The sequence below is a fragment of the Scophthalmus maximus genome, chromosome 19 (genome assembly GCF_022379125.1).
Source record: "Scophthalmus maximus strain ysfricsl-2021 chromosome 19, ASM2237912v1, whole genome shotgun sequence".
In the NCBI taxonomy this organism is placed as follows: Eukaryota; Metazoa; Chordata; class Actinopteri; order Pleuronectiformes; family Scophthalmidae; genus Scophthalmus; species Scophthalmus maximus.
Genome location: NC_061533.1, coordinates 18,925,147 through 19,169,456, shown reverse-complemented (window position 1 = coordinate 19,169,456; position 244,310 = coordinate 18,925,147). Strand labels below are relative to the sequence as shown.

The window sequence follows — 244,310 nt, the reverse complement described above, 5'->3', positions numbered from 1 at the left end:
AAGCCACCGACGATGGTCACAGACAGAGAGTCGCAGTGGTGTTTTAATTACATGGGGACCTCCATCAATCATGCCCCTTGTGGCTGACAGTTAAATCCCTCCCAGACCGAGCTACACTGGCTCCCCCTTGTCCTTCACAGTCCACAGGCTGAACACAGCAGCCGCAGTCCCAGCACACAGCATCCAGTGCACAGACCTCACTTCAATCGCCTGCAGCCACAAATATGGAGCCACAGGAGCAGGAAAATAACACCGGGCGGACACAGCAGATCGCACCACAGAAAGAGGAGGAGAAACATTTCAGGACAGGGCAAAAACGGAGACAAAGCAGTGAGTGCAAGAAAGCAAATAAGTGTAACACCTATCGTGGCTTGTTATCTTTCTAGTTGAACTCAGCAGGCAGTGAACCAGCAACAGCAGTCCAGAAGTTGTAAAGGGAATCCGTCCACACACTTGAATTAATTTAAAAAACAATAGAAAAGCCAGTAGTAATGGTGTCTGGAGGGGCTCCATTTAATGCTCACTGTTGACTTAATGTAACTGAGCTTATCTTAATGACATCCCTAATTACACTCGAGGTAGATCTGCATTCACTGAAGTATCTCACCTCCCGTCTTTCAAGCTAATACTGTGAGCATTATTGCTGATTAATAATCTGGTCCTCACTGCAGCAACGGTTAACATAATGTGAACATTTCTCTGCTTGATGGAAAATAATAAAACAAAAAACAACAAAAAAATGCAATCAGCCAGCACCACTGTGATGATAATAATGTTCACTGGGCAAAATGCAATTTTTCAGTCGACTGCCTTTGTTTAGGAAGATTTCAGAGATGATTATTGTTTGCGCAATTATCCGAATAATAAATTATCCATTTCGAGCCAGAAAACATTTTCCACCTTGCCGGCAATTATCTCTTTTTGTATCTGCACGATCCCCAAGAGATGGCGAGCATATAACCCCCCTCGTTTGTCTGTCAGGAGGCTTCTCCTGGAGGCTACAGGACAGAGGTTAACGACACCTTAATTGGCATTTTCTCCAAAGCTCACAAAACTTGAAACGTTGGGGGGGGGGGGGGGGGGGGGGGGTTAGGAAATGGCACATTACCATGCTGTTCAGCCATTTATTTAAAAGCCCCATTTTACACTGGCTGTCATGTTAGGTGTGCTAATAGATGAGATGAGAATATTAATGGACACTGCCTCACTCCACTGGCAAACATTAAAAGGGTAACATATTGTGTTGTGGCGTGTGGGTAAATTGCATCTCATAAAATACTTATGATACAAAGGTGACTGTAATTGGCCCCGTTTCCTCACCCACATTCCTCAGCCAACACACGGGACATCAACGGCTTTGCAATGCCACGCTCAATAAAAGGATGATACGGTCTCTTGACATTGTTGTGTATTCCTTAAATGTTATGAAAATACAATATACAGAGCAACAATACAATGCTTTGGAGACTGTTTGGTATATACATAACAGGTCTTGTGATGTGTCAAGGAGAATGAGAATGACCTGGAAAGTTGTGCCTTTTTTCTTTTCTTCACCCAACAACATGCAAACATTTCTCTTGGCTTGCTTTGGCCTTCCCAGAACTCTTACACAGAATTAGGATCCGTAATTAATAAAATTAATATCCAAAATATTACAAAACTTCCAAAACCATTTAATGTGCATACACATTTGGAACATCTACCTAGTTATGTCAATGTTTTTTTTTTTAAATCTACACGTCATCTGAATATAACAGTTCAAAGTTGCCGCAGATCAGTCCTGGGATCATTACTTGAGTTCTATCTAAACCCTGTAGTGATAAAACGGTGATAAAAAAGTAACCATCTGATCAACAAATGGGAAAAAAAGAACCACCTGACATCCTCATACAATGACATACTGTATTTAATCAGTCCACTGTGGAATCTTGACAGTCCACTGAAATTAAATGACCCTTTGGCAGTTTGGGGTGATTCTGAAGAAAATGTTCTCCTCTTTCACCTAGTTAGGGGTCCGGCTTCTCTCCGGACCTCTTTCCTCTGAAAGGCATAAGGGTGAGTTTGTCACACAGTGCACATAGTACATTATGCCACCTCTTTTAAAGCACTGTCATTTAACCTTTCCATATAATTGCGCAACTCCTTGGAGTCTCCAAGCTCCACGTCTTGGCACACCCACTTAATATCCTGGCTGTGGCTTCCAGTCAGTGTGTTAACAGTGGGATAGCTACTGTCCAAGGGGATGGTGGTGAACGTGGTGAACTTGACACGCTTCCTCTTGGTGGTGGGTGAGTCTCCTTTGCTGTCTTTGGCCAAGCAGCCCGTGTCTGCCGTCCGGTGCACTTGGCCCTGCACGTTCTTCTGGACCGAGCCTCCATTCAGCAGGTGGCTGCCCTCTTCAAGGCCGCTGCTTGAGTCCATCATGGAGGTCTGTTCCTCCTGCTGTGGCGACAGGCTGATTTGGCTCTCCAGCAGCTCTGCCTCGTTCCCCAGCCACACCCAATCGTGGGCGTGGTTCATGCTTTCCTGTCCCTCAATGGACAGCTCCTTGTGGCGGTATTTCAGGGTATAGGAGATGCAGTTGATAAGAAAAACCAGAATAGCAAGGCAGAAGACCCCCAGCAGGGCGTACATGCCAATCTCCAGGTCTGTGAGCCCGCGAGCAGTCTGAATGAGGTCGTCATCCATGTTACGGCCGCGGGGGAGGTCCACTTGTGCAGGGAAATCAGCAAAGTCGATTGGCATGTTCTGGTTACCATCATCTGAAAGTTTATCGCCACTGGGTCGGCGCATTATTGCGCTCCTAGTGGTGGTGGCTCTCCTCAACACCCCGTCCTCCATGTCAGAGATGGAGCTGCCATAGTAGTGGGTGTTAAGTCCGGTCCTGTCCTGGGAGGGGGAGAGCCTGCTTCTGTTGTCCATATCGTCTCCATCGGGGCCGTAGTCGCTGCCCCCTGCCCTTGAGCTGTCACTGTGACCAAACTTCACCCTGATGTTACAGTTCCCCGCTGCCAGGACGCTGCGTCGCTTGAACTTCTGGCAGACCTCGCAAACAGTCATTTCCACCCTGACCAGAAGGCCTTGGCCCTCCGCCTCTGTCATGATGATGGGCCACTTCCACGAGGGGTCCTGCTGCACTGTTACCACTTCCTCATCTAGGGAGGTGGCTGTTAGGACAAAAAAGTCAGAATTGTACAGGTCTAGAGGAGCCAAAGAGCCGTCGCTGAACTGTAACCAGGCGCTGATCAGGGCCTCCTGTTGACACACGCACGCACGCACGCACGCAGACATACACACACACACACACACACACACACACCAAAAATGGAAGTTACAGATTTAAAAAGTACAGCATCTAGTGTCATTTCATGGAAACAGACTGGAAAAATAGATTTAATTTCAGCATTTTAGCCCTTAAATTGTGAAACTGAAAGGCTTCCTTGTTAGGTGGTGACAGCATCATTGACATGTTCCTCAGGTTCATTGGTTTGTTTTTACTCAGGGGTGTAGGGAATTGGTTAAAAAGAAATGATTATGATTGGAATGGAAATGTTTATTTGCATTCAATGTTACTTTGTCAATGTAAGAAATTGTAAGCCGAAAGACAAACTGACAAAGAGCCGTTGTTATGCTAACTCAGCGGCCATAGGATAAGAGGGATGAAGATTAAAAGATAGGTGGGAAAGTTCAAACAGTAACATTACATATTGTTGTATGGGGATGAGGATTCGCCATACAGTCGGCATCTTAAGTCCTTCTCGTACTGCAATTTCACAATTTACGCTTTAATGTTGTTTAAGGGCAAATCCGCAAAGGCGCACGAGTAGATCACCAAAGTGGTCTGTCAGTGCTCCCTAATTATTGACACCAGAGGAATTCCCGTGCAGTGCTGCCTGATTGTCTTCATCTGCATATGGAGATAGGGCAGATAAGCTCGCCCCTCCCCTCTTTCCTTCATCACTCGGAGGAAGTGGGTGAAGAGAACTTGTGCTCGGAGAACTTGTGAGGGAGCCTGATGGGCAGATCAAAGAGGCCACAATGAGAGTAGAAGAAAGGGAAGCAAAACTTGATAGAGTGGCCAAGTTTGGGCTCTAAGTCATATTTTGATACGGAGGCTGCGGTGTTGCATTTGCATGCTCTGTCATTAAGCTCCCGTTTCTATTAGTTGCCCAGGGAAACACATTCTGTCACACGCTGGCTTTTAAGCCTCGGAGTTAAGAGGGTTAGGGATGGTGTGGAAGAAACAAATAGGCATGTGTACGTGAGCACATGCATGCTTTCTTTGATTGTAAAATCGCTCATTCAAGGACCCTGATAGTATGAAATGGAATCTGGAAGAAAGTCTTTTGTTTTTGCACAGTTATCAAGGCTGAAGAATTCACATTTTTGGAGTCAGTTTGTGTGTGTGTGTGTGTGTGTGTGTGTGTGTTTATATATATATATGGAATTGTGTCTTTCATAAAATGATTATCAAACCAAATGAGGAATAATTTATTAGGCTAGAGATAATAATTACTGGTTTAAAACAAATTAAAACCTGTTCCCTGTCTTAATCAGAACTATTTAAATAGTGTTTGCAACTTATTACTATTCTTTGTTATTAATCTATTAAATCGATACGATTTTGAAACAAACGCTTTGTAATGAACTATGGTGGCTGAGGGAGACTTGAAAAATTAATTCCTACTTAATTTTCATTTCAAACTTTACTTCAGGTCTCCTTTGCAGTAAATTTTACAGTATGCTGACCTGCTTCGGGCTCTGCAGGACCTCCTGTGTGGTCGTGGTAGCGAGGATAGCTCGGTTGCTCCCGGGACTGAGCTGCAGGCTCATGGAGAGCCCCGTCACCAGCTGCACCCCCAGCTCTGTGATGGTGACTTTGTCATCCGCCACTGTGACAGTCTTCTCTGCCAGGATCGAGTCGGACAAAGGAGACAACACCTAGCAGGTGGAAAAAAGGGAGGCGGGGAGGAAAAGAGATTACAGATTCAAAACATTGTTAGGAATTTTTAAAGGAAAAGCTGAAAAGTGGATTCTCTTCCACAATGTTCCTCTCAAATATGTTATTGTCAAGCAATAACCTGTGACCTTCTGGTGTGATCAATGACTGCTGTGTTCAAGCTTTTTCATTTCCTGCTTTAAACACCCAGAGTTGGGGAAGTCTTTCCCAGGAGAAATCAGCAGCGACAGCAGCCGTAGCTGAACAGAAAAAGAGAGCACTGCCTATAGAAACTTCATCAACAGAAAATCCAAGCAGGAATAAAGCTGCAGCGGTCACATCACTTGATTGACGCGCGATTCCTGGCAAGCGGAATGCAAAAATACCACATCAATGAGCACTGAGCAGTGGTGACATAAGCGACATGAAAAAAGCGGATTACCGGTAGGTTATAGGCGATTTAAGAAAATGTCTTTCCAAGTGTTTCATCTAACATAAAAGACTCACAAGCCCCCTCACTATATGCAAACGATACATGGGAAAAAAACACTATTTATTTCAACTCTTTACTCAGGCTATGTGGATCAAACAACAACTGCACTCGGCTGCCCTCCAACCCCCATACCTCCTGTAGGTAAGAATCCATTCCCTTTGATTGATACTGGTTATCTAGAGGAGAGGCACACTTCAACCCCAACACAGAGGCAGCGAATCTAACTCTATGTAAGATGAATACCATGAGAGGTGTGTATGTGTGATTTTCCCTACATGTAATCGTCTCCTCATGCATCAGTGTGTCAGACCTCTGAGCTGGCAAATGATTTCCTGTTTTGTGCTCTTTTTGCGAGAACATGGATGTTTTGCGAAGGTGAAGACGCATCTGCACGCAGACAGGCGGATGAGTCCCTGGCACCTGGAAGCAGATTCCACTCACAGACGTCATTAGGAGGCTGATATTCATCCAGTTAGCCTGAAGAGCCTGACAACCCAAAGGGCTGACAGGGAGGACCTACTCACTGCTGACAGCCGGCAGTACAGACTGTGACACACCAGTAAGCACCTGTCTCCTCCAGAATAAAGGAGATACTAGTCAAACCGTAGCCGTGACAGTGGCATCTGGTTTTGTCCCTCAAATAAACAATATGTTTATTCACATGCAGCATATTTGTAGTGACATACTTATGTGCTATAGTGAAGTTGACTCCACGGGGGGTTCACACTATTTTTTTAAACATAATAATTCAAATATTTTAAATGTTGGTTATATTTTAACAATTATAAAATAATTACCAAATACAGTCTCAAGACATTCACATAATAACCTCATTATCTTCTGTAATGACTAAAACAGACCTTTGCCAAGAGCATTGGCAGTCGTCACTGCACTCTGCATTTTACATTGTGTCATAACTTGAGAAGCAGGAATTGATCCAATGACTCCAACCCAAATGTAACAGATTTCTGTTCATGATCGTCACCATGTTTGCCGTAAATCTGACGATTCATTTGGTAAAAGTGTAAAGCTTCTAGAAACCAAAAAGCAAGAAAAGAGACGGATGTAAAAAGTCTTTGTTGGTTCTGACTAAAATGTTATTAGAGAACCGCTCAGGGAAGAAAAAAATATGATGTATTGATTTTGTGTTGATTCACACAAACACAACCTAAAGATTTAATCTGTCAAGTCAGTACTTTTTTTTTTTTACATTTTATCCCAAATGGGTTTCGTGCTTTTTCATTGAATGTCTGCAAATCACTGAACATATTAAAAATTATGAAACATAGTAAAACGTTTTAAACATTTCTTTAAAAACTGTTATGTTGTACAGATAAATGAGATGTTGAGTAGTTGCTCCACGAGCATTTTTAGGTGGTTTCTGAATGATGTATAAATAACAGTATGCTACATTAAGTAAAAAAATGATCAGTGTATTCACCAAGGTATAGACAAACTCTAGAGCTTAAAGAGATTCCTTATTTGGTAGATGGTTCAATGCCTGAGTGCACATTCACTGTTATCACGGCTTTCTGATCCTCATCTTCCTTTTCAGAAAGCAGTGAGGGGTATTTGGAGATGGACAAGTGGCTCAACCATTTCTGAAACAGGACTGAGTGATATCAACAATTAACTTGACGAGTAACAATCTCAGATCTCAATATTGCCATTGACATGTTGGCCAAAATGAAAATAAAATAACAGCCAAGTTGAATTTCAGCTTGAACTAACATTTAAGGAGCAGTGCCCTTTAAAGCTGACACACGACCCACCTGGATTGTGGTCATGCCCACGTCCAGTCCCATCAGTATCCTCCTGTCCAGCAGCTGTGCAATCTGGGGATCCTCCACCTTCAGGAAGTCCCACACCAGCTCCGTGATGTCCACCTGCCAATCAGTGCCCAGCATGAAGCTTGTCTGGCCTCGAGGATCAGCTGACTCAGCTACAAAATGGGTCAGGACTCTAACCATGGCATGCTGGTACTGCAGAGTGCAGCTTCGTCCTCGTCTTTCTTCATCGTCCTCATCCTCGCTGTCCCGTGTTGACCTGACATAAAAAAAAGAGATATACTCTAGGGTTGGTAATGGTAGTTGCTCCACTAGACTGAAATATCTCAACTAACTACTTAGTGGTAGTTATTTGATGGATTACCAGTAAAATTTAGTGCAGACATTACTGATCCAAAGATAATGAATCCTAATGACTTTGCAGCCATCATTATTTGACATTTGTGGTTTTGAGATAAATATGACAAATATTACATGGATTGTCATTAAATTTCTCACACACTTTCCTCTTCCTCAAAGTGACGAGCCTCAGCCATACTAAGTGTTTTATGCTAATAATCAATGAACTGCAGTCTGTTGTCTTTTCAGCAGCGTTTTCACTTAAAGCGACCTCAGCCAGATGTTCTCGGGCTTAGCAGTGTAACTCATACAAGGATGTTTACCCGACAAGGATCCGGTGATGAACAGTCCAGCATATGGCTAACCATTTTCCTCTTTCAGTGACTCTGCTTCACCATTTAGGAGCACCAGGTCTGGACTGTGAATGTACACACACTTCCTTACTGCTTAACTTAATAGCTTCCCTGATTGCTCGGTTGTTGGCGAGTCTCATTTTTATTACTGTAGGCAACAAATCAGCCAACAGAAGCTCAGCTCTTTCTCACCAGTAAAACTGCTTGTAGTGTGACAAACTAGGTCTAAATGGTTACAATACTGGTGCAGTGTCTTTAGATTTTGTCCATAACTGGTGTTTTCTTTCTTCTTCTTAATTTTAATTTTGCCTTAACAAACAACTTTATAAAAACAAGAGATAAAGCACCTTGAGATGTTGAGAAAGCGATGTTTGAATGCTTGATCTGGGGGAATAAATGCTGTTGCAGGTCTTCAGTCTTTCACTGGGACACAATTGGGATTCTTGCAAACAGAAAAGTGCTTTGTCAACAAAACTACTAATCATATATTGTACTGTGGACTTAACAGCAGCCATCTTCATTTGTTCCTCTTCCTCTCTTTCTCTCTCACACGAGCAAAAGTTGCCATCATGATAAAGGGGAGAATAAAAGAAATTGATCTCTTATTCTGTTTTTTTCTTGCGATTATCCACTTGTCTCTTTCTGTCTAGATCCCCTGAGAAATCTTACTGCATGGCTTAAAACCTTTGCTGGCCTCGATGATTAACTGAAAGGCAGTCATTCACAGAAGACATGATTCTACTGTGGGTATTAAAGAGGATCACTAAATTCAGGATTCGACAATGGCTAAAGAATAGTATGTGATTCCCAGTTAAAATTTTGACTGAACTGTGGAGTCTAAATACAAGTCAAATTTTACTATTACTACCTAGTAACTAATACTTTTAATGTAGTTCTAAGACTATTTTACTATCTTTTCTTTGTTTGCTGCTGTTTGCCCCTGAAACCTTCACATCAAAGTATGGACCCACAACATTAAATATAAGCAACAAGTTGAAATAAAACAATGGTCAAAAAGGCTTGAAAAACTATTTCATTAGAACTGTGTGGGTGTGGTTTGATCAGAATAGACCGACAGTGACCTAACAACCCACCTGCTATTATCAGACTTCAATTCAACTGTTGCTAATTCCTGATTGGTGCATAGAACAGCATCATCTTTTTTTCTGAATGAAATGAAAGGATTGGAGTGTAATCATCAGCCAAGTCTTGCCATTACACCTGATCAGGATGGATATGTATTGATCTGTTTGTAGAGCTGCTGTTTGTCGTGCATTACACTGCTACCACGTCTCTAAATTGAGTTTTTAACAAAAACGCTTGTTACAATAGGTCAGCAAGTCACTTGTGCCTGAGCACGCCTACAGTATGCTACCTCCTCCACTTATGACTTTTATGTCATCAGAAGTGGAACACTGCATCAAAAATTCCCAGGTATGGGTTGGTCAGTAATATTCCTCTGGGTACTACAGCTTCCTCCCACAGTCCAGAGATATGTGTGTTAGGTTGATTAGAAAGTTTTCATTGGCCGTATGTGTTAAAATGAGTGTGAATGTGTATTTGTCTCTGGATGTCGGATCTGCGATAAGACTGGTGACCTGTCCAGGGTGAACCCCGCCTCTTGTCAAATGTCAGCTGGGATTGGCTCCAGCCCCCCCCTTGACCCTCGAAGAATAAGCGTTATAGCTAATGATGGATTTTATCAAATGTATGAAACTGCATCACTAGGTTACTTCATTCCATCGTGGCTGAAGATTCAAATTTGCATAATAACAAAATAACATGTAGCTACGTAAATAGTAGAACTTGTTCAGATAAATTATTTATATTTTTGAATCATGAATTTGTGATCGAACGTTTACTTTCTTTTAAAAATTCCTATTCTCCTTTCAAAGATTACTTTGCTCTATTGCCTCAACACTCTCTCTTCAGTTATTTGCGTTTTATATGCAGAGGTGATTGCTGCCACCATCTCACAATTATTCCAGTGGTGGTAATTAAAATGTCTCACTAATGACGGCTTTGGTTTTAGAATCATATCCTATGAGTGTTTTAAGAGTGAACTGAATTTGTTATTAATGGTCAATGAACTGAGTACTGGCATACTGACAGAATCACTGTTTAAACAGTATATTTATAAGGACATTTATACATGCGGGTATTAGTCAGATGTAATGGATTCAGGAGTAAACACTCTGACAGTGAAGTCCAACCATTTTAGCTCTGTTATAAATCTGATATGCCACTGCTTGTGCAGCCATCTCAAAATCTAATCTCAGGTTAATCTAATAAACAAATCACACTCGGCACCGAGAACAACCTGCTTCACAAAGCAATTTTTTTCTCCGCTTCATTCACTTCCAGGCCCAGATCTGACTTCAGAGGAGATGCTGCATATTAATGCGTGTGCCATGCTTATTTTTGTTGTGCCCTGTGGATCGTGTGCTGTATTTGTTGTGGCAGTGTGCCGCATTTTATTTTCCGCTGCAATAACATGACGAAGGTCATTTGCACAGAAATAGACAATGCTGCTTCTGTATAAAGCAGTTCTATATGACAACGGTTGATGTGTGTTCGTATCTTGTAGGGAATTTGAGTGCAGCTGTTTGTTTAACACTAGCAGCGCTCAGTATAGTTTACACACTCAAATTGAGTGATAAAAGGTAACCGCAATACATTTTAAAGCACTATAAAACAAGTGTGGGGGGGGGGGGGGTATCTCAATACATATCTTGAAGGAAGTGTTAAATGAGTGGTGCATACCCGAGTCCTCCTCCTACACTTAGGTTTTCTGTCTGCGAAGGCTTATCTTGTCCCTGTTTTTGACAGGACTTAAGAGAGGGAAGAGGTGAGCTGTACAGGCAGTGTCAGTCTTAAGCTATGTAAGGAGTTCTTGTGCGATGATTCTACTAACAGGCCTGATTTCTCTTTATTTCTCATTTCTCTCTCTCTCTCCCTCAGTGTGACCGTGACTTGTTAGCCAGCCCGGTAGAGGAGGGTCCTGCCTCTTGCTGCTGTTGCTCACTGGCACAGTTCCTTGTGGACTCACCGAGAGTGGACCAATGCCCATTCTCATCAACAGGCATAGTGTTACTTCGCAAGGTCACGCCTGCTATCCCTCGATAGACAAAGACGGGTGGAAGACAGGGAGGAACAAAGCTTCCTGCCGCCCAGCAGCAGTCGCGCTGGCGCCAACACTGACAACACAACTTGGCTGTCCCCACTGCTAAAGGCGTGCCAGGGCACAGCTGGGAAAAGCAACATCCTCGACAAGCCATGGCAATAGTCGAATGCTGTACCTCTGTCACTCAAAATCAGGGGGGAGCAGGGATAATTAGAGTGGCCACACTGGTGCGTGGGATTACTGCAAGTCCAACCTCGACGCCTTTTCCAGAAGTAATTACTGCAGGTAGGCTGATAGCTGCTCCATCAATTGATGGATTTCAACAGTCGCAGGGTAGTACTGCACAGCGGCGTTGGCAGAGGTGCTGCCAGTGATGAGGCCCTATGGGAGAGAAGTGACCTCCAGACAGCTCTAATAATGGTCTGTCCTAGTGACGATTAAGAGGGGCAATGGCATGCCACCTTAAGCCAGTCGTAATGACAAGCTGTATTGCACAGGTCAGCCATTTTGTGCTCAGCCAAGAACCACCAGCAGGACTGACATCAGGAAGAGACAGGTGGAGTTGTGTAATGTCACATCATTATATTATCTAAGGCTGCAATGACTGAAATCAAAAACATCACCTGGAATAAATGCTACTTGTTACCCTCTTAACTTTGTGCTGCAGATGTTGAAGACGGACTCTGATCATTAACATTTATTTGATACCAACAGTAAAATCCAGAAGCATGACAATAATTTTACAGACTCACATTTTTTTTTATTTATGAATTATAGTTGAATCCAATCAAATTAAAAGTTGCAGGATTACCCTGATGTGTTGGTTCACTGGATAATGGGAGAATACCCCTTAATTACACTGCACAACAGACGACACAAAATATTTTAATTTACTGTCCACCATCCGATTAACCTTTCACTTGATTTCTTTATTGTAAGTAACCACAAGAAAATAATGTTTGCTCCTTTGTACTTTTGCCTTAGTCTAATAGCATCAAGAGGTTTGTTAAATAAGAGAGCAGAATACATGTCACAAAGCCCTGAAACTGACAGACACGTGCGGTGCTGTACCTCTGACTGGGAGCAACGATGGGCACCCTCCACCCTTTGATCTGGCTGAGCTCCGTGTCTGACACCTCGATCTGGAGGGGAAGTCGAGGGATCCACACATTGAGCTCCAGCTGAGCGCTTAGGTATCCGTAGGTGAAGTTCACCATCATCTTCAACTTGCCCTTCATCTCCTTGCCATTTACGAAAATGTAGTCACACCTGTCTGACACCTGCGTGGGAGGAGAGGGGGGTTAAGAGAGGGAGAGAGAATTTAAGTTGAGCTCTTCTGACGGTTACACCCGATGACTGCAGAGTAAATTGCACAGTGCAATGTACTGTCCACTGTAGGCCAGGCCCTTCCAAGTTGATTATAAGGCTTCACACTCCCGAGCTCTCGACTGATGCCGTGGTCATGTAACTACTTTGAACAAGATGAAAGCTTCTGTATCTCCTCCACGCTCAAGAAAGTGGGGAGGAGGGCGGCAAGGACATCTTTGACCCTGAGGGGAAAACAGGTCGTGGTGTGCTCTTCTATTATAGTTCAGCCTACAGCAAAAAGAAGAGCCAACAGATGGAAACTAGTAAGATGAGAGCAGTTGTCTCTTGATAAAATGACCAAACACAAAGCCATCTGTTTCATAAATTGCTTTACGAAAAAAATGAGTGGGCCAATTTTGTGTTATCAAAAGACACAACTCCTTGTTGCTTTGACTCACTGTCTTTGAAGCCCCCTATACTACTACTACTACTACTTCAACTACTTTTTTTCCACATGTTTGACTAACATCCAGAATTTTCTCCATCTCCCTTTCTCTTTAAACTCCTTATAATATGGTCACACAAGTTTTTCAAATAGCTACATAAAATACTAAAAAATCAAAGAAGGATTCTAACACACACACACACACACACACACACACACACACACACACACACACACACAACCATGGCTAGGTCCAAATGGAACCAGAGGGTCTTTCTACCTCCAAGTTTTTTTCTCCACAGCGAGATAAAACCGCAAACAACCATTCATCATGAAGAGGCGGCAGGATATCCTCTGTGACCAGGAAGAAAACATTGTGCGTGACAGATTCTATATCTTTATGTGAGCTCCCTCTAGGGTGAAGCCAGCAGGAGAGTTTCTGTGGAAAAGACATTTGGTGGGTTTGTTTAAATGAAAGCAGATATTCACGTGAATTGCCTTTATACTCAATACTGTGTGTGTGTGTGTGTGTGTGTGTCTGTGTGTGTGTCTGTGTTTGTGCTTGTCTGCGGCATGCTTGCTTGCTGGCTGAAGTAGTGGAAATTGTGGGAACTTGTGAGATAGCCTTCATCAAAGCCTTCATCCACTGTGTACACACATGGATAATGGCTGATATCCAATATACAGAGAAATCTATTATCTATCTTTGATTACTATCTGTCTTATTATTGACTGAAACCAAAATATTTTCAAAATATGTACTAACTGTAAATGTAAAGGAAATTTCCATGCACACCAGCATATCCACTCAAGCAGGTTATTGTTTTCACCCCTGTGTGTGTGTGTGTGTGTCTGTGTGTACAAAATAACTCAACAGCACATGGAGCGATTTTCGCCGAACTTGGTGGGAATATTACTTGGGAAGGTACCTCTGGTCAAAGGTCAAGGTCAACAAAAAATATGGCCCGGTATATAATTTATATAATTTTTTGTGATAAGTGACACCATGCATTATTCAAAGATATATAATATATTTTTTTAAGGTATATGGACATCTGAAATGTGACCAGGGCCACTAAATAGACTCTTCCTTTTTGTACAGGGGCCACAAGCCAAATACATTTTTGGGAGCTGGTTCAGTCTTTAACAGTCCAGTGTATCTTATAAGTAAATTTAGGTTTTGTTTTTTTCTTTAGTTTTTTTTGGAATGGAGTGAAAAGTAGAATATTTCCCTGTGAGATCAAGTTCAAAGTAACCTAAAGGACCATTTTTAAATGGTAAAAAAAAAGGAAAAGTTTCCCACCCAACAGCAAGCACACAAAAGCAGTGGTACTTTTTGTCTGTACACTGACAAGAACCAGAGCCAAGAATCTCTAAAAACCCCCGATGTGAAAGATGAAAACCCTGCTGCAGGGCATCCTTCAAGGCTACAGCCAACCCTTCAGAAAACTTCTGTTCAGGACTGCACAAGTCCTGCCGTCTCCCCACGTGCAGGATCAGTGGATATTTGCTCTATGTTATTACAGTCAATAAAGAGAGCAGTGGTACCTTGCTCACGCACTGGTGCTGCGCGGCACTAAAACGTAACTGGGACTGACAGAGTTGCCCTATGTAGCTTTTGAACATTTTTACAACGGCGGCGCTGCTCTCCTGGCTACAGTCAGTCATGGAGCAGATTGGGCTCCATCAGGGCTCCCGGTGTGAGAGTGTGTTTGAACTGATAAAGATGTCAGAGGAGTACCGGCTCCTTATCAGCCATCATTGTTCGTCTCTTTCTCTCCCACTACACTCAGTCTCCTGAGACTGAAGAGCCTTTGACAACCCCTTCATCTCAGACTTCCCTCACAAGTCGGGGATCGGCAACTTGTCCGACACAAGCATTAGGCAGGCTATACAACACCGATATAACAGATTCATTGACCATATCTAACTGCGACATGAATAATCAATACAAATGGATAAACAAATATGTTTATCCTATCTTATTTTTTTTTTTTACCAACTTCACAAATAAACCCTGTATGAGGCCATTTTAAGTTTATTTCCAGTAGGAGAAGAAAGTGTAAATAACTGTGGGATTTATTAACATACAGCTCTGCTTACAGTATGTCCCATGACAGGGAAATGAACTGCCTGCTGGCATTTCTTCAATCTATTCCCAAACAATCTCAGCAGAAACAATTATGGAAAACATGGCAGCTGACGCCCAGCCATCAAAACACATTACACTGAAGTGCTTGCACCTTCCTGCTGTGTTGTATTATTGGGCAACATAGCTCCATAATTTTTTTAACATATAAAGACCCCCCCCTAATTAATCAGCAACACCCTTAACCCCACCCTCCCAGCAGGATGTGGCACACTGAGGGTTGGACGCTCTCTGTGAATTGCACGCGCTCCGTCATCCTGATTCACAAAGTATCATAAACGTCCAAGAGAATCCGCTGCCACATTAATCAAACACATTAGGCAGCTAACGGGAGAATACTTACAGAGGACATTATGGCTGTCTCTGGATCTAGCCAAGGAAATTAACAACTCGCTAGACAGATACAATCCACAGCAGATATGAGCAATGGGAGTAGAGAGCATGAAGGTGGGCTGAGTCTGACTCTGGCTTGTACACAAGAGTTGGCATGACAGAAGCAATTAAGCCGCTCAGACTCCTCTACATAAGCTACACCGCTCACTTCAACGCTAGGGGAACGTCTCTACATATTCTAATAGCCCTGCTTCATGATAGCAGCGGGTGTGAGAGCCCACATATTGCATGACCTTCAACAACTACAGCTCGTGGTTAATATGGAGAGAGATAATGCTCTGGGAAACTCGTGAATTCACAACGATAGCACGTGTTTCGGTTGCTGTTTTAATTTAGTTTAACATCTATATTCTGAGAGACAGAAATTTGTTTGGTGCACGAATATGGAAGTACGACTTACTAATATTTAAAAGATTGCGTGTCATTAGAAGCCCAAACAGAAATTCACTTTTTTAACATTTTAGACTCAAGTTTTATTCACGTAACTTGTGCCTGACAGACTGTCTATAACTTTATATCTTTTACCTAACAGCTACATATTTATATTTTCAGCGGATACACAGAGAAATTAGTAATTACAGAAATAATAAGTCACGTATTCAGTCTCATTATCTCTGTTTCTGGTCTCCACCAAGTCCTGAGAGAAATATCTTTAGCTCCTAAGACATGCTGTGTAGCTGGTTACTAACTTTGTTTGTCTGTTGTTTGGTGTTGAACGTTGGATCTCAGAGCTTTATCAGAGCTGGAGAAACAGGTGACTGACGCTGTTTGAAGCATAGCAGAGAAAACAGTGAGGGTGAATCAAAATAGTGAAGTTGAGGGATTTACAGTATAACCAAAATAATGAAACTGAGTGAGGGGAGCTGCAAAATTAAGTAGTAGTAGTAGTTCTTCGTCGGTTGTGCTTAATTCTTAATAAAACATAGAAGTAGTAATGTGATCCATGGTTAATATGTACATTTGATTATAGATTATAAGTTTTTAACATGCCTTTATTGTACTGTTTTTTGCTCCATGTCAAACTGTAGAGTTACATCCTTCTGTTTGCCCACACATAATTTAACACACAGCCCATACAGTAAAATCACACTATGTACATATCAACTTTGAAAAAGGCCAGAAAAAGCTAAATGTGCATGCAAACATGTGAAGGCAGAGTCATATTTAAACCTACACATGCCAGGAGAAATTTGTTCAAACAGGACAAACCTCCAAAGAGGTTTTAGAGAAGAGCATGTGACCTGAGGTATTTCTTTCAAATTCACTGGAATTATATGGCCACAAGTGAGTAGAGGCATCATTTCATGTGCACAGTGATTCATTATTCAGGTTCGATGTCACTCTGTGTTTACTTGTCGCCCATTCCCTAGGTCAAAATTGGATAAATTAGTCATGTTGCATACATGATTGCAGGCTATGATGAGAAAAAAAGAAGAAAAAAAACTACCCTGAGTGAGCAGCAGTGAGCACGCCAGATGAACGCTCTGAACTAGAGATCTCAGCGGCAGAGCAGTGAAATAGCTTTGACTGTAATTTAATTTCCCTCTGGAACTTACTCAGCCCTCCGTAACTCGCGCATTAGACATGTTAAGGTGGACTGAAGTGGAAAAATATTCTCCTCTTCCTTAGTTTCTAATTTTTGTTAATTACCAAACTCTTGTTTACATTGCTAATTACTAATACACTGGTTTGGTTTGCTGCATCCTGCTTTCCTTTCTGATCTCGTCAGGACCAGACAGTATACGTGATTGGAAGGAGCCTTTGTCAGAGCCAGTTGCTGTTTCTAGGCACGGAGCAACATCTCTGCCACTTAAAAATGTCTTTTTTTTCCCCCTCTGTTTTTTCATCATGTCTCTCGGTAGATTATTAAGGATCTAGGATTCTGCCGGAGAGCAACTTTTTTTTATTGGAGTGCATAGCCATTGATGCCAGTGCTCAACGTTATAACACTATGTGACTTTTTATTTTGTTGTGCCTTGAGCCCCAGGTTTGAAACAGGGCCCTTAAAGATAAAGGAAAACTTGAGCAGCAGTCAGCTGCATGTCAAACACATACACTTCCATGTCGTTTGCCAGCGTTTTTTTCCTTTCTAGAGGAGACATATGTGCTAGACATAGAAAACCGTAGTCAAAGACACATTTTTAAAAAGCTTACAGTATTGATTTCACGTAAGCATTAATGCAACTCGTGTAGAGCTTGACAAAACCTGCATAGTGTCGGATCAATACATATTTCATTATAGTTTGATTTGGTATTCACTTGGTATTGCATTTGAATTGTTCTAAAAACCAGCATCAACTTGCAAACCTAAATATATTATGAAGGTGAATGAACTGTATATTTACACACATTATGACTTTTGACCGCACTGACATCCTTTGAGAAAATCAATTTACATACTAGAACAAAAGGAGCAGCAATTTTGTACTGTCCACCAAATCCTTTCCATATTCATATGACATGGCTTCACCTTGTCACACACTGTTCCTGCTGCTAATGTCAAACTTTGTGAACATGTCTGGGGGTCTGGGCTATGCGCAAACTACTTTTTTGAAGAGATTGCGATGATTTCTCTCCGTGACGAACAGTTTATCTTACTGACCTTGACCACATCTTCATCCGTAGAACGACACTTGACTGCTTCAGAGATATCAGTGACAGAGGCGTCTATTCCAATGGTGACCACCTTCACCGGGACAGCCACTGTCTTCCCAGTCAGCACGGCGGTGTTCAAGATTTCAGAGTCCTGGAGAGGGAGAGAGAGAGAGAGAGAGAGATTGAGAGAGAGAGAGAGAGAGAGAGAGAGGGAGAGAGAGAGAGAGAGAGAGATCAGCACTACACTGGTCAAAGGCCTGGCACAAGTCTTATCCAACCAATGAATCACAGATATCAGTTTTCAACTATCTGCTCAGAGAGAACAGAAAAAGTGAAAGTAACAAGTTGTATCAAAAATGACCCGAAGTAGATTTGCACAATTACTGCTCAATTAGTGAATGATGGCAGCTGGTGAGCTCACTGTAATGGACATTGTTACAGCAGCTAAATACCAATGCCATTTAAACTCAGTTAAACCAGGTCCACTGCAAAACAACCGCCCACTGTAAAACCAGAATCTAGTTTGAACTTCCCAGTCCTCGTGTAAAGAATTTCATCAGCTTTTGAACGTGTGTGTGACGGCCCCCTGTCCATTCAGTGGTTGTTGTACTTTAACTGTCTCGCTGTGGTGCAGCTTGATGCAGGGGTTTGACCGAAGGACTTGATTTCAGCATCCAAACAGAACAGGAGTGCCTGGGCAGTAAAATAAAACCACCAGCCTCCAGTGTGGCTGTCCATTCCCTGCCAGCGCCAGCACCTTTTGCTTGTTTAGCCTTTGTTTCATTTTTTTACTCCACAACCATGCACTACACTGTCCACATACTGTAAATCCAAATGAACACCACTGATGTTGCTGACAAAACATCCCCCATCTTTTCTTGTTTCATGAAAATTTGAGTCATTTCCCATTTTCTTTTTTTTTTTATCATGGCCTATGTGAGCCGGGTTGTGACATGCAACATGCAGACTACTGTCTCTGTGAAAATTACATTTGATATTGCAAAAGTATTTGTGCTGAGTATTTTTCCACGCATCATTTCCCTCTCTCCTCAGACACATTATCAATAATATAACTCCAAGTCACACTGAATGTTTCTGTTGCCAGGGTTGTTTCAGCTTCAGTTCATTTTTCTCAGATCCACAGTAAATTGAGGGCTCTCTGTACAGTCTCTTTGGTGGTTGCGATTACCCTGCACTTGTGCATGTGTAATTATGTAGTAAGAGTAGAGCCAGGAGACGTCTCAAACTTGGCCTGGTTGAAATACACAGCTAACACGGTTATATAAAGAGGAAATTATAGATTTAGGGTCATACATGTACAGTAGCTGCTGATTGTGATAACAATAGCCTGAATGTTTTCAGGTTTGCCAAAAAAGTGTGTCATAATGTGGACTAACAAACTTAATTATCAAGATGTAAACTACATATATAGGACGTACACCAGCTATAAAGAAAACATCTTTAAGCTGAAGGTTGTGGCTTTCTCAATTGACTAATAAGACTCAACACTTACACACATTTTAAGCACTTTCTTTCTCTGAAATTATACAGCATATTTTTCATGATAAAACAGGCATCAGAAAGTCAGGTATTAATTTTGATTGAATATGTGGCTAATGGATTTTGGTTTTCTTAGGAAAATAATATATTTACTCAGCACATCATGGAGCTAATATAGCAGCAGCTGTTGTATCCGTCTAGTACTTGGGTTGCTTTATGTGCAAAAAGGTTTCCAATATTTGTATTTTAGAAATTATATCTAAATGGTCGTGTAAAACCTACATTGAAACGACAATATTGAGGCCGTACAAAATACAGAATAAAACAATAAAAGTCCTTACAAAACCCGACATCAGGGTAGGATATATTGCTTTCCAGGGTTCAATCAGGGCTACAATCACTTGATTTAAATCATTCAATCCGAGTCAAGTGTTTTCATCAACTAGAACTAATCTAAAATGTTTGTGTTTTACTTTGATAAGGACGAGATGAAGATTTCCAGAGTTTGAGTTACTAAAATTGACTAAAGATTAAAAAGGCGAGGTTGGCTAAATACTGTATGAATTAAACTAACATGAACTTTCATCTGAGGGACTGAATATTAAAATATGACTAAATGAACACACCGGTGCACCAAAAGCACCGATGCTGTAATTTGCCCCTGGACTGCAGTAGAAGTACTTTTAATGAGTGACCTCGGCGTCGTAGATAGCCCTCGTTCTGTAAATTAAAGGGCACAGCTTCATTACTCTGAACAGGAATCCTTACCTTTTATTGTGCGCACATAAATGCACTCTCTCTCTCACACACACACACACACACACACACACACACACACACACACACACACTATTGTCACAGAAGATAATTGGGGCCTATTAAGATAAGTTTGACTTAACTTTTGCTCTCTGGTCACCCATGTACATTGAATTGTCTCTTCTGCACTTTAATTACGCAGATTGCTCTGGAACCTGGGCACCACAGTAGCTGCCACTGAGGTCAGTGCACCTCTGAATACTTCTACTGTACCAAGAACACAACCCTCTTGCTATTGGGGAAGTGGAAAGGCTTTGGCTAATTGTGCAGCTTGACAAACCTCTCATTGTAAGCTGTTTTCATTCTGCTCTTGTGATGGTCTTGCACAAAAGCCTGGCACTGATTTCTTTAATTTCAATGGGCATGGACCCGAAGTCACCCTTTATTTGTCTCTCCTTATAGTGCTTTGCCAGCACTAAAGACATTTCTGTGCTATTCTATTGAGGTAGCAACTATTATTTTTGTTCTTTTAACAGAAGAATCTAACTCTGGAGTGATGTCTGCTGAGTAAAATATCCCATTCATTTCGAATAATATCGCTTAAACTGACAGGCGCAGACAGAACCAATTGACAGTGTCTGACTCCATGTCACCATAGACAGCGGGAAAGCACACACGACTTGTACAAGGCACTGTTAACTTGCTTTCTAAAGACTCACCATGTGTCTGTGAGCTTGAGACTCAGAGTCATTCAAAAAATGAGAAAAGGAGGATTAAGTTTGGTTGAAAGGCGCTTGGTCGTTTGTAAGCATCATTTACACAGACCATTCAGCTTTGGAGTTAAATGATTTTTAGTTGAGCCACGAAATACCAATGCATCACAAAAAGCCACTTAATCTTCAAATGAATTTTCATTACAATTTTATAGACTGTGACAGTGTTATATAGCAATATACCGCCCCCCCCCAACTCCCTGTGTCGCTGACTTTGATTCAATTCCCCTTTAAAATCGAGGATTGCTGTAAATTAACTGGGATTCCTCCATTTCCAGGGGGTCATCTATGATACATGATGGGGTAAATGGCTGGGACCTGGTGAAAGCAGAGGCTAATGTTAGATTAGAGCAGCTGGGGATGACCCAGCAGGCTGAGAGCAGCAGAGAGCAGGGCCTGGTCGTAATAAACCACAGCAGGATCCCACAGTGACGCATCAATGGTTCACACTCGCAGACATAGATAGCACAATTAAACACAAAATGGAGCCCAGTGGTGCACATCAGCAGTGTTACCCAGTCAGGGTTCAGTAGTATAGATGAGGATGCAATGAAATATGGCCCTTTGAATGTGGAAAAAAATGTCTATTACATGATCATATGTTTTATTATAGTCAGAGATAAATGAGTTTATTATTTGAAATGTTAGATATACAAAAGGGAAATTTCACAAAGAATAATTTTAACTTAAGATCTGTGCCTGCATTGTTCTTTTTGTGAAAAAGTTGCTATGTGTAGTACTTTGTGTTTCTCATTATCTTGCTCTAAGGCTTTGTCCATGGACCACTGGTGCAACTTCTTCAGTCATTCAGTCATTCACTCACTTACTCACTCAGACAGCCAGTCAGTCATGGACATCACACAGTCTGTCACAGTCAGATGTTTAGTTGTGGCGACCTCGCTGTGGCGATCTAACCAATGAGTGAGTCTGGAGCCTTTGGGACCCCCAAAGATCTCAGGCCCACGGCCAGCTGCTCGTTGTTCCCACTTGCTTATCCAGCCGAGTAAATGTAGAAAAGGCTGAAGCCCAGTAACACATGAAGCAAATAGCCTATCACCTCTTCACATTGGTCAAGAAGGGTGATGTAGTAGCAGCACAATATTGGTGCAGTTATCTGAAAATCAGATTTGAGTACTACAACAACTGAAAAAAGAATCTTCATGTGAAGCAAGGGTATAAGGGACATTTATGCTAATCAAGTTTCTTCAAGTCATATCTTTCTTTCCTTCAGCCCTCTGTGTCCTCCTTTTTGCCACTCCACTAGAATGTGAAGGAAAAAGATAAGATTAATAATACATATATATGACTTTCCTATGCATGCATCATTCTTTGTTGTTTATTTGACTTTCGACAGTCGACGCTAGTGTTTGTGCTTTACTTACAAACCAATCTGCTCCTTCAAGTCTCACAGATAGGAGTCTTTTTGTTCAATAATCTGTGAGAGAACTGCCTGTCTGCTTTATCAATGATCTCTGTATTAGAATTCAGCACACTGCTGTGGCTGGTAATGCGTTCTTGGCCGTAATTTCTGCCCGTGTCTCGGTTGGATCTGAAAATAAGTGAGATTTATGGTGTCAGCCTGAGTGACATGGGCAGCATGCGAAGTAGTGAAGCGGCCTGTCCTGGTGTTGCCTCAGCGCTTTGCTAACACATCCACATTCTGACCCCACCATCTTGGCTATCATTTTTGTGGTTGTCTTCAAGCCAACATGCTGTCTAGATAAACCCAAAAGCACAAGTCAGGAAAGTAAAAACCCTATTGAAGCCAAAACATTTAATCTGATTGATGACTTGTCATGTCATTGAGTCTCTTTATGATCTTTCATGTCATTTCAAGAGCAAAAGCTTTAAAAAAAAAGAAAAAAAGAAATATGCCAATAGTCCACTAACCTATAGAGAATGAAATATTCATATTTCTGATCAACTTGGTGATAAGGTACATGCACGTGTGAGGAAACTGAAATGGGAGTCGATGGACGGTGAATAATATGCTGCAGACATTAAACACCACTCAGTCTCAGTGTCCAGATGCTATTAAGCAGACCAAGAGAGGTGTCCTTTCATCAGCTCCTCTCTCCACAATGTGCATAGCTCAATGTGCCACTTCCTCACCTCAATTCCAGTGTGCATTTAATTGGCTAGAATCAAGGAACATGGAGGAGAGTGGGAATAAAGGCCTTGCTAGCACCATGCAGAGCGATACATCACTGCATGACAGGGCATTGAAGTGGTAGGATGGCTGTGAAGCCAACACACTGCCTTTTAATGAGGGTCCCTCTCCTGCTCCCTCCCTTTCCCTAACCAATCTGGCCCCTCCAAGAATCAAGCAGCTCCTGTCCTGTCCTCTCCTTCCCCATTTCCTTGTTTCTTCCAGGCTGACGGGATGAGGGTGGCTGCAGTGCGTGGCACAAATGGACACATCTCCACTCGGCAGTCATCCTTCACTGCCTCTTAAAACCCCTCTAACCGCTTTTCAGTGGCAGTCTGAGGTACACCCCGGTCAGATAGCTGATCCACTCGTTACCGTTGGCCGTGGCGGGCTAGGAAAAGATTAACTTGATGGCTGCTTTGATAGAGGATCTGCTCTAGAAAGTGTCAATTTGAGAGGAGTGGTAATGAGGTATCATGCTGAGGATCACACGGACACAGTGAATGGAGCCGGGTTATTAGTGGTCATGTCTAGGGCCACTTCAATAGGTTCCTCGTTCAGTTATTAAGAGACATTATAGAAAAGGCACTTCATTCCCTGTCAAGGTACATTTTAGGTCAAACTCACTTAAGTGGAAACGTGTGACTGAGCTGAATTGTTCAGCTGATTTTAAACAGGCATACATTTGTGCGTGTAACTTCCAAAAAGACACTACGTATATTGTTTCTGTGTTGCGCACCCTTGCTGCATTGTGGTAGATTTCAGTGGATGGATGGATGGGTGGATAGATGGATAGATAGAGAGGTGTACTATATTGATCCCAAACTGTTAAATTCCTAATTCGGTTGGCAAGGCAATTCAAATTACCCAGCTAATGCAGCCAATGCTGAAGTGCTTGAAACCTGCGACTTCTCACTTGATTTATGACGTCACTAAACATTTTCCTCAGGAGTTTATGGTCTCAATCTCCAGTTTCAAGTTTTCACACAGTTTTCACAAACACAGCACAAGGTGAATTTTGTAATTTTGGTAGTTTCACACTCACTGTAGTGACATAACCCTTATTTTCAACAATAAAGTGAATAAAAATGTTTCTATAATGTTGAAATATTCCTTTTCAGGAATTAGTTCACAGGCAGAATCCTCAATGCTTCTTGCATCATGTGAGGTTTCTCAAACATCAGGGGCTTATCCACCGAAATCTAAACATATAATCATTTAAATGGCTAGTTCCATCACTTAAGTGTCCCTGACCGATAAATAAAAGAAGCATCTTGCTTCTAAATGTCTGGCCTGAATTTGACTTCTGAGGATAAACCCATTGTGACTGTGAAAGCAGCAAAAGAAAGCAGACATCAAACGACAAAATGGTTTGCACTGAAACCTCCAGACAATTCTCACAGTAACTGAAGTAAAAATAAACAGAAATCCCTTAGCTTAATGGACTCAGTGGTGAAAAAAATTATGTTGTAGTTTTCCCCTCACAAACTTCAAAGGAAGGGCAGTGGAGCTGCTCTTTCAGTTATGTAAAACGATTCACACAACAGTGTATAGACAGTATTGATTTTTTTTTTGGTCAAATTGAACTGGTCTCATTTGTAAATTATTTATGAGTATAAATGATTTATGGGTAAAGTGACTGCAGGGAAGTGTAAAAATGACATGTTGCTGACAGGACAAATCACACCACAAATATTAATTACATTAAGAAATGTGCCTAAATCTGAAATCTTATCAAGCACCACTGCTTTATTTTTAATATTAATATACAGAAAGTAGAGGAAGACACCTTAAGCACGGCAGGAGGTAGCGTAGTGCTGCATCCATGCATCTTCAGAGTATATCTTTCAAACCCATCTGTCTGTAATTTGAAAGTATATTAAGAGATTGCTTAATAGTGTCTGGTCTGTGCATACAAAGTAAGGTTTCAAAAGAGGAATTATTGAGGGTTGGTGCTGGAAGGACGGAGCCACCCCCTGGAGCCCAGTGGCCCTGGATTGCACCTTGTGCGGTGAAAAGGAGCTTGTGAATAAAACATGGCTGGATGTGGAAGCACTATATTTTAAGATTATAGAATGAATCGCCTGCAATTCTTATGAATACCATACCTGTAATACATCTAGATCAATGGGTCAGGAGGGAGGAGCGGGTGTCCCTGGAGAATTTCGACAACAGTCAGAATCAGCCCTCGAAGAATCGAGGTCAGGCACCGGGGACAGAAGCAGCTCCCTGCTCACCCGAAGACGAGTGGGAGAGCTGCAGGAGCTCAGGGGAGCGAGCAGGCGAGTTCTTTGACTGATGCCGGTGCTGGTACAGCAATGCCTTTCTCGCACCCCTGCTGTTTGCCCATTGAGCCAGGGCCCGGAGGCCAGAAGGCAGGGAAACAACCCTGCTTGTGCCAGTCTGCTCAATTTCAGCCCGATATCTATCACACTCAGACGATCGATGAAGAGTTCTTCACTGACAGCCAACCATGCCTGTAGGGAACTGACCTCCTGATCTTTGTCTGATTTCTTCACCCGTCTCTGATTGAGATCCATACTGCCAGCTTGGCTTGGCTTAGCTCGGCTTAGCTGCCCTCTGGACACAGACCTCTCTCAGCAGGCACAAAGGTCATCTCCACTGTAGAGTCCATTACCGCTATAAAAATAGACACATTCCTTTCAAACCGCAATGGGCTGAGATCAAAGTGAGAATGAATAGAACTGAGCCAGAATGTGGGATGTTAACAATTATGTGGAGATGTAAGATATGGCCATGTGCAGACCCTGTCACTCTGAGATTGATCTGTCAGTCTGGATCTTCCCTTCACTTCATCCCTGCATTTCTTTTGCCTTTCTGTACAAACTTTTTTTCACCACTACTGACAGGGTTAGGAGAACTGAAGGGGCTCCAGCAATAGGGAGGAAGGTTCACTGCATTCCATTAGAGAAACTTGAATATAAGTGGTTCCACAGGGTACAGGTCTTAAACATTTTCTGTAGTCACAGCAAAATAGCTTAAATACACACACAGTGATTGTACATTAATCACTGAATGCATCACGCGCAATCTTCTGAGAATTGCACAGTAAACAAGTAATTTGACCTCGCTGCTGGCAAAAAAGTAAAAAAGTAACAAACACATCCCGCTCACTTTTAGATTTCTTAGTATACAATCCTCTACCTGAGTGACAAATGGTACAGTCGTCCACCAACTCACTCACTCGTTTGCAGTGAAAGTGAAACTGAGTGTCAGCTGGTCCAAATGCCTTATACATCCTGTGTTGACAAAGGAATTAACGGACATGAAGGGACTCCGATCGTGTTCTGGATTAGCTGCGCATTTGTCACGGTCCATTGTCCTAATCAGCATTGCATGTAGCATGCCACGTGAATACTGCTGCAGCTTCAATTAGTGCTACCACTTCATCATCAGCCTCTAAGCTGTGGTAGATGCTAATGGATTGCTCGCATGGGGTCCATCCATCAGCCCCTTATTGTAAACTGTATGACTCATGCTTTGTGGAAAAAAGAATAATGCTATTGCTATCCTGTTCCACTAAAACAGCAGGGGCATGCAACAGCCACCGCACTGAGACTAAACACAAGTGGCCGAGGTTATTATACAAAGGAAATCAGGCACTTTCATGTTAGGTGCACAGTGCCTGCTCTTCCGGTAAACAGCTTGCATGACTTTGTATGAATATGATGCAGCTCTGCAGGATTAGCTGGCATATGAGTGCTTATGTCTGCGTGTCTAACAATGTGTCTGATTAATGGATCTCCAGATTTCTCTTGCCTCGCAGAAAAGATGTGCATTACAACAGAGGGAATGGAATTGAAAGGAGTAAAATGAAACATTCATTTGGGGATGTTGATAGATGACTTTATCATGTGAGAGCAGAAGTGGCCAGAGAAGGCTGGGGTGATGATGTATTGTTTAACGATACATTGGAGCGGTATGTGAATACAAACGGCTGCTTTCATTTCTCCGCTTCTCCGTGGCCGCAGCGCTCGTCTGACTGAGCACAGTTTGGTGTCTCGGCTGGAACAGGAAGACTGATGAGTCCAGATATGATGTATGCCCTGTCCTCCTGCTCCCTCTCCATCACCGGGCATCCACAGCATGGGTAATGATGATGAGGGCAGCCTGGACAGGAGCGTATTACTTCACGATGGTAAAAGATAATGGACCAGCCTCCTGCTGTGCAAGGGAATCGGCCCAGGCATCCAATTACTGTCTTTAAGATCCATCTCAAGATGACCCAAATACCACACAGCTCACTGTGAAACTGTATGTGAAACAGAGGATGCCAACACAAGGAGGCGGAGGGTGACAAGGGAAGCAATTAATCTACATCGTTAATATATTAATGTATGTTTGTCTGGAGCAGGCAGAGCCAATATATGGAAAGAAGGGTGGAGAAAAAAGAAGCAAAGATCTGACAAAGCAGGTGAAGAGAAGACAAGCCAGGACAGGCAGGTAGTGTTACAGTCGACAGAAAGCGTTCTGAGGCATTTCGCTGGAAACTGACTCAAACTTTTGAGTGCGCTTTTGATTTTTTTGCTTTTGAAATAATTGCTGCACTTGCAGAACTGTGGCTTCAACGCTTTAAAACTGGTGACAAAGTGGTGAGCAGCGCTCGGAGTCCTCCCAGTGCAGGTGGGTCTGTGACAACACACAGGAGGAGCCCTCTTCAAAGGGAAAGGAAAAAAGAGAATTCATCTTTCAAAGCGATGCTGCCGCTTTCCCAGAGGTGTCACCCACGGCTTGGCTGGGGAAACGCAATAAAAGACCTTTTCATAATAATCAATTCTAGCGAGGGCACAGTTATTCACAAAACGCTATAAATGGGCAGGGAACAGGTCTGACGGACCATTGAAGTAATTGGCCATAAATGTGATCAAACCCCAAATAAGCGTTCCATTACTAATAGTCATTAGCTTTATTACATTACAACCTTTTAGCGACATGGTCGGTTATGGATCCTTATTCAGTTTATGGGATTATTTCTGGTCAGAACACATTTGCAGCAGCTTTTCCATTATGAAAAAATACAGAAGAGCTTCTTAGACTAATTAGCGCTAATTACAGATGAAAGGACTTTCTAGAACAAAACCACAGAGCTGTTGTGTCAACAGATGCTTTCAGCATGCTCTGTGAAGTCTCCCCTCTCAACTTGATTAAAAAAGATTGGAGAAGTTCCCCACGTGTTTCTCTCTCCACACTATCTCTGAAAACACCCTCCTTTTTACCTCCAAGTCAGTTTATCCCCCTCTCTTCTTTTTCCTCTTTCTCTCATCTGTGACCTTGATTTATTGCCAACATTACTTATCATAAACATGTTCCTTTATTGCAAAAAAAAAAACAATAACCACAAAAATGGCATCAAATATAATCCACGGGAAAAGGCTTTCAGTTCACGTTTGTGTGGAGGTACAATACTGTGGCTGACTACAGAAGCAGCTGTAGACAATTATAGTTCTTTAAAAGCTCCATGAAGCAATAGCAGATAGCCATTTGCTTTTTCTTCACAAAGTCCAGTAATTTCTTACTGAAGTTATGTTTCTTCGTAGTGTTCAGCAGCTAAAAACCAGATGAGATAAGAAGATCACTAGGATCTTCATTAAACGCCTGATACACAAATCTGAGTAAAGATTAATTACTATTGTTTGCTCAGAGAAAAGAAGCTTAGTGATTTTTCAATTATTAATATTCCCATATTGCACAGGGAGATCGCCACCTTACAGTAATTCAGCTTTTGGACTGTGAAGTTAAAATCCTACCCTAGTCTTAAAATCACTGTATCCTACCATGTGAGCCTCTTTGTTACTGGCAAGTGGACCCCCCCACACACACACACACATACACATTTCATGTCTGCTACAGTTCCGTCTTCACCGCTCAGTCACTACTTAGTGACTTGAGTTCAGCGCACAGTGACCTGTTTTCTAACGGAATAGCTGCATGGGTTAGGGGGTTAGTTTGTTTTCCTTTTGGTGGAGAGAGGCTGCTGTGTCTGTTGACAGCACTTCTCCTGCATTACCTTACTTCCTCTTCTCTATCAGCCAGGATTTTAGCACAGGGGGAGGGAGAGGAACTTATCTGTGGGCCTTTCATGTCACAGTGATCCCAAGTAATCTAATTCAACCTTCCCCTTGTGTGTATCTTTCATACTAGTACATGCAGATTGTAAAAAAACGTGTGTGTGTGTGTGTGTGGAGAGAAAATGGGTCAGAGTTAGTGTGTTCAGAAAGTGTCTGCATGTACTGTATTTTTATTGTGTGTTAAGTACATTGAAAAGGAGGAGGAGAAGGAGATGCACTAAAAATAAAATGAACAATGCCCAAATCAACTACTTTTTCTACAAATGTCTAACATTGACAATATAAAGATAGATAAACATATACAGATAAAGATACACACACACACACACACACACACACACACACACACACACACACACACACACACACACACACAATAGTTCCATCTATATAATACACATGAGACATGATTCATCTTTATCTCTTGTGCTGCTTTAGCCGAAATTATCCTGTCCCTAATTGATTTAGCCAAGTTAAGCAAATAATTGCAATATCAGGTTAACAGGAACTGGATTTCTGTCACTGTGAAAAAAACAAAACCCAATGTGATTTATAGTGAGCCATAAAATCACAGACTTCCATGAAAAGTGAGCAGAATAATCAGAGTGAAAAAGCCGACACTTTTATGATTGATTGATGATTACATGCTAGACTTTGGAGGGGTTGCACTCATTTACAGATTTGTTTGGCAGAAACATTAGAGGATGTATTGCCTTCTATAAATGTATGCAAGCCACATGAAATTAAATCATCATTTATGATAAACATGTCTTTTAAAATGTGTTGTCAAGGGAGCAGGCTAAAGCTTATTCTTTGGCTGAATCTCTTTTGCAAGTAGAGCCTTTGCGAGATAATCATGCAAATCGTCAGTTGGATATGCAGTTTTTTTGGGGGGGTTTTGCCAGTGGAAGGTGCTAACTATATATTCCTCGAGCAAGGCAAGCAGGCTGTTGATACATTGGTGACATGAATAGGATGTGAGAGAAGGAACTCAAACAATACAGCAGCATTGGACACATAGCTTCAATTATCCTGAGAAAGGATCAGTGGGTGAGGATGTGCCACATTCTTCTGAATCCAGGAACAGCCGCCCACAGGCGTCTATCATCTACACAGCTACGAGCAATACTTACAGAATAATATTGAAACAACAGTCAGGTCTGTATTATGCAGATTCTGAAGCACCAAAATAGAAATGAATGCAATCTCTGTTCTTAGTAACCAGCGCTGATGTGAAAGCACATCTTTCTCTTTAGTCAACACAAGTTGATGTCGCTCATTTCTTTCACCTGAATGGTCTTGATCTAAATCTGAAGTGGTTGCTCTACAGGTCACTGAGCAACGCTGTGGAGATGCACGAACGGCTCTCTATGTGACGCTCTACAGGGAGAGCTTTGGTAAATCTACACAACGGAGTAACTCTGCCACTCTGAGGGAGACACGGCTTCAGGCTAACCCTCAATCCAGAGCCACCCTCCAGACGCCATCTGAGGCATGCTGGGAGCTACAGACGCTCTCCTGCCCTGCTCCTCAACACACTCTGCAGTCACAGACCTACATTACAGCTCTGACTTCTGTATCAAAGCACCAATGGTGGAAGAAGGATTCAGATCCTACGTTTAAGTATCAATATACGATTAAAATGTTGCAGTAACTATGCATGGCATGCTCCCACCTTGGGAATTCATAGATGTCATCACTGAGATCCTTGCTTCATCAAAGATGATCTTAGTGTACAGGTCAAGGTCAATGCACAAGTACCTGTAAAGCCATTTCTTGTAGAACCTAGTAATTTACATTGAATTCCATGTCTACCTAAGGAAAGAAACAAAGTTGGTGGTGTCTCATGAGTTGAAATACACCATGTGTTATTTTTGTTATCTGCATTAATCGTTCCTCATGTCAGAATTAAACCTTCCTCATGGAGAAGAACCCTCTCCATCATCTCAAGGATGAACTCTGACCATTTACTACATTCATACAAGTACTCTATTGAAATTTTAGGTGTCAAAGATAAAAGATACTCATTAACCTGAAGGAGTATATGTACCTTTTTTTCCCCTTCTTTTTTTTATTAACACTTTTAGCAACGCGGGTGAGCACTTTGTGTTTGATGTTTGATGGCACAGTCAATGCCAAAGTTATGTTTCACATGTTGAGAGGGTTTGTGCTCTAATTTGTTGGTTTTGACAGTCTGGCATGTACGAAGGTGTATCTGTTCTTTTGTTGTGATTCTGCTACTGTACTTGTTATGTTTGTAGTGTCTTGTAAGACCATGTAGACTGGGCACATTTTGGTGCATGACACTAAAATGAATAAATTACAAAAATTACAAATTGTTACAGCTAGTCATTTTAACTTGAGAGGGATATCTTTAATTTGGTGAGTGTAGAATTGGGTGGCACCTCACACGCGACCGATTTATATGGGTCGGTTGGTGTAGGACCAGCATTTAAAACTATTGTTACTATTGTACTAATCAGATACAAAAGTATTTGCCTGTAGACATTTCAAGAAGTTTATTGTACATGTACATGTATTATTATAGATTCTATTTTAAAAGTTAGTTTTAATCTGAAGAAGAAACCACTAAGCACAGCTGTCAGATTAATGTAATTAATGAAATATAGTGGAAAAGAAGCAGAAATTAAAATACCCTGCACTTATGCATGGTAATGTTTTATTAATATAAATGCGTTATTATCAAAAGTATTTTCCTTCACATGACGTAAAAGCAAATATCCTGCTTGCTATTTCAATTTTGATTTATTTTATTTTGTGAGAGAATACTTGGTGTAACCTAACCTGACCCAATAAATCTGTACAAAACATGTATCTCATGTTCATCTCTCTACTTCAGGCTGCCATCGGTCACGCTTAAAAGTCTGAGCCATTTCCAATGCAAAGTATTTTATCCATGTGCTGAAAGCAAACATTTGCAAATGGTGATTCACGGTGTAGAATTAATAGAATATGGTGTTCTATAATATCAAGATGCCCCATTTCACATTCAGAGTGATGCGTGTGCAGCCAACTATTTAGGTGTTGCAGTCAGCTGGAAGTGGCATCACTCACCATGGCCAGGGGCACGATGCCTGCCAGGTCCTCCTGCGCCAGTCGGATCTCCGTCTCCGCCTCCTTTGTGGTGGTGCGACTGGCCGGGTACTCGACCTGCCAGGCCATCCAGCGGCTGCCCAACGGCTCCGGGAAGCTTTCCATTTTCAGATCCACCTGGAGCACCCTCTGAACTCCCATCTCAGACCTGCCAGAGTGCAGCAAAAGAGAGTATCAGTGGATGGATTAGCAGATGGCTGGGCAAAAATAGTGTGCTTGTGTGTGTGTGTGTGTGTGTGTGTGTGTGTGTATGCGGGTGCTCATGTGTGTCTGTTAGCTCATTCAACCTACTGCTATAATGACGACAAACGGTAAAGGCTGATGAATGTGTCTGCAGCTGAAATTTGTGACATTTTACCTACTGAGATTCTTGAAAATGTCAAGTCGCTTTGTGCTTGACTCTTTGGTCAACCCCTCCACTTCATGGAATAATATCACTTTCTTTTTCTTCATTCCCCTTATTCCTGTCCCCAGGTGATGTGCACTTTAAGAAAGAGCTATAATGTCTGCTCCTCAGAGCAGTTCAAAGGAATGCCTCACCAGGTGTCACCCCCGCTAAGATGTTGATGGTCGGGTTTGTCACCGGTGCCCTTGTTTGCCCCAGCAGAGTGTAAATATACGGCATGCTTCAGCACAATCTACAGCAAGCCTGAATTAAGTCAGACAAATGGAGAGCACTGATAATAAAATTTCCCATGGCGCCATAAGTCTCTGGTGCTCAGGGTTTAAATATAGCCTGGAGGCAGGAAAGGTCAGCTCTGCTCAGGAGCCGGAAGAGATGGGAAATGGCACAAAATCTGTTAGCCATGTCTTGCATGTCAAATGGCGGGGACTCTGGGCCAATAAATTTCATGCATGGTCTCTGTGGCACACCGACACCAAAACAACGTATTGTAATTTGAGCATGGTGAAGAGGGGAGAGACACAGAGGGGGAGAGATGAATACATCCTCATGGTCTTTTGTTAGAGGAGGGTGCACGTGCCTGTAACATGGAAAACAATGCAAAACACACAACAGGAAAAAAAAGAACCTTTAAAGCTCATTGTAGTATGAAGCAAAGCTAACTTTACCATAAAGAGATATAATACATACGTGGTACATTTTGGTAAGAAAGCAGAGCAGATGTATAACATCCTAAATTATAAATAGGGGACTGAAAACAGCAAAACTATAAATAATAGAAAATGTTATGTTCACTCTCATATTCACATAGGTCTGACATCATTCGCATATTACTCAATTTAATTCTGTGAGAATGAAGGATTTGTTGCGCTGCAGAACACAACAACCCAATTTTCATATCCAACAGAGGTGAGTATAAATAATTAAGATGACAACCACATAACTTGTACCGAGCCGTCGAAGGCGTAGTATGACACCGTGGGCTTACATAACTATCCTACAATACTTTGGAAAAAGACAGATGCTCAGCTCTGCTGGCAGACCGGTAAATCTACGAGCTTCATCAGGCAAACAGGGCTAACAGATGATTTACTGAGCGTCCAGAAATAAACCTCTGAGTGCTCCACAGTCACCAAGCATCACATAGGACTTGTTTCAGCCTTCAGCCCAAATGGCCTAGTTTGTACAGCGCAGGCACCATTTTTGCTGTTGACACACGGCGTTCGACAGGCAGGCGAATGGAAGAGACTGTGCAGCAGAAAGGTTTGATTGTGCTGTACACACACTTCCCACATACAGGAGCGACGCTCAAGACTTTCACAATGTTAAGTTGTCTGTTATTAGCCCCTTTTTTTTTTTCCTCCTTTCCTTTCATAGATGTCAATTATTTCCCTACTTGCACAATCCAGTTGCCAGAGTTTAATAGCAGCTGTGAATTTTATGAATTTTATGAGTTTTTTACTATTTCTTCCCACAAGAAAGGTGCCGACAAAATATTGAGGTTGTTAGCATGTACTGTATGGTGTGAGTGTAAAAATAGTCCTGCTGCTTCACTTTAGCATTCAGACATGTACTAAGTTTGGTTTTTTTCCAACTTCAAACAGAAGACCTGAAAAGATGACAGCAATATAACAAGGAAAGAACGAAATAGGATCGGAGTATCGTGGATTAGATCAAGGACAAGAGCAAAGGGATATGGAGAAATGCGCACCATCACTTCACCAAGGCCATTCGTTTTCCTCAAAAGATGACACCTTTCCAGGGGAATGAATGGGAAATATGTCAGTGCATGGAGAAGCTCTGTTTGACTGCAATTCAGGTAAAGGATGAGTTTCAATGCACAAGGCTGAGACTATAATAAATGCAATGTTCATAGAGAAAATGGTTGACAATTGAAAGCCAAAGCTGCTGCTGACTGTATGTCTTAACAGGCCAATAAGATGTAAAGCAAATGGCTAAAAGAGGGAAGAATAATCAAAGATATTTTATATTTACAAAGAAAGTCCACTTTAGATTTTTCACTCGTACTTGAGCCCCATTGACAGGTAATAAAATCAAATGTGACAGGAACAGCGGTGTCAGGGTGACTGTGACTCAGGCACTGAGTCAGACACGTCCACCGTGTACACCAGCATGCCATCCCGAGGTCCCCTGTCCATGTCTGCTAATCACATGGCTCACTGGGGGAAACTGTTCTTTTCTCCGTCAGCTCCAGCACGAGGCCTAATTCAATTAGCAATAAAGGGCCTGTGGATGTGTGCCCCACTGCTGGCCGTAGCCTGATAATTATCAGCAAACTACCCGTGGTTTGACTAAATCAGAGTCCAGACAGATGACCGGGGGGCAGCCAAAGGCTACAGAGAGGGGCTCAGTAGATTACAGGCCCGAAAGTTGGAAGCAGCTGGACCTATGGCTTTAGAGACCGGAGTTGGGAGGAAATCACACTTGACAAGATGCTGCCCGAGACGGTTGACTCACTGAGAATAGCACAGAGGTGGCTGAGAGGAGGCTGTCTAGCCATGTCCGGGATGCTCATGAATCACAATGACACCAGCAGATCTGTGGGACACAAATTTATCTGTGCATAGCTTTTATGCTATATGCAGCATTTGTTTATACATCAAATCAACATGACAATGTTAAGCCCATTGATATGAATAATGAAAATGACACACCACTGGCATTGAAGAGCTAGAATTGCTGTTACTAAATTGCTAAGATATTACTATAAAGCCAGTGGTCGGGACCATCCGGCCCTAAAAAACAGCCCATGAGACCATTTGAGAGCAATGACCGCAATTAATTTCTTTCCGCGATAAAAGAAAATAACATAAAATACCTGACTACCATGGGCAGCGCTCTGACCTGTGATAACATCAGACATCATAAACACCTCCGGATTAGACATTTTTGTCCGTTAGATCACATGCCGAGTCTGATAAGATGGAAAGATGACTGTCTTTGCAAAACCATGCATGGCAATATCAAAGGTGACGTTTTGAACAAGTTGTTTTTGGTTGAAACCAGTTGCGAGCATCATCATCATCATCACTACCATCTGACATCAGATGCCTCATCAAAGAGAAGCAGTTCCAGTCATCACATCAGGGAGGTTGGTGTGATATGTGCTCAATAATTTAGTATGTCCCAAAGACGATGTTATAAAAATTGAAATGACCTTCGATAGGCAAAAATATTCCCCACCTCTGCTATAAAGCTTGTTTGCCTCCTGACTTTGCATTATCAAAGGTTTCCCCACAGACGTTTGCCATTTCTGTGTACCATTAAGCAAAAAATAAAATATATAAATATTCACAAACCCCGTATAAATTATGTGTATGATTTGATGTGTGCTGTGAATATTGATTTGCTTGCGATTGGACTGCAACTATTGATCATGTTTTTAGCATCAATTACTTTTCTAGATTAAAAGAAAGAGGTCAACATTTTTAGATCTGCACTGATTTCAGTTAGACATGAAGATTAATTCCTTCTCATATATTGTATTTGCCTGGTATATAAAAACAAGGGGAAAAGGTTAGTCATGGTTCACAGCTAAGAATACTGTATCCCCTGTAAAACTTGTAAAAAAAAAAGGGTTAAATTAAATGTTATTAACTTAACTTATTATCTAACAAGCTTTAGAGGTGAGGATCGGTGCTTCTAAGATCACATTATATTTAACATATGACACATAAGAGTGTGGTATCGATCTTTTGTACAAAGTTTAGGCACAACATTCCATATATTATTAGAATAATATTTTTCAATATCCTTCATAATGTGTTATCAGCAATCTGACATGCATTGTGTGCACACAAATCTATTGTTAAACTTCTGTCTTCACTAATTAGACAAAAACTGTAACGCTCTCAGTAAGAGAATGCCAGAGAGCGATTGAAATTTGTCTGCAAGAAGGTTAAAGAAAGGATGGATAAACACACACAGGACACAACAGATTTCTCTAGAGAAAGCGATTTAATTGAAAGAGCTTCTATTGTTCCATTATCAAACTTACTCTGTGATTATGACTCTTAGTTCAATCTCCCCCTGATGTGATAGAATCTGTGTCCTCAGTCTCACCCAACGATGTTTAGAGAATAAGAGAGAGAGATAGACAGGGGGAAAAATAAAGTTTAGCCAAGACATTTTCCAGGCCCTTTTCTTTATTTTTCAACTTGTAGATCAAGTATTACTAGATATCCTCGGGGATGTAACAGTACAGTAGAAAAACAGAATGATTTGGCCCTTTTGTCTGGCAAAGCATTTGGAGCTGTGTGTATGTTTTATGTATAAGAGAACTAGAGTAAGATGTACAGTAGAGTACATACCACAAAGGGCCATAAAAAACATCAGCAGAGCAACACGTAACGCTGCTTGATCACTGTAACAAGAGATGTTGAATGGAAACATAATGGCAGAAGAAGATGCATAGTGCAGGCTGGTGGAACCAGAGGAGATGGTGTCCAAATCTGAGGCGGCAGTGTTATTGTGTGTGTGTGTGTGTGTGTGTATGTGTGTGTGTGTGTGTGTGTGCACATGACGTGTGAGGGGGGGGGGGCTGAACTCTAAACTACTTGTGGAGGGAAAAAATAATCAAATTTGTGGCTTCAGTGGTGCTTGAAAACAGCACCCTGAAACTCTGCTGTACTCATGCTCTGTCACCTGGAACAGCAATAAACCAGTCAGCACAATGAAGCGCGCGCACACACACACACACACACACACACACACACACACACACACACACACACACACACACGAACACACACACACACACACACAAACACACACACACACACACACACACACACACACACTTGCTATGCATACGTGTACCACAGACTCTAAAAGTCTGACACCCCTTTTCTATTCACTTATAGTTTGTCATAAGCACAATGCCATTTGTAAGTTTAAATTTGATTTATGTATTTGTGTCAAGTTATCAACAAACAATGTAAACCATCTGCTGCAAAAATAAGTGGTGCAACAATGAGTAAGGCACTTTCTTAACTGTAAGAAACTGTGAAACAATATCTATACAGTTTAAAAAAGGATTTCAGTGCCATTTATTTTCAGTATTAATTAATTTCAATTAATCTGGTGACTATCTACTCAATTATTATTTTTTTGGTTCAGAAAACATTGAAAAATGTTTAACAGTTAATGATGCTTTGTCCATAAATGGATGGAAGTTAAATGGGATGTAATGATGGACAGATACATTAACATTTGGTTAGACGTCCCATATAATATGGCAACTATAACAGTACGCTACTTAATTGGGAGGAATTAATGTTATTGAGTCAGACACTAGAGTCTGGCTCATCAGAATGAACAACGTGTGAACCCCATGACAGATTTTTCTAAACTGTGGATGAATTTCATTTTGCAGCCCGAGGGGAGCCCATTAGAGGTAAATTACCCCGGGCCGCTTCGGAATGAGCATCCCCCTCAGAGGTCAGAGCCTCTTTGTAGGTCTGATTTCTGAGAAAGCGCAGAAATGGTCACAGCATGAAGCATCATCTCTTTGCAGAGGGAGACCTGACTGGAAAGCAGTCACATTTTCTTCTCTGCAATCACAGAAAATCACCCAGAGCCTGAATTTGCTGTATCATGAACGCATTCAAAAGCCTTAATGTCAACGTAGACAACAGGAAACGATACAGCATCAATCAGAGAAGCAAAGGGGAGGAGCAACGCATTTGGACCGCAGTTTCCATGGATACTTACAAGTAGTTAAATATTTAATAATGCGCTAAATTCACAGAAGATTTTGTGGGCGGAGATAAGAGAGCCACACTGAAGGAGTCAAACTTCTGCAAGTTAGAGCCCATAGCAGGTATGGAAAGTGCATTAGTATTTCTATATTCCTGTTGCAGAGCTGGGAGTGAGTGTGGGAGGAAAAACACCCCTCAGACGCCTACACCCAGCAGACCTTTTCAATTCAGCCATGTCCAGAATGCAAAGAGAGATAGCGACAGAAGGAGAAAAAGGTGTACACTCCACTTGGACACTGTAAAATACTGTAAAATAAAGGGGAGACAGGAAAGAGAATAATAGTGATAAATGTCAGCGAGGTGTAGCTACCCCTGTGGCTTTCGCGGTTCATGGTTATGCAGAGATATATTGTGTGTACTGGGCTAAGGGTTAGGGCAAGATGAGAGAGCGCGGTATTGACCGAGAATGCAGAAACCTTCAAGTCAAAAGTACAAGAGAGAAGATGCAGGCATGAGATGGTTTGAACGTATAGTAATAACACCTCTTTCAGTGTTTTCATTTAGACTGAATCTGAATGAATATAATTCAGTGAAAAGCTTGTGCTCTGCTGGTGCTCCATGTGCTGGTGATCATCGTCGGGTAAAAAGTGAGAAAGTACACAAACAGAGGTCCTTACATAGTAAGTTGGTTTTTCAAAAGTCGAGAAACACGTTCAAGGGTTTCCAACCGACTTCGGGTGTCTTGGTTATAAAAGTGTCATCATAAAATTTCACCCTGGGTTAGACACAATGTGAGAAAAGAGAAACGTCAAACCTTTTCGCCTTTTACCTGACTGTTCCTGAAGCCTGTGAGTGCTCGTTCCATCTTCTCCAGGATCTAAGCTGTAAAGATCCTTCAGTACAAAGTGCCTGCTGACAGCGCCCACGGCCCAACAATAACTCGCTAGTATGGCAGTTTGTCCACATTTTATTAAACTTCAACGCTGAGCTGCCTTTAAATGTATGGATTTGTGTTGGACATATTTGTATATGCATGCAGTGTTTCTAGATGGATCAATGTGCATGTGCAGAATTTCTGTCTTTCAAACATGTCAAAGCGTTTCCTGTACATGAAGGCTGGAGGGAAACACCAGGGATACAATCAAGCACGCTGGAGCACACCCTTGTGCTGCTATCATTTCCTCGGAGACCCTAAACCAATACCTCTGATTTACAACATTCTTTTACACACACTTCTAAACTGGCAGAACAAAAATAGAGGCAATAGATATGACAGGGTTGTTAAGAGACGCACTCTGTTTAAAGGTTATGTTGGATATGTAGGAGTGTGATGAAAACGGTAGAATCTGCTGCGGCCTTTTAAGATTTACAACATAGAAGCATAAATCTTCTGCCACATCTGTGTTTTGGCACACAAATTCTTCTTGGGGACATTCTACGCTGTTGTGCCATACCATAATTACGGCTGCTGATGTTAAACAGGATTACAAAACAGGTTGATGCATTTTAGGAAAAATGTGTTTGCTTAAGTTTCGTAATACTATGAGAGTTATTTTCACAAATCTTATTGTCAAGTTAACCCTGAGGTCAATACAACTTCTGACCTCAGTGATGAAACTGTTCACCAGTTTAGCATCACACTCCTACTGTATGTCATTGTCACAGTCACAATAGACAGTTAAAAAAATAAAAGATTCGAAAACGATAGCAGAACAAGAGAGCTAACGTCTTTTTCATTTCATGCATGCTTCTCTTTGTCAAAATCTGGCACACACATCACCCACAGTACAACTCGATGGCTGACAGTTCAGTCTGAGATTTAAGTGTACAGTTTTGTGTTTTTATGTAGTTTAATTTCCATTTTCCTCTTCTTCACACTGCTATCCACCGTACTTTACTCAAAGTTTATTCACAGATTAAGATTTTATATCAAAAGATATGATCAAATGATAAAATCTGCTGCTTTGATATAGATTTATATACCTGACAGTAGATAAAGTAGTTACATTTACTCTCCTGACCGTGATACCAGGTTGTGTGTACACATTCATAAATCATATGTATGAATCAATTATAATCCAATAAGACAACATATAAATATATAATACTCACATGAATCATCATTCATTCATTCATCGTCTACCGCTTTATCCATTTAAGGGTCGCGGGGGGTCGCTGGAGCCAATCCCAGCTAACATTGGGCGAGAGGCGGGGTACATCCTGGACAGGTCGCCAGCCTATCGCAGCCACATACAGACACGGACAATCATTCACTCTCACATTCACACCTACGGTCAATTTAGAGTCTCCAATGAACCCCATTCTGCATGTCTTTGGTGTGTGGGAAGAAGCCGGAGAACCCGGAGAGAACCCACGCATACACGGGGAGAACATGCAAACTCCACACAGAAAGGCCCTGGTTGAACCGGGATTCGAACCCAGAACCTTCTTGCTGTGAGGCGAAGGTGCTAACCACTACACCACCGTGCAGCTCACATGAATCAGTTTAAGTTTATTTTTAAGATGATAATACTTCCATATTTTTACATGCATATTATTTAAATGCACAACTTAAGAACAGTAATTGATTATTTTTACTATATCTGAATACTTCTGCGTGTGTCCAATGTGTTGTTTGTCTTCTTTTGCAAAATGACTAGGAAAAACACTTAAACTAAACGAGTGTTCTATGGGGCACAGCTGACCTCAATGTTCAAAGTTCATGTCATGTTTTTGGACGCTTGCTGCACATTTATAATCTCTCTGTCCACTCATTTCTCTCTCTTTTTCTCTGGACAATTTAATGAAGACAATGTTCCAAAAAATAAATAAATAATAATATCATAATGCAATGAGAAGTACGCTTTCAAAAAGGTGTTCTACATTTAACTCCTTTGTTCTTCAAATTGCCAAGAATTAATTCTATGAATGTAATTTTCATTTATCAAAAAAAAAGATCAGGCTGCTACATTTCAAATAACCTACAGTGCCTACATTTAAACCCACTTTTGAAAAGCATCAGACTCCCTTTAAATTTAATCATTTATTCTTTTCCCCTTTCTAACATGCACACAAAGAAAAGGGCTGAGGACTATTAATTATACGGTTATAATGAAGCCTCGGCACAAACCGAGGGCTTCTGGCTTGTGTGGATCAAACCCAATAAGGGGATCAAATTTCTGATTAGCTTAACAGTGCTCTGCAGCTTTCATCAGCTAAAATATTCAGCTCTCACACAGTGTGCTCTCACTGTCTCTCTCTCTCTCTCTCTCTCCATCTCTCTCCTCGGCTCCCTCCCTAATTCAGTCTTTCTATCTGCCATATTCTGTTTCAATTTAGACACAGAGGAAATGTTGTCACTGATTTGTTTTTTTGGAAATCTTGCAGTTATCTGGCACTTCAATAAAATTGTTTAGTTGGCAGGTTGGTCTGCATCTACACTAAAAACACAGTATTTTACAAACACACACACACACACACACACACACACACACACATTGAAAATGTATGTTTGATTGATGTTTTAACCGTGTAGTCTGGCTTCCTCGCACAGTCCAAAGACATTCAAATTAAGGCTGTTGTGACATAGAGACATACAGTGTCTCCGCACAATCATGCTATATTAATTTGTTGGGAGGTCTAAAGAGAGGAAGGACATTGGATGTAAAAGGTAAAAGAGTATCTGGAGGTTAATTTCCCATCATATCATTTGTTTCTTAACCTGCTCCAGACTGCCTCGAGGGAAACGGGGCACAGTCAGTGTGTTAGGCCAGGCTCAGACAGTGGCATACTTCCAGACATCAACCTCTCATCTTGGAGTTAATTAAATGCACCATGCCAACAATGGTGTAATCAAAGCTAAATGCTTTTCTGCGGCGCAACGTCGTTAGAGTCCATCAGCTGAAGTAGGCTCCACAGTGTAATGGATCCCTAATAACGGCTGTTATCATCAGCAGTGACCTCAGACCTTTTTGCAGACATCACTTCCCAGTCAGTTGCACTCTATATCCGTCAAATTCATAGGAAAGCTATCTAAATAGCAAATTGCAATATAATAAATTGCTACTTGTCCTGACAGCTACACTCAATTTTCCCCACATCAAACCAATCGTCTCAAGGATGGATAACAGACACTAAACAGAAAAGCTGCTGGCCCGCCACACACACACTAGGGGGCAGCAGACACTGAGCCCTGGGGCAGTGATGCAAACGTTTGTGCAGATAAACGATCCCTCCTCCCCCCTATGGATGCTCTCCTTGGTTGATCTGCGGGTGTGACAGTCTGGGCCTGGCCTCGCACCTGCAGGTGCTGTGACACTGGCAGCGCCTGTGCTCCTCAGAAACGTCCTTAAAGACCCACAAAAAACCTGGCTCCTTTCAGCTCTGCTACCGTTGGCATGGCAACAGAACCTGGAGAATACACGGGAGTCATTGACCAGAGGGGCCCAGACCAACAGATCAATGGTACTCTATTGCAACTTAGACTCCACCCCACCATCCGCTGGTGGGAGGACAGAAAGGGGTGAAAGAGTCAGAAAAAGGATCAGCTCAATATTAACAACATGTGTTTTGCACACAGGTCAGTGGTAAACAAGGACAACAGAGCAACATATTGAATTGGCAGTAACAGCAGGGTGTGATCTGTGCCAGCATGCTACGAGAACACTACTTGTCAAGGGATGCAAAGATCTACATGAGGTGTATTTAACTTCGGCTCCTTAAAATCGGATCCAAAAAAACAAATAATGTAATAGACAAACAGACAGCACACACAGTCACCATAACTAATGCATTGAGACACAAATAGATTTGTGCGCATGGCGCTTTGTTTATGATAATTACAGTGTTGGTAGGGAAGAGATGCGGAGGCTGTGTGGGCATGTTTGCCTTGTACCTCAGACATAATGCATAGTGTCCCATGGATGGGAAAGGTAAAATGTACAGATGGAAGCATTAACTTTCTCGGGAGTCCTCAAGAGATTCATTTGAATTCAGAGATGCAACAAATGTCCGTGACACACACTGGCTGTAGTTTAACATTAAAATTAGTTATTGAGGAGAAAACCGATGACAGTGCATGCCACATTAAGGCATTGTCCATTGGGGACCTTTGTTGGACGTCATTCCCCTTTGACCCCTCCACCCCGCCCTGCTTCTAGTTATTTTTGGATTGCTTGTGCTTGAGCATATGTCTTAAATTATGTGATGAGTATGCGACTGCTCATTCACTGCAAAAACACAAAAATATAAAGATGAAGAAAAAAATGCTTCCCTCTTCCCAAAATACGTGTGCATTAGTACCTCATGTGAAATCTCAAGTCAATTAATAGTAAGATTATTTAATATTTTGGATTCATTAAACCCCTGAGCAGCTTTCACAGGCTCTTGGAACCAAACCCATGGACCATAAAAAGCCATTTTTAAAACACATGAGTAGCATTTTACAGTTTCAAAGTGCGCGATCATCACCTTCTTCCAGGATACAACTGTCTCCAAGTCAGGAGTGCACTTAAGTATCAAGCAGAATTAAGCTCTCTCTGATGCAACACTTAATGAGCTCAGTGCTAAATTATTACAAGTGCAATATCAAACACACATCCTTTATTCCCTGACAAATCACATCCACCATACACACGTCAACAGTACAAATTCCGACTCTTCCTTAAATCAAACTGTAAATTTGTGGAAATATGATCATGTTAATACAAAAATAAAAATAAAAATCGTACCAGTGCTCATAATACTCATATCAGCAGGCTTACAGCAGGAGAATTTTTCATTGATCAGCAGTTAGGGAGTGTGATGAGAGCGGCTGTTTTGGCAGAGGCGAAATTATAAAGCATTTTGTAACGGGAAAAACTCCCTCCACACACCCAGGGGTCCGTCTGCAGAAATGAGACATTGATCCATAATTGGAAGCACTCAGACGTGAAATCTAGGGACTAATTAAAGAAAGAGAGCAATAATGGCATCCATTTGCATGTTCAGCGCAGTGATTCAGAGATGGCGGGATGATCCAGGGGCTGCGAAGAGCACACAATGATAGACTGACGGGAAAGTGTCTGAAACGTCTGACTGCGTCAGCATGAGCCACTCACCTGACATGACTGACATGCTGTTGTTGCTTTGCTGCAATGACGTGTGAAAAACATGTAGCTATGCACCCAGGCCTTCTAATGACAGTAAATCATGTATATGGTCCTGGTACCAAAGGCAGAGAAGTCATCGCTTAAAGGGGCAGTAAGCGATTGTAAAGCAATACATGTTTTGTAAAAATCAGCAATATTTCCTAACCGTCAGTTAGCTGTTGATTTTGTGTGTGTACCGGGAAAGAAATCTTGGTTTTCAGCTCAGTGCAGTTTGTAAACATCACTGATCATCAAGAGATGTGCTAGAGGGTGGTACTGCAACTCGGTTTTGGCCTAGTGGTTAGTGCGTCGGTCTCCCATACCAGAGGTCGCGGGATTGCGACCCGTCCAGAGCAGCAAAATCACAACAACAACAACAACAACGAAAGAAACAAGCTCTCTCCAAAATCGCTAACTGCCCCTTTAACTGAGAACCTGCTTACTAACTATTCAGTGCAAGCTCCACAAGCCAAGGACGGCACCCGGTGATTCACTATCACCTGAGACTGAAACTTGAATTGCTTAAATTTACAAGTGTGGGTTCAAGGTGGATTGAGGTGACATGCACAGAATGTGGCATCTCATCTGGAGGCAGGAACAAGTCTGTGGTCCCGGTGTGCTGTGGCGCTTAGGGTCCAGCTGCTGATACCCCTGTGGCCAACTGAGACGCACGCGCTGCCTGATTACATGTCAGAGCTGGTAAGTCCTGCCCAACACTGCCTTCGGTGGGACCCATACTTCTCCCTGCACGTTATCAGCTGGAACGACTTCTGCTTTCTGTTAGGCCAGGAACGATAACAGAGGATGCCAAAAGATTGCTTGTCAGAGTTCGCGCGCATAAGTGCCAAGGAGCAGGCAAGAGGATGTGACTTGTATCTTTTCTGTTTGTTTTCAGATTGACTGAATCTCCTTCTGAATGGAAGCAGGGCTGCCCATTTGTGTTCTTCGGTCTACTGAGTTCTTCAACATCCCTTACTCTGTAAGCCCCCCCACCCCCCCGGAAGCCTTGAACCACCCAGTCCACTTATTTTACCAAATGCTGCTTTTATACCTTTCCCAACTGCAGGGTCTCTTTTAATAGGCTCATTTGAATATTTCTCCTGTTCCGGTTAGAGAAATGAGACAGCATTGGCGCCAGACCAGACATTTCTTCAAGTGGAATAGGCTTTGATATAAAAGCCAATCATCTTGAAGGCCAAGCTAAACTGAGGTTAATTGGAGGTAAATGAAGGCCAGGGTTTCTTTTGCCTATGCGGTGAGCTAAATCTGTTGGGAGGGAGTTTCTGAGCGAAATTTGAATGGCAATATTAAAGACAAGCTGTTCGGTGGCACAGTGCAGAATGAGAGAAAATGCACTCGGTACTTATTCAATAGACAACACAAAGATGTAATTAGGAACAAGCCGTATGCTTGTCAAAATGCCTGGAGACAACTCAATGTTTACATCTCAACACACCTGGCCTCCCTTGCTGAGTGGTCCCTGCAGTGAGCAGAGCCACAATTTGGATCTAACTATGGGTCTAATTTCATCAAATCTGTTTCCGTCTGCTCTGAAAAACATTGGGACATTTTTGCAGAGAGCAAAGTCATGTGTTTATTTATCAGGAAAACACATTTGCATTGAGGAGGGAACTAGACAATACTTTACTTTGAAAAAGTGATGAACAGGTTTTTTTCATTCAACTTAGCTTAGTATATTCTTTTCAAAGTGTATTAATGTCTGTATTAATGCAAAGCTTCACCCAAGAAATACTCTTCTATAATACACTTCGTTCAACTTGAGTCACCCAAGTGAAAAAAATATATACTTAAATAGATTTTGTAAAAGTATATTTCATATGCTTAAGTTTACTTTTTGTATGTTTAAAATTACTATACTTGAAGTTGTGTTAAAATGGAACAACTTAAGTTGTATTTAATATACTGGGAGTTGCACTTAAGGCATGCTTAAATACATTAAAAGCATATTTGTTCTCTATTTTTGTGTACTTTCACTTACCAAAATAGCACACTAGTGTTAAAATATACTTAACGCATCAGAAGTATGAAATGTAAAAAAGGTAAACTGACAGAGAGTTTATAGTGCATTTCCAATACAAATAAATTCACTTAAAATATACTGTCACTGTACTGTTTAACACAAGTTGACTGCATTTTTAATACAATTAAAATGTGCTGGAAATATGGAAATAGTTCACAAAGGTATATTTTCTGAAAGCATTTTAGTATGCTTTCATGTGCTGAAAACAAATGGTCTGTATTTACATAGCGCTTTTCTAGTCATATTGACCCAGTCATTGCACATTCACCCAGTCACACACATTCATACAGCACTGCTACTAACTTCCCATTTTTCTGCCACATTCATACACATTCATACACCGTCAGAAGCTGGGATTGAACCGGCAACCATCGGGTCCCTGGCCGAGCAACTTTACATGATTAGCACACCGCCGTTCCTATTGTGTAAATTGAAATGACTCAAGTTGATATTTCTTGAAGCTTTATTTCGTGAAGCTTGGCATTAAAACAGACATTAATACACTTTGAAAATAATATACTAAGCTAAGTTAAATTAAAATAACTTTTTTAAACTAATGGTGCGTTCACACCAGACATGATGCGAATTTTCGCATTGCATCAAAAAACAAATGAGCCCATTTGTGCATTTGTGCTTATTTGTGTTTTATTTGCGCGAAAGTTTGCCCGTTCAATCCCTTCCCCTTTCTCTGACAAACCTCATCTTTACAAAAAAACGCAGACAAAGACAAAGACACACACACACACGTACACGTGAACTGTTGAACGACAAAAAGGCAGACGGGAGTGTCGCTGGGGAAGCTACACAAAGTGGTTGTGCTAACTGGGGCTAACTAGCTAGTGTCCAACTTCCTCGTTCACTTTCTGCCGAGCCCTCTCCCTCTTTACCCGGTCATGATGCAAATATCAACCCAGTCCGTCGACGCACACACAGCGACAATCCTTCGCGCAAATATATCGCCCGAGTTCAAATATTTCAACTCGAGCGATGGACGCGACGCAAATTTAGCCTGATTCGCGCCGCCCGAGTCAGTGGCGCGGAATTCACGTCTAGACGCATCTTTGCATCGACTTTGTATGTAATCTACTCATGCGAAAAATTTTAGTCGTGTCCGGTGTGAACACACTTTTACATACTATAAAAGCACAAACATACACTAAAGAAAAAAATATTTTTTTGAAGTAAGTGCAACTTAGATGAAATTAGCACACTTTTAAAAAACATACTTGAACACATTTAAAAATACATTTTGAAAAGTGTACTTTTGTGAAGTATAATGAAGTTTATCTTAGATCAAGTGTATGTTGGAGTGAACTTGCAGTAAATATACAATTAAAGTACATTAAATACAATAATTAAAAAACTATTATTTAAGTTCAACTTAAAAAAAATATGACATTAACACACTGTTGAAAAAGTATATATTCATATAATTAAAAATATATTTTTAATTGTGTTCACCTAAATGGGTTACCCTTGGCTCATCTCAGGAAATACCCAAATTAATCAAGATTGTTTTCACGCGATGACAAAAATACTTTTAAACTGTAACGATCTAACTTATACTGAGAATACTGTCAAAACACATGAAATAATTGCTAACACTGATCTACAGGAATATATAAAATATAAGTGGTAATGATTGAAGGCTTTGGAAATGAACTTTATTTTTTTCCAATGCCTTTTCTTGAAATCCTGTAGTTCCGTAACAAATTGATTTAGGTGAACCGAGATCAAAAAGATTTTTTACTAAGTGGATTTGAATGAGTTTTTACTTTAAAAACAATATTTGCAGCGGTAGATATGATATGCAACATGGAAATTGAATTGCCAGTAATATGTTTGTGAATGAGTGACAGATTTCGCCCCTTATTATATTTCCCTTCCCTTATTAACAAGTTACAACACACGTGGTCATTCTGTTGCTGAGATAACAAACCACACGACAGAAAAATGTTGAGGGCTTTAGTGAGTATTTTATTGTCTGTTGGACTCACTTCCGCACTGACTGACCATCCGCATTTGAATTTGAGTTTTACCAAGTAATCGGCTACAATTCATTACCTGTGGTTGGCCTGGCTGCGCGTGACTCAGACAAGAGTCAGCCAATCCAACAAGAGGTTCTGCGACTGACTGACTGACTGCGACTGACACAAAATGTTCTGTTTTTGCAAGAGCTCCAGAGGGAAGTGTCAGAGGGGAGATTTAAAACCATATCGTTTTTTGGTAAATGTATGAAATGTGGGACCTATATAAAACCGTTTAACTGAAAGTTACTACATAAAAAAAAATAAAATAAAAAAACCCTCTAATGCAACTCTTCAAACACTGGTGGCCACAAATCTAATCCTCCGGGGATTAACGTCTAAAAGCAGGATATAAACCTTAATAAATCTGAAACACATGAACTCACTGGAACACATGCAAACCACAATCTGTCTCTCTCCCGCACATTATCTAAAACAGGGCTTGAAATCAAACAAATTCTATGAGACAGGATCCATTGTGGCTCTGAGCCCAACATGCAACCTCGAATGTCCGCTGTTTACTGACAAGCTATTCAGGACGAGTCATTGTAATGCAGTATTAAACTTTGACAAGGGTTACCTTAGCAACTTTGTGGACACCTGCTATGGATGGACACAGGGCAGATCAGATTTAGGATTATTACTGTCTGATTGGTTGGAACATGGATGAGGCATCCTGGAGCATTATTTCCCCATATTGTTTGCTTAGTAGTGGAATAGAGGAGGAGCCTGAACAGTCAGTTGTAATCCGTGCTGATTGCTGTAATCAGCTGGCTGTCCTGGGGAGGCACAGAATATGCCACATCTTTGTACCGGTCTACATAAAGGAAACCGTAGCCCCTTTTATACCATTAAATGCAATTTGAATGTCCCATTTTCATCAACCTTACATTACAGCACCTAATCACACTTCTAGTGTTCCCTCTGTCTTGATGGACAAAAGAAAGAACATCCGTGGTAAAAGCCCTGACATGTCTGGGCTGTCACACAACAGCGTTGATCACAGGTCATTTTTATCATTAAGAAATGAACAAGAAACTAGAGCCGCGGAGACGGTTGTGTAATGAAAAAAACTGCCACTGTATAGCGTCAGGCAGAGTGTTTACAGTAAATGGAATCCACAGTGAATTGGGCTGATTTATTATTAAGGGTGTTAGCATTAAGACTGTCAGGTTAATATTCCTGTTTGCCCCTAATGTAATTGGGCCATTTAATTTCAGCCTTGATTTATGCAGCATAATAAAGCATTAATGTCGGCTGATCCTCCTCAGGACTACTGCACAGATATGTTCATGGGCTGTACTCACTGAAAATATTTTTTTTTTCACATATTTTTTTCCAAAATGAATCTTGTCATTCTTACTGTAATTAGACTTTCACATGGAGCAAAACACATTAAAGGGAACATTTTCTGAGCAACAAAGAAAGAATGATACAAGCATGGCTGTATGAAGATTTTTAATATATTTCTGGGGGCGTTGAGGACTAAAATACTTACCTCGGGTCCTCTGTTTCATTTTGGTTTTGCTGTTAATGTCATATACAATAAATAATTATGTTCTTAAAGCTTCTCTATACTTTTGAAATTTAGATAAATTGCAAGGTTGCTGCCAAATCTCAGCCGTTATTACATAAATATGATTTCTTTCCCTCTGGGATCCTGGCCATTCACATTGATGAGATTTACAGATCTGCTTTAGAGGAAACAGATCTGTAAATTGTATATTTTTATAGTGAAATTAATGGACTTTGAATTTTATTACACTAAAGGTGCTATATGTACATTTTTTTCTGCCACCGAATGCGGTTTCTGTATGGTTGACAGTGGAGATGGTTGCTTGCCAACAGCTTCAGCCATAATTATGTTTACAAGACAAAAGGTTATCTGAGCAGTGCTGCTTCTTCAGGGCAGATTTGACACTTCATTGACTTGCTATTGGAAAGTGATGAGACGGGCCGGTAAGGACAGGTCTGACTTATTCGCATCCTAACTTCAGTAGAAGCAAAAAGGTGATAGAAAAAGAAAGTAAACAAGTGTAAACATTGCTGTTAAGAGTTGATTTTTTTTCTATTGGTTAAAACAGCAACAGCCGTGGCAACGACATTGATTGACACATGTAGAGACAAGTCAGTGTTGAATGCATGGTGCATTGTAATGGTACTTTAATTTGTTGAAACCGGGACAGAGACTGTTTGAAACAGGGACATATTAGTGTGTTACAGATATTTACTTGGACGTATGGTCATCCTATCCATATACTGATACTGCCCTTTCAATGCATCAATATTCACTACGTTATTACAACAATACAAAAAACTCCAATATTTATAACTGTTGACTTAAACTTCATTAACTAATCTTTGATGAAGTCTTTTGCCACAGACGTACACAGTTTACGGAATTCGTCATCTCCGCGGATGGACTGAAGCCACATATATCTTCTATTGCTGTACTTTTGTCTAATTGGAAATAAGGAAAAATGTAAACTTTTTAAAATTTATTTTAGTATTTGATGTACAAAATGCAACGCAGCAGCTTTTAGGCATAGTGCCAGTAGTGTAGTCAATTGGTTGCTGGTACTTTCTCTGCATTTGTTTTCACCCAAAAGGGAGCACGGTCATCACACAAAAGTGACCTATACCTTGATATAGCAAAACTTACAAATACCTTTTACTTTCTTGTGTGTGTGTGTGTGTGTGTGTGTGTGCCTTTCCCACTTGGACTACCTCTGTTGTTGGGAGCCTGTATTGAGTGGTCTGCCTTCTGTCCATCAGCTGGGTGTGGTGTGGGGGATTAATGAGGTAGTGGCTCACAGGGGAGATCCATCTTCACCCAGACAGTCTTAATGAACTACCAAGGCCCAGACATAGCACTTTTACTGAGGCCTCCACTTATGGCTTATGACATGCTGAGGAAGCAGGACTTGCTTTTGTTTTGAAAGGGCTCGCATTTAATTGTGACAAAGTGAACTTTTCAATCTACCAAAGTGCCCTTCACCCAACGTATGTACTCCACATAGTTATTTTGTCCCATTGTAGTGGGACTCATTTTTCTCTGATGTACTGTACTGTAGCGCCATCACTGAAAATGTCAACCAGGGGTAGAAAAGGTGCCAGTATAGGATGATATATAACAAATAGCATACAGCAAAAATATAAAGAAATAGAGGATGGAGCTTTGCTAAGATGCTCCAGTCCTGAACAGGTATTGTTAATATAACCTGTAAACCCTGATTAATAAAATGCATCACTCTGCAAACTCTTTAGATGAGTATCATCCTAATCAGAACCCGTACAGACTGTTTCAGCATGAGGAGAAACCTTGATAGGCCTGTGATTGGGCAATTGCCCATTTTGGGAGTTTAAACTCATTAATGCATGTGCTTAAACTTGATTATCTGTCAACTATTTTTAAGTCATAACAACTAATAACAAGTAATTATAACTTAATTATAACCAGCCCTTACAGCAGGTACTATATGAACATGTACTTTGCTCAAAAGTCATTGCTATTTAGTCAATTATTCAAACCCATTGCAGCTTTACTGTTTGTCCAAGCCTGCAGCGCAGCTGGAGCCGATCTGGCTTTTCATTAAAACATCTCGTGCTAAATTCGGGGTCAGCTATTTACAAGTCATATAGCATGCTCAATAGATTACAAAGCTGAAAACAACCAACATCAGCTGTTTGGTGGCGTTTCCTTCAGGGTGAAGCCAGCTCTGTTATTTTCCGTCAAGCCCAACCTTTCTTTACACTGTCGCACCCCTTGATGAAAAACTGTCACCTCAGTATTGCCTTTGTTAGGCTGGAAACCACCAGTGCAGGAAAAGAAGTGTGCAGGTTCCAACGTCTGCATGTCATTCCTCTCGAAAAGAATGTGTTGTCTGATGAAATTCGTACTGTCTGATAAATACTGTTACACGTGTATATATTGTTTCATAAGAGATGGTATTTCAAATTGAGAGATTAGCTAACAGAAAGCGAAAACCGAGGGGCAAGTGCACCATGGCACTGTCGCTTTTATTTTATTATGAAGGGGGTGTTCATAAAGAGTTGGGTGTGGTTGGAGCATCAGGTGCGAATAGGAACAAAGGCGCGGCTCAGCTGGCCAGAGAAAGCAGCTCAGAGTGTCTGACTGAACCTACATTGAGTACACCTGACCCATCAGTAACGCTGTGCTCTCGTGCCCGCAATGGGGCTTGGCTCCCTTCATGGCACAGACACACACACACACACACACACACACACATACAAAAGCTTCAATTTGCGATCCCACAGACATTATTCAATGACACTTAAGTCCGGTCCACAATCCACGGTCCAGCGGATGTGGCAACGATCCATTTGTGCCATGCCTGAAGGTCCAAGCACTGGTTTCAATTTCCAATGTGCGTGTGTGTGTGTGTGTGTGAAGATAACAATTCAACCATGCTGCAATTATGAGAGCGGTTACTGATGACACATACATGTATGTTTGCCAGTGTCATTAGCCTGACACCCTGACAGGCTGAGCCTTGAGAGTATCTATCTTTACACTATTCTTTAACTGTAATAAATCATTGTCTGAATTGCAAATATTTTGGGTAGAATTTACTAAATAACCTCTTCTTAAATATCGAACAGCAAATACTGTGTTTGAAAGTCTTTTTTTCATCTGCATGTCACAGTTTTTGATTTAGTTACCTTTGCATTACAGAAATGTCACCCAAGATTGTGCCTGAACAAAAGAGAAAAAGAAAAAAGAAAAAATACTGTCCGTGTAAGTAATCTACATTTGTTATGTGCAGTCATGTTGGATTTGCAGTCATGTTGGACATGAAAGTTGCTCACTATCCATTTCATTCTTTTAAAAGAATGAAGCAATGTACTCAATCATAAACTTTACCCAACACAGATGAGTGCACATGTTCTTTAAAGATAATAGGAGGTGATAAAAAAAAATCAAGAACACTCAAAAATCTCGGTGGTTACTGGTCACAGGAGAGGAATCAAAATCCAAGTGCAGTTCAGACCTCATACAGTATGTATGGGTAAATGGATAATCATGTTCATTCTCTTGCAACAAAAATAACAAAATTAAGATGCAAACAAGCCACACATTTGTTTGACCTACAGCAGTCACACACTTCATCATCCTCCTATACAGGCGAAGGCAGCAGAGAGAAGAAAGGAGACTGAGTGACAGCTCAACAGATGAGATAGCTGTGTCTAATCCCCTTCTAAGAGAGCTTCATTGAAATGACTGGGAGCTGGGAGGACAAGAAGAAAGAAAAATTGGAGCATTGTGTATTATATAGCCATCATGGAGTGTCTTTGGTCTTCTCTGTGAAGTGACTTTGACAGCTGCGGGGATTAAGGAGCAGTCCATCGTGCATGGCCCAAACAGCAAGGCTTAGACTAAAAATGCTCACTCTTGTCTCTGGATTCTTCACTTAGTAAATCAATAATACATGATTTCACAAAAGTAACAAGGCAAAGTTGTTTGTGTGCAGGGTCACGAGGCAGAGCACAGAGAGTAATACCTGCGAGAAAAGAGGGAGAAAGGCCCTGGAGGGAAAGAGGAGCCAGAAGCCAAGTGTTGCTGCTCACTGCAGCCGTTTGTTGAAAGCTCCTTTACATGTTGCTCAAGATGCTGCAGCTCCGCTCACAGCCGCGAACAAGCATTTGATATTAGAGCCATGGGAGCATTATTGTTTAAAGGCCAAGACTTCAGCTTGGACAAACTTCAGGATGAAGTCACACATTCACATTCAGGGATTTTGAACTGAAATTTTTCTTCCACAGAAAAACATGTTCACACTCACTATATAGTCCCAAGACAAATCACCAAACTGTCGCCACTAGCTGGCAAAAATGGTGTTTCAACATTCATGCTGCTCATTAAAATCAATTTATTTAATTCATGACTAAACTTGCAATGGAAATACACACTAAATACACTTATGCCACGTATAGTTAAGTTTGCATTTCCACATGTTCATAAACTAGCAGACTGGCTGGAAAGGCATTAATTTAACGCATAAACCAGACTGACAACATAACCAACTCGTAATTTTTCTACTTCGGTCTGGCAGAGTAGAGACAATTCTGTGGTGACCTTTGGTGGCGACCTGCCTAAAAAAAAAAATCAGACCCATGCAATCTAAATTTTAGACAATTTATTACTTTTGAAGGTCTTTTTTTAACAAATCCGTGGCCACCCTGAATTATATATATACTATACAACTCTAAAATTATGCATTCAAAATCGTATATACAGTACACCAGCAATTGAATCTGGTAACAAATCATTTCCAGATCAGCTCACCGAGCGCTGTCAGTAATATGCTGGCTATATTATACTGATTATCACCAGCATATTTTGTGTCTCTGTGGATTTGCCGTAAGGCAAAACGTTTCCATTAATAGGATTGAGATGCCAGACCTCATTATGCAAGTGAATGGGACGTCTAAAAAGTTCGCACTGAAACTCAGTGCGGAGGCAACTTGGTCTTCCCAAGGTAGCTCATGCTTTAGTTAAGTTGTACAGTATGTTCTCAGATGCGAAAAATGTTAAACCCACGTTAAAACATGCCACTGAGATCTGAGCGCAACCAGCAGCAACCGGCACAGCACGGCTGGGCTGCTGGTCTGAATGTAGCACTGCGATATCACACAGCAAATTACTGAATATGAGATGTCAGTGAGAGTAAATCTTTATACGATGCATCTGATTTTACAGCTGCAGACGTTCATCGCGAGGCACAGCCATCATCATTTATGTGCTGTGGAGCTGTAGTTACACTGTGATCATTCCTCACAGGGATCCACTAACAGCAGCATGTCTAAACGAATCACTGGACCAACAGATTTAAATTACACATTACATGGACTGCTCTACACTGAAATAACCCCCCTACACCACTTTGATTATAAAGTTTCAGTTGCGATGTCAAGTAGCCTGTTTTCTTATGGGAGTGGTTTAGAATTTGTAAAGTGGAACGGAAGCTGAAGAGCAAATAAGTGGAGCTTTCTCCTGTCTCAAATCTGCTTCTAATCCACAAAATTACACCTGTCACTACAAAGTTAGATTTATTAAAACTACTTCCTGATCCGAGAAGGAAAACCATTAAAATCACACAAAAGCGTTCAATCAGCAGTTAATTAACACAGCAACCTTTTTTCCCAGTGCTGGCAATCACTTTCCTATCAGCCAGATTAGTTTAAGGACGTGTCCAAAGATAGGATAGGACCACAACAACTTTGAGGCTATGGCAGCTGAGAAAATAAGTATACAAATACAAAACGACAGCACGGGGGAGGATTTTTTATATAATGATATATACATATAAATATATAACTATATATATGAGAGACCGAGAGAGTGAGAGAGAAGAGGGGATATTGCGATGGTCTATTAACTTTTCCCTCCTCAACAGACATATCCCATGGCCTTTATGTCAAGTCAAATGTGTAATTTCAGCAAAGGAAACATCACTTAGATAACCGTACACACTGCGTCTGTCAGTGCTTGTGTCTCTTGTCAAAATTTGAACGATCAGCAATGGCGCTGACTAAACCGACGGCAATATGAAAGACTGTCAAAGCATTTTTGAAGAAATTGGACGACCACACAATCTAAGTTATCTCGCTTACACAGTGGCTGGGTATCACAACAGAAAATGAGAAAGAGAAGAAAAAAATGTATAGGAGTGGTAAATTTCATTTGAGCTTTTTTTAATTGTGTTATAAAGTCTCGTTTGATTACATTTTTTACAGCTCATTCTTTCAGTTTTATGCTCCACAACTTACAGTTTAAACTGTTTGGATTTACTCTTATCACTGTCATATGTATGCAAACAGCCCAGCACTAAATTGCCGATTGAAGTAGCTATCTTTCAAGCATTCAGACAATTTTCTTCCCCTCACAAGCTGGAAGAGACCAAAAGAGAGCAAAAAGGAAAGTGAATAATGGACTATGGTTTACTCCAAATAATTCCCAATGTTGCCATTGTGAAAATGTATTTTTGGAATGTAATTAATGCGCTGGAAAGACCTTCATATCAAACGGAAGTTAAAAAATGGGCCTGTTTCTTTAAACTTATCTTACATTTACATTATCTGCTCACCTTTGCTGATCGTAGCTGGACTCCTTCCTGCGACAGTGCAGAGTCACCACCCGGTGGCCTTCACTCCTCACATCCTGGCTAACTATCCACTGGGTTGGGTTGCTGGGTCGAGCCCCAAGAAACGTCACTCCTTCCCTCAACTTAACTCTGTGAAGAAAGAAAGAAAGATGTGTTTATGATCGTATATGGCACAAAGATTCTGTTCTGATCCCCAAAAGGTCCTCATTTCAGTGAATCCTTGGATATATCCAGCTGATCCATGCACAGCAGCTGCGTCCAAAAAGACAATGATTTTTGTTCCCATCACTCTGTCTGCAATTACATTATCCAGATGGTTTACTTCACTGTGCTGTCTTCAAAAGAAGTCACAGCTGTTATCTTGGTTTTGATCCCACTGTTTTTGTTTCACAAGAGAACACCCGGTTGTTTCAAACATGTGTGTTATCTAGGAGTTCCTGCAGTTCATTAAGTAACCAAATAACATACAACACCAGCTATTTTAATGTCCAGTTTATGTATTCTAAGCTGTCTGACGTGTCAGTGTAGATCTTTGCTGAATGTTTGATTCAAAGTATATACACCTTAAAAAAAACAATTCATCTCTTTTCTGCCATCTGTGGTGAATGTCCTGAAACCATTATGTCACTCCTCTCCCTCATCTACCTCCCTAAGTAACCGATTCACTATTTGGCAGTCTGCAAAAGGACCTTATGAAAAGGTTCCTTTGACTGCTGCAAAATTGTAGTTTCAATGTCCTTGGCTCAGTGGAGTACAAAGGAGGAACATGTCCACAGAAAAAACAAAAACTGGAAAATGAAAATCTCCCTTAAAGGTAAGCCATCTTGTAAAATATATCCACTTTACAGAGAGGAGTGGTAAAAGTATGAAAGGGCTCTACTTCAACTCAAGATAACAATGCGCCTGACCACATCTCATTTTAATACCAACACACCCATGGGGGCGCACAGGGGCACAAGTGCATGTTCTACATAAGCTATGTGGTTGCTGGATGGGAAAATGACGACTTCATCCACTTTGCTCCAGATGAAAGATGTCAATGTGTTGAGATAAAATAGATTTAGAATAATGTTCCATGGTATGATATGCTCAAAGGCCTCTTCGATTGGGTCGAGGTGACAGAGAAATTCCTGGATTGACGAGAAAAATAAATTATAACAGAAGGCCCAATCACTTTTCCTATCCAATCCGTACGAGGTTGGCAGATGAGACCAAAGATAGGACTTTGCTTTCATCTTGAATTTGTTGCTGCACTTTAACACTTGTGACTGCCTGTCTGTATGCCAATGAGTATATCTGCCCTCCAGTCAAGCCTCTTTCTTTGATGTGGTGTCTTATCATGTTTTGAGGGGGGTTCTATACAAAATGAAAATGGGTAATATGACAGATGGCATGCTTCCCGTCTCCATTAGAATGAAGATATACACAACATGTAAGGGTCACTCTGTGTGTTTGCGTGTAATCATATTTTTGTATTTCAGGGGTTCTAAGCTGTTTTAATGTCTTTTTACCAGCTGCTTTCCTCTATGTTGTGTGTGATGAATATAGGCCTAAAGATATTTACAGACAGTAGGCTATTCAATAAATAAGTTGTACACATTGTGCCAACATTGTTGATTGTTAATGTTTTATCATTGTTGTTTTATTTAATTAATAGTTTTTGGAATTTGTGGCCAAATAGAGTTTTACAGCACGATTAAATACACAGATTTTACACAGCACAGTATGGCATATTATACATATGATATATTTGCAACTTCAAAAACTCCAATCTACAGTCGTGTCTTGAAGGCTGTATTTATGTTCCCCTTCATTCTCCTTAGCCTGAGGCAACAAGGACCTGTTTGCAAAACTTGAACATATTGGGGAAAAAGCAGGAAATCGCCTCAACCTATTAACTGTATGAGGCATGTGGAGGAAAAGTGGCCACATCAAACAGTAAATTACATCTTGAACTACTGCAAATCCTGTAATACAAAGACCATCAAAAAATGTCAATCCAAGAAAGGAGTTGCTGCTACATGGAAGATCCACTGTTTAAGCAAGAGTGAAAGGAAGTGCTGAGGAGGAACTTACTGGCAGTGAGCATACAACTTGAACACAAAACGCTCTTGCACAGTCCTCCTCGTGCCCCCAATGGGAGCAGCAGGGCCTTGTATCTGGTTTCTTAACACTTCAGTGATCAGGATGTCTATCAGTGGTTTCCAGCGAGGCTTCAGAATGTTTTAACACAGGGAAGTCTCACAGGGGGACCAGTCATTACTCAACAGACCATGTCCGAGCTCACAGAGCAGTTGCTGGAGAACGGTTGAAGAGTGTTTTATTGACTTAATGGTCAGTTTGGCCTTGTAACCAGCCAAAGAAGGAGTCTACTGCATTTTAGATAGCATCAAATGCTAGTGACTATCACTAGCAAATGTACCGAATAATAATACTCATATAATTAACTCTAATATTGACTGAATTGAATATTGATATTGAGTACATTACTACAAGACATATCAGATATCAAATATCCATGTTTCATCATGCATATTTCCACAAAATGTCACGTTAATCCATCCAATATTTGTAGAGATAATGTAAGTACAGATCAAAAAAAGTCCACCTAATGGTGCACACATCATATCGACAGTCAGGAAAAGAAAAGTATAGTGGAATGTTGCACTTTCTTTTTGTTGAAGTAAAAGACACCCCAGTGTACCAGTTAGTGGTGACATGGTCACAGTGATAAAAAAGGCCTGTCCAGTGCATCACTGCTGCAGGAAAACATGCAGCTGGATGAGGTGCAAGGGCAAATACTTCTTGGATAAAGAGCAACAGCAGAGTGTGAGTGCCCAACAAGTGGCTGTCACAAGACCACAATATTATAGAGACAAAGTATGCAGGCAAGTTTTGTGTTGAGCTAATAGCTAGTATGAGAATTTGTGAAGAAGCCTTGTTGCCGCTGCAGAACTCCCCGAACCAGACACATTCCAAAGTATCACATTTCTCAAAGAGATGTTGTAGAGCAGATTTTTGATATGACATAAGATACTAGATAAAAAGAAGAAATTTCCAATTCTATATTATCTGGCCTAAAATGAAACAACAGACCCAACTAACCACTTTTGATACGAAGGAGGAAATGCCGTCTTTACAACCTATACATGCTGTGGCAAGTGCAACTGGAAAGAGATAACACTCTACATTTCCCTCCTCTGCCAGAACAAAAGCCTGCTATGACATCTGAATATGCTGGTTTGCAAAACTTCCTCAGGCATTTGGCGAGAGGTTTCAGGACATAAAAAGGGAACAAAAGGAACTGAACATATTTGCTATGCCGTTTAATGTGGAACCAGCTCATGTGTCTGAAAATTGGATTGGTTAGGTTAGTGTGACATATGTGTTCAGTCATTTAGTATTGCCCTCCTCAAGGGCTGTTGTGAAAATCAAAATAGCCCCTAATAGGGAAAAAAGGAGGGCCCACCCCTCCATGACACTGTAGGTAGCTGTATCGTTATATGCTTTCCTTAATTTCCTCTAAAGCTCTATCTTTATATGCATAGGAAATCTCTGAGCAGAACACAGCAGACATGTGTGCTTGAGGTGTAATACATTTCTTGCCAACCCTCAACCCCCCCCCACCCCCTTTCAGCACCAATTATTTTACCGCAGCTGTAAATTTGTTGTGAGGCCATTTGCTGCATTGACCAGATATTAAAAGACGTCTGGTGTTTACACACAAAGACAATCAAAGACCTTGGGAGGAAGCAGAAGACATGACCGGATTAACAAGCAAACTGCCCTGGAGAGCTGTGGTTGAAGTCACACGACGAGACCCTTTAGCAGCGTGGGGGCCACCTTTCTGTGTTGGCCCTGCTTTAACCTCTGGAACTTTCTTCAAACCTACATGGCGCTACATACAGTAGAATGGATTATCTTTCAAGAGTAATTGAAGAGGAAAGGAAACACAGCTCCACAGTTACGACAGACTGTGTCGAGAACGGCACTGCCATACTGAAATGGGCGCCTGACCTCACATGTTCACTCACCCTAGCATCCCCACTGATTAATTCTCCTCTCCCTACTCCAAGAAAACATGTAATCTTGCCATGACTTTATTACTGTTCTTAAGGTTTCCAAAGTGTACATTTGTATTCTTACTTGTATTAGAGATTGTTTATCAGTCATAGTATTCATATTTCAACAACTTTTAGAAATATACATGTGATCCTTCTTTTCCATCGGGATTAGGATACTAGTGTTCGACCGATTTATCGGCTGGCCGATAATATCGGCCGATGTTTGCGTTTTTTACGTGTATCGTCATCGGCCGATGTGAGGCTGCTACATTCGCCGATATTTTTTTTTGGGAGGGCAGATCCGGTCGCCTATTGGGCCCGGCCCCGCTCTCTCCGGAACCATTTACCCAGCGGGGTGACTCTGCCCTAGGCTGCCACGCTGCACGCCTGCCGGGTACCTAACTCTCCCTTCTCCTCCGGAGAGCGGGAGAGGGATTCAATGTCTCCCACCCCGCTCTGCCGCCGCCGCCGATCCTCCGACGACTTCTCGCTGGCTCCGGCCGGTTTAGTCGTGGGTCGCGGTGGACGGAGCGCCCGGTGGGTTTGTGTCTTTCTCCTTTTTCTCCAAACCCTTTGCCTCGTGGATATTGACTTTTTAATCTCGGAGGGGGCGAGGACGTGGAGGATGCGTAAAACAGCAACCACGAGCCTCGCGCCCGTCCGTTGTCGGGGGCCCCCCAAGATTAAAAAGTCCAGAGATGCTCCAGAGCGACGTGAGCCTCGTCTCCCTCTTCCCAGGGAGGCGAGCCACGGCCTTGGCCATAACCCCACTTTGACTAAGACCTCAGATCAGACGAGACAACCCGCTGAATTTAATTCTATTTAACTATTAAATCGGCTACAAATATCGGCTCAAGAAATCGGCAGTCCGTATCGGTCATCGGCTAAGGCTGAAGAAAAAAATCGTTATCGGCATCGGCCCTAAAAAATCTGTATCGGTCGATCCCTACAGGATACCAGATCTCTAATCATTGTAATACTTGAATAAGAAACTACAATTATTTAGGGATTTGTGTTAAAGGTAAGACAATAAGGCATGTGATATCTGGCCTCTACTGGATTGATAAGCATGGATTGGTCAGAAACCCTAAAACCCTTAAAAGACTGACACTGAGATTTCCTTTGTTAGCGGTGCTTGGTGTCCCATTCTGTCTATTCATTGTTCCACTAATCTCAACTTCGACATTATCTTCACCTCTACGCCTCCGCTGCTGCATCATCACCTGACCCTCACTACGGACACCGCCACACTGAATCAGCTGTTCAACAGTACACACACACACAGGAAGTATAGCTTCTTTTCTTCTGAATCAGGGATTGCAATTGGCCTCTCTTTGCAAGTGTGATAAGGCTTCCACCGCTTTACCAACCGCTCCCAGGGCCAGTCACAGTTTAGTTTATTAACTTTCCCTGGCGAATGAATTCGCTAGGGAAAGTTCACTGTTGACGTTCACTGTTGACGTTATTACATGTGTAGTTAGCGGTTTTAGCTGTTATGTCATTCTGTCTTATCTAAGCTCAGGTTAATTCCTGGCCAATGTAAATGTATGCATTATAGACACCCCTGACTCCTCACAGAGAGACATAGTGTCATTTGTGTTGTTGTACTGACTATGAAATCGGTAGATGAGTACCTAAAGTGGTTCTGCAAAATAATTCTGGTTAACATTACATTTTGCCAATTTGAGCAAATTTTTCACCTACATGCTTAATCTTGCGATTAATATAACTAAACTGTATCACTCTGGACACAAAGAATGGCGTCCTGGGGCAAAGCTCACAGCAATTGGGTAGAGCTCTCCTCAAAATTTGACAGGATGACACCCGAAAATAAAAGAGGTGGTAACACTTTAAATCAATGCACCTGGGCTCTTCTCAGTCTGTGAGCAGTTTACCTGTGAAGCCACTGAATGCTCTAAATATCTAGTATTACACAACTAGAGGGGAAATAAAGAGAAACTGTCCAAAGAAGGAAGAAAGGGAAAAGAATAAAAAGGCGGCAGCATTTAGCTGACAGTTTGAAGTTACACAAGATGCGAATCCTCAACATTGTCAGCAATCAAAGAGAACCTGACGAGTCCGTAGCAAGTCTGAGCCAAACTGAGCTGAACAAAGAGCAGTGGATGCAAGTAGTACAGAGGCAATCAGATAACACGGAGTGGTCCATTCCTGACTTCAACGCCATTTCAAGTCATCATGACCCTTTCTTGGATAAAATGAGAAGAAAATCATGCAGCAACTAAAATATGTTCCATCGCCTCTTCCTTGTCCTCTCCTGACTCTGTGTCTCCACTCGCTATAGCACCAACCCTCGCTCGGACCTGATTGAACGCTTGGACTCCTCAGGGGCTCCCTTGATAAATAGTGATGAGATAAGTAGGAGAGCGACTTCTCAGCGGGGTAGTGAAAGAAAAACATTTCCGGGGGAAATCCAATAAGGCTGGACGATTATGGGAGTCCCCAGCCAGTGGTCTGTGTCCCGTGACTCGGGCTTCACTCCAGTTACCTCTGTGGCCTGCTTCCATCTGGCTGTCCGGCTGCTCCTGGCTCACATGCATCGCATGGGGTTGGTGACCTATTCTGACCACGACTCGTCTGAGGACCATATTCATCCGCAATAAGCAGTTCCCCAGAGGAAGCATTTCCCTTTTTATTATGCCATTCCGCCTACATAAACAGTGTGCAGGGAATAAAACAGCTCAGTGGGGAACAGGGAAAGAGAGGGAAGCTGCAGTGGGGCCAAGGCAGAGAGACAGCGGGAGGACAGTACACTGTTATGGTTTGTGGTTGACGGCTAATAGAATAGCGTAAAGTGTTCCACTCATCTACAAGTCAGCTGCTTCGCTAACCATAACTGCTGCACACGCACACACACACACACACACACACACAGTGGCAAACAAAAAAATTAATCAGGCCGCACGCCTACACTTCAACCCCGAAGCGACACATTACAACAGATGTATTTTATGTCTGCAATATACAACAAAACATGGAAACTTTTCCAAAGTCTCAGAAATTCAAAAGCAATTTTTTATGTTTTTATAGATTTTACGTTCATGTGTGTCTGAGAGTGTATGAAGGTTATTTATATCTAGTATCGAGTCATTATCTCCCTTATAAATTGTGATGTTATTGATGTATTTATTGATGTATTGTTTTTGTTCTGCCAGCTTGGCTCTGATGGGGGCGATGTTGTTTTGTCTGTCCACTACTTTGGTCGAGAAAGACGTGCAATGGATTTCACGGATGTCAGGGAAATTTAAAAAAAAATTAAATAAAGATGCCAAAGGATAAATGATTCGAATGACCCCTGAAACCACCTGAAGGTCAAATATTTCACTTATCCTGTGATATATGATATATGTGGAATTGGCACAAAGAAAGACAGGTCCCCGCATTGCTGCTGCAGACTCTTTTCCTTTTATTTCCTTTTCAAAAAAAGAAAAAGAAAAGGTCCTTAAGAAACACTGTAGATCAGGCCATAGGTAGGTGGGAGTTTAGGGAAATAGAGCAACAGTAGGAGAACAGAAGGCTGGGGAAGAGGCTGAATGGCTGTGTCAGTGTGTTTACAGCTACATAGCGTGACTGTACTCTGCAGTAAAATAAATCCATCTGTCATGCTGCTCATCCCGATTATTCATCAGCGAAGGGAAAACATATGCTTTGACACTAGGTTACAAGAGACCAAAACATGCAGTGAGTTTGTGTGTGATGAGACTCACAGAGGCTCAGAGATATGAAAGAGTTAAAATGTCAATAGGATGACAGCCAGTTGTTCAAATGTAATATCCAACACAACACTTTTGAGTCCCTTTATGAAAACTGTAATAAGCACGAGGCTGAGACAGACCTTCACTGTCAAGTAAACATAATATCCATACTCTATTGGCGTCACATCGGCCTAAACTCACTATGAATTATTAATTTGCTCCCTCTTTTTAATCCATGTAATGTCAATATAAACGATAAGAAAGTATGTAGGATTCCCTGTGTGTATACATGCAAATATTATCATTTAGTACAGCGTTTTGACTGATATAATTTTGCTGTTGAAGGAAGTGACACCGCCTGCCAGTAAAGACTTGGTAATAAGCGTCTAAAACAAAGCAGTACATTAGACAATTATGCGCCCTTTGCTCATGCGTCAATGGCGGAGCCACTAAGTGCTGAAAACATGCTCTGCGCACAGTAGCAGTCATTTTCTCCACATGCCAGGAGACACATTTCCGTGGCTTTTCATTTCCAAATCACACAGCGGAGATTACAGAAGTACCCATTGTTATGCTGAGTGGCCATAAAAGAGAGGGATGACGCATTTTGTATGGAGATCTGTCTGCCAATTATTCTATCTTTTGTGTAGACACGGTGTGAGCAACGACAGGGGAGCATCACAAATCCCATATGAAGAATTCATATGATTGCTATCATGGAGCGCGGTTCTCACAGAATGTGTCCACCTAATTGGATTTCCACGAAATTCAAGAGCACAGTGAGCGGGAAAAACCACGCAGGGAAAAAAAGGCGGCATTGAGAAACAGAAACAGTCATTAGTCGGATGTGAGTGTCCTGTGATGTTTTAAGACATTTGTCCAGCTTTTCCACACCAGTTTCATCTGATACAGTGCATTTCAATCAAACCAGACTAAAATTTTATTCAAAAAGTTCAAGAACTCCTCTCCTAATGAATGAATTTGTATGAAAAAATTTGTGAAATATCTCCTCTAGCCTGTGAATTGCTGTATCATCCCTTGTTGGAGGATGTTAAAGTATATTTGATAGGAGCTTGTTTAGAATGAACAGGTAGTGTGGTTCAACAAAGGCTGCTGGAAATTGTGTATTTCCACTCTTTCCTGCATGGGGCTAGGCAGCCGCAGGCTAATCTGCAGATGAAAGTGTGTGTGTGTGTGTGTGTGTGTGTGTGTGTGTGTGTGTCAACGTAACGATGATGCCTTTCATTTCGAGCACAACAGCAAAAGCTCTAAAACTTACACAAGCACAGGCACAGGAAAATGTGTCAGTAGACACACACAAAGACATACACACTCACAAATACACATGCACCCATACATATATGGCTTGATATACACACACGCGCACCCTCGAACAAACACAGAAACACATACTCATAGGAGCAGGCCTCAGTTAAGCTGTGACAAAGAGATAATGTCACAACATTGCCTTTGGCAGGAGAGATTTACCCGCACACTTGTTTTCCTTTCTTTCCCTCCTATTTTTTGCTCTTTTTCATTTGATTTCCAGTTTTGAGGAAACGGGGGGAATAAATAGTTGTGTGCCCAGAGGAAATGGTTGGTATATGGGAAGCTATATTCGAGGCTGTGGCTCTGCCACTCACACACTTGGCTCATCTCTGGTTTCATGCAGTAGGTCAGAATTAAAAGTTGCGAAACTTGAATCCTCACGTTGCCTCAGTTCACTTTGCAAAGACACACATTGTTTCAAGTTGATCCGCATGGACAAATACCCCAAAACCAAACAAGTCTCTGCCTATGAAAGAAGTTTTATGTATACCTCCAGTTTAATGCTAGGTTTGTCACATCCAAGTTGTTTACTGTACCTCATGGAAAAGAAAAAGTTTGAAAACAGACAGTAACAGTCAAACCTTATATGCACATACCAACAAGTCCTCCAACTCTAAAACAAATTCTAAAATAGTTTTCGCCTGAGAGCATTGTGAGGTTTTATTGGATTTCCCAACATATAGTTGATGAGCTTGCAAAGGTTAGGTTAAGGGGAACATGGCAGAGAATCAGCATCACTACATTTCAGAATAGAAGCTAATCCATTGAAAAACACAAAGTTGACAGATTTATCAAGTCCACCGCTGACCTCTAGCGGCCGAGTACATGGCGACCGCTAGAGGTCTGCGGTTTTTAAAACAACCACATAGGTCATAATATGCTGCTTGAAAAACCAACCTATGTGGACGTTTTATGGTGGAGGACAGTCTCCTTTGCCACATACTGGCAGAAAAAAATGTGATGAAGATTTTGAGAAATGTTATCATTCTATGTTGACTAAGTTCTATGTTGTTCTAAGCTCCTTTTTTATTATATCGTTGAGATTATATAATATTCAAGTGAAAGAGCGGTTAAATATCGTATTCTGTAAGTGAAAAGGCGAGTTATTGGTGAATTGATAAAAAAGGTTGCTTTGCTTTGCTTTAACACTTTGCTGGAGTTTAAAAATGTTCCCTGGTTCAAACCAAAGAAACATTCACTCTGCCACCTGTGGTGTACTGATGCAATATCAATACAACAGTTGTCCATCAACAAAGTGGATGGCGGCCGCTGACAAATAAAGACCTCTGTGCGCTGACAAACCGATGGGATGACTGGCATGAGAGGCACAGAGCTCTGTCAGGTGGGGAGGGGCCGGTTGGGTGGAGGGGCACAAAGTCCTTCCGCGATAACGCTTAGTATTCAGCATGGCATTGGATTCTTAACCTTCCTCCAGAGCCCAGGGTTATTTACACCAGCCAGTAGCTTCCTGTCTTCTTTTACACATCCCCTCATCCCCCTGCCCCACCTTCCATGTGTCCCCTTCCCAAGGGGGTGCGGGAGTTGGTAAAAGATAAGCCTTGTGTCGTGGCAGAGGCAACTGACACCGCTTCAACAACATGAGGATTTAGCCTGCAAACAGAGTACTAATGCCCTGCACATGCGGGTAATCTCAGAAACACAACAGCACTCAACTGCTTAACCTGCTTAACATGAATGGCAAGGTACACACACACACACACACGCACACACACACACACACACAGGTGTACTGTCATGCAAGCACAGAGCCATTCGCAGAGTGAAATAAGCATAACAGAGCCACCCAGGAGTAGACATAGACACACACACACACACACACACACACACACACACACACACACACACACACTGAGGTAAAGAACAGGCAAGTAAAAAGACCCGGGCATGGCTTACTCTAATGCTCACAAAATTGCTTTTAATTGGTGGAAGAGAAAAAATCAATGCAAACCATGTTTAGAATACTGGCAGAGAGGAGAGGAGCAATGTGGCTGGCGTGTGCAGATCAGCCAAGGCTGCTCTAGAAATGAAATAATGTTACAGCAATGTGTTGTTTAATAATTTTTTTGCAGTTTACCTTCTCTCATAGCCTTTTGAACTAGTGTTATAAGTGCATCAGTCTGACTCACTGAAGGAAGGTTGCTGGTGCAAGCTTGCAACTGCCCTTCCTACGTATTACCACTTTCGAAATCCCCTTCCGGGGGCGGACTGGCCGGTAGTCCAGGGGAGCTGACGCAGGTGTACATCTGTGTAAGTCCTCTGATACATTGCAATATCCTCAGGAAATTACCTCTTCCAGAAACTACAGCATGAAATTGTTTACAAGAGCATATGTTATTCATAGATGCAGCCTCCTCAATTGCTGTGAAAGATTGATAGATTTAACCATGAAATTTACAACATTTTTTCCCAGGGGAGCATGCCCCCGGACCTCCCTACAGGGTCTGTTGTCCACCACCATAGTCCCAAAAAATCTAATTCAAAATATATAGCATTAATATAATGATTAATGTTAACATAGATTAAGTCATTGCAGACCGCTTTTGGCTGGTCTGGGTCAGAGTCCTTGGCTGTTTTTCAGTCCCAGTCCCCCCCTGTCCCCTTCTCTACAGGTAACGACATCAGCCCCTGAACTATATGCAGGTTGATGCAGACTATGTAAGACCAGAAGTGCACTTTAACTTCTCGTTCAGACAGCATGGCCATATCTCCACACAGTGAATCTGGAAGGCTGATGAGTAGCAGAGAATCCTCAGAGAGCCAAGAGGCTCCAGGGCGCCCAGCCAAGAGGCCCACCTCGCCCACCGCTGCTTTGATGAAAATTAGCTGTCAGTCTATGGCCCTCATCTGATCGACACAACTTCATCTGGTATTCACTGACCTTTACAGAGGAAGCAGGGGAAAGACGGCCGCCCACCTCACACAGAGTTCAACAGAACCAAGAGATGAAATAATATCAACCTCGGGAGCTCAATGAGATGACACAGCAAAGAGTTTGACTTCTCAGGGAAAGACAACGAGCGGAGCCGAACACATAACTACAAAAGGATGAGGTGTGTGTGTGTGTGTGTGTGAGTGTTCTTTCTGTGATCCAGGAATGAAAAAGCAGCGGTTAAGAACATCAAATGGCCAGGGGGAGATTAAAGCCCAAACCACAGGCAAGGGACAGTGATTTACCGAAGATGACTCAAATGAATCAAATCGAACTGGAAAAATAGATAATCTCCTGTATGTCACCATGTCATTACCAGAACAGAATGAAAATTGCAGCCTCTCTCCTCAGTAATTTTGACGGAGTTGATATGCCTTAAAATATTCAATTTGCGGGCTCCCCAGGTAAAATCCATTAAAGCCAGCAGTAATGTCAATTGAATTAGGGCCGCTTCATGTAAAGCATGGATTCTTTGTTCTTTCAGCTGAGTGGCTCTGCTGGCACCTTGCTTGTAACCAAAAGGCAAATGGGATTAGGAGGAGACACTGGCCGCTAATGTTACAACACAACTTTTCAAATCATGCAAAACCCCAGAGAGCCACTAATGCTCCGATATAGCACAGAAGGAAATCATTGTAGTCGTACAAAGATTTACGTTCTGCAATTTTGGCACCTAAACTGCTGAAACTCATCATCATCCTACACAGTGAATTGGGTGAGAGAGAATTCTTTACAACAAAACTTCAAACATGCTGCAAGGGTTTGTATCATGAATTATTGTTTATGTATGAATATGCCGCACAACATCATTTGCCTTCATTCTTTACAAAGTGAGTGAAGCCAATCGAGCTTGAAAGTTCATTTCTGACCTTGGAGTCATTTAAGAAAATAATCATAAAACACTTAATATTATGCTCACCAGCTGGTTGCTAACTTTGTCGGTCTGTTGTGTGGTTTGCTGGTTCAGTGGGTTCAGCAGAAGTTTTGTAATAAAAGCAGCTGCCTGGACTGCGGCTGGAAATGATGTTGACGATGAGAGCCACAAGACTGCACCGAAACAGCAAAACCGAAACGATGAGCTGAAACGCTCGGCAGAGTTGGGTTACAATGAGCAAGCCCCGGCTTTCAGTCATACGATCCATTTTTGTCATGAAAATACTGATAAGGGCGGCTTTGATGCATTTATCTTACTCATTCAAATGTAACCCATTTACCGAAGCTTTTAATCATCGTCTTTTGTTCTTTATCACTGAATATTTTCTCAGTTGGCATGGAGATGGCAAATTTGCGTAGAACCTAAAGAAAAAAGCTGGTAGGTGTACCTTGACTTCAGATTATTTTATCAAATTAATGATACATACACCTGTCAGTAGTGTGGTTGTGGTTGCATTTGTAGAGGAAGCAAATGAAAAGAGAATTAAAAATAAAGAAAACACTGACTCAGTAACCTTAAAATATATTCTATAGCTGGCATTGATTCTGTCACCTTGGTCACTCAGGACGAAGCATTACTGACAGCAGCACGACCACGTCATGAACAACACTAACATGTTGTTGCTGTTTTTGACTTTTGACCTTGCTCTTTACAGCACAGTACTATATGTAATGTATGTATAAAATTATGCAAAAATATTTTTTTAAATAACCCTGAGATTCCCATTTGCAATGTGTTTATGCAGTGTGTGATTGTGACTCTGCAGGTAGTTTCGGATTTGACTTCCAAACTGTAGTTGTTACCTACACATCAGTCTGACCTTTTCCTAATAAGAAGTGATGGAGCAACCCCCACCCCCCAATGCTGCCTGGAAACAGTTTATGTCATTTGAATCACACTGCTCCTCTTGGAAGATAATTATTATCTAATGCCAGAGTTTCGGTAGGAGTGTGCTGATCCCTATTACATGACTCAAAGGTCATCTGGACAGTTAATTATCACCATAGCTGGTGGTGCCCTTGGCCTGTGGACTTGACAATACATTACTCAGCTGTGATTGACAGGTAACACAGTCCATGAAAGCCGAGGTGACACTGTATTGAAGTGGTCAGCAGAAGATGTGTCCTTGTCCTGTGTATGTGAGCAGAGCTGAGAACAGCTGATAGACTCGCCTGTCAGAGCAGCAGCTCTCGAGCTCAAAAGGCACAAGGCTCTTTTCCATCCCCCCAGTGACAAGTGCCCTTCAGGTTTCTCACACTAACACTTCCCCTTACAAACGAAAACTTTACACTGCAGTGCCATCGTGAGGAAAGGATTAAAGCTCACGTGTGTCTAACCTGCATGTGCATAAACATCTGATTTTCACATGAAAATCAGCACCGCCGACATGCATCGGCAGTCGCTGTGTTTGAACTGACAACACAAGTCTAAAAAAAACCGCTGAGACAAAGGTAGTCACCGCAAACAGGATTCTGAATAGCTTTAAAGGCAACATCTGCCTTCAAGTGCTTACAACCTTAGACATTTTCCATAAAAGCCTGGCAGAGTCAAAGAACAAGGTTCCAAACAGAGGATTCCACCATGAAAGAGAAAAAGACAGATGTGGACCAGTTTCTCCTTCAACGACAGCAGCCGGAAAGTCACAGACTTTTAAGGAAGGTACATGGGCGTCTCTTTAACAGGATGAGATAGTTATTGAAAGGGATTTTTGTAAGAAAATATTGGTCTTAGAGCAGACAAATCATCTCGACACGCAGAAAGAGGACAACATAAATGTACCCTACATAGAGTACAGTATTATTGAAACCGCAGGGACCAACATTTCTATGTCAGTATAGAATCAAATGAGACGTCCCTCTTAGTGATTAACTTGTGTAGATATCACCTGCCTCTGCAGTTCCCCTCAGACGAGTTTTTTCAGCAACTATCAGCTCACTCTTTTGGATTTATGGCCAGAAACTTTAGTATTTTGCTTTGCTCTCAGTGTTCTGCTGCATCTGTAAACAACTCTGATAATATTGTATTAGTATTGTTTCCAGATACAGCAAAATAGTCCAAAACAACAACTGATGCCTACCTACACTGGCAACATACAGCACACAATCAAAGAAGATGCTTGTAATGCATGGCTAGACTCATGGTGGTGAACCTCGGCTGTGGAGCTAACTGTTGACATGCTAACCACTCAGGAACATGCTAGATAACAAGATTGTCAGTTTGGTTGCTGGTAAGTAGAGCCCGACAGATATATTGGTTGGACGATAATATAGGCCGATATTAGCCCCTCACAGACATATCGGTATTGATATTTTAAGAGCCGGACCGATATTATCAGCCAACTGATTTGAGCCTTAAAATGTGCATTTATGTTTACACTTTATGTAAAATAAATGTTTGTCATAAGTTCTATGTAACGGTTATTTATTTATTATTATTTATGATTAAGTTTATGGTTAAACTAAAATATAAAGCCTCAATTACACGTCTTTGTCATAAAGGTTTGATAACGACGTCTTAGGAATCATTGACAGATTTACAAAATATATATATAGGCCAATGTATCGGTATCGGGAATCTTGTATTCCCAAATATCGATATCGGCATCGGCCCCCATGAATCCATATCGGTCGGGGTCTACTGACTAGACGATAAGTTGAGAGTTCATTCAGAGTAAATATCACATAACTGTCGCTGAATCAGGCCTCTTTAATGGAGCAGTCTGTATCCCAGTAAAGCATTAAAGGCTCAATTGGACAGTTTGGGAAATATGGCCGACAGATGAATGAGAATATTGATATCCCTCTCACGTCTGTGCCACCAATATATTATATCTTGTTTATTATTTCTCCATACAACACCAAAAGGTGGAAATAACACCTTGTTGTTTTGGGGGTCTTTTCCCAAATGGGCTATTATGCAAACATTTTTTTACTACTATTTATCTATTGGTCTATAATATTTTATATAATATTTAGCTACTTTTAAGTACAGCTATTAATCAATAATATGTTCCCTTTCCTATGTCTACACATTCAGTACACAGTGTTCCCACATAATTAGATTTAATCAATTAAATTTTTTAATTTAATTTAATTTTCTCTCAATTTAATTGAGAGAGAGAGAAAGAGGCAAAGAGCTCTACATACAGGTCTACATTGAAGCAACAGCACAAAACACTAAGTAAGGGATCTTTTATATTGTTATGAGAACTGTAAAAATTAATAATCATTAGGAGGCTGTGGCGGGCCGCCACAGTCTAGGCAATTAATGGAAACCACTGCTGTATCTACAGGCTACATTATGATTGTTCAATCCTGTCACCGAACCAACATCAGAGAAAGGTGGAACTGAACCACCGCACAAGTAACACGGTGTTATCTGCAGGCTTACACAGATGTACACCTGCACACTTACACCTTTATGAACCTTTTGAAGAGGTGATCTAGAAAACCGGTTTAGACATAATTATTACAGACAGCTACATGCCTAAATCACCATGGTTCTCTCTTAACACGTGGCCTACAACTCATGCATTAACCCTTTCAGTCTCCTGCCAGGCTGCAGGAGCCGTTAATGCACGTCTGGCAGTCGTCACTATCCAATAATAAGTGGATGTCATGTTCTATATGAATTAAGGACATGCACATTAACTGATGCTTATTTCATGGCTAGTTATTTCATTGACAGGAGTGTGTTAATAAAAAGGGATGATTTATGACCATCTGTCTCTGATGACTGAGTGTCATGATGCGGCTGAGAGAAAGGAATACTGTTGAGTGTTGAGTTTCCATTTCGTTGTATCTGTTCCTTTGTTTTTCTTTATTTGTTCTCACCTCTTTCTCTCCAACATTCAACTGTCCTTTCTACCTCTCTGTAAGCAACCTTGATCTAATCCACTGTAGCTATACACATGAGAAAACTCAGACAGATACACACACACCACACGCACACAACACACGCACGCACTCACTGCTTAGTGCACATTATTTGCAGAATACTTCATTTCACCTTAGCCAAGGCTGTTTACTCTGTAAACACTGTGAGTTAATGAGACTGACAATTAATACCACTTGTGCCAATGTTGTCGCTGCTGAAATGTCTGAGATAAAGCTCTTTAGAGTGGAAAAAGTGAACTCAAAGAACTAAGCATGTACTTCTAGTCAGGCTTAAGTGGCCTGACTAGAAGCAAATAACAGACCTCACAACAGATAAAGGAAAGGCCATGATTTAATGAGCAAACTTTTCCCCCGCATCTTATAAATGCAGCAGATGTACATTACAATATCTATAGCTGCAAGATAGCGACCTGCCTTTCTTGTATGATATCTAAAGGTGGCGAGGTGCCCTGCACAATGCTCATGTGGCATTACAACACCGTGTGACGAGAATACACTATCAACCACTGGCCTTTTAGAGTCTTGCTTTGTTTGAATTTTATTCTTTCAGTAGAATGGGGCTTGAGATCACCTTCCCACAATGTTTGCACAGGATATCCCTGCTTTCTGTCTGCCGAAAGCAAACACCACAACTCCAGGTCCTCCCTGCGGTGCCATCAGCTTAAAAAAACGTACAACAGACGTGCAAACAATGTCAGGGCCTAAACATCAGCAACCCGAGAGCGAGCTACTCGCAATCGCCTAGGTCTTCAATGCTTTGCAGTGTAAAGGCAGCACTGCAGTTTTTGCAGCCGGATATTGTGGCATTTTACCAAGACTCAGGAGGATGGATATAGCTGACACCCGCATCCTCTGCTCAGCAGCAAGGAGATGGGGACGTCACACAGTAAATTGCAGAGAGAACAGGAAAGCTGAATCCTGTGAAATTTGCATTTTAACAGCCACAGTACACAAAAGTGTCAAGAGCCACTTCCATACAAGATGATGCACTGAAAACCAAGAAAAGGTGAGGGAGAGAATATGTGAAGTTATTCTGATGAAAACCAATGGGGGGCAGAAACCACATGGGGAAGATGTATTTTCACTGTAAATGTTGGTAATTTTACATCTACTTCACCAAACTGTGCCCTTTTAACTTCCTTTAGGTCTTAGGAAGGGCTAGGTCAATAGCTAAACCAATGCACAAGCATGAATGTTGGGAATACACAGGGCTAAAAATTACTGGGGGGGGGGTTGTGCAGTGTTCTTTGCACAATTCACTTCACTAATACTACAAGGGGTCAAATGTTGTGTTGTGAATTTAACTTAAATAGTTTTCTTTTCATGATTTTAAAATCTACCTGAGCAGCCTTTTCAGAGTATTAAATGTGAGGCCCTCATTGTCTTTAGTTCCTTGCACACTTTTGAGACACATCAGACCACTGTTGAATGGGAAAATGTTTGGGCCAATGTACAAAATCATCACGGTTATAGTGACTAGACCTGACTGAATTCCAGGATAAGGGCTGATCGACATTCACAACAGCGGGGACCAGAGTAAAAAAAAAAAAGACAATAACAGGCGCACTACATTATCACCGTGGCAGAGATTGTTTTTGTCATTTTAAGCAGTTCTTATCACCCAGATGTATGTTAAAGCATTCATGCGTCTGATAAGTTCGGCTCTAATTATTTATTTAATGCCATAAAACAGGGTGAGACGTCATGAGGGGTGGGTGTGTCGGCGGGACATCGATACTGCAGCTCCAGTCCCCGATCACAACTGAATAGTGCTGGGCAATTAGCCAAAAATACATTAAGACCAACATTTAGAACCTCTTACCGATGTAGTTTTGCTGATGTCGGTTATTTCAGTTAATACCTTCCCCAGGGTGTGCGTGCATTCATGTTTTAACTGCCCCCTTAAATAGACACAACACGTATTTTCAGTGGCATGGGCGACTCGAGTGAAAACAAAGAGTCGACAAATAGACGTCAACCCGAGCAGCTTGTACCTAAAAAGAAGGCCATCTGTTGTTTAGACACATCTTGGCTTCAGTGAAAACAACATCGAACAAGAAGTCAAATATAAACACAGCAGAAAAACAGTTTGAGGAACCAAAGGCAACACCACCAATTTGTTTAATCAATTCAAACAAAAATCACGAATATGTAGAGCGTATGGCTCAGAAGTAAAGTGCCCGAGTGTTCCCACAAAGCAACTTTTGCCAACACAAGCATCAATAAATGTCACACAATATGTGAAGGATTGAAAAAGATGAAAAGAAAATGAAAAGAAATACGCCTATCTGCCAAGATTCAAACTGTGTGAAGTTTTTATTTCAAGCAATGTGTGCTTTGATTTGAACTGTTAGTATTCAATTTAAAGTATTTAACAAATAGCCATTCATAGTTCATCTGTGTGTGTGTTTAATTGACTCATTATATTTGATTAGAAGAAATATCCAAGCTTTAATAGTCAGCATATTTTTAGTACAGACCTTATCAGAGATTAATGGAGGCAATAGGAAAAAAAGCATATAAAACAAATAATTGTTCATCCAGGTTAATGGGTCAATTAATTGTAGAGCTGCAACAGTTAATCCATTAATCGATTAGTAATCTATTACTAAATTAATTGCCAACTATTCTATATATTCAAGTAGTTTTTACAGGAAAAAAGTCAAAGTTCTCTGATTTCAGCTTCTTAAATGTAAATATTTCCTCGTTTCTTTGCTCCTCTGTGACAGTAAACTGAATATCTTTGGTGTGAGAACAAAACAAAACATCATCTTGGAGGTTTAAAGAAACACGAAAATAATTGACAGATTAATCAATTATGAAAAAAAGTGATTAGTTGCAGCCCTCATAAATTGCGACATTGTATTTAATCATATTGCCCAGCCCTACTACTGAGTGGCTACAAATGACGTCACCAGCACAGAATATAAAAATGCCTGGATACTGTATGTAATATTTTTGCTTCATCTTTGTACAATCAGGAACACATAATTATGCTAAAATTGCAATTGAAAGGACACATCTGCATTCATCCAGTTGTCTGTTGTTGAGAGCACCATCTTCTATGCTGATGTGCAGGCATCAATGCTAAGGACGCAAACAGACTTAAACGAAATCAAAAGGCTAGGTCTGTGGTTGTGTCCAAGCTCGCCACTCTGGAGGAAGTTACTGATGACAGAATGGAGGCAAACCTACAGACAATCTTGGACAACACCTCACACTGCCTTCATAAAACGCTGGACAAACCAAAGAGCACCCCTAGCCACGGACTCATTCGGCCTCGCAGTGTCAGGGAGCAGTACCGGAGGTCATTCCTGCCGACTGCCATCAGACTTTTTACCTCATCTACCTCCGCCAGGCCTGTGACCACTGAACTGGACTAAATGTAATCATATTTCTCAGCACGTCAAATTTTTATACTTTGCACTGTGTCTATGTTGTTGTGCCTCACCATACAGACTCTAACCAGAGACCTCCAACCTGCAAATCCACAGCTCCCATTGGGCGGGACCCCCTGTGCCGATATAAGCACAGTAGTGACGCTTCCTCAGTCCTTCTGGACTGCTACCACTCTGAGTAATAGTAGAAGTACCCCCTTAAACTTCTATATTAGAAGAACCACGTGCACGTTAAATTTGGCGTTAAAGGATGTCCACTCGCTGGCCGAGCTGAAATCCTCACTTTCTGTGTGTAAACAAGGATACACACACCCCCAGTTCCCGGTTAAGCTCGCTGCAACGCACCTGGCATTTCTTCAACCGATGCCTGCAGAAGTGAGACAAAGGAATCCCCTTGTTTCTTGAAGATAGTCGACTGCTGTTTTTCTGACGCCTGGACAGCCCCCCGCCGTTAAAGACTGTGCGCCCAGTCGCGGCCATCGTTCCTCACCGCAGCCCGACGGACGGGCCCGGACCCACGAGGGCGATCCCTCCACACGCAAACTCTTCCCCAGGAATCACAGTCACAGGCATCTTAGCTCTGGCCAGATGTTAGTTTGATTTTTAAGCGTTTGTTTATTTTGTTGCTTGTGACTTAAGGACCGCATAGCCCCCTTTTTGCTGCTACACCGAAGTTATCACTGTTTATTGCTTTTGAGTTCTGTTCTTTTAATTGTGGTCTGACTTTCTGAGTGTTGCTCCGCCATCTTGGTTGAAACCAGAAAACCATCTGGTGATTAGATATCCAGAAACTTGGCTTTGCATCAGCAGAGTTGCACGTCCCTGTGTAATGACAGATCAGCGGACGATTCAGCCAAGATCGCTTGAGCTCCGGTGCTCCCATTAAAGGTTGTCCCTCCTTATTCTTTCTGTACTAATGCACATCCACTGGGCTGTAGATATTTGGGCATGTGGTTGTTTCAGGTTGGAAGTTAAGCTTTCCTCCTGAATCTCTTTCCTTTGTTAGAGACTCGTGTGATTCGCCATTACACAAAGTCTCCACCCAAATCTCACCGCATTTTCTCCTGGCGTGACGTCACCTACGCGGTCACATCTGCCATCTTGTGTCTACGTCACTCGTGTTTAGGATACGGTTGACCTTGCTTGGTGCCTGAGAAGACTCATCTTAACAGTTTCTCAGGGGAGGATAGACAAAATTCCATGACACCTACCTCCATAAATCCACTAGAAGCGGATGGTGTTACTTGGCTTAATTGTGATTTGTAGTAATAGTATATAATAGACCTTTATTATCACAAGTGTTGATGGTTGTTAATGGATTTTACGATTGTTAATAAATTCCGCTCTTCGACTACATGCAGAACTTTGAAAATGGTAGCAAGCCCATGAATACACATTTATTATGGTAGCAGGGAAACAATAATGATTTGGGCAAGATAGACTAAGAAACTAATGGATCTATCAGGGCGGATTTATTCTGAAATATATTGATATTTTGTTTTTGAGAATTAAAATGAAGATAGAGATTTATCAATGCTCACAGCCAAGATAATTGTACTATGAATTTTCATATCAGCACGTCAAAAAGAGTTTCATCTGCATTCACATTCAACGTCTTTTTCTCTGATCTAGGTTTGTATGACTTTTATTCACACCAGTACAGTAAATGCTGATCTTTGAGAGACACCTTTTCTGATTGTGGTTATTCGATCTATGGACCCTTTTGTAAGGAGAGATTTCATGCTTTGCGGTGGTGAAGGACTCTCAGCAGAGTAGGTGATCCCCAAATAAAATCCATAATCTCTCTTCTATCCCCTCAAGGTGACATACGTTTCAAAAGAACTCTGAACTGAGCCAATACAAAAGCACTTTTCACAAGCCATTTCATCGGCTTTTGTTGTTTGTATATGTGTGTGTGTACTTGAAAATTATGAACATATGAAATGGTTCCTCTGAGGCCTCAACATTGAGAGAAAACAGCTGAACCTCCACTCGGTTTTATGAATAAATTATGTCTTTCAGAGTGACAATGAGGCCGAATGCTCTATTGCTCTAATCCATTTACATTAGCCTCAGTGCAAATCGTGATGTGACCCTCATTCTATTGCTTTCTGTCAGTCATTTTACCCTCCTTCCTCCCTTTTGGTGTTACATAATAACAAGAGCACATTGACACATTGACAAAAATTCTAATTAGCGGAGGACATGTGCTTTGAATGTTGTTGGAGAGCGCTGATATTCAACTTAGTCTTGCTGGGATACCTTTAGTCTGTGGTATCATCCTGACCCCAACAGACAGGCTCCTCTCTGCTTCAATCTGTGGATGAGAAAGGCGGCTAAACACTGATTGCTTCAAAAGGAATGCAGAAGCCACATCCCTGTCCCTGTCCTCAGCCAGCTGGTGCCCCCCAATCCCTTTATTACTCCCCTTCTCCCCCCAAGTTTGGGGCAACTATCTCCCAGTATCAGCTGGAAATGTGATGGATGACATGAGGAGGGAGAGAGAACAGGGCTCCTCAGAGCCCGTCAGGCTCGCTCCCACTACTCATTAGTCTTCCATTTAGCCCAGCGCTGGGCCAGCCGCCCTCATCGCACACGCACTTGAATTTTCTGGCCAATGATGAATCCCCAACCTTCCCGCTGCTGGACGGGCACACGGAAAGAGGCCACCATGGTTCATCTCTCTCAGTCTTTAGCTACTCAGACGAACCACTTTGCTCCGCTTCTCCTTCCCCACTGTCAGATAGTGCCTAATGCTACAGGAGGAGCTGTCATGTTCTCAGTGTCTGTCTGTGGTGGACACATCCTGCAGAGGAGAGGTCTGCTCTGTGTAGTAAAGAGAGCCAAACTATAGTGAAACGAAAGAGCAATTTTTAATTTTAATCCGACAGCGATGAACAATGTTTTCTATTGCTTTGATGCCAATGGGCCCGTCAAAGAGTTCTAGTTGTCCACCGGCACACCTCAATAGACCTGCTGGAACTGTAATACTGCAGCCTGTGGGGTAAACCTTAGGTGCATTGATTAGTTTGAGGAGATAGAGAGGGAAGTGGCAGGCAGAAAAGATCACAGGTCACCTACTGAGAATTGATCCACTGAGCCGATTAGCACCTTCTGCAGCCTTAACAAGGCCCAGACCTCTGACATCTGCCTCGGAAAAACTCATGTTGCACAAAGAATCATTGACATCGAAGGCACCAAATGAACTAGCAAAGGTTGGGACCTTTGAAAATGCCAGACAGTTGAATAGCATAACCAAATCTGGAAGTGCATATAAAATGTCAGGTTGGATTTAGAGTGGTCAGATCCCGAGGTGTTGGGGTGGGAGTGAGGGAAGATGTAAATATTGAGCAGAGTTAACCTCCGGTAGACTGAGAACAATACTGTCATTTGATTTGTAGTCTGGGCACATGTCGGCATTATCAAGATATGTTTCAATCAAGGTGAGGTACAATATCTTCATCGAAATGGCGATTGAAACGAGAAGAAGCCCAAGTGCAGGCCAAATATTACATTATCTCTCTGCAGCTTCCCGGCATAAAATCTAATCTTTAAATCATTTCACATGGTGTCTCCATATTCCTTTTACGAGAACAGGGTCTCCTCAGGTTAATAACAGTTTCTTCCAAAGATTATTACAGGAACAAGAGGATGAAATTTAAAGAAAGGAGTTTGCATTTTGATAATGCAATGCTCTGCACCATTTACATGCAGGGGCTGGCTGAATGTGGAAACCAGTCATTAAAATAGTTTACTTAAAAAAGAGAAACGGACATATCTTACACACATACACACACACAGTACTATACACCTCTCACACACAAACAGATTAAGGAAATGTGCAATTTCACTAATTACAATTATTTCACTTTGAAGTATTGACACAGTGTGTTGCCTAGAATGGTGCAGCCCCTTCAGAAATGTACTTCACTCCATACATGTACTAAGGTCAGGATTTTTATTTTGGTTGTTTTTTTCCTGTTGTGATGCAGGATATGGTTGAAAATTCAGTTTTACGTTATCACCATTACCTGAGAAAAATTTGAAAGTTTAATTAACTTTAAATTTTTTAGGTCCTGCATTGGCTTGGGTACAGAAAAAGCTGCAGAACACTATATTCAAAATCTAATAAATGATATACAGTCGATTGCAAATGAGTTAACTGTGAAAATTACAATTTGCTGTGGAGAATGCTTACTTGTGGGGTGTGCTGAAGCCCGGGCAAGCCAAGCCTCCTCAAGCTACACTTGGACAGCAATCAAGCTGTGAGAGTAAAGACTTTTTCATTTTAATCATTGAGGCAGCCTGTGTGAACAGTCTTTGTCCTTGATGACATTATTTCCCAAGCCGACGCTGTTCTCCATCAGCGCTGCCACTGTTTTTGAGGCGAAAAGAAAGGGCTGTAGACTCCCTTTGTCAAGCAAGTGTTGTGGCTCTATCAGAGGTGGCCCTGTAATGCCACATCATGTTGTTTTAGCATGGAGATTTCCATAATGCTATGGTCGAGACATTTTCACACAAGGTGAAAGAAAAGAAAAAATGCAAAAAAACATTGAGACACTGAGCCAAGAATAATAAGTTAATACACATGACACACACGGCCCACCTTAGAGGGGCTTATGTGTTTAGTTGCATCAACACAACATCACATGGGAGGATGTACTGTATTTGGGTGGTGTGTAAGTAATGTAAATCGAAACTGTTAGCACACAGAGCACTGAGAGACAAACCTGAAAGTAACATGAACAATGAAAAATGAAGAAGAAAGCACATTGCTCTTAATTTTTTTTTACAAATAATCTCCCAGTGTGCCTTAGTCCAACTAATTTATAATTAAAGGCCATTTTCCTAAACACCTGTCATTAAACTGGGTGCGAATTGTATTAATCTGATTTGTATCCAAACGCTTGCCTCCATTCATATTTGGGCAGGTTGAATCATAAACAGCCATCTTGCAGTGGAGGTGTGGCTCTAGGGATGCCCACACAGCCAACCACTTTGATCCAAAGTGAAATAAATAGTGGAAATATCTATAGAATTATCTATGATTGAATATTTTATGGATTGCCATGACATCTGGTGCACACATTTATGTGCCTCTAATGCCATCTGCAGATTACATGACTTTCAGTTCACAGTTGGTATCTTGTGATCAGGAGTTTTGCGGTCATCGTTCACCAGGAGAAACCCCTGACCATGCGATAAGTCCTGCCCTCTGATTGGCTGCAGTTGTCACCGAAACATCTAGATATTTAGCCAGCTAGAAGTGAGCCTCTCCAATCACATCTTTGAGGAGTACACACAGAGCGACTATCGATTGAACACCGATTTGGCTCCAATCTGGGGCCTTTGTCAGCGAGTAGTAAGATGTGTAATGTAACTAAATTGCATTAACACAATCTAACATATCCTGTGAATGCAGATGACACACTGAATCCAGTGTACATACACCACAAGCTTTTTCTCTTGACCCCCAGTCCGAGTCTGAAGCCATGTGTGGTGATAACTCTGTAAACATTAATAAATTAAATCTCTGGCCAGCCTCCTCCCAAGACATGCGATCTGTTAGTATTATCCTGAAAGGAGGATTATCCCTGGCTGATCTGGTTTGGAGGTCAAAGAGCAGTTCTCCACACTCAGGTTAATATTGACAGGCTGTCTACACATGATCGGTGGTTGAGTGCTTGCTGTTGGGTCATGGAGAGTCCAGTGCTAAGATGTTACCATATAATACTATTACAGAACTGCTAATATTAATAGGGAGGAAAGCAGATAGAGCTGTATTAAACTAAATCAACAGATTATATCACTGACATGTCAGAGACACTTTCCCTGATAGGTTCTTTCGCAGATGTAATCTGGTAGTGCTTTAAAAAGATCAAGGGCAAATTGGGATATAGTTCAAATAATGTGATGAGCACAGAGGTGAAGAGTAAAGTCTATGCAGTGTACAATAGCGATGTTGAGCCACAACATTACTCGCACTCTCGCACCTTCAGAAGGAAATATTGTACCTTATTACTATTTATTTGACAGATGTAGTTGATACCTACTTAAAAAAAACCTGCTGCTCTTTTGATAAGCTTATAAAATATGTAATTGTAATCAAATTAACTACCCAGCATTACATAAAATTGCAAAAATTTGCTCCGCCTTACAAACACATTAATGATGCAGTTATAATAATATAATGATACATTAGCATCAAAAACACAGGGGGCATTTTTCTGTTTTGCATACTTTTATGTTAAATAGTTATAATGCTAATCATACATACTTTTACAGAAGTAACATTCTCAATTCAGGACTTTCAGGATACTATTTACATAGTATTTGTTTCAGGGAAATATAGTGACTTTTAAATTCTCCTCCACTACTGGTGAAGTTAAGCATATTTAGTATGGCATAGATTCACAAAGTGCTTCACAAAAGTACAATTGATGAAAAATGAAACAGTAAAATAACCAGACAATAGCACATATGAGCACACAATTGGAAACAAAGACAGTAGAAGACAAAACAAGATAAAGGCCTATGTAAATACATTTGTTTTCACCATAATACTAGAGTTTATTTTCCACAGCATTTTCTGTTTTCCTCCATTAATTCCATAAACTTGTTCAGTTGACTTTATGGTTGAAATTGGTTTGTAATTAAATGGTATGACTTCCATCTTAACACAGGTTTTCCTGCATCTTTATCGAATAGCTAAACTGGTAATACTGGCTTTTAGTTTGGGATTTCATTATAGGACTTAACTTTTATACATTCAAAGTAAGCTTATTACTACTGCACAGCAACATGGGGGGAAAGTCTGCATACTGTAAGGAGGTATAATGGTGCTCTGCCTGACACTATTGATTTGATATGGGTGGGACTGCGCTGGAAGACTGTGATCACAAGGGGCTGTATCTCGGTCTGTGGAGACCAGAGGTTGACTAACCGCTGTTGCCATAGGTACACGTTTTACTGTCCTAATCGTTGGATGCAGCCAAATATGTAGTGGTTGACACACAAGGTGGGGATGAACCGAATAAACCCTTCATTTGAGGTGGTCTCCAACAGGGTTTTGAACAGGAGGTCATCAGAATCAGGACAGAGATTATGTGTTAAGTGTCGGATTGGCAAGGCAACTTGTAGGCCAATAAATCCAACCTGAGGATGTTGAAAGGGTAAAGGAGGAACTGCAGCTCTGAATGCAGTTCCTGCAGCATTCACTCCTGCCTGAGCGAGATAAAACTTGGTGAGTCAGGCGAATTGTTCAACAAAATGTAATGGCGAACAAAACAGTGCAATAGGCTGGCTGCACTGGGACAGAAATGGAGTAATCAACACGGTGAGATAAATCAGGCAAAATTAATGTAATGTGTCCTTCTTTGCCTTTTGGCTGGACTTCCAGCTCTTTCTTGGATTTTCAAATCAGGTGAGAAACAGGGCACTGATTACGTTATTCCCAGTAGACCCGTGTGTCCTTGGGCTTTTCACACATTGCACACCATTATGCTTCCTGAAAGGCCGAATCACTGAGTCAAATTTAAATGGAGCAATGGCAAGGAAAATTAAAACCTGCAATTGGAAACATTTGTCTTTATAGGCTGACTGGCGCTGACTGAGCAAGTCAGAATGTATTATTTGGGAGCTTTGGATTGTCAGTTGAGCATTGTGATTTCTGTCTGACAAATTCAAAGCCGGAGTCAATCTGCAATATGTCTACCCAGACAGGACTTGAGAAAAACACTATAAAAAAGGAGCAACATTTCATGTTTTGATTTGTACGACCAACACTATATACAAGCAGGTTTTATCATTAATGAAATTCTTAACCTTTAAGTTTTTTTGGCTTGTCAGTATTAAAATCCCAAAGTGAAATCAGTGCAACATTTTGCGAAGTTTCATATTGTTGAGTGTCCAATGAGAGGAGCAATACCATTCCCATGTCTGTGCAGTAATTATGTAACTTTATCGTACAGACACAAGACTCATATTCATCTTCTCATCTTACTCTCAGCACAAAAATGAAAAAGTGTACTTCTCAAAGTTTGTAGAAAAAGCATCTAAAGAAGAAGAAAAAACAAGAGGGTGAAAAGCATTTTAATTCAAATTTTTGTATCTCCGAATCATGTAATGGATTTGATCATGTATGTATGCCAGAAAATCATCACATTTCTAACAGCTGACTTTTATTTCCATCACATAACAGTGAAGGTGCAACTCACTAAGATAATTAGCTGTTGTGAGCGAACAAGTGGCTACAAGTTTCAGTGAAGTTACATTCCAATTCAACCAGTTACAGTGCCAATTGCAGAGTTTTAAGGGCGCATTAAAGTCATGAAAATGAATAAGGAAACCATTCAATTTAGTCTTTTTGTGTTCCCTCCAAGAAACAGCATTAAATTATACAGTATCTCTGAACTTTCAGACTAGTCAAGGTCTAACGGATGATGCAATTCAACTGAGCCAAAGAGTGGAGGTTTGAGTGCACCCTGTGTGGCATACTGTGTTTCTAGAGGCATCATGATGGTGATGGATGTGTGTTTTAGTACATGAAAAAAAAATCAAATTAGTCTCTGTGCTCTTCATCTGCTTTTCCACAGATTGTGTTATAAAATACATGTGTGCATTAAGCTACATCAAAACTATTAATTTATCTAGAATAATAATAAAAGGCTGTTCATTATAGATCATCTGTACGTCAACATTTAAATCTGGACTTTGGAATGGACAACTATTATTATAAGCCTGGAAGAATACATAAAATACTGACTCTGAATTAAACATGAAACTACAAGACAACAGGGTCTAGCTCAGAGATTGTAATTAATTATAAGAAAACGCTTTGATCATGTTTGTGCTTCGAAGGGAATAAAAGTGTGAGGGGCAAAAGAAAAATTTAAGTATAAGACGGGGGACTGAAGAAGCTGACTCATTAATTAGCCCTGAATAACAGATAGAATGAATTGCTGTAATTTAATTCAGTCATTCTACAAAGAAATAATTACTGATGCATGTATAATGTGGAGGGCAGGAAACATATTTTGATCTCCGAGGCTCTGTTCTAGTCAATATATTCATCAGTAGTGGGAGCTTGTCCTCTATTAGCCTTCATGCAGCAGGGTATTTTGATTGTGACGTTCAGTTTATTTAATATTTGTCAACATTAATCAGCATGCTAATCTTACCTGTAACAGTGGGTCAGAGAGATCAGTGGATCAAACCGAAAGATAAACTATCTGTAAGTAAATTCTGGATGAGTGGTGGTGAAGAAAAGCTGGACAACATTGAGACAGCTGCTGAAATCAAGGAATTGTTTACTGTGAAATTCACCTAAAGATATAATATCATGCACGTAGAATTAAAAAACGAACGCCACTCATTCTGCTTGAAGACACTGAATCGCAGAGAAAAAACAGCCTCCTATGTATCTGCTTTGGTGTTTTATACATGAACTTATATAAATGCTATATTTAGGCGTACCTTACTACATAGTCACTGGGAGAGCGACTAGAGGGATCCAAGGCAGATGATAAGACCCCCCATGGAGCTGTGTGGGAGCGGTGGGGGGGGTGGACGTAGGAGCTGTGCACCACTCTGTTCTGCTCAATTACAGCACCGCCACCTTGCTGTGTACCCAGCTTTTGGCAGCAGTGTTTGTTAACAGGGCCTCAGTGAGCCGCCGGCAAGGCCACACACTCTACAAGCTAATACAGACGGAGCAAACACAGTAGGACAAATTTGAATCGGCGAGCTCGGCATTAAACGGGTGGATGTTTGACCCCTTGTAGCAGTCGCCCTGCTGCCCTAATGAAAATGTGAGGAGAGTCTTTACTGCATAAAAACAAAATAGCTCTTTGAAATTGAGCTGTGTTGACTTTTTGTTGTTGTTTTTTTGTCTTGTGCAAGAAGGTGTGTCATTGCAACTAAGAGGGCTCCACGCAGACTTTCTCTTCCGTTGACTTTGATAGCCACTTCAACAGGAAAGACAACAGTTTGTATTGGGGATTTACAAGCGACCTGCATCACATTGCTAAATCACAATGAAACCTGTCAAAGACGAAATCTAATACCACAAAGAAATTATTCCTAATGACTAGGAGGAATCTGAGGTTTATACAACGAATGTTCAAAGCCACTCTCAGATAGATTTAGTCCTGATCATCCACGTATATCTTAAGAGCTTCTTTCAAATGGAGAAGCTGCTTTCGGAAAACCGCTTATGGCTTCGATGCCTGCCAATAAGTGACGGGGCGTTTTTCTCCTTCTTTCATCACACATTTTGCACTGCGGATGCACCACAGTGGCTGGCTGCTCACCCAGAGCCCATTTACAGCCAGCGATGATGCCTATGAAATGAGATTGCACTATAATGACTCAGAGATGAGAACGTGACCACTGAGATGATGTGTGTTGTGGGCTTATGTGATGACAGGAGGGGTCTCACACTTGGCTAAAGCCGGTTAAAGTCATTAATGTTCTTCATTCGCAGTTATTAATTTGTTTCTATGAAGTAGGAGTTGTCCTGGGACTTAAGGTTGAAGCGTTTAGTGCTCGGCAGCTACAGACTTGGAGCTGAAAGAATGTGTTCACAGCTGACTTCCCTCTGTCACTTCTGTCAGCCTGTTGGTCAGAGTGTATGTAACTGAATATGTGAATGTACAAATTAACACACAGCGAAGGGGGTTGGGGCGGATAATATTCACACTGGAACTACAACTTGCCCTTTAGAGGATTTTATTCAAATTCTGTATTTTTAAGACTGAATTGTCATGTTAGAATAACTGCATCAAGTGAACCAGGAGATAAGAGGACAGATATTCTAATATAGTTTTAGTTTGAGCTGATTAATAAAAATTAGTTTAGTAATTAATTAGTTGTTGTTGTTGTTGTTGTGTTCTTTTGGTCATAATGTAATACTTATGTAGGTATGTTGTAACAGTTTTGATAATCAATTCATCATTTGAGCATATGAACAGCAAAAATGCCCCAAAATCACTTGTTCTAGCCATTTTCACGAAAACTAAACTTAATTTCTTTGGGTTTTCGACTGCTGGTCTGCTCAAACAAAATAAATCATAATCTTAGACTTTTGGATATTGTGATTACCATTTTTGACTATCATTTCATAGACTAGCAATTAATCGAGAAAATAATTGGCAGGTCAATCAATAATGGAAAATAATTGTTAGTTGCCCTTGTATCTTAGTCCTGACAGTCATGCGCTGGGTTGTTGGGGATGATCTACTGGACATGCTTCTACCAGCACATATCCCCCGACCACAGTTCTGCATGGTAAGTATGAGGGAATAAGAAGAAGGGACATTTCTATAAAACAATTTTTTTTTAAAGAGTGCCACTTTGGAAAACACACAATTAATTTATTTACAGTCATGTCAGACCACTGAAGTCTCACGTGAGCTCATATCAGTGGAACTTTATAATGCATTCTTGACCTGGCACCCGCCAATTCCCAATGTGCAAATGGTAAATGCAGTGTGTTGCAGTGTAATGCATACTATTGCACTTGAAAAAATCCAAATGAAGTAAAAGAAAAAAAAAGTATTCAATAATGAAAATAACTGCCTCCTTCTCATACTTCACAGTGTGAGCATAGTACAGTGCTCAGAGGTGTCAACCTGTTCTGTACACAAACAAACACTCTAACATGCACAGACACACGTGCATACACGAGGCTGGTGGTTTTATTGAAATCTGTTTGCCAACAAATGTTTGGTGGAATGTTCTCTATGGGAGGCAAACGATTTAACAAACTGCCTGCAGAAGACCAGCAGTGTTTATCTGCTTGGCACACTCAGCAGCTCTTCAACACACATACATAGGCGTGGAGGAGTACACGCCACACACCTTCATCTGCCACACACACACACACAGAATGAATGAAACCATGTAAGCCAAGCTTCCAAACAAATACACACATACAAAGCCTAGATGAAAGTACAACAGCAATAATAGTGATTATCTCCACAGTGATGGCAACAGCAAATTTTGTGTCATTGCAACCAATTTTGTTCCAATCTTTGTCATTTCAGCACCAGTTAAAGGAAAAGCCAAAGGACACACAAGAGGAGCAAGATCAAAAACACTTGTAAGAGCCTTAGGGCGAAACACGTTATATCAGTTTAACAAATTGAAATGGATAAATGCACAAAAACCTTAAGTTTTCACAGTACATTTAATTTGTCTAAATTGAGCTGATGTTTGCATCAAAGGTTGTCATGGGTTTTTCTTAGAGGGTTGTAAAAAAGTATTGGGGGAGCTCTGAGAAAGGGGAGGATATTCCAATTTTTCTTTTGGTTCAGGTGGAGATAGTCATTAGACTTTTTGGGGGGAGCAGGGGAAAGTCTTTTATCTTATATTTTATTAAGTAAGATATATGTCGCTTTTGAGAAACACTGTGTGGATCTGTAAAGATAGTAGTTATTGTTATTTGCACTAGCCATTACACACTCATCCCTAAACTTCATTCTACATCATAAAAGAAAGCAGAACGACGGTTAAGTGAAATTTATATATTTAGAATAATTTTTTTGATTTATAGTGGCTGTATAATTAGAAAGTTTGTAATGCTATTGGTCTGGCAGTTTGTTATATGAATTCTAGTGTGTGCAGAGGTGGCTATATGAAAAACATAATTCAGCAAAAATATTCGAATTCATGGTCGGGTACAGCTTCTTGAATTCTTTACACTTTGGCTGTTTTAGTTATTTGCGGCAAAACAAGTTGCACAGATCCTGTTATATATATTTATTTTTTTGGGGGGGGGAGCTATTTGTGAGATAGATGTTGCCTCTTATTTTAAGTCAATGGGAGGATTCCACTGAAAGTGCCTTTAGTGCACTGAAAGTGCCAAGGGAGTTCTACTGCATGCGTATGTGAAACAAGTCTTTTGTTGTTCCAGAGGGATTTGTGTCTGCTCCTCATCTCTGCATCCGCTCGCCTAGCACACCCAAGTCTCCGACTGAACTGTCAGCAGTTGATTTGTGGGTAATGTAGTTGCCCGGTTTTGACAATGAAGGGGAAAAAATGCAATATCTCTTCTTCTGCTGCATTGATTTCGATCCCTTTTTTCTTACTGTCCATTGTGAGGCTGACATTAATAAAGAGATGCATTGCTAAAATGTGCAAAGTGGTAAAAAGTGCTCCTCTAAAGACACTGGGATGGGACATGCTTTGATTTTTGATACAGTCCAAAGAAGGCCTCCAATCTATCATGCGTGATGTTCGTATATGCTCAATTGTTACTACACTGCACAGAAGTGAACTTTCTTCATCAGCGAAGTAATAAAGAAGCAAGAGATGCACTATGCTGAGGTGAATGCCTGCTCTCACAAAACGTTACTAATCTATTGTTAAAATGTTGAAGGGAGGACAATGCACATGAAATGACCCTGAATGTACCTTTTTTTAATACCACTAGAGACTGTAGGAGGAAAATATGCTTTAAATCATTTCCTTCATTGAATTTGATTTGCATATGAACCATCTAATATAGAGGAATAATAATGAATTATCAATGGCATATAACAATCAAAATTTTTTGCACAGTGTTACCAGAAAACACATTATGATAATGAGTTCAGCTTATACTTTGCTTGCATATCAAATTTAATGGCCTCAAAGTCCTAAGTGCCTTTTCAGTGTCTCTTCCTTCATTTGACTCCCCCTGCAACTGTGCAGAATCTGCTGCGGTGCAGAAAAGTCTTCACTCTTTGAAGACATTACAAGGAGGAACTCTCGTTGGTGATGAAACCGCTCGGGCCACTGTGTGATAGCTACTGTTTCACATCCAGCACAACAAAGCAGGGAAATATCAAAGCAGTAGGTGCAGAAAAGGAAAACACAGCAGTCAAAGAGTTAATCGTGCCTATCCAGCTTTAGTCACAATATATATACACTGATGATGATGTCCTTTGTCATTGACAGGAGATTTTTTAAACCATTTTACTATGTTATACTGTATATATAATTCCAGTATATTAAGACAAATTCCACAAGGTCCATAGCACCTGGTAATGACATGCCTGCAGGATGTGTGAACTTGTTGAAAATGTCATGAGATATCTTGACTTAATTAAATGGTTGACAGTTTAAAGGCAAACTAATATTATATATACAGTATATATATATATATATTTCTTCAGAGTTAAGACTTTTTTTTGTAGCAGAAGATGACCTACATTTTCAACTGTGACTATCACGTTATAGTACAGGGCTTATCTCTAGAAGCCACTTCATCTTCCAGTAGTAATGTATCTAAAACGACAACTCTCAGCAACTTTTTTTTTTCTTTTTGCCAAATACATTTTTATAGAAATTAAATTGCTGCCTAATATGTTCATAGGTTTTTGTCCAGTGAACCGCTCAGAACAAGAGGATCAAGACAGACACCAGTCCTATTTGTAAAGGGAAACAAAAGCCCTTAGGTGGAGGTTAAGTTAATATTGTGGTTTATTTTAATTTGCCAATAACACATATTGTTGATATGCTTGCAAGTCAGTGTTGACCGTGATGTTACCCTTACCTGCATGTCATGTACATGAACATAACCCAAGGAAACCTCAAACTGCAGAAAATAAAAACTAGTTTGCAACTAGGCTGACACATAAGTTCATTAAAAAACAGTTTTCAATTATTTTTGGTTAAAGGAATAAATATAATTTCTAGGAGATTTGTTCAGGTACGCCACCTGGATCCTGATGCATCAACTCTATTTCTTTTGCAAATGATGTCTAAATAATAACCACATGGCATTCTTTGCTCGCTGCTTGATATAGTCAAATATAACTCATTTTGTCCCAGATTAATGATTTCATAAAGGTATATGTATGTGAATGATGTTAATAGAGGCAATCTATATTTCAGGCCACATCTGCTTTTAAGCCCCCAGGAAACCATGTATGGAAGCTAATTACAGCCATGAAAATGTAATCTTAGCAAGTGAATACTGATTGCTGACTGTGTGTAGTGTTGAATTTAAATACTACTGAATTTAAAGCATTGAAATATTGAAATTTAAAGTCAATCTTTTTGAACTGATGAGTTGAATCTCACCTCTCTAAAATGCTGAGTTTTTGACTAGCAGTAGAACAAATTCTGATTAAGTGTCTCATTGAAAACATAAAAGAAAGAAAGATTGGATCACTTTTATTCAGACAACAAAATTCAAGATGAACATTTCAAAAGCAAGGAGTAGCCTCTCCTGACCTTGTTGTGTTCAACTTCAGATTTGTCATATTTACTCTGAATATACCATTTGAGTGACCTCATGTTTTTCACCAGACTATACTTTTTAAATCAGGGTTTGATTGTGCCTGAGCAACTCAAGTATTTCGAATACGAGACACTTTGAACTTGAAGTTGTGAAAACACGCGCGCACACACACACACACACACATACACTACACTTCAAATTGGGACACTGAGAGGATAATTCAACCCACTTAAAAATAGGTGATAAAATATTTTTGTGCTATACACTTAGTAGTATTTACATTTCCACATTATGTACTCAGTAGTGGTTACCTTTCGATTGCTCATGAAATTATAATTATCCATATTATCCATATGCAGTATATGGAAGCTATCATTGACATCCTGCAGTATTTGTCATTATTACCACCTCCCTTAAAGATGTGGCGAACACTGGCGAATAGTCAAAGGTTATGAAACACATTTATAGAGGTATTTTGTTAACTATCAAACTATTAGTACATTGTCATTTGTGGCACCCTTGCACTGCTATAATGGAAACAGTTGTTAGTGATCTCTAGTCTTTGAAGATGTGATACAAATACATGAAGCAGTATTCTGAGATCGCTCTCTTTACGTGAAGCAGCAGAGAAAAAGACTTGAGTGTAGCGAGTGAAATTAAACAGGATAAAAATATATCATTATGTTTTATATTCTGCAACAGCTCCTACCATCTCTTGTTTCACTCAACACAGAGACATTAGCTAGCTCATATACTACATGAACTGAACCTCACATGACTGCGGAGTTTCCACAAACGTGTTAACAATCACTGATTAGACTGTCCAACATCCCAAAACGCAGTGAGAGTATAATAAGAGCTACAGTAGTTCGTATCATCAAATTTAATTTCAAGATTCTCATGAGCAATTGATCAACACAGTTATGATCCCACTAGTGCCATGCAGATTAGTCTGATGATGCAATTTGATTGTTGACAATAATCGCAATCACTCAAACAGTTATAAAATTAGTCGTTTTCTCCTTCAATTCACATCTCCTCTGTGGATGATGGCTTATCAAAAATCCCTCTAAATTTGAGGAAACTACAGAAAAATAGGTCAATAATTTCCATTTCTGAGTGACAAAGCCTATCAACACAGAGGAGGTCAAATCAAATCAGAGCCAATCAAATTAAACTTAGCATTAAACCAGCGAGACGTACCATGCTGGGCACCGGGAGCTTTGGCTGGACGATCGGCTATGAAACACATTTGAAATTAGCTTTAATTGCATAACAGCTATCCCAGCATTAGCCTTTCAGCATAATGGAAGAGACGAAGGTGAAAACTGAAGGAAAGAAGAGGAAAGATTTACTCAAAGGGTCAATGGCCATTTTAATTTTCATTTAAATGAAATCTAGTTCATCCATTTGGAGAAAGAATGAGGATTTTAAAAGCCGACAGAAATGTTGTTTCCCCACGTTCATGCTGGAAAAAGGTATAAATCTGAGAAATTGCATAAAAAGGACTTGGCTTTGGATTTCATGTTAAAATTTAGAAAAGTCAGGATCTAATAAACACGTAAAACTAAAGTAGCGGGAGGTCTGCTTGACAGATTTCACAGGATCATAAGCTCGTCCTGCATCAGGGCTTCACGGCTAACAATGGCTGTCACAGAAGTGTGTAGTACGCAGATGATAATGATGTTGTGAATATAGAGATCAAAGTCCTTTTCGCTCTGGTGATTAAGCGTCCTAACAAACGCGCGAGCGCGGACAGCCTTATCACCTAGGACCACACAGAGGCCTTTTCCATATCTGCCATTCTCAGATGGCCAACCTGCGCCCGCCATGCACTTCGCTGCCAAATAAAAACACCACAGGCATCGCCTCTGTGGCAAAGCCGGGCCCGCTCATTTGACTGATGAAAGAAATCATTCAGAGTTTCTCAAATTAGGGGAAAGAAAAAGTTTGCAATGCTTTATCACCTCAGGACAACTAGCTGGTAATTAAATTTAGCACAGGAGGGACACGTGTGTGGAGAATTTGTTTGGTTTGTTAAACTTCACAGCTATTGTGAACTTTTTATTTTTTTGTCAACCCAGACTCTATTTTTAAGCCTTAAGCACAGACTGTGTATCTTTCTGGGAAAAGTATGTTCATTAGTAAACAAATGGAAAAAGAAAATAACCATGTAATAGCTTTATATGTATATAAATATATATTATATTTTATTTTTTTGTATTTATAAATATATATATATATATATGTGTGTGTTTCAATTTAAAATTGCCTCTGTGCCTAAGCAGAAGACACGCCTATTCAACATACGACTAGCTTTCCTTTTCCCACAGGTTGTAAAACTGGCTCGATGTTGCAGCACATCCAAAGGTACAAAAACGTTCTGAACTGGTGCGATTAAGATTGGCTTCAATCCTCATTTGCATTGCATGTAAATTGTCTAATTTTGTCTCATCTGTTCACTGTAATTAGTTTCTTCCAGGAGCTTCACTGAGTCAGGCTTCAACCCTTCTCTGTCTTGTTTCACTCTGGAGGAAATGCTTCGCGGCTAAGTTAGTTTTGTATCCAACTTGAAACTAACTTCACCGCGGCCGGAAACTGCGAGCTTGCTAGATGTCCCAGGCCGGTGTTATGGCATCATGAACATAACGGAGTGATCACGCAGTGAAGGCAATATATATTGTAGCTTAAGCATTCTATATATGAGAGACAGTTCAACCAATCATGAAGAGGATCAGTGTCTGATACGTACCTACCCGTTCCGTTTCAATCTCACCAATGCTGTTGTGTTGTGTGATTTGCTGTTGTGTTGTGGCGATTTGTTGTTTTGTTGTGGCAATTTTCTGTTATGTTGTGTTGTGTGATGTGAGTTGCTGTCATGTTGTGTGAGTTGCTGTCGTGTTGTGTGAGTTGCTGTCGTGTTGTGGTGAATTGCTGTCATGTTGTGATTTGCTGTTGTGGTGTGCACTTCAGGGCCACTGTAGATCTCTCTTACAGTTCACCTTGGTTAACAAGTAGCATCATATTCATTCTCGTTCAGGGGTTTGACTTCGGAAAAGGAAAAATGTCTCAGTGAGAATGCGAAAATTAGTTTTCATGTTTTTTTTATAATCCAACAATGATGCAAAGCAGAAACAGAGGTTTAAGCAAGTAGAGCAAGTCTGTGTCTGCTCACAGAGATTCCAGGTTTAGTGTTTGCTAATAGACTTTCCATTTGTTTCTAGTTTGGGGAAAAATTCAAACTTCAGTGTGCATATTGGGTTAAGAAAGAATAATAATATGCAATAATCAATAGACACAGGCAGAAGAATGCCACGGTCTGAGTAAGACAAATAAAGTCAGCAACCAGACACTTCACTGAAGAACAAAAATACATTCTTACCTGAGAGAAAACATCTCCACAGGAGAGTAGGCTGACACCACGATAAAAGCAGAGACGGTTTCCCTCTGTCTCATGGGCGTAGCTGGAACCATGACCATGAAGTTATTATCCAGCCTGTGTTCAGCGAGAGGAGGAGGAGTGGGGTTCTGGTAGAGCTTCACACCGCCGACCCTCCTGAGCGGCGTGGAGGTGAAGGAGCCAAACAGCCCTTCCTGGCTCGAGCGGATGAAGCTGTCCTTCCTGGCCTCCTCTGAGTGGCACTCCCCTGCTTCTGTGGACTGAAGTGTGTAGTAGAGCTCCACCGGGGTGCCCTCGGATACTTCAAGGTTCCGCTGGTGTCCTGGCACCACACTGGGCGGGCTGAACCAGCCGGCCAGTGGCTCCAGCTCGGCCACACACAGCCCCAGCTCCCCTTTCAGCTGGCAAGTGCCATGTACCTCCTGGGTCTCGTGGAAAGCAAACATGTGCACACAGGGCAGCTTGTCTATGGCACTGTAGTCGTCCCAGTCCCGCCCGGCAATATAGAACATAACCTGGACTTTGGGCTTGATCAGGTGAATCCTGGTATTCATGATAAAGGTCTGCACCTTCCAGTTGAAGGTAAAAACAGAAGAGGCAGGGAAAGTCCCCGGGCTCTGTAGGAGTTCCAAGGGGACAGGCTGCTCCACAGAGAGAGCTCCATAGCTAGCATTCATCGAGGGCAAACTCCGAGCCTGGTAGATGAAGAAGGGCTCAGTCCGAGCCATCAGGCTAGAGTTCCTCATGAAGTCCTGATTGGCTTCCTTCAGGAAGAACGCCAAGTCAGCGTTGAGCAGCTGGTAGTTGACAGGCAGGTATGCGGGGAGGGAGGAATATCTTTGCAGTCCCTCTAGGACTCGACTGTCTGCTGCTACAAGAAAGAAGAGAAGAGCCAGGTCAGGACAAGGTCACCACAAGGTCACCACAGTCACCTGTTGTAAACCTGTTTGGTGTTAGAGGCAGTTAATAAGGACAACCAGAAATGAGTAGTAAGCGACAGCCATTTGAATCAGTGAAGAACAATGTAACTGGTAAATGTTTAATAGTGACATATTATTCTCATATTCAGGTTCATACTTTTAATTTGGGTTACCACTTGAAAAGGTGTACAACCTCTAATGTTCAGAAAAAGCAATAGTGTCCTCAAACAGCCCATTACTGCAGCTCCTCTTTTCACCCTCTGTCGAAAAACGAATGGATTTCATTTAACCCCCCATTTAACCCATCTTACTTATTTCATTGGACCTATTGTTGTTGGCAATGGACATAACTGTTGGATGAGAGAATTGTGAGGCGAATTGCATAGGTGAGAATGTACACAAATTGTAAATCTATAAAGACCTCCCATAGTATTCTTAGTGTTTTATAAGTGTTGCAACCACCAAATAATCTATCAGTTAAACAATTAAATAATTATTAAAATCCATCAATTAGTTATTTTAGGTTTATCATATATTCCTATTATATATATATATATTTTATAAACTGGTTCTATCTAATGTTGTAGCTATACTGTGTCAATGTAAGTGGAATATTTTGAGATTTTGTAGTGCAGAATTTGCAGAAGAAGTTAGTGCCAGTTAGTTTGTTCTTGCTTTTTTTAATAATCATTTTTCTCATAAAGGAGCTCATAAACAAGATATTGTACCATAAGATAGTAAGCGACATTTGTTTGGCCGTAATATTACGGCCTTGGCATAGGCTGTAAAGGCGAGTGCTAAGGGCACTGTCATCCATGGGGGGCGCCGCAAACATAAAGTGGGCGGGGTCTTCCTGACTTCCTCGCTGGGGTGCACACCTGTTCCTAATCAAGCTCGTTATCTCCTGCATTAAAGCTGTGACTCGTTGTCAGATTGTTTTGTTTCGACCGTGGTTAAACACTCGGACACTTTCTTCTATGACTTGGTTTAGATCTTGTAAGTTGATTTTCCCGCAGGTGATTTTGCTTCTCTGATCGTTTCCGTCAAAAAAGGATGAAATTATTCTTCACAGTTCTCAAAAGTTTTGTAAGCTATGAGCGTAATTAATATATAATTGATATTTGAATTTTTATATATTATTGTATATTATACATCTTAGTTGTTGTACAGCGTTTAATTTGTTGCATTGCAAGTGGTGATTAGTGGTGGGGTTGGGGGTCGCTGATCAAAAATCTTGCCTAGGGTGCCAACATTGCAGGGCCGGCACTGCTACTGGCGTTACTGCTCGCCCTGTGCAACAACAGTATTAGCTGAATATCTCTGGGCCCCTTTCATCTCATCATTGGCGCTGTCAAGGGGGGGGCAGGGGGTGGCCCGACCCTGCCCATAAAATCACTTAAAAAACACCTTACATCTCGTTTTATTAAACAAAGTAATATAATATTCCTGGATCTGCCCCTTTGTTAGGATTTGCGCCAAAATATAATGGTGATTCTGTCTTGGCCCATGTTCCATCCTTTCACCAATTTCTGTGGAAAACTGTTCTGTAGTTTTTGCGTAATCCCAAACCACCAAACCAACCAACCAACCAACCAAAAAAGGCAATAATGTCCCATCCTAGTCTGAGTGAGCCTCCAGCCCTGCCTCATGAATTCCTCTAACATCCAAATATTTTTGAAAGTATCCAATATCACATACACTGTAGAAAATAAAAAGAAGAAAAAAAAAGGAGATGTTATCAATCATGATCAAACATTCAGAAAAAAAGGTATGGCTGCTTATTGTATTAACTTAAGATATAATCAGAATTAAAATTAGCCCCCAGTATGCAGTTTTACCCGCAAATGACAAAGAAAAAGTCAATAGTAAAGGCTCATTTGTTATTATCTGTGGCCTCACTCTTTGAGGGACAGTACAGCACACATAAATAAAGGCTTTGACCTTCTTCTCAAGTGCAATCTACTGTGTGCTTACACTCCATCAGCACACTCCCATCCTCATGCTAACTGCCAGAGGATTTCTTTCCTCTGATCAAACGTCCCGACAGTTTAAATCAACGTCCTGACAGTTAACAAATCAGTCAGGAATTTGTGATTCATGGTGCTCCTCTTGAACTCAGTGCTGCTGTCCCACTGGGGGATACAAGGGTGCAGAAATGCTCCAACTGTCAACCCTGGTGCAGCACCCGTCCTGCTCAAGGCATCAGTTAGTTGCATCTGAGTTAAGACACCCTCTACTTCTTAACAGCAGAGCACCACAGAGAATTTTGTATTTTCCCTGAACAAGCAGCTTTGTGTTATTTGTTGGCAAGTTGTATACATGGCATTAGCCTGCTCCCAAATGAAAAGCTTGACCATCCAGCAAGACAGAGCAGTCGGAACAAAGTCATTCTGTATTCCCTGTGCAGTTACGTTATTCTCACTCTCATGTCTCAGGTACAGTGAAAGCAAAGGGCTTTCTCCAGAGGACTGAGCAGCTGAAATGTAATCTCCTCTTCACAGCTGACATAAAGAATTCAAATGTGCCCACACCTCTGCTTGTACACACAAACTGGAAAATATAATATTACACAATTAAATCACAAACCACTCCTCATTAATAAACTCTGAAAATACATGTTAAATTACTGATTGTTAACTAGATCCATCATTATTATGGTTAACTGACTAACAAACTTACGAACATATTGCAGCGAGAATAGGTCTTTGGATTTTTTTTTTAGATATGAAATAATTACATTTTAGAGCAAAGAGATGAAAAGATCATATGCAGTTATGCATATAATATTTGTTAAATCTCTGCAAGGCTGCTCTGTTCATATTTGATACCAGCAAATTATATAAAACAAGACCCAGACCGAATGAATTAATCTTTCGTTGTTTACAAGAAGAGCTTCTGAATAAAAATGTGAAGAGAGACCTTGTTAAAAAAGACTGCGCATACGTGTCCACAGAATTATTTGAATTCTATTTAACACAAAGCAATGAGGCACATCTTGTGTACAAACAAAATCTAAAGGAACAGTCATCGCTTAATAAAATGAGAAGCTAGTCTAGTGGAAAAGAGGAAATGGAACAGAAAAAAGAAAAATCCATTTCAAATTAGGATCTTCGTATGTCTGCACCCAACTGTTACTGCGACAAATAATAGAACATAGGGTGCATATAATAATTACTGATTGACATTGAGATTTAGAAATGGGCATTTATTGGCCAAACTATACTTTATTATTTATAACTATTTAACATTATTTAATTCATGGATTTGAAGCTTGTGGCCATGCAATACAACTAGAATCACTTTTCAAAACAACCATAAACTAATGAGATTTAAAAGAAAAGTAATTCTGGAAAAATTTTATTTGTCAGGATTGGAGAACTAAAAAAAAGGAAATATAATATTCTTGTTTAATGCATAACATTTTGTGTTCTTGCCCCACCACCTTTAATTAAATTCATGTAACAGAGGTGACAGTGACACTGACCTCAGTGTGACTACTGGACGGGACAGCCAGGTGCCTCATAGCGTACCACATTTGGTCAAACTGTGCTCTCAGAAATGGGGAGAAAATATTTACCTACAACTTGCAATAAGGGAGTGTTCTGCATGTTTGAATTTCAAGGCACATCTCAAACACTGTCTTAAATCATACCAGATCATTGATCACTTAACCTCTGAATGTTCCGTATCTGGTTTTTTTTACTTGTGTATTGTATATTGTTACCTGTAATGTTTTTGATTCATGTTACCATGAGGACTACGGGTCTAAATTACCATTCTTCCTAAAATCTGATTCTATACTGATGTTTATTAACTTTCATCGTCCAAATCATTTTTTTAAAATCATGTCAAATCAATACAGACAGACATTTTTTCCCCATTGTATTTCAGTCTGTGTATGCCCCCAAACAGCTAAGTGCCATTTCACCGAGTTCCAGCATAAACATGCAGACCTTGTTTACTGTCGGACTAAAAAGAGAGTGCCTGAAAACTGACACTGAATTTATACATTGGAAAATAATCCCATCTCAGGCCAAATAAAGCTTGAAACTCTCCAGACCCAAATCCAACATAATCAGAATCAGCAAGCTTATGTTATGCATCGGAATTAATACAATTTACAAATCATCTTCAAGATGAATCACGCCCTCCTTTGTTCTAGTGAGAAGAAAAACACAGAGGTGCTACACCCCTGCTGCATTAAAGCTTTAATATTCAGTATGTGCTACATTATTAAAATGTGGAAGTATCATCATTTTTAACTTTTGAGCACAGATAAATGTGAAAAAATTATGGCATTATATACATATACATATATATATATATATATATATATATATATATATATATATATATATATATATAGTGTGTGTGTGTGTGTGCGCATATGTGTGGTAAATAGAACCAAGAGAACATGTAATTATGGCCACAAGCGGCAATGCATGGGTTCTAGCTCTTTGTGCTCAACAGCGGGAAACAGCTCAATCAGCATAAATTAAATATGCAAGCAGCAATGAGCGGGTTTCAGGCATAAGAAAGCTGTGAAGAAAGCCACTTTAGCCAGATAAATTCTGTTTAAAGAATGTGTAAGACCAACATCACACTCATTTATTGTGTACACAAGCGCCATCATTCGTCTCCAATCATCAGATGTGAAGGGAAATCTGTGTATGTTCAGGAGGTAGTACAAGATCAATTTTTAATTTATATTATTTAATCAGCGTCGCTCAAAGGCAACTAGAGCTATGAGTAAAGATTTGATAGGACCCGCCCCCTTGTATCAGAGCATGCCCACCTAATTTTGTTAAACTTGGACCACTGGGTTTGCGAGCACATATTTTTGATATTTGTGGTGCCCTCTAAGGGTCAGGCTGAAATTCTTATTTGCATCCAAGGCCTGAGGACATCTTCTCAGATTTATGATGCAACAAGATATTTGGGGGAGATGTTCACAACTTTTCAGGTAGATCCAGCAGGACTAAGCAGTCTGAGTGTTTCATATGACTAAAACTGAATGTGTGTGAAATGTAGAATGTATTTTGTGAGTTTTCAAAAATGTTTAGCCCCTCAAAAATGTGATTAATTTAGAAGAAAAAAATCATAATGCCTTACATGGTGTGCGGGCCCTAATGAATACTCACTCACTAACTAACTAAGTTGTTTTAAGAAGGAATGTTAAAGGATACCAAATATGATAATCATGTCTATTCAAACAAGGTGGGGATACATTTAACATTAAGCTGGCATAGAAATGCAAAGATAAAAGAAAAATAATGATAATTCAAGAGAGAAAAAGGTCTATTTCAGCATATACTTTATGTTTCACATCATGTATAATTAAAGGATTAAATCGTTAAAGGATAGACAGTATTATGCTGAACCAGATAAATTCTAATGTTGAATCTCTACATTTCCAATTTATAATAAAAAGGGATGTTTCTCTTTCTCTATTGGGAAACACTGTTGCAGCTGAATTTTCCTCGTGGAACTGCTGCCAGGGCACCTCGCTGATGGGACCATGGTGATTTTAGCATCTATTGTAACAAATACAGAAGATCGGTGCTCCATAAAATGTTACTGGTGAATGGGCATTATGAGAGCAGTGCATGTCTGCACACAAGTTGTAATTGTAATTTTCAGGGGATGGTCCACCACTTTGTCCCAGACTGAGACATCTCCACAACTATTACATGGATGTTCATGAAATTCTGTACTCAACAGATGCATTGTAATGACTAACTAACTGATGACTCTAACTTTTCCATTACTGCCAAAATAAAGGCACTTTTGTGAGGTAGTGTAATGTCTTGACAGCTGTTGGATAGATTGATAATGATCTGGTGCAAAAAAGCACAAATCCCAGAGGAAAAACTCTTGTGGCGTTGACTTTTCATCAAGTCAAACGTTTCAATGGTCAAAGTAATCCCACTTCCCACTTTCATGACAACGTACAGTATATGCTAACAAATTTGGTGATCCAAGGCTTCTCCTCTCGCACCACGAGAGCAGGTTGACCTTCCTTGGTTTGAGTGACATGTCTTAGCAATTCGATTCGATTTTGATACTGACACTCATGTCACCCTCAATGTTGAACTCTTGTCATTCCATAATTTTTCATTCATTTTCATTCTAATGTGTCCAATACTTTGGTTTATGACCAAAAACCTGAAAAACTATCAAAAATCCCATCAGCCCAGTACTTGTACAGTTGTACTTTGTTTCAAGGGATAATTAGCAAACACTAGAACTTGCTGAACTGAGATACAGACAACAGCGGTCTGGAAAGTATTTAGATGAGGATGAAGTCAAACTTGAGGATATGTATTTTTCAATCCATGTCAGTACTGGTCTACTTTCTCAGTAATCAAATCTTTTAAACAGTATATAAGTGTACTGCATGTAATAGCCTGATAAATGTTTTAGTTCTAATTATTTTAGTTGTCACATAAATAACTGATGCCACTTTCACAAATAGTCAATTAGTTTCTGGGGTGACCAATCAGAAGTTTTTCTGCCAGACACCAATGTGCAGAGGAGAGAGGCATGTACCAGATCCGTGCTAACAAGCCAAGCAGCACCCCTCCTTTACCCTCTCACACAGGCTCACTCATGACTGGCGGAGCGAAGAGCAGCCTTCACACTCGCAGTGGCTGAGTAAATGAACAGCCACAGAAGAAGAGACCAGGGAAGGCGAGGCCAAAATTCCTGCTGCCCACTCCTGGCTGTAACGTTGTGGGTGGACGCAGAAGTGAAGGGCTGCCTGGATGGTCGGTTGCCTGTCTTTCTGCTTCAACACCAGTCAAGGCAGACAAGGAATAGAGAACAAGGACAGACAGCTAAACAGGAAGTAATTCAAGTAGGTGATGAGCAACAATGAACAAATTAACATGTGTGGAAAGGTGATCTTGCCCTGATAATACCTGGATTCTAGGTCCAGTGTGTAGGATTGTTTTGTTGCCGTGGAATGAGCCCTTTATATCTACATAGAACAACTGAGTCCGAAATTGTTGCTTCTCCATGTTTCTACAGTAGCCCAGAATGGACAAACCAAACACTGGCTTTAGTGAGGGCCTTTCACATGTTATGTTACCTGAATGGCACCATAGGTTCTCCTATACCCTTGGAAGGGGAGGGTGAGGTGAAGGGTATTCAGTTGGTTGCATTATGCAAATGCACTACAAGTCATCACTGAACCCTATGCACCGTTTTGTATGTAAACCTTACAAAAGTGTTATACAACATTTGCAGTGTAAATGTGATTTTCTAGGAAGAGATAACAGTGAATCATATTGCAAAGATGACAGAGAAACACTCTTTGTCACGGTTTACAATTACAGTCGCTTCGACCCTCATCTTGACCCAGAATCATTCTGGACTTTGCCATGAATGCCAATCAGGACAGACTTAAACATGAAGGATGAGAGAAAGCGCTCTCGTCCCATTGGATTACCCATATCATATTTCTCACCATGTTCAATTAATAAGGGCTATTGAATTTGTGACCATGCGTCAAGAATAATAAATACAATATTTCCTTCAAGGATCATTGCAGATGATTTATGCTTTTGAGCAGCCACAAAATTGAGGAAAGAGGGACTGGAAAAATAATCAATACATGACACAATATGGTATTACTTCATGCCAGCCTCCATAGAAGAAAAATCATTCAGGCAGATAGAGGTCTGTGGTGTATGTCAATCCGGTAAGGAAGACTCATGAAGGAGCGAGGTTGGGCCAAAAACAAGCTTTAGAAATCTTCAAAGGGAATATGTTATATTTTTAATATGAGTGGAATTCAACACACAATATTAGTTCTCGATTAAGAGTATGATTCAAATTTGTGCGCGCGTGTTCGTGTGTGTGTGTGCATGCGTTGGCAGGCTACTGAGGGACCTGCTGGGGATGTTTGTTGCCTCACCTCAAATGGATGGCCACATTTAAGACGCTAAGAGCTAATAAAGAGTAATGGGCCTGTGGCTTCACTGGAGAGGAGGAAGACCTATTTTGAGTTCATGAGCGAAAGCATTATCTCGGGGATTAAAGAATATCGATCGATGACGAGTAAACATAGCGATGCTGGCCCATTTGGTAAAGCTGTGGAAGGAAAAGACAATCCCAAATAGTAGCTGCCGTTAACGACTGGGAGGCTCAGTGGGGAGGCCTAATATGTCTGAAACATATTAAGCCTCTGCGACGAGAACCCTGGACATCTTGGGTATCCTATGGGCAGAGAACAGCAACGTCTTTGTGCCAACCAGTGCACATGGCTGGAGAGGGAAAGGGTGGAGAGCCTTTGGCTTGGGTTGGAGGAGATGAGACAAGCACACATCTGTGTGCCAATCAGTATTCCCGTGGCCCCTCCGGACTTTTCTGAAACATAAACTAGACTCCCTAATGAATCTCTTCCCCTCACACTGGCCTTTATTGCGAAAGGTAATCATAAATCAGACTTAATACAGAGGCATTCACAGGGCAGAGTCAGATAGCCTTTTTGTGGGTGCACAGGGACGTTTGACAGCAAGTGCGCTCTGTTAGCACAGAGTGTACACAATACCAACAAGGACTGTAGGCCACCTACAGAGGAGAGCTCAGTTAGGTCGAAAATTGTACAATTTCACAACAAATAGGATTATAGGGGAGGATTACATGACTATTGATAACAATCAGTGTATCAGGGTTATCATGGAAGGCAAAATGGGGGGTGGGGGAGCAGTTTGAGTGGGGTGTATGGGGTCCTTCCCCAGAAAAAAAACAAAAGTGATACAATGTTCTGCTATTTGATATATACAGTATGTTCAAAGATTCCAAGAAAGATTGAAAAATAGCCTATAAATCTCATCTAAGATCACCTGGATCTGGCACTATCAGCCGCCTGGCTGAGGACAGGTCTGGGGCTTTCTGTCGTTTTTTTCAAAGAATGAGATTTTCCTGCATCTTGACCTGGAGATATCAAATCATATTCAGCTGTGATGCTACCATACCTGACTCACTGACGTAAGATTAACACAGCCATTATTTGATATTCAAAAGAATTCTAATGCATCGCAAGTCAAAACTTCCTGAGAGCTAGCTCAACAACTGGATTGAGTGATGGATATACGAACTTCAGTTGATACAGGCTAATTATCTATACTAATTAAACTATGCTTTTATTTAATAACTAATTGCTTTTCATGTACATGAGCGCATTTGAAAAAAACTCAACTGACCACATCAGCAACACACTGTTAGGGTGTAGCCTACATCTCCTTCAGCACTGACACACACTGATGAACAGATTTCATCATTTCAACCAATACTGCAAGGAGAGGTGTCTGAATGATCGGAACTACATTTATAAAATTTAATTTTTTATAAAACGGGAATGATGCATTCGCATTAAGATAAAGATTACTGTTACTTTTTCTTTTCTATCCTGTATTCTTCAACTCTGTTATTGTTCCCTTCTTAAAGTGTCTTCGCCAGTAAAATCATGTAAAGCCTGCACCAAATCAAGCAACCAACGAAAAATCATAAGAAGAGAATATTCATCACAAGCAAAGCAGATTTATTATGGATGGTGATGCCTGTCTGTGATTCTGTAGCTTGAAAATGAAGTACTGTGATTCTCTGATGAGTGTGAGGCAGCGCCTGATAATGAAAGTGGGTGTAAATCAAGCCATAACACGTTCTTCTTCCCCTCCTGGAGTCAAAACACATCAATAACAAAAACTTTTACCAAACCCAGAGTTCAAATATGGTCAACTCAGAAAGTCTCACAATGAACTGTTGGTACTTACTATTTGTTCAAGCAAGTATCGTGAGGCTTTAGGCGGTTTGCTCAGGAGCCAGTGGATGATAGCAGTAAAATCCGCAAGTTAATTAAATCGGTTTATATAGTCTGTACAGAGGGAAAGTTTCTCTCCCTGATCCCTTTATTTATAGAGGTGTTAAAAACAGCTAGTGAATGAAAGAGTTCTGTATATTAGCGTCTCTGCATGCGTTAGTGCCTCCTTATCCAACCCCGCTCCCTTCCCAACTCTACTGGTAAAACCCTCCCCAAGGTCATCCACATATAAGATGATAAATTCTGCTCGGAGCTCTCCTGACAAGGTTGAAGTCCTATAAATGCAGCAAAACTAGGAGGAGTGTTGGCTACGCATTGTTTATGAATCTAGTGCAGACTGTTCCATGAGTTCTTTTCTAGTCTTTCTCTTAATGTTGTGCACGGTATACCATAGGTTCATTGCTAATGAATAGACAAAAATTATGATGATAATTGACCCTGATTGGATAATACCTTACTGAGAAAAATGCTTCACATGGATGTCGGTACTTGAAACTGAATGGTGCTTTCAGTTTAATTGGCAAGCAAAATTTGGAGGCAGTACGAAACACATTCAAAGTCAGGATGAGCACAGAGAGAAACGGGTGCGGATTTACTCAAGGCTGTGAAAAGATTTATCGGCTAAATTTTAAAATGTTTCAACAGCGTGGCAAGAAATTCATGGCAATCCCAGGTTGTATGATAACACGTTCATCAATTCACAAAAACAGCAGCGGAAAATAAGAGATCTTGTGGAGAATAAGTGATTTCAATGAATGCATTTGGTGTGTGTTGTTTCAAAAACAGCTGGTGGAGGTAATAAACATGGAAAAGGTACTTTAGGTGGATTTCCACATCGAACCATGGATTGCTCTGAAACATATATCTTTTTGGTAAATTCCAGTACTTGTGAGAAGTTGGTCATCTGAGATTTGACAGCTGGCAGCCAAATCCCATAATTAACAGAAAACTGCTAATTCTGAGGATTTAAGTTCTGACTATTTAGTGAATGTATACAAAATTTGTGTCATTTATGAATGTGGACTTGAAAAAATTGTACTGTTCCGCTGGGTCATGACTCCCAGTCAAATCTGGATACACAGACATGATCTGCGTATTTTTAATTAATTGCGACTTATGCTTCCCAGGGACATCATTATCAAGTATGTATGAATTATGTATCAAAGTATCCAGTATAAATTGTCCCTATATCCGAGTTGTGGTTGTTGTCTTGATTTTGTCTGAGGGGGAACACACAGAGTCATACTTTTAAAACTGCTGCTGTATGGTGCAGGTGTGAGATAAATCCATTCATGGCACAAATACTGCTTGTTTTTTTAAGCAAACCTGAAGTGCACACACAGTAACCAAGCTTGGACATCATGAAAATGCGAGCTTGTCAGTGTCTAAGATCTTTGTCCAGCAAACAACTATCCAGACTGTGCCATTTGGTCATTTGGCAGCTTACACACGTGTGTGTCTTACTCCCTTTTAGAGGGCCAGTCGTTATTTGTTTTATTTGAAGTTGTTTAAAACAGTAGATATTTTATTTATAGGAAGTGTAGTTTTCTGTCATCTTTAATGGTTTTGTTGCACTTTATTTTTAAACTGAATTTTTTTTGTAGTGCTTATGCTCTGTGTCCCTTGACTCTTTTTCATCCTGCTCAACAGCATAGTCGAAAGTGTGTGTCTGTGTGTGTGTGTGTACGAAATGTAATACAAACTCAACAACTCATTAACAGTTTTCACCCAACTGTGGGAGTATTTCTTGGGAGGGTTTCACCAGATGATTAATTTTAGAGCCGATAGGATGAAGGTCAAGAACAAGGTCACCAAAAATATTTCCAAGATTTTCTGCAATTAATAGACAACAGTTTATTAAGGCCGGGGTTTGTGTGTCTATACATATATATATATATATATATATATATATATATATATATATATATATATATATATATATATATATATATATATATATATATATATATATTGTTTTTTATTCTTTGTTTTTCTTCAGTTTCTGTCCTCTGAAATATCTGACATTGACTATAGGGACTTGTATCTGAGCAATTTTTTCACTATAGAGGTGTTTTCACATTCCTCTCCTGGAGTAAGAGATTTCTGTGCACTAATCCTGGCAAGCTAGATTTGGTACGTCACAAATACAGAAAACCAATCGCTGTTGAATATACAAATGTAGGCAAAGAAACCGGAAACTTCCAGTGCACCCAGAGGCAGTGCATCCATGATGGTGTCAGCAGACAGTTAGCATTAGCATTGAGGGTCTACAATGTTAAACAAAATATTAGGCATAGCAGGTTATTTTTATATACTTTAAAAAGTGACTGGAGGGCATATTTAAGTTCTTCTTCCCTCTGTAGAAGGAGTGTCCAGTAACCCCTCACTGAAAAGAGCTTTTATTGCAGCCTGCAGATGGACTCGCTTTAAATCTGCAGTTTAACCTGAAAGCTGTCGGAGTGAGAACTAACTCAATGAACAAGTGGCTCTATTTTGGGCCAGAGAAAGAAAGCTAATAAAGCACAGGGAGAGAAAGGTCTCTATTTCCGACTAGATCAGAAAAGAAACGGCAGTGTGCTTTCACACCACTGACAAAAACTGTTAGTTTTAAAGAAATATTTCCAAGTAGCAAAGCCTTCCTGCCCGGCTGCCAAGATTAACTTTATTTCAGTGATTGACAGTAACTCACTCTACACTCCAGCAAACTAGTGTAGAGGAATCCTAGAAAGACTAGACGATCCCTCTTGAGTGCATAAACCAGTGCTTTAAGTGGGAAAAAAAAGTGCCAGTACTGCCCTTATTCACCAGGCAGTGTTTCCTTACCTAGAGGCAAATTAGAATTGTAGTTCCACAAACATTTCTCAGCTGCAGAGCTGCGACATCAAGCATATGCTTGTCTCAAAGATTAAGCAATGCAAGTCTAAGTACACACGGCCGGTACAGTGAAACTGCGAATGGTTCATTAAATCACAAATCAGAAAAAAATTGTTAATAATTGTTTGAGTTAATCCTTAATAGGCCAACCTAAAGCACCACAGTTTTAAACCCATATGAGAAGCAGAGATGGAATGGGGGCAATTATTATTAATTGTTATGAAGCCTTTTACTCTTGCTGTGGGAAAGCAAAGGAAAATTACGATAGTCTTGGCATATATCAGCCATAGCCCCTAGCTTACATGTCAAGTTTTCTCTAGCCGTATACAGTAGCTTGCCGCTAGAGTAATAGCTAGCTATAGAATATAATTGATGCAGTAGTTATGTAGTTATTCAGTCGAAACATTCATTTATTTTTTCATCTTTATTTATGTTATTATGAGAATAATTACATAAATTTATGCTATATTGAGTGTAAAAAAACAAACAATTTGTCTCATTTTTAATCTGTATAAGGGCAAATTAGACTATAGCGGACGCCACAGTCTAGGTAATTAACGGTAAACACTGTGTAGGTCTGTTTTATTCAGTATTACTCTGCTCACAGCAGTGCTGCAGCTTTGTAAAAATGTGTGAATCCGCATGTTATATTGCTTATGCTGCTATTCGTACGTGTAAAAAAAACTCATTATAAAATTTGTTATATCTGTATTTTTTTATATGTCACAGACACTCGTCCATTCTTATCAGAACATTTTAATATTGTCAGGGTAATGGATGGTCAACGAGCTTCGGCTATCAGTTAGGAAACAAATCCAAAATATACTTATATTTCTGCTGATGAGATAATCCCTGATCTTCTGGAATGTTTCCATACAATATTCCTCATGCTCTGCCATTACACAGGAAAACAGTGATTGCTCAGGTGAGAATGTGTTATCATTTGTTTGTTACCAACTTTATTCTGCTCCAGTGGACAACAGAAGACAGGGACATCTTCTGAAAAGTATTACTGGCAGAGCTGAGATATTTCAGGGGTAGAAGATGCTACAACTCGACCTCCGAGAACACTTTTTTGTTACATGCAAAAATCTTTTTGGTTGTATGTAGTATGTAATCTGGTGTCTATTCCCCAGTCCAAATAATCTCAGCATTCAATCTCTCCTCATTTCTAGGACAATACTGGTGACCTCCTCTAAAACATGTGAGAGAAGACCAGAAACAAACCTTATTCGGCTGATGCCCAGTCATTTTACACTAACTGTGCCGAAGGGCTTAATTTATTATCTCTGAAGGTCTGCAACACAATGAGCTAACAAGTAAATGGTTGGATGATAGCTTTCAAGGAAATGTCACATACCCAGTATCAATTATTTTTGCCGCTGGGCCATTTTGCTCCCTTTAAACGAATAATCACACCACAGTTTAACTGAAAATGGATCGAGCCCTGTGGTTTCAATGTGGTTGTTTGGCCTGCAACAAGGTTCAGATTAAAAGTACTGAGAGTAAATTAATCTACCGAGCAGGTAAGAATAGTCTTGTTTTCTTTTTAAATTTGCGTGTTTTTATTCAGGTGAAAGCGTCAATTAAATCAGTGTTTGGGTAGAGATGAGGCATGGAGGACAATTTTCTTAGCACAGTGTGCACAACTGGGGCTACACTGGTTAGGTCATACCACTGCCATTACTATGATTAAACCCGGTTCCTGGTGCTCTCTGTATCGCCCCTGCCCAGTTCTTACAGCATAGCTCTATTTCATATAACATGAAGAGATATAGCAGAAATAAATCACAAGTTCACTTCCCAGTTTCCTCTGTGAAATTGCATGCAACTCCAGATCCCTTATCAAATAATGGATAGAATTCTGCTAGATCCGATGCTCTCAGGTTTTATATACTTTGTATGCTTTTTTGTGAGAGAGAGGATCTGAGCTCATGTTTTCAGTTTTTTAGTGTTTTCCTCAGAGGCTGGCTGATGTTTACTGTGCCATATCACCACAACCTAGAGTCCTACTTCACTTCTCCTCTACCTTCATTCACTGGAGGCTGTGGTCTCAGAGATCAACCCACCTCTCTCTCTCTGCCGCTAAGATTACCTTTTCCAGGAAGATTTGGACAAAGGTTGCCTTATCTACATGCAAGTCAGACCCTAAATATTTTTGGGGATGAACCACCCTGGCTTCCTTCTCTCAATACGTCCTTTCTCCATATCATTCCTGTACTTGTTTCTCACTGCTTTTCCTGAGCTTGAATATTGTTGAGGCGGTTATACTTCCCTTAAGAACACAAGGCTGTTTGTGTGATGATATTCACATCTTCTGCCAAAGCAATATGTGCTTCTCTTAGTTACGGGTTGTAAACAATGCAACCAGACATCCTATACATATATATGCTGTATATAGCGGCTGGTTTCGAAAAGAAGCTTCAGGTTTCTTTACTCACATGGGCTAAATTAGCCATCATATGCAATTAAGGATGGAACACAGTTTACATCACTCTGAATGTCAGCCATTGCCACAACGTGTAATTACTGGGCCTTCACACAATTTTGATTTTCTATGTTCTCTGAGAATGCACCAAAAAAGCAAGGAGCAAGAGAGCACTCGTAATTGAATGCAGCCCAGCAGGGCAAAGAAACACCTGCCAACTGCTTGTTGGCATTTATCTTAAGTTTATACAAGGGAATGCCCTCTGAGCAAATCATATCGAGGCCTCCATCAATTTCAGTGGATCAGAGCCAGGAGAGGAGGTGGATGGGGTGTAATGATAGAGGACATCTGCTTTCTTCTGTCCCACAAGACCTAGAATATTGTAAATTGAAAACAAAAAATTCAGAGCCCAAAATTATTAAAATCTTGTATTTTTTTAGTCGCACCATCCAGCTTGTCGTGGATGACCCCTGTCCTGAAAAAAAAATGCAGGTTTCATTATTTGATTCTTTATGATCTCTATTATAATGCAGCAGAAAAAGTGCTGCTTGTCTTCTAATGAAAGCAAAGACAACCATCACATGAACCTTCCTCCACAGCCTGCCAGGAAAGTTCAGAGGCAATTCTGAAGTTTAGTTTACAAGTTTAGTTTACTGCCTTTAGTTTACAAATCTCTCAACGCAGCATGCACACATGCAACAGACAGGAGTTTGTTAAGTAAACTGTAAATCAGTACTGTTTCATCACTGATCAATCCCAGGGTTCTCTTTGCTTTTACTCTGATTTTTTCTTGTATTTTTAGGACAATTTGTAACGTCGTGGAGAACAGCTAAGTGATATTTAGCTAATATTTGACAATATTTGACAATGTCAATGCTAGCAGGCTGATGGGAATGTGATACAAAACCATTTTGAACTGATGAATGAATGAAGGAAATGTGAAGGTACCGCCACAATTATGGCAATATTCTTCCTGAGGGGCACATGGATTTCTATACCAAATCCAAATGCAATTCATCCAATCATTGTCGACGTATGTCACAAAATTGATGAGATATTCTAGGCCAAAGTGGTGGACTGACTAAGAAACCAACCAACGAACTGCCATCCAAAGACCTATTTCTCTAGCAAGGTAAATAAAAAAATTGTCATGATATAACCAATCCAAATTCTAATTCTGTGCAGGTGGAAAATACACATCCAGTTTTGCAATAACCTCCTGATACGGTTGTATTCCCATTTTGAATTAAACTGTAATATTATTTTAGGCTAATCCTTCGTTATCATTGAGGTCATTCTGCCTCAGCTTGGAGCGACTCTTTCCAATTTGTGTGAAATGAAAGGCCTCTGGGTTAAGAGGAGAATCTGCAGGCGCAGATAGTGGTTCAGAACGAGCTGTGGCACGATGCGCTAACTGCCAGCACTGCCCCTCCTGGCCAGGGTGACAGCACCGAGCACCACAGGGCCAGTGCCTCACTATTGCCTCGCTGTCTATGTTTTGACTGGACATTGGACAAATCTAATCCTCACTTGTCGTCTGCTCACTGTCCCCGAGCATGAGAGAAACAAAGCGGCCTGAACGCTCCAGGCTGCCAAAAACTGAGGAGTGGAGGCTGGCGGACAGCGAGGGCGAGATGACAGCATGAAAACATGTCATTGCTTCACATGCTGTTAAGAAAACTGGACAAATAAATATCAGGACAATGCTTCTCAGATCCTAGAAGTTAATGGTCACAAGAGGACTTTTGTGCTCAGTTTGTTCACCGAAAGGATTCATTAGGTTAGAGCTACTCCTGCCAAATTAACTTGTACACTTGATTGTACTCGGAGGTGGCCATTACTTTTGCACTGATTAGAAGCCAGTGATTGTGTCAGGACCGATTGGGGACTCACAAGTACACTGGCATTCCAATAACACAAAGTGCCTTCTGGCCAATGGTCAAAGTGTACTTCAGGCTATGTATATTTAACTGAGTTGTAGGAAATTAACAAATGATTATTCTGTGGAAGTATTTCTGTCGGGTATCAGATCAAAGCAACAAAGAAACTTCACATCTCAAAAATCTGTACCACGACATTTGAAAAGGGAATTTAACTCTCCTTCACCCCTGTTCATCCAATCTGAATGCATACTCGGAATGTAACAGGACAGAATCTGTGGCGGAGACATAAACAAAAAACAAAAAAAATGTATGAACGTTGATTTAAAGAAATTTGATGATGCCATGTTCTTAGCAAGACATTCTAAGGTCAGAAAGTGTTTCTCCACTGCAACCTATTACTCTCATGTTCTTTTGCCATGTAAAGTTCCTGAAAATACAGTATATAATAAGGACAATGTGTAATTTATCGATGGAATTAAGTTTGGCAGTAACACACTTTAAGTAATCAGTAATCTTTTAAAGAAACTAAAATGAATGGATACATTTTAATTTCTTTAAAAGTTTACTTTTTCTAATTAAATCTTTACATAGATTGATTAAAAGTTATTGGCTTAATAGTGGCTGATGTTGGCTGATACGTTTGTCTGAGTAACACATTGTTTGAACAGAGACAAACCTCAGTCCACAGAGCAGAAATGTTAATCTGTGATGTCAAGCTGAAGTAAAGCCCAAATCTGCTTCACTCACAATAAATATGTCCATTTCAGACGGTGGTTGTTTATTGTTTTCATATCTAAGAATTTTTATTTGGCTAATGCTCTTTGTTTCACATTATAAAATGTGCTGTGTCAGAGGCACCTTTACATCGACCATGATTCATTCTTCGTGCAGCTGTACATTGGTTTGCTGTCACAGATGAGAGGGCACGACAAAAGTCTTCGGCCTTGTTCCAGCCAGAGCAGACAATAGTGATTACTCAGAAACAGAAAGGACTGCTTGAGTGATAAAACTAATATATTTTAAAATTAAAATTCAATAGTAGTTTTTGGGGCTGCTGGTCAGCATTCTACTGCATGAGCACACCACTCTGAATCTCAAAGAGGTACGCGGCTCTCGTTTTAACATAACAATTGTTGAATTTTAACGTAAACTCGGCAATCAATCAAGCCAGGCCACAAAGAAGTCAATGGGCCTTGACAATATGTACCTGTCAGATCATTCCCTCAAATGCATTCAGCTCTGATACCTCTGATAGACAGCGACAGCTCTGCACACAACCAAGTGCTCCACTCTCGCAGATGTAGTGACAGCCTTTTGTCCGGCCACCTACCTGCGATTACTCAGATCAAAAATGCATAACTCATTGGAGTTATGGATTCATCTCTGCTGACAGGAAAACCGCAAGACCAGGCTGAGGGGCAGCATATAAGAAGCTATGCTATAACTGGTTTTTGGCCCTATGTTTGTGCTTGCTAGAAAGACACAATAGTTGAAAGGAAATAAGGTTCTTGCATGTTTTCATGTAGTTTGAGCCTCAATGCGGTATCCTGCATTACTGCATAACAATCTAAGACTGTGGGAGGATCTTCTAGCTGTTTTTGTTTCCAGAGAAAGCTCCCAGACAGACCAATGACATTTTATTAATGTGCTGAAGTAATAAAAACATAATCCACTTCTTAATCTGGTGTTGCAGTTTGTTTTTTATATCACATGATTCAAAGGTTTGCGTGTTACAATAAACAATGAAAATGCCTTTTCTATGAGATGCTGTAATAGAAAAATAGCTGCACAAACCTATGCAGAAAGTAAACAGGTTACACTACAGTATAAAGCTGTGAATGCAGAAAAGCTGCATTTTAGCATTTGTATCAAAGCCCATGAAGAAAAATAGGTGAACAAACAGAAACATCAACTCAAGTAAAGAGCTGTAACCATTCCTAATGAACTGCATCCCTGTGTTCCTCCTCTTTAGAATTTGCAGGGTATTTCAGTCAGTTCTGGTGTTACAAAAATATTACATCATTTGGTTTAAAGTATGCACTTGATCCTGCACTATGTGACTTCAGGAGGTGGTCACATGAAGAGGTAGTCATGTCGGCCAAAGAACTGCTGCTGTGGCATACTGAATTTCAGAAAGCTGTTTGAGTGTTAGGGGAACTTTTTTTCTTTTCATCAGTACTACAGAAACTTTGGCATAATCTAGTAGTCAGTGACTTCTTAGTAAGATTTGTTTCACCATGCAAATGGTAATGGCATAGGGATAGCAACGGTACTTAGATTCAAGCACACACGTGGATATTCATAGTGCACAAAGGGTAAACACTGTGAATTAGGCGATTCCCTGACTGTCCCTCTGGTGCGACCATGAAGTTGGCATTTTTTGAATGTGAGTGAATTGTCTCAACAAATATTGGTTGGGTTACATAAAAACACTTTGTAGAGGTGTCTATCCAATTGGAAAGATGTGCAAAAATAGTCATTGTCCCCAGAAGATTACTGACTTTGGTGATGCCCAACTTGTCGTGGTGCCCAGACGATAGATTGTGACAAATTTGGCAAATATGTTCCCTGACTTGTCTGAAAAACAAAATGGTTCTCACTTTACTCATCACTTGACAGATGTGCATGCATGATACAGGTAACTAGAGAATTTTCAAGCTGCCTGGTTGTAGTTCAAAGCCTTTCATCCCCACACACCGTCTGTTCAATAGCTCCTTTGCCACGTTTAAACAGTTACCGTCCATCATGATGCCTGTTGCAGTGGCTAGTTCATTTCACTCGAGTGAGTTAACCAGCTAACTAATTCCTACCATCCAACGTCAGATTTTTTCGTGAGTATCCCTGTGTGTTTTATTGCAGGATATTCCAGCTAGTGGAGCCCGGTAACATTTGTATAAACAAAGCCAGAGCTGGTCCAATTCAAACAATAGGTCTAATTAACTGAAGAACAACACAAACCCTGCAAAATATATACTGTCATGATATTGCATCATTATATTATACTATACTATATTATAAGGTCATGTTAAATAACCTATTATTACAGGTTTTAAAACTAATATTGTCACATTTTGGGATTTTATTAATTCATAGATGATCAAAAATAAATTGATGATTACCATGAATTAATTTCTTTCAAATCAAAGTATCCGTTTGGAACAGTTGCATGTGAACTGGTGGTTTGGGCTACTTTCCCCCTGCTGCACCACTTCTACCCGACGCAGACAGTCTGGCTGTGAACTCCCCGACAGATTTATGAGGAGGAGGCCCTCTGTTCAGAAACAAGTATCCACTGATGAGAGAATACTAAAAACACTGCATCAGCACATTTGTCAATTTTTACAATGACACCCCCCCCACACACATACACAAACACACACACACACACACACACACACACACACACATTCACAGCCCCTTCCTGTAAAGCTTTTACACAGATTCCCTCTATTCCCCTTCTCCAATCATGAAATTTGATTAAATTGAATGTGAGATCACGGTAGTTATAAAGGGCCAATTAACACAGGGCAGATGGGCTTTGTGGAAATATTATGGGACATTATACTGATGATATATGAATTTATGGGGGGCAAAAACCCTCTTTTGACTCAGTGATTGGAAAGCTACGATGTATGCCTCCCACACCCACTTTAAGCGTAATGAGCATGAAGGAGCAGTACAAGGGATTTAGATGAAGGTCCACCTACTCAGTCACCTACTCTGTGTGTTTCATGTAATGGTCGTTAAACAAACAAAAGTTCACAGTGTGACATATAAACACATAGCATGAAATATTTGTGATGGTCGATAATTACACAGTAGAGGAATGCCTGCGCCGGGCTCTTTTTCTTTCTCCTTCCATGAAGAGAAACTACGTAAAACACCCAGGCAACACCAAATTGGTTCAGAGAGAAGAGAAAACTCTGCCTCTCTTTATCAGCATCCTCTGTCGCAAATCTCAGAAGTGCACCACAGTGTGCTAAAAAGCACCAAGCCATGGATTTCTTCTGTTCTTTTCATGCTCTATGAACCATGAATGAACACCATAACTGAGTTATCACCTGGTAAATGACATGATAGGTCTTCATCAGAGGCGAGCTCACTTACGACGGAGACTCATTTGAAACTGTAACGGCCATACGCTCCTGATACAAGCTAAGTGAGTATGCCGAAAAGCTTGAAGCAGATTTCAGAATCTGTAGTTTCTCAATTAGACTTCCTGGACTTTTTTCTGTTGAGTTGTCAACATTATATGGCCCAAAAAATTACATTCTACAACTAATTTATTAAGCCAAGCATTAAGGCAAACATGATCAGTCTGCTCTCAGCAGGAACAGGGTTTCTTTGCATACAACTGTGTGTCTCCATTAATTTGAGTCATATTTCACCTTTTTAGTAATTTTGAGAAAGATGCAATTTTCTGTGCAGTATGTCACCCCTCTCTCTTATTTCCTGGGCTTGCTCGCTCAAGGACAAGAGTCGCGAGGTTTTAAGAACTCGCCAGGGGCAGAGGAAGAGGAGCTGGATGTGTTTCCACAGCACTGGGGGCCACTGGGCCACAGCGGTGGATCATTCTGAAGACAGTAACAGATCAAAACTCTTTCCACTGAGAAAAAGTCAACAAAACAAAAAAAGATTTCATTCCCAGGACGAGCGGCACCCCTTGACGGGGATAAAGAGCCATGAGGACAGACACGTGGCGGAGACAAGAGACAGCATGGGCTGCGTGCTTGGTACTTAAAGATGTAGACTGGAGGCTATCCTTGCTTGATCCCCTTTTGGATCTTGTTAGGCTCGAGGATAAGATGACGGGAGGGAAGATTGGATATTGCTCACAGGAATCCCAGCAAGGTCTCTCGTCAAAAACACACCTAGTGGCTTCATTTAATAGGGGGGGACAGAGTTTTTTAAATATAAAGGAAATAAGGCCAGTTCTCTTTTAACAGAAAAAAGACCTTTAATACCTATCTTCACTTTATCACAATGACATTTTATTCAGCAGATTTATTGGAGCAATATTTTAGGCCCGGTAACATTTCGGCTTTTCTTTAACAAGGGGATAGGGACACAGTCACACCACAAGATTTCGCTCCTTAATTGTGGCGCTGATACGCTGTGCAGGCATTTTCCTAGCACAGATCTGATCCTCTCATTTCCTGGAGTGTGTTATCAATTTCCATCCCCATTCACAGTGAGACGCTGTGTCCTGTAGCTTTACGACACACAACGCTCAATTAGGATCCGACTGTGTGTGGTTACTGAGAAGGCCTTAGCATATGGCAAACATCATTTGGGCACACTTCAAGCCAGTGAGTCAGCACTTGTAACAGAGACGCTGTCAAATAAGAGTCATCCTCTGAGCCCTGACAAAGAAGCATCATCAAGGTGTGTGTGTGTGTGTGTGTGTGTGTGTGTGTGTGTGCACAATGGACGCGTTACATGCAGTCTGAGAGGGTTTAGTGGTAACTCTTTCCAGAAATGCATTTTTTTTATAGGACCGAAACTGATCAATAATTGGCTGTGGGCTTTTATTTGAATACAATCCGATTATGATTCTTTATTAGTCTCATGGCAGAAAAACAAAACGAATGAGGAATAGTCCCCTTCAAAGATTTTTTTTCATTGCAACTGATATTGAGTTCACTATTTGCAGCTGCAGATTGATAGATTTTAATACACATTTGAAAAGGTGCAATGGGAAAAAGCTCCCCGTGTTTGATAGGAAAGGAAGCTGCTAAGGCAAGGAATTTTCTGAAGGGAAAATTAACAATAGTGGGCAGGATACATTTTCCAAACAGCTTTTTGGATTAAACCCTTTCCCCCCTCACAAGACAGAAGGGATTCATTAGCCGGACCACCAGCGGACCTCAGACCTGCGTATTCTGGCTGCAGGGCAGCCAAAGTTAATGCAGCTCTCCTCCATATGACCCTAAATGATTGATGGTATACATCATGTTCACTGGAAGTGAAATTTACATTATTTTAACACCAACTTAGATAGAAAGGAAGAAAGTTTTTTTGTCATTGCGCCACATGATCTCATTACTGTCACGTTGTGATTTTAGCTATATGAAGACGTCTCACCACTGCAGGTCTGTGTGATTTTTTTTTTTAGATGAATTTTGATGTAATAATAACAGAATTCGTGAGGTGATGTAGCCCCAGTGCTTCTGTTGCACACGAGGATCCATGTCACATTGATATTTTCCTGAGATGAATGTCATTTCAGGCCAAAGCTGTTGCACCTGGTGCAAAGCCACGCTACACTGGCCGCAGTGGATTCTTCATAATATGTAAAATAAAATATTATATGAAATTATTCTCAGGAAGCATAAGTGAATTAGATGCATGCAGTATAATACTATATGGAGCATTCAATTGTATTGTATTCATTATTTCAATCATAGCATACTGACACTTTCGCACAGCAGTGACTGACATGATGATATTGCCCTGCCTCCCCTGTCTCTCAGGTGAGTCACAGTTTCTGTGACCGCGTTATGGCAGGCTGCATATTGTTTGTTCGCATAAAGAAGAGGGAAGAAAACACATATCAGTGGTTAAAAGAGTAGACCACAAAACATTTGGGTAAATCGGCTGAAATTGTACTTACATCCCAAAAGTAACAGCGCCGACTGAAGTGCAAGGATGTGCAACATGTTTCCTTGAGCCATGAGGAATGAAAGAATCCCCCACCAAAAAAAAATATATATATATATATATATGGAAGCCGAAATGGCTTAATTCAAAGAAAATATCATACTTGCAGCATCGCTAGTAAAAAAAAATGTTCTTGTAAAAATGTCATGCCTCGTGCAGTCATTTATGCAAAATATGATTGTTTTTTTTTAGATCATGGCAATTTGCTTGAGCAACAGGCTTCAAGGCTGTCAGTTGTGTCGCATCAGCTGGGGTTTTTTTAGGAAAAATTGAAGAAATGAAGAGAAGGAAGTTGCGCGCAGCCTGGCACCACTCTTTGGAGCATTGCGCTCAGGCGGCTGCTGGAAACGCGGTGACACGTCTGCTGTGGTACATTTCTTCCCTGATTTTTTATATAAAATGATATTTAAAAAAAGAAGGGTATCCGATCATTCTTTCCCCTCAGTTGCTCGCTTGGTCCGCTCTGCATCCTCTACTACTGAAGTTGCCTGCTGTGTCGCGCCTATACAGTCCAACAATTTGGGACGAACGGACGCAGCTCGACATCGTGTGCGGGTGACAATAAAAGAAAAAGTGGAGAACTTTAAAGGCGCACCGCCGGTCGGCATGCGCCCGCACCCGGGCGTTTTTTTGTTGTTGATCCAAGTCCTGACAGAGCGCAACTCCAGCGGCAGCCCGCAGCAGGGTTCCAGTTACACTTTGGCACCAGGTGGATAAAATCTTCTGCGAAAAGTCCGGTTCCAAACCTTCATCTGCCTCGGGGTTATTTAGACGAGCTACGGGTTCGGCGGAGCTTACGCATCGCGTGTCCGTCCAATGCGCGTCGAGAGAGGCAGAGCAGGAGAAAGCATATTGCTGTGACATGAACTGTAGCGCTGGCTCACATCGGGGGCGGGGGGGGGGGGCGGGGTGTTCCCCGTACTTCGCGGAAGGTGATGAGAATTACCATAAACATTTCTTATCATACGCTTTTTAACCAGAGCCCGTTCTCAACCAAAGCAACATCTGTCACAGCCTTTTCTGAATATATGGCTCCCTGTCGACACCGTCACCTCCTGTGCACACAACAAAAAAAAAACAGATGCCCTTTCAAAGTTGTTGAAAGCCGGACAATCCAGCTGATGTGCATGAACGCATCGCTTGGCGGGCACTGGCGACCCCGTGTGGCACGACAGTGGAACTACAGAGGCTTTGTGCTGCTCAGGTGTGGAGGTGGAGGACAAAAGGCAAGAAACATCCAACACTGTGGACACTAAAGACAGTTGAATGAGTTCAGGTGAATGACTGCTAAATACATTTTTATTAGATGTAAGTAGTGTGGCTGCTACTACAGCTTATTTAATAATAGACTCATCTGTTGGTTATTTTCTTGATTAATCAATTAGTTGTTTGGTCCATAAAATGTCATAAAATGGTTAAAAATGTTTCTCAAACCCCAGGATGACGTTTTGTTTTGTCCACATACCAAAGATATTCCGTTTTGTGACATAGAGGAATCAGAGAATTTTTTCTTTTTCCTTTTTTTTCATAAAACATGGCTACTTTTTGCCTTTGCCATGTTATTCATTCAACAGTGCAGTGCGTTGAAGCATGTCTGTAATGCTCAACGGTGAGTTTCTAGGTCCTCTTTTCCCCATACGCCTGTATATTCAAGGGCATCAGGGACACAAGGTCTTTCCGTGCATGAATACATTCTGTCTTAAATATGTTTACTGTAGCCTTCTGAAATGACAGGATGTAAAAGGGTAGATGGCAGGACTCTATAAGACTGGTATGTCAAGTTTAGCCTGTAAAATTAGAAACCCTGAAGGAAGGTAATGTAGTCCAAGCGGCAAGCATGCATGACTATCAACTCCGAAGCAAACATTTATACATGGCTTTATAAACATGATCGCATATTTGTCTGCTTTGTTTTAATTTATTTGTTGGTAATCTAAAACAGGATTGTGGCTAAACAGAAACAAAAAAAACAGAAAAATTGAAATGTAAATTGCTTTATTGCTGTAATCTGGTGATTGATTAAACCACACAGCAGATTATTATTTTCTTTCTGTGCAGGCCACATTGTGCTGTTGATGGAAAAATAAAGAAAGATCCACGAGAAGATCAGATGAGTCGCCCCACACACTCCTGAGGAAGTGTTTTGTTGCATTACTTGTCCGCCTGTGCTGCGATCAGCGCAAAGTTAGCGCCTCACATTAGTTTGGTTTGCATTTTCGATTCAAAGAAAGAGAGTCGTGCTGTTTAGAGATGTAATTAATTCAATTAGTACTTGTTTTTTGTTTGTTTTTTTTTGAAAAGAAGGCAATGTCTGTTAATCAAAGATTAATCACACAGTAAGGCACCAAATACTATTGTGAGTGTTTTAATTGCGAAAAACGGAAATCGTAGGAGCACCAAATAATAATGCCGTGTGTGTCGAAATAAATGCATGATCTGTTGTACAAGATCAATTTTGTATAATTCAGCTGTAGGGAAAGTAGTATCACAACAACCTTTACTCTGTAGGTGTGGGCAGCAGCTCATATATACCCAGAATTACCACGTCATGGCTGTTTGCCTTGTCTATCCAGACTCATGTAATAAATGTAGTGAAGACTTAAATAGGGTTTTACTTAAGCTTATAAATAATGTATTAATCGATGAGTTATAAATATGTTTTGAGGTTTTTGTGACCTCTGGCCACAAAAATCTAGTCCAAGTGAATGTTTGTGCCAAATTTGACAAATAAAAATCGCTCCTGGTGTTCCTGTCATATCACTTTCACGAGAATTGGACTGGCAGACAACCTGAAAACGTATCGCCTCCCGCTACGGATGTTGTCAGAGATTGTTTTTTTAAAGGTCTAGCAATGACAAAGAAAATCACCCAGGACACTACTTCCATTCACACAGATTAAGTGTATGGATGTCACTTCAGTTAGTTGTTGTGAAGATGTTTGTGAAGGAAAGCGTGAGTCTGAAATCTCTTTGACCACTGTTACATCCTTTGCATCTACCTTGATTTTAAAGTCATCCTTTCTGTTTGGACTTCAAATTCCATTTGCTCCTTAAGGAGCCAGGCTTTTACTCCCCTCTCAGTGTGTGCAATTTGATCCTGGAAACAAATTCACTCTTCTACAGCTGCAAAAAGCATTAGAGGCGGGGGGGGGAGGACAAAAGTGTAGAGCAGTCCACCTCCGTGGGTTTAATGGAGAGCTGGAACATCACTCACATAAAGGAAAGGCTGGTAGCCATCCAAAGGTTGCTCATTCTAGAGCCTGACACTCAGTCAAATCCCTTGAAGCTCACGCTACACTGAGGTCCATTCAGCTGCTGGAAATCAGAGAGAGCACCAGACAGAGCCAGAGTGGCTTAGGTTACATCATCTGGGGCTGCGAGTCATTAACGAGACTGGTCGACCTCCTCCGAGTTCTGCACATGGTCAATCCATTTCCCAGGTGAAGACATTGGCTGCTGTAAAAGCTCACACACCATCCATCCATCTTCAGAAACGGGACACGTTAGATTGGGAAATGTAGAAGTTTTAAAAACTGGTATGGCAATTTCAGGCAACATTTGAGCGGTTATCCAGGAGGTAAAAGAAAAAAAAGGAACAAGCGGTTGTGTCTTGACAGACGTGACGTCTGGATGTGCAGACCTCTCCCAGGACAGGTGTTAAGACTTTGATGTCTTGAGAAAGGTCTCAAGTCTTTGATGTCCGGAAAAAAAAATAAAATCTGGAAGCTTTCATGCCTTGAGAATTAAGTGAGGACTGAAATGCCAGACCCATTCGACGCCCGCGCATGCAACAACACACTGCATTTCCACCACCAGACACCTATCGCACCATTTTTACAAGGGAATGTTCGGCAATTGATTTTTCCTGTAAGGACACAGAGTTTCTGTAAAGGATACAAAAAAAAACATTGTGGGATGTTCAGATATTAAGAATAGCACATGGGTAAGTAGGAACACACTAGATGCTGTGTTTCTGAAGTGTCCCATGGTCACCCCATAACCTTCAGTAGGCCCGCAGGGACACATACCATCCTATCCTTTATTTTATACATAATGAATCGTCCCTTGTGTCTTCTTTCGGGTGGTATCCTTCATCCATGACCTTATCCAGCCTCAGTGGCCTGTCCTCCAGTCCGCTGGTAGACAGGAGGCCCAAATTCATCACCACCTTTCATTTTCTTCCCTGGACTATCTGATCTATGATAGCATTAATAATAAGCGCTGCAGAATGCCCCGTCGCCCTCTGTGCCTTGCCCACTGCCGGCCTGCACAGATTACCACCAGCCATTCACAGCCCATTAAAACTGTATTTACTTATCAGCCTCACTGGGGCCGTCACTCTGTTTTGAAGACTGATGCCTGGAGGGAAGGCAAAGAGTGACCTTCCTGTAGCCCTCAGTGCTGTAAGTCACTATGGTCCCATATGATTTGTCCTTTACTCTGCTGCCACAACTCCACCGAAAGCAATGCTAGTGCCTTTCAACAACAAGATGTCAACACTTTGACAACTTTTGTGAATAGAAAGAGAAATGAAGGATGTTTCTTTACGGCAGTTATAATTGATCGTTTTGCGTTAGAGGAATTATTAGACATTTTGAGAAATACTCAAAGTCACTTTCTGTCGAATAGATGAATAAGTAGACAATATAACTCTATTATCTGTCGTTAAATATCAAGCATTAGCCAGTTAGTTTAGCTCATCATCACAAAGACTGGACACAGGGTAACTGCCAGCCTGGCTCTCTTCAGGCGATATTAGCTCTAGTTTGTTTAACGCTCAAAAAATACGAAGTGTACCGTTTGCCCTCTTTTACTCAAACCATTCCTTTAAATCAATCATGAAACTGCTTGTTTGTCAGAGGTGGGGAACCTTTTGTGGGGCCATTTCATTTTTTTTATAACATCCTTCGTGGGCCACACTAAATTATTTAAAACATTTATTACACTAACGTTTCTGATGTGATGGAAGTGCCTCTCTTTGGCATCTGATGGCAGAGGTCACGAGGTGGTGGTGGTGGTGATGATGATGATGAAGATTGGTTTTAGCCAAAAACTTGCACTGACAAATATGTACTTTTTGTATGTGTGCGTGTGCCCACACTCACAGTGATAAAAAGGCCAGTCTCTGTCTCAAGCATCATTAACAGCAGTAGATAAGCAGCTAAACTGGACAGATACAAGGTTATGCAGGGAAGTCTTGTAGTTTTTTTATTGTTTTTTTAGGGGGGGGGGGGGGGGGGGGGGGGGGGCGCTTGTCTGCATTTACGAGTGTTGAAAAATGTATTTTCCTTTCGCTGTACGGTGTTCTCGTTCTTTCCACTAGCTGAAACAGGCCAAACGTTCCTTGGAGGTTCCATGTTAGTGAAGTCCCTTATCAGCGTCCACTGTGTGTTTCCAGTCAAGCTGGACCACATCTGGACTGAGAAGGATGAAATATTCTGCACATGTAACAGGGAATCCCGCCTGCCACTCTCTATTCTGGTACCATAATGGCACGAGCCGCGCTCAAGTCATCGGGATCGAGGCGAATGTCAGTCTTCGGCCGCTTAGCTCTGGTAGCATCAGTGTCCTCTGCAGTGTCAATAACTTTGCCTCCATGGCTGCAGCTTCTCTGTGTGCCAGGATCCGCTGCACCTGCTGCGCCAGCTGCTGCTGAGGTGGGCCTAACGTTTTGTTTCTTGGTTGTCAATGCCAAGACTTCATTTTTGCCCTCGCAGGTGCGTCCGTTGATTGGCTGCTCACTTACCTTTTCATTTACCTTTTCAGGACTGGATCCCAAACGCCTGCCCATAACGCAGATGACTGAGCTACTTTCAGCTCTTCTGAGGGTTTTAGTATCTTCCAGCTCACTGTTTTTGATTTCTAACCCACCACTTAGTTTTTTCCCATCTCACCACTTTCATAGTGTCATTTTCAATAACTGCAGACAGCTGTTTTCAGAAAACCCACTATACGCTACAAGGTGACTAGAGTGTTAAAGGGCCCATATTATGCTCCAGGCACCTTTTCAACCTGCCTCCACGTATATTTGGTTATCTGGGGTGTCTGCCAGCCCACGAAGAATGAAAAGAAAACAATGAGTCATTGATTCGTGGTTTGGGTTGGCCGTGCAGACGGTCTGTAAACGAGCCATTCACAGCCCGGGCGTCAAGTGACGTAAGTTGACTCCTGCTACTGGGGCGACCACGCCCCCAACCTGAGCAGCACCTCCCCCCTTGAAGTGCAGAAAAACAGATCGCGTCTACGCCATAATTTTCTCCCCACAAGCGAACGACGACCGCGAGCATGGCCAAAAGATATAATAATGTTTGCTCTGTTGTTGGATGTACAGACCAACATAACGCCGGACTGGCAACCCATCTCTTTTTGACAGACGGAGCCTTTCCAACTGTCCGAGGCGAAGCCCCGGAGGAGGCAAATGTACGTTTTCAAGATCGTATGTGCTCTAGGGCTGGGCGATATGGCTGAAAACTGTATTACGATATAAGTGTTCCGGCTGGCGTAGCTAGGCTAATTTTTTTGTCTTTGTTGGAAGAAACCGGAGCAAAGAGTCTAGCTACGCTGTAGTTGCGCAGCAGACCCGGGGAGGAGCGAGGCGGAGCGATGCGGGGCTTTGCGGTACACGAAGGGAGGGGGGCGAGGAGTGAGCAGGAAAGCGCTGGAATCGACCATAGTCTCACAGGGCTGTTTATACAGAAAGAGGAGGGTGCTGTGTGGCTTGATCCTTGAGGTGTTTTGAAATGGAATGGCAAAGACATGTAGTGCACACACCTGAAAACCAATTGTGTAAAAGGGGGCATAATATGGGCCCTATAATGTTTTACCCCAAAGGAGCTAGTTATTTTCCCCAGGATTTAGAGGAGACAAATCCAAAGCTAAAAGACAATTGAATACTGGAGACACTCAGGCTGAGTGTGTGGCATGGATTCCACTACAAATTGGAAACTTTCTTTTGAGATTCTACTCCATGTTGACGTAATTTCATTGCATGAGTCCTACAGATTTGTCAGCTGCACATTCATGCTGCAAATCTCCCATTTTACCACATCCCATAGGTGTTATATTGGATTCAGACTGGGAAGGAAGTAGGACACTGAAGGATACTGAACTCAATCATGGTCATGAAATCAGTCTGAGATGAGTTTTAATGTTTGAAATGGTGTATTATCCTGCTGGAGGTAGCTATGAGAAAATGGTATATTGCAAGGGTTGGAAAGTAATGCTCAGATAGATCATGGTATTCAAACGATGATTGATTTGTATGAAGGGGCATACAAATCCCCTTCATACATGTGAAGGCGATTTGTATGATTTGTCCAGACTGTTGACTGGTGTTTACACAAGGCAGGTTGGGTCCATAGATCCATGCTGTGAGCCTGTGCCCACTGCAGCTTCAGACCTCTGTACTTGGCTGACAGGACATGGTCTTTTACAGCTGTAGTCTCATCCACCTCGAGGTTCGACGTGTTTTGCGTTCTGATGTCCTCTTCTTCTAACCACTGAGTGAAATGCTAATGTTGCTCCATATTTGCTTGATGTGAAAATATGCAAATATTTGCTTTAGTGTTAGCCATATCAACTTTAAATTGGTTATGTCAGTGTTCACAGGTTTTGTGTATGAATAAATGTACTTATTGAAGGCAACAAATGATGATATCAAGTCACAGTGACCACACTATTAGCGCTTAATTAGCATGTTTCAGTGCTCTGTTTGCCTGAAAGTACGTTGCAAGTTTCCCCGCAGATGGGTTGAATGCACGTGTCATTTTATTTGACTGACAGCTGAGCAATCATGATAGCATACATGGGACAAGGTGAACTCTTCTCATTCTTCCTTACTCAGACAGTTATTTTTTTTTTATCAGCTAGAATGTGTCATGGTCTACTCTGGGTGTGCTTAACTTCCCCTGACCTTTAAAAGGGCTGATTATTTCCATCCACAATCTTCACTCGGCAATATGCTGCCAGCACAAAAGGATATTAGGCCCAGACTTGCCGGGCTGATAATTCTAGCTCTCAGTATGGAACTGAGGGAAACCAAACCACAATGGTCTACCACTCTATTATCATTTCAGTGCCTCCACCTTCACCTTCAGCATTGGTATTCTGTCACCTTTTACCACGGTGTGCAGCGTCTTCACACGCTGAGTGTGTTTTCTATTTTATTTCACCCTAAAGTACTTCAAGATTGGGCCATGATAATTAACTTCTCATTTATAAGTCACACTCCTTGGACAAATTGCACAGCTTTGTATACCCCAGCATACTTTGTAGCGAAGTAAATCTCCTTAGTGTTGGGGGACTCCCATGCTTGAGCTCCCTTGGCAGCACTATTTGATAAAAATAGAGAGAATCCAAAGGGGACAAACAGGGGTAAATATTTAATAGATTCTTACTTTACTTGTGGTAATCTCATAATCAGAGGTTCGAGGGGGTCACATCTATCAACCGGGGAACCAATAAAAGTCTTATTGTGTCTTGCTTCCTTTCACCTCAGGAGGAAATTTGAACCAGATAAATGATGGCCTTGTTTCAAGGGAGGCTCAATCTATTGCCAACGATTTGTGGCCAACAAAGTAATTCTGATACCGTTCTTTGTATTGATAGATGGGGCTTAAATTTAATAAAGAGCCAATTTACTCTAAAGGGGTATAGGAATGAAAGTATCTCTGTGCCCCCCCACCCCCTCTTTGCCTCCATCCTACAATCCAAGTCAAAAATAGACGGAAGGAAAAAGACAAAGAGCACGAGTGATGTTTTTGATCAAGCTTTGTCCTTAACTCCTACCATTATTCGTCGATACCTGTAATCCCAGTGGATTGTTCCATGACATGAAGCAGAGAGGTTACATTTCTAGATCAATGTGAAATGTCTGTGACTTTCTGAGGTCATTCTTTATTAATAGGGTTGAATTTTAAGCTGAAAAATGAAAAAAAAACTAAAGAAAAACTCAAACAAGCTCAGTGGTTTAAGTCATAATAAATTGAGCATTTCCTCAGGGATAGTACAAATATTAATGATTCAGAGGGCTTTTCAAGATCATTTTCAAACCTTACATTTTGAAAATTGCAGGCACTTCACTAACAATGCAATGGTTTGTGAATGACACTGAGGCTTGTGCCATAGTGAAGTTTGCAAACTTCCTCAAAAACCTGCATAAATGCTGAGCTGGGGTCCTAGGAGGGGGGCCCTGCAGCTGAATTACCCCCTTTTTCATGGCCAAACACTGGATGTATCCTGCCACCTGCTGTTACTGTTGTCTGACAAGAAACAGTATGCTCCTGTAACCACATGGTGGTGAAGGTACAAATTAACCCCAGAGCGAGAAAAGAGATTGTCTGTCCCACCAGGGAGCCCCGGCAGGTGTGTGCACAAAGATTTAAGAATTTACCACTGGCAGATTTTCCAAAGGAGAGGTGAAGTAGATTATTCAAGAGCACAAGGCTGGAGAGAGTAAAGGAGACTTAAGAAACAAAAGTTGAATTCTCTGCAAGCTGCCATCCGTCAAGGGAAAAGTGCTTTATTGATTTGACGACTTGGACGTGAAACTAATATTTGTCTTGAAAGTGACAAAATTGGAATTAATCAAATCGTGTTTTCCACTCCATAGGAGATGCTCAGCTCTCAGTATACCAAACAGTTTCCCATTGCAATTCTACATTTATGCGTGTAAAACCGTGCACTCGTGCATGTGCAGTATTATGACAGACCACTGATCCTGGGCTGTGGTCTGTTGTGCTGCACTGCTGCCACCTAAAGACAGAGTTTGGATCAGCCATTATTTGGTCAGCAAATCAAACAGCACCCTTTACTTTATCAACATAATTCACACACTGAAGTCAAAGCATAAAAATAATGAAGTAATTCGTTAAGTAAGTATTCATTCATTTTATTGCATTTTACTCCACAGAATCTCTAGTTTTAACACCTGATTTCAACATTGTAGTCACATGTCCCCTTCATGTGCTTTTTTTATAGCCTCAACACTCAAACATCACCATCCAAACAACCCACATTTACCATATCCTGTTGGTTTCATAAAAACTATTAAAATAAATGTACTGGTGGTTTCACTTAAAAAAAGAAAATGTGTCCGTTGAACACGTGTGTCCGTATCAGCAAGACATTTATCGCATAACTTTCTAAGCGTGATACAGTTTGTCAGCAACAACATATGTTGTATTAAAATGCACTGTTACCAACCGAAGCTGCATTTTAAAACCCAGACACAGATGTGTTGAAAATGACATCTTTTGTGAGGGAGAACTCCTCGGCAGCTTTCAAAAGCAAGCCATCTGTCACCAAACCCAGACACGGCAGGGGTTTGTTTGCTAGACAGGACAAAGGGAAGTGTCAGCAACCAGATGCTGTCAGCATAATGGAGTAGTTGTCAGAAAAAAAATCTGAACGTTGCTGCCATATGGACAAACGGAAACCTGTGTTTTCAGCTGTTTGAGCTGGTGGTAAAATAAGTTGTTGGTGACATTTGTTTCAGTGAGAACATCAAATTAAAAATGTCCAAATTTCTGCTGAGCAATGACATAATTCCTGGAAGAAAAAATGGTTTGTTAAATACGTGACAGACCCTGACAGATGCAATATTGTGAATTGTGATGTGGGAAATTTGACACCAACATCAATTTAACATATTTTTTAATACAAAAAACTGTTTTAATTGTTGTTTTTACTAACATGCTTCATCACTAACAAGTGACATCATTTTGTTTTCATTTTTTTTTTCATTTTGTATAGTTTGTACTGTAGTATGAATGTTTACATTTTCAAATGCCTGAACTGTTAACATGAGTAAATCAATGCGACGCAATTATCAAAGCATTGCCACGGTTTTAATCGTGAATCCAGAAGCCAGATACCACTGACGTTTTCATGTCAAAAATAATGTACGAAACACTGATGAGCTCCAGTGGTGGAAATACTCCAGTACAGCACAACTAACCCTAACCCTAACCCTTGTTCCAATTACATTACACTACATTACATTTATTTAGCTCATGCTTTTTTCCAAAGCAACTTATAACTAGTGCATTCAATCATGAAGATATTACCCAAAAAGTGCAAGAATCAAGAGCATACATAAAAATGTATCAAACAGTCAAAGGCAGCTTCAGGTGGTCATTTTAGATTTTTTTTTTTCTATTCAAGAAGTAAGGTGTAGTCTGAATAGGTAAGTTTTCAGTCTGCGACAGAAGCAGTGAAGCAATGCTGCAATGTTTCTCCTTAACTTAAGTATTTCTCTTTTATGATACTTTATAGTTCCACCCACTAGTTCTACTCTACGCCATATTTCATATTACATATTTAACTTATGACTTATTACATTTATCTGACAGCAGTAGTTACTAAAAAAAAAATACTTAAAATAATAAACCATTGGTTCTCAAACCACTTGTGTTTGGACCCCTCACAAATGAGTTGTTAGCAGTTCCAGCAAAGAGATGTTGCCTCTTTAAACTTCTCACATGGTTTCATGACAAAAGTGTTCAAATGATCCAATATTAAACAAGAAATATAAAATTAAAAATAAGAGAAAGGTTAAAAAAAACTGAAACTGTGTTGTTTTTCTGATTCCCTGACCAATTAATCATCTTACAACCCATGGCATTAATCTTTGGAACCTTTGAAGGGTTTTCATAGGTTTCTTAATAAAATACCGACACAAAAAAAGTAGCTATTGGATGATATTCAATATGATGAAGGACGGAGAGTAAATAGGAACCTTTGTGGCCATTGTGCTTTAAAGGGGAAAGAATACTTCCTCGGACATATGTGGGCGTGGTCCTAGCTTCCTGTTTTGAAGGCGAACGACAGCCCGTGAGTACCTGAGTTCGTTCCTGCTTCCTTACCTCATTCAAGTTATTTCCAATAAAAACACCAGTACCCTTTTTTAAATATTTTGTAGAGTGAATTATAGTTGATAGAGTTAACTTAGCCCGCATTGCTTGCGTTGCCTGTGACGTTTAGCATGTACCTGCTAGCTAAGCTAACGTCATAACTTCTTTCTTATAACGTTATATACAGTCGAATCAGCAAGTTATATGTCGCGTCAACTAGCTCGAAGAATATAGTTTTCCTGTGAGCAGAGACCTAGTTGCATATATTAACACATTGTAATGTCTTGTAGCGACATGAAGCGTTCAAATTAGCATGTTAGCGTAAAGTGTCGTCCATGTTTTTTCCCCCCATTTGTCAGCAGAACTCTGAGGAGATAACGCAGTGAGAGTAACGTTGAGGGGAGCTGAACACATTGATGATGACTTTTATTCTCTCTGGCACTGACACAGACACGGACACACCCTCTGTCCGTTACTTTAAGCCAACACTTCTTTTCCTGTGTGTTTCGGGGACTTGAGTTGTGAGGAGCGGAGGAGTCATGCCTTACCTGCACGGCTTCCGTAGGATCATTTATGAGTACCAGCCGCTGGTGGACGCTGTGATGTGTGTCGTGGGACTGGAGGAAGGAGATCGTGGCGGCGACGAGGACAGGTAAAGCTCAAGCCATCAATTTTATCAAGTTGCTCTAGATCTGCGATTTACATTGATTTGAGCACAGTCTTACATATTAGTGTTTCATTTTCATCTGCAGCTTGAAGCACTCACTCACTCCCTCACTCACTGTGTTTTATACCCTGGTGGTCTTGCACACAGTTTGAATGAAGCAGCGCCTCTTTCTGCTCCTTTGTGCAGAGTGACGTGTCCCGAGGACGGGTCTGGTGTGTGTGGTTCACTGGTGGAGCTTCTGGAGCGAGAGTCCCAGTCACAAGTGTTTGTAGAAGGCATCAGCTACGCGCTGTTCAAAGTGGCAGAGAGGGGACTGTTGTACGCAGCACAAATCCTTATGGGCTATGGGGCTCATCTAAACTTTGAAGGTGAGTAATTATCTTGATTGTGTGTGCTTTTAAAGATTGTTGACAAGTTAACTGTAGAATTACAATGTTTTTTCGAGGTAAGTTCATTAAAGAGTGTGTGTACTCTAGCTATATAGGTTATTTCAGTCTTGTACTTAATCCTACATGTCCTATAATGCATCGTTCATCATGCTGCATTCCTGTCACAGAGAGGGCTTGATTTTAAATTCAAATTAAGCTTATTTTAACAATTGATATTGATGATTTGAAACATATTAGTCATTAAATTCAGTGTAGCGCAATCAAAACATTATTACCTTTGTTTTTTACTGGTATTAAGCACCAGGTTCAGATGTATCAGGTATCAATTCCAGTAATACTACATGAACACGGAGCAGACAGTAAAAATGTCAGTCACAAGGCCAATCACACATTTGTTCTCACCACATATGTCAAAATTGTAAACATAGTTGGATGCTTCAGACTGATGCTTGCAGACAATGGCATATTGATGTTAGTGATACCTGTGTGAGGAAGACTGAGTCGCATTGCAGCTCGTTGCATCCACCAAGGAGGTTGTGTGATTGATTCAGTCTGATTGTTTGTTTAATGTCATGGTTATTCCAAAGGTTAAGGGCCGATTTGTTGAAGATGTGAAGATGTGTCTCATTCATGGTAACAGATGATTAAATTTTGGGAGGAACTTTTTTGGAAGGATCCGTAACAAAACAGCATCAAGTGGTGTCTGAGTTGACAAACCTAAGGTTGTGCTTCAAAACAGGGAATTAAGGGCAGCATATGCTTGGTTAATGTAAATGTTTTACCCATGGCACAAATGCGGGGTTATCTTCAGTAAGGCAAAGTAATATTACGTAATATAACCAGTAATATTAACTGTGTTTATTTCAAACTTTATGTATATCTTCCAAGCTGATCTATTCTAACTTGAAACATCTAAGTTAACTATTAAACCTGCAGGATCACGCTGAGTTATGGCTTGAAGTCAAATTATAGATCAAACTGTCATATTATCAAATAGAATTAGAACATTTTATTTCAGGAAGCTGGGGCTTCATAAATTCAAACCATCCAAAACATTTTGTGAAGAAAACAATAGCATACACAAGGGAAAGAAAATGATGACGTGGTGTCTCCAGCTGTAACGTGTTATTTTAAAGTGGGAACATATTTTTTCTGAGTGAACGTGTGGACAATAATTCATCTTCTATTGTCCGTCAGTTCAGTTACTTCTCTGCTACACACACAATTATTTGAGCTCTAAATTTCATAAAGGACATTTGATGACTTTTTCCCAAATCTAAATATGAGTGGACATGCTTTTCAACACAAGTTGGGTTGAGTAGGAAGTCGTCATCTATATACACTTGAGAGAGAAGTCTCCCTTCTGCAAATTGCAGTGGAAACTTACCAGGGCACAGCCAAACTCTGCTGTGGTGACGTCTGCTTGTGGCGGAATTGTGTTTCCCCAGGGACATAATTAGAGGATCCTCGCAGAGGCTACTTCGTTCGTCTTTAACATTTCATGGATGCCTCTTTTTCAGAAAGTTAACACTGACAAATGCTCCCACACAGCATGCACAATTGTGCAAGTTTCTTCCTCTATTCTTTTTCAAGAACTTCTTTGTGCTTACATTTAAGCTCGTGTCAGCTATCAGACAGGCACTGTGCTAAAGCAAGCGGATATGCAGTGGGATCCAAACTGTAGAAAGTTGTTTCAGACTTTTCAAATCCACTATAAAAGTTGTGATTGTTACCAGTTGTTGACAGTCAATAATCTGGACAGTAAAGGAGAATGTTTTAGTAGTAGAACTATAGACTTATATTATAAGTAACAGGTCCTGGGCCACAGGGAGACCGTGGTTAGATACGGGTGCAGTTCCAATTCATGTGGCCACTAGAGCATTGTCATGAATCTTGATATTGTTTCTCCATTCCACAGACCCAGTGTCATACTACAATCCACTACATATAGCAGTTCAGCGGAACAGGCCAAACATGGTGAGGCTGCTGGTCGGACACGGAGCAGACTATGAAAAGAGGGACAGGGTGAGACAACTGTCTTAACTAGAATAAACAAGGATCTGTGTCTTCTCTTGTTGTCACTGTACCTTGTACCCTTTTCTTTTTTTTTCTCTTCTTCTTTTTCATTTTACTTGGTAGATCCATGAGAGCAGTCCCTTGGATCTCGCCAGTGAGGAGTCAGAGAGACTGCCCTGCCTGCGCACTCTGCTGGACCTAGGCGCTGATGTAAATGCAAGCGATAAAAATGGTAAAATTTTCATTTCTCAGGTTGACGCCGAAACATTAATTCATTCACTCATTAATTGAATCAAAAAAAATGATTGCTTTGGTCTCGACTCCAAAGGAAAGACACCTCTGCTCCATGCCTTGGCAAGCAGCGATGGACTCGCAGTGCACAACACAGAGAACATCCAGCTTCTTCTGCAGAGAGGTACTGACTCTGAAACGTCCTACGTCTTCACTTTGTCTTCTTGTCGAGGCTTGGTCACTCGAAAAGATCTTTCAGAAACATATCTCTGTGGTTTTAAGGCTAAAATATGCACATGCAGTTTCTAACCTGAACTAAGAGTACTGAGAGTTTGGATTACGAACATGTAATCCAAACATGAAGAAACTCTGATTCATTAAGATGTAGATTTTTAGTTTTGGATGCTGGCCACTGTGGCTTCTATGTCTTCATATTAGATATTCATGTCTTCAATCTCCTCAGCATACTCAAGGTTTCATGTATAGTATGACTACAGGGGACCCTCATGTAGAAATTGCTCCATGGTCTTGTCTTTCTTTAGGTATTTACAACTGTGTAAGTGAACCACGACCCACAGAAAAGCCATAAAGAAACCAGAATATTTCTATACAGGCCTTCAGGTTGCATAATTTTCATTTTCAACAGAGCCAAGCTTATAAATAAGGGGGGGCTCCTTCATTATAAACTGGTAGTGTGGAGTTGTAGGACCAGCCATAGATGATCTAATGAAAGGTTCTATCAAGCTGCTTAATGGGAAATACATCAGCCAGCGTTTGAAGAACTTAAAGAGCCTTAGTGGGGATTAAAAGTCAGAATATCTTTTTTCACCAGTCTTTAAAAAACACGTTTTGGATGTCCCCCAACTCTATGGAAGTAAAATACCTTTTAAAAGCTTTAACCACTAAATGCTCAGTAGGTCTGTTTCATAAAAGACCAACAGTAAGTCAGACATCAGAGGAGTCATTGCTAAATATTGTCTGTTGACAAATTTATTCTTTATTTCACGATCTGAGACATGCGTTCTCACGCACACACACACACAACAGCAGCTAACCGTTAAAGATTCACAAATGTGGTTTTGAGTTATGCTCTCTTTACTACAGGTGCAGATGTGAATGCCGCTACTGTGGACGGCGAAACGATCCAGTCCTCAATGGTGTTTTTGGTGAAGGAAGCCCTGGAGGCCAGCGCGGACGACGCTGCTGAGATCGGTAAATTCTGCTTGAAAACCGTACGGCTGTTGCTGGCTCACGGCGTGGACCCCAGCTGCTGCATGAATGAGGATGGCGAGCCCTCCCTGACGCAGACGAGCCTGCAGCACTTTGACCATCTCTTCCCTCTGGCTGTGCTCTTACTCCAGAGCGGAGCCTCGTTGGTTTGCTCCGATCACGGCGACTCCTGTTGGTCGGGTTACAGCCTCCTTTTCCATCGGCTTCAGAAAGCCCTGCAGCAGTGCTCTGATCAAAGTCACACCGCCGAGCTCCTGGAGCAAGCTGAGGTGCTGCTCGACTTAGCGAGGGTGAACGCCCCTGCGCTACGTCTGCCTCTCAGGTTGGAGCCCCCCGTGCCTGGTCAGGACCCTCATCCTTGTGCTCAGGCTCTGGTGGACCTGCACAGCCGGGTAGTAGAGCGTGAAGCAAGCCCTCCTGCTTTGCGATGCCTTTGCAGGGCATTCATAAGGACACACCTACAGCCCTGGCCACTGGAAGGCAGAATCAAAGCCTTGCCGTTACCAGACAGACTGATAGACTTTCTTCTGCCTGAGCAGACATACACACCGAAGCCTGGCTGGGACCTCTTTAGGCCCCAACAGAGCCGACGCTGACTATACGAGCTCCTGGCTACTTTCTGCTCTACCTAAAATCTGAGATGAAAAATGGAACATGCCTGAAATAATTTGTGTATAACACCGGGCACATGTCCATAAATTATGCGGAAGCCAACGAACCACTGAGGCCTCTGTTGAATTGTCATTGTGTGTCGTTTGTGCCAAATTTACAGGCGAACTGTGTGTTTGTTTACTTTAACATGCAAAGTTGCGTATGTACAAATTAGTGTTTGAGCTGAAACTAAATTGTCACTGCTGAACAGGCGATTCAACCAAATAAATATGGTAATAAAGTTGAAATACAAAATAAAAAACCACCAGATGGCAGTGTGGCTCCTGCGTATCAAAAGTAGCTCAGACGCCAGGGTCACGATTTAGTTATTCTCAGTGCAGCCTATTAAAGTTGTTCTAGCGCAGTAGAGTCCATCTATATTTCATCTCCTCATGGTGTATAGTGGAATTTTGTATCTTCTCTGTTAACCATGTCAAATGCATGTTGACATGTTTCATCATCATATCACAATTTTTAATTGACCAGGTAGTGGCAGTGCCGCGCTGAGTGGGACTCTTGTTCTCACTGGGCTACCTGTTAAAGGGGAACATTCGGTGCTGTGTGCTTTGGCCCGTGGTTGTGTGCATAAACCAAACATCAGTGGAGTGAATGCGGAGATAAAGAAACGGGGAATAAAATGCTACAACACTGCAGGAGGAGTGTGCCTGTCGATGTTTTGACATGGGTTTTACTGAGGCAGAATGTAGCGGCTGCTGGCGTGGAAAGTTTTACTGAGCATCCTCACTTTTTTTTTAATTCAGAAGAATTTTGTCCCTCTGCTTTTTTTTTTTCTCCTGCACATCCTATCTTTGGTCATAGTGCCTGAAAGACGTGTGTTATGATGGTACAAGAACATCATGGGGTACATATGTGTGTTAGCGTCTGTGTGTGTGTGTGATGAGCAAACTAAATAGGACATTGCGTTACACAACTAACCCCTTCCTGACATTGCTGAAGCTGGAGTGGCTCCAAGGCTTGCAGGCGCTCCAGCTCCTCTTGGTTATCTAGGTCACAGCCTCTGAGGAGAAGAGCCTCAGCAGCAGCAGCAGCAGCCCTGCATGACACACGCTTCACTCTCCTGTCTGTCTGAATCTCCCTGCATAGGCTTGACAAAACCTCAACACTGGCCTTGGTCGAGTGAGGGAGCTAGGGGAGGGAGAGGGTTGCAGGAGGCAGAACGGTGGAGAGAGAGAGGGGAAAAAAAGGAAAAAAACGTTAAAGATACAGACACGGCATATGTGGAGTGGCAGTGGGAGCGCTCATGGAGGACACATGGAAATGGCAACACTGGATTATTTTTATACAATACACTTAGATGTAGGAACATAATCCATCCAACCAACACTCACAATGCTGTGAGAGAGAAAAAAAGCCTTCTTCCATAGAGTAAACTCCCTGCTTGTAGAAGGTGATAGAAAAGAGATAGTGGGGGAGGGCTAAGCCAGTACTCTCCATCCAGCATTTATTGGAAAACAGTGCCGAGTGAAGCTTGGTACTGAAATTAGTTATTGATCTATTCTCTCCCTGAAGCCCATGGGTCTTTCCCACCACACCTGCTCATTCTCTCATAGCCGTTCCTTTCACCACAACCCATTGTATCTTTCAACCTTTTCCTCAAGTTTCCAGCATCATTTCTGCTTGTGTTGTAGTTCTTTTATTTTTTCTCCAAATCACCCTCTCTTAATTCGGAATGAAAGTTTGGCAATAATTTGATCTCCGCTAGAAAAGTTTGATGTTTTTGAAAACTCAATTCTGAATGGGCTTTTTTGAGGCCGGCAAACACCTGTGGTTGACAAAACAACACTTTTACAGTCAATTATTCCAAAATTGTCTTATTGAATTATACATTTGGTATGCGACCCTCATTATGCCGTTGTGTTATTTTTTCTATAGACAATGTCCTTCAAGTTGAAAAACATCTTTTTTTTATTCTCTATTCTTCTCAGTATCCATCAGTCCCTGACACCAGTTCTCTCATCCTCTGCACCACAGACTAAAGAATACAGAAGCTTCACCCATCATACTTAAATTATAAAATAATAAAATGCTGTACAGGGGCATTAAATAACACAACAGAGTAGATGTATTGAAGGACAAGGCCACAGAACAGTCATTCAATTTGATCAACGCAAACTACAACTCATTTTCTGCCTCACAAGTGAGAAGTTGTGAGCAAGATGAGAATTTAACCCACAGAAGAAAGAACAAATCTATTGCACGTTGAAAGCCATGAGCCAAGAGCATAAAACCTAGCGAAAAATTCCAGTTTTCTTTTGAAAATTTGAAGAAAGATTAAATTCGAATTACGTGTGTATTACATACTGTTTGTTTACGTCTGTGCCTGTTGGCTGAGTTCCCCAGTCTGGCCCCAACCTTTTCATTAACCACCATGTCACCAACTGAAAGACATTGTGGTCCGTTCCGGGCCTTTTCTTCTACAGAGCAGAGCCTGTGCATCTCCACTAGACATTGTCTAGACACGGGATAATTGCAGACATCACTGAACACTCAGCTGCTGCCTGGAACCTCATGGGAGTTGAGGTGGACTTTGGAGGGAAATGGCCAGCAGTCAGTGTTTGGGGGTCATACGGCACGCTCACACGCCCCCTTCTTTGGATTGTGCTATTATTCGTTTGCCGTGACATCCACATACTGCACTGCATGATATGTGTTTGGTGATGTTGTGGCAAGCGTGGATTCGTCTCTGTGTGGGAGAGAGAAAGAGAAGGAAGCGAGCGAGAGAGCGTAGACATTGAAAAGCGCAGTGTTCACAACTGCAGATGTGGTGACTTCACCACAAAAAAATGTACCCCGTCCTCTTGCTCCGGCAGTGTTGATGGAGCTCACCAAAATGAATGGCTCTTAATACTAAGACAAAAAAACCAAGACCAAAATCTCACTGGATATTAATATTTTCTGCTCCTATGTTGGCCTTCACATGACATATTTTATTGCCTATACGATTGTTGTTGTTTGGATTAGACTCTGTTCAATGTGGAGCTCTGACTCTCTCTCTCTCTCTTTCTCTCTCTCTCTGTGTGTTTGTGTGTGTGTGTGTGTTATGGGGGGTTTTGGTTGGTCTCTGAGAGATGGTCGCAGGTCGCTGGGTTCACCCAGGGCACAGCTCTAATCTCAGTGGGGGTGGATTGGATGCAGGAGAAGTGAATCCTGTTGGGGCAGGACACCTTCTCATTCTGCTCCAGGTGCTGGTTCCCTCCTTTTAGGTTGACACGGACGGCTACGCTCACCAGCCTCACAGTTTCCTTCGGCCGAGTACTTTAAGACTGAATCTACGTGTTTTTTCGTTTGCTTGATATACTGTTTTTTGTTGAGATTTACTTTTATAACTGGTCAGAAAATGGAGGGAGATTTATGCACAGTTATACTTTTATGTCTACTTTTGCACAATTTCCTATATCTCTTAGATTAATTCGATTTTAAGGTAAAATGTGATTTACTACATACATGCCTGTTTTATTATTTCTTTGAACTTGTGTTTCTCAAGTCTCTTTGGAAAGAAAGAAAGAAAAGAAAACTGTCTCTAGAAGTCTCCAGAAGCTTACGGTTGCATAGTGTTAACACAAGTCTCCCTTTGTTCTTCAGGGGGGGGGGGGAATAATTTGAAAGTGTAGCGCAGCGAAAAAAAAGTTACGGCTTCATACTCCAACTCCTATTTTAGAAGCACACAAATCCACCACCCTCTACATTTCTACAACTGACGCCATTTCACAGAAATTCCAGACAACTGGCGCCTGAGCTCTGCCTCCAAGAAGGACATGATGAATAGGACACACCCTTGGTATGCTAGTGAATGGTAGGATATATGGCACACTGCAGTGTTACAGCCTAGATTCATTACAGCCTCTCGTCCCAGCTCTTTTCAGATGTTGTGTTCCCTGCGTTTCTCCCCCTCGCGCTGCTGCTGCTCGCCTATTTTTAAAAGCTTGAATTTGAGTGAAATGCACTGAGGCACCAGTAAGGCGAGCTACAGCTCTTTGCAGCACTGGTTCCTGATCCACCTCTTTGTTGTGGTCTATGCATGCCTGCTCTAGTCACATGACTGCGTTTCTATGGCAACTCGGGTTTGAGTAATCATTTGCGTTACGACCTTTATTCCCTCGAGGAAAGGGGAGGGGGAGGTTAGACTGAGCCTGTAGAAAGAGGGAGCAGGAGGAAAGAGAAAAGACAGGCAGAAGGGCAGCGGCAGAGAGGCACAGGGAAGGAAAATAGGCGAAAACAGCGGCTGCGGAGGGAACATTTATCCCTTTCTTGTCTTCAAATTTTGTATTTTATCTCTCTCTTTTCACACTGCTCGCCAACCACTACCTTACCCCACTGAGCATTTGGTTGGAATTATTTTGACAAAGACCCGTCACTAAACCCTGGGTTGTCTGCTTCAGCTTTTCACCATTTTATATTTTGTGCTGTGACTCACTCAGTGACTAGGGCAGACGAGCGAGTTTGGAAGGAGAGGCAGTGGGCATGTATGTTTCATAAGGGCCTACACACACACACACACACACACACACGCACACACGCCTCCCCTTCATTTCTTCTCAGAGGAAAAGCAGTTCTGTGCCACATGTGCAAGTCTCAGCAGAAACAGATTCTGTATGTTCCTGTTTCTTTAACTCTTGGCTGCGTTGTCATGGTTACAGAGCTAGTCCACCAAGGCACGCAGCTTCTCTCTCTCTCTCTCTCTCTCTCTCTTGCCCTCCCTTTTTCACTCCCTCTCTCCCTCTCCCTCTCCTTCTTTCCACCGTTGGGTGATTCAACCCATCAGTTGGGTTGTGTCATCTCCTAGATGGAGTTTCTGGCTCCCACATCTCCTAAATGGAGTTTTTCAGTTTGTGTCTGTATACCAATTGGTTGGAAAATTGAATAATTGTGTGTGTGTGTGTGTGTGTGTGTGTGTGTGTGTGTGTGTGTGTGTGTGTGTGTGTGTGTGTCTGGGGTGGGGGGGATTGTGGGTGTCTTTTATCAGCAGTGGGGGGGATACAGCATTGACAGGAGGTGGGCTCGACTGGGGGGCTGGTGATAGACACTATGGGGTGGTCGGGTGGCGGCGGTGGTGGTGGTGCTGGCTGCTTCCAGGTGCCTGTGACTGGGTCTGAATATGAATGAGGGGCCCCGGTTCTCCAGAGATGGCGGCTGGGGAGAGAGCTGCTAAAACCAGAGACCAGTGGAGCCTAGCTGGTTGAGAGGCCCCCACAAGCTGCTGACAGGAGCTGGAGCTAGCCATCACGTTAATTAGCGTTTTTACTCTAACAGCGGCAAATAGGGGGAGTGGGTTAGAGAGGGATGAGGGGGTGGTATATGACTCATAGACACAGTATGGTTTATTCATGATGGAGGAAGGGGATGTGTGTGTGTGTGTGTGTGAGAGAGAGAGAGAGAGAGAGAGAGAGAGAGAGAGAGACAGAAGAAACAGACATTTGATTTGCACAGTTCTCTCTCTCACTCTGTGTGTGTGTGTGTGTGTGTGTGTGTGTGTGTGTGTGTGCGTGCGTGTGCGTGCGTGCGTGTGTGTGTACATGTCCGTACGTGTGTACGTGCGTGTGTTGCCTTAGTAGATCACTGATTGGCACCAAGCCAAGATCTTATAATGTCTTGAACATTATATCAGGCATTCATTGTTCTTTTCTCCTACTTTGTTTTTACCCCCTCCATGATTTCATGTTACACATCTGAAATTAATTATTTTTATTTTAAACTAGATAGTTTGTCTTTTCTTTCTATGATTTTGCTATTCACACGTAACAGGAAATCTTTTGCAACACATGCTAAGATACAGATAATAAGAGCCACAGACTAGGAACCCGTTACATTATTTTCTGTTTCTACTGTTAGCAAGACATTATCGATCACAGACTTTGAGGCCTGTCTGGGACGCTCAGACTGATGAAATGGGTTCAGGGTGCCTCCCTCATCGGTGACCTGACCTTGTCTCCTCTGCCTCAGCCCCTGACAGTGATCCCCACCCCCGGAGGGATGCGGGGGATCAATAGATTGGTCTTTTACCCACACCAATCACAGAGAACTCCCTATCCAGGTCGAGCAGAGTTGAGGAGAAGAGCTGCTGCAATATATAGAACATTCCAGAAGAAGCATCTCCTCCACAGTCTGTCAGCTTGCTTCATGCCAGAGCAGGGATACGGAGGCTTGCATGTTTTTGTGGTTCTGTGTATGTGTGTGTATGAGAGCTTGTAAGGGGGGTTACATTACAGCTTTGCTATTGTCTAATTGTCTCCTCTTATCATTAGTGACAACCATGACCTCTGTTATTGGCATATCTGCATTCTGCCTGCACTGCAGAGCCTCCACCACACTACTCGCAGCATTTTCTCTCCCAAGAGCGGCAAGGCCCATGCCTCATAAATACAAACACAATCTCTCCTACACCTCCTGACTGCAGGACAGGACTCCACACATATCTGCCCGTGGAGCGCAGCCCATTTGCATACATATTAAAGTGACGCCTCAGAAAAAAGGAAGAGAGAGAAAGGGGGGGGGGGGGGGGAAGGGGGTGGCTGGTGGGGTGGGTAAGCGGGTATATGCAAACAAGGCTTTCATCTAATATGCAAGGACCAGCATTGCTCTGGCATAAATCTGCATCTGAGCTCAGGCGAAGCAAGCGGAGCCCATTTGACAGTAAATGGGCTAGGGATTGCTGTCAGATGCGCAGGGGAACACATTGTGTTACCCTGCAGAGAACAGGGGGTGATTGATCAGTATGGCATGTCACATATAGCAACACCTACAAGGTAACAATAGTGTATGCAAAGGAAAACCCATGGTTGGAAATAGAGGAGGGGTAAAAAAAAATGCAGGAGAGATAATCAAGTATGTCCAGAAAATATGGAATGCTTAAAGTAACAGTTCAACATTTTGGGCAATATGCTCGTTTGTTGTTGTGGTGGCTGTTGTTGTTGTTGTTGTTGTTGTCGATTTTTTATAGGGATTACACAAACAAGATATTACTTGTTAATTAGTGAATGTTAGAGGTGTTGGTAGGCAAAATTTGCTGTCTTTCAACAGAGCTGTTTACTGGTGTTTCCTGTCGCAATGTTTGGCTGAGCTAACCAGCTGTTGGATCGAGCGGGAAAAATCACTGCTCATTCAGTTGAACGGTTGAAGTCCAAAACATTATAGTGCATAATTCTGTATTACTACATCAATGTTGCATTGTGTGTCAAAAAAAACAACCTAATCTAGTTCGGCCTGCAACACAGGTTTAGCTTGTCCTGCAATGCAGCGTGTCATCCGGCTAGGCACTTCAAATTGCCCAATCACATAGGTGAAGGCACGCATTCCTGATTGGTTTCTTTGTAACACGAACGCCGTGTTTCTGCTGTTCATCTGAAGTTCATTTCTAATAAAAACAAAACAGTTGCCACTGTGATAAGTTTACAGAGTTATAATTGCGAACAACTCTCCCCCATATTAACAACTCCCTATGCTGTTTTGCTGTTTTGCCACCAAAATTAAAAAGGAGTTAACCCTCTCAAAGGCAATGGACTCCTTTGCCAGAAGACAAGTTTGCCTTTCTGTTTTTTTGTTGTGTTGTCTTCCTGGTCTGTCACGTCAGGTGGCTGTGGCTCAGGATGTAGAGAGGCTGCCACAAACTGGGTTACGTGTTCTTGAGCAAGACACTTAACCCTAAATTTCCTCTGACGGCAGTGCACAAATGTGAGAGAAAAAAATGGTGTAAATAGCAGCGCTGTATGAATGTGTGTATGTGACTTGTACTGTAATAGCGCTTTGAGTGGTCGATAAGACAAGAAAAGTGAAAAATACAGTCCATATGAATACAGTCTGCGTTGTTCATTACAAAGAGTTTCAAGATTTATCATCATAAACTCGATAACAGTGCAAACATCATTCAAACATCAACACCAGTGATTAAATATTTTTCAGGGCCAACTCATAGTAGTGCGATGGTATAATGATATGTATGGACATTTATAAAGAACATACAGTATATTACACTAAGCAAACGTATATTACAGTGACAATTACTAGTATAAAGTGGCAATAATGAAAATATAAAAAACAACATAGTTATAGAACTATGAAAAATAATAAAAACAGCAAAAACAGAAGGAAAAATCCCCCCCAAATTTTAAAGGAAATGTAAGTAGTAATAAGTAATAATAAGTGATACATTCAGAAAAACGTCAAGTTGAGGAGGACAACAAGCGACGGCGGCCATCCACACTAGCGCAATCTTTTTCTCAGCATTAGAAAGCAGCATGGAGGCAGGTGACTGTGTTGTGGCGGTTACTTTTTCGAGCCCTGCTTGAACGGAGACGGACAGAATTTGTGGCTTAGATTGCAAAGAGTAGCAGAATTTACCGACAGAGATGCGAGCCTGTCTTGCCTCCACGATGTGCGTCATGCTATGATACTACAGCGTGTCCACTCGGATATCATGTTTTCCTGCCAATTGGAGCTGGAGCCGATGAATACCAATTGAAGCCTTTCCCACTGAGGCCTAATGCCAGATGGTAGAGAGTGTTAGTCTTTATGCTAAGCTAAGCTAACTGACAGTTGGCTACAGCTCCATATTCATCATATAGACATTTAGGCTGTTTTCTCTTCTCATCCAGCTTTTGGCAAAAATATATATATATATATATATATATATATATATATATATATATATATATATATATATATATATATTTATTTTTTTACCATAATATCAAAAAGTTCCTGTATGGTATTTATGCTGCATGATCACATTTAATGGAACTGAAAAGCACTGTATGTATTGTCCCCGAAACAGACACATGTGCAACACCTCTGGAACCTTTTTTTTTGTGCGAGCAAAAGTAGAGCACATGATGGCAGTGCTGAAGCAAAAAAAAGGGAAGAGAAAAAAAGTGCACCAGTGAAACTTTACTTACTGTCTTCAGAAGTTGGAGTGCTGCCCTGAGCTCTGGGTTTCCCCTAACTCTGTGAGTATTTCATGTTGGACACCCTTGAACGCCCTTTCCTGTTTTCCTGCCCGAGCATGTCGCATTAAAGCACCCCACTCTGTCTGTACAGGTGATCTTACGCACAGGAAATGGAAACTCTGTATGTGCATGTGTTGTGTGGCCTAAACGTGTGCTGTATATGTGTGTGCAGTCTTTGCGCGCGCGTGTTAGAGTGTTGGAATAGTGTGTGTGTGTGTGTGCGTGTGTGTGTGTGTGGGGGGGGGGGGGGGGTGAAACAGGATATGTTGGGAATAACACAAAGCACAAAAAGTGTCACATGATCTGAAACACAGGGTAGATTTATTTGGCTTCAGAAAGAATCTGTTGCATGTGGTTTGGAGGAGAGAATGTTTTCCTTCTTTGCTCTCAGTGTGCTCAGACACAACACATGGAAACATTTTCTGAGAGGCCATGGGTCTGTGAAAAGAAAAAAGAAAAAAAGAAAAGCTCCAGACATTTTATTCCCTCACCCTCTTCTCATAGCTTTTTAGGTCCTTTTTTTTCTTCTTCAAACCGATTGAATTACATATTGTACATCTGCTTGCCACATGTAGAAATATCTCCCCAATAAATATTTGTCATGCACTCAGGCATTGTGACATGTAATTAGTAGATATGGTAATGCTTTCTTCTGGTAAGAATCAACTGTGAGGCTGGTCTACCAAGTGCATGGGCTCTTCACTGATTCCATGTGAGTGTGGCAGAGATGTATCAATGAACTTCCTATTTACAGCCTCTATTTCAGTGTGTAATAAATACACCTCCACTCACAAGAGACACTTGCATGTCTGCTCTATTGTCTGCCATAAATATGCTGGAAGGGTTGGTTAAATATTGATAACACCAATTTTCTGCCTCCCCCCAACCTACCCAACACATCCTCTCTCTCCATCATCACCACCACACACACACACACACACGCACGCACACACACACACACACACACAAACGCAGTCACACATCACACGCACGTACCAAAACCCCTCCTTCTTTCTCTCCCTCTATCTGCCGGTTATTTCACCCTCACAGTAACCTTGCTTATGCATATTGCATATGTAAATAAAGCACCTCGCCTCTGAAGTAATTGTGTGCATCTTCTACGGAGCTGCATATCTCGGCTCTGTGTTTAAGAGGACACACTATGCAAAGACTGAATTTTCTTTCTTTAGCAGTGATTCTTTTCAGTTTGGACTCAAACTCTGGAGCTGTAGATTTACTGATAAGAAAAGCACTGCGAGTACAATCTTACATCTCTCTGTTTCGGGCTCTAAGTTAAGCAGGGGTTGGTTATTGGTGAGGCAGAATCCCCTCTCCGGAAGATTATACCTAAAACAATATACTAACACAGAGATTCTCGTATGGAATTATTTTCAAATTAATTCTAATGTGAAACCATAGTTTAAATCTAAAAAGGGTAAGATGGCAGCAGCTTTGTTAATTTAGGTTATTACATTTCTTTTCAGTTTATAACTTAGTTATTTAACTGAATATTCAGATGATTTTTTTGTTTGTATGTGTTTTTGTTGAGATTTTATCTTTAGTTTGTTTGCTGTATCAATGCTGTAGTACGACTTGAGGCTGAAGCTGAATTTACTCTAAGCTGTTTCTTCTGTTTTATCCACATTATTTAGAAATATATATGGAAACATGTTAGAATAAAATGAAAAACCTCCACAAACTACAGTCTCAAAAATCACCATAGATATAAATCAACACATTTCTGTGAATAATCAGTGTTAACAATTAATTAGAAGAAAAATAAATCACAATAGAAGTAGAATGTATTACAGAACTGTTAAATGGATAACTTTTAAATATGAAATGTAGTTTTGTGGCTTTTCCTGCAATAACTATTATGCACTACCTTAATTGTACTTTAAAGCATTTATCAAAAAAATAGAAATTGTAATTACGGTCTTAGTTTCAGTTTCATTTGGTCTCCGTAGTAATGGAACTGAAGGGCAGCACTATCGAGAGAAAACTGTAGATAATGATCATCATCATCATCATCATCATCATCATCATATGATTAATCTACATGAATGTAATATAATGTAACATCAGATTTTATACAGAACATTCAGCATGATACTCACCTCTAATTTACTAATATAGCAGCATATGAACCAACAACATACTAAACTACTCAATTTTAATAGGGTTAGGGTTAGGGGGATTATTTGAGATTCCTAAAAAAGATTAGCCCCTAATAAACACGTTCATATTAATATTTATGGTTTAAGATAAAACAACAGCCATCAGAAGTATTAATTCTGATCTTTTTGCTGTTCAAAGGTTTGTGCATTGTATATTTGAGACCTTTTGTGTAAATAACATGTTTTTGCAAATCCTTAATAGTAGTTTAATTGCAAAAAATTACAGGTCAGATGTTTGTTTTCAGGTTCTGTTTCAAAAGCATCTCTTAAAATGTGTGAATGACTCTTCTAAACATTTAAATCTTGTGTAGATTTTATTGTGGGTTTTAGTTTCTTGCTGGTGATGCTAAGTAAAATCTGCTTTACAGTTATTGTTTCGTGTTTTTTCTTGTGAGATTGGTACCTTCACTATACATTTTTTTTAACATTTCCCTTATAATATTCCCTAGTATTGCCATTTAGCCAGACCACCTTTATGCAAAACATTGATATGCGCATCCTATTTTTCTTATTTTATTTATATTGTTAAGATAATTAGACACCTTTTGTGATCTTTCTGAAAGTACCACCGAGGGACATCCTGTCCACTTTTTACTCTATTAGTAAGGTTTTTTTTAAATAATACCAATGAAAATGCTACGTGAAATTAATCAACAAAATTATTTAATACTATACTGATTCATAAAGTACTGAACCATACCAAGATATACTATGAAATACAATGCCACCATGCTACCACACACTGTACCATGAAACATGATGTCAATCTGCTCTCTGCGATGTAAACTACATTCCTGACAGGACACTAATGTCAGACTCCAATTTACTCTATTACAAGAGCATGATAACCATAATAGTGGCTGTCCTCCTGATTCACCTATTTGGCAGGAAATCAAAGTCATATCCAGGTGTTCGGCATGATGTCAGCCATCTGCGTGTGTACACACAAACAGATGTGGGGCACGGATGACAGATAATCTCTCTACAAAGAGCTTTTACCTCACACATCTGAGAGCACTGACAACATTTCTATTATCAGAGGCAGGCCTTATGATTCATTGTAAGCTTCAGACACTGCATTCATATTTTACTGTATGTTTATAGTTTAGTATAGTGTAGTGTAGTGTAGCATAGCATAATGCTGTGTAGTATAGCATAGTTTAGTATAGTGTAGCACAGTGTAGTGTAGTGTAGTGTAGTACAATGTAGTATAGTGTAGTCTAGTGTAGTGCTGTGCAGTGTTGCAAAGTATAGTAAAGTGTAGCACAGTGTAGTGTAGTATAATGAAGTATGGTGTAGTCCGTTGTAGTGCTGTGTAGTATAACATAGTAGAGTATAGTTTGGTGTAGCACAGTATGGTGTAATGTAGTGTAGTGTCGTACTGTAGTGTGTACTGTATGTATTACTACATAAATAGAATAATACACTGAATAATGATGCATTGCTTTTCTAGGTCCTCTCTATTCTATTCTGTTCTGTTCTATTAGGGGGACTAGGTCCAGGGTTTGGGCCTCTTGACGAGGCTGCATTCAGAAGGCCTGCTTCATGGAACTGTCCTCCAGAGCATCTGAGGAAAGTGGAAAATATTAGCATGTACAATCCAGATTTGCATTTTTGGTGTGCCTTTATCATGGCCTCTTGATTCTCCATTGTTTCTATTTATATACTCAATAAGCAGTTTATAAAATGCAGCTAAGAAGGTAAAATGAATGGAGTCTAATACAACTTCCCTGCAATACAGTAAACAGAAGATTATAACTGTATAACTCCATTCTCTTACTCTGCACTATATTCTATTCTATTCTATTCTATTACTCCCTGTCTTACTATAGTGTACTGTTCTATTGATATTACTGCCTTCTACTCAGTTCTTTACTGCTCCTCTAGTTTTCTTTCTCTCTCCACTTGATTGTATTCTATTACATTCTGTTATATTATGTTCTGTTACTCTGTACTATATTCTATTCTATTCTACTCTGTCCGTTCTGTTACTTTGCATACTATTCTATAACTCTTTGTTCGGTTCCAGTATGTTACTCTGCACTATATTCTATTCTATTACTCTCTGACGTACTATAGTGTACTGTTCTATTGTTATTACTGCCTTCTACACAGTTCTTAACTGCTCCTCTAGTTTTCTTTCCCTCTCCACTTGATTCTATTCTATTCTATTCTATCACTTTCTGTTCTGTTATATTCTGTTACTCTGTATTATATTGTATTCTATTCTACCCTATTACACTCCGTTCTGTTCTGTTACTTTGCATACTATTCTATTACTCTTTGTTTGGTTCCATTCTGTTACTCCACACTATATTCTATTCTATTCTATTCTATTAATATCTGTCTTATAGTGTAATGTTCTATTGTCATTACTGCCTTCTACTTAGTTATTCACTGCTCCTCTAGTTTTCTTTCCCTATCCACTTCATTCTATTTATTCTATTCAATGATATTATGTTACTCTGTACTCTATTCTATTCTATTCTATTCTATTCTATTCTATTCTGTTCTATTCTATTCTATTCTATTCTATTCTATTCTATTCTTTTCTATTTCGATTCTATCCGATTCTAATCTGTTACTCTGTACTATATTCTACTCTGCTATATTACTCTCGGTTCTGTTCTGTTCTGATACTGTTCTGATACTATTACTCTTTGCTTGGTTCCAGTCTCTACTCAGTTCTTTATTGCTCCTCTAGTTTTCCTTCAATCTCCACTTGATTCTATTCTATTACATTCTGTTCTGTTATATTCTGTTACTCTGTACTATATTCTATTCTTTTACTTTCTGTTCTATTATATATGTTACTCTGTACTATATTCTATTCTATTCTACTATATTACTCTGTTCTGTTCTGTTACTTTGCATTCCATTCTATTCTATTCTATTCTTTTCTATTCTACTTAGTTCTTTACTGCTCTTCTAGTTTCCTTTCCCTTTATTCTATTCTATTACGTTACATTCTGTTCTGTTATATTCTGTTACTCTGCGCTAATTTCTATTATATTCTATTTTATGACTCTCTATCTTACTATAGTGTACTGTTTTATTGTTATTACTTCCGCTCAGTTATTTACTGCTCCTCTAGTTTTCTTTCCCTCTCCACTTGATTCTATTATATTATATTCTATTACATTATGTTCTGTTATATACTGTTACTCTGTACTAAATTCTATTGTACCCTATTACTTTCTGTTCTGTTCTGTTACTTTGCATACTATTCTATTACTTTTTGTTTGGTTCCATTATGTTACTCTGCACTATATTCTGTTCTATTACTTTCTATTTTATTATATATGTTACTAAGTACTATATTCTATTCTTTTCTACTATATTACTCTGTCTTACTATTGTGTATTGTTCTATTGTTATTACTGCCTCCTACTCAGTTCTTTACTGCGCCTCTAGTTTAATTTCCCTCTCCACTTGATTCTATTTTATTACATACTGTTATGTTATATTCTGTTACTCTGTACTATGTTTTATTCTATTACTTTCTGGTCTGTTATATTCTGTTACTCTGTACTATATCCAATCTATTATACCCTATCACTCTCTATTCTGTTATTTTCTGTTACTTTGCACTGTATTCTATTCTATTCTATTCTATACGATTACTATTACATTTTTATTTATTTTACTATATTTACTGTTCAATTGTCATTACTGCCTTCGATTCAGTTCTTTACTGCTCCTCTATTCTTCTTTCCCTCTTCACCTTATTCTATGCTATACTATTCTGATCTATTTTACTCTACATTCTAATAATTTTCGTCTGCACTGAGATTTAAAAAAAACAGGACATTAGTGAAATGCAGTATGCCCCGCTCCTGCGTGCATTCTGAATGAGGCTCGTAGTGACATTTGCGTATAACAGAAGCACCGCCTCCCTCCCATTGGACAATGTCTACGTGAGGGCGTGGCAAGGAAAGATGAGAGTTGCAAATCCATGCCCTTACTGGGAAGACATGGGGCGCAATGGCCACAGTCTGCACGAACCAAGTAGGAATCTCAACTGAAGACATACATATTTCTCAGGTCAGGAAACAAACGATTTGAGAGACTTAGAGGAAAGAAAGGGTGGCCCGGTTGAGGATGGAGTGTGCATTTGAGGCACAGAACCTGATCTCCATTTCTCTGAGGAAAATCCAAAGCTCCAGGACGCAGAGAGGAGGCATCAAGCTCCACAAGAACTTGCTGGTAACGTACGTACTGAGAAACGCCAGGCAGTTTTATGTGAGCAAAAACTTGTCGCAAACGCAGAGGACGCACCATTACGAGGATGTAGCCGCAGTCCGCGAAAGGCAAGAATACCTCGAATTGACGGGGAGCTTCACGGAGTTGTCCGATGACTTCTACTGCAACTTTACTGGGGTTGAGTCGGACACTTGGCACTACGGAGCGCACCAGCCCCACGGCGAGCCTGCAGAGGTGGCGCACCAAGACGCATCTGCCTGCGCAATGGTTTCACCAAATGACTCTGGCCTCCTGGTTTCGGACGCCTGTTGGAGTTGTGCGGACAAATCCTCCTGGGAGTTACCTGTCCCGAACACACAGGCCAACCAAAAGACTGTGCTGGACTTGGACACGCATGTGGTGACTACTGTCACGAATGGATACTTCCACTCAGACTGTTGCGCGCAGCCAAAACAGCCGCAGGGCGCGCAGTGCTACAGTAAAAAGCGAAGGATGGACACAAGTTATCACATTGTTGACCCAGAGTTTTATTTGCCAGACTTTGGGCCAGTGCCATGCAAACGAATGAGGACTGATGATGAATCATATTCAGACTCGGAGCAGTTGGACAGCACGAACATCTCCAACCTGATCTCGGTGTTGGGTTCAGGTGGACTATCTGAGTTTGTGAGTTGGCAGCAGACGGACCTTGAGCAAATATTCGCCGCGCAAACAATCTGTTTAAAACATACACTGCTGACAGGCAGCGGCTGGACCAGAGCAATCGAAGCATTTTGATTTTTGTATGAATGATTTTCTTTGTATCGCTTTTATTTTATTGCTTTTCAAATAAACCATGACACGAATGCAATCCTCTCTCTCTCTCTCCTGTGTTATTGAACAAAATGCGTTGATGAAACCTGATTGTACAGAGCAACCATAACCATCCCGGGTTACTTTAACACACTCGTATTTCAAGTGTCGATTCATATTATTGCTCCATTCACTAGACATTCATTGTGCCTCTCATTTAAACCTCACATATCTGGTGAGTCGTTGTAGGGCACTGCTGGAGTCTGTCTTTGGTTTGTGATTCCTGGAGAATTGAGTTGCCGCTGTTTCTCTGGAGAGACGAATGACGAGCGCCATCATGTGGCTGGTAAAGACCTGTGCAGCCTCGTGCACCAGACCTACTCAGAATACCATTCTGTAAAGGTGTTATTTATATTTTTCGGGCCTGCTTTTACTAATCAATAAAACCACCATCAATTACAAGACATTAACGGCTTGCAATTACTTACTTACATTTTCTCCTGGTGAATTAAAGCCTTTCACTACAGGTCTCTTCTTGTTGAGTGCAAGAGAGGCTTTATCATAGGTTGTCTGTACATCTGTGGGGTTCACAGTGACCTTGTGTTTTTATTTTTCAATTGCTTTCATTCTTATAAAAAATATCCTATGTCTTTTGTGATTATACCCATAACCAAAACTAAAAGAAAAAATAGTGTAATGATATAGTTTCAGTCCTTCAACAGAATACATAATTTCTTCCAGTGAAATAAAAAGGATAATGAAATGAGCTGGAGGATTTTTTTTTATGATTTCTTTTTAATGATTTTTAACGAGCAGCCACGCATTGTACCAAACTCCACTCGGGGAAACAGGAGTTTTATCGGGGAGCAGACAGGTTGTCTTTGCTCGGTGGTTCCGGGGGGGGCGGGGGGCTGGGCGGCTGAGATTAGACAACCGCGCTTGTCCTTGAGACATGACTGCCCCAGGGTCTCCCATCCATACTCCCGGGACAGTTAGATAGAGACTTCCGCGCGTCCGCCTGACAACATGTGGGGTGCACTTGTCAGAGTCGGGGTGAGTCCGTTGTTCGTGCGTGTTGAGTGCGTTTCAACTTTAGCGGCTTAACGTCTTTTTTGGTTTCACGGCATCGGGCCGAGTGAAGGGGGTGGGGCGCTGCACGGGACAACAACAACAATGTGACAACATTTGGGTTTAACTATAACCCAAACGGCGGTGGGCTGTTGAAATGTCCTGCTTGCCACTTGTCACGGCAACAGAGTGGTGTTTTAGAGCGTTGTCCTCGAACATCTCGCATCACCTTAGCCTAGCGTAGCCGATAGCATAGCACTGGCTCACTGCGCATGCTGCAAAGAGGACATCGGAACCGGTGCTGTGGGTGGTAGAGTTCTGACGACTGCAGAGTTCCCCTTCAGTGCTATCTTTGTTCTTCATATTGCGTTCTGCACTATATATTATTTGCTGTGGGGTGTGGTATCAAAAAAGTAACGATAACGCTGCGAAACATAAACATGGTGGTCATAAACGTTTTATTTTGAAAATACACACCGGAAGTTGTATTCCCCGAAACTTGACAAATTAAATGTATGCTCATTCTCATGATCACTACTTGGGAATTAATTTGAACGGCCAATGGTCTCTATTTAACCGTCATATTAAATCCGATGGTAGCCCCTCCAAATTAATTTTGTTATTATATATTTATATACATATATACACATATATATATATATATATATATATATATATATATATATATATATATATATATATATCAGAAATTGATTTTGATAACCAGCGGTGACCATGACTGCACAAATATGTTCCTTGCCTTCATTAGTGTTTGTCATTCCAAAGGTTCCACTGTGTCAACCTTCTATTTATAAGCTGGGGCAGTCTACAAGCAGCGGGTCCAAACAAATAGTATGACTGCAGCACCTTCTTGTTTGGGTATCAGATTTCACAGACTGAATCATTTTTTAACTGCAAAGTTTATGTATTAGTATATTATTAGGAATGCTGTTCGCGGCACTGAATACAGTCCGTACTTGAAGTCCCTTGCCTCGAGTCATTTACAATGTGAGGCTTCGATTGCATAACCTTAATATCTAACAACATGTTCACACCTGGATTTGTGAGGCAGCATCTGTCATCTCTGTAGTCCAATTACTCTTCTGGCTCAACTGGAATAAGATTAAATGTCAGTAGTTACACTTTGATGCCAACGCAGTGAGCCATGTATTGTCAATTACAATATTTGAGCAACATCCTTTAATATTTTTCCAATGTAATCAGCGATGGCAGAGGAGAGCGTGTGCTCATCGAGCTCATGTGTTCCAGCTCCGGCATGGCGTGGTGAAGCCGTGTCGCCTGGTCAGATCCGTGACACGGGTCCAAGAGAGATCCCTGGTGCACCAGGAGGGTTTACCCAAACTGCCTGTGCCGCCCCTGAAGCAGACATGTGAGCGCTACCTGGCCGCTCTGGAGCCCATTGTCAGCGAGGAAGAGCTGGATCACACCCGGCAGCTGGTGGAGGAGTTTCTGAAGGGTGGCGTTGGGGAAAGGCTGCAGAAAGGCCTGGAGCGACGGGCACGCAAGACAGACAACTGGGTAGATATGTGGTTGCATTTTTATGTAGTATGGTGGACATCTTTGATGAAGTGTCCTGACTCAATGAACTAAAGCTTACTTGCTGCTGAGTCAGACACGACGGCCTTTGCATTTAAATGCATGACTTTTTCAATTTGCAGTGAGGTTTATCTGGCAGGTCAGTGTCTAGTCTGACTCTGAAGACCTTCGCTCACTCTACAGTTTGTTCATGACGAGTTAATCGAAACTCTTTTAAAGGAAATAATCTTTTGTTGCATCAGACATCCATATGTTTGTCGGGAGTCATATATCCATATATGCATCTGATATCTGACTACTGCTGTGTTTATGTAGCTGTCAGAATGGTGGATGCAGTCAGCCTATCTAGACTGCCGTATGCCGGTGGCGGTCTACACCAGCCCTGGGGTTGTGCTGCCACGCATGCACTTCCACGATCGCCAAGGACAGATGAGGTGAGTAAGCAGGGAACAGATCCGTATCTAGGACCCCACCCCCCACACACACACACACACAATGTCACTTATACAGTAATGTGTAATTAATTTTAAGCACACTCATGAAGTTGTTTCCAAAAGTGATGTACTTCACGTTGAAGCACAGTATAAACAAGCTCATATGAGGCTGGATATTCAAGCCGACCTTTGCACAGGCTTCTCTTCACATGCTGGCTATTTAAAGTGCCCTGGCTGCTCATAGCATTGCTCAGCTGTTTGTGACGACTGTGACCCGTGGGATATGGTGAATATGGAGGCCCCGTAGATAAATACTCCATTGAAGCCAACAACTGAGTTTCAGGCATGGAGGCCACTGTAGGCTCATCATTTGACAGCTAGTTACACAATGTGAATGTACTTGTGTATGTCTCTTTTCAGAGTTGATAGCTGACAATTAATAATCGTTTGTTTGTGCTTGTAGACGCTCATGCAGAATGAACACGAGAGAATTATATGGTTGACAATAACACAATTAAATGTTTTCTTCAGATTTGCTGCCAAACTGATCGCAGGAGTTCTGGACTTTAAAAAGATGATTGACACGTGAGTTTGCCTGAAACAATTCCGAATATCATACCGTATGTAATAAAAAATGAATAAATCTTCAAGTGGATAATTTGAGGTGCTGTGTCGCAGTGAGACCCTGCCTGTGGAGTATCTGAGTGGGAAGCCGCTGTGTATGGATCAGTATTACCAGATTTTGTCTTCCTGTCGTATCCCCGGTCCAAAGAGAGACACCATTGTCAATCACACTGTCGGGAAAACGCATCCCACTCACATCACCGTGGTCCACAACTTCCAGGTACTCTAGATGGCACTGCTGGTCTGCTCCTGTTAGCACTGGCTCTGTGGCTAAATGACCCTGACCCTGACTTTCCCTTGCCTAGTTCTTTGTCTTGGATGTGTACAACAGCGATGGCACGCGCCTGACGGTGGACCAGATGTACATGCAGTTGGAAAAGATCTGGAACTCTTCTTTGCAGACCAACAAGGAGCCGATTGGCATCCTTACATCACAGCACCGCAACACCTGGGGAAAAGCCTACAACAACCTGATGAAGGGTGAGCAGAGGAGGGATAAAACCCCTCAGTATCAGCTAGATTGATTTTATAACTAGTAAGCGTATATGAGAGAAAATATGATTTAGATCTTCAAGGCCATTTTATGCATCCTCAGATAAGACAAATAAGGAGTCGGTGCGTGCCATCCAGAAAAGTATCTTCACAGTTTGCTTGGACGCCCCAATGCCACGCGTGTCAGACGAGCTGTACCAGAGTCGCGTGGCGGCCCAGATGCTACACGGAGGAGGAGCTCGCTGGAACAGCGGCAACCGCTGGTTTGATAAGACGTTACAGGTCGGTTTGAGACAGACGTCTTTACATTTGAAATGATAAAAAGGGCTATAGCGATTGTCGAGATTGTGAATGTTCTCTTTAATCATCCACAGTTCATTGTCGGTGAGGACGGTACATGTGGACTGGTGTATGAACATGCACCTGCCGAGGGTCCACCCATCGTGTTCCTCGTGGATTATGTTGTTAAATACATGTGAGTTTCATTCGTTTTTGGATGAACATCTTTTCCGATTTGAAACTAATTCCGATGGACTTTCACTTTTTCTCAACAGGCAGAAATCTGAAATAGTCCGCTCCCCAATGGTTCCTCTGCAGATGCCTCAGAAACTACGTTTTAACATTACACCTGAGGTCAAGAGAGACATTGAGAGAGCCAAACAAAATATGAACATGTACGTGCGGTGCTGTCATGATAATTATTAGTGTCTCAGCTTTTTGATTTTGTGTAACTAACTCATCTTTCTTTTTTCCGCCAGAATGGTGCATGACTTGGATGTTAAGGTGCTTATGTTTGGTCATTTTGGAAAAAATGTGCCAAAGCAACATAAGCTGAGTCCAGACGCTTTTGTGCAATTGGCTCTTCAGCTTGCCTACTTCAGGTGAGAAATGCCCGTTTCATAGTTCGAAAAAACATTCCCAGACATAGACCTGAAAGTGCACTGCATTATTTATCCTGTGTGTTGTTTTTTTAATTCCAGGAGGTATAATATTTGCTGCGCTACGTATGAGAGTGCATCGTTACGAATGTTTAAATATGGGCGAACAGATGCCATCCGCTCAAATACTGTAGACTCGCTAACATTCGTCCAGGCAATGCAAGACCCAGCCAAACAGGTGCTGCAGAACCGCCAGAGTTTTACACATAAATGTACAGCTCAAAGCATGTATGTTGTCTGACTCAACAGTGTATATACATGTCAACAGAACACAGAGAGGCTGGCGCTGTTGCAAAGGGCCGTTCAGACGCACAAGGACAACATGTACAATGTGAGAGCTGGACTTCAACGATATGTTCGTTGTTTCTTGACACAATCTTATCAACCTCAGTTCTGCGCATTCAACTTGTCTTTTTTTTTTTTTAAGGCTATTTATGGACAAGCGATCGACAGACACCTCCTTGGGCTGAAGATGCAGGGTATCGAAGATCTGACCTCTATGCCCGAGATATTCATGGACACATCTTTTGCTGTGGCGCAGCATTTTAATCTCTCAACCAGCCAGGTACATTTGCATCTAAGAAAATTTGCAGTGTATCATTGCAGAGCAAATGATTATTTGCCGTCTTATTTATTTTTTGGAGTATTTTTTCGCTCTCATCCCTCTCCCGTCTGTGTGTCCAGGTCGGCGCCAAGACAGACTGTGTGATGTGCTTTGGTCCAATGGTGCCAGATGGCTATGGAGTGTGTTACAATCCCATGGATGAGCACATCAACATCGCCATCACAGCCTTCAACAGCTGTGAGGAGACAAACGCTGCCAAGTTTGCCCGGGCTGTAGAGGGGGCTCTGTTGGACATGAGAGCTCTCCTGGAAGACACGGCTAAAGCCGAGCAGTGATCCCGCACAGGAGGCTGCCTTGGCGTTCGTGTCCCACTGCGCCGTATGGGAGCTGGAACTGAACCGGTGCCGGAGTCGCTGGCGGACCGCCACGCCAGCATCGACGCACAATACACTGAGTGTGCTGGGGCTGAAGGAGGAATGTGTCGCTGTTAATGCACTGCCTTTGAAATGAGAAGTAAAGCTCAATCATGGGAATTCTATATTTTAATATATTGTGTTATATGAAACCATCAACAATAATTAGCTTCTGTAAAAGCATAAATATTCTTTGTTTGTTTGTACTAAGCCAGTTCCTGGTGCCGTTCCCAGAATGACACTGCCTCACTTGACTGTTGAGTGCTTTGGTTTGTATAGCATTTATTTCATGTGAAATGTAGCACATAACTATGAAAATCAAGTTTTAAAGGGTCTTGGTTTCTACTCAGTCTTTCTACTCAATAGAATAGAATTGAATGGCTGTAAAAAATAAAAAAAAAAAGTCCTTAAACTATAGAAATGCGAAACATGAAAATGAAACCTCCTCAAGGTAGTTATATATCAACGAGTCACAAATGAATATTCAGCTCTGAAGCTTCCTCTTGAATGCAGGTAGTCTCCATGAAACTCAATCTCGGCCATATTTCCGGAGGATTGCCATAGAAACAGATGTTGGCCTTTAAATACAGAGGTCTTTAACATGTCCATGTCCCGGATCTAGACCAAGAAAAAAAAGATTTATTTTAGTATAATAGTTATTACACTTGCACTTTTTTAGCCCCAATCCAGTGTGCAGCATACTGAAACAACAACACAAGTTTAAAAGCTGGCCCGCACCATAATGTATGTGGACTGGGAGTTGGTGGCGTTGAATCTTATGTGTATCGCTTGGACTCTGATCTTCACTGAGGGAGGTGCATTGATGAGTACCCGACAGGTGTGGTTAGTGTGGGACGTTGTTGGGTTGTCAAAGTCGCCGCTGGGGGAAAACAACTGAACGTCACAATCTGTGGGGCAAAGACAAGGTATATTTAATCTTTGGTTAATGCATCGGTGTGAACAAAATGCATTTGAACACCTTTATGGACAAATACAGTCCAATGTAATGACTTGAGTGAATCATTTGTGGAGGTCATAAAAATGAACATCTGTTAAAACTGCAGATTCAGTCCGATAGTGTTTTTTATGTTATCATTTGTAGCATTTAAACCTACACTATATTTTCAGCCTCGCTGTATTTATTGCAGTGCTCTTTTGTTGGATGACATCAGAGTGTGCACGTGTTCACATTGAGTACATTGCTCTAGATTCAGTTTTGATACGTAAGGTTGTTGAAGGCTCCCACATTGGCTGCGACTGACTGCATTGCATCTATGCAAATAGCAACTATATCCAGAATATCTTGTGAACACATAGACCTCTCAAACCCAGCTCATGCACACGATGGCCAAACACGCCGTCTTACCCTGATGGTGGCTCCTCTTTGTGTTTTTCTGCGACATGTAGGTAAACACGATCCCATTACCAGGAGTGAGCAGATTTTGACGAACCAGAAGGACGTTGGTTCTCGTTGTCAGCTCACTATTTGCCACCTGCGCACACTTTCTCACAATGGCCAGTCGGTCAAAAAATACCACGTGCTCCTCTGCAGGTACACAAGCACAGAGGTGCAGACATTTATTTTGGTGCAATAGTCATGGCAAAGGAAGTAGCATCCTTCTAAATATTTTTTTTAAAGACTTACTTTTCCTGCAATTCAAGGAGCTAGATTCCACCTTAATGTGAATGACCTCATCTAGGGGTCGACCTATGGACACTGTGCAGCGGCTTGTTACATTTTTCAAATCCACTGTGCCTGATTCCTCCAGGAGCAGCTGTCCACATGCGCCTGGAAAAGAGCACACACGCTGTTATGATGACTCTGCCTCCAACTCGTACTGACAACGGGCATGGAGTCAAAGTGCTTGTGCCTCTGAGTGTTGGGGGGGTTGTCGTGGTGGTCTGTGGGAAGGTGATGGCTCCTGTTGGACTTGGAAGGTGTATGGGGGACAGGAGAGGCCCTTCAGTGAGGTTAACCGCCATGGCGGTCCCTGTTGCAGTCGGGGTGGGCGGCGCATCTACGCAGCTTGCCGTGTGGCAGCCCTGGATGGTGATGGGTTTGGGCATATGCATGCAGAGCAGAGGGCTGAGAGGCTCAGGCTTGGAGGGGCCCAGGCAGGACACGGCTCTGGACTGGATCCCATATCCACAGGGCACTGAACACTGGAGAGAGACGCAAGGGTCATAGTGCCACCAACATCATGCATCACATCACAACAGTATTCAGGTCGACAGTGGACAGGTGGAAATGTAAGGGTATTGCCTGAGAGACGTTGTTAGTCCTTTATCTTATCTAAGGCTGCAACCAATGATTATTGTAAATATTGTGTTATGCAGCCGCACAAGTTTTTTGTGTTGCCAACAGCCCAAAACACAAAGTTATTTATTCTGGAGTGTTACCAAAAAGCAGGAAGTCATATTGGAGAAGCTGAAACCAGAGAAGGATTAACAAGTGATTTTAACAATTAAGTGTTAAGATTTTCCGTCAGTGAATTTATAAAACAAATCATCCAACAACTCCTCTCAGATCCGGTCTTATCGAATCTAATTTGATCTTCATATTTCCAGTCCATCCTTTCAGCTGCCATGTGTACCTGGCTCCACCGCTTCACCTCCCACCTGAAGGTGCAGATTTGCACCAGGCAGGGCACTGTGGTGGCTGGTTTGACGGCCTCGTGGCAGTTTTCTTCTGGCACAACACTCTCCTTGCCGTGGACAAATTGGACACAGGACACGATCCTCTGAGCTACACCCAAGTCACAGGACAGTGAGCAGGGTGACGTCCTGAACACCTTCCACCTGGCCAGTGGGAGTGAGATCACTTTTTTACCTTTACAAAGGTTGAATTCAAATGTGTGTGTGTGTGTGTGTGTGTGTATGATTTACCTTGCCGGGCAGCTGTGGGTGTTACATGAAACCACTCCCGTGGGTTTGAGAAAGTCACTACACTCGGAGTCCTCCACAACCACCTCCTCCCCCTCCTCTGCTTCTCGAGCACAGTACAGCACCCTGTCGGCCACCCCTCCTCCACAGGACACACTGCAGACTCCTTGCTTAGAGCGCCACCTGGGTGTCAACAATATTTCACTGCTGTCATTTGTTGGAGCTGTATTTTGAACAACACTGCCGCCTTTCTCTAAATTCATTTTTTGGGTATACTGCATACTACAAGTAAAGTAGGAGATTTTGGTATCTCACATGGGACGGCAGGGAGATGTGCCACAGATCTCAGCCTGAGGAGGAGGTTTGGTAGAAGCATCGCAGTGGAAGTCAGGCACCCCCAGTCTGGTCTGGTGGTCCAAACAGGAAAACCACACCTGCAGTGTTCCTGTGCGAGCACGAGGCTTTGGTTGGCCATATCTGATGTGGACATGCTGTTTCTAATAAGTGAAGTTTTTAAGTTAAGGGGAGTGCATATTTTTCCCTTACCATTACCACAGGTCTTTGAGCACTGGCTGATAGCAGGGCTCCAAACATACACAGGAGCTTGTCTAGAGCGCGGCAACAAACTGGGCTCAAGCATCGACTGCTCCTGGCCAGGAAAAGCAGCGTTTATACATGATTCACATTTTGAAAGAAGAGTGAGAGTCATTTTCAATTTTACCTCTCCCTTGGATTCCCAACCGATGGGACAAACGTCCACCACACAGGGCACAGAATCAGGTGGTTTGATCTGCTGTGAGCAAAAGCTTTGCTCCACTTCAACATCCCGACCGGCTTCCGGCCGGACACATGACACGGCAAGCTTGGCTTCCCCTGGCCCGCACACTGCGGAACATTCCCCTGGTTCTGAAACACGCCATCTGTGAACACATGCAGGAGGGTTTTCATATAAAAAACTAATTTTTTTATATGCTAATTTCACAAATGCCGTTCAAACTGAGGCGGCATTGTAACGCCTGAACCCATTCAAAATCTACAGCCGTGGGAAGTTACTTGACCCAAGACACCCAGTGATCAACAGTACTGTGTGGACGTTATACCTGGCAGGACAATGTTGCATGTTACATTTTTCCACAGCATTTGGAGCCGCTTCTGGTGGACACTCAGAGTCCGGAACCTTCACCACCTCAGCCCCATGTGTCTGAACACATTTTACAGGACGCACCCTTTCTCCTCCGCCACAGGAGGCACTACAGCTACCAAAGTTCCCCGTATCCCACCTGCAAAACCGCAAATTATATATGTGCACCCATTTTCTGCTGCATTTGTACTAAATGAAATTTAAAAAAACAGGACTATATGAAGCTACCTGGGGGGACAGGGTGGGAGGTCACAAGGGGACTGGAGTGGTACAGGTGACAAAGTTGTTCCACAATTGTGTTCTTCCAAATGGTTGTTGGTATCTTCATCTGCACAGACATATACATGTGTCTGTACGCCTGTAGATAATTAAATAAATGTGGAAAGAAAAACAACCCTCAATTAAATAATCCAAAATCTTGGATTTTTCTCCAGTTCTAGGGCAATATTTTACATTTCCTAATTTACACTGTGTTGCATACATTTATTTATTTATAACTTCAACTCTTCAAGCCTAAATTGCGATATTTTAAAATTGACTTGTGGGGATTTGCAAGAGAACAGTGTGTATGGACAAGAAAAATAATAATCACAAAAAAAAAGCACGGGCACTAATTACGGGATAAAAGCTCACTCACAAAGCTCATGATTATTGCACACTATATTATACGAGAGCCTTCTTCCCAGAAACTCATTTGTGAAAGCCACTGCCGGCTAAAAAAACAAAAGCAAGCCAGTCTGTGAATTCATAATGTTATCAGCCACAGAATACATTACTGTATGTTACTTTAATTTGGGTACTTCTTTTTTGTGTGTCACTGTGACCCATGATTACTGTTAATGTCACTTACCAGATCCACAGGACACAGAGCAGGGTGTTGTAAAGACAACCCATTTGCCCGCAGGTGTGATTCCTGACAAGTCACTGTTCATAGGTGTATAGAACTGGTAACTAATGTTTGGATTTGTTCTCTCGCCATATTCTTTCCCATATTTGCGATAGACCTGAGAAAAGAAAAAAAAGTTAAGATTTCCTCACTGGGATTTGTTTTTCAGTATTTCTTTAAACATTATTGTAATATAGCCTACAGTAAATACTGTATATGTACATATATATATGTATATAGTGTGAAAGCTACAACCTTTGTATCAAGATTTAAACAAAATAGTTGATCACTCATTCTGATCGTCTCTCCTGACCTGTACGTTTATCTCCAGTTGCAGCGGTCCAGGCAGCAGCAGCTCCTCCATCGCAGGTAAAAGGTCAGAGGTCAAGTGAAGGCGGTATTCTAGGTGGTTGTCATCCACTGGGGAGGGGTGGGTCATGTTCAGTGCCATGCTGCCGGACCCAGACACAATGTACCGATCCCCAACCTTGACAGCTGCGGAGACACAAATGCAAAAGCATAACTCCAAGTTTGGGTCTTCTGACACCTGTTACAGAGAAATCAATATCTTGTAGAGTGATGACACTCACCCATGTGAGTGAAGAGAGGTGCCCTGTTTACAATATGAACCTGTGTGGCATTCACTGGGAGCGAGAGGAAGGTGGTGTACTCTGAAACAGAAAACAGAATTGAGGCTCAAGGAAACAACACAGGTCTGTTAGGGCTGTATGATAATTAATCGATTATTAATTATTACTGTAATCAGTCTGAATATAGTAAAATAGAAGTTCCCATCATTTGTTCCCAGACCACATGGGGAAATTGCTTGGTTTTGCCTGGAAACACTCCTACAGGATTTGAATTAACAGTAATATAAAACTGAGGAAAGCAGTCAATCACCACATTTGACAAGTAGGGATCAGTCAATAAATGACTTAAATGATTGCTCTCCAATCAAAATCTGTCACTGGAGTGTGTTCAGTAATTACACACTGTTGTTTGTTACCTCTGGCCTGACCAGCAGTGTATGAGTCAGAGGTCAAACTGCAGGATGATCCATTTCCACCACACACCGCGCACACATCCCACGCTTTGCCCGAGTGTAGCACGCCATCACAGCCAAACAGCTGACAAACAGTGAATTTTAAAAAAGGAGAGTTTAAAAACAACAAAACAGCGTGACAGAGTAAGATTGCATCTGCTCTCCAGCATGTTTAGTCTCGCTTAGTCATGTCTACCTGGCATTTCCCTCTCAGACAAGCAGCTGTGGAGCCAGAAGGAGGCGGACTGTCTGACTCACAGCGAGTCCCATCCAAAAACTGGGAGCCACGGCTCACCATGAAGTTTTCTCCCTCTGACTGGCACATATATCTGCACTGCTCATCCCCTGGTTTTGACAAAAAAAAACAGTTTAAAGAGAAAAATATTGGAGATATGTTTTTTTTATGGTGGGTATTTCACACAGTAAAAAAAAAAAGAACATTTCTGTAGGCCCACCTTCTGCAAAGCCTACAGCAGGGATCCATGTGTAGAAGGAGGCTGTGTCCGGTAGCAGGTAGAGGGGCTGGAGGTCTGTCTGCGAACACTGTTCTGCCATGAAATCTAGCTGGGTGCGTTCACATGGCTGCAGCAACACCGGTGGAAGGAAAATCAAGTGTTTTTTTTTACTATTTCTACTCACAACCTCTTCTGACAGGTGTAGAAATCTCAAATTGATTGGAAGGACCGCTCACTTTGCCCTCAGCCCATGGTTTTGAACAAAATCTAATTATCTGAGTCATCCCATCGATGCAAATATTTTTGGATGCTTCTTATGGGAGCACAGGCTGAATGAACTAAAAACAAACAAACCATAAAGCATGGGAAGATTCCTGGTACAATGATCCACTAAGCAAACAGCGCCGACCTACTGTATTGAGACCCACTGTCAACACAACCAGTCAGAACTCACCTGCTGGTGACAAAGTTCAGCCTCAATATCCAGACCCTGACAGTCAGTCCCCCCAAAGGCAGGTCTGAAAATCAGGCATGACAGATATTTTACAAAGTAACAAGTGCTGTGAAGAATGATGAGACTTTGTGGAAAAAGCAGCGCTACATTTGGGCTGACGCGTGCTTCCCATTTTTTACCTCGGCTTGTTGCATTGCCGAGTGCGGTGAGTGACTCCTCCACCACATGTCCGAGAACAGGGGGAGAACTCAGACCAGCTGGACCAGGAGCCATGCACCACCACAGAGGAGCTGAGCTCATCCGGGGACACACAACGCCCCTTCAGACACCACTGCAAGAGACGACTGCAACTCATTAAAAAAAAAGAAATGCTTACTGTGCCTACTTCTGGTCAATAATTACACTTGGGTGGTAAAATGATTGCACCAAAAATGATACACTGATCTCAGAGCAGTACCTGATTTGGTGCGCACTCTGTCCCGTCCAGCAGTGGAACCAGGAGACGTTTGCAGGTGCTGTCATCATCTGGTCTAATTTGACAGGACAGAACGCGACAGGCCGGCTGAGGGTAAAGAAAAAACATAATCAGATACATGAATAGAAATTTGGTCAGAAGGTATGGTTTCTATAAAAAAATGTTAGGTGCCACCTGGTGGCGCCAAGCTGTTATTACAGGAGACTTACTAGGTCAGGATGGGTGAAAGAGCAGGCTCTTGCAGTGCTACCAAAAGCTATACGACACTGGTCATCAACTCCATAGTACAGACCAGGCTTCCAGTCTTGTAAGGAGCCTTCCATTGCGGGCAGGTCTCTTACACATCCAGCTTTCCCTTCACTGGGAAAACCAATGCAATAAATATATAATTACCTACTTTATTCCAGGATTTGTCATTTTATTTTAGTACTGTATATAATGTCTTTCTATTTTGATTCCTTGTATATGCATACTTAATTCATGTGTTTTACCTAATAAGGCATCTTTAGGCTTGCCCCCCACAAAATCGCTGTGCTTGCACAGTGACAACAAAGAGCTCTATCTCTATGTTTTAAAGAATTTCAAACCAAAATCAGACCAAACGTTCTCAAAATGCGAAAAGGCAAACGGTTCAGGTGAAAAGATTTAGTAATGTGACTGATAGGTTAAATGACGGCTCGACAGCTCCACGTCTGCATGATGAACGAGAGACGATTTCATTCACAGCTCCTCTGAACAGTTTAGCCCCACCTGAAGAACGACACCAGCTGCTGCCTGCTGCACGGAGACCAGGTCAGATCCACACAGTTGTAGCCTCCATCAGAGGCCATCATGAACCCACTCCTGCTGCAGGTGTTTCCCAGTCCGTCGTGGTTGATACCAAAACTGGGTGAAATGAAATACGGAATTTGTAGACACCAAGTTTGATTGGTTGTAATGTTGTTGTTTTTTTAATTTTTCACTTCTTTGAATCTGTTTTACCTGTGGCCAATTTCATGAGCGATGGTGACCCCCAGGTCAAAGCCTGTGTCCTCTGTAATCACACAGCTCCACTCGCTGGAGCAAACCCCACCCAGCTGTGCTACTCCCCTGACCTGCTTGTTCCCATCAGGCAACACCAGGTCATACCTGTTTGTGATGCGAGACATACAGTAAAACTTGATCTGATCATTGCTTAAAAATATGGAACATCTACTTGCGATACAGCCAGATATATGCCGCCAACATGCCTTGTAATGTACAACAACAGGTCAGCGTGGAGTGGGTCTGTGTCATTGGAGGGGTTTATCCTTCTGCCCCAGTCGCACACACTTCTAAGAGACGAGGAGATGTTGGTGGACATTTGGATCTCTGGCTAAAAGAAGGTAGACAGTCACAAGGGAGTGAAGATTCTGCAAGGAAAACTACAAAAGTTGCCCAAGAAACGGTCTCTTCTTGCATCATGGCTCTCTAGTCTTTGCAAACATTTAAAGTCTTTCTGGATAACAGCATTAGCTGAATTAAAAAAAAAAAAGACCTGTGCAGCTATTGAACTTTTGGATTAGAGCACCAAACACACTACCATCAAAATCTGCTCACCAGTGAACTTGACTCTAAATTGAACTCGAGATGCAACTCACCTCTGGCTCCGACAGGATGATCATGCGGACCAGGTGCACGCGCATGTTGGCGCCCAGGGTCATGTCTCTCAGCAGCTCTGAGGCCTGGGTGGAAATGGGTCCATAAGTCAGTTTAATATATGTCAGAATGTTCAGAGTGTAATGGGGCTATAGTATTGGAGTGGTCATGGAAACATTTCAGAACACAGTATTGGAACTGATTTTTCTCTTTAACTCGACTTCATTATTTATTGATGACGCCCTCTTTGAGTCTCACAGTGTTGTGAACAGAGTTTAAATTTGTTCCACTTGCTATTCTCATGCATTCGTTTTAAGGCGCTTGAATGGCAATCAGTAGAACACAGGCTACAGTAAAAAAAACCTTTTCACTGTATATTGTGCTCGGACATACAATATTGAGGTTGGTGAGGATGTATCTTTCTGTATCCTGCTTGTGGACCTGCTGGACGTCAGGTCCGACCACCACCAGCAGCTCCAGATGGGTGATATCGGGCATTGAGGCTGACCGACGCAGCCGCCCACTCTCTGTGAACAGATAGAAGACACAGTGGAAAAATACACCAGTCATTTCGTTATATTCATTGGTATTTGTATGTAGTTAGACAGGAATAGGAAGAAGAAAAAATATATATATATCAACTGACCTTAAAATATAGCATGCGTTAAATACTTCTGTTTGTGTCATGACTCATGGGTGCCTTAATACTGCCATAGGAATACATACCAGCGGCATCAGGAGAAGAAACTGTCTCTCTTTGACTGGCGGAGTGATGAAATATCTATTGGAGGGAACAAACAATAACAGCACATTAAGCTCCTTCAGAAGCAGACGCATCAATCGTGTGACTAAATTTAGACCTGTGGCCGAAAATACTGAGTGAAAACACAAAAATATTTTAAGGCATGCGTTCTGTGACATCATGTAAATCCAGTAAAACACAGTTTTATCTCTCTCCCAGGTCGCAGGCTTTCACAGTATGACAAACAGATTCAAGTGGAAGAGTTCAATGTACTTTGCAGACGTTTCCGGGCAGTGGAATCCCTAACCGCCCTGCTCCTGTTCAACCGCAACTTTCCACCTACCTCGTCCAATGGAGATCTCATTAGAGTGCTGAAGCCAGGCCACAGTAACAGCAGACAGAACAGAGTCATAAAAACCATGTTTCCCCTCTTCCTGTGTGTCTACCTGCTCTGCTTAAGCACCGGGAGAATATGTGTTCCTCCTACTCAGGCCGGACAGAGCCCAGTTACACACAGGGCATGTGTAACATGTGTTTATGTAAACGGCAGGGACAAAGTTGATGAGTGACACGTATTTGCTGTTCTGGTTTTTTTTTTTTTTTCTCAACCGTGGGACCAAGAGGACACCCCTCATTGGTCGTTCTCCTTTTTCTTTTTTAAAAATCCTATGACTAATTTGTGTCAATGTCCGTCTTTCGTCACTGAGCAATAAAGTCTTCTTTTTAACGATGAGCTGCGAAAAGCTGCATGATTTATTCAGTAACCAAAACCCACCTTTTGGATTGAACCCATCATTTTTTTTGTTTTCATTTTTATTTTGGCTTTTCACAGCTACAGTCAGACATTGCTGAATTAATCCTGATCCTCAAAGTGCTGTTGCTTGCTATAGCCATTAGAGGGCAGACATAATCCTGGAAGAAAGTGGGAGGGGAGCAGGAGTGTAACAATGAGATGTCCATGACAGACATAAAACATTATTTAATGCTTAATTGCTTATTTGTAAGATGGAAGATTCCACTAGAAACAATAATACAACAGGAAAGCTAAAATCTAAAAAACAATTCCTGTGGGTCACGGATATAATTATTATCTATCACTACTTTAACTTGGCCAGATGAAAGACAACACTCTAATAATAATAATAATAATAATATATTTAATTTTTAAAGCGCTTTTCATGGACCCAAAGCGCTGGGTCCAGCTGACTCTCTAGCTTTAACTTCAACTTCGGTAGAAATCCGGTAATTCTAAATATTTTCATGTACTTTTAATACTGGCAGAGTCATTCCGGGGCCTGCAGATTGTGTCCTACTTCTAACACAGCGCAGGTTTGCTCTGTTGATTCATCTCATTGCTTCATGCTTAAACGTTTCTTTCCTGCTAAGAAAATGACACAGACTTCCAGCAACAACAGGGATGTATTTCACCTATTGGATAAACTCCAGAATGTCTCACCATTCTGCAGAAAGTGTTTAACAACACCCCATTCATCCCCCAAACCCCACTCCTTCCTGAGGGGGTATAGTTTATCTCCATAAAGCCAGGATTCAAGCCCATCTGCCATTAGTCTGCCAGATTTCTGCCTGTTGTCAGTCTGAATTAATAGCACAGGCATTACAAGAGCATCGCTGCGCTACAAAAACCTCAATGCCCTGCCGGATTTACAGAGCACAACAGACTGTGATACAGTATGTGTCGTTGGCTCCTCATGCCCATGTCTGTTGAGAAGAGGGTAGGGATTGTATATTTATGATCTCCTAAATTATATATATCTAGTCATATGGGATACTCAAGTGGGCTCAACAGATGACGCCTCGGGGAAAATGCTGCTTGGGTGCAGTAACTGAAGGAGGAGGAAGTTGCTCATGGAAGGGACGAGGTTAAAAACTGAAAAAATCCTCATCTCTGCTATTCCGTTATATACTTACAGTACGCCCCAAACCGATATCTTGTGACTACCTTTTGACAGACATTTGATCAAAAAGATTTTTCGTAATGAAAAGCCCAAACTCTCAGCCTTTAAGTTTGAAATACATTCATGCTGTCCAGTGGCTCTGGCTTGTGCATTAAAAGGATTCCCATTAATTTGCTTGTCATTCCCTCCATCTGTCACACTGATGTAAAAGATTAATGTCTACAAAAACTATAAATGTGCACCGGCCTGTTTATGACAAGGCATCACCCACAGATACGTCTCAATACTGTACAGTTTTATTGAATTTTTTTGAAAGAAAATTATCGAGGATGTTAATTGATCCAGCTAAATCCTGGTAACTTGCTAACTTAGCACAGGCTTGGAAGGCTGGAAATGAAATAATTAAATGTCTTCCCTTGACCATGATTTTTTTTTTATCACGCAACCTTTCAATTGTTATTATATCCAGAAAGCCGTGGTTAAATCTAGCACACCTTTCAAGTCTGACTCTCTGAAGCTGCATTTCTGTTCAAAGTTTGCTGCATGACTATTTATAAAACTGCCAGTGTGATGGATCAGCTGTTGAATCAAAGTCACAGCCTTGCCTAAAAATATCTCCACCAAATGGCCTCATAACAACAACTTTTTCAAATATATGTCTGATTCTCTCAAACATTATGTGCTTTGTTTGTGAGTGGCTTTTGTCTTCAAGTTGTAATGTAAGGAAATCTGTAAACTTGAGATTATTACCCCCTGATGATGGAGTGTTTCTGCTAATTATGATAAATACTGTGTTGATGGTACATGCTCAGTCCTGAGACACTGACTCTCTCAGCATGTAATGCAATACTGAGGGTGGTGAAAGTCAGTGGCACTGCAACATTATATAAATATTTTTCTAGGCAGTGGTTCCCTGCCAGTAGTCCCCCAGCTGTGCTCACATATGTCAGCATATCATAGTGATGTGAAGACGCTGCAGGGGCATTTAATCAGAGCCTCTGCACTGATGATGATGATGATGATGATTTAATGATCATTGTGTGTGGTTTCTGATAAATGGACAAATATCTACGTGTAATTGCACAGAATTGTTTTCAGGAGAAGGGTGAAATGACTGTTAGTGTTTGATGCTCTGCATTACTCTGCAATGGCAATTCCACACTTTCTAATGTTATTGACTATCACGTACTAAGTAAAGACAAATGGGAGTTAGATTATATATTTCAGTCTGCATGACACTGGAAACACTGTTTGGTGATACTTAAGAGTGGGATAACCTTGTTTTCTCTGGGACTTCAGTGGTACAGCTGTAAACAAAAAAGGAATAGAAATTATGTCCTGAGGACATGATGATAAAAAAAAAAACACTAATATAAAACTACATTTTATCAGAGAACTGCATTATTGAAGATATTTTCCACTGAATCCACCCCCATTCTTGATACTGATTTAATCAGACCTACAGACTTGAACACCATGTTGGAATAAATGGGTGGTTATAAACTACGCTCTGGAAATAATGTGAGTAGTCTGAGTTTAGGTCACCCTCTTTCTTTAACTACAAATGAAGATGAATGAGGTTTCCAAAAAATATAATCAAAACCTTTACTCAAAATCCATCTGCTCTTCGATCTACAGCATAAAAAGATGAGGAATCCTCCATTGATTCACTCCGTTTTACTTTGGCCTGTTTCTCCTGCCTGTGCCCTGTTCCCCCTATTCCTGTGAGACTACTGTAACTGCAGTTGACTGCAACGAGGGGGACTGCAGGGAAGGGCACTGAATACTAAGCTGGCCAAGTCAGACAGCCTATTTAGATCCAACCCTCCCATGAATGGGCAGAAAGCTCCTATTGGGCTATACAAACAGCTGCTGGCACGGTGCTGATGGGAGCTGACTTTTAATAAGCTCCAGCTGCAAAGTTTGAGTAATAAGAATAACTAGCGCGAGCAACAAATGTGATAAATTGAGGCTCATGGGAAAAATGAATTGTCCTCGCATCTTTCATGTCGCCTAATAAGCAATCAATACCCGTGAAGGCTGCAGTACATTAATCTTTTTGCTTAAGACCAATTGGAATTTCTCTCCTTCTCCTGAGCCAATACGACTACGTCTTAAATCCTTCTTCCTCATTCCCACACTGCACTGTTGCTCAGCTGACCTTATGCTCTCCAGATCAGTGATTACAGTATTCTGCGCTTGGATAGATTTAACCTGAATTTTGCTGGCATGCTCTCTCAATTTGACATCCCACTCTCTGGCTTTTAGTTTTATTTTTCCAGTCTCAGGCTGACAACATAACAGTGAATTACTTTTAATATAGAAGCTAAAGAAAAAAAAATATCACAGCAAAACTTGTGAGTTACTTTAAAGGGCACCCTTAAACCTTAAACATGACGATCAGTTTACACTGTTAGGTACTTGGGGGTTCTATTCAGCCTACAGCTGTATAATGTCTGTTGTGCTAGTAAAAAGAAGCTATGGAAGGCTGGAGACTTCAAATCTCCAGCAGGAACTCTGTAATGAGCAGACCCTGGGGACGGTTTTGGGAAGAGGAGGGCATTTTTAGTCGGAGTCAAGAGAAAGGCAATATTGAGTTGCATTATGGGAATTTATTTTTTTGAAACTTGCCTTATTAAGGAACTGATGGTCAGGGCATCTCAGCTTTTGCTGCATTCATTTTGACCATTATCTATCACTCTTATCTTTGGTAGCTACCCCCCCCCCCCCCCCATTCAATGAGAGTACAATAATATATTGCCGGAGAGCCCCTTTCATAACAATAAATACAGACTTAATACTAATTGAAAGTATTCTAAATATTATTTACAGTATTGTAATACATTGTGATAGTGGATAAGGCACCGTGTAGAACTCATTAATTAGTTATAGCGCCCTATGAGGAGCGCAATTAAGTGTCCGTTTGTCGGGCTAATTGCTCAACGCAAAGCCTTATAATATGACCTACGTGGAGGACAATGCGGTAAGCTTTACATTTAGCATTCATCACACCCACACTGTTGTAAGCCAACAAAAGGTTAAGAACCTTCAGTCGCAACAGGAAGGGGGGGGGAAGTAACTTGCAAGTAAAACCATGCCGCCCTCAAGTGCCCCGTCGGCCTTTTTACGGTCCGTCCCGAAAATGCGAATGTGGGTCAAAAAGTGCGCACGGCTGCACTCGCCCCTCCACCGGGCGCGACGCGACGCGACACGACACGACACGTGCGAATGCTCCCGGAGCGCACAAAGAGTCGAGTGTATCGCGAGCGAGCGGTGCCACGACGTCAGCGTCTCTCCGGCGCTGAGCCGAGTCGGGCCGGGGCCGGCAGCAGCAGCCGCGGTGACGTCACCGGCTGACGGCGGCATCAAAGCGGAGCACACAGGGCCGAGCGCCGGCGCAGCAGCAGCAGCAGCAGCAGCAGAGAGCCGCTCGCCCCGGCGGAGGAAGACAAACGCTGGACAGCGGCGGCTCTCCGCTCCGTGACCAAAATCCCTGGACGGCGACTTTCCCCGCTTCTGTTAAGCTCAGGTAAATAAAAAAAAAATTAAATGAAAAAAATAAATAAATAAAAAAAAGCTTTACCGTTTTAATTTTGTTCCTTTTTTTTTCTTTCTTCTTCTTTTCTTGTATAAGTCAACAAGCTGCGAGCGCAACGACTAGCAAGCCGCAGCTGTAGCCATAAACTGTGTTGCTATGGTGCCGCCAGGCAACATCCCGCACTGCCGCCGCCGATAAACGCACCACGGATATGTGAATGTGTGGAAACAAGGCGCACTTTCGTGCGTGTTCAATCGGCCGTCCAATCATTACGAATCTGTTGTGTTTGCGTGTGTGTGAGTCGCGTTGCCACCTGTTTCCTTTAGACTTGAATTGACTTGACGCCACAGTTTATCAGCTTGCCATTTAGTCGTGCTAGTAATATAAAGCATGGTTCTCAAACAGCCGCGGCACTTCCATTACTGCACATTGTGCCCTGGCTACAGGTTTTTTTTTTCAGCAGCTTTGGCAGACAGTAGAAATGTCGTTGTTTGTTTTGAGTGTCCCCCCCCCCCCAGTCAAGCGCTCATGCGTCTGACCAACACCAACCCTAAACCATAGACTGTATCAAACATAGCGATTGCCTGTCATTCCCTTTGCAACTGCTCTCCTGTCTGTGTGTGTTCATAGAGTCCAAGTTACACCCAGAACCACAAGGCTTTGCGCCGACTCAAGATGCTGATCGCCGGCGCGGCACCCCTCAGCAGGTCGTCCCTGACCGTGGACATGAAGAACAGATGTTTGCAGTGAAGGTGCCTACTAGTGCGTACACTAGTTTTCTATTCTGTAGCTAAGGCAGCTGCTGTGGTGAGGCATCATCGCATGCCAATGCCAGGCCTGTGATACAAAGAAATTCCATTATCCCCTCATCTCCTGTCTGCTGTGACCGAGGATTGGGGGGGGGGGGGTCACCATACCACACTGTCTTGAGGCCAGCAAGGAGGCAGCGTTATGAGTCAGAATGTAGCAGAAAAGAAAACTGTCACTCTTCAAATCCGCCCATAAGCTCGGTATACGGCACACGTGCCTATTTTAAGAGCAGGACCGGATCTTTTTTCGCTGTTCAGCTGGCATCTAGAACTGAAGTACCACGCAGAGACCTGGCTTATTCTTGCCTTCGGTAAATTATTACCGAAACCTTTTGCTTTTTCTTGGACTGTTGTGTCTGTATACATTCCACGGATTAGAGCTAATGCTTTGAGAGAGTGCAAAGTGCAGTCGGGTGCATCCAAGGCGAGCCCTTCTTTGTATTTTAGTTTACACACCTCCTTATCTCAGCTGTCAAGAGGGAGGATGCTTTTCTACAGTAACTTACCCAGAGCAGTAGAGACGTTGGTGGGAAATGAGGGGTAGGAGGAGGGAGAAGAACAGAGAATGACTGAGGGAGTGAGCGTGCTTAACCCAGCCACTGAGTGACTCTTGTATCCAAGGACGAAGGTAGCAACGCATCCAAACGCCACTCTTCGCCCACGGAGCGCCGCGAAGAAATGAGGTGGACACATAGGCACTCAGCAGCACTCGCATAGACTCAACAACGTGCCGGCTCCTCTTCACAGGGCCCCTGGGGTTTGACTCATCTGTCTGTAGTGTCAGGGCTGATGACTGATCATGACCACAGCCAGAGTGAACCACACAGAACGATACAACCATTTAGCTTGAATGGGGAATTGTTTTTTTCCAAACCAAAGTGTGTTTCGCTTACATCGTCGATGCCATTGGACCTAACTTGGCCCGCGTTTGTTGTTTGCTTTTTGCAGAGGAGCACAGCGGAGAGGAGGTAGTAACAGGTGCTTCGTGCCAAGGTGGATTTGGAGGTGTGGAGGAGAGCTGAAGATCATGGGGAAATCAAACAGCAAGCTCAAACCAGAGGTGGTGGAGGAGTTGACAAGGAAAACCTACTGTGAGTACTCTCACATCGTTTACTTTTTGGCTCATCATCAGAAAGGAAATCTTGCATAAACAATTTTTAGCTAGAGTAAATAAGAATTTACAGGGACATTCTGTCCATAGGTAAAAGAACATACTGTATGTTACAGGAATACCTACCATTTATTTTAATGCGTCAGTCTTCAAATCATATTTTTCACCCACTGTTCCAAACCGGCTTTACTCTAAGCCCTGTCGGTTGGGATGATTCAGTTTCTCATTATCGATAGAACGGAGCTACAACCAAATGTCAGCTGGGAGTAAGCTCCCCGTTTGATTTAAATTTGCATTTAGATGTTGTGTTGCGAATTGCGATTGGTTAAGGTCTGGCAAAAGTTGTAATCAGCATCTTTAAATCGTGCTAAATGGATTTATGAATACATAGATGCTGAGTTTGTATTGGCTATTTAGTTTTTTTTTTCCGAGTGTGTGCTTTAATATGCAACTCACGGATGCTCTGTATGTAAATATTTGATAAATGAATACACACAGACAGATAGATTGATGACTCATTAATTTCCTTACATACCATAATCAAAAATTGGAATTCCTGCATAGAGACTCACAGAAATGGTTTGGATCATAAGAGCTAATGACCCAAGCGGTGCCTGTGCACAACATTGCAAGTACACAGATTCTTGTTTTTTCTCTCGACTTATTAGCACATTATTAGCAGATTGACAGCATTCGCTTTTCTCACCTTGCTACAGCTAACTTGTTTATTGACGACCTCCTGCTGAATGAAAAATGTATTTTTTTCTCCACCAGTTTTCATCAATTTTTATAATCACCACAGCCACAGTCTGCTTGGGAGACGCTATATTAATCATTTGCGTGTAATTTCTGGAGCCCAGCATTATTATTAACATTATTATTGTTTTAGCAGTACAGTGTGCAGGTGTGGGTGGGAGTTGACATTCATGGGCTGCCTAATGACAGTGTTATTTGTGTGGTGAGTCTCTCCACAGCAGAACCTTGGAAGGCTGTTGTGGCAGGAAATTACTGTGGACGAAGATTGGGCTTCATGCTGGGCTGGGCTGCTTGCTGCTGTCCTCTACTTACTCCCTCTCTCTCTCTCTCTCTCTCTCTGTCCTTCTCCCTCTGTCCCTCTCTCTCTTTCTCTCTTACCCTTTCACCCTGCCTCTCTCGATTTTTCCCCTAATTGCCCTCTTTGAGCAGGGAATGGAATAGTATAATTAGGATCTTATCTGGTTAGCATTGCTGAGAGGGGCACCGAGCTTTCTCTCCCATCGTGATCATTCCCCCCTGTTCCGTTGTTGCCTGACTTGAGACTCTATCATTTCTGCCTTCCTTCATCCGGTTGCCTCTGTCTCTTGCTTTCCCACGAGGAGCTATGTCTACCATTTTAGTCAACACTTTACTTTGGTTCTTGACAGATTGGGACTGTGGTAGAAGAAGTAGGGTATTTTCCCCCCTGTAAATAATGTGCTGTGTTTTGACAAGCAACCAGGCCAGAAGTAAGGTATGTGTAGTTCAAAATAATATCTTCTGCTTTGTTGTAGGTTTGTAAATGCAGGCATCTTCATTAGGAAATGATTACCTTATATAACACTGAGCCATGTGAAAGCAGCTAGTCAGGGTTCTTCCTCTTCTTAGTGAGAACTGTGGAAAAGTGGTTGCAGCCTCACCTGTACTTCAGAGAGCCTGGTTTAACGAAGGAACGCATCATTCTGGCATCACAAGCAAAGACCTGCAGCCTGTAGAAAGTAGGCTAGGCCCATGTAATAACAGGATTCTTTTGTAATTTGTCAAAGCCATGAAGAGGCTCCCGGTGACAGCCTATAGGCTGGATGTGTTCTAGCGGCCCCTGCAGGGCCAACCGGCTGAGTGGACCCTGCACTCTCCTGCAATTGGCTGATTGCATTATTGCCCATTGCCTCTGACTGAGTTATGTCATACATTTTCTATTAAATCATAGCCATGGTAAATTGCCTCAATTTTTGATTACGTTGACTTTTGAGGCCAATTTAATGGTGGCTTGGCTTGGCCAACAGTTGTGAGATTGACCCTGACATTTATTGCACAGGAAAGGGTCACATGATGGGTTTCTCAGCGAAACGCTTAGCAGAACAAATTGAGGCTGAGATATATGCCGGCATAGGCTAACTCACCCGCCCTACTTATTGATATTCTCCATATAATTGTGCTCCATTTCTACAGCAGTGTCATGATGAAATACTTTGTGCAAATCTCATGTTTAAGTGTTTGCAAATTCCCTTTTAATCTAGTCATAAATATTCATTTTTTGTTATCTGACCAGTGTTGGATAATACTAATTAGATTTGCCCCCCAAAAGTCTAATTTTGTGGCAAGTGAATGTCTAAGCCAAAAACACATCAATCACTTTCTGTCCTTAGTTGTATACTTTTGTAGTAAATTTGCCTTGTTCGAGGTTAAATATTAGAGTTGAGGACATTATCAATTGGCCAACTAGCTCATTGTTGTATTCATTGGTCTCTTGCTTTGCCTCAGGCCCAACACAAGAGGTAGTAGATGGCATCTGTCCTCAGACGTAGAACAGCATGAATTCAGAAAGTCTCTCTCAAAGGACCACCTGATTAAACTAATGCTATTGATTTTCAGCCCTTGTTGTCATTACTAACCTCGGGGGCCAAGAGGCTGAAAATTGCGGAGGTTACTTGAGAGAAAGTAAAGAGACAAGGAAACGCGGTGAGGCACTGGTTGATTAGATACTGGCAGATAAAGGTGCTTGTGTGGGCTTGTGTTAAATATACAGCTGACCTTCATTCTTTCGGCCTCGTTTCTCTTTTCGTGGCTCCCTGGGGTTCACTCCCACTTGCCCGCTGCACTGCGAGAGTAATTATTATTCATCTCATTTGATAGTATGCTAGAACTGGTGAATTCTACACTCATGACTAAACATGGCTATTTTCCAATAATTACATGTTGGCACTCTTGATTATTCTTTGTCAAGTCAGAAGATATGTGTCAGAAAGGAGTGGGCCAAGATGATTAATGATGCTACTACTTTGCTCCTGTGTTGTTTCTAACTGCAAGCTACTTTTTTTTTCTAGGACAACCAAAGTTTTTCTTTAAACTAATGTAACTCTTTATTTCTCTTACAGTTACGGAGAAAGAAGTGCAGCAGTGGTAAGTGTGTTCATTTATTTTTTATATTTTTGTAAATGTTTTCATTGGTGATGTGCGGCTAGTTATATTTTTAAGGCCCAAGCACCAAATGGTGCAAAGTCCCTATTGTACATGGCCAGAGAGCCTCCACGAGGATACCAATTAGTAATCCTTCCTGTCAGATTCTGTGTGAAGACGACTTTGTTCCTCTTCATTTTTGATGGTCTAAAAACTCAAAACTTTGCACAAACATCTGTGCTGACGAAAAAAAAATCAATTCTATGGTGCTTAGCAGAATGCCTATAACCGTTTTAAAGGGGACAAATTATGTTTTTTAGGTTTTCCCTTTCCTCTTTTGTGTTTATATATGTTTTTTTGCATGTAAAAGTTCTGATAAGTTAAAAAGCTGCGGTAAAGGGAGCTCCTCTCAGAGAAAGAGACAGGAGCTAAAACCAAGTGTTTCAGAGAGAGGCTGAAGAGAGGAGCTGCAGGAATGGACAGTATGAGGAAACCGATGTGTTTATTGAAATTAGAGCATATAAACCTTTTCAAGCAATAACCCAAATTAAGATTATGAACCTGAATATGAGCATAATATGTCTCCATCAAGTTTAAGTTTCCCCTAGATGTATGAAATTCGGGAGATGGTCTATTATTAGACTGAGACTTAAAAAAAAAAAAGCCTCTTGAGCTAAGTTTTCCTTTTAACATATGACGAACCCAGCAGGAGATTGTCTGAGTAAGACACGTTCACAACAGCAAGGAAAACTTTTGGAACATTCTTTTTCGTCCAGGCATGCAGGAGGCGGAACATGGCCTTAATTCCACTGGAAAGAAGTGTTTTTGTTTACAGACATCAACATGCTCACTTGCTGGCTGTGAATTCTCCTGCTCACATGGGCTCACTTGAACATTCTCCAGAAAATCTACCTGGGGGGTGACAGGAGAAGTGCATGACAATGTCCGGACTTCAGTGCATGTCTGAAAGCAGCTTAGAGTCATACCCTAAACCCAACAGGACATCCGCCATTTTGTCCTTGGATTTTGTCAAAGTCTTGAGTCCGTCTTATCTCAAGACTTTGACAATGTTGCCCAGGATTTGGTGTCTTGGGTCTATGGATAGTGTATTGACAGTTGGTTTATTAGCCGATTTGAAGCTATCTCCCTCACACTACCCTGAAGACAGATGAGTTCTGACAATAGAATGACTTTGAAGCCTTACTGAGCCTGAGTGACTTTGGAGTCTGATAACACTGATACAAACATTTCCATGATGTATTCCTACACAACCTTTATGGTCTATTTGCAAAAAGGGATTTCTGATAACAGAAGAATGGCGGCGGCACAAGGTTGTTTCACCTTCAGGCACTTAATGACTACATGGCCGCAGAGCCTCCACGAGGATGCAAATTAGTAATCCTTACTGTCAGATCCTGTAACTATTAGTCATTGTGACCTACACCATCGTCGTCTTGTAGAGGTCTAGCCTTTGTCTGCTCCCAGCCTGTACTCACAGTGTTGTAACATGCACTTACATATGTCAAAATGAAACAAACACATGAAAGAGACACCTTGGGCCAGGAGAAGTCACCGTGCTGCAGTAAGAGTGATCATTACTGTTAAGGTGTGTTTTTTCCTAAAGGCACAATATGATAGCAACTGGCAAACAGATAAGAGACAATGCATCTTCATTACAGAGATGACTCAAGCAAAAGCGTAGTCATTGCTTTTGTTTGCTGCGTGCTGCTGTCGGGCTATTGTTTCTTTGGGAAAAAAAGAAAAAAGGAATAGTGTATATCAGAGGAGGGAACGTTGTAATAAAGCGATCACTCTTCCCGTGTTCACACTTCAGTTCTCCTGCTTTGGTTTTGCATTTCATGACCTATTTCTACATGCATGAAAAGAGCTCTGCCTCAAGAGCTAGTTGATGTTTACGGGGGAAGGAGCCTGAGCACATTCACAGCCACACAGCCACAGAGAAGCAGCAACATTAGATATCACTGGGCATTGGCAGGTCCAGAGCCTCCAAGCTGGGCTGTCTCTGGGGCTGCTTGAGAGCACTGGGGTGGAATAGCCCCCCACCCCTCTTAACCCCACGTCCACTCCCCCACCCCCACCGGCTGTACAGCCAGTTAGCTTACCATCACTCTCACTGTCTTTCACAGGAAAGTTTGCATGAGTCCTCACTTGAAGAGCAGCAGCAATCAACACGGCTGAGTGTGAGGGATGAGAGGGAATTTTACCAGGGGAAATGCCAGATGGCGTGTAATTAGAGCACAGGCACAGACACAGAAGAATTAGCAGGGTTAGATAAATGCCAGTGTTGTGCATTAAATGTGTTCCCCTTTCTAATTCTCCTCTAAGGGAACATCATTAGTATGCCTGCGGCTCACCTGAAATCAATAACAAAATGCCATAGCACAGTGATGTTCCTGCCAGCTAGGCAGGAGCAACAGGAACATCCTGCTCAACTCTTCAGCGAGCCACCATGGTGGATGCCAAGGAATAGGAGCTGGAGCCAGTAATAAATACTTTATCTACATGCTGACTCCCCAGTTGATGCACAATATCACGTCTGCATTGTCCCTGCAAGTACAGTGCGTAGTTGCATTATTACACCACTTCAAGTACAGCCTGAGTACTATGTATGTGTCTTAGCACCAGTGTCGCCAAGTTTTCTGGCACATGACGTGTTCTCAGCAAATGTGCGGTAGGTGATTGGGAATGTAACTGCTGAACAGCTGACACTGGGCAATCTGGTATGCACTGGTACTTTGCGTACTGTATCTACTTCACTAATATATATGTGTGTATTGTGTATGAAACGCCAATGGTTACATGTAAGGAGTCAATCAGTCCATGCCTTATAAAGTAAATTCATGTGACTATAGAAGATGGAAAATATAATTTCAGCAAAACTCAAGTGAATATTAAAGATTTTCACTTAAAGATGTAATTGATTTTTTTCAAGAGTTTTATAAGAATTCCATAATACATTAGAAATATTAATGAAATCAGATTTGTGACATTGAAAGGACATTTACAGCTACAAATCGCTAAAAACATAACACCAAGAGCAAATATCTGACAGGAAATTAAATTACTATCAACAGCAGCACACATACAACAAAATATATCAGTAAATTGGAGTAGCAGTTCTCTTCATCCAAAAATCAAATCAAACAGTTGGTATTTGAGGGCAAAATGTCGTGGATTAATGGAGCAGGACCCAAATGCAGGCAAGGACAAAAGGTTGTTAAATAAAAAGTAACAAAAAAAAAAAAACAGACATACAGTCTTATAAGGGAAAACAAACAAGATTCAAACTCAGCTAATCCAAAACTCAGGCAGAAGAACAAATTGGAACAAAGGCAGCGAACTGAGCCGAAACTGACTTAACAGACGAACTGACACGGACAAGGGTGTCTATATAGACACAAGAGGGCACAGGTAACGAGACACAGGTGAGACACATTAAGAACAGGTGTGGACAATCACAGGGGCAGGAGACGCAGGACAAGAGGGAAACAGGAAGTGCAGAGACACCAGGAAAGAAACTACAAAGTAAAACAGGAAATGGCAAACATAATATTAGAAACACAATGGATAACAAAAGTAACTTAACAGAGAGACACATGGAATCGGTAAAACAAAGCATAACTAAACGATAATGTCCACAAGGAAAACAAAGACTTAACAAGCTCACAGTTCACCACAAGCTGTTCCATACTGAACATACTGTATATACCATATATATGGTACACATTGAAGAGTGTGTTCCAGTATTATTCAGCCTTTTATATTGGTTTCCAGATATAATATTCCATATTCACACATTAAAATGACTGAGGAATTCAGGTGAAATGGGTCGGCTCCGGATTAGGATATGCATTGTGTGTTCTGCACTTTGAATACCAATTAGGTTGTATTCTGCATTATATAGAGCTAGGCTTTCATTTCCCTGCATATCTCCAGATAATTCAAATGTGAGAATTACATGGTTCTGCTCTCTTCTCGCTTCTCCACTCGCTGAACTTTTTCCCAGCTGCTCCTCAAAGCTTCTCTCCGTCTCTTTGACTAGATGAGGCTGGCTTCATTATCTCCCAGGCAGATTAAAAGTAAAGAGTTTAAGAGGAGTGGGGAGCCAGAACGTAAGTGGAAAAGATCTTTCCCGACCTTCATTCTTCATCAGAACACCCCGTCTCTGGCCTTAATTACTGCCTTGCCTTACTTTGAACAGCTTTAACTAGTCAATGATGAACACGCAGGGCTCCCTTGTGTGAACTTGCGTCATTTTCGCTGTTGATCAAGAGCAAAAATCTTTTTGTAATGCAATGCTTTTATAACTAGAAACGGTTATTATTTCCTCCTTCTCCCGCTTTCTATACAGTATTTATTTTTGTTAAGGCGAACACTCTCTCCCTTGCTCCCTGACTGTTACAGTCTAGTTCTCTGAGGCTGCTGTGCTCCTTTATGAAGACATACAAGGAAACTACCTACCTCTGAGTGACTGCGCTTGAAATTGATTTTGAAATGCTTCTATATTTAGGCTAATAGAGATGTTAAGTCACTCTCTAGATATGTAATTTCCAGGGGCGAGAGTAAGCTCTCAGACTTATCTATCAGCTACGCATAATATCAAAAGAGGACGTGAGAGTAATTTGATTAGAGTTAACCACTCTGGGCTTGCTATTAGATTAAGGCGATCGTCTTTTCTTTGAACAAGACAGATATCTTTGCACTTTACCTTTTGATCTTTCAAATGGAGTCAGTAAACCCTGCTGTGAAAGTGGGGACGTGGCTTCAGCCTATTATCATTATTGACACGGTGATATGTATTCTCATTACGTTATGAAGGATATTTAAATTCTTCAAATAATCTCTGTCTGTGCTTCTTTTTTTATTTTACAGGTACAAAGGCTTCATAAAAGATTGTCCGAGTGGGCAGCTTGATGCTGTGGGCTTTCAGAAGATATACAAGCAGTTCTTTCCCTTTGGAGATCCCACAAAGTTCGCCTCCTTTGTCTTCAACGTTTTTGATGAAAATAAGGTTTGTATTCAGATTGATATTTTGCTGTTGTGCCATTACAAGGCAGAGCAAATATTCAGCTCCCTTTGTTACTTGAGAGTGACAGTAATATAGTTTCGGAGCGGCGGTTTGTTTTGTGTGGGAATTTATGTCAAAAGCAACAGTGTTTGAGGTTAGAGACAGGGGTTTCCAGAGAGCAGCGGTTTATTCTTTCACTGAATAAAAGGGCAGCGTGGTTTGGAGATCCTCTTCATTTTGCTGCTTGTTATTATTCCAGGAGCCTTTTAACTTTTTTTATGAGAACTTGAGGCTCTGAGGTTCATGTAGAGAAAGCTCTTTATTCAAGCTCCCTTTTAAATTAACGCTGTTTGACTTGAACATTAAAATGGAATTCAAATCTAGGCCAAAGTTTAATAAAAATATATAGTAATATGGACACATTTTTGGAAATTCCTTGTTCAGTGTATGCAATTAACTCCAAAAATGATTTAATGTACAAGGTGTAATGTTTGACCTTGATAATAACACACTACAAATGATTCTGTCCTCCATAATACTTTGTGTAGAGCTAAGGATAGGTTGTAGCTTCAACAGCAACATATAATTCTAACCCTTAGATTTGTACCAGAAATTATTATTTTTTAATGTCAATATTGACAAAAAATGATATCTTGATATTTTGTGGATATTTTTTCATCAGAAACGATATGTTGACGATAATTTATATCCTTCAAAGATGCGTTTGTAAAAGTCTTTTATTGCACTGACTCACTCTGGTTAATAGGATATTTATTGCTGCTTGTTGCGCCAAAGTTTGGCGACATGAATCTAACCGCTCAGGCACAGATGGTTCACAGATGGTGAAACGAGTTTCTTGTCTTTAACGGCAACCGAGTTCTGACGGGATTTGCAGATCGCTGTCTTGTGAGCATCATCTGTCTTTTGAGAACCAAACCACCTCCATGTGAGTGAAGGTTATCCACGTAACAAGAGGCTGCGTCTGTATTTGTTCGCTCATTTTTATTTCAGTCATGCATCTTTTTTTTAAGATGGACTAGTTTAACTTGTGGTGTAACTCACTGGTGCAGTGACCATGTGTGCCTGTAGTAGGGCTCTGCAATCACTCGTAGCCTGGTTGTCTGTGCTACTGGGATGTGACACTGTGAATGCGTGGACTCGCCGGGCGTGTTTTCAATTTCTTTTTTTAAGCAAAGTGTGTGACATACTTCATTATTACAGCTCACACAAAACATACGCAGACAATACATATCACGCACCGCACACCACTTTTTCATATTTTAATAAAACTCTTGTCCTTGTGGAGGCATCATTTTAGGATTTGAGAATAGGATGATAAGGCAAACCGTAATAAGCTACATTTGTCTCAAGTAATCCACTTTATTGCAGCTGCACAAGATTTTTCACTGTGTGTTTAGGATGACAGAGTGAGGATAAACAGCTTCTGGGATCTTGGTGAGCCCCAGGAGGTTTATTGACTTCAGTTAAGAGGTTTTGTGTTTCAGGAGATCAGACAATCCCCGTGTCTGATGTTTATCTATGACCTTCATTAGCGTTACGCAGCCCCATAGTTAGAGAATGCATTGATCTTAACAATTTTTATGACTTATGCAATCAGCGATGCATGTCTAGAGCATTGTCTGGCTGGTCAGATGTCTGATAGAGATAAAGTTAGCGGACCCCAAGGCTATGAAGAGCGCTGGGCTTTTCCTGCTGAAACTGTGGCTGGACACAGTGGCTACAGGTAAGCAGCTGTTGTAGCACAATGTGACACACACACATAATCCTTTAGTAGATTCTGAGAATGTGAAATGACCAAAGCCTAGAGGCCCCACCACCAGTTGATCTGTATTTATTGCTTGTGGTCCACAAGCTGTTGTTTTCACCTAGAATGTGAATCACATTTCTTTTACACAGCGCCGCAGGTTGATTTTCGTAGTGAGGCTCATGTAGTCGCTTCAGGCCAGAGGTCATAACTTGATGATTTTGCTCTGAATCATGGCTGTTTGAGCCACTCTTGAGCTTTCATTTAATATTTCATGACTCTCCGTGTTTAGCAGACGCTTCTCTCCGCTGCACAAACTGTGGCCTCACGGAAGGATGCTGAAGACCACAGTTTTTGGGAGGTCAATAGGATTTTTTTTTTTTATCCAGTACATTGGACTCCAACAAAGCCAAGAGGAATGAAGTGTCACGGTGACATATTTTCTACCTTGTCAGACAGATTCATCTTGCCGTGCTCATTCAGGATGTGAAACATCTTAATCCCAAATATGCGGCGGTTGTATGTGTTGTGTGCTGTAGCTGTTAGAATATTATTCTGTAGCATCCATCTTACTAATGACCTGAGGTGACACATTTCTGCCTTGAGAGAGAGAGAGAGAGAGAGAGAGAGAGAGAGAGAGAGAGAGAGAGACAGGTGCAGGGCGAAAAATAGCAGCTGACATGGAGCAAAGTTCTGGCACCGTTTTCAGCAGAATGCAGGAAGGACATCATGAAAGAACAGCAAGTGTAAAGAAGAAAGCTCATCTTGTCTCTGGGACATTTCCTCTTTCTCTCTCTGATTCTCTCCCTCTGCTCTCTGTAGGATGGACGCATCGAGTTCTCTGAGTTCATCCAGGCCTTGTCCGTGACTTCTCGGGGAACTCTGGATGAGAAGTTGAGATGTAAGATCCTTTTTTTTTTAGACACTTACATTGAGGAACGGCTGCCACACATTGCATATGAACGACGACTGGTGACATCCTTGAAAACAGAAAATGCTTCTGCATGCAGTGGGTGGTGACCGAGCCTTTGCTTCAATATAGAAAACCCCTAGAAAAACTTCCACTTCAACTGTAACCACAACTTTTAAATCCTTAACAAAGAATAATGATTATTTAGATCCAGATTTGCCAACGTAGCACTTTGTGCTGGGAAGCCACCATGAAAGGCTGCAGTCTGTCTCCACTCAGTTGTCACCATTCCCAAAAGACATGAAACACTATATGCTTTGTAATCCATGAAAATACGTATTTTTATCATAATCTTTTGTTTTACAATGTGAGGTGACAGTAGTTTTCTGATCTCAATCATGATCTCTCCTACCAGAGACAGATATTGTAAACTGTTTTCTTCTACACAGGGGCTTTTAAATTATATGACCTTGATAACGATGGCTACATTACCCGTGATGAGATGTTGAACATCGTAGACGCCATATACCAGATGGTGGTGAGTTTCACGAAACATTTGAGGTTCCAACCTGTGTTTTTGTCCGTGAATGTTACAAAGTGTAATGATTTTGTTATCGTAGGGGAACACTGTGGAGCTGCCCGAGGAAGAAAACACACCCGAAAAGCGAGTGGACCGTATATTTGCGATGATGGACAAGGTTAGAAGTGAAATATTGAAATGATATCAAAAATGTGAAGGTATAAAGACAATGATATTGCAATAGCTCCTGCACCATTTGATGTCACAGCTTAGTGTCAAACTTTCCCCGACACCTCCACAAGAGCAGTACAATTGTTAGTTTGCCATCGATGGGACGGGATCTTCCTTTCTCACCACCCTCAGGGCTTTTACATGTGCACTGGTGAGTTTAGAGCCATTAGCCGCAGCCATCACAGCGTCACTAACACTGCCCGAAGTCTATAAACATCATATATATACAGCAGTGTCCTCCACCAGCAGCCCTCTGTGCTATGCCCACTCCCTCAGCTCCTGAGACACTCATTTTTAGTGAAAGATGAGATGCAGCCTGCAGGGGTGTGTTCATCAGCGCGCTACTGGCAAGATCAGCCCATTGGTGTGGGTGCGCAGCGCAGCAGCACTTACTGATTTGTATTGGCAGAGTGGCCGCCATCCAAGTGCAATGGACCAAAGATCAGTCCAAACAGCGTAGGAGAGCAGCTTGAGGGACTCTTTTGCCCCCTTCTGGTAGCCATGTGTATGAGCAGGTTTTAGTTACATTTGGTCTCACGTTCTCCCCTCAGAATGCCGATGGGAAGCTGACACTGCAGGAGTTTCAGGAGGGCTCAAAGGCAGACCCTTCTATTGTTCAGGCACTGTCGCTCTATGATGGACTTGTGTAGGAATGTAAGGTGAGTGAGGTATTAATGAGCTACTATCTGCACACTTCTCTGCTAATTTTTAAATCCGAGGTCACACTCCACATCCAAGATGATACTGTGTAATTCCCTTTTCATCAGAGCCAAAAAAATTAAAAATAAAAGAAAGGAAATTTAGTCCGTGGGCTGGAAGCAAAATGAAGAAGCCACTGCTTCCCAGTTTGTTCTCATGAATTATTCAAATGGCCCACATGTTTGCTGGCAATCAAATAGTCTCGCAGTGCTGAGCAACGAGCGAGACGGCCCTCGCCACTCGCTGCCTATTGTAATGCATCAGCTGCTGCCAATTGTTGCTGACATCCTGCTCAGCGTTTTGTCACAGTAAAGGGAGCTTGTGAAGACATATGCTAGTAATCCAGCAGCTCTGCCCACTGGTTATCTTGCATGCTCTAAACACACACGGGTGTCGTGACACCACATCATGTCTTTTATTCAAATGTCTGTCCCTCTTACATCTTCTCAGATGGATCCAACTCAGCCTCCACCTGCGCCTGGTCCAGCACCATCACACCGACACTGGAGGAAGCCAGAAAACTTTTGTCGCGCGGCCGTACGGCCTCTGTGTCCAGTAGCTGTTCGTCTATATTTCCACCAGGGGCCGTGAGGAAAAATGTCCTTTTAATGTGACAGAGAATTCAAAACATGTCCGTAAACCCCTCAGTCATTTATCTGTGCTTCTACAGCTGTGTGGCACTGCGTACACCCTCGAGTGTTGTGGACAGTGTTGTGGTTCACCAACGGAACAGTCCAAGGAACAAAATTTGTTCGGAGATGTAAGTGTGTGTCCTGCTCACACACTCTAAACCAGGTAATGCTCGAAAAAAGTTCCAGAGGAACTGTGGCGCGTCTTTGTCGACACGTGGAGAGACTCTAAACTGGAAAATGTATTAAAAAGGTGAACAGCGTGAACACTCGCTTAAAGTTACAAAGCAGCATAGTGTATATTGTACAATGTAAATATAATTGTAATTTATTTTCTGCTTTGCTGCATTTTACAGGAAATTATTCCTCATAAATATGGAATGAAGTTTTATTTTTTATCAAATGTCTTGAAATGTATTGCACTGTATTTTTTATCACTATTGTGGGATAGTGCTTTTTTTCTCACACAGTCTGAAGTTCCCTTTTCCCTGAGAGAACAGGATTTTTTTTTATTTGGAGGAGAGTGTTGGAGGAGTGGGGCGGGGGGTTCTCTGGATCATTTTACTATGTTTGCAGTCCGTGCATCCTTTTGTGCTTTCACTTCCGCGTGAGCAGGAGCGTCTAGTGTCTGCAGCGTCGCACAGCCACATCCTGAACGACATGACCAAGCAACCACCGTGAATTCTCACAGCTTACATTGTGAATTGAGGCTCATTATTTTCTTTTGTGAGCATCGTGTCCCCACCCTTGGCGCACACAAAGCCCTAGTCATCGAGAGGCACAAACAGACATCAACTCTAGCTGTAAAGCTTTTGCGAGCTCTGTGGTTGCAATTGTCCACTTTGTATTTGTCCCGTGTGAGGCCAGAACCTCTGTTTTTATTTGAATTCATGGATTATTTTAGTTAGAGCATTAAGATGTCTTATCAGCTTCACTGATTTTTTTAAGCCTTATGCAAATGATAAATTACTAAATGATACATGTAATTTACCTGTTGACTAGCAGTATAGGAGCACAGAATAAAATGCATTTAAGTGGCTTACTTTTCTATTACCGTATTCTCAGTCTGGAATGGATAGGGAAAACAAATGTGTTTAATTTTGTATTGATTTCTGTTCTTGCGTAATTGAGGGAGCTGCTTTGTGGAATGACATTTGCTTAAATTTCTTATTTGTCTCCTAATGATTTATTTATCATTTATTCACAACTGCACACTTCCTATTGCATGTTACTGGGAGTTTCAAACAATACCAATCCAATATTGCACTGAGCCATTACAATGATATGTCAAGCTTTAGTCCCTGCTGTGCTTTGAAACTGAACCGGACATGGCTGCTTGCTCTGCACTGTGTGGTTGTATAATGAACAAGGAACTGTATAAAGCTGATGTGTTGGTGGTTGGATTAATGAGGCTCAGTGGCCTTTTCTGTTGAAGCTGGTGGGTCTGTGTGCTCACTGGGCCTGCTCAAACCTGCCCTCTGCTCTCTTCTCATCGAGGACGGATGGAGGTGCCAAGTCGGAAGCTTTAACCCGAGCTTTGACCGGAGAGACCCCTCTGTCCTTCAGGTATATCTTTGATTCACTTTGTATTTTCTAAAAGTCTCAACTGTAACATCTGTAACTAAAAGACAAGGGGATCAAAGCAATCCCAGACACTACTCTTTGGAAGATGACTAAACGATTTAGATTCATAAGATCTGGGCTTGCTCTTTGTGAGTCTCCTTAGATCAGATACGCCACGGCGAGATATCAAGTGCATACGAACAATGAGAATGAGTGTCAGTGATCAACTCCTGTCCCATCCAGAGCAGCAACAAAGTAAAAAAGGGACAGTGACATTTCTGTGTGGCACGCCAAGCTATTCCATTCATATGCCAGCGGGATACTTCTCAGGATGGGCTACGTGTAAAATTAGATCGGTGTCAGCTGAATATAAACGATGGCTATTTATAATAACGAGGCTGTTACTGGGACAATGTTCTCGCCATGTCCAAAAGACAGGCTGACAAGACGCTGAAAATGTGCGTATAGCTGTTAAAAACAGTGCGTCTCGGGTCCAACTCAATGGGGGGGGGGGGAATGTTGGACAGGGTTAAAGCCTGGAAGTCACTGTGGGGTCGAGTTACACATACATACATACTCACACACACACAAAAAAAAGATCAGCTTGGGTCTCGGGGAACCTTTTAATACCCATCTCCGCCCCCCGTCTGAAGCGTCAGAGCAGCAGCTCTCCAGGGGCTCTCCCACACTCCGAGCCAGTCCGCGCGCTCCTCCGAACTTTACGCACGGACATTCTCCGGTGGAAGTACTTTTACGCTGGACCTCGATTTGTTTCGGCTGAGGCGAATTGTTTGATACATCTTTTTTTCTTTCTTTCTACCGACTGGAAGAAGTTCACGACTTGTTTGAGATTCTTTGAAATCTAAAATTTTTCTCCTCTTTTTTTTTTTCTTTTTTTTTTTTTTACTTACTTATACTTTAAAAGCCAAATTCCAACAGACAGATGCAGTAAATCTGGGGCCCCCCAAAAAAAGAAATGACCGGTGTTTTTAAGTGCCTAGTGTTGGCGCTGTGCGTCAGCGCGCACAGGCTCTTGGCAGTCCCCCGGGTCGAGGAGGATGATGGATCCGGTGACAGCGCCTCGACCCTGGCCTTTGTGTTCGATGTTACCGGCTCCATGTACGACGATCTGAAGCAGGTGATAGAGGGCGCCTCGCGGATCCTGGAGAAGACGCTGAGCCGGAGGACCAGACCCATCAAAAACTTTGTCCTGGTCCCCTTCCATGACCCAGGTACTGTTTCTCATTAAACACTTGAAATAATCCGCCACAAACCAGACACAGTGGTATTCTTGAATTCTGAACATTTCAGTCAAATTGGGCATGTGCCTCCAATCGAATGCAGCATTTAACAGCTCCAAAGAGACAGTCAACACTTTCCTGTCCAGACCTATGCAAAGCAGTAGACCACAGCCTCACGTTGTGCTCCATAACACCCTCAACAGGACAATATTGTAGGTTGAATTAGGCAAATTTGATTTGAGTTCAGTGTGTAGCTGTCACTCACAAAGTTTTTACTTGACAAGAGCACGGAAACAGCAAGCTGCAATACATCTCACAACCTGCAATACATCTCACAACCTGCAGCACATGTTGTAACTTGTAATGGCTGCTTCACTGGAAGTCCACTGCAATGGGACAGCACCTTGAACTCAGTCGGTGGGACAGGTAAGGGCCCCTGCACCTTTCCTCCTATTTGGGAAAGCTACAACTTGAAAATAAGAGTGCTCCATGGGGGAGGGTGTTTGAGCCCTGATGAGAAGCATATGCTGTCTGCTTGTGTGTAATTACCCCCCAATCACCCCACCCCACCCCATCCTACTCCTCCCTCTCCTCCTCCATCCAAGCCTCCGGAAAACCCTCACAGACCCCAGTTTAGCCAGCCAGGGGGGGGATGGTGGGCTGCACTAACACCACACATGTTGTCTTGTGTTTAATGTGCCCTGCCCTTGGGGACCTTGTAAACTTGCAAGATTGCAAAGAGGAAGCGGCGGCTTGACAAAGAGGCATGACAGTGCTGTCAGTGTTTTACAGGCGCTCATGACGAGGAGACGGGGTACTTGGAAGCCTCCGCTGTTGGGAAATTGATTGAGAACGGGTTGGAGCAGTCCGCAAGCTCTGCATCAGTGGTCTCGCGGAGATCCTTCAAAAATGATATTTGACAGTTGGAATAATAGGCAGGGACACACAAATCGCGAGGCCCCACCCTACCCCATGAGGGTCTTATGGTGAGGGTTTTACGCTGAATAACTATAATGAAAAGATCGGGTTTATGGACAGCAGCGCTCAACACAGTGTGTTCTCTGTGTATTGCCTCATGTTTATTGTTGCATTGGCTGGCCCCCGAGACACTCTTATCCACCACGCTGGGGTCTGCGGCTGCTTGAGACTCGGAGAGGTCACACAGTAGAAAATGCTGACTGCAGCTGCAAAACGGTGATTATTCCGTCATCATCCAAACCCTGGCCAGATTCCAGCGATTTGAGTAAAACAAAACCTTCAGCATTTAAATGTTGTCAGTGCACGCGACCCTACAATAGGCTCTCTTGTGTTGTGTGTGATGGTTTTTCATGAATCTACAGGACATCGCCCTGGTCCTGATAGATTAGGTTGGGCTGATAAGGGATTCTGATGCTCTGCTTGTAGATGCTTCCTCCTTTGTTCACAGAGGCTGCATTGCTCAGAGGGAACAACAGAACCCCTTGTTCTGATAAAGTTGTTCTGTTGAGTTTGAAGACATGTTGCACCTGAGCCCTTATTTTTTTTTTTTGCCGTATTATATGCAACTGAATAGCAACAAGAACGCCTCTTATTAAATTCATTTCGTTTCACTTAAAAAGTCTCTGTTTGGGATTTGATGATTTGCATTTGTAAATCTCCAGAGATCGGCCCCGTGTCCATCACCACCGACCCGAAGAAGTTCCAGCAGGATCTGCAGGAGCTGTTCGTCCAGGTGGGAACCAATCGGGCGATTATTCTATAAAACAAGAAGCACTGTGTTGTTCCACATGAATTGAGATTATTGCGATGTGGACTGCTGTTTTGCGTAAAACTATCCTATGTAATTTTCACGGCAGCGACGATTAGCAAACCGATTCTCAGCAAACTGATTCTGGAATGTCACCCCTCAAAAGGTGTCTTTTTATATCCACTTTCCAAAGTTAAAAAGAGTGGTTTTAATGAGCTTTATGTTATGTATTTCCTTTACAGTATTTTACATCACCTGTTTCATTAAAAATGGGAAATTATTCTTGAAAAAATTGCATTGGTTTTCAAGCATGAAATCAGCCCGAGTGAAGTATAAAATGAGACATTTAGAGATAATTTCTTCCATCGGTGTTTGTTCATGTGTGATTCTGCCACCCAGGGTGGGGGCGACTGCCCTGAGATGAGTATAGGAGCCATAAAGAAAGCCTTGGAGGTTTCCCTGCCCGGGTCCTTCATTTACGTCTTCACTGATGCCAGAGCCAAAGACTTCCGCCTGAAAAGAGACGTTCTGCAGCTGGTGCAGCTCCGCCAATCACAGGTACACATACAGGGTTGTGAGGGGCCTCATAGATCAGTCTTACAGTATACCGGCCTTTTAGATAATGCCAAGTCATTCATCAGGTATGATGGAGGGTCCTCCTTAGCCATATGTAACACGTCTGCAAGCATTCCATTACTCTCTCTTATCTGATGTCGGCATGGAAAGCTGTAGCCGACAGGGTTCTCAGTATCAGTGTCTTTGCACCTACTGTGTCACATGCTGCAGTTAGAGGAATATAGTGGCATGCTGTGAAAGATCTACATTCCAATGAAGGTCCCCAGCGGTCAGCTGAGGAGGGGGGACGTTTCTTCAAAGTTGCTCAGTCTCAGCCGCGACGCGAAGCATGACACTGAGCATTAGCGTCACTTTGGAGCCAACTGAAAGTGAGTCCGTGGAAAGCAAACACCGCGCAGTGGTAATCCTCTTAACTCTCCTACCCACTTTCGTCCCCAGGTGGTGTTTGTGTTGACCGGGGACTGCGGGGACCGCTCTCAGCCTGGCTACAGGGCCTACGAGGAGATCGCCGCCACCTCCTCTGGACAAATCTTTCACCTGGACAAGCAGCAGGTCAACGAGGTGAGAGCACAACAGAGCACATTGCAATGCAACTGAGATCACTGCAAAGACAAAAGAATCCGCATTAAACCCTGCAGTAGAACTCATTGGTGTGTGTGAATGTGAAAAGGGTTAAAATGCCTTATAATGGAGAGAAGCAGGAGCTGGAAAGACAAAGAAAAACACCTTTGCTTGACCCACTGATGTTATAATAGCGATTTCATTTTGTGAAACCAAATGTGACAATGCTGATATTAACCTTCCGGGTCATATGATACGGGTGAGTGACTCTTTAATAACGGAAGCAGCATGTAACAGAAGCCCCGTCTGAGAAGCCAAAGACAGCGGGGCCTCACTTCCCACGCAGACGTAAAAGAAAAGCCAGAGTTTCCTCTGTAAGAGACACTGGTATCCTGCATGTCAACACAGGAGGCGACCGGGCAGCACAGAGCTGGATACAGCGTCTCTGTACACTTTTGGCCCACTGAACCTCTGAACTCCGATATGTTTGTGAGTCTGTTTCCTGTCAAGCCCTGTGCTTGCATGCAGCTTAACATGCGATGCCCGTGTGTGGAGCAGCTCCGTTCATTATCACTCCATAATCCTGCCAGCTGTTTAAGGAGTGTTTGAATGTCATGTTTGTGTTGCATTATAAACTAGCGGGGGACCAAACACACCCGGGCCCTCACACCTCGACCCCGGGGCGGCTTTGTGCTAACGTTGCCCCGAGTATTTTGACGTGTGCGTAGCGTACTGTTACGTGTCAACATGTGCATTCTTATAAACAGAAAAATGTCTTGGATCCACATTGAATTACTGCGTCAGTCATTTTTAGACCTGTGTGATTATAGCTCTTGGGTGGCGTGCTTTTACCAATTTAATGCAAATCCTTTAATCCCTAAAAACCTCAGAAGCAGTACCGATCTAACCAAAAAATATTTCCCCCTCAATGGCAGTTTGATAAAGTGCGTCCAAGTTAAATAAACAAAGTCTTTTTGTGGTCTCCATGGGGAGAGCGGAGGGAAAACAGACGGCTTATTTTACTCTCTAATCCCAGGATATGATCTGTCATGGCTTCCCTCCTTCCAACACAGCTGCCCGCTGGAGTTTGGCTCCAGGGCCTCACACAACAGCTCATTGTGAGCGCTACGCATCGCACTCTTCACACTCTTTATATTCGACTGGTTATGATTAACCAGAGAGTCTGCTAACGAGACAAGAAAAAACGCGTTAATGTGCTGTCAAACTTGGACCGTGATCTGTGCTCCTCACGGGGATGATGCCATCCTCAGTCATCGGTCGCCTGAAGCGCCGATCAGAATTACGGGCCGTGATGTTTTCGCCTTGCAGCATGCAGTTTTGCATTGTATGATCAGACCAGTTGTTCTGTACTTGTACCACGCAAGCTGCACAAACACTCAGCTCAGTTGGCCTTGAGGTTTTTTTTACAACATTGCCCTCATGGTTTCCTCATTACGCGGCTGTAGTAGTGAGTTAAGGGGCTTGTTGTGATTGTCAGACACAGGTAACACTTATCTTGTCGCCTTCTGTGTGTGTTAAACGAAGGCACCATCCGAGGTGTAGCTGCCTTGCTCATATACAGGCCAAATGTGACAGGCAAAGCTTCGACAGGTGTGTCCAAACTCCCGCTTAGAAGGAGCGGGGCGTCCATCTGTGACTGATTTGGCCTAATGGCCTTGATTTGTGGAGGCACATCCTCCCGCAAATGCCAGTGGTTGCAGTGTTTAAACCTGGGCAAGGACTCAGCTGACCCCTGCCCATCAGGGGGTCTGGAGTCAAGCGGCTCTGCTTAACCGCAGCACGACCACCTATTTGTTCTGCAGGTGATTGCACTTGGGCGAGACAAGGGGAATACAGCATTACCCCAGCCCCGGCTTTCTCTGGCCCATCTGTCATGCTTCTATAAATAGCAAAGAGTGGTCCTTCCTGTAACAGCCCGGTGAGGGCCCATTCCACTAAGACACGTGGATGAGGTTTGACAGGACTTAAGGTCCTCTGCATTCCCCGTGGCTGAGACAGGGAGTGGCTGCAGAACTCTCCGTGGCCCGGACAGCTAGTCGTCCCATCTCCGCACTCCCCTTCCTCTTATGTGAGATCTAAGGTACTGCTGCTCTCCGCTCTCTTAACAAGTAGACGCTGTCCTGGGGCAGATGTAGGTCACTTCTGAACAGTTTCCTGCTCTGCTGGTGATGGCTGCACATGTGGCAGACATTACAGCTGTTTCCATTTGTAAAGAAAAAAAGAAAAGAAAAAAAACGGCGGGGGGAACCAGCTGCTGTCAGCACTCAGCGGACGTGATAGACAAAAAGCAGAGGCCTGATAATTAAATTATCAAAGGCTTTCCTTGTTTAATTTTTTGTAAATGTCTTAAAATGTGTTGCCGTTGGCTCCCTTCTCCAAGGGCCCGCTGAAGAAATGATTTCAGTTTGTTTCATTGCAGCCGCAGCTCTGCCTTAACGCCTTTCTATGAGGTCAAAACAAATACTAGACAGCAGTTGCTTGTTAAGCGTTTGGAAGATGGAACACATTTGGTCCATTGTGGCCACTTAAATGATACTGTGAATTGCCGAAAGCCTTTGCTGCTTCTGTTTTTCATTTTAGAGAAAACAAAAGGAAAACTGTATTCTCTGTCAATACTATGATAATGATGAGACCCAGAGGGTCAAGCACCTGTCAAAACTGAAATTCTACAGTGTCAGATATTTCTCTGGAGGTACACGATAGACAGAGTTAGGATTGCCTTTGCTATTATATATAATCAAACTGTCCACCATTATTTCAGACTTGGGGTAATCTTTTGTCTGAGTGGTGAAGACTAATTTGAGACGAGAGCCTCCTGCTGCACTAATGTGTTGCTGTCTGACCTCATGGCTTATGAAGCTTAACTGATTCAGCAGAAAAGTGGGAAACGGATCCTAAAATTAGTCAGGTTGATACCGTGCAATATAAAGTTTTTAAGTGTTTTTCCAAAACGAAAGGTACCCCCCCACCACATTCCCTGCGGATTTTTATTCTGAGGAACAGGCCTCATGATTCATGAAAGCTTTGTTGCAGGAGGGGGACCGCTGTCTGACAGACTTCCACTGTGAGAGACACTCTTCTGGGAATAAATGCTTGAGAGTGCACAAAACTGTATGTTATCAGTTTGACAGTTGAGCTGCTTCACTTTTCCTTTGTTTAGGTAAAACCCCTCTGAGGGATACTTAAGCGATGAAAGAATGGTCCGCAGACAAAGAGCAGCCTGCTGTTCGGGCAGGGACGGCCGTGGCAGGGGGCCATGAAGGCGTCCTTCCTGTGCTCCTTCCGTCTCTCCGAGTTGAGCGGGGATCTCTGAAAGTTTGCGTTTGACGGGTCCCAGTCTCATTCTCCGACAAATGTGTTTTCCACCAGCTCGACTGGTCGCTCTGTCAGAGGTCTGATGGCGTTTTTCTCCTCCTGCCAGGTTTTAAAGTGGGTTGAGGAGACAATTCAGGCCTTGAAGGTCCACCTGCTGTCCTCCAACCATGACAGTGCCCAAGAGAACCAGTGGGAAGTGCCCTTTGACCCCAGCCTCAGAGAGGTCACTGTGTCACTAAGTGGGCCAGCCCCACAAATCGAGCTCCGCGATCCTTTTGGTAGACAACACATTAATACTATTGTTTCTACAGAAATTGACAAAGGAAGACATATGAACACTTTCTCTTCTTGTGACGTTTTCCTAGGTCGTGTGGTTGGTGTGGAGCAGGGCCTTAAAGAGCTGTTGAACATTCCCAACTCTGCTCGTGTTGTAAATCTGAAGTTTCCCAGACCTGGAGCCTGGAAACTCAAGGTACTGTTCTGGGGAATAATTCATAAATACTGTACCTTTCTTTGACTAATTTATGATATAAATTGAACACTATTGCTTTTTTTTATTTTTTCCTTCCAAAAGGTGAGCTGCAGTGGACGCCACACTCTGAGGGTCACAGGAGTCAGCAATCTTGACTTCCGGGCAGGCTTCTCTAGCGTACCAGTGTCTGAGTTCAACCACACCAGGGAAAGGCCGATAAAAGGTGCCCGCCATATTTTTGGAGTCTTATTTTACTGAGAAAACAAGAAGACTTCATGGTGATCTCTTCTTTGTCTCCATCAGGACTCCCAGCACATGTTTTGCTGAAATGTACAGGCCTGAAGCCTCCAGGTCAGCTGAGCCACGTGGAGCTCATGTCAGGCTCTGGCCGCTCCTTGCGCACAATCCCCGTACCTCTGCCCTCCGACCTTGGCCAGCAGGGCCTGTGGAGTCTCCCGGAGTTCCGCACCCCCTCCCAGAGCTTCTTCATCAAGGGGACAGGCAAAGACGAGGAGGGCTACCGCTTCCAGAGGCTGTCCAGTGTCTCCTACACCAACATCGTTCCAGGCAAGACGACTCCCCCCCCCCCCCCCCTTACCGCAGACACATTTTACAGAAGCCACTCCACAGCGTCTCTTACACCTCATCAATCTCCGCATTGACCTTCAACCTTTGTTTCCTCTCTCGTGTAGATCCCCCAGCTGTGAGAATGCCTGATTTGGTGAAGGGTTTCTACATGCAGCCCACTGTGATTGGCTGCTCTGTGGACAGTGACATTCCCTATAGGCTCAGATTTAGCAGAAGTGGGATTACCCTGGGAGAGGAGCAGTTCTTTCAGTGAGTTTGTCCTCCATTTGCTCAGCAGTCTGTGTTTCTTTTTTGCTCGGCCTTCTTTGGTTTCCTTCAGATGCTGCAGCTTCCAGCGCCCATTACCTGCTGTAAAAACTAATTAGGTCACATGTGAAGCACGTCTGTGGAGCATTAGTGCTGCTCTACTCTCAGGCTTTATCGGCTCATCTGTCAGGAGTCAGTTATACACAGTCTGTTTTGTGAACATTACATGTTTGATTGTGTCATCTTGAAAAATTAACAAAGTGCCTATTCTTTCTTGGTGCAGATGCTCTGCTTTGAATTAGAGTCATGAAATCAAGCTGATTCACAGTGAAAACTATTTCCTGCGTGTGTGAGGCCCAGAGATACTAATTGAATGTGACGCAAAATAGGATCCTGTTGCCATACTCCAGCCAACAAACCAGGCTTGTCTTTGTATCAGGAACTCTGCCATAGCATCATGGGAGATTCCTCACGCATCAGCCGAGGACGAAGGCCTGTATGAGTGCATAGCGCAGAGCAGTGCAGGACAGGGACGAGCCTTAGCCCAGTTGACTGTTAGAGGTATGTCTCTCTCTCTCACACACACACACACACACACCTACACACACACCTACACACACACACACACACACACACACACACACACACACACACACACACACACACACACACACACACACACACACACAAACACACACACCTTGTCACAATGCATCACACACACTTCGGCACAAATGCATCACAGCCACAGCAAGCTTTGAAATCAGTTCCAGCCATTTTTTGAAGACCCAGAGTCATGGCTTAAACATGATACAAAACAGGCCAGCACAAACATTTGGATTAAAAGTAAACTATTTCTGCACTGTTTGTTCACCGCTGATAACACCAGTTTGATGTTTTGCTTGTGTTTCCATTCAAACAGAGCCTCCTCCGGTCCTGAGGCCGGCAGTGAATGTGACCTCCACCGTGGGAGGCGTTGCTGTGCTGTACTGCCAGGTAGAAGGCTCCATGCGCCACAACTTAACCTGGCTCCGAGGGGGTCGCACCATCCGGGCCCGCGCGGGCAGGCTCAGGTTGCTCCCGGACTCGTCGCTGCAGGTCAACGGGGTGAGGACTCAGGATGCTGGCGAGTACCACTGTGTGGCCACCAACGCCAACGGAGACAGCAGAATCACCGTGTGGCTTCTCGTCCCAGGTACGGTAGCACCATACCCTGCAGGCCATCTGCTTGAACACTCAAACACACTGAGGGCTCCTCTCAGGCGCCCATCATCTGTTTTCCATTATTGGCTCAACCTCCCCACAGTCAGATCGAGCCACTTCCTCATCAGAAAATGTTTCTCATCAGAACGAAGTGATGCGTGTTGAAGAGTGAAGCTCCATTTCAAATATAGCCAAATAGATGATCCAGCAGTCACAATGTCGGGCATGAAGTGCTTGGTAATTGCATTGTAGCACACATCATCAGGAGTTTAACGCTTGATGGGGTAGTTGTAAATGACATCATGCAGCACTAACAATGCCCTGAGTCACCGTCAGCGTGTTTGCCTCTGTTTGACTCCACTTGTAGAGGCTCCCTCTGTGGTGGTTCACCCACAGAGCCAGGCGTTCTCCCGGGGGGACGAGATCCGCCTCGTCTGCTTGGCGTCCGGCTCCCCCCCTCCCCAGATCTTCTGGAGCCATGGAAACATGTTCCTCACTAATCGGACGAGGTAAGGGAACTCTCAGCCCACTCAACACCTCCGGCACAGAGGAGTCAGAGAGTCATTATGTTCCACTTCAATAACATTGACGTCCACATCTTGTTTGCATCACTTTGGAGATTTACATCCACTGATCTGAAATCTTCTTTTTTTCTCCAAACCACAAGTAAGTTTTATGTCCGTGTTAAAGAGCGTACTGTTCATATTCAAAAAACATGTCTCGAGTGATACCCAAGAAGAGCAGAGGGGTTTAGACCTTAATTGTAACAAACATGAGTTCTCTCGACTTTATCATTCAGGCTGAGTCTAGACCAGTACGGAGTTCTGACCATTAGAGGGGCCCTCCCAGAGGATGCTGGGAACTACACATGTCTGGCAACCAACGAGGTTGGGACTGCCTCTCAGTGGGTGTCACTTACCTTTGCAGGTAAGTCGACATCGTTGCTACAGCTCACCATTTGGAAATTTTATTTTATTCTATTAATTTCTAATCTGAATGATCATTCCCGTTGGCTTTTTCTTCGGTCTGTGTTGTTGACTGTTCCTCAGCAGCATTCGGTTTGAATTAATCTGTGAATAGTGCGAGCTGAGCCCTGGCTTTGAGTAGAGCGCGAGTCAGATAGTGTGGCCACACGCTGCCCTGTCTCACACAATGGGATATTTCTCTCCTTGCTTTGTGAGCGCTGACAGTTGTGAGCCTTAAGCTTCAGTCATGGCTGTCAGTTAGTGGTTGACAAAAACCTCAACACTGACGGACTGTGGCAGTTTTCTCCTGGGGCATGCTAGGATTTTTTTTTAACAACATTAATCTGCCACGGCAGCAAGAGCCTTGTAAAATAGATAATCCCATTGTTTGAGCTCAGCTGTCGGTCTCCTGCAAAAGCATTTATCCCTGCTCTGTTGACACATAATGTACATGCAATGTAATTCGAGTGTTTTTCAGCTGGCTTAAGTCCACATTACATTACTGATATTTCTACATATAGCAGCACTGCCTGGTAAACTGCTATGAAATAAGAATTCTTACTAAGGTGCCCCCGTTATTTACTTTCAGAGGTGCCGAGAATAACAGTTGCACAGCAGGATGTTCTTGTGTCTGTTGGTGGTGATGCGACTCTAGAGTGTCAAGCCACAGGCGTTCCCTCTCCCCTCGTCCACTGGTTCAAAGGTAAGTTGGGGATATTACATTACACTAAAATAAGGGTAGGAATATGTCCGTGTTGGAGACACAACAGGCTGTTTTTTTTACTCGTGTTTCCAGGCGAGCTTGAGGTGGGTTCGGCCCCTTTCGTTGAGCAGGATGTTCACCGCGGGACCCTGCTAATTCGAGGGGTGCAGGAGGTCGACGCTGGCCAGTACAGCTGTGTGGCCAGCAGCTCTGCTGGAAGCTCCGCTGGCACTGTCACTCTGGAGGTTGGAGGTAAGACCACACTTGAGTGTTCCTCACGAAGCGTATTTTTTCTTCAAATATGTACGCAAAAGAAAAGTCATCTTCAACCACCATTCCACTCCACAGCGGGACCATTGTTCTCTGAGGCACCGGTTGACGTGGCAGCTAACGTAGGCGAGAACATCACCCTCCCCTGCGTCGCCCGAGGTTTCCCGCAGCCGACAGTGACCTGGCACAGACAGGACGGCAGACAGATTCATACGAGGACAGACAGCCAAAGTAGAACAATGCAGCTGGAGAACGGACATCTTTTGATCCAGAGTGAGTTATCCCGACGAACTGTCACAGCACAGAGGTTCGGTCTGCAGTGCAGGGCCAACACACCTTAACGGCTGCCTTTTGGACTGACTGGCATAGCTGACATTTTCTGAGTGATTAAATATAGAGGAGGAGGGCAATGGGAGGTCACTGCCAGTCTTTCACTGTGAAAGCCTTAAATGACACATGACATTAATAATTCTGCGAGAGTAGGTCGTTGTGCCTTTGTCCATTCGTTAGTCCTTCATTGGTGAGATTGTAACCTACCTCATCTGTGCCAGTTGTGAACTCTGGAGGCCTTTCAGTCTGCAATATGACTAATCCTGTCCACTGAAGGTGATCCTTTGTGCTCCTGAGACTAAATGTTTATAGAGTGCGTAATAATATATTAGAGAGCAACAGATGTATTTGCATCTTTATTTTTGAAAATTATTTATTAATTTTTTAGCTGTCATTGTTTTAGAAAATGCCTTTCTCCATCTCTCACCATCCTGCTACTCCCTTTCTTACTTTGATGTCTTGTCGTCACCTGTTTAAACATCTGCCTGACTATCTAAACACAAGAACGGAATCATGTGCAGATCTTCCAACATGAGATCTCCGGGGAATTTACTGAGTGGGACATGAGTGTCAGCAGGCTGGCAGCTGAGCCAAACCCATAAATCCCTTTATTTTCTATTTTTGACTCTTAATTATAGCTCACTCAAACCAATGATACCACTTATTATTGAGTGGAGGACTTAACTGCTATTAGCACAGATTTTTGGGGGGAGATTAACTGCTTTCTTTCTCGGTGAGTGAAGAGATGCTGCTTTTTTCAGATGTACAGAGTGTGACGTTGTGTTTGACTGCAGGTGTGTGGCTGGATGATGAAGGGCTGTACATCTGTGAGGCCAGAAACCAGTTTGGAACCAGCAAAACCGAGGCCAGAGTTAGCGTCACTGGACTGGGTATGCTTGTCAAGGCTCTCATTTTTTTTCTCCCATTTTTCACATTACCCTTCTCTTGTTTTATTACTTACTTATGTCTTAACACTCGCTTTTCCTGCAGAACCCCCTGTCTTGGCCCATGCTGCCCCAATCATTACCACTGGTATTGGCCAGTCCCTGAGTATTCCTTGCATGCTACTGGATGGTATACCTCTGCCAGAAAGACACTGGTCCCAAAATGGAAAACCTGTAAGACTTGTATTTAACTAAACACATACACACCTACATCACAGTTCGTTTTTTTCTGTTTGACACAAGGACCTTTTCCCCCTGCACAGATTCAGCTGAACGGGAGGATGTTCCTGAGGAGTGATGGCAGTTTGTACATTGAAAGAACTGTCCCAGAGGATGCTGGGACGTATGTCTGCACTGCGGTGAATGTAGCTGGCTCCGTGAACATCACGGTCACCCTGGAGGTCCAAGGTATGACACTAAGTTTAAGGAATAGTCCGAAATTTTTCGCTTTCGTCCTCAGAGCTAGATGAGAATATCGTCCTAACTATGAAGCTGGGGCCAGCAGACGATTAGCTTAGCTTCAGATGAAGACAAGAGGCAGGGAGAAACAGATGCCCTGTTCTTGTCCTAAGTTAACATGCAGATATTCACAGATCAAGTCACTTGTGCGGCCATGAAGGCATTCTAGTACAAAATACCTTGTAAAACCCACAGGGGTCATCAGCGTTTGGGTCAAAGTATGATTAAAGCTTTAACAGCTGTCGCAACACACCACAAGACACATGCGAAAGTGATTTGTCTCCGATTATGTGAATTTGCCTTTGGTCTTAATATTTAGTGTACTGACTGTAAACAAGAAATGAATACAAAGCTATATCCCAAAATGTCAAACGGTTCCTTTAAGATCCCATTCCTGAATACAGTTTTTCCATGCTCAAGACATGGACTACACGTACGGACAGTCAGGCCAACTATATGCTGACTCAGTGTGGGAAAACAACAATATGTCAATGACTTGACCACCTGCTGTCGTCATAGTGAGAGGGTTCATTTACTGCATGCTTTGATGAAAGGGCAATTTTGTTCATAGGCACGTAATGACAGACGGGCCAGATTATGGCTCATCATCAGGTTTGTAATGAAGAAATGCCTCAAGCACTGGCTGGCTAAGGCCAGTGATAATGCTGCTCCATGGCCAGTCAGACAGCTGTGTTTTGTGACCTACTTCTTTCACAGCGCCCCCCGAGATCAACGCTGGTCCGTACCACTACATAGCCAACGAAGGCGTAGACATCACACTTTCATGCAAGGCCAGTGGTGTTCCAAGGCCAAATGTTGTCTGGTCCAAGGTAGGATGTCACACTTGCAGCCCAGATCTACTTTTTCAAATAATTTAAATGATCTACTTTTGGCTTCATACCACACACTCATGCATGACTAACTGGATAGTTCTGATTCCCACCACATTATCTAGAGAGAAACATCCATTAAAGAAACATTTGGCATCCAGAGAGTTTAAAATCAATCATCATTTAGACTGTGTAAATAGTTGCTGAAGTAATAGCCACTTTAAGCATGTTACAGTCAAACAAAAGCTTAGATCAATATTCAGTCCTGCTGTGGTGATATGATTTAGATTGTGTTATGTAATCAGCATGAAAACACTGCTAATGATTATAATAGTAATGCTAATCTTACTGATTTTCATCTAATGATGCATTCTCTAAAGAAACTTTAACTCAGAAATATCTGTTCTGATCATTCAAGCATTTTGAGGCTCGAATGATTCACTTAACATTCCACTATGTTTTGCACAGTGCTTCACACTACCTTGAAAGGCCACTTATTTTGGTAATGTTTACATTAATACAATTACCTGCAATGCCATTTTTTAGTCACCTAGTGGCATATTCAGCTAACATCCCTCTCCCTCTGGCCTTATAAAGTAAAAACAAGTAATAACAAGAATAACAAGTTGCAATCAAGACATGATTTACCTGAAAAGAAAGGATGTAGCCATGGCAACTTCACCATATTGGTCCTTGACTGTGAGAAATCCCACAGTGTATTATTCTACCTCAGAAATCTATTTAAAACCTCTTCTTGCGGCAGCTTGCAGTACAACACTTTAGGGACAAAAGAATCTTATCATAAGAAACGAGTACTGCCGTTCTCCCAAATGGTCATTTATAGAGACTCAATAATGAAGTTAAGCATGACAGTTAATAAAAGTAGTGATTCAATATTTTTCCATGAAGAAATGTGAGCCAGAGTAAATACCCTACATTGTTACATTACATTAGTCAGCATGAATGAGTGAAGTCATCATGCTGATGTTGTATACTTATTGTTCAACTGAGGCAGATCCCCCCCCACACATTTTCAGTGTTAATCCAGAGTCAAGTGAATTTCTTTTCTTGTCAGAGAAAAAATTATCTGTAAAAGCAATTTTATGTTCAGAGCAAGTCCGTGCATTCTCGTGTGCACATAAATAGGGATGCAGAGAGGCGCTCACTTATTACATTAGATTACATTAAACTGGGCTGTAGACCTAAAACTAAACTTGGTTGGCCTGTGATATTACAGCTTTTATGTGCAGTGTAATATTTCTGGTCTTGTTCCTGCTGTTCCTCTATAGGGGAGGCAGCCTCTGCCCAGGGACCACTCGTCTCTTCAGTCTGATTCTGATGGATACCTCCACATCCTCAACCCCACCACCGAGGATGCAGGAATCTTCATCTGCACGGCGACCAGTCCCGTAGGCTATGCCAGCCGAGAGATCCAGCTCAGTGTCAACAGTAAGGCCAATAAATGTTCGAAAAAAGTTACCCAAACAAAGCAGGGTTTGATGTTTCAACATCTGACCTGTCTTCTGAAAGTCAAAGTCAAACATGTCCTGTTTGAAGATGCATGGTTTGTCTTACAACCTATTTCCCTCTGCCCTAGCAATGCCTAAGATTATGGGCGTGCGTGACCATGACAACACGGTGAAGATGACGGCAGAGGTGGGAGCAGAGGTTGTTCTCCCATGTGAGGCCCAGGGGAGTCCATCTCCACTGGTCACATGGAGCAGAAATGGGCATCCCATCCCCCCCGTCACAGCTGGGTAAGAGGAAGTCTTACCTCACTCTTGCGATGATGCAGTATAATTAGTTGAACATCATGGAAAACAGACTCTCGCCATGCTTTCCCGCTGACATAGCTGACATCTGACTCAGCTTTTACAAGAGCCTCAGACTAAAGCCAGCTGCCAGTCAGAGCTGCTGCTAATGTTTGGAGTGTATTTGGTGATACCTTTTGAAGGGCATTTGGGCAGAGGCAGCAGCCGTCTGCCGGAGAGCAGTGTGTAGCCTCAGCTGAGGAGGAACATCTGCTCCCTCTTGGTTCACCGCTCCCCTGCTTTCATGTGTGGTCACCGTGGGTGCAGACAGGCTGGCCGAGTCGCAGAAGGGATTGGTGACAGACACACTCTCTGGGGCAGACACCAGACTGGTTTTGGGTAGATAGAAGAAAGACGGAGGGGCTTTACAGCCGACCCTGATACAGCATTTCATGTGCAGGGCCAGCCAAAAGGAAAAGGAGGGTGGGGGGTGCCAGGAAGAGGGGAGGAAAAGGAACTGACAGAGGAAGAGATACAAGCCCTGGCTGCCTGATGTTCGGATTCCCTGGGGTGCTCCAGCAGTAAAACAACATGCTGACTCTTTACTGGTCCTGTCTGATGAGAATAACACATCTCTGCGAACAACCCCCACATGAGCCCTTGCTTTGCATATGCAGGACTGGCGGAAACAGGCAAGCTGTGTAAAGGGAGATTCATTCTCTCCAGCTACACTCAGTGGGTCAGAGGAAAGTGACCAGGGGGTATTGATTGTTGAGATGACTTAAATCATTGAGCGGTACATTTTGTCATTCATTCAGCCCATTGCCCCAGTTAGTCTTTTGTGTCAGCCTGTGTACACAGATGACTTGACACCGACATGGGGTCAGTGATGGAAGCGCGAGAGGGGTGGTTCTTGTCTTGTGTGCTTGAGCTTGCTGTGTCGGTCTTCACTGTGGTGCTGCAGTTTGAGCACAGGCTGACTGACCACTGCAGAGGCAGTCATTTGGTTTCAGTGTCGAATGTGGCTGCCTCGCCTTAGACTGTTTGAGGAAGTGGGGGTGAGACATTACACATGTGCAGCTGAAATAGAGAGCTCTTTGTGCTTCCAGCTCATTTCCACTTACACAAACATGTTATTGTTATAATTCAGTTGCTTAGCAGACACACTTATCTAAGATAAAATCGCTGAGGTGTGTTTATATTTGTGTATATAATGCATTTATACAGCTGGACGGCCTCTGGTGCAATTCAGGTTACCACACAGCCATTTAAAATTTAAAATTGCTGACATACATTTAACGGCTTTTCCCAACTTTTTACTGCTGTGGCATGTTTTTGGAGGTGAGGGTAGTGTTCACCATGTGATGGCCATCCATCCATCTGTTCATTTGGTTGGCATAACCTGCTTTCCACAGCGGCATCAGTCGGCCAACCTTCTGATTTTTAAATTACCTGTATCTTCTGAGTCCTGTGATCAACACGCAGCAGTTTCTGCAAACATTATTGTTCCCCACAGGACAAAATGCATTGATTTTGTGAGTCTATGACCTTTCCCGTGCTGACATCATCACTGGCTGCCCTTTTACACTGTAATTACCCCAGACAATGGTAATTGTGAAAGAAACAATTCACTGGGGGGATTTCAATGCCCTGGCTGTGGTCCAGACTCCACTTAGCTATGACAACATAAACTTTCATCCAACACAGATCTATTTTTCTTCAAACATGCAATACAAGCGCAAAGATGCCTTCAACAGCTTTGAGATATAATGCAACTCATGTATTCCTTTCATGAAATACAACGGGCCGTGCCCCATTCTTTTAACACAGTTGCTCTAAATTTGAATGAATTATCTAATTCATTGAAATATTAACTACCCTAAGGCAGTAGATTGTACTAGGATTTCTGTCATAAACACATCTTCATCTACAGAAAGTAACAGAAACCAAACTGCATCGTGGAATTCATCCTCACAGTCACACAACTATTGAGGTTAATATAAAACGCACATTAGTGACATATACACAGTAATATTGGCGGCCCGGCACAAGAAACACCGGTGTCCTATTCCTCCAGTAATAGGACACAGGAGGAAAATATTGCTTCAAAAACAGGGACGCCTCATCTCCCAAAACACAGCCGCTGTAGATCTTCAGTGACTCACAAATTGTTGTGTTTTCTCCATCTCTTTGCCCTCGACCCCTAACCACTCCCCAGGTTCACTGTTTTGCCTTCAGGCTCCTTGAAGATCTCTGATGTGCGCCTGATTGATAGTAAACTGTACACCTGCACTGCAGAAAACCCGGCGGGCAATGTGTCCGTAAGCTACATTTTACACATTCAAGGTAAGTCTGTGGGGTTTCAGTGAAGACGTAAATTCAAGTCTTCATAATGCTGTCAGGTTGCTAGAGTCAAAATTAATACATCACTTCTAAGATATGTTAAATATGTCAGATATGTAAATATATAGGCGTGTAACAGATGTGGGGAGAGGTATACTTAGGATATTTGTTTTCGTCCTCAGTTAAGCCCAGGATTCAGCCAGCGCCCTCCCTCCTGAAAGCCCTGGTTGGCCAGACAGTGACCCTGCCATGTGTGGTCCAGGGAGAGCCCAGCCCTGAGGTTACTTGGTTTCATAATGGACTTCCTCTTGGGGTAAACACTACGCCCCTCAGGATCCAGCAGGTCAGCCTCGCTGACCAGGGCACCTACCAGTGTGTGGCAAGGAACAGTGCTGGACAGGAGACCTTGGAGATCAAGCTGGAAATTCTTGGTGAATATCAGCAGTTCTGTTCTTGAAACCTAGGTTGTTCCCTCAAGAAAAAGTATAACATAAAGTATGACTGCTGTCTGTATCAACTGCTCTCGCACTTTGAACTAGCATTTAACACGTTTTTTTCTCTCTGTCCTTCACAGAGGCTCCAACCTTTGCCGAACCTGGAGATGCCATCATGGAGAAAGTAGCGAACAGCAAGGTCATCATCCCTTGTCCCGCTGAAGGTATGAAATGATTCAGTCAGCCTAATGCAGGTTGAACAGAATAGGGCAATGAAAGATCTGGTGTTTGGAAAAGGTGCAATTTACAGTGTGACTAGTTGTTTTTTTTAAGTCTTAAGAACAGCCTTTTTTGGGGTGGGATATTATGACACAGCAAAAGAAAATTCTACTTTAACTGTACGGCGAATATTTGTATTTATGCACCATCAAAGGAATGCTTCTCTGTCACCGTAGCTTTTTAGTTGTTGAAGGGGGAAAAAACATCCTTGCCATCTTAAAAGGTTCAGCTTCTTCTGATCGTAGCATCCAGCGATGCGCTGTTGTCTACCTATTTTAACATCTCTGTGCAAACGTGGTGGCATCCTGGAGAGATGTCGAGAACTTGCCTTTTTTTAATCAAAGCATGGTGAGTATTGGTGTGCGTCTGGACATGCACTGATGGATACTTATCCTCTGAGAGCCTGTGCACACATATGTATTGTTTGTGTGGAGCTGTGCCATGGTAACAAGCTTGGTGAAAGAAGGTGAGGACTGTGTCTAATGTGGAGCAACAGCTGGAACATCAGTCTGCCTGCTGCCTCAGTGAGCCACATCTGCTTTCCTTGCGTCAGGGCCTGCTGGGAGAGGAATCCTAATTACAGGCCGCTGCTGGCAGATAAAGGACAGAGATGTCTGATGTGCACCGTGAGGCACAGGAAGTGGAAGATGAAGCCGCACGGGCCCGCCTTCCATCCAAGTCACACCGGCAGGCAGGCAGACTGTACCAGACCTCAGAGGTGGTCACGCAGAAGCGCTCGACGCTCTTGACAGCGTAGAGACGCAGCTGGCAGCAGCAAACAAGGACCCCCTCATTGTTCTCTCAAGATCTATCTGTATGTGGGAGATAAAGAACAGTCTCTGCCAGAGGGATATTATTAATTCACCAGCAAGCGCAAAGCATTTTGATAGAGGTCATTATTTGAGAAACACACACGGAAGAGATCATCTCCCACTTTGTCAGCCCCAGCAAATGAATTAGAAGTCTGCTAATGAGATCTTTTAACATCTAAAACAGAACATATGTACGCATTTCCTCCCTTAAACGAGATAATGAGCGAACTTCTTAACTATAAAAGTATGTTCAGAGAACAGCTGACACCATCTCTGCATCTCCTTTGGTTATAGTATGTTTTCGATTGGGGATTGATCTCCCTACTCCGTCTTTGGTGTTTGTGTCTGTCACACCTCTGTAATAGACAGAGTTGTGGCACTCGGATCACTCCGACTGTGCTGCTCTTTCTTTGCAGCATTTCTCTCTGTCCTTGTCCCGGGAGTCCGTTGTGTTGGGCACAAAATCCTCCACCGTCCCCCCCCCATTCTACCTTTCTCTTCTCGACGATTTCCAGCTCTTGTCCACCCAGTAATCCACAGGACACATCTGTTTCATGCTCCCGAGTGTATTCATCAATGCCTTTGAACTGCTTGTTCAACCACTCCTATTCTCACTGCTCAGGACTCTCACCTCAGTGTTTGGTAATAAATCTTGACGGTAGTGTTTTAAGTCATGGGTCTCTCCAGCATACTGTCTATTACTGTATTACTTTTTTTTATGTGACTCTGACCTTGGAATCTTAAGCTTGCAGGCTACAAGGTCTCTAACCATTTTGGCAGGGTCTCCCCTGCTGTCCCGCTGTCCAACAGATAAATGTTGGCTTTTTTACTTCTTGGCTGCCTGCTAATTAATTTCTCCTGCAGGGAGGCAGAGAGATGGAAGTAACTTTTCTTTCTGTCAGACGTGATCAATAAAGCCCCTTTAAGCTCGCTGCAAATCCTTTCCTTGTCCCCACACCTGCAGGTTCACCTCACCCCAAAGTGCGCTGGTTCAAGAATGGCCTGGAGATACACCCCGAACAATCAGAGTTTTCTGTGGCGAGGGACGGCGCTCTTGTAATTAACACAGCATCTGCCAGCCACAGTGGGGACTTCAAGTGTATGGCAACCAACGAGGCAGGCTCTGTGGAGAGAAAGACTAGGCTGAAAGTAAATGGTGAGGATCGAAAGTGTTTTCTGTTGTGTTAGCTAAAACACATCGTGACATAGTGACAAAACAAATCATCCCTTGTTTTGTTTTTGTCCTGTACGCTTTCAGTTCCCCCAGAGATCCAGGACAATAACCAGCCACTGAACCTCACTGTCACCTTGAAGCAGCCTCTCACTCTCGGCTGTGATGCCTTTGGGATCCCCTCCCCAACAGTCACCTGGACTAAAGATGGTCAACTCGTGAGTTTGTCATTCCTAATCCATATTAACAGTGATACCGTAAAATATATCTCGTTGATATCTAGATATATAATGCCACCATGTGGCTATCATTGTAATTACAATATGACACATGGGATGCACCACACTGATTTCTGTTTGTCCAGGTGAACAGTCCTGGGGTGTATCTGCAGAATGGGAACAGGCTGCTCAGAATCTACAGAGTTCAGCCCGATCATGCGGGACAGTTTGCCTGCACGGCTCAAAACCCAGCTGGAGAGGCCAGGAGAGAGTACAATATAGTGGTGCAAGGTGAGCTCATGACACGGCTTTCAAACGGGTGTCTACGCGATGTGAGAACAGAGTCGAGGAAAAGACAGATGTAAGACTACTTACTATATTAAGTAGAGAATTAAAAGGGATATTTGTCTCGTCATCAGCGAACTTGAAATCTCCTGGAACAGCAGTGTAAAGCTCCCAAAGAGCTTAAACTCGTTGATTAAACTTTAATACTCGATGTACCATACATTCTGAAAGTTGTCATACCCCCAACTCGACTAAGACTACCCATTAATGTCAGTGCTCACGTCCTCATTAATAGCTAAACTGATGTCCCTCTGTCGTCTAGGTGATTTTTTTCTCTCTCGCAACCATGAGAAAATGTAAATTTCAAACTCTTTTCATTCAGCAATTTGAGATAATGTCTATAAATGTCATAAGTATCTTGATGTAAACTAGTCAATGTATATGTGGTGTGGTTCCACCTTATTCTTCTTCCATATTTTCCACTCAGCTCCACCAGTGATTTCAGGAACGTCCCGAATGCAGGACTTAACTGTGGTGCTGGGCCAGGAGGTGGAGTTTCAGTGCAGGGTTAGCGGACAACCACCGCCCCGAGTGGAGTGGAGCCGCGATGGAGAGTAAGCATCCCCTGGGACTTTTTATTGATGTGGCATTCAGCGGTACACACAGGACAGACTACGCCACGGCAGGGATTTGATCTTCCGCTCCTTCCTTTCTCCAGGGTCCTGTCCCGTGACGGAGATCCCCACGTCGAGTTTCTGGAAGATGGCCAGGTGTTGAAGGTGAAGTCAGTGAGACTGAGGGACCAGGGGCTTTACCAGTGTCTGGCCAGCAACAACGCAGGAACTCAGATGCGACAGTTCAGACTCACAGTACAAGGTCTCTGCTTTTCTTTTCTCCTGACTTTAACTAAGACACACGGCACACTCACGACCACTCTGGCCTGAACCCTTGTGGCTTATGAATCTTTTATATTCTACACCAAACAATATCAAAGAAAGGAAATGAAAAATTCCCAGTTATCAGTATATTGATTCAATTTCTTGAACTAAAGTCTTGTAGTAGCATTGTCCTTCTGAGAAAGAAATTACTGGACATAACATTTCATTCATGTAGAGCTAGAGCCTCTACAGCATGATTTGTCTTAAACCACACTGCCTGGTCAATGAGCACATACTGAATTCCCTTTTTGCAGGGCTGTGGATTTGTGCCACCTATAGAAAATACGGGTGCTCCAAGCTCCCAAACTGTTGCACACTGCATTTCTGTGTGAGAGCGTCGCCTGCACAAGACTGGGCAATCCCCTGTGGATCTATTCATTATGTGCTATGGGCCAGTAAAAACCCAACCGGCTGTTTAACATAAATGTATTTTCGGCATTTTCTCCAGCTCCCCCGACCATCAAGGGCCCCAGTGAGACCTCTGAGGTGTCAGTGGTGCTGGGTTTCCCCACAGTCCTCCCTTGTGATGTTGAGGGCTCACCCACACCCAGTATCACCTGGCTGAAGGACAACCAGCCCATAGTGTCCAGTCCCCAGTTGACATACGCCCGCGGCGGGCAGGCGCTGCGACTTGGCTCAGCCCAGGGAGACAGCACCGGCCTCTACACCTGCAAGGCCACGAATCCGGCGGGTGCCGCCACCAAGCACTATTCTGTCAGTGTTCTGGGTAAGAAACATCAACACCACTTCACACAGTAAAGTAGCTCAGACAGTTTTTTTTTAACCTTTTTTTAAAATGTTTTTTTCCCCTTCTCATCAGTCCCACCACAGATAGAGAGCGACTCTACATCTTTGACATTTGGTGGTAAGGAGGAGAAAGTACGCATCAATGGGAGTATAACTCTCTCCTGCTTGGCCAAAGGTTTCCCTGAGCCCAAGGTGAATTGGTTCAAAGATGGACAGGTTGGTGTTCTCCCCTCTCTAAGCTTCTTCTGGCAACTAGTTCAAATTGCAACAAGCTCAACAGATTTCACATCCTCTTGCACAAGCCACACTTCAGATTTTGTGCAATGAGTAAACAACTTCAAGGGTGTAGAACAAGAATTCAGTTATAACATATCATGATGTAAAATACTTTAATAACACTACTTTGTCAAATTTGTTTTGTGTTTGGGCTACAGCATTTTTTCTGTCGTGCTTGTGTGCATGTTGTTAAGGGCCTTCAAAAGAGCGGCAGTAATAATTTTGGATTCATGTAAGATTAGATTTTTATTAGATTTTTTTCTTTTTTATAAATAGGGATGGCAGTATTGTTTTGTTTGTAGTTATTTTTTTAAACACATTACAGGCTGGAAGTTGTGTCTCACAAATTGAATTTGCAAAAGGTAATGCAAAAGGTTTTGTTCACCCAGCAGTAGTGATCATCTAACTATGAAAGAGTACTAGGGCATGGCATGAGGAAAAAGAAACGAAAAGAGGATGATTTTATTTTTACTTTTTCATTTCGAGAATAAAGTTGACGTATCGCGATTTCGTCAACTCCTCTGGTCCTTCAAATCCAGTGAGGAGAGACTGACAGTTATGTCAGCTGCCAGTATTTTGTCTTTCCAACGCTTCAAGCATTTCTCCCCTGAACAGTCAAAGAACTTCAAAGACCTATTAGTGATTATTACACTTTTTTCTTTTTTACTAAAACTGATTCTGGAGAACAATTTCTGAAGGCAGTCATACGTTAGTAGTTTGATTTATACTTGAACTTAGTTTACAATCTAGAAATTTCAATTTTATTCTCGACATTTCAACTTTGTTCTGAAAAAATATATATTCCTCTACTTATTTTCTTTTTCTTTGCGTGGCCCTAATTCTGTTCTGTATCTCACCTATCGAACCCGCCACTGATACCAAATCCATTCATGCGTAAATGCAATATCTTATCTAGACTATACCATCTGATGTATTTTCTCTGTTTTTAGTTGCTGACTGGAAACTTCCATGCTGGCGTTCAGGAGAGCGGCTATTTCCTGAACATAGACAACGCCATGCTGTCCCATGAGGGGCAGTACACCTGTGTGGTGACCAACTCTGCAGGAGAGGACAAGAGAGACTTTCATGTCACCATTCAGGGTGTGTTCCGCTGAATCTGTGAAGTTATTTTCAGTATCGAGGTCGAGCAAAATACTTCTCAATGCAAATGTCTCCTGGTTTACAATACATTTTGGATTTGATGCAAATATCTGTAATTAACATCTGCATTTTTTTAAATTATAAAAAAAATCAACCAGACTCAAATATGCCACTGTCTTGCCAGTTCCTCCGATCTTCCACCGGGTGACTAACAGAGAAGCAGCCTGGGGTCTGGGACACGAGGATGACAGCAACGACCAGGACATGGTGGAGAAGCGGGAGGTGGTCCTGGGCCACCCTGTCAGTCTGTCCTGCGAGAGTAATGCCATCCCCCCACCAAAGCTCAGCTGGTACAAAGATGGAAGAAAACTCACCTCTGTAGATGGGGTGGTGCTACTTCCAGGTCAGAGGGGAGCTCTTTCCCAAGTTGAGAACTGTGGCTGTGTAGGAATGAGGTTTCATATTCATGGATAAATCTTCTATCTTCAGGTGGCCAGGTGCTACAAATCGCCAGAGTGCAGAAGGAAGATGCTGGAAAGTATACGTGTCAGGCGGTCAACGAGGCAGGAGAGGACCACATGCATTTTGAACTGGAGATTCTGAGTAAGCGAGAACATGCACATTTTCCTTGGAATTAAAATGTACACAGGTGGCAATGAACTTGATTTCTGAAGAAGTCTCTTTTCCCTCGCCTCCTCAGTTCCTCCCGTGATCATGGGAGCGTCGGAGGAGTTTATGGAGGAGATGGGAGCAGTGGTCAACAGCACTGTGGCGCTCCACTGTGACGTGAGCGGACACCCTGCTCCAGTCGTCTCCTGGCTAAGAGATGGGCAGCCGGTGCACGCAGACTCACAGCACCACCTCAGCGAGGATGGGACTCAACTCCAGGTTAGTTAGTGGTGACTTGTTGACACATACCAATGAGTTAACAGATCCAACACTGGCATGTCACCGTGACGAGTAACACTTGTATCCCGTCTTTCAGCTCCTCAGTGTCCAGGTTTCCGACATGGCCGGGTATTTGTGTGTTGCTGAGAACAAGGTTGGAACAGTTGAGAAGATGTTTAGTCTGACAGTGCAAGGTAAGGAAAGTTCAAAACCATCTTTGTATATTCTATTTCTCAAATAAACAACATGTCTTTTTGTTCTTTTTATCATGGAGGCTAATGTTTGTTCGTGAAAACACGACATGCTGACTCATGCTCCACACATGTACAACACAACTGTTGCATTTTCCTCCAGTGCCTCCGAGAATAACTGGCAGCAAGGAGGAGGAAGTGAGTGTGATCGAAGGCCACATGGTGTCCTTGCTGTGTGACGTTCAGGCGTACCCTCCTCCAGAGATCACCTGGACCAGAGACGGGCAGGTCCACTTGTTTGGCAACGGCATCCACATTCTGCCAGGTCAGCCCTCTGCAGAAAAATTATTCTCACGTCAGGAGAATTTCCTTTGTTTAAATAAAGTTCTGGTGGAGATATTACATGTCATGTCATTCTTCCACGTATTAGGCGGTCAGATGCTACAGTTGCCCCGGGTGAGACTGGAGGACGCGGGGCAATATGTGTGCACAGCCACCAACTCAGCAGGCCAAGACCAGAAGAATATTCTCCTCAGTGTTTATGGTGAGCAGACACACGGTGACACATCTGCACAATTCAGCAATACAGATGATCAAATCTCAAAACATTGTCTCGGCAAAAAGGTCTGTTTACCCCAGGCCAGCTGTGACCGAGCATAGTTCACGAGTGAATCATACCAGCTCTGAATGAATCAAACTGAGATTTTTCCCCGTCTGTGTTTGCAAACCAACAGTCCCACCCACCCTGAAGCACCGTCCCGATGCCGAGTCAGACTTGGTTACCCCTCACGTTGGCTCTTCGGTCACACTGAGATGCGAAGCCCATGGCGTTCCTGAGCCTGAGGTCACATGGTATAAGAATGGGCTGCAATTGGCTGCAGGGAATGGCCTGAAGATGGATCGTCACCAAGTGGAGATCATAGGAGTTCAGGTCAGGAAGAATGTTATGTCATACATATTTGAGGCTGCACTCAAAACAATAAAAAAAAAAAAAATTTTTAAGGTCGGAGTGGCTTTTGACAGGGGTCACGCTTGATTTCCAGCCTTCACATGCTAACATTGTGCAAAAACCTGACGATAATGTACCCAAAATGAAAAAGTTCCTGTTAGGCCTTTTAATTACAGTCATCACCCTGAGGTAAAAAGTGAAAAAAGTGAGTATAAACGAAACTGAACCAAAACAAAACAGACATGGTTCAAACAGTCTTTTTTGCCTCGCCTATTTTTGGCATAAAAAAAAAGAAAAATATAAGGCCTGTAGTTACACCTTGTGCGCGGAAAACATTTTGGGGCCATAGCCGCAAGCCTGAACCCATTCTGTGTCAACAGCTGTTGCAGAAATATGGGGATCCTAAAATGCTCTGCACCGGAGATTTACTTCTTCACACAACTTTGACAACTCGTTTGAAAGTCTGGTACAGACGAAAAACACACCTTAAGTAGTGCCGCCAAAGGCCTAAGTGTCCCACAGCTGGGACAGTGTATTTCACTTTCACACATCCATTACATAAATTACACAGGAGGGGAAGCAGGAAACATAGCTGCATGAATAGCTGAATATGTGACGAGACAGCACTCAACCTCTGTTTGAGTGGCTGGTTCATTTAACTCCTGTTTTAAGTTAATTTACCTGAATCAATGCACGCACCACAGCAGGAGGGAGCTGTGGTGCGTGCGTCAGAATGCAGCCTCCCTCGCCACAATGACCTTCTTTTTTGGTTCCTAGATGAAAGATGGTGGCACCTACACATGCAAAGTTTCCAACATGGCTGGACAGGTGGACAAGACATTTAGACTGGCAGTTCATGGTGAGAATACCTCTGCTGTTTGATCTCACTTTGAGATTGCTTTTAGCAATGAAAAGTGCTCTATAAATGAAATTGATTATTATTATTATTGCTGTGTTCCTGACTTAAAACTGAAGACAACGGTCTCAAAGAAGGTAGTCGTTTTATCCTATGAATATATTTCCACAGTTCCACCTGTCCTTGCTGGGCCGCTCCAGGAGTCCCTAAACTACACCCTAGGCTCCCATGTGGGTCTGCTATGTGAGGCCACAGGGGTCCCTGTCCCCAGCATCACCTGGCTCAAAGATGGAACACCTATTGGTAAGAGGAGGGCAATGATCGAGGATATTGGAACAGCATGGACTTGCGAGGCCTGACAGCTTATGTGTGAATGTGTTTGCTGTCCAGAGAGCAGTCTGCAGTGGCAGTGGTCCGTTCGAGGGAACCGTCTGGAGCTGGGGCCTCTCACTCTGTCCCATGCTGGTACATACACCTGTGTGGCAAAGAACAACAAGGGCCACACACAGAAAGACTACACGCTCACAGTTCAGGGTAAAGAATCTTTTGCACCATGAGCAAATTAAGATACACTTATCCTTGAAAACTGTATATATAATTTATGAAAGGAGTGATTTTGAGTGTAATCCTTGTCCCTTTTCAGTATCGCCCACCATCCTGGACTCTGACCACCCGTCGGATGTGAGTGCACCCACGGGAGAGGAGCTGACCCTGGAGTGCAGAGCAACTGGAATCCCCACACCCCGCCTCAGTTGGCTGAAAGACGGAGTGACTTTAGAGGAATCAGACACCCGTCACATCGCGTAAGCCACTGAATTAAGTGTGAATTAATAGGTATAACAATTTTGCTGCATCACTCTATCAACACCCTACCCTAAAGTATTGGGAAATTACACTGTTAATCATCAACGTAAAACATAATGAGTATGACAGAGGGATGTTTGGACAGACAGATGGAGTCATTTATAGTTCGTTGCCCAATTTCATCACGGGTAACGGTAAGAGCAGCTGTTTTACAGCTGTTCAGCAGCTTATTTGGTCATTACAGCGGGATCGGCCAGAGAAAACAAATGTGTGAGTGTGTGTTTATCTGTGAGAAAATCGTGGGATGATGATGATGATGATGGTGGTAGGAAAGTAATTCCTGGTTTCAGTGGTGTGGTGTGCACATAATTGATGCTGGCTGAAACAGGAAAAATTTATGATTGATGTTGATCTGAAAACATAATGTGTCTTTGTAACCCGGCAGTGTGACCCCTGATGGCAGCACACTGACATTACTGAGGCTGAGTCCTGAGGATTCTGGGACGTACACCTGCTTGGCTGTCAGCCCGGCCGGACAGGAAAGCAAAATCTACACCCTCTTTGTACTAGGTCAGTTGGAATGTTTAATTTGTGCATCTTGTGTTCGTGCTCAACTGTCCGAATGATTCGCTTTAATTTCAATTCGACCTGTGGCAGTCCCACCATCTATCTCTGGTGAGACCACTGTCCCCAGGGAAGTGCAGGTCACGCAGGACAGTGCTGTGACTCTGGAGTGTCAGGCAGCAGGAAACCCTTCACCTCAGATCAGCTGGCTGAAGAACGGACATCCTCTGCTCCTATCCCCCCGAGCACGCCTCCTCTCTGGTGACTCTGTGCTGAGGTCAGGACGAATGCAAAGCTGCTTATTTTGTGAAAACATGTTCATTGGTGAGGTAGAGCTAAATGTCCCCTTTCTTCATGAAAAAGGATCTCTCCTGTGCAGCTGTCAGACTCTGGAGTTTACACATGTGTGGCACGCAGTCGAGCTGGACTCGCTGAGCTTAGCTATGATGTCCAAGTTCAAGGTACAGACATAACATACCACCCACCGATTTTCCCTCGAGCTGATATTTGCGTGTATCATTTTGTATTTGACGGTATGTGTGTGTATGATCCACAGTGCCCCCAGGTGTTGACCATGTTGAACCAGTGGAGCCAGTCACAGTAGTCCAGGGATCCTTGGTGACGTTAACCTGTGAGGCACGTGGTGTTCCACCGCCCACACTAACATGGATGAAGGACGGCCAGCCACTGTCCCTTCACCGAAACCTGCTGCTGGATGGACAGGAGACGCGGCTGCAGCTGCCGGACGTGGCTCCTTCAGATGCAGGCCTCTACAGCTGTGTGGCCAGTAACCAGGCTGGAAGCAGCACAAAGAGCTTTAACCTCACCGTGCTTGGTAATCCCCCAAAACGATCTGATGTTTAATCCATTTCTAAACACATCATAAACTCCTTGAACAACTGAGTCAATACAGTCTGCTTTCTAATCCAGAACCTCCAAAGATATCCAGCTTCAGCTCTCCAGAGGAGCTGACCATAGCAGTGGACAGTGCACTGGAGCTGGAGTGCTCCGCTGTGGGTGTCCCACCTCCCACCCTCAGCTGGCTCAAAGATGGTCGCCCCTTAGAAGGGAATGACATTGTGCAGCAGGATGGACAATTTGTCAGGATTAGCAAAGTAAAGGTAAATTACAAATGTAAAATATCTAATAATATTGCAAGGTTAAAGCAGCAGTAGTAAAGACTGTATTGTACATATGTACAGTGGCTGTGAGCCCATGCACCAATTGGTGATACTTGTGTAATTTTCTGCCAAACAGTGCTTTGAAGATAGAAATTACATCCAAGGAGACTGTAATTTGTGGTCATCTATTTTCAAAGAAAAAAAAAATAAAATAAAATAAAAAATAAGCTTGTTGAAGTTTACATTTGAGATATAAATCATAGATAGAAAAAAGGCAAAACAAGCATGAGCATTTGTCTAAAATGTAGATGCTCAAAGAAATGGAAATCTGATGTTTTAACAGCATCAGTCCAGGTGAATCCGGCCAAGAGCCACTAAAAATAATTAATGCTGTGTCTTTATAGGTCGAGGATGGAGGTCTGTACACCTGCTTAGCCAGCAACCTCGCCGGAGAGGATGGAAAAAACCACTGGGTCAGAGTCCAAGGTGACAGAAGCGGCTCTTTCCTCCTGTACTTGTGTATATCTGTGGCTTGATTTGTATATACAGAAGTAAAAATCTGTGTTTGCACAAAAGTAAAAAACAGACTTAGTCTCGCACCATAATCCAGCTACAAAGTTATCAAACACACGGACACCATTTATATTTTGATTCATTTGTTAATTTATTTTATATTGTGCTGCACCCTCATTCCACTTAACCATTTGCTCCATATATTTCTTCAGTCTAGAATAAAATGTTCCTAAATTACAATATAAATCGATACATCTATAGGCAATGGTGTTGAGATCTTTTAACTGCTGAGATATGCAGCTCAGCTGACTGTGAATTGTGCGAGGAAGGACATCCTTCTTTATAAATTCTGTGTTCTATTTAAAAAAGTCAATAAATTTGGACAGCCAAGCATGTCCTTTTTTTAAGTGCCATGATTCTTACGTCAGTGATTATGGTCACATCTTCTCCTTGCTCATCTTTGTTTTAAATTAGCACTTTAGCTATGTAGGAATTTTGTCACAGTAATTGTGTCACCACTGTAAACGTTGCGGTTGTGTTTCAGTCCCTCCGACCCTCCTTGGCGCTGGTGATGTGAGGACTTTGACAGTGCCAGTTAATGGACATCTGACCTTGGAGTGTCTGGCAGACAGTGACCCCCCTCCCAATATAGAGTGGTACAAGGATGAGGCCAAACTGCAGGTACAAAGTTGGTAAAAAGTGTTGAACTACAACACACTTTGTCTCTTTTCTTACCCTCCCCTCATTATATCAGCCAGGGGGTCGGATCCAGAGGCTGGCAGGGGGTCAGTACCTTGAGTTACAGGAAGTCAGGCCTGAGGACAGCGGCCAGTACAGCTGTGAAGTCACCAACATGGCTGGAAGCACCAGTCTCTTTTTCACGGTGGAGATTCTCTGTAAGTTTACCTGTGAGACATAATTGTACATGCTAAAACCCAAGTCAAAACTAAATGGATGTCATTTTTGATTCTCTAGTACCACCGGTAATAAAGGAGAGCAGTTCACTGGTGACCACTCATGTGGGCCAGGATGCCGTTCTATCTTGTGAAGTCGAAGGTGACTCTTCACCTACGGTCATGTGGCGAAAAGATGGCTTCCCCGTGTCTCCAGATAACAATAAGTATGTCCCAATATAACAAGAAGGACAACCTGCCATATCAAATGCAGTCACAACTACACACTTTCTTGTGTCAATCCACTTATGCATCTTTTAATTGTTAATTTGTTTCAGGTACCCGTTATCAGAGGGCTCCTTGCGTGTGCAAGGGGTTCAACTGAGTGATGCTGGTCGCTACTACTGCACTGTGTCCAACCAGGCTGGCTCAGATCACCGGGGAATTGATCTACGGGTGTTTGGTAAATGAAAAAAGACTGTAGTGTTTACTCTGTACTTTTATAGCACAGATAGATATATGGATTTTTGCATAATTTGTCATGTTAAATAACAATTTTACAATGACTGTGTCTGACGCTGTCCTGTCTCTTGTTAGTGGGTCCTTCAATCAGCCCAGGTCCATTCAATGTGACGGTAACCACAGGGATTAGAGCTGTGCTTAGCTGTGAGACTACAGGCATACCTCCACCTACAGTGTCCTGGAAGAGAAACGGCACTCCGCTCCATATCAGTCAGCTGCCTGGATCATACAGGTAGAGACTATGGCTGGACTCCTTTTGAAAATGCTGCACGTGCGTATCACTACTCACACGGGTGTGAAAACTTGTGGCGTTTTCACACCTGAAAGCCTGAACCAAAGTTGATGTCTTTGTTACACACTGGAAGTGCACTATGGAATGACATACATATGTCGTGTTATCATCTCATGTGTGGGCTGTGTCTACCAACACTTGATGCACATCGATTGGTTTCTAGACAGGCGTGTGTCTGACGTCTGCATTTTATTAATCAATCTGTTGGGTAGCAGTCATTCCATTTGAATGGAGAAAATCAAGGAACTGGTTAATTTTGTAAATTTATTTGCCAATGTAAGGTCATAAAGGTTTTACTACCCGCATCACCAACTTCAGACACAGTACTCGACAGTAGTGTGCTAAGTAAGAGTCCTTTTGGTTGAAACATTATATCTTCAGAGGCGATATTTTCAGAGGCGAAGAATGCAAGCAATCCTACAAAAATTGCAATTTAATATTTTGTCTCCTCCCCCATGTGATACCACGGCTAATTTTTTGCTTCTCTTACATTGTTTAATGCCATCTCAACTTCCCGTAATTGGTCCGAAAGTCCGAACTATCCACACTACAAACAAAATGAACGACGGTTCTGTTTGAACCAGTTTGAGACCACTTCTCTTGGTCGGACTTAATCGTGGTTCGTCGGTCCGGGCTGTGGTCCGAGGCACCTTTTACAAGTTATTTTGGTATGAACTAACCTGAAAAGTCTGGAGGTTTGAAAGTGCCTTTAAAAACTGATGCAGTTTATCTTTGTTGTCCAGGATACTGTCCTCTGGGTCCCTTGTTCTTCTCTCACCGTCCAGTGAGGATGAAGGTTACTTTGAGTGCACTGCCCTCAATGATGTTGGAGAAGAGCGCAGGGTCATTGAGGTCATCGTACAAGGTATTGATTTGGAGTTTTGCACAGTGAGCGGACTGTAAAAAGGCTTTTCAGCTGGCTGAATTAATACATTTTCTATTTCCTCTTTTAGTCCCACCATCAATTGAAGACGATGTCACGACAGTGACGGCTGTGAAAATGTCTCCCGTGGTGCTACCTTGTCAAGTACAAGGACGTCCTCAGCCCACCATAACCTGGACAAAGGGGGGCACCAAACTGGGCTCCAGAGGAGGAAGTTACCGTGTCCTGCCCACAGGCAAGACATGTCTTAGGAAATGAAGTGATATTACAGATCTTTATATAATGATATGTTGTGATTTAAAGGGCCCATATTATGCCCCCTTTTACACAAGTTACATTGGTTTTCAGGTTTGTGCACTACATGTCTTTGTCATTCCATGTCAAAACACCTCAAGGATCAAGCCACACAGCACCCTCCTCTTTCTGTATAAAAAGCCCTGTGAGACTATGGTAGAGTCCAGCACTTTCGTGCTTACATCTCGCCCCCCTCCCTTCGTGTACCACAAAACCCCGCCTCGCTCTGCCTCGCTCCGCCTCGCTCCTCCTCGGGTCTGCTGCGCAACTACGGCGTAGTGACAATGACAACAGTCGAACGTGACAAGGCACATACACAACGTAGAGACCCGGGGACTTAGAGACCCGGCCGGCCGCGAGTCTAGCTGCGCTGGCCGGAACACTTATATCGTGATACAGTTTTCAGCCATATCGCCCAGCCCTAGAGCACATACGATCTTGAAAACGTACATTTGCCTCCTCCGGGGCTTTGCCTCGGACAGTTGGAAAGGCTCCGTCTGTCAAAAAGAGATGGGTTGCCAGTCCGGCGTTATGTTGGTCTGTACATCCAACAACAGAGCAAACATTATTATATCTTTTGGCCATGCCCGCGGTCGTCGTTCGCTTGCGGGGAGAAAATTATGGCGTAGACGCGATCTGTTTTTCCGCACTTCAAGGGGGGAGGTGCTGCTCAGGTTGGGGGCGTGGTCGCCCCAGTAGCAGGAGTCAACTCACGTCACTTGACGCCCGGGCTGTGAATGGCTCGTTTACAGACCGTCTTCACGATCAACCCAAACCACGAATCAACGACTCATTGTTTTTTCTTTTCATTCTTCGTGGGCTGGCAGACACCCCAGATAACCAAATATACGTGGAGGCAGGCTGAAAAGGTGCCTGGAGCATAATATGGGCCCTTTAATGGAATAACAACTCAACAGGGCAGGTATAATTTATTATTGCCCATCAAATATGATCTTCAACTATGTATCTCTGTATTCTTTTTCTATGCAGGAGTGTTGGAAATAACTGCTGCAGTGCCAAGTCATGCAGGCAGGTACACATGTTCAGCCCGCAACCCAGCTGGAGTGGCTAACAAGCACATCTCTCTCACAGTGCAAGGTGGGCTCTTAGGGACCGGCTGCAGGTCACTAGTGTTGGAAAGCTTACGACAAAACATATCCGTAAAACCCAAATTGCAATAGATTTGTTCTTCTGTGCACTTAGAGCCTCCAGAGATCAGGCCAATGGCAGAGGAAGTACAGGTGGTGTTGCATCATGGGACCATTCTACCCTGTGAGGCTCAAGGCTTCCCTAGACCATCCATCACCTGGCAAAGAGAGGGAGTTCCCATAGCAGCAGGTAACACCATGCAAAATATAATAAGGATTACTGTAAATGCCATATATTTGGACTGTCCTACTCTTGTGAATGTGACTTTATGTCTCATCACAGGTCACAGACTTGCTGTGCTCTCAAATGGAGCCCTGAAGTTCTCCCGTGTAACGCTCGGTGATGCGGGGAGCTACCAGTGCCTGGCAAAGAATGAAGCTGGTTTAGCTGTGGGCAGGACCAAACTAGTCCTTCAAGGTAACGTGGACTTTTGATCTCACAGATGGGAAGAAGGTGGTGGTTTCTAGTGAAATAATTTGTCACAGTGGCATACACACAGAAACAACCGCCCCTAATTCCATTGGTGATATTGCTCCCAATTCCCAAAAACCTATTTTTGACTTTTATAGATGAATTAATAACTGGTCTCCACATGTTTTCTCCAGTTCCACCGGTGTTGAGTGTGCCGCGTGTGGAGTACACTGCAGTGCTCGGCCAGCCGGTCAGTCTGGAGTGTGTCGCTGATGGGCAGCCTCAACCTGAAGTTACTTGGCACAAAGAGAGGAGGCCTGTGGTTGACAGCGCACATATGCGCATCTTTGCCAACGGAACTCTGGCAATTACTTCAACCCAGCGCAGTAACGCGGGCCTTTACACATGTACTGCCAACAACCTCGCCGGCAGAGCCAGCCAGGACATGAGACTGGTTATTCAAAGTGAGTGAAGCTCTTTATGATAGTTACATTGAGTTATACAAGTAATGGTGATACAACTAATGATGTCATTTAAATTTCAGTCCCGCCCATGATTCCTCCTGTGCAGACGGAACTGTCAGTCATTCAGGGATTTCAGGCGCTGCTGCCATGTGCTGCTCAGGGTTCACCAGAACCCAGAGTATCTTGGGAGAAGGATAGCGCCATCGTGGCCAACCTGCCTGGCAAGTTCACCGTTCTGCGATCAGGGGAGCTGATCATTGAGAGAGCTGAGGTACAACCCATAGTCTTCACTGCATTATGAACTAAATCTCTGTCCAAGTCCGGGTGTGAGAATCAGTCGTGATTAATTTCCTCACACAGCCAGGGGATGCTGGCGTGTTCACATGTGTGGCCACCAACACGGTGGGCTCAGTGAGACAAGACATTCGTCTGTCCATCAACATGAGGCCTGCCTTCAAGGAACTGCCAGGGGATGTAACCCTGAACAAAGGACAGAGTCTGGCCTTGTCCTGCCATGCTCAGGGGACACCTTCTCCTGCCATCTCCTGGACTGTCAACAACAGTCCCTATGCAGGTATTGCTTTCCCACCTCCACTGCACTGACTACTTAAGTGATATACAGTATTCATAATTTGTCATGTTCATACAGCTTGGCGATGTGACACTTAATCTAATCCAGTGCTGCGGGGTAGTATCTCACCTGCATTCAAATGTCACCATGTTAATGCCCATGTCCCTCCGACACTACTGCTTGAAAATATTCCAGGTGCCGCTGTAGACGAGGCCGGCAGGAGCTCCATCATCGTCGACAACGTGACTACAAGTGATGCTGGGACCTACGTGTGCATTGCAGAAAACAGTGTGGGCTCCATCCGAGTACTGTCATTTGTCCGCGTCAGAGGTGAGCTTTTGGTCCAGGTATAGTTCAGCTTACTCATTTAACTTTCAACAGTGCTATAAATATGTGCTGTGTTCCTGCAGAGCCTCCAGTGCTGAAAGGTGAAGCCCGCATGTCTCAGACAGTCTTCCAGGGGGGCTCGGCTATGCTAGACTGTCCTGTCCATGGAGACCCCAGCCCTGTCCTCCGCTGGCTCCGGGAAAGAAAACCCTTGCTGCGCTCCCTCCGAATGCAAGCACTTCTCAACGGATCCTTGGTCATTTACAGCATCACGGTAAATGCAAAGTCTTCTTTGCTCCTTTCCCTCACATTATACAGCAGGCCCCCCGAAACAGGTTTTGTTAAACCAAGTCGCTCAAGTTTGAATGATTTAAGCTCCCCCGGACACTCTACTTACACAAATATGTTTCATGTCTTGGAGAACAGTGGAGCAGCATTCATCCTATCCAAGCTTCATTTGCAGGCCCCTCGGGTAGAGGAACAGTGTGTGACTGTCCTGCAGCGCCATGTTTCCACCCAAATCAGATTCAGTTCAGTCAGAGAGGCTAACCGCATTAGCAACAGAGGGAGGAGATGAACAGAAAGCTGGATGTTCCCAGCCTCGGCTCCTCTTTCCCCAGTCGGTAACCTTGTTAGGTCTCTAACTGCTGCTGTAATTGCACAGCCTGCAGCTGAGACTTTCTCACAGACAGATGACAGTCCTTCCCACGGAGCGCTCTAATGTGAAATTTCCTCTTCCTCGTCCAATATTATCTATAGGACAAACTGCCTGGTAGAAAATGTCAGTTTATGGTGCTATAATTCCAACTATCTTTAACCATAAAACTATAGATGATCTAAGACAGTGTTTTCCTGTCGAGTCGTGTCTCTGTCAGAGGATAATCGTTCCCCAGAGTAACAATTACATCAAACTCTCCACCTTTACCTGTGTGATCCACAGGCTGCAGATGAGGGGGAGTATCAGTGTGTGGCTGAGAGTGAAGCTGGAACAGTTGAGAGGACCATTGCCCTCAAGGTTCAGAGTGAGTTATGTGCCTATAATTACAAACACTGTAACCAGACGTTGAATTAAAACACACAAAAAAATAAATACAGACAAGCCAGTACCCTTTTACAGAGTCTGCCTTAGATGTATTACTCTGTCTTCTCTCTAATGCAGTCAATGGAGGATACTCCAACTGGCAGGAGTGGAGTCCGTGTAGCAGCTCCTGTGGACAAGGTTTCCAAGAACGAATCAGATTATGCAACAACCCAGAACCAGCCAATGGGGGGCGATCATGCAGCGGGTCCAGCATTGATTCCAGGAAATGTCATGCTGGACTTTGTCCAGGTGGAATTTTTTTTTGTGTACCTTACTTTATTTATATATATATATAAATGACATTGTTTCTACATTTTAGAACATATTACACACATAATCTCATTTCCGTGTCAAGGTCATAACCAATTCATTGTCCTACTGAATGTTCTTGTGTGTATGACAGAAGTCTTATGAAGGTTACCTTACATACAGAAAACACACCTAAACGACATTTCCCTATTAGAGCTATGGCTGATAAAAGAGTAATTTGTGAGGATACATGTATCCCTCAAAATCTAAAATGAAAGATTTACTCAAATGACTGAAGTGCCTGTAAGCTCACGACTTCTCTGTTTGGTGGGTTTGATGATGGCAGGAGAGACTCCTCGCAAGACCAGAGGCAGCCTGATAGGGATGGTGAACGACAGGGAGTTCGGCGTGTCCTTCCTGGAGGCCAACATTACGGACAACGACGAAGAGCAGAGCAGCACTCTGCAGGCACGCCTGGACAACATCCCTCCGAGTGTGGGTGAGTGATTGCACTTTTATATGCCCTGGGGGTAGATGTCTTTCATTCTACACCAATGGAAGAGAAAAGTCTCCAAGTAATTTCAGCACTTCTTTACTTTCTATTGACCTCTTTATCTTAGATGTGTCGTACAACAGTTTTAGGGCCACATTGAGGAAAAAGTGAGTCGCACAGGTGTAAGAGAATAAAGTCGTCATTTTACGAGGATAAAGTTGGGATTTTACTAGAAAAAGTTAATTTTTATTTATTAATATATTACGGAATAAAACAGCAACCCAGCTGGAATACAGCTTCACAAAGTGCTCCACGTTCCTCATTTCAACGCATTGGATTGCTCTTCTGACATTTCTCCACTAAAATAACACAGAGAACAAATTTACGACTTTATTCTCGTAAAATTACGACTTTATTCTCAAAATATTTCGACTTTATTCTTGTAAAATTACGACTTTCTTGTCATAGAATGTTTCTTACGACTTTATTCTCGGAATATCATGACATTTTTTCTTGTAAATTTACAGCTTTATTCTCAAAGTCTCCAATTTTTTCTCTCTCAGTGTGGCCCTAAAACGCTGTCGTCCGGCAAAAGCTAGGGCATGTTTTGTCTTGTTTCTGCTTTTGATATCTTTCCTCAAATTACATCTAGACATGTGAGGTGTGAGGAGAGACCTTAGGTTTTAGCATAGTTTTGGAATATAATCCTAATCTTGTTTAGACTGTGCTGTGTATCTACAGAGTTGATGCTGTTTCATTGCAGGTCCCTTGCTACGGGTGCTGGTGTCGGTGTTTGCGCCCATCTACTGGACCACTGTGCTGCAGAGCGGAGCAGCCAGAAATGGCTACTCCTTCACTCAGGGCCAGTTCAGACAGGAGTCGCAGCTGGAGTTTGAGAGTGGTGAGATTTATACCATTTATACAACCAGCAGATGGCACCACCTCCACTGACATGCATGAGTTGCCACATGAAGGCCATTACTTCAGTTTCAGCATGCTTCCCTCTGCTTGTAAATGAGTGAGCTTTTTTTATGCTTCCTTTTAATCTCTTCAACCAGGGGAGATCCTACGCTTGACCCACGTGGCCAGGGGTCTGGATCCTGAGGGAGTCTTACTAATTGACATCGTCGTTAACGGATTTGTTCCTCCTTCATTGTCGTCATCTCATCTGAGCCTTCAGGTGAGTTCACTGCTGTTACTATTTGAAATCCTCAGACGGATCTCACAAGATCATTTGTTGACGCGCTCATCCTCAGTTTCTCTGACTTGATTTTGTTTGTGTCCTGCAGGAATTTGATGAGTCATACGTGCAGACGGGCCAAGGGCAGCTGTACTCGTGGTCATCGCAGGCCCACCAGCGAGGAGGAAACCCCATGGTGCTCCGCTGTAATCACACCATTATTTATGAGGACCAGGAGGAGCGCCAGGGCCCTCTGCTCCAGCTGCTTAAGGTCTCTGGGATGAACAGCGTCTACAACATGTTCACTCTCACTTTGGACTTCCACGTCACTTCCAGCCTTCTCATACCAGGTCTGGAGAACAAATTACAGTCATATAAAACCCCACCATCACTACATTACACAAAATCCCGGATCTGAAATGCCGAAAACAACTAACACCGACTGAACTCTCGGTTTGCAGATGGTTATGAAGACACATGCCCTAAAGGTTTCATCCTTGACAAAGCCTCCTACTGTGCTGGTATGCCGCTTTCCTTTTTAGGCCTCATTTATATTTTGGCAACATTTATCTATATCTGTACCAGTTCTATAATGGTGATTAAATGTGTTCTTATTAGATGAAGATGAGTGCGCACTCCAGTCTCCCTGCTCTCATTCTTGCAACAACGTCATGGGAGGCTTTTCCTGTGCCTGTCCCTCTGGCTTCACCATCTCTACAGAGACCGACACATGCCAAGGTGAGACAAAAACAACGTGCCTGCTGGTGGTTTTGTGATTATTTACCAGATATACACAAAAAAAAAAATCAGTTTCAGCTCCCACATTCATCCAATCCTCTGCCTCAACATTTGGCCTTAATGTTCTGTTTTACGTAATACCGTGCAGATATTGACGAGTGTTCCCAGGACTCACACATGTGCCACTACAACCAGCAGTGTGTCAACACAGTGGGAACATATCGCTGTCAGGCCAAGTGTGGCCCAGGATTTAAGCCCAGCATCACGGGATCCAGCTGCGAAGGCAAGTCACTGTTAATCACTGTTAAACGGTCCGCTCAACACTTCATATGGGAAACAACGTCTCATCTCCTACTGTGGTTGTTTTTACACTGTGCCTTTTCTCAAAAAAGGAAAATTTCACTTCTTATAACATACCAGAGTAGATTTTTTTTATTTTTTTTTTAAGCCAGATGCATCAATTCTATCTTTCAGATGTGGATGAGTGCCAGGAGTCTGCTCTCTCCCCATGTCAGCATCAGTGCCTCAATACTCTGGGCTCCTACCGCTGTATCTGCCACCCTGGATACCAACTGTCAGGACATCGCTGCATTGGTCAGTCGGCTAACTATTCAGACTTCCACAGGTTAAAGAGATGTTTGAAGTTTCAAGACTTGTTAGCTTTTGGTTCTTCTTAAATTAAAAAAAGGAATATTATTTTTGAGGCACGTGATGACTGACGATCTTTAACATCTCTATTGTTGGTTGCACATCTGCAGATATCAACGAGTGCATGAGAAATGTATGCCCGGCTCACCAGCAGTGCAGAAACACAGAGGGAGGATACCAGTGTTTCGACAGCTGTCCCGCTGGCATGACCAAATCAGAGAATGGAGCCTGCATGGGTAAGAAGCTTTCACACTTTATGTCTTATCCACTTTGTTTTCAGAAATGGTGCAAGTTGCTCTACCATACATAATCCATTACTAAATTAATTTTGAGACATAAGCATCTGACTCCGCCTCTATGCCTTGAAAGGCTCATAGATATGGTCTCAAGAAGAAAAGAAAAAAACTTACTTCCTGCATAAATATAATCAGTAAAAGCCAACGGGATCATTGGTGATTAAGACTGGAAGCTTCTAACAAGCTTCAACTGCATGTCAAGTTATGTAACACCAGGTCAGATTTCACTGGATTGTTTTAGCGGACAAAAGAGGTCCCCACTTATCCTTCAAAGCTTTTTAGAGTCTGTTAACTGTTACTGACAGAAAACCTCTGACTGAAGTAACAAAAAACCTCTTTATAACTGAAACAGCAACAAATTTAGGAAACTGTCATCCTCACAGCACCACTCGCATTTACATTTTTGCTGAGTTTTACTTAACTAAAGTGACAATTTCATCTTATCTGCGAAAAAAAAGCTGCTGTTTCAAAGTTTGATGAAGTTGAGCAGAATAATTAAAAGAAATGAAAAGGTAGTGCTGTGTCTTTTGCAAGGTTGGCTGATGTTAACTGATGTTTTTTTCAGATATTGACGAGTGCCAGGATGGAAGTCACATGTGTCGCTACACTCAGATCTGTCAGAACACAATCGGAGGTTATGGCTGCGTATGTCCCAGAGGTTACCGATCACAAGGAGTTGGCCTTCCATGTCTGGGTACAATATCTGCCGTGTCTGTTTCGTTAAACAACTCACCAATGACGCTCTAACGGGGAGCACAACCGACATGAGTCTCATTTTACCTTTCAGACATTGATGAATGCTTGCAGACGCCAAACCCTTGTGCCTACCAGTGCCGCAATGTGCCTGGCAGCTTCAGGTGCCTGTGTCCTCCCGGTACTGTGCTGCTTGGGGACGGACGCTCCTGTGCAGGGCTGGAGAGAGGGCAGATCTTCACCAATGGGACCAGGGTCAGGGCAAGAATCCGGCCGCAGCTAGTGTCATCTCTGGGGAGGCCAATCCTCTCCCGTTCTCACGGAGTGTCTCGCATTACCAGGCAGAGCTGTCCTGCGGGGTACAACAACAGAGACGGGACATGTGTTGGTGAGTGTGCATCGAAACTGTTTCGCAAACACAGCATTCAAAAAAACAAAAAGAAGAACATCATGTCCACATCATGCAGCCTAGTCAGCCTCTGCGAGTGTCACACTTACACCCTCCCATTCTTCTCTGTGCAGATGTGGACGAGTGTCTGCTAAGGAAGCCATGTCAACACGAGTGCCGGAACACCATTGGCAGTTTCCAGTGCCGGTGTCCCCCAGGTTATCAGCTCTTACCCAATGGCAGGAGCTGTAAAGGTAAGGGCCTCCTTTAACAGTTTCCGAACTACTTAACTTTTACCTTTCAGCTAATGCCTTCTCCCCTCTTTGTCTACCACTAGACATTGACGAGTGTGTAGAACAAGGCATCCAGTGCGGACACAATCAGATGTGTTTTAATACCAGAGGAGGATACCAGTGCCTGGATACACCCTGCCCTGCATCCTATCAAAGTGGTGGAAGCCCCGGGTAAACTGCATTACTAATAAGTATTGTACAGTGCTTGGATACAATGATTTTTGCATCTTTACCGCTAAAATGTCAGTGACACTTTGATCTTTTCTGTTGGCTTTTACAGGACCTGTTACCGGCCCTGCTCTCTGGACTGTGCCACAGGAGGCTCTCCTCTGCTCCTGCAGTACAAGCTGCTCACTCTCCCCTCCGGCATCCCAGCTAATCACAATGTGGTGCGACTGTCGGCTTTCTCGGAGTCAGGAGTCCTGCAAGAGCGCACGGCCTTTACCATACTTGAGCAACAATCAGAGACGGGTGTTGTGGGCCGGGTGTTTGGCATTAGAGATGAGGCCGGCAGGGGGATCATCTTCACCCTGCGGGGTCTGGACAGACCAGGACTGGTGCGGCTCAAGGTGCAGGCCACCACAATCTCGCTGCAGGGCCGCATAACCTACCAGAGCATCTTCATCATCTACATCTCCATCTCAACGTACCCCTACTGAGCCTCTGTGCTGCTTTACAGAGGACTCTGCCCCCCCAATGGCCCCTTGGACAACTCCTACCCACAAGGCAGTTCCCATTAATCCCTGTGCTTTGGACACATTAGGCCACGCAAAGAAAGAAGAAACATACGAGAATAGGTGAACTTGGTTAGTAAGTGGATTTCATGAAGATTTGTACCTCCCTAGTCTGTGACTGAAATGTCACAATGGAAAAAACTGTGTAAGAGAAAAGACCATCCTTTTTTAAATGTTGCCTTCAGTGGGAGGGGGGGGGGATAAATTATAGAGCAGATCAGACTCAACTGAAGACATCCGAACTGACATACACACTTGGAGGAACTTTTTTTTGTTCATTCATTGGACCATATGCTCTAACTGGGAAAAATACAGAGTGTATCTTATCAATATTTGAAAATGCACAATGAGAAAAGAAAATGCTATATCAACCAAACACTGAAGTTACTTAGTACCACCAGGACCCTGCTATCTATCATTTCGTATGTTAGTTTCAAATGCCAAATAACGAATTCTGGGACAGATTCATTCTCATGTAAAAATATGTTTGCTGCCCACACTTGGAAATACAAGCCTATTACAGGTCTTTCCACAACTATGACATTGTACGATGTTCTCCCTATTATTTTAATTTATTGAAGTCATTTGAACACACCACTGGTTCAAACAGCAGCCTGACCTTACAGGGATCTGCTGGTATTGTAAATGAAAAACCTTCAGTGGCACGTTGTGACAGTGGCTTGCTAGCTATAGAGTTAGCAACAGTGTTTGATCTATCATGTGTTTTTTGTACTCTTTTTTTAATGTTTTTTTTATCAAGTGGAAAACATTTTAAGGTGCAATTTGTACTCAAGTGTTTTGAGCGGCACCAGTGTGACGACGAGAACATGCAGTTAATGACAAATACCACAGAGTTGGACTGCACTTACAGTTTCTACAGGGCGGCTTTTCTGCATTCACAAAGGCTATAACCAACATGTGGAAAAGCTGCTGTTCAGTAATACATCGTACACATGTGCCATCAATGTACAAATCTGAGAAAGGAAGTCATCTCTAAACCACGGCATGCTCACTGTTGCAGGAAAATGTGTGGCCGACTTTTGGAGATTAAACGAGTCTTTCCCTGTTGCTGTAAATGAGTGTCAGATATTTGTAGAAATAAAATGAACAACACTTTTGTTTTTGTCTGTTTTTAGGCAACAGCAGTTTTAAGTCCGTCTTTGTTAAACCCTGCTGGAAAACCCAGAAAACAGCATTTAGCAGCTGACAGCTGCAGCAAACATGGATTATTAACCAAGGGTGGGGGTAAACACAGAGCAATTCAGACATAGCTATTTGGCAATAACATTAATGAATGACGTTTTAACTCTGATCAGATGCTTTTAGATCATTTCTACCCCACTTTCAGTAAACCAGACATTTGTCTTGTTACACAACCAGTTAACAGTCTGATATCCCACAGAGCATTTGTGCCATGAACAGAGACTGCAGTTCAGAGGGCGTCGGTCTTTCTCTCTGATTCGTACCCTGTTAATCTGTGGACCTGTAGAACATTTTCAGTGATGAACATAGATATTTTTGACAAACTGAGGCACTGTTCATCACCACTTCCACCAGTACAAAACGGTTCTGCTTTGGTAAGAGGGCAAGAGAACAGGATTAAATCTCTGGTCTAATGTCGCATTAATCAAGAATCAGATACTGAATTGCAGGATGTCGTGTCAGTCATTGGCTTTTGTTTACTCTAGTATAACTATGGTATTGACCTCAGGTAACATTACCTCAGCTGGCTTTGACGTTTTTTGTCTCCCATGTTAAAACTGATCCACTCTTGGCTCCAGTGTTGTCATCACTGCCATGTGTTTTGGCTGCTGGTTGTGTAATAACCATCTTGAGGAGAACCCCCCCCCCCCCCCCCACGAACATCATTGAACAGTTACGGCTAACAAAACATACAGCCTCTGTAAACACTGTTATATGGAATTTGTTAATTTTTGTCACGGAACGGAGAAAGGAGATGTTAAGCTTTTTGTCATTTATGTAATGTGGTTATTAGCACAGCATGCACATATACAGATATAAAGATACATACACATATGTGCAGTACAGTATATATATACACTGTACATACTGTTCATATATATATATATCAGTAAAGTAACAAACTGACGGGATCCTCAGCTACTTCCTGATAACTGTGTTTCTAAACACGCAGCTATTAAACTGAATTCTTTTGGTCAATGGAGCACGTGAAGTTAATTAAAACACTCTGATCTATGTCTTTAATAGCTCTGCGCCGTGGGCGATAACTAGAGCAGCACTGCCGTCAGTGCTTTAAGAGGTGCGTAGATATAAGCGGAGCAAGCAGTGGCAACAAAACAATTAAAAATGGCTCTAAAAAGAAAGGAAAACGAAACAGGCATTATTTTCTGAGGAAAAACAGCAGGACTGCTCACCAAACTGGAAGCGGCTCATTCATTAAGGTTTCATAAAGCTTCACAGATTCCCTGCAACATGTGTATATACTGTAAGGCAGACTGGAGTCCTTCTCCTCTTCTCTATAAAACACAGAGTATTAGTGGGAATGAATGCTTAAGGCTGCGTGATGGCTCCCAGTACCATCTCCCCTACTGCTTTACACAGTCAGCATGTCAGGAGAAAGGGGGACTCGCTGTGCTCCACTCACTAATGAGCAAAACACTGCTGCCTATTAGTAAGTATAAGCAATGGAGCTCAGGGCATAACAATCCTTAACAAATTAAACATACAAACAAAAGAATTCTTCAAATCAAAGTCTTGGCAAACATTTCACTTTGTCCTAGATTCTGCCTGAGATATACTGGATCATGTGCCGGTCACTTTTTGTGCATACATACCCCTTACAAAATAAAAGCTGCGACAATCAACCTTTTCATGCAAACTGGAACAATGATCGTGTGCAACTTGAAAGGTTCATATTGATGAACTCCTAGTCAACGATCCTCTGGCCTGAGGATCCCTTCAGCTCAATGTGGCATTTTAGGATACCTCATGTCATTGTTCTGGTTTCCTGCTTGGTTGGACCTGGCAACTTTTCCATATCACTTTCAACATGAATTAAGTCTGGTCACAATGACTGTTGGTCGCACACAAGAAGACCATGTATGAATTGGACTTATAGTGTGCATACGAATCACAAAAGCCTAGGTAGAGATGCACAAGAAGCCGCAGTCTATCCCCAGATATCATTCCGAAGCAGCAGGTTTGGGTGAAAACAGGTTTGTTTTGGGTTGCTCTTGAATGACAACACTAGCTAAGGTATTTTGCAAAAACTGCTGGAAATTGGCCCAATTGCATGATTAGAAACCTGTTTTCCATCTGCTCTGAAGACAAAATAAGCAGGCCGCTGAACAGGACCAGAAGGGGTTGCCTGTTATGCATAACTTCCTGTACTGTTTAGTTTCTCATGTCAAATGACAAATACCATACACATACTGTGGCTCTTTCTGTAAACATCTTGGCGAGTCTGAATCAAGCTGCATGGAACATTAATGCAAAAGTCACTCACGTCTCAATGACACAAAGACTTTACTTTTACAGTTTGACGAAGTCAGCAAAGACACAAACTCCATGTCTGAGTAAGCCTTTTTCCCTTCATGCGACACCTGACACCATGAGCAGGGCCTCAAATTAGGATTGAAAAGGTTTGAGCTTGTAAAGTTTGTAAAGTGTCCACAAATAAATTAAACATTAAACATAAACATTTTGTAGGAAACAAAGACAAAAGCTCTCATGCCCACAAGTGGAACGTTTAATCAATGCAGATTCAAATTTTGACAAGGCAATGCATTTGTGAGTGATAGTGTAGCATGTTGCTTTTGAGGCAGTGACAGAGAGGTTGAGAGATGAACAGCGCCTCTCATCCTCTCTGTGCCGAGCTGAGGCGACTCGTCCAGCCACGGGCCTTAAAGCTATTCATAGTAAAAATAACCGCCATGCACATACTGCACATGTATATTAACAATCTGTATTTAATGGACTCATAGCACATATGCATATAAAGTGGATATAAGGGACATATTGTACAAGTACATAAACATCTGTACTTTACTGTCATATAGCAGATGTATAGAATAAGTCTATATTTATTTATTATCGTATCATTATATTTGCCCTACTACTTTCCTGTGCTGTTGTGTCAAATTGAATTTTCAATCAAGGTATATATTATCTTATCTTATTGTTTTGAACTTAACCTATCTGTCAAGCTGCGAAGGAGCAGAATCACAGTTTCGCCAAGTTACATCACTGACATAACAAAACGTTATTAAAAAGAAACCTTACATGAGATCACTATAGTATTGCTCATCCAAGACGTTTAGGATTCAATTTCTCAGACAACTTTCTTTGACACTGCACAAAGGGGGTGTCGCTGAACTGGAACAACACACTCTTTTTCAACTGAAATCCAAACCAGTAATGAACATGAGTAATGCCCCGGCTTCAGACGGTCATAACTCTACTGTCTGTAACTAAGTGTGGGGGGATTGAGTAATACTGTGATGTGGTGACTGAGAGCTAATGACGTTGTGGAGAGCCCTAGAACAAGTTAGTACTGGACACTGTGTTGCACAAATACAGTACATCATACTGGTAGAAATGTCTGTGTCAAGTTCAGAATCCATTCTTTGGTACAGAATCAACAACTGAAGATAAGTAAGCTTTGAGTAATGGTGAGACTGGTCCAATGTCCCCTTCTACGTGCTTGAGCAGGCCTGAGCACTGCCTCCTTATTAATTCACACAAGATGATGCTCGCCTGATGCCAAAAATGCAAATGTAATCAGGCTGCACACTGGAGTGACTGTGTATGAATATAAAAACGCTGGCAACATGTTATAAACCATTAGCGGAATTTGTTTGCACACACTTTGTCAACATCACACTCGCAAGTGTGGAGACAAATTTACAAAAGTAGAGTATACTTTCCAGATGACGTATCCGATTTCTCTCTTCATCTGGCTGCGTCGCCAATAAGTGTGATAATCAACATTCGTATGCAGTGAATTCGTATTCAAAGCATTAGCCTATGCCCTGCTGGAAATTACTTGTACACAGATGAAAAGGGTGTGATGATAATATTTACTTGTTGCCATAGCAGCCGTGACATGTACATGTATAAAAATCTTGAAAAACTGGGCCAGTGAACAAAGGTGAAATGGGGAATAACGTAAGCAGGGCACAGAAATGATAATTAGGGGTCATTTGTATATTGAAAGGCTGGCAGGTCATTTATAATCCATGTGCACTGACTTTGAAACTTTATGTTTTTCGTGTTGCATTATTGTATTTGTGTTAAAAACTTTCCGTTGAAGAAATGTTGGTGTTTGGCAATAACAAAAAGGCCTAAACATCGATAGAAGCTGATACTTGGGGAGGAGGCAGAGCCTGCATGAGCTCATGGAGACATGCATGACACACAGTCGTACCAACACGAAGCACTGCTTAAATGAAGAACTGCCCTCACAGCCATCTCCACTCTCAGAGGGACAATAACAAAACAAGCACATTGTGTGGTATACCCCTTGACATCATTCTTTGCAGCCAGCTTGACAATATTTCTTACACACATGAGGGAGAAGCTTGCCAAGAACATCAGGGAGAGTTGGACCGGTGTTTACCTTTTCACAGCCTTGTGTGAGACTTCATATGGCGGTCTGTACAATATGCAGCCAGCGATGACGTCCCCGGGACAATCGCCCTCCGCCAACCACCCACAGTGCTCCCTCGTTATCATGTTTGCCTACAGGAAATACAACAAGACACCAGCCTGTGGACAACACTTTCAAGTGTTCTGAACACGTTGGCTGGAATGTGGCTGTTGTGTAAGTGCGTGCGTCTGGTTGAGTTTTTAATGTGGGCCAGACGCTGACTTCATCGGCAGAACGCTTACCACAGTAGTTCCATCCATCCTGCTTCCCGATCTGCCAGCCAAGCCCCGCTTCCTAACCCACCCCCTCGGGGACTGCAGATGAGGCAGAAAAAGAGAGACTATCACATCCTAACATTTTGCAGTTATGGGTGGAAAGAGTAAAAAAGACCACCACCTGCTGAAAAATCGGGGAACCCACACAGTTTTTTGGTTGTATTCCATACAGTCTCAAAGCTACTGTTTTGGGCTCAGCTCTACAGTTAATATCATTCCCATCAGCCCAGGCATCACAGCCCAACAACAGATGCCAGGTTTTCTTGTTCCACAGATTCACATTTTTTCCAAGCGAATGGGCTCTCCAGGCTCAAATGAATAACCCCTATTATATAAGCATTTACAGCAAGGTCCATGCAAATTAAATAAAAAAACACTCATGGCTTGAGATCAAGGCTATTTCATTTGTGGGGACATGTGGAATTTTTTGTAGCCCAAGTGACCGAAACATTTAAAGTTATGAGTCATAAACATGCAAACAAAGAAAAAACACGTCTTCCTGCTATGTGCCGCTCATTACTCAGCTCTTCAGTGAACAACTGTTGTGTTGAAAATTCTGATTTGACACAAACGCATGGTTTCTCCACAACTGCTGTCTACATGTTACCTCAGGAGAACAGTGGCGGCGTTATTGTTCCTCCTCAATATCCAGAGAAAATATGAGCATCTGCGTCAGCAGCTGGGGTTGAATCTGACTGGGCAAGTTGGGAGGACGAGGTAAAGTTCTGCAGCGCCTGCCTGTGTAATTTCCACTCTATCCTACACTTCATACTATGACAATAATGTGAGCTTAGCGCCAACCTAAAGCATTGTAAACTGATTTCACAGAATCAGTCCCATTGACCAAAAAATGTATTTCGACAATAGCTAAGCTCAGTGGCGTGCTGTGATTTTACACACGGGCAATCACATTGAGCGAAACAAACCATCTACAAAATATAAAACTAAATAAAAAATCATCACATTATATTACATTCACCTCTTAAGTCCATCCTTTCACACACAGCTATCTCTTGAAACCTATCTGAAGAATGCGTGTGCTGCACAAATTTTAACTGGACATCCTTCTTTTATTAAAAAAGGCTCTACATGCTGGGGAATTTTGTCCATAAAACCTTTCCATGTCTGAATTCTGCATACAAAAATGAAGGGAAAAAAAAGTTAATTATTGTAATTTTTGCCCAGACATGTGACTTTTGTTAAGACCTGATGACAATTTGAACTTCATACACAAATTTAAAGCTGCCATAATGTTTTTTTTGAATGCCTTAAATTTAAAGTGTTGAAGTGTCGTCAAACATGATGAACCAACAGACCATCATCAAAAATTGGAGATTCCCCTTCGTCTCTTCAGCGATTTATTGCATCTTTCAGCTCGTCGTTTTGATTTTAAAGCCATAACTTTACTGTTTCGTCTCACTCTCACTGCTCTCAGCAGAGTTGCATTCACCAGCAGCTGCTGCTAAACTCTAAAAACTGACTGTATGCTACCTGCTTAGTGCCAAGCAGCAGTTGTCTGCAGTTCCCACGTGCCCTAGAGTAAATCAATAAGCTCCTGATAATTTGATGATTGCATCAGCTTCTCCGCCATCATGCTAAACATTTGCCCTAACAAGTCTGCTGCCCCCTCAGGACATTTTGTGTCTGCTCCATTAGTGCAGCCAAAGCCTCCATTTTCCAGACACACAGTTGTCCACTTACCACTGTGCTGGGATTTACTGCCTTGTTGGACAGGTAATTGTCAATTTGCTCCGGTGATTACGCTCAGACACAACCCATACCGTGTAAGACTAGTGGTAAAGAAGTTCTTTTTTCACGCCGAATCCACTGTGAGCTACAAGGTAGGGACCTGAGGGCATCGACAAAAATGCCACTGAGACAACTGGCTATACCACAAATTCAAATGAAACGATGTAGCAGGTAAACTGTGACCTCTGCATATATATACTTTGCTGGGTTACAGGGCAAAAGAATATAGTTACAGATATAGTTTAGATTTCCCTATACACCGCTTTAAAAGAACAGCCTTAGACCACGTGTGTGAAACGAGTGAGAATTCTGAACTGGAAAACAGGGACACAACACCACACTTGTGTTCCCTGTTCCCCGACCAGATGCCCCACTAGCCCACGTCTGTAATCACACATTGTAAAATAACTTTTTAAAGTTCAAGTTGTTGGCTTTGAGTGTTTTTCGACAGCTGTTCTCCAGTCTGCAGACGCTTGGCGAGACCCGTGTTTTTCTCAACTTCTACAAGATAAGCTTTTATACACAAAAACACATTGGATGCATCAGTACCAGCCGGTCACAACTGGCTGAGCACAACACTCCTGACACTTCATTCACAAGCCCGGAATGAGATGAGATGGAAATATCAGAGTCATAAATAGCTTCGCCAGGCAGAGGTAAAGGGAAAGCCAAAAGCAGCCCCTGCAACTGTCCTGATCCTCCCACACCCTGGCTATGGACTAACTATGTCATAGCTGTGACATGCTGTGAAAAAAAAACCTTCATTATCAGGAGGCTACTACATTTTTAATACAAACCAAAAATGCAGCAGCAAAGGATAAAGGACATAATCGGGAACTCTACTGAAGCAGCTTAAGCAGAAACAGTTGTAGTTGCAACTGGTTATTTCCCGGCTCTGAGGAGAAGTCAGACACTACACAGATCATCAGCAAATCTGTGAAGTGAACGCTGAGCAAATTGCAGGGTGACTTCACCGCCCCCTCCCCCACATGTACAACTGCAAACACAGAATTACCTCACGGGACAAGAATTAGCCTCCACAGTGAAACCAAAGAGAGTCCAATAAAGACGTGTCCTACCACTTCTAAGACTTATTCACTGCAGAATACTTTTTAGCCAAGGGCCTGGCGGAAAAACCAAAAGACAGCATCCCACGCTACGAGCACTGTTTGTCTTGGCACAATCATCATTTAGTTATCGCCAGTCCAACATTCATATTTTCTGCTGTGGCTCCATTTGACAGTTTATGGGTGTCTAGGACGCATTGGATAAGAGTTTTTCTTCCTGGAACTGACAGGGCTGGTGGTGGACTTTCAGAGAGACGTGACCTCCAGCGGTGTGACCCCAGGAAAATGGGTTGGAGCTGGAGGGGCCGACAGCCATCCATCACAGCCAGTGCCCTGGGACGCGCTGTGGAGCACGGCTACACCGTGCCCTCTGGCTTTCCTCTCACCACTGACCATTCCATGCTTCTTGAAATCCAATACACATGTATATTTAGCTCGTCCCCTTCGTATTTTACTACATGGACAGCACCAACAAATGCCCATGATTTTTCGTATGAAACTTAGCAATTTGTATGAAATACTACTGTCTATGGCAATAAACCATTACTGCTCTGCTCTTTCTTTGGTGTTGTAAAGAACACATAGTGGCAAATGACCACAGAGATGAACCAATAAAATAGAACGATATAAATGAAATTCAGCTGTGGATGATAAATCAAGATACTCGGGCAAATATGCTGTAGGAGTTTTATATTTTTAAAGAACCAGCTAATAAAGCTTGTGCCCAGAACCTTTCATCGACTATCATATTTCAAGGTCAACTCACCAGTTGCAAGCACCAGAATATCTCTTGAAAACAGAGAAGCACTCTGTTTCTACAATGTGTGTATGCATGCTCAGACAAGGCATTTCTCCCTCCTCTACATATAACTTTGCACATTCCCAACATAAGAAATTCCTTTATTTGTCCCACAACGGGGGAAATCTATTCCTTCACTCCTTTAGCAGACACTGGATAAGTTGATGATCAAGCACTTCAGTGAATTACTCTAATGTCAATGGTGGAAAATTTCACAATAGTGAACAGTGTTTCATGAACTATAGTTTTGAAAAAAATATTAACTTAAATATATGGATCAGAGGCACAACTTACACTAACACAAATTAGCTACAAGTAGGTTTAGGACAAGATTCAGTACCTGAGATTAATACAGTGGTAGGTTTAGGAAACCATTAAGTCACGGAAGACACAGGTTGAAATCTGTTTACGAATGATTTCCTGTTCATAAATGGCACTAGG

General features: G+C 42.2%; 7 protein-coding genes across 14 annotated transcripts; 5 read left to right on the top strand and 2 right to left on the bottom strand.

Annotated features, from left to right (window-relative positions):
- Positions 1–1,393: 1,393 nt before the first annotated feature.
- On the bottom strand, positions 1,394–121,130 carry si:dkeyp-14d3.1 (transmembrane protein 132C). Its single transcript, XM_035641034.2, has 9 exons — positions 120,206–121,130; positions 95,644–96,532; positions 56,734–56,880; positions 32,268–32,454; positions 17,933–18,076; positions 12,107–12,315; positions 7,205–7,478; positions 4,750–4,941; positions 1,394–3,255 (listed from the first exon to the last, which is right to left on the bottom strand). Exons 1-9 carry the CDS (start codon positions 120,264–120,266, stop codon positions 2,086–2,088), a joined length of 3,273 nt encoding a protein of 1,090 aa, XP_035496927.2. The 5' UTR covers positions 120,267–121,130; the 3' UTR covers positions 1,394–2,085.
- Positions 121,131–132,000: 10,870 nt separating this feature from the next.
- asb6 (ankyrin repeat and SOCS box containing 6) lies at positions 132,001–137,555 on the top strand. 2 transcript variants are annotated; one of them, XM_035640487.2, is made up of 7 exons: positions 132,001–132,083; positions 132,623–132,755; positions 132,957–133,138; positions 135,078–135,184; positions 135,299–135,407; positions 135,504–135,590; positions 136,511–137,555. In XM_035640487.2, exons 2-7 carry the CDS (start codon positions 132,643–132,645, stop codon positions 137,230–137,232), a joined length of 1,320 nt encoding a protein of 439 aa, XP_035496380.2. In that variant the 5' UTR covers positions 132,001–132,083; positions 132,623–132,642; the 3' UTR covers positions 137,233–137,555. The 2 variants fall into 2 exon arrangements, with proteins under 2 accessions (XP_035496380.2, XP_035496379.2); XM_035640486.2 differs by having other exon boundaries at positions 132,021–132,083; positions 132,554–132,755.
- Positions 137,556–152,325: 14,770 nt separating this feature from the next.
- On the top strand, positions 152,326–153,477 carry LOC118313807 (immediate early response gene 5-like protein). The gene has a single exon (XM_035639682.2). It carries the CDS (start codon positions 152,526–152,528, stop codon positions 153,402–153,404), a length of 879 nt encoding a protein of 292 aa, XP_035495575.1. The 5' UTR covers positions 152,326–152,525; the 3' UTR covers positions 153,405–153,477.
- Positions 153,478–154,313: 836 nt separating this feature from the next.
- Positions 154,314–160,573, top strand: zgc:154046 (Carnitine O-acetyltransferase-like). 2 transcript variants are annotated; one of them, XM_035639681.2, is made up of 14 exons: positions 154,314–154,472; positions 155,757–156,026; positions 156,360–156,478; positions 157,010–157,063; positions 157,157–157,322; positions 157,408–157,582; positions 157,698–157,876; positions 157,969–158,069; positions 158,149–158,268; positions 158,353–158,475; positions 158,575–158,710; positions 158,801–158,863; positions 158,960–159,097; positions 159,217–160,573. In XM_035639681.2, exons 1-14 carry the CDS (start codon positions 154,446–154,448, stop codon positions 159,430–159,432), a joined length of 1,887 nt encoding a protein of 628 aa, XP_035495574.1. In that variant the 5' UTR covers positions 154,314–154,445; the 3' UTR covers positions 159,433–160,573. The 2 variants fall into 2 exon arrangements, with proteins under 2 accessions (XP_035495574.1, XP_035495573.1); XM_035639680.2 differs by having other exon boundaries at positions 154,315–154,472; positions 155,712–156,026.
- adamts13 (ADAM metallopeptidase with thrombospondin type 1 motif, 13) lies at positions 159,973–174,858 on the bottom strand. 4 transcript variants are annotated; one of them, XM_035639677.2, is made up of 29 exons: positions 174,705–174,858; positions 169,190–169,244; positions 168,857–168,990; positions 168,466–168,549; positions 168,076–168,200; positions 167,828–167,974; positions 167,597–167,731; positions 167,056–167,206; positions 166,829–166,933; positions 166,551–166,702; positions 166,372–166,435; positions 165,918–166,044; positions 165,659–165,807; positions 165,427–165,547; positions 165,011–165,091; positions 164,734–164,915; positions 164,385–164,538; positions 163,763–163,892; positions 163,494–163,673; positions 163,115–163,313; positions 162,940–163,042; positions 162,709–162,838; positions 162,397–162,576; positions 162,105–162,309; positions 161,382–161,673; positions 161,156–161,299; positions 160,877–161,056; positions 160,249–160,418; positions 159,973–160,128 (listed from the first exon to the last, which is right to left on the bottom strand). In XM_035639677.2, exons 3-29 carry the CDS (start codon positions 168,959–168,961, stop codon positions 159,973–159,975), a joined length of 3,951 nt encoding a protein of 1,316 aa, XP_035495570.2. In that variant the 5' UTR covers positions 168,962–168,990; positions 169,190–169,244; positions 174,705–174,858. The 4 variants fall into 4 exon arrangements, with proteins under 4 accessions (XP_035495570.2, XP_035495567.2, XP_035495568.2 ...); XM_035639674.2 differs by lacking the exon at positions 174,705–174,858 and adding an exon at positions 169,549–169,733; XM_035639675.2 differs by lacking the exon at positions 174,705–174,858 and adding an exon at positions 169,549–169,733 and having other exon boundaries at positions 162,940–163,036.
- On the top strand, positions 174,263–190,904 carry ncs1b (neuronal calcium sensor 1b). 3 transcript variants are annotated; one of them, XM_035639684.2, is made up of 10 exons: positions 174,263–174,650; positions 175,290–175,411; positions 176,417–176,559; positions 179,693–179,717; positions 184,608–184,746; positions 187,331–187,409; positions 187,868–187,956; positions 188,039–188,116; positions 188,721–188,828; positions 189,319–190,904. In XM_035639684.2, exons 3-9 carry the CDS (start codon positions 176,496–176,498, stop codon positions 188,817–188,819), a joined length of 573 nt encoding a protein of 190 aa, XP_035495577.2. In that variant the 5' UTR covers positions 174,263–174,650; positions 175,290–175,411; positions 176,417–176,495; the 3' UTR covers positions 188,820–188,828; positions 189,319–190,904. The 3 variants fall into 3 exon arrangements, with proteins under 3 accessions (XP_035495577.2, XP_035495576.2, XP_035495578.2); XM_035639683.2 differs by having other exon boundaries at positions 175,290–175,421; XM_035639685.2 differs by lacking the exon at positions 175,290–175,411.
- Positions 190,905–191,743: 839 nt separating this feature from the next.
- hmcn2 (hemicentin 2) lies at positions 191,744–235,468 on the top strand. Its single transcript, XM_035640852.2, has 81 exons — positions 191,744–192,292; positions 193,942–194,012; positions 194,427–194,585; positions 195,042–195,164; positions 198,607–198,778; positions 198,866–198,972; positions 199,075–199,195; positions 199,276–199,539; positions 199,665–199,809; positions 200,246–200,367; positions 200,729–201,001; positions 201,377–201,518; positions 201,809–201,936; positions 202,564–202,677; positions 202,771–202,929; positions 203,026–203,220; positions 204,072–204,167; positions 204,268–204,395; positions 204,485–204,629; positions 205,398–205,510; positions 206,800–206,959; positions 207,108–207,267; positions 209,480–209,607; positions 209,787–210,035; positions 210,179–210,262; positions 212,094–212,285; positions 212,388–212,518; positions 212,665–212,809; positions 213,291–213,417; positions 213,522–213,679; positions 214,190–214,468; positions 214,562–214,704; positions 215,715–215,865; positions 216,050–216,268; positions 216,355–216,468; positions 216,566–216,753; positions 216,851–216,947; positions 217,108–217,269; positions 217,375–217,488; positions 217,679–217,875; positions 218,671–218,752; positions 218,921–219,052; positions 219,140–219,283; positions 219,393–219,552; positions 219,999–220,123; positions 220,211–220,394; positions 220,481–220,578; positions 220,674–220,952; positions 221,048–221,238; positions 221,643–221,724; positions 222,296–222,432; positions 222,506–222,647; positions 222,727–222,871; positions 222,983–223,107; positions 223,242–223,398; positions 224,202–224,323; positions 224,412–224,576; positions 225,626–225,733; positions 225,839–225,973; positions 226,067–226,201; positions 226,390–226,659; positions 226,740–226,930; positions 227,020–227,233; positions 227,426–227,560; positions 227,641–227,831; positions 228,498–228,579; positions 228,717–228,887; positions 229,234–229,386; positions 230,144–230,281; positions 230,439–230,560; positions 230,670–230,910; positions 231,022–231,081; positions 231,179–231,298; positions 231,447–231,581; positions 231,773–231,892; positions 232,057–232,182; positions 232,808–232,936; positions 233,030–233,323; positions 233,458–233,577; positions 233,661–233,787; positions 233,897–235,468. The coding sequence occupies exons 1-81, from the start codon at positions 192,037–192,039 to the stop codon at positions 234,273–234,275; spliced, it is 12,597 nt and encodes a 4,198-aa protein (XP_035496745.2). The 5' UTR covers positions 191,744–192,036; the 3' UTR covers positions 234,276–235,468.
- Positions 235,469–244,310: the final 8,842 nt, after the last annotated feature.

Coding starts and splice junctions, on each gene's coding strand:
- si:dkeyp-14d3.1 (XM_035641034.2), bottom strand. CDS start 120,266: ATGGCTCAAGGAAACATGTTGCACATCCTTGCACTTCAGTCGGCGCTG. Junction 56,881..95,643: donor GTGGAGATGTTTTCTCTCAG/GTAAGAATGTAT, acceptor CTTTCTTCACAG/AGTTAAGTTGAGGGAAGGAG. Junction 32,455..56,733: donor TCCAGCTACGATCAGCAAAG/GTGAGCAGATAA, acceptor GCACTCTGGCAG/GTCTGAGATGGGAGTTCAGA.
- asb6 (XM_035640487.2), top strand. CDS start 132,643: ATGCCTTACCTGCACGGCTTCCGTAGGATCATTTATGAGTACCAGCCG. Junction 132,756..132,956: donor CGTGGCGGCGACGAGGACAG/GTAAAGCTCAAG, acceptor TCCTTTGTGCAG/AGTGACGTGTCCCGAGGACG. Junction 135,591..136,510: donor CCAGCTTCTTCTGCAGAGAG/GTACTGACTCTG, acceptor TCTTTACTACAG/GTGCAGATGTGAATGCCGCT.
- LOC118313807 (XM_035639682.2), top strand. CDS start 152,526: ATGGAGTGTGCATTTGAGGCACAGAACCTGATCTCCATTTCTCTGAGG.
- zgc:154046 (XM_035639680.2), top strand. CDS start 154,446: ATGTGGGGTGCACTTGTCAGAGTCGGG. Junction 158,864..158,959: donor ACAAGGACAACATGTACAAT/GTGAGAGCTGGA, acceptor TTTTTTTTTAAG/GCTATTTATGGACAAGCGAT. Junction 159,098..159,216: donor TTAATCTCTCAACCAGCCAG/GTACATTTGCAT, acceptor CTGTGTGTCCAG/GTCGGCGCCAAGACAGACTG.
- adamts13 (XM_035639674.2), bottom strand. CDS start 169,626: ATGGTTTTTATGACTCTGTTCTGTCTGCTGTTACTGTGGCCTGGCTTC. Junction 167,207..167,596: donor CAGCTGGTGTCGTTCTTCAG/GTGGGGCTAAAC, acceptor TGGTTTTCCCAG/TGAAGGGAAAGCTGGATGTG. Junction 162,839..162,939: donor CTCAAAGACCTGTGGTAATG/GTAAGGGAAAAA, acceptor GTGCTCGCACAG/GAACACTGCAGGTGTGGTTT.
- ncs1b (XM_035639685.2), top strand. CDS start 176,496: ATGGGGAAATCAAACAGCAAGCTCAAACCAGAGGTGGTGGAGGAGTTG. Junction 176,560..179,692: donor GTTGACAAGGAAAACCTACT/GTGAGTACTCTC, acceptor TTTCTCTTACAG/TTACGGAGAAAGAAGTGCAG. Junction 187,957..188,038: donor ACGCCATATACCAGATGGTG/GTGAGTTTCACG, acceptor TTGTTATCGTAG/GGGAACACTGTGGAGCTGCC.
- hmcn2 (XM_035640852.2), top strand. CDS start 192,037: ATGACCGGTGTTTTTAAGTGCCTAGTGTTGGCGCTGTGCGTCAGCGCG. Junction 224,577..225,625: donor TTACCGTGTCCTGCCCACAG/GCAAGACATGTC, acceptor TTTTCTATGCAG/GAGTGTTGGAAATAACTGCT. Junction 226,931..227,019: donor TGATCATTGAGAGAGCTGAG/GTACAACCCATA, acceptor TTCCTCACACAG/CCAGGGGATGCTGGCGTGTT.